Source organism: Erinaceus europaeus, chromosome 8 (assembly GCF_950295315.1).
Source record: "Erinaceus europaeus chromosome 8, mEriEur2.1, whole genome shotgun sequence".
NCBI classification, from domain to species: domain Eukaryota; kingdom Metazoa; phylum Chordata; class Mammalia; order Eulipotyphla; family Erinaceidae; genus Erinaceus; species Erinaceus europaeus.
In genome coordinates, this window is record NC_080169.1 from 125,170,997 (window position 1) to 125,377,457 (window position 206,461).

Sequence of the window (206,461 nt, forward strand, 5' to 3'; positions counted from 1 at the left end):
GCCGGTGCCCACAGGCCTTCCCCTGCTGGCTGGTGTGTTGTTGCGGTGGTCTGGTGTCGGGCTGCACCGCGGAGAAGAGAGCGGATGTCCAGAGCAAAGGGGTACACAAATCTTTATTATAGGATGGGGGGGGGTTTGGTTCAGACCACGTGGAGCCAGCCAGCAATGGCCGACCACGGGGGGAGAGCAGGGAGCGAGACCTCAGAGAGGGAGAGCCGAGAGCCCAGAGAGAGGGGGGGGGCTGAGGGAGCTTTTTATTGGGCGACAACCAGAGGTGACGTGTAGGGCCAGGATTGGTTGAAGGGGGCAATGCTAGGGTCTCGCGCGCGTGTAGTAAAACCTGGGGGCAGGGACTGCATCAGAATAACTCCTCAGCAACATCTCCTCCTATCCCTTTATATCTAAATGGACACAGTAAAGAAAAATGGAGCAGGCTTAAATGTTTTAGAGGAATGCCATGCTCAGGTGGGAAGATGTAGGACTTTCTGTGGAGGAGGGAAGGCTTAAATGGCTGCCAACCTTGTGAGATTTATGCGTCCTCCTGTGCTCAACCCCTCTTTAGAGAGAGAGACTTACCTGGAGAGACTCATCTGATAGGTTTAAGCGCAGCCTGCTCAACCATCTCTTCACAATATCTCTACGTCTTTTCTATCTTTCTATCTAGTCATTGCATACGATGTACAAAGTCTGTAAAAGACTATCATGGGGCAGAAACCTTTTGGGCATAAGCCTAAATGATATAACAAAATAGGAAGGGACAAGTAGGGGAGTAGTAAAAGCCAGTGTGGTGTGAAGGGAAGGATTGGTGTGTAAAGGAACATTCCCTGCTTGGGTGGGGAAAGGGGCGAGGGTACATAATGAGGGGGAGGTGGGAGGCGTGACCCACCAAACAGAGGGGTTTTGGCATTGTATAGTCCTCAAGGCAACAGTCTGTAAAGTCTATGAACTACTCAGGATCAGTCTATGAGAAACCAGCAGCGTGAAGGGAAATAAGCTACTTCAAAATTGTGTAAAATGTATATAGGGTATGTCAGAAAGTCCGATACAAGTCTCAGTCCGAAGTAGATGGCTAGGGGAAGAAATTGGCAGGGGATGCAATGCTGCATGAGGGAGGTCAGCCGCTGGAATGTTGCTTTTCTGTAGATAGCCAGCTGGAACTGCCAACACGTGACAAGCAGGTCAGAAGCAGGAACGGTAACCAGGCATGAAGAAAGTTCTGTCCTAGCCAGACCTTCTACCTTCTGCATCCCACAATGACCCTGGGTCCATGCTCCCAGAGGGATAGAGAATGGGAAAGCTATCGGGGGAGGGGGTGGGATATGGAGATTGGGCGGTGGGAATTGTATGGAGTTGTACCCCTCCTACCCTATGGTTTTGTTAATTAATCCTTTCTTAAATAAAAAATAAAAAATAAAAAATATATATATATATAAAAAAAAAAAGAAAGTTCTGTCCTTGGAGTCTGTGTATCAGGTTCTTCAGATCGCGTTAAGTGACATCTAGGGTTTCGGGGGGTGTGCCACGGTAGTCGTGCCATGTAGTGGGTGACGTCAGGGTGTGCAGGGGTTCAGATGGTTTTTCCGGGATTCAGGGAAAGGGTAGGAGAGAGGTCTCTGTGAGCCAGATTTTGTAGGTTCTGCCATGTTGTATTATGGGTCCTGGGATGTATCCTGCATCTGGTCCTCTTGTAGTATTTCTTGTTCTTCAGGAATAACAGCACCATCCTGCGGGTATTGTCGGACATGGCGGGCAGGAACCCAAACAGGTTTAGAGAAATTTTGAGGGAAAATGCATGCGAAACCCCTTCCCATGGTCAATAATGGGTCAGGCCCTTTACAAATTTTATCGAGTGGGTCTCTCCATTTGACCTTAATAGATGGGAGGGTAGATGGTGTTTGCCAGTGAAGAATAATAGGGGGTAAGGCTGAGTTATTGTAAATATTAAAGAGATTTAACGTATTTAAGGCTTTTGCTAGCTGGATATTGGGGGGATATGTTCCTCCTTTATCTTTATTTAGTTGAGCCTTCAGAGTTTGATGGGCCCTCTCGACAATGCCTTGTCCCTGTGGATTGTAGGGAATGCCCGTGGCATGAGTAATATTCCAGAGGGAACAAAAATCTTTAAATTGTTTGCTTGTAAACATAGGTACATTGTCTGTTTTCAAAAATAATGGGACCCCCATAACGGCAAAACAAGAGAGCATATGGCTTACAAGCTTTTTAGCACTTTCTCCTGTCTGAGCTGTAGCCCACATAAATTTAGAAAAGGTATCAATTGAGACAAACACATATTTTTGTTTGCCAAAGTTTGGTATGTGGGTGACATCAATTTTCCAAATAGCATTAGCTTTTAAACCTCGGGGGTTAACCCCAAGGGTCTGGATAGCAGGTGTCTTTATGAGACTTGCACAAGAAGAGCATGTAGCGAGGATATGTTTTAACTGTGGTACAGGAACATCAGGGAATCGAGCTCGAAGGCCTTTAAGATTAACATGGTTTAGAGAATGAAAATTAGCAGGATCAGAGACAGAGACTGGGAAAGTTCCTGTGGAGGCAAGACGGTCAACTGCGGCATTCCCTTCGGACAGGGAACCAGGAAGAGGGCTGTGGGAACGAAGGTGTTGAATATACAGTGGTTGGGTTCGAGAACAGAGCATAGAGGCGATTTGAATCAAGAGAGGGGAAAGTGGGTTGTCATCAATTTTCACATACGAACGAGCAAGCCATGGAAGTAAGTTAACAGTATACACACTGTCAGAAAAAAGGTTGAAGGATTCTGGTACAGCTTTTAGTGCAAGGAAAACAGCATAAAGTTCTTTGTACTGAGGGGAATTATCAGGAAGCTCAGCAAAGAGAGGTTTAGGAGATTGTTTGTCTGGGTAATATATAAGGGCAGCAGCTCCCCTTTTTCCGCCATCAGTAAAGATTGTAGGAGCAGAGGGAATGGGATCCCGAGAGAAAAGTTTAGGTGCTAGTAGAGGCAGAAGAGGTAAAGAAGCTATCAATTTATTAGAAGGAAAATGGTTATCTATTTGTCTTGGAAACCCCACGAAGCTTATGGCAAAGCGGGAATGATGGCGTATAAGCCACTCTGTATCTGTGAGAGAAAAGGGCATAATGATTAAATCCGGTTCTTTCCCTAAGACCTGCACAGACCTATTTCTCCCTTGGCGAACCATGAATGCTAACGTGACTATCTCAGTGAGGAGTCTTGGAGCTCCTCCTACTGGCGTGTGAAGCCATTCGAGAACCCCATGGTCTTGCCACAGTGCCCCTACTACTGTGGGGGTGGAGTTGAAGATTAGAAGGTTTACCAGAGAGGAGGGGGAGAATCGAACAAGGTGCATGTCCTGGAGGGCCTGGTTAACCCTTTCCAGTGCCAAGGAGGCCTCGGGAGTTAACTTACGTTTTGAAGAGGGCTGTTTGTTTCCTTTCAACAGGTCAAACAGTGGTTGGAGGCAGCTTGTGGGCAGATAGAGATACTGCCTAAGCCAATTTAAATTTCCTAGAAAACTTTGTAAAGAAGCAAGAGTAAGGTTAGAAGGGAAGGTAACATTAGGTTTTAAGGGACGAATTTGCGTTAGAGAAATCTCTGAACCTAGGAAGGATATTGGAGGGATTAGCTGTATCTTCTCAGGGGCTACATTAAGGCCGCTTTTCTTTAATGCAGGAATGAGAAAATCACGTAAGGCATAGAGATCTGTATCTGATTTTCCCCATATTAAAATATCATCTGTATAATGAAAAATATTAAGGCCCTTATGAATATATGGGACAAGGGCAGATTTAACAGCCTCCTGACAAATTGTAGGACTATTGGCCATACCCTGGGGCAGCACCACCCATTCAAATCTATCAGCAGGGCTGGTGTTATTAATAGACGGAACAGAGAAGGCAAAATGTTTACAATCTCGCGGATGCAAGGGGATAGAGAAAAAAACAATCTTGTATATCAATAGCTATGATTGGAATTCCCGTGGGAATTGCAGAAGCAAGAGGCAAACCCCTTTGGGGGGAGCCCCAGACCTGCATGGTTTTATTTACTGCACGGAGATCTTGAAGGAGGCGCCATTTTCCTGAGCGCTTTTTAATCACAAAGACAGGAGTATTCCATGGGCTTCGAGAATGACGAATGTGTCCCAAGGACAACTGCTCTCGGACGAGCTCTTTTAAAATTTTTAGCTTATCCCTAGGTAAAGGCCACTGTTCCACCCAGACAGGCTCATTAGAAAGCCAGCTTAAGCGGGGTGTTTGGCTACGAACAGTGGCATTTAGTATTGGGGGTGCTGAATAGACCTGGTATCACGGGAATGAGTTTTACGCTCTGCAGCGGCGTCTGTGGATATCCTAACATCAAGACATTCCAGAAGATCCCTGCCCAGTAAGTTGGTGCTAATATTAGCTACCAAAGGGCGGAAGTGTCCGGTAGAACCTTCTGGGTCTTCCCACATGAGCGAGTCTCGTGTGCAAAATGCTCTGGTCATCCCTCCTATTCCATGTAAACTGGGTCCAGGGATAAGTTCCCAATCTTGGGGAACCTCTTCTTGCCTTAAAATCGTCTTTTCTGCCCCCGTGTCAATCAAAAATTTAAAAGGAATATTGCCAATCTTTACTGTCATAGAAGGGTGGCCCTGTTCTAAAACAGGAGTGGTCCACAATATCTCATGCCCTGAATTTGTACCATTCAGGGGCGAACCATCTTTATGAAATTGGGACCAACAATCTCTCTTCCAATGAAACCCCTTACGACATTTTGGACAAACAGTACGTGGTCTCTGGCTCCCTGACTGAAAGCGGGGTTTCTCTGGCTGGAGGCGTGGTTTCTCTGACTGGAGGCGTGGTCGCAACTTATCAGGACATTGGTTACGCCAATGTCCTTGGCGACCGCACTGAAAGCAGGCCCCGTTTTGCTTACGTGGGGCAACTGCATAGACCTGTGTCGTAGCGGGTGCCCCATAATTGCCTGATGTAAGTTTCTGTGTCGCTAGAATCCAATTATCTGGGTGTAGGTGTTTAAGATTAAGGCATACCTGACGGAATTGTGGTGTCATGCCTTCCCAGACAATAGAGTGCAGGAGTAGTTTGCGGACATCAGGATTATAAACCTTTCTCTCTAAGCTTCTCTTCACCCTTGAGATGAAGCTCGCCAATGATTCATCAGAGCCTTGGTGAAAAGAGTTCATGGGAGCTGACAGATCTACATCGGGTGTGGTCACCCTTTCCCATGCTTGTGTTGTGCAGATGCGTACCTGTTCAAAATAACCAGTTGGAAACCTGGCTTCTGCCTGCTGAGCTCCAGATTCATAAGCTCCTCCTCCAAACAAAGCATCAGAATTCCATTCTACCTGTTTGTTACTATTTTCCTGCGATTGCCTAGAGCACTCATCGTGGAAGCATGCCTGCCACTGAAGATAGAGTGGGTCTGGGAGTGCAGCACGAGCCAGATCTTTCCAGTCTTGTGGTGTATTTAAATGCTGGTAAAAGCTCCTCAAGACGGACTTGGTCCATGCAGAATGCATTCCGTCCTCCCTGAGTGCTTGTCTGAGTGTTCCAAGATTTTTAGAGGAATATGGCTGCCACAGCTGAGGGTTTTGTTTAGAAGGGGCCAAGTTTACCGGGAATGTGTGGATTTGGTCCGATGGCACGGGAGAGGGAGCTACAGAAGTGGAAAGTGCCGTAGAAACTGCTGTAGTGGCTGCAGGGGAGACTAAACGCATATCTACGGGGACGGAGCTCCCGGGGTGGACTGCACATGGTTTAAAATCCTTAAATGCTGAAAAAATATCCTTTAGCTCTCATATCTCAGCCACTAGGTCCCTTAATGGTGACATATCAGCAGGGGGCGGGGTCAGGGACGAGGAAGCCTCAGGCAGAGCTGAAACCGCGACTGCAGGGGCCTGGGGCGGGGTCAGGAACAAGGAAGATGCAGGCGGAGCTGAAACTGGGGTGGCAGGGGCGGGGGGGGGGGTTCAGGGTCGCAGAAACCTCAGGTGGAGCTGAAACCCGTGGTGGCAGGGGGCGGGGTCAGGGATGCAGAAACCTCAGGTGGAGCTGAAACCAGGGCGGCAGGGGCAGGGGGGGGTTCAGGGTCGCAGAAACCTCAGGTGGAGCTGAAACCTCGGCGGCAGGGGCCGGGGGCGGGGTCAGGAAAATGGAAGCTGCAGGTGGAGCTGAAACCGGGGAGGCAGGGGCCGGGGTCAGAGGAGGAGCGTCCGAACACGTGTGCTTGTCTGTGGGAACGGAATTCTTGGGTTTAGCCGCTGATCGCTTAGGAAGTCTAAGTCTTAAGCACATGTTATTTAACTCTCGTACCTCAGCCTCAAGGTCACTTATCCTTATGGCATACCACGTTTTACATATCTTGAAAGTGGCGACCACAGTTAAAAAAATCCAAGGGGTAGCGAAAATTAAACCGTTTATGACAGCGGGAATCTGTCCCAGGTCAAGAGAGAATGACTGGGACACCTCCTCATAAAACGAGAAATTTCCCATGGTGGAGGGAAACGCAGGGCCACAGAAGTGGGCGGATGCCACTTACCTGTGTCTGGGCGGTTTCGGAGACCTCAGGCCGGGCGTGGTGTGGGTACGGGACACGATGGGCGCCAGATGTTGTTGAGGTGGTCTGGTGTCGGGCTGCACTGCGGAGAAGAGAGCGGACGTCCAGAGCAAAGGGGTACACAGATCTTTATTATAGGATGGGGGGGTTTGGTTCAGACCACGTGGAGCCAGCCAGCAATGGCCGACCACGGGGGGAGAGCAGGGAGCGAGACCTCAGAGAGGGAGAGCCGAGAGCCCAGAGAGAGGGGGGGTGAGGGGGCTTTTTATTGGGCGACAACCAGAGTTGACGGACGTGTAGGGCCAGGATTGGTTGAAGGGGGCAATGCTAGGGTCTCGCGCTCGTGTAGTAAAACCTGGGGGCGGGGACTGCATCAGAATAACTCCTCAGCAACACTGGTGCCCACGGGCCTTCCCCTGGCAGCCGGTGCCCATGGGCCTGCCCCTGCTGGCTGGTGCCCACACCCTCGCCCCTGTCCTTGGCAGAGGTGGACTGGTCACCAGTGCAGGGATGATGGGACATGTGGTTTCCTGCTCCATCTGCAGCACCTCTGTCTGTAGCCTGGAGTTCATCTTTCAGCCTCCCAGCTCATTGGCAGCTGCAGACCTGAGACCCCAGAGGCCTCAGGTTCAATTCAAGCCCAACTCACCTTATGCCAGAGCTGCGCAGTGCCCTGGTCTTGCTCTTTCCTGAAATACATTTTTTTTTTTGGAGAAAAGTCAAAGTCTATTCTTTTAAATCAAGTAGATATGGCTGGACTCCAGCAAAGGGAAGTGGTTTTCTCTGGGCCCAGGGCAGTGAAATGCATCTTGTAGAAGAGCCTGGGTGTAGCTGCTCCCTCCTAGGAAAGCAGCTCGGCGTGGCAGAGCCACTCTGCAGAGGGTGAGGACCTGGGTGTAGCTGCTCCCCTCCTAGGAAAGCAGCTCGGCGTGGCAGAGCCACTCTGCAGAGGGTGAGGACCTGGGAGGCCCCAGGCCGCAGAGGAGGTAGAGGGAGGAGAGCTGACTCTCTCGGGGCCTCAGTGAGGGAGGCGCGCTGCCTGCTGGGGGCTGCACAGGGGCTGTGGGGTCTGGAGCCCGGGAGGCCAGTTGTGTCTTCTGTGTAGGTGACAGCCCAGGGGCTGGCAAGTGCTTCACTGCAAGCCTGGAGGATTGTCCTCAGCCTGCATCCTCAGGACTGTTCCTAGGTCCATGCCTTGGCTGTCATCTGCAGCCTTATCTGCACATCTTCACTGGGAACCCGGAGGACAGGAAGGCACCGCCCCCCCCCCCCGTGCTGCCTAGTCTTTGAAGATACTGCTTGATCTTTATTTTTGTTTTTGTACTTACTGTTCACACCAGAGCACTGCTCAGCTCTGGTTTATGGAGGTGTGGGGATTGGGCCTGGGACTTTGGAGCTTCAGGCATGAGAGCCTTTTGCAGAACCATGATGCTATTTCTCCAGCCCAGATGCCTGATCTCAAGGGAGGAGGCAGCCACATCTGGAATTACTGCCTTACCATTTGTATGCACAACAGACATGGTGTGGCTGGGTGAAGGTCCCAAGGAAAAACACTTACTTCCCTTGCTTGTGGTTTCATGAGCTTGCCTGAAGGTGTGTTCAGATGCAGAGCAATGGTTTTTGGAAGAGGTGTGAGTTTCACCACCAGGGTTATCAATGGTGCTCCATGCCTGCATGACAGATCTACATCTACTGATTCTGGAAGTCTGCCTGCCTGCCTGCCTGCCTGCCTGCCTGCCTGCCTTTCTTTCCTTTTGCCTCCAAAAAAAGAGGGTTGACTCTGGGGCTTGGTGCCTGCACTACGAATCCACTGCTCCTGGCAGCCATCTTTTTTTCTATTGTTGCTGCTGCTGCTGTTATTGGATAGGACAGAGAGAAATCGATAGTGGAGGGAAGACAGAGAAAGATAGACACCTGCAGACCTGCTTCACTGCTTGCAAAGCAACCCCCTCCCCTCACCACAGGTGGGGAGCTGGGGGCTGAAACTTGGATCCTTGTGCCAGTCCTTGTACTTTGCACTGTGTGCTTAACCCAGTGCACTACCGCCTGCCTGCCTCCTCTTTCTTTCTTTCTTTTTTGCTAGAGATAGAAATTGAGAGGGAAGAGGAAGACAGATACATAGATAGACCTGCAGCCCTGTTTCATGTGAGCCTTCCCCCTGCAAGTGGGGCTCAGGGACTTGAACCTGGGTCCTCATGCATGGTAACACGTGCGCTCGACCAGGTGCACCACCCCCTGGCTCCAGAGGTGTGTGGTGTGAGTCTGTTCTTATTTCTCCTCATCAGCACAGGCTCACACACGTGTGTGCAAACTGCAGCGGGGGGTGGGTCTGGGTTGAGTCAGCACCTGATGAGTCAGGCTCATAGAGACCCCAGCAGTGGGAAGCAAGGGTCTGCTTTCTGCCCACCTGGAGCTCACAGCCTGGCTGATGGACACAGCAAAGTCACCAAGGCTCGAAGACCCCCCCCCCCCACAGCCTGGCTGATGGATACAGCAAAGTCACCAAGGCTCGCAGACCCCCCCCACAGCCTGGCTGATGGACACAGCAAAGTCACCAAGGCTCGCAGACCCCCTCCACACCCCAAAGGAAGAATTCACAAGGGCACCGAGTCTCTTCCACTGTGTCTAACACAGCTGTTTGCAGTTTGTTTTATTTTTGTCAGGGCTTCATCACTTTGGGTCGGCTTTTTCTGGTGGAAAGAGAGACACAAGCAAAGAGACGGAGAGAGACACCACAGTGCTGAAGCTTCCGCCAGTTTTGTAGTGCTCCCACATGGCGCACTGGGGCTAGAACCTGGGTTTGGGTTGGGTGCTTGACAAAGAAGTGTCCCCTGAAGTGGTGATGGCACTGACCATTCTGTAAAATGCAGAGTCCCCACTGAGCTGCCGGCTGAGGGCCACGGAGCTGGCTCACCTGCTTTGTGGCCTGGAGACGGCTCAGTCAGAGGAGTGCAGGGTCTGCATGCCTGCGGCCCCCACAATTCAACCCCCAGGACCACAGGTCCCTGTGGTGTTCTGGCTTCTCTCCCTACCTGGTATGCCATGAATAAAGCACATCGTTAAAATCAGCAACTAAATTTTCCTTGGGATTCCCTCACATGCTCAGGAAGAGCTGAGCAGGTGGCTCTTTGCTCCCAACTTCTAGGACCACAGCAACTGTCAGGGCCACAGCCACACAGGTCGCCATGCTGTCACTCGTGCCGCCCACCCCAGTGACGACGTCCGGGGCCCTCGCTGGCTGTGTCTGCAGGCCCGTGGTGGTCAGCACCGCCTCACAGGGTAGCCCCGGAGGACTGCAGCGTGCACGGCCGAGCGCCGGCTGCCGGCTTTCCCGCTGCCACTCACGCTCAGTGCAGCGGCCCATCTGCTGGGTTTCGCATCTCTAGGCAGTGGGGAGACGCCACACGTCTTCAGCGGAGCGTCGCCCCACTACGCGAGGCCCTGCGCGCCACAGCAGGGAGGGTCCCAGTTCCACGCAGTAGTGGCGGGACGCAGGATGAGCCCCTCCCACCAATGGGACCAAGCCTCAGCACCGGTGCTGACCCGCGGGCGGCAGGGCATGGGGCTGCCTCCAGGACCAGAGCCCACGCCCCCCGCGTTCGTGTCTAGTCTACCAGTCCTGAAGCCCTGGTCCACCAGGCCCAGCACCACCGTCAGGTGCAGGAGGACGCGCCGGGTCCTGCTGGCTGGGACGCAGAGGCCATCAGCGGTGCCCGCCTTCCTCCGCAGGGGATATCGCCCTCCTGTGCACAGCCCAGCCCCCGGCCTCACTAGCACCGCCCAAGGGACCTGTCTCTGCAGCCGCCCGCCCCGCCCCGAGAAGGCGTGTCCCTGCAGCCGCCCCGCCCTGCCCCGAGAAGGCGTGTCCCTGCGGACGCCCCGCCCCGCCCCGAGAAGGCGTGTCCCTGCGGACGCCCCGCCCCCGAGAAGGCGTGTCCCTGCAGCCGCCCCGCCCTGCCCCGAGAAGGCGTGTCCCTGCAGCCGCCCGCCCCACCCCGAGAAGGCGTGTCCCTGCGGACGCCCCGGCCCGACCCCCGAGAAGGCGTGTCCCTGCGGACGCCCCGCCCCGCCCCGAGAAGGCGTGTCCCTGCGGACGCCCCGCCCCGCCCCGAGAAGGCGTGTCCCTGCGGACGCCCCGCCCCCGAGAAGGCGTGTCCCTGCAGCCGCCCCGCCCTGCCCCGAGAAGGCGTGTCCCTGCGGACGCCCCGCCCCGACCCCCGAGAAGGCGTGTCCCTGCGGACGCCCCGCCCCGAGAAGGCGGGTCCCTGCGAACGCCCCGCCCCCGAGAAGGCGTGACCCCGGGGCCCGAGCAGCCCCAGGAGGCGTGTCCAGCTAGGCCCTGGTCTCAACCCGCTCCCTGTCGCCCCGCCCCTGGAGGGCGTGTCCCTTTTCCCCTAGGCCCCGCCCCGACGAGGCGTGTCCCTTCTTCAGCTTCCGGCTGATAGGGCCACAGGCCCCGCCCCTTTAGTTTTCAGGGCGCTCGCCCCGGGTAGGCGTGTCCCTTTTCTCCCTCAGCGTCTCCGCCCCTTGAACAACGGTCCCTGCAGGCCCCGCCCTCAGGAGGCGTGTCTCTCCCCGCCTCTCTCGATCACCCCGCCCCCAGAAGAGGCGGGTCCTTTCAGCAGGGTCTTCCCTCCCCCTAGGGGGCGTGTTCCTCTCGGCCCTCCGCTCCCAGCGCATCGCCACTGCCTGGCCCCGCCCCCAGGGAGGTGCGCTGCCCTCCGTAGCCCCGCCCCCAGGGAGGCGTGCCCCCCCCCACCCCCCGCTCCCAAGCGGCCGCCCCTCTCCGGCGCGCTGACGTCAGGCGGGCGCGTCGCGGCACCGCCCTCAGGCGCTGACGTCATGTGGGCGTGTCCCGGCGCCGCCCTCAAAGGCGGCCGAGGCGCCGCTGGGCTGAGGCGCCGCTGGGCCGAGGCGCGGGCCGGAGCGGCGCGGCGCGGCCATGAGCGGCGCAGGCGGCGGGGGCCCAGAGGCGGGCGCGGAGGCCGGGCCGGCGGCGCTGCGCGCGGACGTGGCGGGGCTGCTGGCGCAGCTGGCGCGCAGCCTGGCGCTGCTGCTGCCCGTGTACGCGCTGGGCTACCTGGGCCTGAGCTTCAGCTGGCTGCTGCTGGCCCTCGGGCTGCTCGCCTGCTGCCGCCGCCGCCAGAGCCTCCGCGCCTCCCGCCTGGGCCGCGCGCTCGCGCTGCTGGACGCTCCGGAGCCGGACGCCGCGGCCGCCACCCCGGGGCTGCGCGCCTGCGACCTGCCGGCCTGGGTGAGTGCGGCTGACCCGCGGACTGACCCCGGGGCCGGCCCTGACCCCCGTGCTGACCCCCGACCCCGCAACCGGCCCTGACGCCCATGCTGACCCCTGACCCCGTGTTGGTCCTGACCCCCGTGCTGACCTCCGACCCCCGTGCGGACCCCCGACCCCGGGGTTGGCCCTGACGCCCGTGCTGACCCCTGACCCCGGTGCGGACCCCCGACCCCGGGGCCGGCCCTGACCCCCGTGCTGACCCCCGACCCCGGAACCGGCCCAGACCCCCGTGCTGACCCCCGACCCCGGGCTTGGCCCTGACGCCCGTGCTGACCCCTGACCCCGTGTTGGTCCTGACCCCCGTGCTGACCCCCGACCCCCGTGCGGACCCCCGACCCCGTGTTGGCCCTGACCCCCGTGCTGACCCCCACCCCCGGGCGACCTGGCCGGGGTGAATGCAGCTGATCTAGTGGACTGACCTCCCTTCTGACCTCTGACCCCAGGGCTGACCCCCTCAGGACTGACCCTCCCTCACCCCCCAGACTAGCCCCGCCTCCCCGGGACGGGCCCCAGGACCCCCCACCCGGTGCTGTGCGCCAGGGCTGACCCAAACCCCAGACCGGCCGCAGCAGCCCCCGGGGGAACGGACTCCCTCCCTGCACCGCCTCTGCCGGCCGCCGTGACCCCGCCCCGCCAGCCCCGCCGCCCGCAGGGAGCCGGCAGCGTCCTGACTCAGACGCCAGGTGTCCACTGCAGTCACACCCCGCCGCCACACCTGGCCCAGGTGTCCCCGCCACTGTGCCAGGCGCCCCCGCGGCCCCACCGGGCTCCTGCAGGCTGGCCGCGCCTCTGGAATGTGCTCTGGAGGCAGCGGTCCGGTCGGTGGGTCCCCTCTGGAATGTGCTCTGGAGGCAGCGGTCCTGTCGCTCGGTCCCCTCTGGAATGTGCTCTGGAGGCAGCGGTCAGTCGGTCGGTCCCCTCTGGAATGTGCTCTGGAGGCAGCGGTCGGTCGGTCGGTCCCCTCTGGAGTGTGCTGTGGAGGCAGCGGTCGGTCGGTCGGTCCCCTCTGGAATGTGCTCTGGAGGCAGCGGTCCGGTCGCTCGGTCCCCTCTGGAATGTGCTCTGGAGGCAGCCGTCCCGTCTGTCGGTCCCCTCTGGAATGTGCTCTGGAGGCAGCGGTCAGTCGGTCGGTCCCCTCTGGAATGTGCTCTGGAGGCAGCGGTCAGTCGGTCGGTCCCCTCTGGAATGTGCTCTGGAGGCAGCGGTCCGGTCGGTCGGTCCCCTCTGGAGTGTGCTGTGGAGGCAGCGGTCGGTCGGTCGGTCCCCTCTGGAATGTGCTCTGGAGGCAGCCGTCCCGTCTGTGGGTCCCCTCTGGAATGTGCTCTGGAGGCAGCGGTCCGGTCGGGTCCGGGCCCAGCGGTTCTCCTGCTGCAGGGTAGGCGCGCGCGGTTCGCTCCGGTTCCGGTTCCGACAGCGACTCAGCTGGAGGCAGCAGTGCCGGCCGCGCCTCTGTTCTGGTTCTGGGCTGAGCTCCCTGATGGGCCTAAGCCCAGGCGTAGTAGTCCGGGTCCTGTTCTCCTGTGTGCCGAGCTCGGAGCGGAGCGTGAGGTGGCTGTGAGCTTCAGGGCCAGAGCGAGCGTGGCACGCGGGTGGCGGGAGCCCAGCAGGAGGAAGGGCCTCGCGGTGACAGTGGCCACCGCTGCAGGAGGAAGGGCCTCGCGGTGACGGTGGCCACCGCTGCAGGAGGAAGGGCCTTGCGGTGACAGTGGCCACCGCTGCAGGTGCAGTGAGGTGCCCAGACCCGGCGGGTGGGCAGGTGTGCAGCCGCTGCGCCGACCTTGGGGGCAGAACCCAGAGCGGGCGCACTCGGACCGGCTGTCGGGTCACACCAAGGGCCGGCGATGCCAGAGGAGCTGGCCCCAGAGTGGGTGTCACCAGGGCTGACCTCCAGACACAGCTGCTGACAAGTCCGCGTGGGCTCCTTGGGAGGCGGCGCAGTGGACAGAGTGCTGGGTTCCCAGGCGCGAGCTCCCAAGCTCTGTCTCCAGCATCGCGGTGTCACGGCGATGCTTCGGTCCCTCCCATTATGAACATAGACACCTCCTGAAAATCCTCAAGAAAGGCACGTTGTTTTCACACAACAGATTAACCCGCTGTTGCTGTCACACCGAAAGACATATTCTTCTAGCTGCCTCACTTAACAGCCAGAATGCTCTTCACTCCTGTCTTCCTTGCAGGAGGGCGCGTGCAGGCCAGGCGGCTTTGGGCTGGTTGGCTGCGGCTGGCCTCCTGCTTGTCCCCGTGTCCACCTGGTGTCGCCCGGACCCTGGGACGTCAGACTGGTGGCTCTTGAGCTCTGGAGCCATGTGAGGACGGTTTGCTGCTGCTAGTCTCTGTCGAGAGAGTGAGAGACCTAAAGGGAGGAGAGGAAAGACGTCGCCGCAGTGCTCCACCACTCGTGCAGCCGCCCTTGTGCAGGCTTCCCCATGTGGTGGCAGGGCTGGAACCCAGGTCCCTGAATCTGGCAGGGTGCACTTTCCTGCCGTGTCATCTCCCAGCCCCCCACCGCTGTGGCTGTCTTTACTTGGCACAGCAAGGCTTGGTGAGAGGCCCGCCCCTGCTGCTTTTGCGCTGCAGTGCCTGCTGACTCTTGGCCTCTGCCCTCCGTTGCCTGGCAGCTGGTCTGCTACCCAGGTCTGTGGTGATTGGGTTTTAGATTGGGTCCCGCAGCCTGCTGTTGTGCACGGTCCTGTGTGGGTCTTTCCTCGGGGAGAGCTGTCTTCTCCATAGTTCTTTGGGAAGCTGCACATGCCCAGAACAAGAGACACACTTTGGTCTCATGTAAGGAGGTACAAGTATTTTCTCCTTACTGCTAATCACTGGCTTACCTGTCGCGGACGGCTTGACGTACGTAGCTAAGGCCCAGAGCAGTCTGTTACTGTGCCCTGGGACTGCAGCGGGCACACTCAGGTCCCAGAATGATGGTGTGCTTCAGGGAATGGTGGCATCCTCCCTGAGGGTGGGGAGGGGCTGGGCCACCTGGTAGGTTCATGCTGGCTCTGCGGGGCAGGACGTGGCCTCTGTGCTGTGCGAAGACAGAACCCCCTGAGGCTGCTGGGCACGCAGCAGCAAATATCCGCCCACCGCATCCCCGGGCAGTGGCTGTCAGTGCAGGAAACAGGCACCAGCAGACGTGGGCTCCACATGTGGTCATGTAGGGTGACCGTACATGCGCCAGGGGACAGGGAGAGCTAGCACTCTGAACACCCCAGGACACTTATTACACATGTTGCATACACTGACAGAATGTTAATTTGCAGCTTGTGGGAGCCTGATATGCAAGACTGACAGGCAACTTTCATGTCTCACGAGGCCAGTGAAGCTTTTGTCTTCTCGGAGGTCCTTATTCACGTACCTATGTTGATTCCGACGTTTAACCTTGATCCTCAGACACTGAGAATTAATAAAAGCTGTTGAATTGTACACTTTATGTGAGTGCATTCTACAGGTTGATAAGAAAATTTCAATTGAATAATAGAAATCAAATCATGTTTTAGAGATAAAAGCAGAATATATGGTTTTCTTTTTATTTATTTATCATTGGATAGAGACAGAGAGAAATTGAGACAGGAGGGAGAAATAGAGAGACAGAGAGACACCTAAAACCTTGCCTTACCACCCGTAAAGCTTTCCCCCTGTAGGTGGGGACTAGGGGCTTGAACCTGGGTCCTTGCACATTGTAGTGTGTGTGCTTAACTAGGGGTGCCACCACCTAACCCCAAATATATGGTTTTCTGTGTTCTGAACTTTTTGATTCAAAGTATCAAAACCTGCTGGTATAGCTTTAAGAAGCTATTGATTGTCTTATATTAGCTGTGTTCTAGCAGCATGATTTTTAAAAAAGATTTATTTGTTTTCATGAGAGAGAGAGAAAGAGAAACCAGAGCACTGCTCAGCTCTGATGTTTTGTTCATCTTTTCTAGTTTCCATGGCAATGGCATCTCAGATGAACTCTCTCCCTTCATTTAACCATGTGAGGACTCGTCCTCTATAGGAGTGAGAGGTCACTCTGCCTCCCCAGGTGTGTTTTTTGGGGTAGATGGAGGCATTTGTGCAGGGTCAGAGTAGATAGAGGTGTGTGTGTGTGTGTGTGTGTGTGTGTGTGTGAGCATGAGAGAGAAGGAGGTCTATCTAGTCTGTGCTCCACAGGGCCCCAGGCATCCTGGCTGCCCTGCCTGGAGGTAGTCGCAGGGAAGGTGCGAGAGAGTCGGAACAGGACCCAGGGGCAAGGCGTAGAGGTGCAGGACTGGGACTGTCCCCCCACTTACAGGGATTCTGCACAGATGACTCTTGACACTTGTGTGTGGACAGAGGAGGGGAAATGGGTGTGTTTGGAACTCAGCTTGTGAAATCAGAAATGCAAAGCCCTTACAGTGCGGGCTTCTCTGTGCTTCTGCAGCCACAGCACTGCAGCCAAGGTGACTGTCCGCCTCCCCTCAGACAGTTGCTCCCTTGCTCTCCCAGATGCATTGTGTTTAAGCACTGAGTCATTCCTCCTGCTCTTGCAGTGAGTGGGTGGGGCACAGATGTACACTAACTGAACAGTGCCGGCAGTTCTCGTTTGCATAGAGTTTCTTCTTCCATCTAACCTGTTTCATTTTAAGTATTCTCTGAGCCTGTACTTTTTTTTTTAAGGAAACCACTTGTCTTGGTCAAATTTCCTACAGTACATGACATTTAAGCTTAAAAAATAAACTTTTGTTACTTAACTCAGTCAACATTTACTAGACTTTCCCTCTGGGTCAGGTGCTAAGGACACACAGAAGCATGAGGCCTTAACTTGAGCCTTTACTGACAGGTAATAACACAAGTCTATACATGATCCTAATTTTACTCATAGAATGCTTGGGTAGTTTTTAAAAATAAAGTAAATAAAGTAGGCCTGGCTTACACAACAAACATCATTATTGCTTTCGTAATCATTTTCTTTTTTAAAAGATTCTATTATTGGATTGAGACAGAAAGTGAGAGGGAAGGGGGAGATAGAGGGAGAGAGACAGAGAGACTCCTGAAGCTCTGTTTCACCACTTGTGAAGCTCCCCCCCACAGGTGGGGACTGGGGAATCGAGAGTTCTTGGTGCCGCCATGTGAGAAGGAGGCAGGAGAGTTCTGTTTGGTGATTAGTTTGGGTTAGTTTATGAATCGTTGTTTCTGAATAAAGAAATACAGCTTCCCTGCCCAGCCGTGTGTCCTCGAGTCTCTGTTACCCGCCCGTGAAGCCAGCCCGGCCAGCTGGAGCCCCTGAATTTTAACAACATTGAAGAGATTTTGTTAGTTTTTCTATTTGTACTCACAAATCATACTAAACATTTGCTTAGGAAAATGTGGCTTAGGATTTCAAAGTTTTCAAGACGTGAAAAAAAAAAAAGCAGGTAGATCCATCACCTGGTTTTGCAGTTAAAGCGGAATCTCGTGTAGTCCCTCTGGACTCTTGCTGGAGTCAGGACAGCTCAGCTGGCTACTGCTGTGGCTTGGTGCTGCACGACTGCCGCTGCAGGGCCCTCCCACCCCCCTAGAGACTGAAAGAGACATGGAGAGGGGAGGAAAGGGGCCACTGCAGTACCTCTCTCCTCCCTGCCCCGCAGGCATCCTCATGTGGCAGGTGCTCCCACCTGGGGAGCCACCGCTGGCCCTGTAGCTCAGCCCTGAGTGGGTTTACTGCATGGGGAGCTTTCCTGGGGTCTGTTGATCCCCCTCTCCATGTAGGGCTGGCTTTAGGACGTAGGCCTCTGCCTGCCCATGGGGTTTCACACTGCCCACGTGGGCACCTCTGACCCTGGTGACTCCAGGACTAGGCGGGATGCAGCAGCCCAACGAGGAGAAAGTGCTCTGCAAACTAACAGTGGCAGTATATCCACCCCCCATTTTTAAAATAATCATTTTAATTTCACTTACTTTTTTAAAAAATTTGGATACAGACGGAAATTGAGAGGGAAGGGGGATGCAGAAAGAAGAGAGATAGAGATGCGCCTGAGGCTCTCCTTCAATGCTCGTGGAGCCTCCCCACTGCAGGTGGGAGCTGGTGGCTTAAACCTGGGTCCTTGCAACTGTAATTGTGGGCTCAACCAGGTGCACCTATTCTGCCCCCAATAATTTCCTTCTTAGAAGAGATCTGACTTTGTACCTCATGACGATAGTTGAGAATTAGTAATAACCTTAAGGGAAGATGTGGGAATATGAAGTTTTCATTATGTCTCCTGTTTTTCTTTTTTTGATATTAATGGTTTACAGTAAATACAGTTGTTTGTACATGTGTGACATTTTCTCAGTTTTCTGCAAAACTCTTCACTCACATCCCAGGTCCTCCTCCACCATCAGCACCAGGACCTGAAAGCCCCCCTAGTCTCTTTGGCTCAGTGCGCCAGACCTAGTCCAGTTTTGCTTGGTGTTTCCCCTTCTGTTCTTATTTCTCAACTTCTGTCCCTGAGTGAGATCAGCCTATCTTTATCCTTCTCTTTCTGGATGATCTCACTTCACAGGATTCCTTCAAGCTCTGTCCAAGATGAGGGGAAGAAGGTGACTTCATCATTCTTAACAGCTGAGTAATATTCCATTGTGTATCCAGACCACAACTTTCTCACCCACTCCTGTTGTTGAACACCTAGGTTGCTTCTAGGTTTTGGTAATTACAAATTGTGCTGCTATGAACATAGGTGTACACCCATCTTTGGGGATGGACATATGTGATTCCTTAAGATATATCCCCAGGAGAGGAATTGTAGGGTCATAGCTACCAGTAGGTCCACTTCTAGCCTTCTGAGAGTTCTCTAGACTGCTCTCCACAAGGGCTGGATTCATTTACACTCCCACCAGCAGTGCAAGAGAGTCCTTTGTCCCCACACCTCTCCAACATTTGTTGTTACTGTCCTTTCTGATGTGCGACGATGTTCTCATAGTAGTGAAGTGGTATCTCATTGTTGTCTTTATTTGCATTTCTGACAGTCAATGACTTGGAGCATTTTTCCATGTTTATTGGCCTTTTGGATCTCTTCTGCTGTGAATATTCTGACCATGTCCTCTCATTCTTAGATGGGTCATTTGTTTTCTTGTTGCTGAGTCTGGTGAGCTCTATGTACATTTTGGTTATCAGCTTCTTGTCTGATGTGTGGCATGTAGAGATCTTCTCCCATTCTGTGAGGGGTCTCTGGGTGGTGGTTTCTTTTGCTGTGCAGAAGCTTTTCAATTTGATGTAGTCCCATTAGTTTATTTTTGGTTTTGTCCTCTTTGCAATAACCTGTGTCATTGAAGATGTCTATAAAACTTAGATGGAAAATAAGTCTACCAATATTTTCCCTTAAGTATTTTATAGTTTCTGGTCTAACATCCAAGTCCTTTATCCATTTGGAATTTACTTTTCTGTGTGGTGAAATGTAGTGGTTCAGTTTCATTCTTCTGCATGTTTCAATCCATTTTTCCAACATCATTTGTTGAAGGTTTTCTCTTTTCTCTATTTAATAGCTTGGGCCTTGTCAAAAATTAAGTATTTCATTTATTTATTCTATTGTTTAGAGACAGAAGTATAGGGAGAAGGGGGACATGAAGAGAGAAATAGAGATAGATACCTGTAGCACTGCTCTACTGCTTACAAAGCTTCCTTCCTGTAAGTGGGGACCAGGAGCTGGAATCCAGGTTCTTGGACATTGTAACATGCTGGGAAATTGTGCAGATGCAGTCATATCTGCCATGTTGTCCCCTCAGGCTATTGCTAGTTCCCAGGAGAGTTGGGACATTCTCGGAGCGCCTGTTCCGCCATGTTGTGCCCTCAGGGCATTGTCAATTCCCCCTCCGTGATACTTGGAGCGCTTTGTTTACTCCTCCCCCTTCCCATTCTCCTATCCCGGAGTGCCTTGTCTCCTAGCCTCCCATAAAAGCCCTTCTTCTTCCACCCCTCGCTCTCTTGCCCGTTTTTCACATTGGTGAACGGAAGGGTGCGGCGCGTAGCGTGAGGTGACCATTTTGGCTAGCTCCACGTGGCCCGAACTGCTGCGCTCTCACCCAACTCTTAGGTGTCCGCACGAATAAAGAATTGTGTTCCCTCTCCGCTCCGGATCTCCTCTCTCTCTCTCTCCTCCGTGTAGCAGCCCGACAGTAACATGTGCTAAACCAGGTGTGTGCATTTTATGATTTGTAAAATTGTGTTTGAAGTTAACCATGAAGCCCTTTAATTTTTTCAGTCACTTAGTGAAGTTCCCTTTATCTTTCTTTTTAATGTGGTGCTGAAGAATGAGTACGGGGCCCAGGGAGTATCTGTTATCACCCAACCACCTTCTGGCCTGATTTGCATCTGCATCTTGAAAGATAGAGCAGGAGAGATGGCATGGCCCACCGCACCATCCACAGAGTTCTGTGCTGCTGTCCATGTGCTCCTGTGTGGCGCTAGGATCAAACCAGGGCCTTGAGCCCTAATGGCAGAGCTGCACCTGCTGGCCCCCTACCCCCTTTCTATTCTTACTGAGCACAACATGGGTTTGTCTTTGTTTCTTGTGTTATGGCTACACAGGCTTTAAAACCTTCTCCTCTGGGAATTGGGCGGTAGCTCAGAGGGTTAAGCGCACATGGCGTGAAGTGCAAGGACTGGCATAAGGATCCCGGTTCGAGCCCCCGGCTCCCCACCTGCAGGGGAGTTGCTTCACAGGCGGTGAAGCAGGTCTGCAGGTGTCTGTCTTTCTCTCCCCTCTCTGTCTTCCCCTCCTCTCTCCATTTCGCTCTGTCCTATCCAACACTATGACATCAATAACAACAATAATAATTACAACAACAATAAAAAACAACAAGGGCAACAAAAGGGAAAATAAATAAATAAAATAAAAAACCTTCTCCTCCTCCCCCTTTTTGGTATGAGAGAAATGCATGATAATTGTAGAACATTATAAGCTTTAAAGGGAAGTAAAGAGGAAAACAGTCACTCAGAAACCAGTTTACTAGTGATAACCTTGATTAGCATGTTTAGTCACTTTCTTGTCTTTAATGATGTGTTTGGCTGCATCTGGATACACTGGTTAAGCATCACATTGTGAACTTTGACACCATTTTTTCAGAAGTAGCACTTTGCTGTATTGAATACAACAGGAGTGAAGACTTTATTCCAGCACTGACTGATAGACAGATTCCAAGAAACAGTCTGTGGTGAGAAAGATAAAGCTTTTTGGTATATCTGATTGTTTATTCTTTTCGTGTTATGAAAGATTATTTACTTGAGCTATTTATCATATTTTCTGGTATATATGATCTTTTTTTTTTTAATTATTATCTTTATTGGGTAGAGACAGCCAGAAATTGAGAGGGTAGGGGAGATAGAGAGGGAGAGGGAGAGAGAGAGAGAGAGAGACAGACAGACACCTGCAGACCTGCTTCACCACTTGTGTAGCTTTCCCCCATAGTTGGGGACTGGGGGCTTGAACCTGGGTCCTTGAACACTTTGCACTCAACCAGGTGCACCACCACCTGGACCCCATGACCTGTTTTTTTATTCAAATACTTATTTATGGGGCTGGGTGGTGGCGCACCTGGTTGAGCGCACACATTACAGCGCACAAGGACCCGGGTTCAAGCCCCCGGTCCCCACCTGCAGGGGGAACCTTTACAAGTGGTGAAGCAGTGTTGCGGCTGTCTCTGTCACCTCCTTCCCTCTCGATTTCTGGCTGTCTTTATCCAACAAATAAATAAAGATAATAAAAGATTGAAAATATTTATTTATATATTTGTTTGTTTTAGGGACTGGGGAGAGGTCAGAGCAGTGCTGAGCTCTGGTTTATGGTGTTGTTGGGGATTGAACCTGGGCCATAGGAACCTCGGGCATAAATTTTTTTGCAGAACCGCTATGCTGCATATGATATTTTTCCAGCTCTTGAATTAGCATGATGATTTGGCGATCAAAGTCTAGCTTTGGAAGGCACTGTTTTTGAATGGTTTGATATTAAAATGCGGTGGTTTATTCAGATTTCTTAAGTAAGTAACTTTAGAAGGGAAGCCCTACAAAAGTTCTTAAATGTCCAGTTGAGTACACTTACTATATTTAAGGACACGGGTTCAAGCACCTTTTCCCTACCTGCCGGGGAGAAGCTTTACAAGCGGTGAAGCAGTGCTGCAGGTGGTGCTGTGGGGAGAGGCTGCTACCTGAGCCGACCGCCGTCTGCCAGTGGCACACCACCCACTAGCCACAGGCTGCCAAGGACAGACACCACCACCAGTCACATGCCAGTTGTTTTCAGACAGGAAGACAGTGAGAACTGTGATTGGCGGCTTCCCTGAAGCCACCACATTGTGCTACACGGAGCCACTGCTTGGATTGCAGTGTCCTCCCTCTAGGGGCAGAAGCTAGCTCACCTGGTAGAGCGCACACCCTAAGAGCCGTGAGGACTCAGGCTCAAGCCCCCCACCTCCAGAGGGACACTTCACGATAGTGGAACAGCGCAATTGGTGTTTCTCCTCCCTCCCCCTTACCCTCTAGCTTAAAAAAAAAAAAAGTCTGCCAAATTTGGTGGAATCATGTCATGCAGGCATGGAATGAATCCCAACGATAACGCTAGAGACAAAAGGAGAAGAAAGAAAAAGAAAAAAGAAAAGAAAGAAGAGAAGAGAAGAGAGAAAAGAAAAGAAATCCTCTCTTCTGGGGAGTCGGGCGGTAGCGCAGTGGGTTGAGCGCAGGTGGCGCAAAGCACAAGGACCGGCGTAAGGATCCTGGTTCGAGCCCCTGGCTCCCCACCTGCAGGGGCGTCGCTTCACAGGCGGTGAAGCAGGTCTGCAGGTGTCTGTCTTTCTCTCCCCCTCTCTGTCTTCCCCTCCTCTCTCCATTTCTCTCTGTCCTATCCAATAACAACATCATCAATAATAACTACAACAATAAAACAAGGGCAACAAAAAGAGAAAATAAATAAATATAAAAAATTTTTAAAAAAAAAGAAATCCTCTCTTCTTTGGTCAGCTCCAGGACTTCACCGATTCTGGTTGGCTTTTTCAGATAATGACAGAGAGGCAGGAAGGGGAAGAAGCTACTTCAGCAAAGCTTCCTCCAGTGCCGGGGAGGTCTGGGTTTGGCACATGTCAAAGCGCTGCACTATCCAAGTGAGTTTCTTTCTTTCTTCCTTTTTTTTTTTTTTTTTTTTGAGAGCCTGGAAATCTTCTCATATCAACTTTTCTTTTTCCTTCCTTTTTGCCACACAGGATCCCCATCAGGCAGACAGGTTCCCTTCCCTTCCCACACACTGCCTGCCCCTGGGGCAGCAGTCAGCCTCCAGAACCAGGTTCTCCTCCTTCGGTGGCATTGGTCCTTCTTAGGGGGCCCGGCCTGTGCTGTTGGGCTGGGCTGGGGAGCTGAGCGTGGCTCCCAGGGCTGCTGGGGTATTGTCACTGGGCCAGGTGAGGCCGGAACCTCTCACTGTCTCTGTTCACTGAAGTCTGTTTGTTTTGTGTTGTTGCTAGGACTTTATCTACCACGAAGCTTTGTTATGGTTGGCCTCTAAAGCATTCCAACCCCCCAGGTCCCTAAATAGTACCCAGAAGGCCTGTTTACCCCCTCAGCCTCAACATCTTTTGGGCGGGTTTGCCGCTGCTTCCTCAGAGCAGGAGCTGTGGACTGTTGGCTTAATCTTTGCGTAAGGCCAGGAGATTTTGGTGGAAACATTCTCACAGCAGCCTCACAGCCTTTCACTCTGATCCTTCCTTCCTTCCTTCCTCTTGTTTATAAGTGATGGTGACTGAACTCTGGGTGAAACACACGCCCTTTTTCTGGGTCAGATGTGAGGGTTTCCTTTAACCTGAGTGCAGGGTGGAGTTCCCTCGGGCTGTTTGCATCTGAGAGCTGGCTGATTGCGGCTCTGAAGAAAGACATCCTCTGGACTCTGTGAGCCTCTTGCCTGGCGCTCCCCACACGCTGGCTGGCTGGGGGTGCACGGACATCTGAGATGCCTCAGCGGCAGCTGCACTCAACACTTTTCGTGTTACATGGGAAAGTGCTCAGTTTACTTTTTTTGTCCTGAGTTGCTTATAAAGTGGAAGTTTGAGGACAAGGGCTTTAACAGCTTTATGTATGTGGAGGAGTCCTGCTGCTCTCCCGTCACTGTGCTCTACCGAGAGCCAGCAGCCCCAGTCTGTCAGAGTACTGGGGTTATTCCAGGCTAGCTGAAACCAAAGCCCAATGGAATACCCAACAAAAGCGATGACACAATTCCTTGTATATAAGAAGGGCTTGGGAGTCAGGCGGTAGCGCAGCGGGTTAAGCGCATGTGGCGCAAAGCGCAAGGACCCGCATAAGGATCCCGGTTCGAGCTCCCGGCTCCCCACCTGCAGGGGAGTCGCTTCCCAAGCGGTGAAACAGGTCTGCAGGTGTCTATCTTTTTCTCCCCCTCTCTGTCTTCCTCTCCTCTCTCCATTCTCTGTCCTATCCAAAACAACGACATCAGTAACTACAACAATAAAACAATAAGGGCAACAGGAAATAAATAAATTAAAAAGTTTTAAAAAAATTTTTAAAAAGGGCTTTAATATCTATCACACCTGATAGAAATGTGTCTGTTTTATACTGGGGGAATAGGAGTGGGAGGTTCTCGGTGCATGAAGACGCTGTGAAAGAATTGTCCATAGCTTGTAATTTGCAGGGAATGAGCGAGACCAGAGACCTCACCCTCTGAGCTTGCTGTCTGCCCCACATGGTTAGCCTCCCAGCCTTGGATTTTCAAACAGCTGAGAGTCCAGAGGCCTGAATCAGCTCCTCTGGCCAGACCCCAGGGTGCCTGAGCCTGGCCTCCTGCAGGGCTTGCCCAGTGTTCAGAGCTGCAGCCTTGCCCACTACCCCCCTCATCCTCCACACCCTCTCCCAGGACACTTGTCAAGGTCAACCTCCCACCAGCTCACTGACTGAACACCTCTGCTAAGTGTCCTTGTGCCATGGACAGCAGGCAGTCCTTGCAGCTTCTGGGGGGTAGCACCGGGCTGGGGCCTGAGAGCACGACCCTTAGCACAGGGCTGGGGGCTGGAGGGCTGAGTGCTAAGAGCACAACAGGGCTGGGGGCTGAGAGCACGACCCTTAGCACAGGGCTGGGGGCTGGAGGGCTGAGTGCTAAGAGCACAACAGGGCTGGGGGCTGAGAGCATGACCCTTAGCACCGGGCTGGGGCCTGAGAGCATGACCCTTAGCACAGGGCTGGGGGCTGGAGGGCTGAGTGCTAAGAGCACAGCAGGGCTGGGGGCTGAGAGCACGACCCTTAGCACAGGGCTGGGGGCTGGAGGGCTGAGTGCTAAGAGCACAACAGGGCTGGGGGCTGAGAGCACGACCCTTAGCGCCGGGCTGGGGGCTGAGAGCACGACCCTTAGCACAGGGCTGGGGGCTGGAGGGCTGAGTGCTAAGAGCACAACAGGGCTGGGGGCTGAGAGCACGACCCTTAGCACAGGGCTGGGGGCTGAGAGCACGACCCTTAGCACAGGGCTGGGGGCTGAGAGCACGACCCTTAGCACCGGGCGGGGGCTGAGTGCTGAGAACACGACCTCTGCACCAGCATTATTGTGGCACTTGGTGCCTGCATGATTCCTCTACCACTCCCCGTGGTCTTGTCTTCTTTTTTCTTAGAGAGACAGAGGGAGAGAGGGAGACAGAGACACCTGCAGCCCTGTTTCACAGCTTGTGAAGCTTTCCTTGAGCCGGGTCGTCAGTGTGCTGTCGTTCACAGCCTGGCCTGAGCCGGGTCGTCAGTGTGCTGTCGTTCACAGCCTGGCCTGAGCCGGGTCGTCAGTGTGCTGTCGTTCACAGCCTGGCCTGAGCCGGGTCGTCAGTGTGCTGTCGTTCACAGCCTGGCCTTTTCTGAAGGGTTCTGTGGACACTCCTGCTGTTTTTGTTTGAATGCTTGTTTTTTTTTTTTGGGGGGGGTGGACAGTTGTGGAGGAGTGGGTTTGTAATGTTAGTTTTTTGGTGAACGGCCAGAAGCACCCACAGTGAGACTATTTGGATTCTCACCATTGGTGTCCGACGGCTCTCGTGCCTCTGCACATTGTGACGCTTGTTCTGCGGCTTTTGGGTTGTCAGTGCGTCCTGCAGGTGAGAGGATGGGAGGTGGACTCTCACTGGCTGGTGTGTCTCCTGAGCTGCTGTCACCTTCACCTGGTTATGTGCTTAGTAGTGAGGCGTTTGGTAGTTGGACGTGGGCCAGGATGGGGCTTTTATAGGGGACATGGGGTATCAGACCAGGCTGGAAACCTGCTGCCCATCCACTCTGATTGACAGCCCCCTCCATCTGCACCAGCCTGTGTCAGCCCAGACTGGACAGAGAGTTCTGTCCACTGCCATATCCACTCATGGAGGCCAGCGCCCAGGTCAGAGCTGAGTGCTGACCCCTGGTTGCCGGGCTAGTGTGGGGGTGCCTCTTCCTGGGCACGTACTCTGGGTTGGAGTCAGCTTGGGCTGCTACTCACTCAGCTACGCAAGGGAGATGACTCAGGAACAGACTCGTGGTGGTGAGGCAATTCAATTCTTATTGGCCAGAGAGCCCGGGCTTTTAATTTTTTTTTTTTCCTCCAGGGTTATTGCTGGGCTCCTGGAGGCCATTTTCCCCCTTTTTTGTTGCCCTAGTTGTTGCAGCCTGTTGCGGTTATTATTGCCATTGTTGACGTTGCTTTGTTGTTGGATAGGACAGAGATAAATGGAGAGAGGAGAGGAATACAGAGAGAGGGTGGGAGAGAAAGATAGACACCTGCAGACCTGCTTCACCGCCCGTGAAGTGACTCCCTTGCAGGTGGGGAGCCGGGGGCTCGAACTGGGATCCTTATGCCGGTCCCTGCGCTTTGCGCCACGTGCGCTTAACCCGCTGCGCTACCGCCCGACCCCCAAGCCCAGGCTTTTAAAGGTCGGACCCGAAGTGGCAAGTCGGAAACGGAAATGGCTAGGAAAGGGGCGGAGAAAGGCAAAAGGGGCTGGGAAGGTAGGAACTTCCTTAGCAACTGTTGCTAGGGTTTTAACTGGCAGGATTAATAATAATACCCTGCAGGCAGGGAGGGTCTTGAGGGTAGAAAGAAGACAGATCAAAGGAATGGAATGGGTGGGGATCTTTCAGGCAAAACAATGATTATGTAGATAAGTCTGATAAGACAAGAGGCTGGATGTCCCCTGGAGTCAATCCCTGCCAAGCTCAACCACATCCTCACAGTTTCCCAACACCTGGTGGTCTCTCCAGGTGTGTTCCTCAGTGGGCTGGGCCTGCGGGAGCATCCGTGTGCTCTGAAGACCAGCTGTCGGCCTCAGTAGCTCAGAACTGGCTGCAGCCTCACAGGTGAAGCTGAGTCAGCCCCTTTGGCACCATCCTGGGGCCTCACTCAGGTCCTGGCAGCCCCGTCAGCCCACATCCCAGTTCTTGGCCCTCCGATGGCTTCTGCTTTCTGTTTCTCAGCCACTTTCCTCTGTGTTTCTCAATCTCTTGCACCACATTCCACGGGGACCCCATGATGGAATGTCCACATGGTGCCTACCCTGCCTTCTAGCCTCTGGCCTTTCACACTGGGCACTTCCCTGTGTGTGGGGTCTCTGTGAGCCTCTCCTCTGGGGGGTCTCTGTGAGCCTCTCCTCTGGGGGGTCTCTGTGAGTCTCTCCTCTGGGGGGTCTCTGTGAGTCTCTCCTCTGGGGGGTCTCTGTGAGTCTCTCCTCTGGGGGGTCTCTGTGAGCCTCTCCTGTGGGGGGTCTCTGTGAGTCTCTCCTCTGGGGGGTCCCTGTGAGTCCTCTGGGGGGTCTCTGTGAGTCTCTCCTCTGGGGGGTCTCTGTGAGTCTCTCCTCTGGGGGGGGTCTCTGTGAGCCTCTCCTCTGGCTTTCTCCAGTGTCCTCAGCAGACTTGGTCCGCTGCAGGGTTCTCCTGTCACCATAAGGGAAAGTAACAGTTACTTCTTGGAATAGATCTACTTGCAAAGTTTAATATATACCTGTGGTGGCCACAAGAGAAGGCATTTTCTGTTGTTGGCTGTGTGCTTTTGGAGTGGGTGTGGAGACAGACAGGTTAGGAGAAAGTGGCAGGTCTTACTTGTGTGACTTTGTTTCAAAATGGTTTCCAAGTAGCTATTTGGTTTGCCTAGGTTTCGTGATATTATAAATAGAATTTGTGTGACACTGACACAGGCCTCGTGCCTCTGTGATTCCATTGTATCCTTGCAGGGCTGACTTATGTCACCTTTATTTTAGGGAGAAATTGGGGGGCACAGAGAGGGAAAGACATCACAGCGCCACTCCCTGCCCCCCTGCTGTCCGGTGCTCCCATGTGATGCTCAGGTTCGAGCCCAGGTCCTCACCCATGTTAAGACTGGGTGAGCTATCTTCTGTCCAGCGAGCTGTCTTCTGGCCCCTCGTGGTATTTTTTCAGACAGAAAACACTGTTACTGCTACGGTGGGGAATGTACTGACCTGTGAACTGGATGCAAAGGGCCATAGAAATCGTCCTCTCTGCTCTCTCCTCCTGCCTGGGAGCGGGCCCGTCAGGTCAGGGAGACTCGTGAGTCCCCGCTAGCAGCCTCTTTCTTTGGGAGCTGAGTGTCAGAGACAGGAGGGGGCTTCACTTCTCAGGTAAACTGGGGTGCCTGTCTGCGGCGTGACTGGGCAGCTCTCCCAGGGGGCTGGACTGGGAGGGAGGGAGCCCGGCAGGGCCCCAGCTCGCTGCCGTGGCCTAGACGGGCGGGAATAGGCTGCTGCTTGACTTCCAGGTGTCTGACGTCATTTCCCGGGTCTTGCTGGTCCTTTGGGAAATCCCTGAGGAAAGAAGTGAGCTGCGTGTGCTAGGCGCCTTTGCCTGCTAGTGTTTGTCTCGGGGTCCATCAGCCAGGTCATGAGCGCCATGGTGTCCTGTAGGGCACCCCAGGGCTCTGCGGCTGCCCCCAGCTGTGTAGACCATTTTGTCCTCCCACACAGGAAGAGTGGCCGTGCCACGAGGCACAGAGTCGTCTGCGTGGTGTGTGGGTGGTGGGGTGGATGGCGGGCAGGCAGGCGGCTCAGTGGCGGCGGGCTCTGTGTCTGCCTCCTGGCAGCTAGGCAGTGCCCGTGGCGGAGGTGCTTGGGGCATGCTGCATGGAAGGCACGCGGAGTCTTTTGTCAGATGATGTACAAGTTCCACTCGTGGTTTTCTGGCTGTCAGAGGAGAGCTGCAGAAAGCCTTGCTCTGCCAAATGATGTGCAGAAACGTAACTTTGGCTCCCAGATGTCTCTTGTTATTATCAGTCCGTCTCTTGTAAAAACAAAGACTGATGGAGCAGCCTGGGAAATTCTCCCGGGACCAAGCTGGCGCACCAGATGTGGAGGGGCCCGGGCGTCTGGGGCTGCCTGGACACAGGTGAGGGGGCGTGGTGGGCGGTGGCTGAGAACCTGGTGTCAGACACCCAGTCGGCTGAAGTCACCACAGGAAGAAGCCCTGTATTCCCGTGTGTAGCTGCTTACCGTTCTCCATTGCACACAAGTTAATAAAAGGTGAGAATAAGCAGATTTTTGTATTTGGTGCATGTCTCTGACTTCTTTCTCATGACTCTTGAGATACTATTTGTGTATAAACTTAAGCTCTTATTACTAACATGCAAATGTAGTCTTTGAAAGTGAGTTCATCTTCATAGTAAAAATCTCAAACAGGAGATGGCTGCACTTATGTGGGGTGTTTGGTGTTCTTGTCAGTTCTGTGACTCTAGAAGATTCTAACTCCTATTTCACAGTGTCACAGACTCCCTCTTTAAATATTTTTTTACTACTTACTTATTTGATAGAGACAGAGAAATCAAGAGGGGAGGAGGGGATAGAGCAGGAAAGGGAAAGAGAGACACCTGCAGCCCTGTTTTACTACTTGTGAAGCTTCTCCCCTGCAGGTGGGGACTGGGGGCTTGAGCTGGGTCCTTGCAAATTTTAAATTTTAAATTGAGGGTGGAGCCCTCAATGAGGTGCGGCTCCACGCGACCCCCTCTTTTTCTCCTCCCTTCCTTTCTCCCCCCTCTTCTTCTTCCTTCTTTCCTTCCTCTTTGCCACTAGAGCCATCACCAGGGCTCGGAGCCTGCACCACCCCACTGTTCCACAGTGGGCATTTCCCCCCTTTCTGTTTCTTTTGACAGAAGGTGAGAGGCAGAAAAGAAGAGAGGGACAGACGGAGAGGAAAGGCGCCTGCAGCATCTGCTCCCCCACTCATAGCGTCCCTGCTGCAGGCGAGGGCCAGGGGTTTACGCCGGTCCTTGTGCGGGCAGGGGCCTGTGCGTTCTGCTGAGTGAGCCGCTGCCCAGCCCGGCATTCGCTTATTTTCTGTCTCTGTGCACTACAACTAGCACAATGCTGTTCTGTAGTTTCTCTTCACCATGCAGAAGAATGAGCTGAAGATAATGGTAAGGATTTAGATTGGCAGTCTGAGATATTCCTCAGAATATCTGCTTTCTTCTTTTAGACATAGCTGGTTGGATAAACCCTCCCATTATCTTGATGCAATTTTAAGATTTCTTGACCCACTTTTTCTAGTATCCATGCAAATGGGCCCGTGTCTCTGGGGAGGAAGGAACGAAGGGCCACGAGGAGGGTGAGCAGTGACTTTGTGGCAGGTGAGCGAAGGAGTGTAGCCAGAGGACAGCAGGGACTGCGGTCTGGGGGAGACACCCGCCCGCCCACCAGGGTGCCGGCACCTGCAGCTTCCCAGCTTCACGTCTGTCCGTCAGCCTTTCGTATCGGCTCTGTTGCTTGCGACCATGGGCCTTTAAAGATTTAGCCCTTATTTGTTAGCGAGGTAGGTGGAGAGAATGGCAGAGCACCGAGGCATGGGCGACGCTGAGGACTGAACATAGGCCTCCTGCTTGAGAGTCCGGCACCTGACCACCGGGAGTCATCTGCACGGCAGACCTTAGGCCATTTAAAAACCTAGAGAAGGGAGGGAGAGCCACTGGAGCACTGAGCCGCCACTCAGAGTCGCCCCCCCCCCAAGCCCATGACTTGGCAGCGGCCTGCACAAACCGGGGTGGAAAGCACTGAGGGTTCCCTCCAGCCCAGTCCCGCATCACTGGAGACTGGGAGTGGAGTCCGCTGCCTCCCTGTGCTCTGTACTCTATGCATTCACAGTCCCACATCACTGGAGACTGGGAGTGGAGTCCGCTGCCTCCCTGTGCTCTGTACTCTATGCATTCACAGTCCCACATCACTGGAGACTGGGAGTGGAGTCCGCTGCCTCCCTGTGCTCTGTACTCTATGCATTCACACCCTTCAGCGCGGCTCTCAGGATGCGCTCCGTACACTGCACCCCTTCCTGGCCTTCCGCTGCCGGACCGGGGGACCCACAGTTCCCTGTCTTTTCTTGAGACAGATCCATATGCAGAGAGAAGACAGCTGCTTGGCTAGTGTCTCGCCTGAGAAGCCTGTCTGCCCTGTGGAGCTGGCCCCGCAGTGTGGGGTGAACTGCAGGCCCAGGCGGCACTGAGACTCCCCAGAGAGCAGCCGTGGTGTCACTTTCTCGAAGCCCGAGGTTCTGTTGTAGTTGCATGCCATCTGTTCTTGGTTTCTAGGTGTGTTATGTAGACGAGACAAAACTGCCTAGCTCTCTGCAGTTTATAGCCGTATGGAGAAGTCGCTTCCTGTGTAGGAAGGGAGCATGGTATTGGGCGCAGTGCTGACACTCAGCTGGTAGCTGGGCCCGCAGTGACAGCCCCCAGGATGGGAGAGACTCTTCTGCTGGAACAGTCACTGCCCTAAGTAAGCATTTCCTCTCCTCTCCCTTCCCCTCTTTCTCTCCCTCTCCCCTCTCTCCCTCCCCCTCTCTCTCCCTCTCCTCCCTCTCCCTCCCTCTCTCTCTCTCTGCCTCTTTCCCTGTCTTTCTTCCTCATTCACTAGCTTGGCGGAGCAGTGGCTCTGAGATAGTGCTGAGAGGGCCCCGCAGAAGAAGACAAAGCCAGGCTGCATGCTGGTTGTAAAATGGTCGTGTCCCCTGAGCTTCTGACGCTCCAGACCGATGCTTTGCTTCTTGTTCTCCCAGACATGACTCGCTCACTCCAGATGTTCACAAGGAAATGTGTTTGCACTGTATGCTGCATGCCAGTGGGGTTGTGGGAGTGTGCCCACCTCTAGTGATGTGTGACTGCATCCGTGTGTGTGTGTGTGTGTGTGTGTGTGTGTGCGTGCGCGCGTGCGCGCGTGCGCGCACCAGGCCTGCTCAGGGTGTCCAGTGGGGTTGTGGGAGTGTGCCCACCTACAGTGATGTGTGACTGTATCCATGTGTGTGGGCACCAGGCTCCCTCAGGATGTCTCTGTGGGCATCAGTGGCCTGCTGCATGAAGAAATGATGGAAGAGTGGTGCTCAGAACACTCTGTGTGTGTGAGCACGCGTCTCTTTCCAGCTGAGCAGGCACACAGGCAGGACCACTGGCACCCCTGGGACTTTGGAAGAAGGGGGTTGATTCCTCCTGGGCCCATTTCATGACTGGTTCTGGAGCCGCTGCTTGTTCAAAGACTGTTGTGGGATTAAACAGATATTGTATGGAGTGTTCCTGGCATACAATCAGTATTCTTTCTCTGTCATTTGATTACTTTTTTTCTAAACAAAATAACTCTGGTAATATAAACATCACATTAGAATCTAATATATACCTTTCTTCTTTTTAGAGGTAAGATTAAAAGCAGTCATGAGCAGTATCAACTCTTAAACATAATCAAAACTTGGACTGTCACACAGTAATTATTCTAGCTTGTGAAGAGTAAAAATAATGAAAGGAAAGCCCGTCTCATAATCGGATTTACGTCAGTAACTTGAATGGTTTTTTCCAGTGGAAAGATGTTAGCGTTTTCTACTTTGTGCATGTCCCCTCATTTGTGGTGCCATCGCTACTTTAAATTCTGCTTTGTGGGATGTAAGTGACTGTGTATGGACATGGATTAGTGGAGGGCAGATTTGTGAAGAGAGCTGGAGTCTGGCAACATGCTACTTTTAAAATCTTGCTATAGTCCCTCCGCCTAGTGAAGCAAAGCTGTCAGGACTGGCGTGCCTCAGGCCTGGCTCTGAGCAGTGGCTGACTGTCCGGAGCTGGCCATCGATGAGCACAACAAAGTCAGTTCCCTCACCCGTATTGAGGACTTGCCTGTGCAGGTGGTTTCTCCACCCTGTTTCCCTGATAGCTGAGGTGCTGTAAAAAGGCCCTGGGGCAGCCTTCCCTCTACTCTCTGCCGTGAGTGCCAGCCTGGGCCCAGCCCTGACACATGCAGCCCGCAGCAGCCCAGCAGGTGTGGGCTGGGCCTCTCAGTTCCCTGCTCCCACTTCCCACCTCCCCGAGCCACGGGTACCATTAGATTAGAAAGACCCCTTTCTCTGAGGGGCAAACCCTGCCGGTCCTTCCTCACAGCCACCTCGCCTGCCACGTTCTCTCTGAGTTGCTCACACCCGCTCCTGCAGGCAGACGCCCCATCCCGCCTTCCTGGCTCGGCAGCCACTCCTCCCCATGACAGTCTTCTGTGCCATGTATCCCTGGGCCTGGCACACAGCCACCCCCTGAGGAACTGCTTCTGAACAGCCTGTTCTTCACAGGGGACATTCTGCACAGGTGCTAGAGAGGAAGGAGAAGAACGGTGGCAGTAGAGGTCACCCAGCACAGCGTTTCTGCTCTGGCGCGTGCTTGGTCACTGCACGGGCTTCACAGCGTTTCTGCTCTGGCGCGCGCTTGGTCACTGCACGGGCTTCACAGCGTTTCTGCTCTGGCGCGCGCTTGATCACTGCACGGGCTTCAGTTCTGTAGGTGTTCACAGGACAGGTGTGAGCTGTGCAAGAGAGACAGCGCTGCCCGCAGAGCAGGGTGGACTGCCGGCATAGGGACCCAGAGAGAGCCAGGGACCTTCCCTCTGGAAGGGCTTGTTGCAGAGTTATTTCATCATATAGATTCAGTAGTTGTCTACAAAAACAGATCACACTTTTCCTTTAAAACTTGGAGCAAGCTTTTTTTTTTTTTTAATTTTTCAGATTATATTTGGAATGGTTACTTATCCTATAGAGTCACTCTATCTGCCCAGGGCCTCACACACTCCTGGAACCATGGATCTGCCCAGGGCCCCCCACACTCCTGACACCATAGATCTGCCCAGGGCCTCACACATCAGGCCCCATGAGATCTGCCCAGGGCCTCAGACATCAGGCCCCATGAGATCTGCCCAGGGCCTCAGACATCAGGCCCCATGAGATCTGCCCAGGGCCTCAGACATCAGGCCCCATGAGATCTGCCCAGGGCCTCACACATCAGGCCCCATGAGATCTGCCCAGGGCCTCACACAATCCTGATACCATGGATCTGCCCAGGGCCTCACACATCAGGCCCCATGAGATCTGCCCAGGGCCTCACACATCAGGCCCCATGAGATCTGCCCAGGGCCTCAGACATCAGGCCCCATGAGATCTGCCCAGGGCCTCACACATCAGGCCCCATGAGATCTGCCCAGGGCCTCAGACATCAGGCCCCATGAGATCTGCCCAGGGCCTCAGACATCAGGCCCCATGAGATCTGCCCAGGGCCTCACACAATCCTGATACCATGGATCTGCCCAGGGCCTCACACATCAGGCCCCATGAGATCTGCCCAGGGCCTCACACATCAGGCCCCATGAGATCTGCCCAGGGCCTCACACATCAGGCCCCATGAGATCTGCCCAGGGCCTCAGACATCAGGCCCCATGAGATCTGCCCAGGGCCTCACACATCAGGCCCCATGAGATCTGCCCAGGGCCTCACACATCAGGCCCCATGAGATCTGCCCAGGGCCTCACACATCAGGCCCCATGAGATCTGCCCAGGGCCTCACACATCAGGCCCCATGAGATCTGCCCAGGGCCTCACACATCAGGCCCCATGAGATCTGCCCAGGGCCTCACACATCAGGCCCCCTGAGATCTGTCCAGGGCCTCAGACATCAGGCCCCATGAGATCTGCCCAGGGCCTCAGACATCAGGCCCCATGAGATCTGCCCAGGGCCTCAGACATCAGGCCCCATGAGATCTGCCCAGGGCCTCAGACATCAGGCCCCATGAGATCTGCCCAGGGCCTCAGACATCAGGCCCCATGAGACCTGCCCAGGGCCTCACACATCAGGCCCCATGAGATCTGCCCAGGGCCTCACACATCAGGCCCCATGAGATCTGCCCAGGGCCTCACACATCAGGCCCCATGAGATCTGCCCAGGGCCTCAGACATCAGGCCCCATGAGATCTGCCCAGGGCCTCACACAATCCTGATACCATGGATCTGCCCAGGGCCTCAGACATCAGGCCCCATGAGATCTGCCCAGGGCCTCAGACATCAGGCATCATTGAGCAGCACCCATCTACTTTGTAGTTTAGTCATTGCCTCGCTTCACTGCTCCAGACACATTTTATTCAGAGATTGGGGTGGGGGGGCATGTCTTCCCAGTGCCATAGGAGCCAAGGACTCCAACCTGGGTTGTATTCATAGCAAAACAAGTGCCCTGCCAGGTGAGCTGTCTTAGAGCTCGAGGAGGGACATCAGAGCCCCAATCTGCCAGCCATGGAGTGTCCTGGTGTAGTCCTGGTACTCCCGTGTGGTGCCATGGGCTGCACCCAGGGCCAAGGCTTAGTGAGCACATGCTGCATCCCTGAGCCACTTTCTGGCCTGAGTCTTCTGCCTGGCAGTTAACTGCTGACATCAAGTGATCGTTTAATTCTTGTGAAGCTCCACGTGATCTTCGAGTCACGCATTCTATGAGCATAGGGTATCCGTGTTAGAAATGTACTAGGGACCGGGCACTGGTGCACCTGAGCACACATGCACCAGAACCCGGGTTCAGGCCCACGACCCCTGCCTGCAGGGTGGGGGCTGCATGAATCATGAAGCAGGACTACAGCTGCCTTCTTTCTCTGCTTCTCTTTACCTCTCCCCTGCACTCTCAGTTTCTCTCTGTCTGATCAAATGGAAAGAAAGAGAAAAGAAAAGAAGCAAAAATGGCTGCTAGGAGTGGTGAATTTGTTACGTGTGCATCGAGCCCCCAGTGATAATCATGGTAGCCAAATAAATAAGTGAACTTAAAGAAATGTCTTAATTTTAATCTTAACAGTGATTATCTCTGGTATCTAAAACGTTGTGGACACAGGGCCAAAAGTAACTCAGTGGGTTAGGGTATATGCCTTGCCTTGTGCAGAGCTCAGGTTCAAGCCCCCACTCCCCACCTGCAGAGGGAAAACTTCACGAGTGGTGAAGCAGGGCTACAGGTGTTTCTTGGTTTGTCTCCCTCTGTATCCCCTTTCCTGCTCAATTTCTCTCTGCCTCTATTCAAAGTGAAAAATATGTATTGGGAGTCGGGCGGTAGCACAGCTGGTTAAGCGCAGGTGGCACAAAACACAAGGACCGGAGTAAGGATCCCGGTTCGAGCCCCCAGCTCCCCACCTACAGGGGAGTCACTTCACAGGTGGTGAAGCAGGTCTGCAGGTGTCTGTCTTTCTCTTCCCCCTCCTGTCTTCCTCTCCTGTCTCCATTTCTCTCTGTCCTATCCAACAACGATGACATCAATAACAGCAGTAATAACTACAACAAAAAAGCAACAAGGACAACAAAAGGGAATAAAAAATAAATAAATATTTTAAAAATATATATGTATTTTGAGAATGAGAGAATGCTCATTATATGACAGAGAGAAGCCAGACCACCATTCTGGGATCTGTGGTGCTGGGCATTGAACCAGGAGCCTCAGGTAACAAGTCCTGTGCTCTACCAGCTGAACTGTTTCCTTAGCTGCAGGACTGAGACCCAGTGATTACTGCTTAGGGCCTCCTTTCCCATCAGATAGGCAGAGAAGGCAAGGGCCCGCAGCACTGGAGCCTCTTCCAGTGCCATGCCTCTTGTGTGGAGCTGGGGCTTGAAGCTGGGCTGCAGACATGGCAAGACAGATGCCCTACCTAGTGAGCTGGAACCCCAACCCTTAACCTGTGTTTTTGCAAAGTTTTTAATGGGCTCTTATGGACACATATAACCTAAAATGTTTATAGTACACATATGCATACAATAGATTTTAAAGGTGGCACTGGGAATGAACCCACAGCCTCACACTTGTGATTTCACTTCCGACACAGGGAGGGGAAAGGCACGGGGCATTGCTCCACCAGCCCTGCAGTTCCCTGGATGCTGTTCATAGCCCCATGCAGTGCCAGGTCTTGAGCCCAAGGGCCTGCTGCTCTACACGGCACTGCATACGCCCTTCCTAAGACCCAGGCAGTCTGCTCACCTGGGAGATGCCTGCTTTACCCTGCACCTGACCCAGGGTATAGCCAAGCCCAGCTCCCCTGCACAGGGGAGAGATTTGGTGTTGTAGTCCCTCTCTGTCGCTCTCTCTGTCTCTATCTCTCTATCTCTCTTTCCTGTCTGAAAAAGTTGGCCCAGAGTGATGAAGCCCAGTTAACAAAAAACAAATAGCAAACAGATATGACCTCCATTAATAACTATTTATTGATCAGAAAACCTGGCAAAATCTCATTTTTTTATTGATTTAATAATGCTCTACAAGACTGTGGGACAAGAGGAGGGACAATTCCACACAGCTCCCACCACCAGAGTCCCTGTCCCATCCCCTCCACTGGAAGCTCCCCTGTTCTTTATCCTCTGGGAGCAGGGACCCAGATTCTCTATGGGGAGCAGAAGGTGGGAGTCGTGGCTTCTGTCATTGCTTCTCCGCTGGACATGGATGTTGGCAGGTGGATCCACACCCCCAGCCTGTGTCTGTCTGTCCCTAGTGGGGCAGGGCTCTGGGGAGGGGAGGCTCCAGGACACACGGGTGAGGGCGTCTGCCCAGGGAGGTCAGGGTGGCGTCATGGTGGCACCTGCAACTTCGTAGCTAAAAATTAGTAAGCTATAAAGCAGGAAACATTGTTTAATAATCGGGAACCTAAAGGTAAGAGCATAGCAGATGGAATTTGGGGTCTTCATGTTGGAAGAAGCTAGGAGTCTAATTTTAGGTATAGCCTAAGGGGCCCATAACTTTACTGATTTTTGCCTGAGCCCCACAGCTAACATGTAGGTGGGCTAAAGGTGTTGTCTGGTGACACAGAAGGGCCTTTGGAATCAGCTCAGCCTCCTCCTGATGACTTTTCTGGGCCATGCGTCATGGTCACTGCACTCTAGTGTGAAGCAGTGTGGACACTGACAGGATTTGGGGGAATGCTGGGCTGGCCATCCCAGCTTATTGTGATCACCGCTGCGCTTGCTAACTTGTCTCTTCCTCTGACCTCGAGTGTAGAGGCAAGGCCTCTGCCAGGCACAACACTCCCCTCCTGCCCCTCCATCCTTGGCTGGTTTCAGGCAGCCTTCCTGCAGTGACCCCTGGAGAGCTGGGGTTCTGTCAGAGTTCCTGGGGGCGGGATGAGCCAGCCCAGTTCCCACTTCTGTGTCTGGCCTGTTGGCCAACAGGAAACAGACAGAGAGCGGGGAACCTAGGGCTAGCAGAGGCGGAGGAAAGGCACACACACTGGGTCAGCACACACTGGGTCTGCACACACACTGCCTTTCCTGGGTCAGCACACACTGGGTCTGCACAGACTGCCTCGGGTGCACATCAAACTTCTCTAAGAAGACGGAGGCCCTTCTGCGATGCAGAATCAACACACCTGGACTCTACAGTGTGTCTCTAAAGGGGTCTTCTAGCGAACTGTCACAGCGGATGATACACAAACCTCTTTAGGGCACCGTTGCGGGGAATGGAACGTCTTTAATGACACAGTTACAAGTTTATAAAGGGGCAGCTGTGCAGGCCAAGTAGCCAGCTGGCCAATGAGGTCAGTATCTCCTTATAAGGGAAAAGAGAGCAAGGCAATGAGAAGGTGTGGATGGTGATGCAGGAACAGGGAAATAGAAGGAAGGCGAAGCCCACCGGAAGGAGGAGGAGTGGGGTGATGCGGCAAGGCTGATAGGAAGGTTGGAATTCCCCCGTACACTCTGGCCCCGGACTGCAAGGCTGGCATGCCAAGGGGAGCCTGATAGACGAGCTTTCGGGGGTCAGCATTCGTGCTCAAACACACATGAGACCCACAGGGTTCCACTGGTCCTCTCAGGTCCTCCTCACAGAGCGACCAGGTAGTCACGCCAGCTGGCTCCTCATCCACCCTATTCCATGATAGCCACCCATAAGCGTGGGGCAGTAGCTGCTCCTGTTTGCAGGTTTGCTCTAAGAATTACCTCAGAGCCAGGCCAGGGAGCTGGCACCGCACAGGCCTTCCATGACTGAGCTCCTGGTTTCTATTCCTGGTTCTGCACAAGGGCTCCAAGGACGAGATTGGTAGGACTCTGGGCTGTGAGCCAGCGCCTTGCACCTGTCCCTGCCCTACATGAAAGCAGTGGTCCGGCAGGTGGTCTGGTGGTAGAGCGAGCGCCAGGCATGGGTGAGACCATGGGATTCCCCTGCTCCACGTTAAAGTAGGATTAACTCAGAACGCACACGGGCGGTTATCTCAGTTGTTCCCAGCAAGGGTGTCAGGCATGAAGATGCACATCTTCAGAAATCAGCTCCAGAGAGACCTGCCATCGTCATCTGCATCCAAGGACGGCCTCCAGCAGCCGCCTCCCTGTATCCTGAACGTGGCATTCTACCTCCCAAAGCTTAGGCTCTTTGGTTCTGTGAACCCTGTGGAGACAGGCTGGCCTGGTCTCCCTGCTCATCTGCAGACTTGGTGCTGTGGGTGTGGGCCGCAGATAGTGCCTGGCCTGGCACAGATCTGAGTGGGCAGAAGCCTGGGTTAGTCACAGCTTTCCTGGCACTTGTGGTTGGCTTCCTGAAATTAGCAAGACTGGTTTCCTCAAAGAAACCCACGAATCTCCAGACGCAAACCTCTGTCAGTGCACCCTCCTTCTGGGCAGTGGGAGGAGCCCTTCTGTCTGCGCACAGCAGATGCACGGGTCAATGGCAGCCCCCGGCTCTCGGAGGCAGCTGTCCTGGGCAGAAGTCACTTGGGGGATCTACCCCTTTGCTTTCATTCCATTACAGAGATCTCCTTCAGATACACCAACAGCTTCAGGCTCCTCTTAGTTGCTCCAACTCATGCTCACATCAGGCCCACGAGAATCCGCACAGCCACATGGACATCGGGGCCTCTGAGGTTACCCTCCCATCAGAAGCCAGCTGGTCCCTGCTGTGACTGTGTGAGGGTGGGTCCCTGTGGGATCCCAGACGGCTCTTCAGCTCTGCCTTCCGAGCTGGGGCTGAGTGTCTTTCCTGAATGCTTAGAAGGGATGTGTCTCAGCACAGCCACCAGCAGCTGCGCCACCACTGTGCGCACAGGGTGACAGCGGGGCCTTTCTCCTTCTGCACAAAGCACCTTCTTTCCGCCTTCTGCACATGGCTTTCAGCTTCAGATATGCCCAACTGGCTGGTCCTCTTCACGGAAGATTTGGTAGGGGGCCCTTCTCAGTGTCACCCACTCTTCATGAAGTCCTCTGGGTAGGCGTGGGAGCAGGCCCCTGCCAATGTCACCTGCCTGAAGCATTCTGGCAGGGAGTCGGATGCCCCACTCCCGCCTAGGACTCCAGGCACGTGTGAACAGACCCAGCAAGTGCGCTAGAGAAGCGGCTGCCTGGCGGCTCTTTCACCACTGCCGGAGTCCCTGATCACATGTGTGTTCTTTCCTCTTAGGTTCACTTTCCAGACACGGAAAGGGCAGAGTGGCTAAATAAGGTAAGAGCAGTGTGTGCAAAATGCCGATGTCGGGTCAGAGGAGCAGACACCATCTCTCCGTATATGGGCATTTGGATGTGGACGCGGTTTGGACTTGTGGACCTTACTGGGTCAGCCTTCACTCCCCAGGCTGCTCTCACACTGACGGGTTATTTGTCTTTTCTAAGCAGGGAAACGGTCTTTGACCAGGAAAGGTAATGGCACATCCACAGCTCTGCTTGGACCTCATATCTGCTGCTGAGTGACCCTTGTTCAAATCTGCTCATAAAATCACAAACCAAAGATTAGAACATTGTGAGGTGGGATGGCTCCCGAGACACCTAGGTAGCAAAGAGTAATCAGTTATTTTTTGAAGGGTCTGTATTTTGGGGTCATTGTCCTCTGAGTTGGTCTTTTATCTTTTTGTGTTGTTGTCTTTCAAACTATGTAGGGAACCCACAAGGACCGCGATTACCTTGCTCACTTGGGAATCGGCCTCTTGTGTGAAGACAGTCTGTTGACTGACATCTCTGATCTTTCAGGTCTTCAGCAATGAGCTGGAACCATGGGGTTTTCTGACTTCTTTTTAAGCATCATTAAATGTGCTACTATGCTTAAACAGAGTATTGAACCAGAATAAGTAATTACTACCAGAAGCTTGCCCCCCGACACACTGTAGAGTCCAGGTGTGTTAATTCTGCATCGCAGAAGGGCCTCCGTCTTCTTAGAGAAGTTTGGTGTGCACCCGAGGCAGTCTGTGCAGACCCAGTGTGTGCTGACCCAGGAAAGGCAGTGTGTGTGCAGACCCAGTGTGTGCTGACCCAGTGTGTGTGCCTTTCCTCCGACGTGAGCTTTGTCTCCCTTGCAGACCGTGAAGCACATGTGGCCCTTCATTTGCCAGTTCATAGAGAAGCTGTTCCGAGAGACCATCGAGCCTGCCGTCCGGGGTGCAAACGCCTACCTCAACACCTTCAGCTTCACCAAGGTGGACGTGGGCCAGCAGGTCAGTGCCCCTCAGGCACCATGCACGCAGCAAAGGACATGCATGGCTGTCTCACACCATCTGTAAGAAGAGTGTTCTCTGGAGAGGGCCGAGGCCTAGTGACAGCTGCCTTACCTGGGCTGCCCTCATCCCAGCAAGGCCTCTGGCCACTCCCCTTTAGTCTTTCATGTTCTGTGGGGTTGTGTCTGCACACATCCAGGAGGTTAGATGCAATTCATCTTAGCTCTCAGCAGAAGGAAGTGAGTGAGTGTGTCTGCCTGCAGATGTCCAGGACTCCCTTCAAGACTCATGTCTGGCTGGTCAGTGTCACCTTGATTACACAGTTGACAGGAAGGACAGGCTTTGCCAGGGGACTTTGTGCTGATTCCTAACAATACAATGCCTAAAGTGAAAGCCCCAAACTGCACACACATCATTGATCATGGTGTTGTGGGGTCTCAGGCAGAGAGCCAGATGCCCTGAGTTCCCAGGCAGAGAGACTGACACCCCAGATTCCCAGGCAGAGAGATGGACACCCGGGATTCCCAGGCAGAGATCGACACTCTGAGGCTAGGATGCAGGAAGCCATGTCTATGCTGCCGGCAGACCCAGCCAGACTTATGACCACAGGAGACAGGGCCCCGGGCACCATAGCGCTGCCCTTTATATAGTGACCACCTTCCCATAGTCACTCACAGCCACCAGCTTAACGAGGCCTGTTTCTTCTGTGTATACAGAGAGTACACCTTGTCTGGCTGGTCAGCAGACTCTGGGGCAGAAGGAGCAGATTCTCAGGCCACTGGCAAGGCCACTTGGGTGACAGGCCAGAGGAAGCCCTGTGTGTGTTGGGAGAAGGGAAAGTGGCCAACAACTGCTTTTTTCTTTTTTTTTTTTTAATTTTTAAATATTTATTCTTTTTTTTGTTGCCCTTGTTTTTTTATTGTTGTAGTTATTATTGTTATTGTTATTGATGATGTCATTGTTGGATAGGACAGAGAGAAATGGAGAGAGGAAGGGAAGACAGAGAGGGGGAGAGAAAGACAGACACCTGCAGACCTGTTTCACTGCCCATGATGCGACTGCCTTGCAGGTGGGGAGCCGGGGACTTGAACCGGGATCCGTATGCCGGTCCTTGCACTTTGCGCCACGTGTGCTTAACCTGCTACACTACAATTGCTTTTTCTTTAACTGAGATTTCCTGGTTTTCCTCTGTAAAAGCAAACCCTTGTTTGCCTCAGTGGCAGGTCCCATTTTTATTATTATTATTGTTTACTATTATTATTATTATTTGCTCCAGGGTTACTGCTGGGGCGCGGTGCCTGCACCACAACTCCACGGCTCCTGGAGGCCATGTTTCCCATTTTGTTGCCCTTGTTGTTATTGCTGTTATTGCTGCCATCGCTGTTGTTGTTGGACAGGACAGAGAGAAATGGAGAGAGGAGGGGAAGACAGAGAGGAAGAGAGACAGACAGACACCTGCAGACCTGCTTCACCGCCTGGGAAGCGACTCCCCTGCAGGTGGGGAGCCGGGGGCTCATACTGGGATCCTTATGCCGGTCCTTGTGCTTTGCGCCACGTGCGCTTAACCCGCTGTGCCACCGCCCGACTCCCGCTTTTCTTTTTTAAAGAGGTTTATGAATCAGTTTATTTGTCTGAGGACTGAGAGAGAACCAGAGCGCTTTCTGGCACATGATGGCAGGAGTCAAGTCTGAGGCCTGAAGCTTGAGAGTGCAGTTCCTGCACTGCAGCTCCCCATCAGCCAGGCAGCACCCCGTCCCAGTGAGCCAGTCACCTCCCGCACTGTGCGTGGAGCAGCACAGACACCTCCCCAGGGTGGGCCAAGAGGTGCCCGGCTGCGTGTCGCCCCGGCTGGCCTCGGCCACAGATGCCCGTCCCACTCTGTCCTGACGGTCAGCACTGCCCCTGCCCGGCTTTCCTAGTAGAGAGCCTGCTTCTTCTGGCAGCAAGGCCTCCAAGATGTCAGGGAGGGGTATGTACATCCTGTTGCTGGCGCCGAGCACCTGCCGGGATGCCGGAGTGGCATGTCCTCCTCCCGTGACCCGACAGGGCAAGGGCAGTGAGGTGCAGAGAGCGGGGAAGCAGCCGCCACAGCCGCACTCTTCCTGTCAAGGAGGCAGCCCACGCCTCACGAGGGGTGGGTGCCCCACTGTGGAATGAGGGCACCACTCTCAGCCTACGGCTGTGCCAGCCGGGAGCCGGAGTTGGCTGGCAGCTCCAGCCGCTGCATGGCGTGGGCCCTGACATGGGTGCATATTCCATGCTCCCCTCAGTTGACTCTGTATTGGGATACTTTTGCTCCTGTTTGTCCCAAAATAAGATCATCACCAGAGGCTAGTAGAGTGTTAGGAGCACTGGAGAGTCTGTGAAAGTAACTAGGATTTGTATCAATTGCTCTGACCTGGACAGGGGAAGGGTGGGGGAGGTGAGGGGCTTTGTCCATGCCCAGGGCTGACAAGATACACGGGTTAGGGAGCTTTATCTGTGCCCAGGGCTGGCAGGGCACATGAGGGTTTGCCTGTGCCCATGGCAGTCAAGACACATGGGGGCCATTGTCTGTGCCCAGGACTGGCAGGGCACGTGGGTGTTGTTTTCGACGGGCTGGCTTCACGGGCGGGTAACAGACGACCAGGACTCATGGCTGGGTTGTACGCAGTATCTCTTTATTCATGCAGGACGCAGCGCAATCTATACCAAGCTAAGCTAAAACTAAAAACTACAAACAATCTTGTCCTTATAAATACACTAGCCCAGTAGGGTGGGAACAGGATGCAACACAGAGAGGGTGGAGAGAAAAGTGACTGGTGAAAATCAGGGTGTGACAAGGAGAGGGGGCGGAGCAGGTGAGAATTCTACCACTGAACCACCAATGCCCTGGAGGGAGGGTGGTGCTTGTTAACAGAGGTTATGTAAATAGAATGAAGTGGTTATGTAAATAGAATAGTGTTAAGCAGGGGGGATTAAACTAATGAAACAGAAGGGGTTTTTAGAAGCATACCAACAATTATGGCACCTACAACCTGGGACCAGACCTGCGCAACTCCCAGATAAGTGAAGACTTTGCCTACCTATGCACTATGGTCTTCTCTTCTACTTATGAAGAGGTTTGCCAAAGCCTCTACTGTTTCATCATGAGACAGTTTCTCTGTCTCTGGAACATTTTACTCTGGGCCACACTTCGGTTCCCTGACCAGGAACTTTGGTTTCTTATGACCGGGATCATAGAGCTTGGGAGATGCACGGAGATTTCTCCTTGGACTTTCTGGATTCCCTCTCCCATGTTTCCTGAGGAAAAGGACTACATTTTGCTCTGGGCCACAATTTGGTTCTTTATGACCGTGATCGTAGACCTTGGGATATGCATGGGGATTTCCACTGGGACTTTCTGGACTTCTTCTCGCATGTTTCCCATGGAGAAGGACTACTCTAGTTTGAGGAGCGTTCTCCAGTACCCTGTCAGTCCCCAAGAATGGAGACACGTGGTTAGTTCTACTCTCCTGATTGGATTCTTTCTTCGATGGGAAGACACTTTTAAAAATGGGTGCCTGAAGCAATCCAGCAGGAACAGTCAGAAGCACCCTAAATGGAATTTCGAGGAGCTTTTTGGACTAGGACGCCTTCCGGGGACTCTTAATCCTACATGGTGAGATCTTGATAATCTGGTTCAAGTTGCGTTTCATAAGAGAATGATTTGAATGACTGAATTTTTGTTTGACATTGACTTAAAAAAAAAAGCTGGACGCAGCCATGATTTCTAGAGACATCCAGAAACAATCCAAAAAATTGTTTTTTCCTCCTTTGATTTGTTTTTTAAGTCTTGGCATAAATCTGAAACGTTTAATCCTGAAACGGTATGAGTTATGGGCGGGGCAGATAGTGCAATGATTATGTTAATTATTCTCATGCCTGAGGCTTCTACCGTGGTTACCTTTCCACATTTTACTGAGTTTAAACTGTTTAAACAACCTTAAAATCATACTAGAAAGGACTTCCAATTATAATGGAGTTATCAATTATAGTAAACTTCTAATCTGCTACAAGTTTTGTTTGACAAGTAAGTGAATTTCAGCTGTCAAGTCTTCACATGAAAAAGCATCTACTCAAATGGAATTCCCGGAAATCCATTTGGACCCCTGTTCTCTGACATTGCCCACAAGATGGAATGACTACAACACACCCCCCAGAAACCAATGATGAGACCTGGCACGACCTGAAGAAACAGATTCACAGACTCCAAAGATCACTCTCTACAGAAAAACAGAATTCTGGTGGCCAACATTCCCCATCGAGACAGAAGTGCAGCATTTCATCCCTTGGCATTTTCTTCTGTGGTCAGCTACTTTGGACTGACACCTCCATCGGACTTACTGGTACACGCTGCTGTGTTTCTCAAAGACTAACTTCAGCCAATTGCCTTGAGACTTTATAGACCATGTCCCCTCGCCTGCAGGCTCTGCCCCAGAGGCAGAAAACTCCCCCTGCTTATTAGGTTATGCCCACAGAGGCATGAAACACCCTTTGAGGCAAGAGATGCCCCCAGAGGCATGAAGCGCCCCCAGAGGCAAGAAATGCCCTTTCGCCTGCTAGGCCTTGCCCTTTGAGGCAAGAAACGTTCCCCTTGGCATCACACTGGTTATTGCTGCTCGCCTCCTATTTTGTTTTCCATGTCTTATGCCAGTTTTTTTTAAAACGCCTGTACCATATAGGTTTCTGTTCACCCCACAATCCTGACACTATGGCCACTAGTTAAAAAGAAAGGGGGAATTGTTGGTATGCTTCTAAAAACCCCTTCTGTTTCATTAGTTTAATCCCCCCTGCTTAACACTATTCTATTTACATAACCATTTCATTCTATTTACATAACCTCTGTTAACAAGCACCACCTTCCCTCCAGGGTATTTGTGGTTCAGTGGTAGAATTCTTGCCTGCTCCACCCACTCTCCTTGTCATACCCTGATTTTCACCAGTCACTTTTCTCTCTACCCTCTCTGTGTTGCATCCTGTTCCCACCCTACTGGGCTAGTATATTTATAAGGAGAAGATTGTAGTTTTTAGTTTTAGCTTAGCTTGGTATAGATTGCGCTGCATCCTGCATGAATAAAGAGATACTGCGTACAACCCAGCCACGAGTCCCTGGTCGTCTGTTACCCGCCCGTGAAGCCAGCCTGTCAAAAACAACACATGGGGAGTGGCCTTTGCCTGTGCCCAGGGCTGGCAGGACACATGGCAAGGAGGGGGGCTCTTTGCCTGTGCCCAGGGCTGGCAGGGCACATTGGGAGCATCCTTTGCCTGTGCTCAGTGCTGGCAGGACAAAAGGTAGGAAGGGGGGCTTTGCCAGTGCCCAGGCTCCTCTGTCCTCCACAGCTGACTGTGTCCAAGCTGCTCTGTCCCGACAGCTGACTGTGTCCACGCTGCTCTGTCCCCCACAGCTGACTGTGCCCAGGCTGCCTTGTCCCCCCACAGCTGACTGTGTCCAAGCTGCTCTGTCCCGACAGCTGACTGTGTCCACGCTGCTCTGTCCCCCACAGCTGACTGTGCCCAGGCTGCTCTGCGCCCACAGCTGACTGTGTCCAGGCTGCTCTGCCCTCCACAGCTGACTGTGTCCAGGCTGCTCTGTCCCCCACAGCTGACTGTGCCCAGGCTGCTCTGTCCCCCACAGCTAACTGTGCCCAGGCTGCTCTGCCCCCCACAGCTGACTGTGCCCAGGCTGCTCTGCTCCCACAGCTGACTGTGCCCAGGCTGCTCTGCTCCCACAGCTAACTGTGCCCAGGCTGCTCTGCCCCCCACACCTGACTGTGCCCAGGCTTCTCTGCCCTCCACAGCTGACTGTGTCCAGGCTGCTCTGCCCTCCACAGCTGACTGTGTCCAGGCCACTCTGTCCCCCACAGCTGACTGTGCCCAGGCTTTTCTGTCCCCTACAGCTGACTGTGCCCAGGCTGCTCTGCCTCCCACAGCTGACTGTGCCCAGGCTGCTCTGCCCTCCACAATCGATGTCCTGGCCTTCAGCCGCATGTTCTCTCGGCAGCATATGGGCCCTGCTATTTCTCCTGATAGAAGAGTCGCTGTCTATCAGGAGGGATTGGTGTCTAAAGCAGACATGAACCAAATGTAGCAGTCACCTCTCTCTAACCCGTGTCAACTGTTCACTGAGCTTGGTCTGCTTGTATCTGTCCAGGTTTGTTGGAAACGTAGGCCTAGTGCTGCTTCTGTCAGCCACGTGAGGGTGACTGTGTAGGTCGCTTCAGCCATCAGGGTCAGACAAGCTCTGCTTTCAGCTGGCTGCAGTGCCCAGTTGTGAAGTGGCCTTAAGGATATTTTCAGACAGATGGCTAATTGATGAAGGGTAATGGTTTTGAAATAATAGTAAGTCCTTCAACGTAGCATGCACTGTGAACCTTTTTTTACTCTTTTGTTGTTGGTGACTCTGAACCTGTATCATATTGGGTATTGGGATCATGCCTATGCTAGAATGTTGATTCACTCAAAATCCCTATTTTTGAATGTTGTTTACTATGCAAACAACATTCATGCATGAGGCTCTGAGGCCCCAGCTTCAGTTCCCAGCATCACCATCAGCCAGAACTGAGCAGGTGAACAGGGCTTGGGGTGTGTGTGTGTGTGTGTCTCATTAAAATAGAACATTTAAAAAAGCGCGTGAAAATTTAAGATGATTTAAGGGAAAATGAAAGCATGTTTGAAACAGTGGGGGTAGAGCAGAGAATGGGGTGGGAGTTGGTGGGAAGAGGCCAGCGGACTTGGGAGAAGTTTGAAACAGTGGGGGTAGAGCAGAGAATGGAGTGGGAGTTGGTGGGAAGAGGCCAGCGGACTTGGGAGAAGTTTGAAACAGTGGGGGTAGAGCAGAGAATGGGGTGGGAGTTGGTGGGAAGAGGCCAGTGGACTTGGGAGGAGTTTGAAACAGTGGGGGTAGAGCAGAGAATGGGGTGGGAGTTGGTGGGAAGAGGCCAGTGGACTTGGGAGAAGTTTGAAACAGTGGGGGTAGAGCAGAGAATGGGGTGGGAGTTGGTGGGAAGAGGCCAGCGGGCTTGGGAGAAGTTTGAAACAGTGGGGGTAGAGCAGAGAATAGGGTGGGAGTTGGTGGGAAGAGGCCAGCGGACTTGGGAGGAGCAGAAACAACACTGCGCGGCGGGGCCCAGGGTCACTGGTGCTGCGGGCTGCCAGGCGGCTCCATCACACAGCCACCGTCACTGCTGGACTGAGAGCCTGGCACCAATGAGGTGTGGACTGCCTTGGCCTTCGCAGTAGCTGGAGTGCATAGTGACTTTCACCCTTACTGCATTTTAAAGCAGCTGCTTCTTTTAGCCCCTTAGGATCAATGGTGTCAAGGTCTATACTGAAAACGTGGACAAAAGACAAATTATTTTGGACCTTCAGATTAGGTAAGTTTGTGTTTGTGTTTATGTTGTGGTTAAGACGTAGAATGTCGGGGGCCAGGCGGTAGAGCAGCGGGTTAAGTGCACATAGTACGAAGCGCGAGGACCAGCACAAGGATCCCAGTTCAAGCCGCCGACTCCCCACCTACAGGAGGGTCACTTCTTCACAGGCGGTGAAGTAGGTCTGCAGGTGTCTATCTTTCTCTCCTCCTCTCTGTCTTCCCCTCCCCTCTCAGTTTCTCTCTGTCCTGTCCAAGAAAAAAGATGGCTACCAGGAGTAGTGCAGGCCCCAAGCCCCAGGGACAACCCTGGAGGCAAAAAAAAAAAAAAAAAGATGTAGAATGTCTCTTAGCTGTACCCATAAGGTGGGGTCTAGTGAGGACACCTGCTGCCTTCTGTTTGATGGGCTTGACTAGAGTCTTGTTGAGGTCTCGGTTCCTAGCAGCCTGGATAATGGCCATTCAGACAGCATGCTAGATAAAGTGAAAGTCCCTACGAGCAGAGCACAGACATGTGCTTCTTCTCAGCATGGATGCAGACACCCTAAGCAAAACACAGAAGAAATAGTTCCACAGTATGTGAAGTCATTGAAGTCACCGCCAAATGGCGTTTGTTCTTTGAGCTCATGTGATTCGTGTCCTCGCTAAGTGTACGGAGAGAAGCCCAAGGTCATCTCGGCTGATCTGAAGAGGCGTTTGGCAAAGCTGGCGCCTTTGTTTTGCCACCAGGGCCATTGATGGGGCTTGGTGCCTACTTGGCAGATCCACTGTCCGGCTCCTTTTGTTTTCTTTTTCTTTTTCTTGCTAGGACAGAGAGATTGAGAGGGAAGATTAATAGAGTGGATGGTGTGCTAGACATGCAGACTGGCGCAGGAGGCCTTAGCAGTCACAGCAGCGATGCAACTGATACTGTCAGATAGCTCTGCCTCACAGAAGTTCTGTGTTTCTGTGTATTCTGGATAAGGGCTAGCTAGAATATTGGAACTGAAGTTGGGAAAATATCAGGAAAGACAGTGATCAAGACTTCACGTGAAAAAGGAGGGAGTTTCAAAATGGTTTTATAACAGAAAACGTTGATGGTTTTGTTGACTAAATATTCATGCTCAGTGACAAGAATGATGGGTGCTGGCATTCACACCAGGACAAAAATTGCCATAATGATTCCATCCAGAAGGAAAGGAAGATCATCGTAGTCTGAGCACATATCCAATGATTCCATCCAGAAGGAAAGGAAGATCGTCATAGTCTGAGCACATATCCAATGATTCCATCCAGAAGGAAAGGAAGATCGTCATAGTCTGAGCACGCATCCAGTGATTCCATCCAGAAGGAAAGGAAGCCCAAACAGCCAGGCTCTTTTCACAGTGCTAGATGGAATAAAGACTCGTCACCCGACCTGTGCTGGATTAGCACAGTCAATGGCCAAGCCTTTCCCGCTACGAGACACGTTCTCAAGATCTTCCCGCACAGTCATCACCGCCCAGCTATCATCCACATTGGTCTCCAGCTCCCACTGATTCTGTGCTCGAAGAAACTAAGATGGAACTTTCAGAAAGCAAACTGGCGTCTGTTCAGTGATCTTACCAACAAATCTATCCCTGCAATTCCAATTAACTCTATCCCCTCTGAAGATTCCTACAGGCACTTCCGCCAAGCCATCTTCAAAGCAGCTTCCCAAGCCATTCCTCGTGGGAGATGTGCTAACTATACGCCTTGTCTTGATGCTGAATGGGAGCACCTACTAAAGCAGTATGATGAGTCGGGCGACCCAGATGTGGCTGACCATCTCATTGCCTCCCTAGATGCAGCATGCCAAGCCCGCTGGCAACAACTCACGGAAAGTCTGAACTTCACCCACTCAAGTAGGAAGGCCTGGAAGCTTCTTCACAGACTGGGTGCCGGTAGCCAACCCCCTCCCATCTCCCATCCTCCCGTATCTCCAAACTCAGTGGCCAGTCACCTAACTCAAGTTGGACGTGCTAAGATCGACCCAGTCTGGAAAAGAGAAATTTCCCACGAGTGGTCATCCCACTTCCGGTTATCTTGTCCATCTCCAAAACTCTCTCCCTTTACACTGTCTGAACTGGAAGACGCTTTGAAGAGGGTTAAACCGGGAACGGCTGCTGGCTATGATAACATCACCCCAGAACTCATTCTTAACCTGGGCCCCGCGGCAAAGAAGTGGCTCGCTTCATTCCTGTCCCACATCTTGGAATCTGAGTCTATGCCCAAAGTTTGGCGTCGTGCGAAGATAATAGCGGTTTTGAAACCAAAGAAAGACCCAACACTGGCCACCAGCTATAGACCAATTTCTCTCCTTTCCGTGTGTTACAAACTCCTTGAGAGGCTGCTTCTGTCACGTATTTCTCATCTTACAGAGAAATTCCTATCACCCGTCCAAGCTGGTTTCCGCCCAGGAAGATCTACCTGCGAACAAGCCCTGACCCTCTCAACTTACATTGAAAATGGATTCCAGAAGAATTTAAAGACAGGTGCTATCTTTGTTGATCTCACAGCAGCCTATGACACGGTCTGGCACCGCGGTCTCCTAGTCAAGATCTCAAGATGCCTGCCTCCATGGGTGGCCAACACTATATCGTTTCTTCTCCAAAACAGAAGTTTCCGGGTGCATCTGGGTGACAAGTCTAGCAGATGGAGACTTGTCTCAAGTGGCCTCCCCCAGGGCTCTGTTCTGGCTCCTACGCTATTTAATATTTACATCAATGACCTTCCAGAAACTTCTTCAAGGAAGTTCATCTACGCCGATGACATCTGCTGTGCAACTCAGGCATCCAAGTTCGAAATCCTCGAGGAAACACTCACGAAAGACATGTCTCTGATATCTGATTACTGTAAAAAATGGCGACTAATCCCTAGCACTGCAAAAACGGTATCATCTGTTTTCCATCTACACCATGCCTCGGCCTCGCGTGAGCTTAATGTGCAGCTTGGCGATACGAGAATCCGGCATGAAGCCCAGCCAGTCTATCTTGGCGTTACTCTCGATCGCACTCTGTCATTTCACAAACATCTCATAAAAACTGCAGCAAAGGTGGGCGCGAGGAATCACATCATTGCAAGACTGGCCAGCTCCTCATGGGGTGCGAGCGCTTCCACACTACGATCATCCTCTCTGGCATTATGCTATTCCACTGCAGAATATTGTGCCCCAAGATGGTTCCGTAGCCCCCATGTCCACTTGGTCGATTCCAAATTATATTCCTCCATGAGGATCATTTCTGGAACCATCCGTTGCACCCCGGTTCCATGGCTGCCAGTTCTTAGCAACATCGCCCCGCCAGATATTCGTCGGGATGCGGCATCATCTAAGTTCATTTCCCACGTCTACGCTCGACCGGACCTGCCAATATACGCGGATATCTTCGCCCACCCTGTCCAACGCTTGACATCTCGTCACCCAATCTGGTCCCCTACGCCTACACTGAACTTCTCTGTTCCAGACTCTTGGAAACAGAGTTGGCAGTCAGCTGAGGTAAAGAACAAACATCTTATCACAGACCCCTGTGAGCGTCAACCCGGCTTTGACCTAGCACGTTATGATTGGGCCCTCCTCAATCGGTATCGAACAGGCCATGGCCGGTGCACCGCTATGTTCCATCGCTGGGGAGCCAGAGACGACCTGAACTGCTCCTGTGGCCACAGACAGACTATGACCCACATAGTCAACGACTGCCACCTCTCCAGATTCAAAGGAGGTCTCGAAACTTTACATCGGGCTCAACCTGACGCTGTTGACTGGCTACGGAAGAAGGGCAAACGCTAGAAGAAGAAGGAAAGGAAGATCATTGTAGTCTTAGCACGCATCCAGTGATTCCATCCAGAAGGAAAGGAAGATCGTCATAGTCTGAGCACGCATCCTTTTGCTCGTGTCCTGCTCACCTGCTCAGACACCCTGCCCAGTGCCTATCTGGTGGTCCTGGTGGGCTGCCCTGACGCCAGAGTACAGAACCAACACAGGACGCGTGGCTTCACACGCAAGAGTGAAGCGGGTGCAGGCCTTGCTCTGAGCACCACATTGTGTCCACTGTGAAGTGACTCACCACTGAGTACAGCGCTGCCCTGGCAGACAGTGCCAGCCTCTCTCATCACTGAGCCACACTGTCTCGAGCACACTGGTTTTTGTGGCACCTGGGAGTATTGTATGAAGCAGAATCTAAACTTGAAAAAAATGTCTTAGGTGAAGAGGTGTTTGTAAACCCAAACTGCACCCCTCAAGGACTGCTCCAGAAGGTGGACTGTCACAGGACTCCTCCTCGGGGCCCGTCCCCCCAGCACCTCTCCCTGGCGTGGCATCTGCGTCCTGGGCAGCACAGTCTTCTGGCCTGTCATAGGGCTTTTGCTTTGCCTGCAGTCTGCTCCTGTTGCTTCTTATATCATTGTCTTGAGGTGCCTCACAGGTCTTTGAGTAAGAAAGTGTGAGCTGGGGGAGTTGCGGAGTAATGCAGAGGGTTAAGTGCACATGGCACAAAGTGCAAGGACCAGCGTAAGGATCCCGGTTCGAGCCCCTGGCTACCCACCTGCAAGGGAGTCTGTCTTTCTCTCTCTGCAGGTGTCTGTCTTTCTCTCCCCCTCTCTGTCTTCCCCTCCTCTCTCCATTTCTCTCTGTCCTATCCAACAACAATGAAAAAGATAACTCCAACAATAAGCCAACAAGGACAATAAAGGGAATGAATAAATAAGTAAATAAATGTAAAAAAGAAAGTATGAGTCAGGTCAGGCCATGGCACATGAGGACCCCAGCCCCTCCTGTGGGGAGGGGGCTCTAGGTGTCTCTTTCTCCCTCCCCCCCTCTGGCCTCATTTCTTGCTTTCCATCATAATAAGAAATAAAAAGTAAAGAGACTTTTTCTCTGCCAGCTTTGTAGGAAACTGTGAGATCGACTTGGAGATAAAGCGGTATTTCTGCAGAGCTGGTGTGCAGAGCATCCAGGTGAGTCTTCAGAAGTTCTGTCACCTTACTGGGCCCTTGCTGCTCTCAGAAAGACACCTTGACGTTGTTCTGAGCTCAGACGTCCATGCAGTTAAGATGCTGGAGGAGGCCTGAGGGCAGGTGCCGGCCTGTGACCAACACCGCCCGGTGCCACTTCTTGGGTCAGTGGTGCATATGGAACTGTGTCCTGCCTCTGACGTGTGCGTTTTCATTCGGATTAGATCCATGGAACTATGCGGGTGATCCTGGAGCCGCTGATCGGAGACATGCCTTTGGTGGGGGCTCTGTCCATCTTCTTCCTCAGGAAGCCTGTAAGTCCCTGTAAGGTGTGGGGGCCATGCTCGGCCTGAAACCACTTTTCCCTTCTGGCACTGGCCTTGTGCTCTCACACCTCATGCCTCAGCTCAGACGTTCATCTTTCAGATCATGAAAGTGATACACTTGGCACAAAAAGTCTGTAACAAACATTTTACTCAGTCCTGATAACAGTACAGTGATAGACATCTGCTCACCCGGTCTTTAAAGTCCATGCTTAGACACTCGTGTCTTCTGTGGGGAGTGAATTGATCTGTCTCCCAAAGACCTCTGTAAGTATGGCAGTTCTGTAGTTCTCGTGATGCCTTTCTTATGCATAGTTTTTTAAAAAATATTTATTTATCTAGTCCCTTTTGTTGCCCTTGTTGTTTTATTGTTGTAGTTGTTGTTGCTGTTGGGTAGGACAGATAGAAATGGAGAGAGGAGGGGAGACAGAGGGGGAGAGAAAGACAGCCACCTGCAGACCGGCTTCACCATCTGTGAAGTGACTCCCCTGCAGGTGGGGAGCCGGGGGCTCGAACTATGGCCCTTACACCAGTCCTTGCGCTTTGTGCCACCTGCACTTAACCCGCTGGGCTACAGCCCGACTCCCTGCATAGTTTTATTTTTAAATTTAATTTTTGTGTTTGTGACTCCCAGTAGGTTACAAGATTGTAAGATGACAAGCTCTAGTTCCACACCACCAGAGCCCTGTGTCCCCACCCTCCCAGCCCCCAAACAAACCACAGGAGTTCTCATAAGTTTTAGAGACAGTTTGCTTGCTTCTGTTTTGTTGTTTCTTTCAAGTCCATGTGTTTCAGCTCTCTGAAGTCCACGTTTGAGTGAAGACTTCTGCAGTTGTCTTCCATCTCTTTACTGACTTCACTAAGCATCATCACCTCTAGCTCCATCCATTTTGACCGCAGAGTAGTACCCCGTGGAGTCTATATCCCATGACCTCTTTAGCCAGTCATCTGTAGATGGTCATTTAGTCTGCTTCCACTCTGGCTACTGTGAATAACGCAGTGGTGAACACAGGAGTTATCATAGATTACAATGGAAATGTTAGTTTGATGCAAACAATGCACGTTTCCCTAGATCTGGCTAGTCAAAGCACAGGCAGCTCGTGTAGCAGGACACATCTGTTCTGGCTACGGGGAGACCTGGGCTCCTTGCCTCACATGCTGGGAGCATCATCACAGCACAGGAGGCTCCATGCATGGCGGGCGCTCTGGCGCCTCTGTCTCTGCTGTCCCTCAACAAGAAGCCTCTCCGCAGTGGAGATATGCACATAGCCTGCTGGCTTAGCCTGCTGGCTTCCTGGCACAGGAGAGATGGCTGGTCTCCACTATTGTCTGGTCTCATCAGGGCTGTTCTCATTTGAGCTTATAGTGGGCTTGTCTTTAATGTATTTTCACTACAGAAATCACGGTAAAATTCAGGGGCTGGGCAGTGCCATACCGGTTAAGTGCACATGTTACAGTGCCCAAGGACCTGGGTTCAGGCCCCTGGTTCCCACCTCAGGGGGAAAGCTTCAGGAGCAGTGAAGAGTTTTTTTGTTCTTTTTTCCTCTCTTTCTTTCCTTCAGCCTGTCTGTCTGTCTGTCTATCTATCTATGTCTCCCTCTCCCCCTCTTGATTTCTGTCTATTTCTGTCTATGCCCAGTCAACAATTTTTTTTTTCCTCCCATCGCCGGGGCTCGGTGCCTGTACTATGAATCCACTGCTTCTGGTAGTCATTTTTCCATTTTGTTGTTGTTATTGCTGATAGGACAGAGAGAAACTGAGAGAGGAGAGGAAGACAGAGGAGGAGAGAAAGACTGATACTTGCAGACCAGCTTCACCACTTGTGAAGTGAGCTCCCAGCAGATGGGGAGCCAGGGGCTCAAACTGGAATCCTTACACTGGTCCTTGTGCTTCACACCATGTGCACTTATCCCGGTGCGCTACCACCCAGTCCCCTAAAGAAAGTACTCTTGAAAGCACAGTAAAATTCTAAAGCTAAGGGAGCTCTTTACTAAACCTGGTAACATTTGGACAATGAGGAGACTCATAAATCATTTTTTCCACGTGTCAACTTTTTTGAAGCCAGTATGTGTAATAACCCAGTGGGACGGAGCACACACTTACCTGCCCAAGGATGCAGGCCTGAGGAGCACCTGCAAAGGGAAGCTTCATAAATTGTGGAGCAGTGCTGTGGTCTCTCTCTTTCTTTCTGTCTCTCTCTCCCTCTGCTCCTCACCCGTTATAACAAAGAAAATAAAACTGTTAAGAGGATGCCTTCATTAATGAGTATAAAAATCTAATCTTTGAGCAGTTGGTTAAGTACTTTCAATTATAGGGGACTTTCGCCAACTTTTCAAAGATTAGTTTTATTATTCAGTAGTGAATGTGAGATAGAGAAGCAAGAGAAGCAGAGTGTCATTCTGATATATGCAATGCCAGGGATCAAACTCAGGACCTCATGCTAGAAAACCCAATGCTTTGTCCACTGCATCACCGCCTGGACTGCTAAAAACCTTCTTTTTAAAAGAGGTCTTTAAAATTTTTTGTAAGTTCAGAATGTATCAAAATCCAACATGTTAAATCTCCATTAAAACTTAGTGAGTTATTGTAACTTAGTTAACTTATTGTAGCTATTACATATGAGAGAGCTTCACATGAGACAGGGAGAGGGAGAGAGAATCCAGAGCACTGGGACACTCAGTGCTAAGGACTGAACCAGGGCTCTTGGGCGTGCAAGTCTGACACTCCACCAGCTGAGCCATTTCCCCAGCTGCACCTCTGTTTTCTTTAAAAATGCACTTAGAGTAAATGTCCACATGAAACTGTAGTGCCCAGAAAGAAGGGTGAGGCTTTGGAAGGTTTAGGACCATTCTTTTCCTTATATGGTGACTAAAGTCACCCAACATATGCTGCAGAGAAAAGGGCCCCCCCCCCCCCCCCCCCCCGCTTACTCACAGCTAGAAACTCTGAAAACAGAATCCAGTGCTGACTGCCAAGTAATTCTTGCTGGCTTCCTCAGTGAAGCAGCTAAGAGAGTCTGGGGGTTTCTACTGCAGACGACGAGAGCCAGAGACCCTTTGGAGACCTTTCATGTTTTTCTGCCTGTTGATGGATTTAGATTAGCCTCAGTGATCTCATTAAAAAGAAAAGAGCTCTAACCTAGCAGGGCCTGATGTGAAGAGCGTTTGTTCAGCATTCACGAGGCTGGGGGCTCTAACCTAGCAGGGCCTGATGTGAAGAGCGTTTGCTCAGCATTCAAGAGACTGGGGGCAGCCTTGGGAGTCTTACTCTTTTCTGCGGTCCTGTTCTCTCTCCTTACTGTGTTCAACTTCTCCATGCCTCAGTTTCCCCACCTGCAACACGGGCAGCTCTCATGATTAAATGTCCATGGGCATAAGGTGCTTCACACAGAACATTTGTGGCCCCCAGACTGCAAGGAAGAGACTGTGTGTGTACAGGGTTGGTGGCACAGGCCGACCCAGGGAGCCCGGGGCTCGGAAGGTGAGGGCAGGAGGAACCACAAGCTGCCTGGGAGGCTCTGAGCATACCCCTAGGGAGTTTGGACTCCCTCTGTCTCCCGAGGTTTTCCCAGAATACAGGCTGGATGACAGTGGACGAGGTTCTCAGCTGGACCCTCCTTCCTGCTGGGCTCGCTGTGAGCGCTCTGGGCAAGGCATTGGCCTCACCGGGAACCTCCTTCCTGCTGCGCTCGCTGTGCAAGGCATTGGCTGCAGGCAGGTTTTCCCCCTTGTAGAGCAAGTGAGAAGAAGCCATCCTCTTAGTCAGCCCTGGAGGCTCCTTCAGCAGGGGCGTCCTGTGCAGAGGTTGTCTCCCTGGGGCCTCTGCTGGGTCTGTATGTCAACACTGGGTGCGAACTGGAGGTGCTGCAGTCACTTCCCTGGAAGACCCCCACCACTGTCCACCCAGGCCTCTGCTCTGGCTTCACCCCAGCAGACCCCCACCACTGTCCACCCAGGCCTCTGCTCTGGCTTCACCCCAGCAGACCCCCACCACTGTTTACCCCAGGCCTCTGCTTCTGGCTTCACCCCAGCAGACCCCCACCACTGTCCACCCAGGCCTCTGCTCTGGCTTCACCCCAGCAGACCCCCACCACTGTCCACCCCAGGCCTCTGCTCTGGCTTCATCCCAGCAGACCCCCACCACTGTCCACCCAGGCCTCTGCTCTGGCTTCACCCCAGCAGACCCCCACCACTGCCCACCCAGGCCTCTGCTCTGGCTTCACCCCAGCAGACCCCCACCACTGTCCACCCCAGGCCTCTGCTCTGGCTTCATCCCAGCAGACCCCCACCACTGTCCACCCAGGCCTCTGCTCTGGCTTCACCCCAGCAGACCCCCACCACTGTCCACCCAGGCCTCTGCTCTGGCTTCACCCCAGCAGACCCCCACCGCTGTCCACCCAGGCCTCTGCTCTGGCTTAGCCCCCTCCCCCCAGCTGGTGGCCAGAGTCCTTTGAGGCAGAGTCTCCCTGTCTTCCCAGCTGGGCACTGGCAGACTCACCACAGAGTGCCCAGGAGCTGGATGACCCTGAGGGGAGCAGGCCTGGAAACTGACCTGCAGGTGCACAGCTGGGGCACCAGGGGACTCCTTGCAGCTACCTGTGTGTCTGTCTCCTTGCCCCCTCAGTGTGTCCCCTTACCCGCTCCCCCATTGCCTCACCTCTGCAGACATTGTTCCCCCTGGCACTTGCAGCAGGCATCTGCCCATTCACCCGTCCTGTCTGCAGACTGCACAGGGATCAGTGAGCTTCTCCCCCGCCCCCCCGCACACACGCACACAGCCTTTAGCAGTGAGGTCTGTGTGCAGTTGTCCCTGCCCCATGATGACCACAGCCTGTCACCTCCACACTCCATGCAGCCAAGAGTGACAGGCTCTTTCCAGTTTGCAGCCCAGGGGCTTTAGAACAAAGCCAAGGGGTCTCGGTCTTCCCCTTCAGCCAGGGATCAGTCCAGAGCCTTGGAAGGCCCGAGCCACAAGTGTCAGCAGAGCACCTGGCAGATCTGAGCTGCACTGAGCCTGTGCCGGGGGGGCATAGGCCCAAGGGGGCTGTGGAGCACACACCTTCCCCAGGTGCCCCAGACAGCACACACCCTGGCTCTGCTTCCAGCTGGCAGGGACCTCGCCATGCCATCTGCTCGGCAAGAAACAGCCCCCGCCTCCCAGCCAGCTCCTCCCAGCCTTGGAAAGTCTCCCTGGCGCAGAGGTTTCCCTGACCAGAAGTCTGAGTCATCCTGTGTGGCAGTGGGGGCTACATGTCCTTGCCTTCCCCACAGTGCGCCTGGGTCCGTCCCTCTGGCCTCCGGTGAGCGTGCACTGAGCCCGAGACCTCGGGATGGCTCAGGTGCCAGCTCTCAACCCGCCCTGCCTCACACCTTGGGCTCCCTCACGCCTCCTCTAGGCCTGCACGCAGCCGTCCCTCCAAACCCCGGGTCCTCTCCACAGAAGCTGCCTCGGGGCTGTGCCTGGGAGCTGGGGTGTGGCTTCCTCTGAGCCTGTGCGTTCATACTTGCAGGCCAGACTCAGGGCAACGTCGCTCTTCCCTTCTTGTTTCTGTGCTCGTCATGGATCACACAGATCTTATGCTGAAAGTCTTGGTTTCCAGAACTGCTTCAGGCTGTTGCTTTTTCTCTGAGTCTATCTGAAAGAATCTTGATCATGCTCGTCCTCATTTATTTATAGCCTCCCTCTCCCAGAGGGTTTGAATGGTTTGTTCACATGAGATAGTGAAACTCCATGTAGCATTTCTTTTATAAAGAGCACAGGAAGTTTTGTTATATGAGATAATCATTTCTATAGAAAATCAGCGCCTCACGTCAGGGTTTCTTGTCCACCCCCCTTAGAGCAATCTCACTGCCGTCACAGGGAAGTCGAAGGCAGATGCCCGAGAAGCGTGACAACACCAGCATGCAGTGGTTGGGTGGGAGGAGCCCAGGGACAAGGCAATGCAGACTGACTGACAAGGAGCCCTGCTTAGACGGCCAGATGGACGGGGCGTCAGCATCTGTGTCCATTGAGGTGCAGGGAAGAACATTTTCAGGCACTCCCAGGGGCATGCACAGGAGGGCCTTCAGGAGGAAAGAGCTGGTGACTGAGCATGCGAGCCGGCGGATCTTTGACCCAAGCTGCACTTCTTGAGTGCTGACCTGCTTGTGCATGTAAGATACATCTTCCTGCAACAGATTCGTTGTAGAAACAGAGAGGGTGGCTGTGTGAGAGAGAGCACAGCACTGGAGCGTCCTTCAGTGTTGTGGGGACACTTTCCAAGTGAGCGATTGCACTGGCCCACCTAGAGAATTCCAAATAGTCAAACTTATAAAAATCCTAAGTTATTTGTCAATAAGTTGCTATATGGTTTTACTGGAGAAAACTCTTGGTTAGCAGAAAGACAGAAACAAAGGGAGAGTCATCTCCTTGCTTCAGCAAGAGGTATGGGCTTGACGTGTTCCATACCCCATGCAAAGCAGCCCATGGTCACAGAGAAACACCCTGCTGAATTGGAACTGGCCATTTGACTGTGCCTTTTCTTGTCCTTAAACAGCTTTTAGAAATTAACTGGACAGGACTGACCAACCTTCTCGACATCCCTGGGCTGAAGTGAGTATCCTGTCAGCTGCCATGTTCACTCGGGGCTGGTGTGGTGGATCCTGTGGGGGCAATGCTGGCCAGGCCAGACGTGGCAGGGGGCTGAGGGCAGGGGCATTGCGGGACCTGTGGGAACCAGGTGGGGGAGTCTCCCTGCTTTGTCCCCTCATTGCGCATGACCAGGACTTGTATGGTGAGGAGGGTGTCCCACAGGAAGCTGAAGATGCTCTCAGGGCACCAGCTGCTGTGACACCCCTCCTCCGGTGGGTGACTGAAAGGTCTCCTAGTGGTGGGGGCAGGAGCTGAGACCTCAGCCTCAAAGCTGCTGTGTGACGCTCAGGTACACTGCTTACTGGTCAAGGCCACACTTGTTCCTAGAGCTGCCTGCTCCCAGGTGGCTTACAGATCATGAAAGTCTTGGCTTTGGTCTACTATTCTGCTCCTGTATATTAGTTTGAACCCCTGAGGTGTTCATCAGAAGAATATTTTAGTTTGTTTCATTATTAGGAGAAAATGAGTATAAACTGAGACATGATTCTTTTTTAAGTGAGGAGTATATATCTCAGGAAATAATGTTTTTATTCACTTACTCTTTATTTTGCTTGTGTATGTGGTGCTGGGCCCTTGTGTGGAAGTTTCCTTGTACTGGGCTTTTGCATAAAGGCAGAGAGACAGGGAGGGAGTGACTACAGCCCCAGAGCTCCTGGTGTCAGGGCCACTCCTTCGTGTCCAGGGCCAGAACCTGAGCTGTGCTGAGGGCAAGGAAGATATTCTACATTGTGAGTTCTTTCTCCAGTCCTGAAAATTTACTGAATATTTACATTAGTGATTTAATAATGGTTTTTGAGATTTCCAGGGTATAGCTCCACACTGTACCCACCTCTCGAGTTCTGAGCCCCCAGGTGTAGCTCCACACTGTACCCACCTCTCGAGTTCTGTGCCCCCAGGTGTAACCCCACACTGTACCCACCTCTCGAGTTCTGTGCCCACAGGTGTAGCCCCACACTGTACCCACCTCTCGAGTTCTCAGCCCCCAGGTGTAACCCCACACTGTACCCACCTCTCGAGTTCTATGCCCCCAGGTGTAGCCCCACACTGTACCCACCTCTCGAGTTCTGTGCCCCCAGGTGTAACCCCACACTGTACCCACCTCTCGAGTTCTCAGCCCCAGGTGTAGCCCCACACTGTACCCACCTCTCGAGTTCTCAGCCCCAGGTGTAGCCCCACACTGTACCCACCTCTCGAGTTCTCAGCCCCCAGGTGTAGCCCCACACTGTACCCCCCTCTCGAGTTCTCAGCCCCCAGGTGTAGCCCTGTTGTTTTCGATGGGTTAGGTTGTTTTCGCTGGGCTGGCTTCACGGGCGGGTAACAGACGACCAAGGACTCATGGTTGAGCTGTAGGCAGTATCTCTTTATTCATGCAGGACGCAGCACAATCTAAGACGAGCTAAGTTAAACTCAAAGTACAGTACTCTAAAACTTACAATGCTGTCTTTATATATACTTCCCAAGTAGGGTGGAAACAGGATGTGACATAGAGAGGGTGGAGAGAAAAGTGACTGGTGAAAATCAGAGTGTGATAAAGAAGGGATCAGGGTGTGACAAGGAGGGGGGTGGAGCAAAAACATATCATGAAACAGCGGGGATTGAACCAATGCCCTGGAGGGAGGTGCTTGTTAACAGCGGTTATGTAAATAGAATGAAGTGGTTATGTAAATAGAATAGTGTTAAGCAGGGGGGATTTAAACCAAATGAAACAGAAGGGGTCTCATGCATACCAACATAGCCCCACACTGTACCCACCTCTCGAGTTCTGTGCCCCCAGGTGTAGCCCCACACTGTACTCACCACTCAAGTTCTCAGCCCCCAGGTATAGCCCCACACTGTACCCACCTCTCGAGTTCTGTGCCACCAGGTGTAGCCCCACACTGTACCCGCCTCTCGAGTTCTGTGCCCCCAGGTGTAACCCCACACTGTACCCACCTCTCGAGTTCTCAGCCCCCAGGTATAGCCCCACACTGTACCAACCTCTCGAGTTCTGTGCCCCCAGGTGTAGCCCCACACTGTACCCACCTCTCGAGTTCTGACCCCCAGGTGTAGCCCCACACTGTACCCACCTCTCGAGTTCTGTGCCCCCAGGTGTAGCCCCACACTGTACCCCCCTCTCGAGTTCTGTGCCCCCAGGTGTAGCCCCACACTGTACCCCCCTCTCGAGTTCTGTGCCCCCAGGTGTAACCCCACACTGTACCCACCTCTCGAGTTCTGTGCCCACAGGTGTAACCCCACACTGTACCCACCTCTCGAGTTCTGTGCTCCCAGCTGTAACCCCACACTATACCCACCTCTCGAGTTCTGAGCCCCAGGTGTAGCCCCACACTGTACCCACCTCTCGAGTTCTCAGCCCCCAGGTGTAACCCCACACTGTACCCACCTCTCGAGTTCTGTGCCCCCAGGTGTAGCCCCACACTGTACCCACCTCTCGAGTTCTGTGCCCACAGGTGTAGCCCCACACTGTACCCACCTCTCGAGTTCTGAACCCCAGGTGTAGCCCCACACTGTACCCACCTCTCGAGTTCTCAGCCCCCAGGTGTAACCACACACTGTACCCACCTCTCGAGTTCTGTGCCCCCAGGTGTAGCCCCACACTGTACCCACCTCTCGAGGTCTGAGCCCCCCTCCCCATGGTAAGCACTGGCTTCTGACTGAAATGATGTTTTCTAAAGATGTCTGTCACCCTACAGAGGTGCTGAGGGTGGACTCTGGGCCAGCACTACTGCCTGTGCAGGTAGAGCAGTGATCAGCCCCCCACCCCTTTGAAGCTCAGCCACCAGCAGCCTTGCGCTGCCCTCTGCTCTGGAGCCTGCCGCAGTGACCCCTCCATGGAGCCTGTCCCCAGCACCCCAGCCCTGCTTCTCTGAGCCTGCCGCAGTGACCCCTCCATGGACACTGTCCCCAGCACCCCAGCCCTGCTTCTCTGAGCCTGCCGCAGTGACCCCTCCATGGACACTGTCCCCAGCACCCCAGCCCTGCTTCTCTGAGCCTGCCGCAGTGACCCCTCCATGGACACTGTCCCCAGCACCCCAACCCTGCTTCTCTGAGCCTGCCGCAGTGACCCCCTCCATGGACACTGTCCCCAGCACCCCAGCCCTGCTTCTCTGAGCCTGCAGCAGTGACCCCTCCATGGACACTGTCCCCAGCACCCCAACCCTGCTTCTCTGAGCCTGCCACAGTGACCCCTCCATGGACACTGTCCCCAGCACCCCAGCCCTGCTTCTCTGAGCCTGCCGCAGTGACCCCTCCATGGACACTGTCCCCAGCACCCCAGCCCTGCTTCTCTGAGCCTGCTGCAGTACAAGCCCAGCTTGCTCAGTGTCCTGTCACCACAGGCTCTGCTGTCTTCACTCTGACGCGGCTTGTGTCCAGGCAGGCTCTTGCTTTGAAGCAGCAGCTGTTAGCTTCTGTTCTGCAGTTAGCAACCTGGAAGAAACACACACAGTCTTTTTTTTTTTTTTTTTTGCCTCCAGGGTTATTGCTGGGGCTCGTGCCTGCACTATGAATCCACTGCTCCTAGAGGCTGCTTTTTTTCCCATTTGTTGCCCTTGTTTGTTTTTTATCGTTGTTGTGGTTATTATTATTGTTTTTATTGATGTTATTGTTGTTGGATAGGACAGAGAAATCGAGAGGAGGGAAGACAGAGAGAAAGAGAGAGACACCTGCAGACCTGCTTCACCCCTTGTGAAGTGACCCCCCACCCCCGCAGGTGGGGAGCCAGGGGCTTGAACTAGGATCCTACACCGGTCTTAGCACTTCATGCTATGTGCGCTTAACCCACTGTGCTACCGCCTGACCCCCAAACACAATCTTTAAAAGACTGAGGAGCTAGCTCACCTGGATAGTGCACCTGCTGTTACGCGTCCATGTGGCCCAAGTCTGAGGCAGCCCCCTAAACAGGGAAGAAGCTTCAGTGTTGGCGCATCTTTCTCTTTCTCTCTATTTCTTTCTGTCTCTCTTTGGAAAAGATGAGAAAGAGCTGTGAAGCCATGGCAACAACAATATTTATTGATTTTCCCTTTTGTTGCCCTTGTTTTTTATTGTTGTTGTTATTGATGTGTCATTGTTAGATAGGATAGAGAGAAATGGAGAGGGGGAGAGAAAGGCAGACACCTGCAGACCTGCTTCACCGCCTGTGAAGTGACCCCCCCCTGCAGGTGGGGAGCCGGGAGGTCGAACTGGGATCCTTAAGATGGTCCTTGTGCTTTGCTTAACCCGCTGCACTACTGCCCGACTCCCGACAATATTTTTAAGTATTTGATTTATTTGATAGAGACAGAAATCAGGAGGAGGGGGAGACAGATAAGGAGACAGACACCTGCAGCCCTGCCCCACCGCTTATAAAGCTCTCCTCCTGCAGGTGGGGACAGTAGTAAGTTTTTGTAACAGCTGAAAATGTTCCAGGGTTGGTTTCTTGTGTCCACCCTACCAGAGATCCCTGTGATTCAGATGGTCGGGTTTGGGTCTCCCGGAGGAGACAGCTGGATACTTGATAACTCCCCAGGAAATCGGGGGCAAATATGCAGATCCTACACAAGGCTCTGGCTTAGAGGAGGAGGGTGTGCTCCCCTGTGCCTCCCTTGGTGGCAGAGAGGACACAACATGGATGGGCCGTGGAACACTGCTCTGCAGAGGGCAGCCTGACAGCTCGTTGCAGGCTGAGCCCACACGGGGGGCATCAACACGTAAACACGCACACTAATCTACACATACATGCGTACATCCGTTCCCGGGTGGGAATGTGTGCCTCTGGGGCCCTGTTTCCCTTGGCAGCTCTGTACATGGAGGCACACTCCTTGGATATAGGAATAGCTTCTGCCTTTTCTACATGTGGACCTTTATATGCGAAATCCAAAGCACCTGACTCACACATGCATAGATGTACATACAGTTCAATGCAGGCACACCTGGGAGCATTGCAGATGGTCCCGCCCACCCTGTAGGGCAAGGACTGCGGCAAAGCTGGCACACCGCTGTGGGTAAGGGTCGGGTTTACACAGCACTGCGCTAAAAAGTACCGGGGTGGGCCCACACACATTAGAACAACTAGATACTGGCTTGGGGGCCCAAAACGCTAAATAGAGAGGAGAGTCTTTTCAACAAATGGTGCTGGGAAATGAGCTTGAACCATACAGAAGGATGAAGCAGCCACCACACATCACCATCCACAAAAGTCAACTCTGGGTGGGTCAGAGACTTGGGTGTTAGGCTAGTAACTATCCACTGCATGAAGTAAGCACTGGCAGAGCTCGCCATGAGATCTGTCTTAGAAATGTCTCTGAAGCATCAGTCCCACAGCAGGCAAAACAAAGCCAAGAATAAGCGAGCGAGTGAGCTGCACCAAATGGAAATACTTCCACACAGTGGAGGAAGAGCCGCCAAACAGAAAGGCGCTTGGCAAAATGAGAGACCCTTACGTGGCAGAGAGCTAATGCCCAAAATACACAAAGAACTCACAAAACTCAACAGCGAACCCCTACAGAAACAAAGAAACAAACAAAACATAAAAAAAAGGGCAGGGCACGGACAGAATCTTCACTAAAGAGGCTGTCGAGACAGTCAGCAAGCATGTGAAAAAATGTTCAAAGTCACTGTCGGAGGAATGCAAATAAAGACAACAGTGAGATTCTGCTCTGCCCTGTGAGGACGTCACACATCAGAAAGGGCGGTCACAACTGCTGGTGGGACTCGGGGAGAGTGTACATGGGTCCAGCCTCTGTGGAAGACAGTGTGGAGATTCCTCGGGAGATGAGACACGGACAGACCTTATGACCCAGCTATCCCATCCAGAGAGATTCATGTACCTACGTTCAGAACAGCCCACACGAGGCTGCAACCCAGGTGCCCAGTAATAGACAAGTGCTTAAGAAGTGCACACAGTGGGAGAATGACCACACAGCTACTAAAATGACAAAGTTGTCTCCTTTGCCTCATCCTAAATGGAACTTGGAGGAATTGTGTTAAGTGAAATCAGCCAGTAGGAGACAGATGATCTGACTTACAACTCAAGAAACAAGGAGAGGAAGGCACCACGGGAAGAGCTCAGAGCAGAGGTGTGTGAAGCAAGGCCAGTGTTGGGGGGAGGGGCAGGGCAGAAGGGGGCCCAGTAACAGACAAGTGCTTAAGAAGTGCACACAGTGGGAGACCGACCACACAGCTACTAAAATGACAAAGTTGTCTCCTTTGCCTCATCCTAAATGGAACTTGGAGGAATTGTGTTAAGTGAAATCAGCCAGTAGGAGACAGATGATCTGACTTACAACTCAAGAAACAAGGAGAGGAAGGCACCACGGGAAGAGCTCAGAGCAGAGGTGTGTGAAGCAAGGCCAGTGTTGGGGGGAGGGGCAGGGCAGAAGGGGGCTAAACCGACACTGGGAGCCCCATGCACATCGGTGCTTGAGAGCCCAGGCACCTGTCGTGGAAGGAGAGACCGCACCCTGTGGTGACTGCCTAGTGATCAGCATTTCCTTAAAACAAGACAATGCCTGGGTCAGGAGATGCTCACCTGCTAGAGTGAACACCTTACCTTGCACAAAGACATGGTCTGAGCCGCCTGCCACCGCGGGGAGCACTGCAGAAGGGGAGATTCTGGAACAGTGACCGTGCTGTGGGGTGTGTCCCCCATCTTTCGCCCTCTACCAAAATGGTCTGTGGAGTGGTGGCGTTAATAGGCATGCATGTAGCCCCAGTAGGAGTGGGAGGGGCTCTGGCAGCAAAAAGTAAATAATCAATTTATTTACTCCCCTTTTTTGTTACCCTTTTTTTTATTGTTGTATTCATTGATGTCGTTGGATAGGACAGAGAGACATGGAGAGAGGAGGGGAAGACAGAGGGGGAGAGAAAGACAGACACCTGCAGACCTGCTTCACCGCTTGTGAAGCGACTCCCCTGCAGGTGGGGAGCCGGGGGCTCGAACGGGGATCGTTACGTCAGTCCTTGCGCTTTGTGCCACGTGCGCTTAACCCGCTACACTGCCTGACTCCCAGTAAATACATGTTTTAAAGTATTTTAAAAATACTGTTAGTGTGGTGGAATGCTTCCATTTTGACCAGCACGTCCAGATGTCATCCAAATATTTGCACAACTGTGCTCACATAGAGGGAAAGACATCCATCAAAAACTACACTATGGAAGTTGAAAAGCAAGATCAGAAGGGAAAACTCTAAGCAGAACTTGGACTAGAGTTGTTGTATTGCACCAAAGTAAAGGGCTCTGGTCCTAGAACATAGTGCCAGTGGAGGACCTAGTGGGGGCTGAATTGTTATGTGGAAATGTCATGCATGTACAAACTGTTGTATTTTACTGTTGGCTGCAAGCCATCAATCCCCCAATAAAGAAATTTTTTTAAAAGCTGCACTATGGCAAGGAAAGATTTATAAAAATACCCTTTTAAATAAGATCAGACAGAGTAATATACAACATGTATTTAACTTATGTATCATGTATACTTTATATTATGTAATGTAACATTTTAAATTGCCACCAGGGTTATTTCTGGGGCTCAGTACCTACAAGAGACACCTGCAGCCCTGCTTCACCGCTTGTGGGGAGCGGGGATCAAACCCAGGTCCAGGTCCGCACACGGTAATGTGTACACTCACCCAGCCCCTTACACTTAGCAATTTCTTGTAACAAAATAGAACAATAGTACCCAGCCTCTTTCACTCTTCTGTAGTGAGCCAGCCCCTGTGCTGTTGTGATGACTCCCTTGCTGTCTCTCAGTGGGTGGCCCTGTAGGGAGCCAGCAGCAGCTCAGGAAGAGCAGAACATGCTGGGTGGGGTGGGGGGTCACCACGGCGGCAGGATACGGCGGGGGGGGGGGGGGTGTTCCTGTGTGGAGATTTCCCCACGCAAACCAAACCGGTGCGCTGGGGAAATGCCTGCAGTGAGAATGCTCCAGTAGTTACCTTGTCCCTGCCTCAGGGACGCTGGCCTCTCCACAGCAGGAGCCCTCGGGACTTCCTTGGGGGAGCTGAGCTGCTCAGTGCGGGCACCGTGGTGACTAGGGTACACCTGGTGGCCTCTGTCCCCTTGGCACTATCACTGCATGTGCACTCGCAGCTACAGGGAATGTGCAGGTGTCCCTCGCAGCTGGGGACATGACCAGGCTGTCCCAGAGGCGCTTACCCGCACACACGTGTGAGGGACGTGTCTGCAGGTGCCCTTCCCTGTTGGGGATGACAGGCTGTCCCAGAACTCCCAGGAATGTGTGGGGTCAGGTTTCCTGCTGCAGCAGGGAGGTTCAGAAGTGCAGCCACACCGGGCAGCAACCCAGTGCTCTTAGACAGACGAGCGCATGTTAACAATACCGTTGTTTCTCTAGATTATGGAGTTCTATCCAGATTACTGAGTTCTCTGTGCAGGGCTGTATAGCATTCCAGAAATGGCTACACCATGGCTGGGGAGGTGGCTCAGCTGGTAGAGCTCTGCACCTGGATCCTGAGAAAGTTTCCTGCTTTGAGCCTCGGGAAACTCTATCGTGTACATGATGAACAGAATCAATCTTGAAAATCACAGTGTTCAGTGCCCCAAATAGGTGCTGGTAGCTAGTGAATAAACCCTATTATTTCACTTTACTGGGAACTGTGTTACATGAGGGAAACATAATATAGTGGCATGGCATGGGAGGAGGAGCAGAGGGCTAGGATGCATCCTTTGTTCTCTTGTCTATTAAAACGTTTAGTGAGAGGAGTCAGTGAGATGTCTTAGTCACTCAGTAGTAGGCCAGCATGCGAGTGTGTAAAATGTCACAGAGCTGTCCCTGAGTCCTTAGAGCAGCCTCCAGGCTGAAGTGTCGAGGTGTGGGCCCTTGCCAGTGAGCCACACAGGGTGTTGATGTGTCTGCTGCTTTGCTCTCTTGCTCCTGCCTCACAGTGGCCTGTCAGATTCCATCATCCTGGACATCATATCGAACTACCTGGTGCTTCCCAACCGAGTCACGGTCCCTCTGGTCAGCGAGGTCCAGATAGCCCAGCTGCGCTTTCCTGTGCCAAAGGTGACTGCCTCTCTCCTCTGGGCCTGGGTGCCGCAGGCCAGGCTGCTCCTATGGGACAGACCCCTGCTGCTCACAGGCCTCAGTCATGACTCTCGCTGCTGCCGGCTGCCCTGCAGCTGCTGAAGTCATCAGGGCGTCTGTGGAGCTGGGCAGCCGTCTCAGCTCCAGCCACTCCACTCCCTGGGAGTGCTAGCAACTCTGTGTAAGAGCGTGAAACTGGCTATCTCTGGGTATCAGTGAAGGAGGAGGCCATTGCTGCCCAGACCCAGGAGGAGGAGAGATCTGGGCTGGGGTGCCTCTGGGTGTCTGTGCAAGGCGGAGGCCACTACTGCCCAGGCTCAGGCAGGGGAGAGCTGGGGTAGGATGTCTGTGGGCATGTGTGCAAGGCGGAGGCCACTGCTGCCCAGACCCAGGCAAGAGACACTGCCGTGCTCCAGTGTGGGATGCTCCAGGGATGGTCTGTGTTTGTTCTCTTTTCAGGGAGTTCTGAGGATCCATTTTCTTGAAGCTCAGGACCTTCAGGGTAAAGACACTTACCTTAAGGGCCTTGTCAAGGGAAAGTCAGACCCCTATGGAGTCATTCGAGTTGGCAACCAAATCTTCCAAAGCAAGGTCATCAAAGAGAACCTTTGTCCAAAGTGGAACGAGGTGCATGAGGTATGTCCTGCAGGCAGCCCGACTGCCTCCATGACCCCGGTGTTGTGGAGCTGACTCAGTCCTCTCTGCTTCAGTTCCCATCCTCAAGACATCACGCACCTTATACCTTAATGACACCGGCCAAGCTGTGAGCTCGGCCGTATAGGGCCGCCCTGATGAGTAATCGGCCAGCACTTTCATAGTGGGAAGACTACTCAGGGTGGCTGTTAACATATGAGCATACAGACTTGAAATGACCTATACACTTCTGTCCTCCTTGTGCACTGTGTCTTGGCATGGACGGACATGGCCCATCCTGTCCGTTGACTGAAAAGAGTCATTTCTCTGTCCAGAGTGGCCTGGGCCCTCGACGGCCCTGTGACAGTTCGATGAACATGGCAACAGGAGCTGCTGGGTGGTGCCGCCTGCGACGTTGCCTCAGTGCAAAGACTGATGGGCAGCCCTCCTTTTGAGCTAAACATGCAGGAGAAGCAGCACGAACGTATTCTCTCACTTGGCGTAGAGTCACTACACAGAGAGTTGCATGTTTTGAAGGACTAGTCCTTTTTTCAAACGTGTTCTTCAGCACAGAGCTCCCTAAACTCCCAATAGCTTTCTTCCCCTTCTGCCCAGTCCAGTCAGTTGCAGTGTTTCTGGATCCCTGAGTGGACTTAGTGGCTATTGTGTGGGTATCTGAAGGGGACTAGCTGATCAGTGCCACCCAGGACCAGTGGCTTCTGTCAGGCCTGTGGGTGATGCCCAGTGTCCTCGTGCTGGGGCCACTGAGGGGTGGCCCCCAGTGGCTAGAAACAAGCATGTGGACTGTTACGTGGGCCCGTCCTCCCAGGGAGCTGTTGTCCACAGTGTGCGTTTGGCAAAGAGCAGGTGTGAGTGACTCCACGGCTGCCAGGGAGGCGTGGTCTCTGCTGTGACTGTGCCATCACGGAGGGCCGTGTCGGGAAGCAAGCATGGTGACCGCGGCCGTTCTCTCCAGGCTTTAGTCTACGAGCACCCCGGGCAGGAGCTGGAGATCGAGCTTTTCGACGAAGACCCGGACAAGGATGACTTTCTTGGGAGGTGAGTCCATGTCTGTGAGGTGTGTGGATGCATCAGTCCTCCCTGCAGCCACTGCAGACTGGCCTGTGTGCCCGTGGGTCTCCAGCGGCTCTGGCTTCTCCGAATATGCTTTACCCTGACCTGCTGCCATGCGACCTGTGTCTGCAGTCGCCACTAGCCGCACACGGCCATTGAGATCACACTGGCGAAGTTCTACAAAGAGACTCTCCTGTCTGAGTCTCCAAAGTCCCAGGTTTAGTCCCTCACACCACCACAAGCCAGAGCTGAGCAGGGCTCTGGTAAAAAAATAAATAAATAAGAGAGAGGGAGAGGTTACACTGATGAAAATTCAGTGAGAACCCACTTGGCTGTGCTGGCCGCATGGGTGCCTGGAACCCTCACTGGGTGTACAGTTCCGCTTTCAACTGTAAAGTGGATTTATTGAAATAAATAAAGATTTATTGATGAATAAAGATTTATTGACGTCTGTGGGAGACATGTGACAGAGTGGTGTTGAGGGTCAAGCACAGATCTCACGGGTGCGGGCATCTCTCTCTGCCACTAAGCTCCTCCTGGCTGCCTGCCGGGAGTGCTAAGCTCCTCAGTTTGCTGTGCTTCTTTGTTCAGAATGGTGATCACAGTGTCCCTGCACACTGAACATGCTAACGAAACCCTGCATTAACTGGACAGAATGAGCTTTAATGAAAAAAAAAAATGTCAGGGGCTGGGCAGTAGCGCAGTGGGTTAAGTGCATATGGCGTGAGGCACGTAGCTCAAGGACTGGCTCAAGGATCCTGGTTCGAGCCCCCGGCTCATCACCTGCAGGGGGGGTCACTTCACAAGCAGTGAAGCAGGTCTGCGGGTGTCTGTCTTTCTCTCCCCCTCTCTCAATTTCTCTCTGTCCTATCCAACAACAATAATAACAACGATAAACAACAAGGGCAACAAAAGGGGAAAATATAGCCTCCAGGAGCAGTGGATTTGTAGTATTGCACCAAACCCCAGTGATAACCCTGGAGGCAAAAAAAAAAAAAAAAAACACATGTCTTCTGAATCTGTATTGTTTAACTAGGTTTGGGGGGAGGGGGTACTGAAGGCAGGGGCCAGGGAGGTGACTGTGACGAAGTCAGGACATGGTGTGAATCTCCAGGTTTGTTCCCAGCACCACTCATGTCAGAGTGTCCTCGGTCATTCTCAAGCTTCCTCTCTTCCTCATAAAAATAAATTTTAGGGGAGTCGGGCGGTAGCACAGCAGGTTAAGTGCACGCGTTGCAAAGTGCAAGGACCGGAGTAAGGATCCCAATTCGAGCCCCCGGCTCCCCACCTACAGGGGAGTCGCTTCACAGGCGGTGAAGCAGGTCTGCAGGTGTCTGTCTTTCTCTCCCCTCTCTTGTCTTCCCCTCTTCTTTCCATTTCTCTCTGTCCTGGCCAACAACAACAGTAATAGCTACAGCAATAAAACGACAAGGGCAACAAAAGGGAATGAATGAATAGATAACATTAAAAACCTTAGAGTGGTCCGGGAGGTGGCACAATGGGTAAAGCATTGGATTCTCAACCATGAGGTCCCAAGTTCATTCCCTGATATTACATGTACCAGAGTGATATCTGGTTCTTTCTGTCTCTTCTATCTTTCTCATTAATAAATAAATAAAATCTCTTTAATTAAAAAAAATTTAGAGAGACAGGAGGATTTGGTTACCTCGGATATGGTCCTGGTGCCATGCTGTGGCAGCAGTGTAAGTGGGGCGGAAAAGGTCAGCCTTCTAGCAGCCGCTCTCTAGTGAGCAGTCAGGGAGGAGGTTCGAGGCCTGGCTGAGGCAGAGATGAGCCTGGGTGTGAGGAGCCGTCTGTAGTGCAGGGCAGGGACCAGGCCACTCCTCACAGCAGAGGGGGCTCTCCAGGGAAACATGCCCGCTGAGCACCCCGTGTAGCCCTGGACCTGAGGCCTTAGCTCAGAAACCAAGTGAGCACCACTGCTGCCTGTGAGTGATGGGGACACAGTGGCAGATGTGACACCAAGGACTCCGGCCACGCCAGCACCCCTTGGCCGCTTCCCCAGCTCTTGGCTGTGGCTGGATCCCTGCTGTCTTGCAGCCCAGGCACTTCCTCTGCCTTCCCTCCGGGCCAACCTTTTGCAGTGGCAGTAAGGAAGACTGCTTTTCTGGAATACTGCTCAGTCGATGCTTGTACCTATTTCCATAGAGTGAGCTTCTCTGCTCTAAAGCTGTTGTGCTTTACTTCTAGTCTTATGATTGATCTCACTGAAGTTGAAAAGGAGCGCCTCTTGGATGAAGTAAGTCTCCCGTGTGTCGTTCTGTTTAATGAGCCTGACTGAGAGCTGCCACACAGCCAGGCGTGGTGGGGCCCCAGCAGTGTGCTGAGCAGCTGCAGAGTGCAGGGCTTCTGGTACAAGCAGAGCGGCACAGGCGGGAGAGCCAGAGCAGGTGGCATGCTCAGGTGCCCACCACAAGAGAGATCTGGAGGGTCAGGCCGGAGAGCCTCCCGAGGAGGGTGGGCAGAGTCCTGTGAGCAGCTCCGAGGGGCAGCAGAGCAACAGTGACCGTACGGTGGTCCCCACGCCCATGAGGAGTTGTCACACACTAGGCCACTGAGAAGGCTGTGGAGAGACAGAGCAGTCTGCCTCCACCCAGCAGGGGCCACTGTCTGTGAGGCGGGGAAGAGGTGGCACAGGGCACAGCCTCCCAGGCACACAAGAACGCTGTCAGGGCCTCTCCACCCAGTAAGCACGGCTGGTACCGGGTCAAGTGCCTGCTCAGCACTGAGTGTTGGGACAGGTCAGCTCAGTGCTTAGTGGTGAGTAAGGCAAGCATGTGGGGCCGGGCAGGGGCACACCTGGCTGAGCGTGCACGTCAGCTCGCACAGGAACCCAGGCTTGAGCCCCTACTCCCCACCTGCAGAGTGGTGGGGCAGGGCTGCAGTTGTCTTGGTTTCTCTCCCTCTATCTACCCCCACCCCATTGTTGCTCTGTCCTATCAAAGAAAAAAGAAAAAAATGGCTGTCAGAAGCAGTGGGTTTATAGTGCGGGCACTGAGCCCCAGTGATAACCTTGAAGCAAAAACAAATGAAAAAAGACAAGCATGTGGGCTTGTTGGCTGTGCCACCTTGGCCCATGAATGTCTCATGGCTTATGTGGAAGCCCGATACCCTGGACGGTGTGTAGAGGGTGGGGACAGGCTTGGCTCACAAGCCCTGCGAGAATGCAGGGAGCTGACGTGCGAGCTCCCCAGGCCGCCTCCGGCAAGGCATTTCTGTGTCCTCATCCGAAGCGTGTGAGTTGCCCGGCAGACCCAGGGCTGTGTGTGTCGCCTGTCTGAGGTGGGCTTCTGAGCAGAGGGGCCCCGGTGCTGACCGCCTGCACTTTCTCCACAGTGGTTCACCCTGGACGAGGTTCCCCGAGGGAAGCTGCACCTGAAGCTGGAGTGGCTGACCCTGGTGCCTCACGCCGCCCACCTGGACCAGGTGCCACCTGCCCGTGGTGGGGTCCCTCTCTCCCCTGCTCGGCCCACTCCAAATGTGCCGGCTGTGGCTTTGGTCGCCAGGCCGGATGTTAGAACACAGCATCAGGGACAGAGAGGGATAGAGGCAGGGTCAGGAGACAGCTCACCTGCACGAGGACCAGGCTGCAGGCGCTGAGTGGCACCGTGCACCACGAGGCAGAAGAGCAGTGCTGTGGAGTCTCTCCCCTCCCTTTCTCATTTTCTCTCCCTCTCCCTCTTTCTCATTCTCCCTTCCTCTCCCTGTCCCTCTCCCTCTCTCTCCTTCTCTCTCCCCCACCCTGTTAGTGTCTCTTCTTCCCTTTTTCCCTGTTAGTATCTCTTCTCCTTCTCTCCTTCTCTCTCCCTCTCCCTGTTAGTGTCTCTTCTTCCCTCTCTTTCCTCTGTTAGTATCTCTTCTCTTTCCCTCTCCCTGTCTCTCTCCCTCATCCTCTCCCTGCCTCTCTCTCTCTCCCCCTCCCTCCCCCTCTCCCCCTCTCTCTCTCTCTTCCCTTTCTCTTTCCCTCTTCCTTAGTGTCTCTCCATCTCTCTCTCACACTCTATCTACAAAGGGGAAAATAATCCCTCAGGAATGACAATTGTGCTGAAGCAAAGTTGTAGTGACAACTTAAAGTGTAGATTTAGGGCTCACCCTCATGTGCACCAGGGCCTCCCGAGTCTGCTGGTGCCGGGCTGAAACTCAGGGCTCACCCCCGTGTGCACCAGGGCCTCCCGAGTCTGCTGGTGCAGGGCTGGCACTTCAAGGCTCACCCCTGTGTGCACCCAGGGCCTCCCGAGTCCGCTGCTGCAGGGCTGGCACTTCAGGGCTCACCCCCGTGTGCACCAGGGCCTCCCGAGTCTGCTGGTGCAGGGCTGGCACTTCAGGGCTCACCCCCATGTGCACAAGGGCCTCCCGAGTCTGCTGGGTACAGGGCACTTCAGGGCTCACCCCCGTGTGCACCCAGGGCCTCCTGAGTCTGCTGGTGCCGGGCTGAAACTCAGGGCTCACCCCCGTGTGCACCAGGGCCTCCTGAGTCTGCTGGGTGCAGGGCTGGCACTTCAGGGCTCACCCCTGTGTGCACCAGGGCCTTCCGAGTCTGCTGGTACAGGGCTGGCACTTCAGGGCTCACCCCCGTGTGCACCCAGGGCCTCCCGAGTCTGCTGGTGCAGGGCTGGCACTTCAGGGCTCACCCCCGTGTGCACCCAGGGCCTCCCGAGTCTGCTGGGTGCAGGGCTGGCACTTCAGGGCTCACCCCTGTGTGCACCCAGGGCCTCCCGATTCTGCTGGATGCAGGGCTGGCACTTGGGAAGGCATCCAGGTCTCACTATGACATATGCACAATTGTCAGTGCAGTTGCAGTTGTCGGTACTGGTGTTTCTTTAGTGTTCCTGTTCCCAGGTGCACTGTTGATGCAGCCAGGTTGAGATCACCTGGAACCCTGTAGAGACCCACCCGCTAAGCTGGCCTCCCTCCTTTGTAGGTGCTGATGGACATCAGAGCTGACAAGGACCAGGCTAATGATGGTCTCTCCTCCTCCCTCCTGATTCTGTATCTGGATTCAGCGCGGAACCTTCCGGTAGGTCGCATAACTCTTGCTCCTCGCGACGCTGTGCTGTACTCAGCCACACCTGTGCACTGGACTTGACGCTGTGCCCACCTCACTCAGTAAAGAGCATCCCTGAGGCAGTGTGCCTGCTTCCTGGGCCAGCGCTGGTCTGTGTTGGGTTGTCGACTCAGCGTGCTCAGAAATTCTTCACTCTGACTCGCTGTTGATGAGAGATACCAAATGCATAGCAGCTGAGTGTGCCAAGTCAATAGGGAGGGAGAAAGACATTCTGTAGAAATCACTAATGGTTGGGAGAGTCGGGCGGTCACACAGCGGGTTGAATGCATGTGGCACAAAGTGCAAGGACCAGCGTAAGGATCCTGGTTCGAGCCCCAGCTCCCCACCTGCAGAGGAGTCACTTCACAAGTGGTGAAGCAGGTCTCTCCCCTCTCTGTCTTCCCCTCCTCTCTCCATTTCTCTCTATCCTATCCAACAATAATAACTACAACAATAAAACAAGGGCAACAAAAGGGAATAAATAAATATTTAAAAAATCACTCATGGTCAAAGCATGGCTGGGAGTGGTCCAGCTGGCTGACTTCAGCCCATGGAGCCCTGACTTGGCGCCCAAGGGTGACCCACAATATCTGGAGAGCAGACCCTCCTGTTTGCAGAGAGAGTGAGGCCGGTCTCCAGAGGACTCTGCCTGAGGGCCGCATAGCGGGGATCCTCTGCACCAGGAGCCTCGTGAGACGGCCGTGCCCAGCTGTTCCTGCTCACGTCCTTCTAGTGTGACACTTAGCTGTGTGACAGTCCTCCCTGTGAGTGATCATGAACTTACTCAGCACACACTTTTTCTTGCTTTATTCCACTGTGTCAAAGCCAATCATATTGAAAGAAGACTGCTGACACCTTGATGCCTGGCTACCCACCGCCCAAGGCTGCACTCCACACAGCTGACTCCGGAGTGTGTCACGGTCCTCTGTCCCCTCCTTTCACAGGGTGACAGGGCACATGGTCACTGCCCCTGTGCAGGTCACGCTGTCACCCTTTCCTGACACCCCAGCTACTTTTAGCAAGAGCAAGGGGAGGGGCCAATGCACATGACTGGGGCACTGCTCCATCTGTGTCTTATTTAAAGTTTTTACCCATAAAAATCTTATCTGTCTTCATACTGGGTAGATGGAAACAAAATCTGTTTTTTAAAACAGCTTTCTTTTTTTTTAATTGTATTTATTTATTTATTGGATAGAGACAGCCAGAAATGAAAAGGGGAAGACAGAGAGAGCCCTGCTTCACCTCTTGCAAAGCTCTCCCCCTGCAGGTGGGGACGGGATCCTTGAACCTGGGTCCTTGAGCACCGTAACATGCGCTCAACCAAGTGTGCCGCCACTCAGCCCCCTTATAAATGAAATCTGCACGTGTGCTCTTGTTTTCAGTGGAGGCTTATTGACTGACTAAAGTCAGTGCTTTTATTATGAAAGCGGCTTGCAGGACTGTGAAACTGTAGGGTCAGGTACCACCACCCACCCACCGCCAGAGTCTGTGTCCCCAGCCTCCCACCTCCCAGTGAGAAGCAGCAGAGTTGTCACAGCTGACTTTGACTTCCTGAGTTCTTCATTTCTCTTAGAGTAATGCCCTGGCCCTTTAACAGTGTGCACCTGAAGTCCAGTCTGAACTGTGGTGTCACCTGTTAAAATTCAGTTTGGCTTGAAGTGGATTCATGATCATCTAATCTTTCTACAGAGCCCCTTTCACAGTAGAACCTTTTGTTTTTGCCCCTAAGAAAGTTTGCTGTAAGTCTGCTCTGATTCCTGGTGAGCGTGCTGTTTCTTTTAGTGTGTAGCACGTTCACTGCGGAGCTGCCATGTGCTGGTCTCTGGAACTGTGAGGCTCGTCACATTTACCAGAAGTCGGAGTGACTAAGCAGTGACTTGTGTTACTTAGTCGTTTTCATTGTGGTGCTGGGGAATGAAGCCAGGGCTTCACCAAGTGGCCTCCCATCCCAGTTTCATTTTACTCATTTGTTTACTGAGAGAGAAACAGAAAGAGGAGAAATACCACAGCACTGCTCCCCCTCTCTCGGAGGCCCCTCAGTGCCAGGGCTCAAACCCAGGCCTCATGTGTGGTAAGGCGTGTGTTGTTTTGCTGGTGAGCGTTCCCCACCAGGCGTGACTTCACTCAGGGACACTGGCCTCTGTGAGCGGACACTGTGTGTGAACTGTGCTGTGGCCAGCAGAGGCAAAGGCCTGTGTGCACCGTGCCCGCGGTGCGGTCTGTGCAGCCCTGTGCCTCTGCGCCGCTGGTCATGCTTCACTGCCCTCACTGACCACACGCCACCGTTCTCTGCTTTCTCCCCATCTCCACCTGCTAAGAGTATCTTCGAGGGAAGCTTTGGGTGTGGCTACTTAAAAGAGAGGCGAGCGTCGGGACTAGTGTTTTGTGAGAACACTGCCTCAGTCTGTAGAGCACTATTTGTGAGTTCTCCGTGTTCTTCCTGTGTTTTCATGGAAACCGCCAGAATGCGGACTGGGCTGTTAGTGCCCTCTTCCGGGGTGGAATGGCGTGGCATGCTTCACTTTGCTGCATGATTCCAGTTCCCGTGTGTGCTTCTCTGCTACTCGGTGTCACACTGCTGCCACTCCAGGGTGAGGGTGAGATGAGCAGACAGGCCTGGTCGAGCCCACCTGCGCTTCCCACACTGCTCCAGCCTGAGGAGATGCCACACATTCTGGGAAGACTGGGCCAGGAGGCTCATGTACGTGTGGGATGTATTGTTCCTTTGCCGACGGCCACAGAGCTCCCAGCTGCCTGTATTCTCCTAGTGACCTGCTACAGGTGCCAACACTCTCCTGCCCCACACCCCAGCCCACAAGGCAATGGAGACCCCCACACCCCAGCTCAGAATTCAGGCCCAGGCTGCAGGCATTGGAAACCCCCACACCCACTCAGGCGTCAGGCCCAGGCTGCAGGCAGTGAAGATCCCACACAACCCAGCTCAGGTCTCAGGCCCAGGCTGCAGGCAGTGGAGACCCCACACACCCCAGCTCAGGTCTCAGACCCAGGCTGCAGGCAGTGGAGACCCCTACACCCCCCAGCTCAGGTCTCAGGCCCAGGCTGCAGGGAGTGGAGACCCCACACACCCCAGCTCAGGTCTCAGACCCAGGCAGTGGAGACCCCCACACCCCCCAGCTCAGGTCTCAGGCCCAGGCTGCAGGCAGTGGAGACCCCCACACACCCCAGCTCAGGTCTCAGACCCAGGCAGTGGAGACCCCCACACCCCCCAGCTCAGGTCTCAGGCCCAGGCTACAGGCAGTGGAGACCCCACACACCCCAGCTCAGGTCTCAGGCCCAGGCAGTGGAGACCCCCACACACACCCCAGCTCAGGTCTCAGGCCCAGGCTGCAGGCAGTGGTGACCCCCACACCCCCCAGCTCAGGTCTCAGACCCAGGCAGTGGAGACCCCCACACACCCCAGCTCAGGTCTCAGGCCCAGGGAGTGGAGACCCCCACACACCCCAGCTCAGGTCTCAGGCCCAGGCTGCAGGCAGTGGACACCCCCACACACCCCAGCTCAGGTCTCAGACCCAGGCTGCAGGCAGTGGAGACCCCCACACATCCCAGCTCAGGTCTCAGGCCCAGGCTGTAGGCAGTGGAGACCCCCACACACCCCAGCTCAGGTCTCAGGCCCAGGCTGCAGGCAGTGGTGACCCCCACACACCCCCAGCTCAGGTCTCAGACCCAGGCTGCTGGCAGTGGAGACCCCACACACCCCAGCTCAGGTCTCAGGCCCAGGTGTGGAGACACCCACACACCCCAGCTCAGGTCTCAGGCCCAGGCAGTGGAGACCCCCACACACCCCAGCTCAGGTCTCAGGCCCAGGCAGTAGAGACCCCCACACACCCCAGCTCAGGCCTCAGACCCAAGCTGCAGGCAGTGGAGACCCACACACACCCCAGCTCAGGTCTCAGGCCCAAGCTGCAGGCAGTAGAGACCCCACATACCCCCAGCTCAGGTCTCAGGCCCAGGCAGTGGAGACCCCCACACACCCCAGCTCAGGTCTCAGGCCCAGGCTGCAGGCAGTGGAGACCCCCACACACCCCAGCTCAGGTCTCAGGCCCAGGCTGCAGGCAGTGGAGACCCCCACACACCCCAGCTCAGATCTCAGGCCCAGGCTGCAGGCAGTGGAGACCCCCACACACCCCAGCTCAGGTCTCAGGCCCAGGCTGCAGGCAGTGGAGACCCCACACACACCCCAGCTCAGGTCTCAGGCCCAGGCTACAGGCAGTGGAGACCCCACACACCCCAGCTCAGGTCTCAGGCCCAGGCAGTGGAGACCCCCACACACACCCCAGCTCAGGTCTCAGGCCCAGGCAGTGGAGACCCTCACACACCCCAGCTCAGGTCTCAGACCCAGGCTGCAGGCAGTGGAGACCCCACACACCTCAGCTCAGGTCTCAGGCCCAGGCAGTGGAGACCCCCACACACCCCAGCTCAGGTCTCAGACCCAGGCTGCAGGCAGTGGAGACCCCCACACACCCCAGCTCAGGTCTCAGACCCAGGCTGCAGGCAGTGGAGACCCCCACACACCCCAGCTCAGGTCTCAGGCCCAGGCTGCAGGCAGTGGAGACCCCCACACACCCCAGCTCAGGTCTCAGGCCCAGGCTGCAGGCAGTGGAGACCCCCACACACCGCAGCTCAGGTCTCAGGCCCAGGCAGTGGAGACCCCCACACACCCCAGCTCAGGTCTCAGGCCCAGGCTGCAGGCAGTGGAAGCCACCCCAGTAGCTCCCTCTTAGCTGGTGTCTCAGGGAGTCAGGTACCTGGTGGCAAGGATGCTGCTTCCTCTGAGCAGACAGGAGCCCTGGCGGCCTCATGGGCCTCCTCTGGCGGCTGTTGGGAAGTCAGCTGTGACCTCTGAGAAACCCCACCCTGTTCTTGATCCCAGTCACCCTGAGCCATTCCTCCTTGCTCTCCTCACTGACTCTGCTCAGAGCCACAGGAGGCCCACAGGTCAGCCTTCAGAGCTCCTTTGGCAACACTCGCTGTTCACGGGCCTGAACATCAGTGTTCAGGGATTCTCATTAGTTTGTTCTTATTTCTAAAGGATGAGGAATAGACCTTGGAGACAGGGAGTGCTGCCCCATTTCACAGAGAGGGAAGCCATGAGCCAGCAGGGCTACAGAGCATTGGGTCCACTAAAGACAGCACGTGGACACACACAGCCCCACTGTGCCACAGTCAGCTACTGCAGCATCTCACTACCTTCTAGAAAAGGGGCTTTGCCCAGGTGTGTCAGAGTGGAGTGTGCCCAGGAGTGTCAGAGTGGAGTGTGTGCCCAGGTGTGTCAGAGTGGAGTGTGTGCCCAGGTGTGTCAGAGTGGAGTGTGTGCTCAGGTGTGTCAGAGTGGAGTGTGTGTCCAGGTGTTTCAGAGTGGAGTGTACCCAGGAGTGTCAGAGTGGAGTGTGTGTCCAGATGTGTCAGAATGGAGTGTGGCCAGGTGTGTCAGAGTGGAGTGTGCCCAGGAGTGTCAGTGGAGTGTGTGTCCAGATGTGTCAGACGGAGTGTGGCTAGGTGTGTCAGAGTGGAGTGTGTGCCCAGGTGTGTCAGAGTGGAGTGTGTGCTCAGGTGTGTCAGAGTGGAGTGTGTGTCCAGGTGTTTCAGAGTGGAGTGTGCCCAGGAGTGTCAGAATGGAGTGTGTGTCCAGATGTGTCAGAGTGGAGTGTGGCCAGGTGTGTCAGACGGAGTGTGTGCCCAGGTGTGTCAGAGTGGAGTGTGCCCAGGAGTGTCAGAGTGGAGTGTGTGCCCAGGTGTGTCAGAGTGGAGTGTGTGTCCAGGTGTTTCAGAGTGGAGTGTGCCCAGGAGTGTCAGAGTGGAGTGTGTGTCCAGATGTGTCAGAATGGAGTGTGGCCAGGTGTGTCAGAGTGGAGTGTGCCCAGGAGTGTCAGTGGAGTGTGTGTCCAGATGTGTCAGACGGAGTGTGGCTAGGTGTGTCAGAGTGGAGTGTGTGCCCAGGTGTGTCAGAGTGGAGTGTGTGCTCAGGTGTGTCAGAGTGGAGTGTGTGTCCAGGTGTTTCAGAGTGGAGTGTGCCCAGGAGTGTCAGAGTGGAGTGTGTGTCCAGATGTGTCAGAGTGGAGTGTGGCCAGGTGTGTCAGACGGAGTGTGTGCCCAGGTGTGTCAGAGTGGAGTGTGCCCAGGAGTGTCAGAGTGGAGTGTGTGCCCAGGTGTGTCAGAGTGGAGTGTGTGCCCAGGTGTGTCAGAGTGGAGTGTGTGCCCAGGTGTGTCAGAGTGGAGTGTGTGTCCAGGTGTTTCAGAGTGGAGTGTGCCCAGGAGTGTCAGAGTGGAGTGTGTGTCCAGATGTGTCAGAGTGTGGCCAGGTGTGTCAGAGTGGAGTGTGCCCAGGAGTGTCAGAGTGGAGTGTGTGTCCAGATGTGTCAGACGGAGTGTAGCTAGGTGTGTCAGAGTGGAGTGTGCCCAGGAGTGTCAGAGTGGAGTGTGTGCCCAGGTGTGTCAGAGTGGAGTGTGTGCCCAGGTGTGTCAGAGTGGAGTGTGTGTCCAGATGTGTCAGAGTGGAGTGTGTCCAGGAGTGTCAGAGTGGAGTGTGTGCCCAGGTGTGTCAGAGTGGATTGTGCCCAGGTGTGTCAGAGTGGAGTGTGCCCAGGTGTGTCAGAGTGGAGTGTGCCCAGGTGTGTCAGAGTGGAGTGTGCCCAGGTGTGTCAGAGTGGAGTGTGCCCAGGTGTGTCAGAGTGGAGTGTGTGCCCAGGTGTGTCAGAGTGGAGTGTGTGCCCAGGTGTGTCAGAGTGTAGTGTGTATCCAGATGTGTCAGAGTGGAGTGTGCCCAGGAGTGTCAGAATGGAGTGTGCCCAGGTGTGTCAGAGTGGAGTGTGCCCAGGTGTGTCAGAGTGGATTGTGCCCAGGTGTGTCAGAGTGGAGTGTGCCCAGGTGTGTCAGAGTGGAGTGTGTGCCCAGGTGTGTCAGAGTGGAGTGTGCCAGGTGTGTCAGAGTGGAGTGTGCCCAGGTGTGTGAGAGTGGATTGTGCCCAGGTGTGTCAGAGTGGAGTGTGCCCAGGTGTGTCAGTGGAGTGTGTGCCCAGGAGTGTCAGAGTGCAGTGTATCCAGGTGTGTCAGAGTGGAGTGTGGCCAGGTGTTTCAGAGTGGAGTGTGTGCCCAGGAGTGTCAGAGTGGAGTGTGCCCAGGTGTGTCAGAGTGGAGTGTGTCCAGGAGTGTCAGAGTGGAGTGTGTGTCCAGGTGTGTCAGAGTGGAGTGTGTGTCCAGGTGTGTCAGAGTGGAGTGTGTGCCCAGGAGTGTCAGAGTGGAGTGTGCCCAGGTGTGTCAGAGTGGAGTGTGTGCCCAGGTGTGTCAGAGTGGAGTGTGTGTCCAGGTGTGTCAGAGTGGAGTGTGTGCCCAGGTGTGTCAGAGTGGAGTGTGTGTCCAGGTGTGTCAGAGTGGAGTGTGCCCAGGTGTGTCAGAGTGGAGTGCGTGCTCAGGTGTGTCAGAGTGGAGTGTGTGCCCAGGTGTGTCAGAGTGGAGTGTGTGCTCAGGTGTGTTAGAGTGGAGTGTGTGTCCAGGTGTTTCAGAGTGGAGTGTGTGCCCAGGTGTGTCAGAGTGCAGTGTGTGCCCATGAAGCCCAGCCAGTCTATCTTGGCGTTACTCTCGATCGCATTCTGTCATTTCACAAACATCTCATAAAAACTGCAGCAAAGGTGGGCGCGAGGAATCACATCATTGCAAGACTGGCCAGCTCCTCATGGGGCACAAGCGCTTCCACACTATGATCATCATCTCTGGCATTATGCTATTCCACTGCAGAATACTGTGCCCCAGGATGGTTCCGTAGCCCCCATGTCCACTTGGTCGATTCCAAATTATATTCCTCCATGAGGATCATTTCTGAAACCATCCGTTGCACCCCGGTTCCATGGCTGCCAGTTCTTAGCAACATCGCCCCGCCAGATATTCGTCGGGATGCGGCATCATCTAAGTTCATTTCCCACGTCTATGCTCGACCGGACCTGCCAATATACGCAGATATCTTCGCCCACCCTGTCCAACGCTTGACGTCTCGTCACCCAATCTGGTCCCCTACGCCTACACTGAACTTCTCTGTTCCAGACTCTTGGAAACAGAGTTGGCAGTCAGCTGAGGTAAAGAACAAACACCTCATCACAGACCCCTGCAAGCGTCAACCCAGCTTTGACCTAGCACGTTATGATCGGGCCCTCCTCCATCGCTATCGAACAGGCCATGGCCGGTGCGCCGCTATGTTCCACCGCTGGGGAGGCAGAGACGACCCTAGCTGCCCCTGCGGCTCCAGACAGACTATGACCCACATAGTCAACGACTGCCACCTCTCCAGATTCAAAGGAGGTCTCGAAACTTGACATCAGGCTCAACCTGACGCTGTTGACTGGCTATGGAAGAAGGGCAAACGCTAGAAGAAGAAGAGTGGAGTGTGTGCCCAGTAGTGTCAGAGTGGAGTGTGGCCAGGTGTGTCAGAGTGGAGTGTCCAGGTGTGTCAGAGTGGAGTGTGTGCCCAGGTGTGTCAGAGTGGAGTGTGCCCAGGAGTGTCAGAGTGGAGTGTGGCCAGGTGTGTCAGAGTGGATTGTGCCCAGGTGTGTCAGAGTGGAGTGTGTGCCCAGGTGTGTCAGAGTGGAGTGTGCCCAGGAGTGTCAGAGTGTAGTGTGGCCAGGTGTGTCAGAGTGGATTGTGCCCAGGTGTGTCAGAGTGGAGTGTGTGCCCAGGTGTGTCAGAGTGGAGTGTGTGCCCAGGTGTGTCAGAGTGGAGTGTGCCCAGGAGTGTCAGAGTGGAGTGTGACCAGGTGTGTCAGAGTGGAGTGTCCAGGTGTGTCAGAGTGGAGTGTGTGCCCAGGTGTGTCAGAGTGGAGTGTGGCCAGGTGTGTCAGAGTGGATTGTGCCCAGGTGTGTCAGAGTGGAGTGTGTGCCCAGGTGTGTCAGAGTGGAGTGTGTGCCCAGGTGTGTCAGAGTGGAGTGTGCCCAGGAGTGTCAGAGTGGAGTGTGGCCAGGTGTGTCAGAGTGGAGTGTCCAGGTGTGTCAGAGTGGAGTGTGTGCCCAGGTGTGTCAGAGTGGAGTGTGCCCAGAAGTGTCAGAGTGGAGTGTGCCCAGGAGTGTCAGAGTGGAGTGTGCCCAGGTGTGTCAGAGTGGAGTGTGTGCCCAGGTGTGTCAGAGTGGACTGTCCAGGTGTGTCATTGGAGTGTGGGGCAGGGTTGATTGCGCTGTGTGGATTCTTCAGCCCAGGGCCACACCTCCTGCGTCCCCAGCTCTAGGACTCACCCAACACAGCTCTGCCCACTCTCAGGGAGACTGAGGACAGGTCACACAGCACCACTGCAGCATCTGCCCATTCCCACCCCTCACTGTCCACAACGCTGCCCTTGGGCCTGAGGCTCCAACACAGGACTCATGTACAACAGGGTATGCATTCTAGTGAGTGAACTGTCTCACAGCTCTCCTAAGTTAGGTTTTAAATGCAGTATTTGTTATCTTATTTAGAATTTCTACTGTCTTTTTAATAATTAGCATATTTTTAAAGATTTTTTAAAAATATTTATTTATTTCCTTTTTGTTGCCCTTGCTGTTTTTTATTGTTGTTGTCATCATTGTTGGTTAGGACAGAGAGAAATGGAGAGAGGAGGGGAAGACAGAAAGGGGGAGAGAAAGACAGACACCTGCAGACCTGCTTCACCTCCTGTGAAGCGACTCCACGGCAGGTGGAGAGGCAGGGGTTCGAACCGGGATCCTCACGCTGGTCCTTGTGCTTTGCGCCACGTGCACTTAACCCATTGCGCTACCGCCTGACTCCCAATAATTAGCATATTTGATGGGTTATTAGAACCAACTTTTCCAGTCCTACATTATCAGAATCAAACTCTGCTTTGTGATTCAAATGTTGGCATCAACAAAACGCTTCATACAAATGTATGGTATTGATTCCCTTTTTTTTGTAATCCAACCGTTTTCCGTGTGAAGTTAGGGATGGTCTGTCTCTTCCCTAAAGTCTCAGTCCTGTGGCTTTCAAGGCCAAGGACAGAGGGGAGAAGGAATAAGAGTCCCAGCCACAAGGGAAGGAAATGTGTCTTGATACTGAGCATTAAGGATTCACTCTGAGATAAATCGTGGGCAGTAAGGAGAATATTATGGTGATTTCTGTTGGCTTTGTGTAATTCTTGTTGGTGGTTTTCACTTACCGATTTTTTGTTCTGATAGATTTTCATGTCATTAACCAAGCACCAACTCATTGCATGTGTATTAACCCTTGGTGTATTCATTCTCTTCTGACTGAAAGAGTAACCCTTTAGAATTTAACCCTGATGTGTTGGAGAAGACTGCAGTTCAGAAAGCTTTAAAGGTAAACTTTCCCCTTCAAGGTGGCCTTGCTTCAGAAACATATTGAAAGAGGTGATGCCTCAGCTCTTGTGTTTTGCTTGTGGGCATTCCCAGACCAAGAAGGCATTGTGTCGAAAATCAGACCCACACCTGCCGAGATGCAGACTGGCGTCACGCCCACGTGCTCTGACCGGCTGCAGTCCCTGGAGTGTCACCAGAGTCCCTCAGGCCTTGCGTCCAATGCCTGGGAATCACCTCTTCCAATATATACACTCAGGGCGTGCTGTCGGGGCCTGGGGTCTTCGCTGGGCTGGGCGACGGGCCTAGATTCCACTGTGAGGTATATTGAGAACTCAGCTCCACGCCCTCAGACACCACAACGTGTTTTCTGTGACTCTAACTTGGTTCAACATTTAAGGTCTAGATATTTTAGGAGGATTTATTCTGTCACATGTATCACGTTATTAGTGATTTAACACTGGCTTACAGAATCTAATACCACACACATCACCAGAGATAGGAGAGTTTAAAACTGTTTTAAGAACATCCTTCCTGGGAGTCGGGCGGTAGTGCAGCGGGCTAAGGGCAGGTGGTGCAAAGCACAAGGACCGGCGTAAGGATCCCAGTTCGAGCCCCCGGCTCCCCACCTGCAGGGGGGTCGCTTCATAGGTGGTGAAGCAGGTCTGCAGGTGTCTGTCTTTCTCTCCCCCCTCTGTCTTCCTCTCCTCTCTCCATTTCTCTCTGTCCTATCCAACAATAATGGCAGCAATAACAACAACAATAACTACAACAGCAATTGAAAACAATGTGGGCAACAAAAGGGAAAATAAATAAGTAAATATAAAAAATAAATAATAAAAGAAAAAAAGAACATTCTTCCTGACCACCAGCAGCGTACCTGGTAGAGTGCACCCCTTAAGGTACATGAGAACCTGGGTCCAAGCCCCGAGCCCCTCCTTCAGGCAGCGCTTCAGGAGCAGAGGACAGTGCTGCAGGTGGGCTTCTCTCCCCCATTTCTCTCTCTAAGGAAAAGAGCAGCAGCCGCTGGGCATGGTGCACTCATCCAGCAGGCGCCAAGCTCAGTGATAACCCTGGTGGCAAATAAAAAATATACAAAGCTTTTCAAATGGACCAGGAAAGTCTTTTATCTGTTTGACCTAGAAAAACAAGTTCCCTCCAAAAGGTGAGATGGTCCTCCTGTGCATGTATCTCTGAGATAGGAGGCTCAGGGGGACTATGAGGAGAGGGGACCCTGAGGAGTGGAGGCTCTGAGGAGAGGGGACCGTGAGGAGAGGAGGCTGAGGAGAGGGGACCTTGAGGAGTGGAGGCTCTGAGGAGAGGGGACCCTGAGGGGAGGAGGCTGAGGAGAGGGGACCTTGAGGAGTGGAGGCTCTGAGGAGAGGGGACCCTGAGGGGAGGAGGCTGAGGAGAGGGGACCTTGAGGAGAGGAGGCTGAGGAGAGGGGACTGAGGAGTGGAGGCTCTAAGGAGAGGGGACCCTGAGGAGAGGAGGCTGAGGAGAGGGGACTGAGGAGTGGAGGCTCTGAGGAGAGGGGACCCTGAGGAGAGGAGGCTGAGGAGAGGGGACCTTGAGGAGTGGAGGCTCTGAGGAGAGGGGACTGAGGAGTGGAGGCTCTGAGGAGAGGGGACCCTGAGGAGAGGAGACTGAGGAGAGGGGACTGAGGAGTGGAGGCTCTGAGGAGAGGGGACCCTGAGGAGAGGAGGCTGAGGAGAGAGGACTGAGGAGTGGAGGCTCTGAGGAGAGGGGACCCTGAGGAGAGGAGACTGAGGAGAGGGGACTGAGGAGTGGAGGCTCTGAGGAGAGGGGACCCTGAGGGGAGGAGGCTGAGGAGATGGGACCTTGAGGAGTGGAGGCTCAGAGGAGAGGGGACCCTGAGGAGAGGAGGCTGAGGAGAGGGGACCTTGAGGAGTGGAGGCTCTGAGGAGAGGGAACCCTGAGAAGAGGAGGCTGAGGAGAGGGGACCTTGAGGAGTGGAGGCTCTGAGGAGAGGGGACCCTGAGGGGAGGAGGCTGAGGAGAGGGGACCTTGAGGAGAGGAGGCTGAGGAGAGGGGACTGAGGAGTGGAGGCTCTAAGGAGAGGGGACCCTGAGGAGAGGAGGCTGAGGAGAGGGGACTGAGGGGTGGAGGCTCTGAGGAGAGGGGACCCTGAGGAGAGGAGGCTGAGGAGAGAGGACTGAGGAGTGGAGGCTCTGAGGAGAGGGGACCCTGAGGGGAGGAGGCTGAGGAGAGGGGACCCTGAGGAGAGGGGACTGAGGAGTGGAGGCTCTGAGGAGAGGGGACCCTGAGGAGAGGAGGCTGAGGAGAGGGGACTGAGGAGTGGAGGCTCTGAGGAGAGGGGACCCTGAGGAGAGGAGGCTGAGGAGAGGGGACTGAGGAGTGGAGGCTCTGAGGAGAGGGGACCCTGAGGGGAGGAGGCTGAGGAGAGGGGACCTTGAGGTGTGGAGGCTCTGAGGAGAGGGGACCCTGAGGAAAGGAGGCTGAGGAGAGGGGACTGAGGAGTGGAGGCTCTAAGGAGAGGGGACCCTGAGGAGAGGAGGCTGAGGAGAGGGGACCTTGAGGAGTGGAGGCTCTAAGGAGAGGGGACCCTGAGGAGAGGAGGCTGAGGAGAGGGGACTGAGGAGTGGAGGCTCTGAGGAGAGGGGACCCTGAGGGGAGGAGGCTGAGGAGAGGGGACCTTGAGGTGTGGAGGCTCTGAGGAGAGGGGACCCTGAGGAAAGGAGGCTGAGGAGAGGGGACTGAGGAGTGGAGGCTCTAAGGAGAGGGGACCCTGAGGAGAGGAGGCTGAGGAGAGGGGACCTTGAGGAGTGGAGGCTCTAAGGAGAGGGGACCCTGAGGAGAGGAGGCTGAGGAGAGGGGACTGAGGAGTGGAGGCTCTGAGGAGAGGGGACCCTGAGGGGAGGAGGCTGAGGAGATGGGACCTTGAGGAGTGGAGGCTCTGAGGAGAGGGGACCCTGAGGGGAGGAGGCTGAGGAGAGGGGACCTTGAGGAGTGGAGGCTCTGAGGAGAGGGGACCCTGAGGAGAGGAGGCTGAGGAGAGGGGACCTTGAGGAGAGGAGATTGAGGAGTAGAAGCTCTGAGACGACTGAGTAGAGGAGGCTTTGAGGATAGGGAACCCTGAGGAGATGGGACCCTGAGGAGAGAAGACTCTTTAGGAGAGGTGGCTTTGAGGAGAGGGAACCGTGAGGAGAGGAGACCCTGAGGATAGGGGACCCTGAGGAAAGGAGGCTGAGGAGAGGAGACTCTGAGGAGAGGAGGCTCTGAAGAGAGGATACTGAGGAGAGGAGGTTCGTGGGAGAGGAGGCTTGGAGGAGAGGAGACTCTGAGGAAAGGAGGCTCTGAGAAGAGGCTCTGAGGAGAGGGGACTCAGGAGAGGAGGCTTTCTGGAGAGGGGACCCTGAGGAGAGGTGGCTCTGAGAGGGGGTTCTTAGGAGAGGAGACTGAGGAGAGTGGGTTGTGAGGATAGGAGACTCTGAGGAGAGGGGCTTCTGAGGAGAGGAGGTTCTGAGGAGAGAAGACTGAGAAAAGACTTAGGAGAGGAATCTGAGAAAAGGAGGCTCTGAGGAGAGGAGACTGAGGAGAGGAGGCGAGGCCCAGTGGAGGCTCTCTGAGGAGAGGTGAGCTTACATCAGAGGACAGTGTGGAGCCCTTGTGTCTCCGTGAAGAGCGCACACTCACTGTCCTTCTGAAGGGACTCCGACATTGAGCTAGGGTTGAACCCCCCAACACAACTGCTGACCATTGGTCCAGCTCTGTCCGTGTTCAATTTTTCCCTCTTTAAATTTTGTTTTTACTTGTTAGGACTGAGAGAAATTGAGAGGAAAGGAGAGGGAGAGAGAGACCTGCAGCCCTGCTTCACCACTCGTGAAACTTGCCCCCTAAAGATGGGGCCCAGGGCCTTGAACCTGGGTCCGTGTGCATAGTTATGTGTGCACTCAACCAAGGTGCACCACCGCCCAACCCAAATCTGGTTTATTTTTATGAGAGAGACCAGAGAGCCACTGAGCTCTGGCACGTGGGGTGCCCAGGGATGGAACCCAGGGCCCCACCCATGCATGTCTTGTTCTCTACCACTGAACCCCTGTCCCAGCCCCTGAAAGAATGTCTGAGAGATTTATCAGTGGGAGACAGCGAGAGCTTCAGGCTGGCATGTGTGCTGTGTCCCATTTCAAGTCTTGAACTCAGCCACTCTGTTAATGCCCGGCTCCCACAGAAGCGTTTCAGTGGAGGGTAAAGAGACACTTCTGGGGCCGGGTGGTGGCGCACCTGGTTGAGTGCACATGCTACAATGTGCAAGGACCCGGGTTCAAGCCCCCACCTGCAGGTGGTGAAGCTTTGCGAGTGGGGAAGCAGTGCTGCAGGTGTCTCACTGTTTCTATCCCTTTCTGCCTCTCTCTTCCTCTTGATTTCTGGCTGTCTCTACCCAATAGATAAATAAAGGTAATTTTTAAAGAGTGAAGAGAGAGGGAGAGAACTCTTATGCCATCCACACGCAACTTGAGTGGAAGGATAAACGCAGACAGCTGTCTCCCTGACGACCGCCGGAGCCCCCGCCTGCACGGCCCCTCTGTTCTCGGGTCTTAGCTGAGAAGGGCCTCTTAGACTCAGCAGTGAAAGGAACCTTCAGGAATGAGCAGCCACCCTCATAAGCACAGCGAGTGCCATAGGCAGGAGACAGCCCAGCTCCCGCCTGACACGGGGTATGGCCGTGTAGGGAGAGAGCTGCACCCCCACCCTGCAAGGAGCCCTGGCCGTACACGCCGCACCCCCGCCTCCTCGTGGGCTGTCCAGATACGGGCCTGTGCTCAGTCACTGCTAGAGACTGCCATGGGAGCCTCCAGCCTGGCCGGTGCCTTCACAGCATTCCTGCCAGTGTACACGGTTCACACCTGAAAGTAGGTCGTTCAAGTAGGCTCAGGCTAGTGACATTTCACTCCCAAATAATAGGGTTTGTGGCCTGTTTCTGTCATTGCTGCAGTGCTAAAGGGGTGACTCTAAAATCATTTACTAAAAACGTTTTGTGATTTTCTGATTTCCACTAACAGATTCTTGACTGCATCTTGCAGTGGGGCTCAGTTATAAATAAATCTCATGTCCCCTGTGCTGTGTTGTCCTGTTTTTTCTTGCCAGTTGTCTGTTGGAAAGTTTTCTTATTCCGGGTGTTTCCTTTAGTGGAATTCTGATTTGGTAATTAGTCTTCCACTCAGAATTACTCAGCAGCTGGTGAGAAAGACTTGATGTCTGATAGCTACATGCTTGAACAGACGACTCCACGTTGCAGACGTAAAAGCATGCTTAACACCGTGTGGTCTTTCAGTTCTAGCCAGGGGAATGGTGAACTACTTCACCCATGCCTGTCCTTTCTCCTGTCTTTCTGTTTCCATCTGTCCATTATTCATTCTGTCATCCTAGAAAGATGAGTTTTCAGAACTAGGATTGACATTAAAGACTTTCTGGAAATTCAATTTTTCCAAAATAGTTTGCTTTAAAAATGGAAGTCCTTGACATTTATAAGTAGTATGAAATAGCTTTTAAAAAATCATTTCATGGTAGATAAGTCGTGACTTTAGGATGTTCTCAGCAATTATATTCGAACTAAATTGCCCCCAGATGTTCCATGTGACTGAAGTATTAGAAGTAGAAAGGACAGTGTGGGCCCATGGTGGGCATATTTGATAGCCCTTGTCTCAAGATGTATTTGTTGATTTTGTCTTTTGTTTTGACCAGTCGGGGAAGAAAATAAGCAGCAACCCAAACCCTCAGGTCCAGATGTCCGTCGGGCACAAGGCTCAGGAGAGCAAGGTAAGGGGGCCCTGACCACTGGCCCCGTCCTCGTCCAGAGCTGATCTTGATCCAGGCAGCGACTGGCCAGCTGGGCCAGAGCAGGCACCAGGGCCTGGTTCACGGCTTCTTTTTCTCTAGATACGTCACTTGGCAGGTGGTCCACAATTTAGCTCACTAAAAAACGCACTGCTCATCCGCCCCCCCCCCCCCATATACACTGCTCTCTTTTTTTCCTTTTTTTTTTTTTTTTTGCCTCCAGGATGATTGCTGGGGCTCGGTGCCTGCACCAGGAATCCACTGCTCCTGGAGGCCATTTTTCCCCCTTTTGTTGCCCTTGTTGTGGTTGTTATTGTTATTGTTGATGTCATTGTTGGATAGGACAGAGAGAAATGGAGAGAGGAGGGGAAGACAGAGAGGGGGAGAGAAAGACAGACACCTGCAGACCTGCTTCACCGCCTGTGAAGCGACTCCCCTGCAGGTGGGGAGCCGGGGGCTTGAACCGGGATCCTTACGCCGGTCCTTGCGCTTTGTGCCACGTGTGCTTAACCCGCTGTGCCACCGCCAGGCCCCCACACTGCTCTTTTTTTTTTTAAGAGCATTTGAAGCCATGGGTATTGTGAGCCTCACCTTGTGGTGAGGTGCCGTGGTGGGGTGCTGCGCCCACAGCCAGCCTCCAGACAGCTTCAGAGAGTACACGCTGCCCTGGCCCGCGTTCACAGGCGCCTCAGCATGAGGATCTTTCCTTCTTTCAGATCCGGTACAAGACTAACGAGCCTGTGTGGGAGGAGCACTTCACCTTCTTCATCCACAACCCCAAGCGCCAGGACCTCGAGGTGGAGGTATGGGCCTTGCTTTCTTTCTCTTTCTCTGGTGGGAGGTTGAAGGTCTGCATACAGCTGTTGACACATGGTACAGTTCCTCGTCTCACCAACACAGATGTCTGCAGAGTAGAGTGCTGTCACCACCAAATTAGGCCCATCATTGTCCCCCCTCCCCTACCCCTCTTCCTGCCCCCTTGCCCCCCTGTCCCAGAGTCCTTTGCTCTGGTACAACACACCAAACCTTACAAGTCTTACTTTATTTCCCCTTTTGTTCTTAAGTTCTGCCCATAAGATTATCCCAATTTCACCTTCAGCTTCTGGCTCATCTCGTGTGTATTTAATAAGGGAGGAGGGGCCAGAGCGTCCCCTGGGATCCCCGATGCTGGGACTCAGCCCTGAAACCTGGGACCTTGACCCACAATTGGGCCTCAGCTCTGGCCGAGGTCAACTCCTTTCTGTGCTGCCTTCTCAGGCCAGACAAGGGTGCCTTTGCCACCCATACTCTGTATGGTGCTGTGGGCCCATGTGTCTTTCTACATATTTAGCTGGTATGGCCTGGTTATCCATTTTATCTTTTTAACTATTTGTGACTTCCTATTTAAAGTTCCTTTTTAAAAAAAGTTTATATTTATTTTTCCTTTTTTGTTGCCCTTGTTTTTTTATTGTTGTTGTACTTATTATTGTTGTTAATGTCGTTCGTTGTTGAATAGGACAGAGAGAAATGGAAAGAGGAGGGGAAGACAGAGGGGGAGAGAAAGCCAGACACCTGCTGACCTGCTTCACCGCCTGCAGGTGGGGAGCTGGGGGCTCGAACTGGGATCTTTAGACCGGTCCTTGTGCTGTGCGCTTAACCCGCTGTGCTACCACCTGACTAAAGTTTGTTTTTTTAAAAAAAATTTTTCATTATCTTTTATTTATTTATTGGACAGAGACAGCCAGAAGTTGAGAAAAAGAGGGAGATAGAGAGGGAGAGAGACCGAGAGATACCTGCAGCCCTGCTTCAACACTCGTGAGGCTTTCCCCCTACAGGTGGGGACCAGGGGCTTGAACCTGGGTCCTTGTGCACTGTAGTGTGTGCACTCAACCAGGTATTTATTTAAAATTTCTTATGGACAGAATAGATTTTGCTTTTTTTTTTTTTTTAAAGATTTTATTTATTGATTGATGAGAAAGCTAGGAGGAGAGAAAGAACCAGACATCACTCTGGTACATGTGCTGCCGGGGCTTGAACTCAGGACCTCACGCTTGAGAGTCCAGTGCTTTGTCCACTGCGCCACTTCCCGGACCACATAGATTCTGCTTTTTGTCCAGTCTGAAATACTTTCTTTTAGTGCTGGCACTCAGACTATTTCCATTAAAGTTATCACTGATGCATTTCAGTGTGAACCTGACAGGTTTCCTCATTCTTTACCTGTTTATAGACGTAAAACTTTATGTGGTGCCAAAAAGTGGCTCCTGCTAGCCGCCTCCCCCGTCTGGTCTTCCTTTTACCCTTTTGGGGAGAATAGGAAGGAAGCAGAGCAGCAAAGCCCAGTCTTCCCGCCCCTGGAGGTCCACCAGGGCTCAGCTCTTGGGGTCCCTGTGGTGCTGGGGACTAGGCCAGAGTCCTCACACACCTGTGGCGCCGCAGAGCACCTCCCAAGCCCGTCTTCATTTTTTATTCCCGCCAGGGCTGTCACTAGGGTTCAGCACCGGCACTATAAATCCACTGCTCCCAGCAGCCGTTGTCCCCCTTTCCCTCTTTCTGTTTTTATGTGACATGGCAGAGAGGGACAGAATTTGAGAGGGAAGGGGAGATAGAGAGGGAGAGAGAAAGACAGATACCTTCAGACCTGCTTCACTGCTTGTGAAGCTTCCCCCTCCAGGTGGGGAGCCGGGGCTAGAACCTGGGTCTGAACCGGTGCAGCGCCGCCTGACTCCTCCCTTCATTTCTTTTTTTTTTTTCCTCCCGGGTTATTGCTGGGACTCAGTGCCTGCACCATGAATCCACCGCTCCTGGAGGCCATTTTCCCCCTTTTTGTTGCCCTTGTTGTTGTAGCCTCGTTGTGGTTATTATTATTGCCATTGTTGATGTCGTTTGTTGTTGGATAGGACAGAGAGAAATGGAGAGGGGAGGGGAAGACAGAGAGGGGGAGAGAAAGACAGACACCTGCAGACCTGCTTCACTGCTTTTGAGGCGACCCCCCTGCAGATGGGGAGCCAGGGGCTCGAACCAGGATCCTTACGCCGGGTCCTTGCGCTTTGTGCCACCTGCGCCACCGCCCGACCCCCATCCTCCCTTCATTTCTTTTCCACCTGACTCCCTTTAGATTGAGCACTATCCTGTTCCAGCTGTCTCCACATAGGGCTGATGAGCCACGACTCCCACGGAGTCCTGAGGGTCTCTGTGTTGGCTCTAGGGTGTGGCCCGCCCTCACTCACACTTCTGCACTGAGTCCTGAGGGTCTCTGTGTTGGCTCTAGGGTGTGGCTGGCCCCTCACTCACACTTCTGCACTCAGAACAGCATGCTCAAAGCAGGACCTTCTTCTCCCTCTGGGAGCACTCGGCCAGCCACGGTGCTGCAGGACTCCTCGCCGCCCTGCTGCCTTGCCTGTGACCCTCCTGGTGAAGCTGCACAGCAAGGCATATGGGTGGGGCATGTGCCGTGTCTGCGGGCAGGCTGCTTGGAGCACGCTCGGCCCGTGTGTTCGCTTGAAGCTGTTCCAGGCAGGCCCAGCATCTCCACCTGGGACCACAGATGAGCGAGTGGCTCCGACTGCCTGAGCACGTTAGCTCTCCTCCGACCACTCTGGGCAGACGCCCCTCAGCCCTAGGCCCAGGGAAGGGTCCCTGTTCCTCACAGTGGCCTTTCTGAAGCTCCTCTCTCAGTGGAGCTGCTCCCTCTTTCCTCCTCCTCACCCAGCCTGGATGCAGGGCCTCTGCCTGGGCCCCCGCATAGCCGAGGCCAGACCCGCACCCGCACTCCTCACTGTGGGACCGTGTGGGCCCCTGGAGGTGCCAGTCAACGGCACACCCTCTCCTGCAGTCTGGCTCGGCCCTCCTCCACGTGTCCTCCCATGCCCATCACCCTCGGCCTCAGAGGCTGTCCTAGGACCTGTCTGAGCTGAGTCCTCTGTCCCCACTCACATCCCTGAGCGAGGAGAGCGTGGGCCACACTGTGGACCTGGAGCAGGAGCAGGAGCACAGCAGCCAGACAGCTCTGCCGCGGCGCCCTCCTTGCCGGCACCCCGCCTGCCAGGCTTCCCAGCGCCTCTGTGTGTGCTCTGAGGCTTCTTGATGACGGTCCTTCTGGGTCCCGAGGTCCCTGGACACTGCCCTGGTCACGGCGGGCACTGCCCCATCACTGCAGCTGTTCACTTCAGAGTGTCTCGCTGGCTCATTTTCCTCCACAGATCGCACTGTTCTGGAAAGGTCTTACTTACTGGGCCTCGAATCTAGCCGCAAACCTCGGGAAGCTCTGTGTGGCCCATCACAAGCGCTCACTTCAGATTCCTTTCAGGACTGTCACAGGACTGAGAAACAAGCTACTGGGCTCTTGGGTGCTCATGGAAGTCGTGTCTAACTTTGTTTCCTGCCGGCTTTCCCACCTGCTCATGGAAGTCGTGTCTAACTTTGTTTCCTGCCGGCTTTCCCACCTGCTCCCTCTACGTCTGGCGTGTGTGTGTTTGTTTTCTCTCTGTAGCGCCGAGAGGCAGAGCAAGGCAGAAATGAGCGGTGCTGTCATGTTGCCCCCACACCTGAAGCTCCCTTCCCATGCTGCTCCCACGTGATAGCTGGGGCTCAAACCTGGGTCCTCACATGTGACGAAGTGCCTGAGCTCTCCCAGCGGAGCTACTCCCAGCCCCCTTGTCGCCGGGGCTCTCCCAGCAGAGCTACTTCCAGCCCCCCTTGTCGCCGGGGCTCTCCCAGTGGAGCTACTCCCAGCCCCTTGTCACCTGGGCTCTCCCGGCAGAGCTACTCCCAGCCCCCTTGTTGCTGGGGAGCCTCCAGCATGGACGGGTCTGTCCCTGCGGTCCAAGGGGCGGCTACTGTCACCCAGGGAATGCTGAGGTCACCCTCGGGAGACTGGTTGAACAAGCCTATAGATTGTCAGCAGGGCAGCTTGCAGGCACTTGGATGGTCTTGGTGTGAGCGTGTGACCCTATTGACAGGTGTGCACTGCTGCGAGTGGGTCTCACCAGCCTCCCTGGCTGAGGACACTTCTGTGACGTCCACACTTCTGGACACCGCTGCCTCTTAGTTCTGGGGCTCTGAGGTGACTTGTGTGCCATAGCCACGAGGAAGAAGGGGCACACCCACCCTGTGCCGTGTGTCCTCTGGGGGAGCTCCCGTGTCTCTGCGGTGGGAGCGGTGTGGGGACGCATCTGAGGCTGTCTGGGGGCTCTGGGCAATGCACCAGGCTCAGGCCCTTTCTGCGTGTGTTCCAGGTCAGAGACGAACAGCACCAGTGCTCCCTGGGCAGCCTGACGGTCCCACTCAGCCAGCTGCTGTCCAGCGAGGACATGACCCTCAGCCAGCGTTTCCAGCTCAGCAACTCGGGCCCCAACAGCTCCCTGAAGATGAAGCTGGCCCTCAAGGTACCTATCCCATCCCTCACACTGGAGTGGCACCAGGCCACTGCACGGAGGGCACTGCTGACCACAGGGACGGGGGGTGGACAGTGATCTCCATGCTGACCACAGATATAAGGGGAAGGACAGTGATCTCCATGCTGACCAAAGGGACAGGGGAAGGACAGTGATCTCCATGCTGACCACAGATATAAGGGGAAGGATAGCGATCTCCATGCTGACCACAGATATAAGGGGAAGGACAGTGATCTCCATGCTGACCACAGATATAAGGGGAAGTGTTGCTGAGGACTTATTCTGATGCAGTCTCCGCCCCCAGGTTTTCCTATGCCTCGCTAAATCCTAGAGTGCCCCCTTTCAACCAATCCTGGCCCTACACGTCACCCCTGGTTGTCGCCCAATAAAAAGCCCCCCTCACCCCTCCCCTCGCTCTCTCTGGGCTCTCGGCTCTCCCTCTCTGAGGTCTCGCTCCCTGCTCTCCCCCACGTGGAGCCAGCCAGCAATGGCCGACCACGGCAACCAGGGGTGACGTGTAGGGCCAGGATTGGTTGAAAGGGGGCACTCTAGGATTTAGCGAGGCATAGGAAAACCTGGGGGCGGAGACTGCATCAGAATACGTCCTCAGCAACAGGGAAGGACAGTGATCTCCATGCTGACCACAGATATAAGGGGAAGGACAGTGATCTCTATGCTGACCACAGATATAAGGGGAAGGACAGCGATCTCCATGCTAACCACAGATATAAGGGGAAGGACAGCGATCTCCATGCTGACCACAGATATAAGGGGAAGACAGTGATCTCCATGCTGACCACAGATATAAGGGGAGGGACAGTGATCTCCATGCTGACCACAGATATTAGGGAAAGGACAGCGATCTCCATGCTGACCACAGATATAAGGGAAAGGACAGTGATCTCTATGCTGACCACAGATATAAGGGGAAGGACAGTGATCTCCATGCTGACCACAGATATAAGGGGAGGAACAGTGATTTCTATGCTGACCACAGATATAAGGGGAAGGACAGCGATCTCCATGCTGACCACAGATATAAGGGGAGGGACAGTGATCTCCATGCTGACCACAGATATAAGGGGAAGGACAGTGATCTCCATGCTGACCACAGATATAAGGGGAAGGGACCGTGATCTCCATGCTGACCACAGATATAAGGGGAAGGACAGTGATCTCCATGCTGACCACAGATATAAGGGGAGGGACCGTGATCTCTATGCTGACCACAGATATAAGGGGAAGGACAGCGATCTCCATGCTGACCACAGATATAAGGGGAAGGACAGTGATCTCTATGCTGACCACAGATATAAGGGGAAGGACAGCGATCTCCATGCTGACCACAGATATAAGGGGAAGGACAGTGATCTCCATGCTGACCACAGATATAAGGGGAGGGACCGTGATCTCTATGCTGACCACAGATATAAGGGGAAGGACAGCGATCTCCATGCTGACCACAGATATAAGGGAAAGGACAGTGATCTCTATGCTGACCACAGATATAAGGGGAAGGACAGTGATCTCCATGCTGACCACAGATATAAGGGGAGGGACAGTGATTTCTATGCTGACCACAGATATAAGGGGAAGGACAGCGATCTCCATGCTGACCACAGATATAAGGGGAGGGACCGTGATCTCCATGCTGACCACAGATATAAGGGGAAGGACAGTGATCTCCATGCTGACCACAGATATAAGGGGAAGGACAGTGATCTCTATGCTGACCACAGATATAAGGGGAAGACAGTGATCTCCATGCTGATCACAGATATAAGGGGAAGGACAGTGATCTCCATGCTGACCATAGGGACAGGGGGAGGGACAGTGATCTCCATGCCATGACCCTGTGCCACATCCTGGCAGGGACAGTGAGTGAGGGTGGAGTGGTGTCCTGTCTGAGGGCCCCACCCTCTGTGCCTAGCAGCTGGCGCATGCAGGATGGATGGATGCGTGTGAGGGATGCAGTGTCCAGGCTGGTGTGCCCGCTCAGCTGCAGAGCCACCATGCAGGGCAGACACAGACTAGCTGAACACTTTGCACCAAGTTTTAGAGAAGCATTTCCTCGCGCTGTCTAAGCCTGCCGCTGCCGTCACCAGTGTCACCTGACATGACTCTGCTGCCGCCTCCCTAGGTCCTCCACCTGGAGAAGCCAGAGAGGACCCCAGACCACCAGCACTCGGCTCAAGTGAAGCGGCCCTCCATCCCCAAAGAGGGCAGGAGAGTCTCTGTTCGCTCCCAGACAGCTGCGTCCCCTGGTGTGACCAGCAGCAGCACAGCCCCATCCACACCTGTCCCCGGGGGAGGCCAGAGGCCAGGCCTGGACGAGGGGGCCCCGCCCACAGAGCCCAGCCCCCAGGGGCCTCAGGACCTGGGCAGGAGCTCCTCCAGCCTGCAGGTCAGCTCTGCCACCTACTCTCCCAGCCACCCATCCCTCAAGGAGCCCACGCCAAGCATCGCCTCCGACATCTCACTGCCCATCGCCACGCAGGAGTTACGGCAGAGGCTGCGGCAGCTGGAGAAGTAAGCGGGTAGCAGGCTCTGCGGAGGCCACCCATGGGCTAACAGAACTGAGGCTGTGGGAGGAGGGTCCTGGGCCTGGACTAGGCTGTGGGGCGAGGGTCCTGGGCCTGGACTAGACTGTGGGGCGAGGGTCCTGGGCCTGGACTAGGCTGTGGGGCGAGGGTCCTGGGCCTGGACTAGATTGTGGGAGGAGGGTCCTGGGCCTGGACTAGGCTGTGGGGGGAGGGTCCTGGGCCTGGACTAGGCTGTGGGAGGAGGGTCCTGGGCCTGGACTAGACTGTGGGAGGAGGGTCCTGGGCCTGGACTAGACTGTGGGAGGAGGGTCCTGGGCCTGGACTAGGCTGTGGGGCGAGGGTCCTGGGCCTGGACTAGGCTGTGGGAGGAGGGTCCTGGGCCTGGACTAGGCTGTGGGGGGAGGGTCCTGGGCCTGGACTAGGCTGTGGGTGGAGGGTCCTGGGCCTGGACTAGGCTGTGGGGGGAGGGTCCTGGGCCTGGACTAGGCTGTGGGAGGAGGGTCCTGGGCCTGGACTAGGCTGTGGGAGGAGGGTCCTGGGCCTGGACTAGGCTATGGGGGGAGGGTCCTGGGCCTGGACTAGGCTGTGGGTGGAGGGTCCAGGCCTGGACTAGGCTGTGGGAGGAGGGTCCTGGGCCTGGACTAGGCTGTGGGGTGAGGGTCCTGGGCCTGGACTAGGCTGTGGGGGGAGGGTCCAGGGCCTGGACTAGGCTGTGGGGGGAGGGTCCTGGGCCTGGACTAGACTGTGGGGGGAGGGTCCTGGGCCTGGACTAGGCTGTGGGGGGAGGGTCCTGGGCCTGGACTAGGCTGTGGGGCGAGGGTCCTGGGCCTGGACTAGGCTGTGGAAAGGGTCACTTGAGCCAGGTCGGGGGTTACGCTGCTTCATGCTGCACCTGGGAGGGCTGTAGTGGTCACACTCTGGGCACTAATGCCCAGCAGTCCTAGTTCTGAGTGAGCAGCTGATTGGTAAGATGAGGGAGGTGTCAGTGCCCACAGTGCTCATGCCTGCAGCCTTCCTGTGTCTGCAGTCATGGAGGGGCAGCTCCCTTCTCTCTGCTCAGTGGGAAAGTAAGTTTTAGACAAGAAACCCAGTTTTCTCAGGAGCCATATTTGGGGAGAAATGCAGGTGACCTGGGGGAGGGGCCACTGCAGTTGTGACATCTCAAGCCCTGCCACCCTGTGTGTAGCCGAGGGGAACGGGCTCTGGCATCAGTGGCCATCAGCAGCAGCTGTGCTGAGGCTCTGAGGAGGTGGATGTGGCTGTGACATGGGTTGGGGTTAGGTGCCAGCCTCTGCTTTGGGCCCCAGCTGGGAGAGCTTGTGGTGATGAGTGTGGCTTTACTGAGTTTTCATGGGGAATGTGAGTTCCAGGGCTTGCTCTGGTGATGCTCATTGTGATGCTCACTGTGCTGGGACTGAGCTCGGCTCCCACCTGAGTGGGACAAAACTCTGACTCTGCTTTGTTCCAGCGGGACGACCCTGGGCCAGTCCCCTCTGGGCCAGATCCAACTGACCATCCGGCACAGCTCACAGAGGAACAAGCTGGTGGTGGTGGTGCACGCCTGCAGGTGAGAGGCGGGCAGTGCAGGGGTGTGTACCTGCCGTGATTACATTCAGGGGCTGGTTTCTGTATAAACTCCCAGTCACAACCGTGGGCTGTGCTCGTCTCCTGCCTGATGCCTGCCCTCTGCCCTGTGCCCTGTGCTATAAGGAATCTGATTGCTTTCTCGGAAGACGGCTCGGATCCCTATGTCCGCATGTACCTGCTTCCAGACAAGAGGAGGTCGGGGAGGAGGAAGACACATGTGTCCAAGAAGAACCTGAACCCCGTGTTTGATCAGAGGTGGGGCTGCGTGGCTGTGGGGGAGCTCCTCAGGCAGCAGAGAGACATGCTGGGGGGAGAGGTGGGGCTGCGGGGCTGTGGGGGAGCTCCTCAGGCAGCAGAGAGACGTGCTGGGGGGAGAGGTAGGGGCTGTGGGGGAGCTCCTCAGGCAGCAGAGAGACATGCTGGGGGGAGAGGTGGGGCTGCAGGGCTGTGGGGGAGCTCCTCAGGCAGCAGAGAGACGTGCTGGGGGGAGAGGTGGGGGCTGCAGGGCTGTGGGGGAGCTCCTCAGGCAGCAGAGAGATGTGCTGGGGGGAGCGGTGGGGGCTGCAGGGCTGTGGGGGAGCTCCTCAGGCAGCAGAGAGACATGCTGGGGGGAGGGGGTCTCATAGAGTGTGTTCAGGGCTCACTTCCAGGTACCAGCTTAGGACTCAGCTCAAGTTCAGCTCAGGACTCAGCTCAGCCCAGCTTGGCTCAGCTCAGGACTCAGCTCAGGACTCAGCTCAGGACTCAGCTCAGGGCCCAGCTTAGAGTCCAGCTCAGGTCTTAGCTCAGGACTCAGCTCAGGGTCCAGCTCAGGACTCAGCTGAGGGCCCAGCTCAGGGTCCAACTCAGGTCTCAGCTCAGGACTCAGCTCAGGGCCCAGCTCAGGGTCCAGCTCAGGACTCAGCTCAGATCTCAGCTCAGGGTCTAGCTCAGGTCTTAGCTCAGGGCTCAGCTCAGGACTCAGCTCAGATCTCAGCTCAGGGTCCAGCTCAGGTCTTAGCTCAGGGCTCAGCTCAGGACTCAGCTCAGATCTCAGCTCAGGGTCCAGCTCAGGTCTTAGCTCAGGGCTCAGCTCAGGACTCAGCTCAGATCTCAGCTCAGGGTCCAGCTCAGGACTCAGCTCAGATCTCAGCTCAGGGTCCAGCTCAGGTCTCAGCTCAGGACTCAGCTCAGGACTCAGCTCAGGGCTCAGCTCAGGACTCAGCTCAGGTCTCAGCTCAGGACTCAGCTCAGGTCTCAGCTCAGGGTCTCAGCTCAGGACTCAGCTCAGGACTCAGCTCAGGGCTCAGCTCAGGGTCCAGCTCAGGTCTCAGCTCAGGACTCAGCTCAGGATTCAGCTTAGGTCTCAGCTCAGGTCTCAGCTCAGGTCTCAGCTCAGGACTCAGCTCAGGTCTTAGCTCAGGTCTTAGCTCAGGACTCAGCTCAGATCTCAGCTCAGGGTCCAGCTCAGGGTCCAGCTCAGGACTCAGCTCAGGACTCAGCTCAGGTCTCAGCTCAGGACTCAGCTCAGGGTCCAGCTCAGGACTCAGCTCAGGTCTCAGCTCAGGACTCAGCTCAGGGCCCAGCTCAGGGCTCAGCTCAGGACTCAGCTCAGGACTCAGCTCAGGTCTCAGCTCAGGATTCAGCTTAGGTCTCAGCTCAGGTCTCAGCTCAGGTCTCAGCTCAGGACTCAGCTCAGGACTCAGCTCAGGTCTCAGCTCAGGGCCCAGCTCAGGGCCCAGCTCAGGGTCCAGCTCAGGGCCCAGCTCAGGGTCCAGCTCAGGTGTCTGCTCAGGGCCCAGCTCAGGGTCCAGCTCAGGGTCCAGCTCAGGTCTCAGCTCAGGACTCAGCTCAGGGCCCAGCTCAGGGTCCAGCTCAGGTCTTAGCTCAGGACTCCTCTCAAGGCTCAGCACGGATCTCTTAGCTGTGGCCCACCTGCTCCTTTTCACTGAATTGGAAATCCTGGTTGGGAATCTAGTGCCCATGTTGAGGTGTTCTGTAACAGTGTTATAATAAACCCAGTGACAGCATGAAATAGAACATCCAGGTGACACAAGAGAGTGAGCCCAGCCACCTGGCAAGGGGGTCTCCCCACCAGAATCCTTCATGTGGCTCAGGCTGTGCAGGCCTCTCCTCCCAGGCAGCTGCCTCCCTCCCCCAGGCTGGCCATTGCTCGGGCCGTGTCAGAGGATGCCAGCTGGCCTGGTCCCTTCCTGCCCACCTCTTCCGCCACCCCACTCAGCTGCCAGCAAGGCCAGGCCCCGTTTTCAGAGAACCCCCTCTGGACGTATGGGAACCTCAGCCTCGGGCCATTCTCAAGTAGAGACTGGAAAATAGTGAGGACACTTTAGAATCTTCGTGAAATGCCAGGCTTGACATGGAGCAGAGGGACTCGGCTTTAAAACAAACAGTTATGCCAGAATGTAGGCAAGTCAGGAGCTTCAAGGAGCATCCTCTTGTCCATTTCAGCTTTGACTTCAGCGTCTCCTTGCCTGAGGTGCAGAGAAGAACCCTGGATGTGGCTGTGAAGAACAGCGGCGGCTTCCTGTCCAAAGACAAAGGCCTCCTGGGCAAAGTCAGTCTGAGGAGTCCTCACACCGCAACAATGAGCTCTCAGATCCCAGAGCCCGCAGTGGAGAGGGGGCGCCTGCCTGAGTGCGGGACAGGCTCGCCCACATGGAGACACCTGTGTTCACATGTGCTGCTGGCACCTCAGTCACGCCAGCAGCATGAGCACACAGCTGAAGCAAAGCTTATTGCTCGGAGTCGGGCGGTAGAGTAGCGGGTTAAGCAAAGCACAAAGGGCAGCATAGGGATCCAGGTTCGAGCCCCCGGCTCCCCAACTGCAGGGGAGTCGCTTCACAGGCGGTAAAGCAGGTCTGCAGGTGTCTGTCTTTCTCTCCCCCTCTCTGTCTTCCCCTCCTCTCTCCATTTCTCTCTGTCCTATCCAACAATAATGACAGCAATAACAGTAATGACTACAACAACAAAAAAGGGCAAGAAAAGGGAAAATAAATAAATATTTTAAAAAGTTAAAAAAGAAAGAGAAGCTTGTTGCACAAGTGCCGCACTGACAGGAAACACAAAGGCGCCATCTTGAAACCCACAGTCTGTGACAGTCCTTAGGCTTTGTTTCCCAGCTCCCTACTGGCCTCTGTCCAGGTCAAGTCCTGCATGGCGTGTGTCCCTAACAGGGCGCTTAGGGTCCTGGCAAGCACACCCTTGAGAGCGCACGTTACCACGCGCAGGGACCCGGCTCAGACCCTAGTCCCCATCTGCAGGGTGAAGCAGGGCTGTGAGTCTCTCTCCCTCTCCCCCTCCCCTCAGTTACCCCTTCACCCCTCTCAATTTCTGTCTGTCTTCACCCAGTAAGTAGATAGATAGGTGCTTAGAAGCTCGGTGAGGGGAGAGCTCAATGCCGGAGCCTTTCCCGGATAATGCCCATAGGCTCTGCAGCCATGCTGGGATACCCTGCAGCAGCCCAGCGGCATTCGCCCAGGCTGGAGGGTAACTGGACTGGGAGTCCAGGAAGCGCTTCTGGGTGCAGCCAACTGGCTCATGGGGCAGGAGAGAAAAGAGGGTGTGCGGTGAGGTTTCCAGGCAGCTTCAGGAACATTAGGTGATGCTGAGTCAGCCACGTCCACCTCAGAGAGGCGTGACAGGGCTGGGTGGCGCCCAGCTGAATGCACATGCTACAGGCTCAGGGACCCAGCTCTCCTGCAGGGGGAAGCTTCGCAAGTGGGGAAGCAGCACTACAGGTGTTTCTGTTTGTGTCATCCCCCCGTCTTACCCTCCCCTCTCACTTTCACTCTGTCCTATCAGATTTTCTTTAAAAAGATCAGAGAGGAGGGGAGGACAGAGTAGAGTCTGGAAGGACCTGCCCCGTCCGCACTCACAAGCTGTTTTTGGCCCACAGGTGTTAGTCACCCTGGCCTCAGAAGAACTTGCCAAAGGCTGGACCCAGTGGTGAGTGTCCCCACTCAGACCCAGGGGTGGGGGCCTTGTGTGTGGACCGGCAGGGCCACAGCTGATCGGCCTGTCACCCTCCTGTGCCCTCCCAGGTATGACCTGACTGAAGACGGGACCCGGCCACAGGTGGTGACATAACTGCCCTGGCGTGGAGAGCCCGGGACACTCCTCAGACACCCACTATTTTTATACCTTCTGTGCTGAGTTATAATAGCCAAATAGTTTTATAAACATGGGGCTTTGGGGCGGTTTGGGCCAATATTGTCATTAAATTTTGTATGTTAAAGTTGCTCCAGTATTTCACCACTTCCTGCTGACTGGACAGCAGGGTGGCAGTGAGCGGCTGGGCTGGAGCTCCTTCTGTGCAGAAGCCGCCACTGTGCGTTCTGTTATTGCCTTGTTTGTAAATCACTGAGGTACACTCTGCCTTGTAAATAGACTCTATTTTTTATAATCTCTATGCTGATCTGAATTCAGAAGAAAATGAATCGAGAAATATATATATGTTTATTTTCTTCTAAAGCTTATTAAGTTCATATCAGACAGTTCTGTCTTTGCAGAATAATGTCCTGTGACCTATTTGGTAGTGTTTCTTTTAAAAAGAAAAAGGCTAAAAGTATATTGCAGTCCATACTGAAACAAAACATTTGACGAATGATCTCATAAAGTTATCCTGCTGCGAAGTGCTCGTGAGGGGAAACACTGGGGTCCTCTAGAGTAGTCTGCACTGTCCAGAGGCTTGTCAAGGCTCCGACTACGGAGTGGACTAATGTGGGATTTCCTACATGAAGTGAAATGTCTTAACTTTTAGTTGCTTGTCAGGACTGTTCGTGAAGTAGTGCACGGATACACGGTAAGACTCTTCCTGGGGCCGGTGCAGGCAACCTGCCATGTCAGCCCCTAGGCTGAGGGACAGTGGTCACTGCTCGATTCTTCTCAGTCCGCTGTGGACAGCAGGCTCATGCCGTCTTCAGGACCAGGAGCCAGACTAGGAGAGCTGGCAGGTGACTTTAGCCAGTGGCCTGTTCAGCACTGTGAGTGTGACCGCAGCACAGGGTAGGTGGCCAGGCTGGCCCTCACCTCTCTGCCTGTCTACACAGGCCCCAGACATCCAAAGGGCCAGCATGGCCAGCGAGCAGCATTTCCTGGGCCTCTCACATCACGCCTCCACTGTCCTCTGTGTGGGGCTGTTGTTACACAGTTCATATCTCACAGTAGTCTTTATTTTAGGTTTATGGAAGCATGTTTATACACACAGGATTCCCAGACCTCTTGGCAGCGGGGCTGCAGGGCTGTGCCTGCTCATAAAGCAGGTGCATGGGTGTAGATGTTTTCTGTGTTCTGGGTGGCAGGGTCCAGGGGCCTCCTGAAGTCATGGAACATTCTAGAATGGGTACAGCAGGCCTTCTGTGTGCTGAGCAGTGTGCTGCAGGTGACTTCCGTGGCCTTCAAGACATCCTGCGGATTCCCTCCTGGACCCTGGGCCTCCAGCTTGTGTGGCCAGTGGACCGAAGTGCCTACCGTGGGCGCACACCTCCTGCCTGCATGCCCCTGCCTCCAGCCACACGCAGTCCACACTCGGAGCCCGGTTCGCCAGTGGCGGCGTCTGCAGCTCACCACACGCTCCGCTCGGCAGAGCCCAGTTTGACCTTCCTGCGTCCTGCTTGGGAAGCGGCCTCGGTGCCACTGTTCCTGCAGGAGGAGAGTTCTACACCCCTGGGCTTGTGTACACAAGGCCTCGCTGGACCCTGGCGGTGAGGGGGTAGTGGGTGGTCACTTGCTGAGTCCCGTGCCTGCCCTTGATGTCTGCTGAGGGACGTCTGCCATCACCCCTAGACCAAGTGATTGGCGGCAAATTCCTAGACACGTGTTTTCAGCCCATCCTGAACCTGTTGGTACATGTCACTGGACTGAATGCTTTAAACGGTCAGCAGAGTCCATACAATGGAAGCTACAATACCCAAAGAAAACCACTGAGCAGCCCACACTGCTCCTGGTGGGTGCCAGCGGGCTGGAGGGAGAGGCCTGGCTCCCAGCTGTCCTCACAGGAGACACCTCACATCCTAGGTGCCCTCCAAGGCCTGGCACCCCAGCCTGACCATAGGGAACACCGATTTCCAGCTCTTGGTTATGCTTCACAAGGAAAGGGGGCTCCACCTTGCCAACATCCAAGAAACCGGCTGTGTGATAGGATTGGGGTTGTCTGTACACATAGTTGTTGGTTTGTCCTGTGCCTTAAAGTCTGAGAGGGAGTGGGGAGGAAGATAGGAAGGAAGGACAGACAGACAGAGCTGCTGACTTCAGGTCCCAGACTCAGATGGAAGCAGCCTCTGCCCTCTGTGCACCAGGATGCAGCTCTGTGGTTGCGTCCTGCGGGGCTCCTCCTCCTGCCAGCCACAGGGTGACCCTTCCGGAGCCCTCGGCCGCACACAGAGTGGGTGACGCTGTGGGACTGGATCCCGCCGGCCACCACTGCACATGGAGAAGCAGCGGGTCTTCCAGAATGTCCTTCATGTTCTGCTCATTCTACACAACAGTGCATGTATTTATTCAATAAAGCTTTTATGTCAGCTCACTGTTTTTGTTTTTTTTAAGAATTTATTCATTTATTCATGAGAAAGACAAGAGGAGAGGAAGAACCAGACATCCCTCTGGTGCATGTGCTGCCGAGGATGGAACTCAGGACCTCATGCTTGAGAATGCAATACTTTATCCACCGCGCCACCTCCCGGACCACAGTTCATTGGTTTTCAGTTTTGCTGTAGCCAGATCCCCACTCAGCTGTGGCTCAGAGGCCTTTGAAGCCTCAGGCAGGAAGGTCTCCTACAGAACCGCACACTGTCTTGCTGGCCCTTCAGCACGTCTCCAGTCCTTGTTGCTTTTAGTGTGGCCAGGAGGTGGCCCGGTGAGCAAGCTGATGGAGCCCAGGCACGAGGCCCAGTTCAGCCTCAGCATCATTTCCTTCTCTGGCTTTCTCATTAATACGTATTGAGGGCTGGCGCATCTGATTAAGCACACACAACAGTGCACAAAGTCCTCGGTTCAAGCCCCCGATCCCCACCTGCAGAGGGGAAGCTTTACAAACAGTGAAGCAGGGCTGCGGGCGTCTGTCTCCCTCTCTATCTCCCCTTCCCACTCAGTTTCTTTCTGTCTATCCAATAATAAATAAAATATTTTTAAAAACTAAGTGGGGACTGGGCAGTAGCATAGCAGGTTAAGCACACATGGTACAAAGCACAAGGGCTGGGAGTATAAGGATCCTGGTTTGAGCCCCTGGTTCCCCACCTGCAGGGGGTCGCTTCACAAGTGGTGAAGCAGGTTTGCAGGTGTCTGTCTCTCCCCCTCTCTGTCTTCCCCTCTAAATTTCTCTCTGTCCCATCCAACAACAACAACAGTTATAACAACTACAAGGGCAACAAAATGGGAAAAATGGCCTCCAGGAGCAGTGGATTTGTAGTGCAGGCACCAAGCCCCAGCAATAACCCTGGAGGCAAATAATAACAATAATAAAACTTAGTAAGTAGGGAATCGGGTGGTAGCGCAGCAGGTTAAGCGCAGGTGATGCAAAGCACAAGGACCGGCATAAGGATCCCGGTTCGAACCCCAGCTCCCCACCTGCAGGGGAGTTGCTTCACAGGCGGTGAAGCAGGTCTGCAGGTGTCTGTCTTTCTCTCCCCCCTCTGTCTTCCCTCCTCTCTCCATTTCTCTCTGTCCTATCCAACAACGATGACATCAACAACAACAACTACAACAACAATAAAAACAAGGGCAACAAAAAGAAAATAAATATTTTTTAAAATCTTTTAAAAAACAACTTAGTAAGTGGGGGAGAGAATATAGTGATCATATAAATAAGTATACAGAGAGAGCAAGCTGGTATGTAAGTTAGGTCTTAATTTCCTTTATTTTTATTTATTTTTAAATAACGAGGCAGAGACAGTGTGAAAGAGACCACAGCACCAAGGCTCCAGTTTGGCAGAGGCCAGGCTCGAACCTGGGCTGCACACATGGCAAAGCAGCGCACTGTCCAGTGAGCTCTCGTGCCAGCCCGCGTTGTGCTTTAGATGTGTTAGAAGATGTTGGCCACTTTCCTCCAGCCATCATCTGAGGTTGGCTTCTCTGCCCAGCTCAGCCTCGGGGTGTGCACCAGCTCTTCTGAATACTCCGGCGGGCAGGCCGTGTGCAGGCGCTCCCTGAAGGAGCAGGCTGACGGGAGACGGGGGTGCAGGGCACCCATTACAGTCGAGGCCACACCCTCCACGTGTTGATGTAGCAGGCGCACGCCCCTGCCCGTGACCTCACTGTCCTCTCTTCTTGGCCTTCCCACAGCCCCGGCATTAACAGGCAGATGGACGAGGAGAGGGATAGGGTTGTGGAAGGTGGGAAAACAGTCAGTGAAAATCTGGGTTTTAAGAAAATGCCTCACAGGGCACTTAAAAAAAGAAACACAGCTGTACAGCCTCTGTCCCCAGGATGGACTGGCCATTACCGAGGAGCCAGAAGACTCAGAAGGAAGCAGCAGCACAGAGGTGACAGTGACAGCCGACTGCCAGCCGCCAACCCTCTTTGACCCCCAGCCCCCTTAAACAGAACTCGGCCCCTCGGAACCCAGCATTTCACAGGAGCCAGTCTGAGCGCCAGCGTCCTAGGCCTGGTCCTCCCTCAGTCTCGGGTTTCTAACTGCTGGCCTGCCAGGGTGCTGGGAGTTCTCACTGGGAAGCCCCTGCAGCCCTGCCCTCAGCGTCGGTGACCTGAGCTGAGCACCTTTAGCTCCTGGAGCAGATGCTAGAGCTGGAGGACAGGCTGCGAGTTGGGCCTCTCCTGCCATGTGGATTCTGACAAACCATCCACATTCTGTGAACATTCGGTGGCCACAGCCCCACACCCTCACATGGCCCCAGACCTCCCAGTACACCTACTGCTTCAGCTGAGACCAGCATCTGGGTCTTCACACTTGGCAAACCTCAGCTCCTCCTGGGGAAAAACATGGCCGACTGCACCTTGGGCTGTGTCCACACACTGAATCGGTGAGACAAGGCTCTGCCTACAGCTGTACGGGTCTCTGCCCGCACTGTCCCTTCAGAACTAGGTCTCTGTCCCTTCAGAGCTGTGTGTCTGTCCCCTCAGAGCTGTGTGTCTGTCCCCACAGAGCTGGGTGTCTGTCCTCACAGAGCTGGGTGTCTGTCCCCACAGAGCTGGTTTCTGTCCCCACAGAGCTGGTGTCTGTCCTCACAGAGCTGGGTGTCTGTCCCCACAGAGCTGGGTGTCTGTCCCCTCAGAGCTGTGTGTCTGTCCTCACAGAGCTAGGTGTCTGTACTCACAGACCTGGGTCTCTATCCCCAGAGACTGGGTCTCTGTCCTCAAAGAGCTGTGTGTCTGTCCTCACAGAGCTGGGTGTCTGTCCCCACAGAGCTGGTTCTCTATCCCCACAGAGCTGGTGTCTGTCCCCACAGAGCTGGGTCTCTATCCCCACAGAGCTGGTTCTCTGTCCCCTCAGAGGTGGTTGTCTGTCCTCACAGAACTGGGTGTCTGTCCTCACAGAGCTGGATCTCTGTCCCCACAGAGCTGGGTCTTTGTCCTCACAGAGCTGGGTGTCTGTCCTCACAGAGCTGGGTGTCTGTCCCCACAGAGCTGGGTGTCTGTCCCCACAGAGCTGTGTGTCTGTCCCCACAGAGCTGTGTGTCTGTACTCACAGAGCTAGGTGTCTGTACTCACAGAGCTGGGTCTCTATCCCCACAGAGGTGGGTCTCTGTCCTCACAGAGCTGGGCGTCTGTCCTCACAGAGCTGGGTCTCTATCCCCACAGAGCTGGTTCTCTGTCCCCACAGAGGTGGTTGTCTGTCCTCACAGAGCTGGGCGTCTGTCCTCACAGAGCTGGATCTCTGTCCCCACAGAGCTGGGTCTCTGTCCCCACAGAGCTGGGTGTCTGTCCCCTCAGAGCTGTGTTTCTGTCCTCACAGAGCTGGTGTCTGTCCTCACAGAGCTGGGTGTCTGTCCTCACAGAGCTGGGTGTCTGTCCCCACAGAGCTGGTTCTTTGTCCCCTCAAGGCTGGTGTCTGTCCCCACAGAGCTGGGTGTCTGTCCCCACAGAGCTGGGTCTCTATCCCCACAGAGCTGGTTCTCTGTCCCCTCAGAGCTGTGTTTCTGTCCTCACAGAACTGGTGTCTGTCCTCACAGAGCTGGGTCTCTGTCCCCACAGAGCTGGGTCTCTGTCCCCTCAGAGGTGGTTGTCTGTCCTCACAGAGCTGGGTGTCTGTCCCCACAGAGCTGGTTCTTTGTCCCCTCAAGGCTGGTGTCTGTCCCCACAGAGCTGGGTGTCTGTCCCCACAGAGCTGGGTCTCTATCCCCACAGAGCTGGTTCTCTGTCCCCTCAGAGCTGTGTGTCTGTCCTCACAGAGCTGGTATCTGTCCTCACAGAGCTGGGTCTCTGTCCCCACAGAGCTGGGTCTCTGTCCCCTCAGAGGTGGTTGTCTGTCCTCACAGAGCTGGGTGTCTGTCCCCACAGAGCTGGGTGTCTGTCCCCACAGAGCTGTGTGTCTGTCCCCACAGAGCTGTGTGTCTGTACTCACAGAGCTAGGTGTCTGTACTCACAGAGCTGGGTCTCTATCCCCACAGAGGTGGGTCTCTGTCCTCACAGAGCTGTGTGTCTGTCCTCACAGAGCTGGGTCTCTATCCCCACAGAGCTGGTTCTCTGTCCCCACAGAGCTGGATCTCTGTCCTCACAGAGCTGGGTCTCTGTCCTCTCAGAGCTGTGTGTCTGTCCCCTCAGAGCTGTGTGTCTGTCCTCACAGAGCTGGGTGTCTGTCCCCTCAGAGCTGTGTGTCTGTCCTCACAGAGCTGGGTGTCTGTCCCCACAGAGCTGGTTTCTGTCCCCACAGAGCTGGGTGTCTGTCCCCACAGAGCTGGGTGTCTGTCCCCACAGAGCTGGGTCTCTATCCCCACAGAGCTGGTTCTCTGTCCCCTCAGAGCTGTGTTTCTGTCCTCAAAGAGCTATGTGTCTGTCCTCACAGAGCTGGGTGTCTGTCCCCACAGAGCTGGTTCTCTGTCCCCACAGAGCTGGTGTCTGTCCCCACAGAGCTGGGTCTCTATCCCCACAGAGCTGGTTCTCTGTCCCCTCAGAGGTGGTTGTCTGTCCTCACAGAACTGGGTGTCTGTCCTCACAGAGCTGGATCTCTCTCCCCACAGAGCTGGATCTCTGTCCCCACAGAGCTGGGTCTCTGTCCTCACAGAGCTGGGTGTCTGTCCTCACAGAGCTGGGTGTCTGTCCTCACAGAGCTGGGTGTCTGTCCCCACAGAGCTGGGTGTCTGTCCCCACAGAGCTGGGTGTCTGTCCTCACAGAGCTGTGTGTCTGTCCCCACAGAGCTGTGTGTCTGTCCCCACAGAGCTGGGTCTCTATCCCCACAGAGCTGGTTCTCTGTCCCCACAGAGGTGGTTGTCTGTCCTCACAGAGCTGGGCGTCTGTCCTCACAGAGCTGGATCTCTGTCCCCACAGAGCTGGGTCTCTGTCCCCACAGAGCTGGGTCTCTGTCCCCACAGAGCTGGGTGTCTGTCCCCTCAGAGCTGTGTTTCTGTCCTCACAGAGCTGGTGTCTGTCCTCACAGAGCTGGGTGTCTGTCCTCACAGAGCTGGGTGTCTGTCCCCACAGAGCTGGTTCTCTGTCCCCTCAAGGCTGGTGTCTGTCCCCACAGAGCTGGGTGTCTGTCCCCACAGAGCTGGGTCTCTATCCCCACAGAGCTGGTTCTCTGTCCCCTCAGAGCTGTGTTTCTGTCCTCACAGAGCTGGTGTCTGTCCTCACAGAGCTGGGTCTCTGTCCCCACAGAGCTGGGTCTCTGTCCCCTCAGAGGTGGTTGTCTGTCCTCACAGAGCTGGGCGTCTGTCCTCACAGAGCTGTATCTCTGTCCCCACAGAGCTGGGTCTCTGTCCCCTCAGAGCTGTGTGTCTGTCCTCACAGAGCTGGTGTCTGTCCTCACAGAGCTGGTGTCTGTCCCCACAGAGCTGGTTCTCTGTCCCCACAGAGCTGGGTCTCTGTCCCCTCAGAGCTGTGTGTCTGTCCTCACAGAGCTGGTGTCTGTCCTCACAGAGCTGGGTCTCTGTCCCCACAGAGCTGGGTTTTTGGGAGCAGCGTTCAGGGTAAACCCCTCAGGCCCCCCGAGAAGGGGGATAGCCAAGGGGACTTACTTGTGAACACCATGGCCCTGGCTGCACTCCGCCGCTCCCCCGATAGAGATTATGCTTGGCTGTTTGGTGTGTGCTAGATGGCGTGCAGCCACGTTCTTGCTTAGGCTCTGCTGAGTTTAGCCGAGCAGACTGACCTCAGGCAAGTCCAGTAAGACAAAATAAAGTCTGTAACCTCCTCCCTGTATTATTGTTCCTGTAACTAAGCACAATCACTGAGTGACCCTTCTCTGTATGAATAACACTGATGTGCAGGACTCTGTAACTGCCTGCTTTTAGTATAAATATCAGAAGCTCAGAAATAAACTGGCCTGTGTCTCTGGCACAAGACCTCCCTATCCCACCCATCTCTCATCCCTTCTCTCAGGATCATCATTGAACGTTACTCCGCGCTGGACGCGGAGGCGACAGGTGGCGTCACGAACAGGGACCTGAGAACGAAGGAATCGATGAAGAGACCCTGAAGGAAGGCGCGCCAAGGTAAGCATATGAAACTGAGGGCGTCCGTGTAAATACATAGGGAGTAAGAAATCATGGCGCAATCATCTGGCAAACAATTGCCTGCGCAGAGCCTTCAGCAGCTCCTGGCCGCTAGGGGAGAAAACGGAGACGAAAACAAACGGGACAGTTTCTCGACCGCGTTCACCCGGTCTGCCCCTGGTCCCTAAGCAGGAGATTTGAAATGAAAAACCTTGGAAGCAAGTTGGGCTTGAATTACAACAATATTACAATAATAATGGCCCTACTAACATTCCAACCGATACCTTCGCTTTATGGCGGCTTATCAGAGACAATCTGGCTTTAACAGCATCTCCTGAGATGGAGGAGGTTCCCCTCTCCGTGGGTCTGCAGCCCAGTGCTCCCCCAGAGGAGCCGATTTATGAGGAACCTCCTAACAGCCCCTTACCCCTGGGATATGAGGAGGAACTGGAGGAGGAAGAATGAAGATACCATGACCCTCTGACCGCTTTTCGAGTCCAAAAATCTGACTCTAGGGAAGATTTAAATAAAAAATTTAAGAACCTGGGGATAGATAATACAGTCCCCTTTAAGCCGGCTACGTCCTCTGGACCCCTGCGTCGGATAACTGAAGTCTCGAAGGACGGGCTTTCCCCATTACAGAAATCCATAATTCAAACTAGACAGCAGGGGGAGGATGTTTCAGGTTTTTTGGAAGTGTTCCCGGTTAGAGTGGATGCTAATCAACAGAGGATTTTTGAACCGCTGCCTTTTAAAATTGTGGCTTGTTCCCAGTATGGCCCGTGGCCCCCTTTACGTTGTCAATTATGGAATCGATTTCTGAGGATCAGCTCTGCTCCCATGATTGGAAAGCCTTAGCTAGAGCTGTACTGTCGGGGGGATTATCTGTTATGGAAGTCAGATTTTTATAAATTTTGCCGACAAACGGCTAGGATTAATCATCAACAACAGATTCCTATTACTGAGGAGATGCTTACTGGAGAAGGTCTTTATGCCGATTTACATAATCAGTTAGGATTTGGGGCAGCAGTATATGCTCAAATTAAGGATGCCACCCGTAAAGCATGGAAAAGGCTCCCTGTCATAGGGAACGAACATGAGGAAATATGGAAGGTGAGACAGGGACCCGATGAGCCTTATGCAGATTTTGCCAATAGTGACGCACAGGCAGGAGAAATAATTACTAAACAGATGGCATATGAAAATGCTAAGGCCGCCTGCCAGGCTGCTATTAGGCCTTACCGCATGACTGCCACCTTAAATGATTACATTCGGCTGTGCGCAGACATTGGGCCTTCCTTTGTGCTAGGGGTCACCCTAGCGGCCGCTATGAGAGGAACAACCTATAAATCAGAGCTTCAAAGGCAGCTTTCCAGAGCAGGGGGAAAAGGGAAGTGTTTTAATTGTGGAAAAACAGGGCACTTTAAGAAAGACTGTTTCAAGAGATCAACTGACAGGGGAAAAGGCATTCAGCCTTCCACTGTATGTCCTAGGTGTAGGAGAGGGAAGCATTGGGCTAATGAGTGTCACTCCATACTGCTGCTGATGCCTCCCCCTTGAACCAGGGAAACAGCCAGACGGGCGTGCCCGGGGCCCCAGTCAAAAGCCGGGACGCTTTGTAGCGGCAGTGAGCCCCGGAAAGACCCCAGGATCCGGGTGTCAGAATTATAGCAGGCCACCCACAGCAGTGCAAGACTAGATTTGTCCGTAAAAGATTATGTTATCCTGGGAGTCGGGTGGTAGCGCAGCGGGCTAAGCGCAGGTGGTGCAAAGCACAAGGACCAGCATAAGGATCCCGGTTCGAGCCCCGGCTCCCCACCTGCAGGGGAGTCGCTTCCCAGGCGGTGAAGCAGGTCTGCAGGTGTCTGTCTTTCTCTCCTCCTCTCTGTCTTCCCCTCCTCTCTCCATTTCTCTCTGTCCTGTCTAACAACGACAACAACAATAATAACTACAACAATAAAACAACAAGGGCAACAAAAGGGAATAAATAAATAAAATAAATATTTTTTTAAAAAAAGATTATGTTATCCTATCCCCTGAAATGGGGCCTCAGGCCCTACTGACAGGGGTGTGGGTTCCTCTTCCCTCCGGACTCATGGGACTTATTATTGGCAGGAGTAATACTACTCTAAAAGGACTGCAAGTTTCCCAGGGGTGATTGATGCTGATTATGAAGGAGAAATAAAATAATGGCTGGTGCTACTCAAAGTTTTGTTAAACTTCCCTCTAGAACTAAAATAGCACAATTGATATTACTCCCGTGAGGCAGGGAGATGGGACCTAAAACACCGCACAATACTCTAAATAGAACTCTTTTGACTCTCAATATTTTGAACTTGGATAATTTTGGTAAATCTGCCAGTGACCGATTTTGGAGGCCTGCCACTCTGCAGGGATATGCCATGGTGAGGTGGAAGATCCCTTAACAGGTGTCTGGAAAGGGCCTGACCCCGTTCTGATCTGGGGCGAGGGCATGTTTGTGTTTTCTCCCATGCAGATAATGAAGCCCGCTGGTTGCCAGAAAGGTGGGTCCGACAAGTGGAGGAGAAGGAGGATGAATGCCCGCAGACGTCGAGCCCTGGAGAGCGCGATGGAAAGACTGAGGAAGATGTCGCCGAAGGCCTCGGCAACCCCGGGGACGTCTGCGTCACCCGGCCTGGCTGAACAAGCTGCAGGGCTGGCTCAACAGGCTGGTAGACCTCTCACACCTATGACCTTGTTCCTGGCTCTCCTGCCTCTTGCTACCTGCTCTGTCCATGGAGAACAGTTTTGGACCTATGTCCCCGACCCCCCTTTACTCCAGACTGCGGTCTGGAATGGGGAGGAAGTTCCACTGTACACTAATACCTCCCGGTTCATCGGTGGTCACTCGGCAGACCACATCGCCCAGGCCGCTGTTGGTGCTGCACAGTCTTTCCCATGGAATAAACCTTTAATGTAATTGATGTGGCCTGGGTGGGGCGCACCCAGGAGAACACACATCACCAGGCACAAGGACCCGGGTTCAAGCCCCCAGTCCCCACCTACAGGGAGGAGCTCGTGAACGGTGGGCGGTCCTGCAGGTGTCTCTCCTTTTTGTCTTTCATCCTTTATTTAAAAAACAGACTTCCTGGGAGTCGGTTGGTAGCGCAGCAGGTTAAGCGCACATGGCGCAAAGCACAAGGACCGGCGTGAGGATCCCGGTTTGAGCCCCCAGCTCCCTGCCTGCAGGGGAGACGCTTCACAGGTGGTGAAGCAGGTCTGCAGGTGTCTGTCTTTCTCTCCCCCTCCCTGTCTTCCCCTCCTCTCTCCAGTTCTCTCTGTCCTATCCAACAACAATGACAGCAATAACAGTAATAACTATAACAACAAAAAGGGCAACAAAAGGGAATAAACAAATAAATTTTTTTTAAATATTTATTTTATTTATTTATTCCCTTTTGTTGCCTTTGTTGTTTTTTTGTTGTAGTTATTATTGTTGTTGTCGTTGTTGGATAGGACAGAGAGAAATGGAGAGAGGGAGGGGAAGACAGAGAGGGGGAGAGAAAGACAGACACCTGCAGACCTGCTTCACCGCCTGGGAAGCAACTCCCCTGCAGGTGGGGAGCCGGGGTTCGAACCGGGGTCCTTATGCCGGTCCTTGTGCTTTGCGCCACCTGTGCTTAACCCGCTGCGCTACAGCCCGACTCCCAAATAAATATTTTTTAAAAATTAAAAAAAAAAACAAAAACAGGCTTCCAGGGCCAGGTGGTAGAGCACGTAGTTGAGCACATGTTACAGTGCACAAGGACCCAGGTTCAAGCTCCTTGTCCCCACCTGCAGAGGGAAAGCTTTGCGAGTGGTGAAGCAGGGCTACAGGTGTGTCTCTGTCTCTCTCCCTCCCTATCACCCACTTCCCCCTTGATTTCTGGCTGTCTCTATCCAATAAATAAAGATACTAAAGTAAAAACAAAACAAACAAACAGAAAAGCACCAGGCTCCCAGGCCCCATGCAGCTATGCACACAGAGAGCCCAGCCATGGCCCTGGTAGCAGTCAGTGGATGCAGACAGCTCAGTGGACAGTCCCCAGCACAGCTCTGGGCTCCAGCCTCTGCCCCACACTGAGCACGGGATGCAAGCTGTGACACCAGTCCCTTTCTGTGAGGGGAGGTGGCGGCTGCATGTTGGCAGGGCCCCTGTGTAAGGCCAGCACCCCTGGACAGCATCACTCCCTCGGTGGGCGGGCGGGAGGCAGAGTTCCTTCAGTCGGCGAGCTGTCTGTGTGTCCAGCGGTGCATCTCATCTGACAGATTCAGACAGCACTCGTCTGTCTTAGTGAGTTTCCATTTCAGTAGATTCCTGTTGACTGTTCTGAGGAAAGTGCAATAGGTCTCCTGAGAAGAACAGCATCTCTCAAGTATGGCGTCCAGACCTTGATCCCAGGCATCTCATGAACCAGACGCTGTGTTCACTTGCTTTCTCATAAAAAATCTAAAAAAAGACAAAAGACTAGAGGAAGCATGAAAAGCAGCCCCCACCCCCCACGACTGGGGCTATGGATGTGGACAGCCCAGGGCAAACGAGAAACTTGGGGCTTTCAGCTTCTCTGCCAACGGGGAGAAACTGCAGGTCAGGACGAGTTGCAGGGGTTCAACAACATGCCAGACGGTTCCCGAGAACAAGGATCCGGGGGCCGGAGCAGCTCGTGGCACTGCCTCTGTCTAAAAAATGCAGGGTTGGGGTACAGCATCATGGTCATGCAAACGACTTTCTTTCCTGAGGCTCCAAGATCCCAAGTTCAATTCTCACTCTCTGGGTTTTTCTCTGTATCACTCATTGAAATAAGATTACATTATTATTATTATTATTTTTTAATTATGGTCTCCAGGGTTATTGCTGGGGTTCCAGGGCTCCTGGCAGCCAATTTTCCTTTCTCTTCTATTTTTATTTGATAGGACAGAATTGAGAGGGGAGGGGAGGGGAGGGGGAGACAGACCCCGCTTGTGACGCTTGCCCCCTGCAGGTGGGGAGCGGAGGCTCGAACCCCGGTACTTGTTCATGGTGCTATGTGCGCTTAACTGGATGCACCCCCGCCAGACCAAAAAGACTTTTAAGAAAATTTTTTTTATATTTATTCATTTATTCCCTTTTGTTGCCCTTGTTTTATTGTAGTTATTATCGATGTCATTGTTGTTGGCTAGGACAGAGAGAAATGGAGAGAGGAGGGGAAGACAGAGAGGGGGAGAGAAAGACAGACACCTGCAGACCTGCTTCACCGCCTGGGAAGCGACCCCCGTGCAGGTGGGGAGCCGGGGACTCGAACCGGTCCTTACGTTTGGCGCCACCTGCGCTTAACCCGCTGCGCTACCGCCTGACTCCCCAAAAAGACTTGTTTTTAAAGATAGTTTCTGAAGGCCTGGGACCAGAGACAACTCCGGGGGCGGGGCCAGTCGCGGGGCGGGGCTAGACCGGAATACCGCAGCCTTGTGGGCGTGGCCAGAGCGCGGTACAAGGTTTGTGGGCGGGGCCGGGGCGCCGACGCAGGGCGTGGGGGTGGGGCCGACTCCCGGAAGCACAGCCTGTGGGCGGGGCCGGGGCGCCGACGTAGCCTGTGGGTAGGCGGGTTGTGGGTGTGGCCCCTCCCGGGCCCGGTATCGCGAGAGTCTACGTGCTGACGCGAGGCGGGCGGATGCGCGGCGCGGGCGGGCGCGTTTGAAAGTCGGGGTTTGGCGGAGTGGCGGGAACCGCGGCGCGGCAGGGCCTGAGGTGAGCGCGGCGGGCGGCGGCTGTCCAGTCGTCCGAGCCCCGGGCCCGGCCGTGGCGGGAGGCGGCGGGAGGCCGCGGTGACAGGGCCGCGCGCGCGGACGGGTGACACCCGGTGACAGCCCCGACCGGGGCCGGTGGGCTGACCCCTGACCCCCGACCCCGGCCGACCCTTGAGGGGGCGTCCCCCGACCCTGTGCCTGTGGTCCGCGGGCTGGAGGCAGAGGCGAGGGCTTGGGCGGAGTCGGCCCGGGGCGGGGTGCGGGGGGCGGGCGGGGAGACCCGGGGACAGACAGGGGTGCCGGGGGCGGGGAGACCCGGGGACAGACAGGGGTGCCGGGGGCGGGGAGACCCGGGGACGGGGGTGCCGGGGGACAGGGGTGCCGGGAGAGGGTGGAGAACTCCCGGCCTGGCATCTGGGCGACAGGATCAGGACACTGGGGGCCAACCTGTCAACACTGGTCGCATCTTGAGGCCACCGGGGGCGTCCTGGGGACGCTGGGGGCATCTTGGGGACGCTGGGGGCATCTTGGGGATGCTGGTGGCGTCTTGGGGATGCTGAGGTCATCTTGGGGACGCTGGGGGCGTCCTGGGGACACTGGGGGCATCTTGGGGACACTGAGGGCATCTTGGGGATGCTTGGGGCATCTTGGGGACGCTGAGGGCATCTTGGGGACGCTGGGGGCATCTTGGGGACGCTGGGGGCATCTTGGGGACACTGGGGCATCTTGGGGACACTGAGGTCATCTTGGGGATGCTGGGGGCATTTGGGGATGCTGGGGGCATCTTGGGGACACTGGGGACATCTTGGGGGCATCTTGGGGATACTGTGGGCATCTTGGGGATGCTGAGGGCATCTTGGGGACACTGAGGGCTTCTTGACACTGAGGGCGTCTTGGGGACGCTGGGGGCATCTTGGGGACGCTGAGGGCGTCTTGGGGACGCTGGGGGCGTCTTGGGGACACTGGGGGCGTCTTGGGGACACTGGGGGCGTCTTGGGGACACTGAGGGCATCTTGGGGACGCTGGGGGCGTCTTGTGGACGCTGGAGGCATCTTGGGGACGCTGGGGGCATCTTGGGGACACTGGGGGCATCTTGGGGACGCTGAGGGCATCTTGGGGACGCTGAGGGCGTCTTGGGGACACTGAGGGCGTCTTGTTCACGCTGAGGTCATCTTGGGGACACTGGGGGCGTCTTGGGGACGCTGGGGGCATCTTGGGGATGCTGGGGCGTCTTGGGGACGCTGGGGGCATCTTGGGGACGCTGGGGGCATCTTGGGGACTCTGGGGGCATCTTGGGGACACTGGGGGCATCTTGGGGACGCTGGGGGCATCTTGGGGACGCTGAGGGCGTCTTGGGGATGCTGAGGGCGTCTTGTTGACGCTGAGGTCGTCTTGGGGACACTGGGGGCGTCTTGGGGACGCTGGGGGCATCTTGGGGATGCTGGGGCGTCTTGGGGACGCTGGGGGCGTCTTGGGGACACTGGGGGCGTCTTGGGGACACTGGGGGCGTCTTGGGGACAGCGCCCCAAGCCCTAGGGACACTGTCCAGTGATAGGGTGTCAGTGCAAGGGGACGATGCAGGACAGTGCTGGGCACCCTGGGCACATGTGGGGGGCACCCCAGTGGCTGCTGGGTGACTGGCTCTGGAAGGGAGCAGGGCCGCCCTCTGCCCTGGGGACTGGTGCCTGCTGGTGGGGCCGTGCTCCCTCCTCTTCTCCCCCCTTTGAAAAGGTGGGCAGAGTGGGTCCTCCCACCTCGCCCACGAGGCCGGGTGAAGCAGAGATGGAGGCGCCAGTGCGCCCCACGCCACAGCAGCCCCTAGCGCCCAGCTGCACCCAGGTTCTGCAGCGTCTCCCAAGGTGGAGGCCTCCCGTTGCTCCAGCTGCACCGGGTGCTGTGGCGGGAAGGCGGGGGCAGGGTGAGCAGCTGGCGCCAGCCCCATGCCCTCCGGTGGGAGGAGCCCGGGCACCGGGCGTCTGGGGCCAGCCTAACGAGCTCCCTGGGGACCCCAGCGCCACGCAAGCCACACGGTGGAGGAAGGGCGCTTCTGGGGAGAGCGACAAGACAAGAGCAGCCCGTGTCGCTCCCTCTGCTCCAGAAAGGGGGCCGGCCGAGGGGCCGGGGCCTTGGGCAGCCACCGGGTACTGTGGACGGCACCAGGCACGGCGGTGGTGGGGCTCCGGGAGCCCGCCGTCCTGGGCTCGTAGCGGAGACGCCCGCCGGGCACCTAGCGTGCTTTGCGTGGGAGCCGTCGCCCCAGTGGCTGCGGGTCCTCCCGGCTCCTGATGGTGCTCTTAGCAAACCTTGTGCCGCAGGAAAGATGACTTCGCGGGCGCGAGTTCCCGGGAGAGTTCTGGAGTAGAGGCGCGTGCAGACGGTTTCCTCAGTCATGGAGAAACGCGAGACTTTTGTGCAGGCCGTGTCTAAGGAGCTGATCGGGGACTTTCTGCAGTTCATTCAGCTTGATGTGAGTTCTCTGCTCGGTTCTATTTTCTGTGATTTTGACTGTTAACCTAAAACTGCGTTCAGGTCACACCAGGCGTGGCACACTGGGTGGAGCACACACACGACCGTGCACCGGGGCCCAGGTTCAAGCCCAGGGTCCAGCCCTCAGCCCCCACCTGCAGAGGGAGCTTCATGGGTGCTGCAGGCCTCTCCCTCCCGCTCTCTGTCTCCGCCTTCCCTCTCTATACTGGCTTATAAAAAACTAAAAGTGAAGTCAATCAATCTTATTTAAAAGTGAAATACGATCCCCTCAGCGAATCCTCAGAGACCAGCATCTGCTGAAGAAGATGAGGGAAGAGTTTTGGGAGGTGCCTCCGTGGTTTGGGCCTTGCACAAGCAGACCCTCGTCCCACCTCACAGCCTCTGGAGCGGGCAGCTCTGTTGTGGCCTCCTCTGCTGCAAGGGTGCTGTGTGCCACGCACGGTCCTCCTCTGCTGACGGCTCCCTGCGTGGGCGTGAGGAAGATGGCTGTTTTGCCCTGGGCGGTCTTTCGGGTCCAGGCGGGAAGCCCCAGGCCCAGCTGCAACGCCCCCTTCCTGAGGCAGGGCCAGGGAAGCCGAGGTCTAGGAGAGACAGGCGGGAAGGCCGCGCAGGTGCTCGGGAGAGGTGGAGTGTGTGAGTGCGGGGCCAGGAGGAGGGCAGAGGACACAGGCAGGAACGCGGGCTTTGCTGTTAGGATGTCCGGGCCGTGTGCGCGGAAGAGAGGAAGCGGCAGCAGAGGGTGGGTGGCCGGTGGGCGGCGGCTCTCTGATGCTGAACATGGGCCACTGAGGGGGTGAGGACCGCTGGGCTCTGACTGGGGGGTGCCATCCAGAGGCCCGGGTGTTCAAGTAGGGCTGGGCTGCGTGGCGGTCGTGCCTGGGAAGCTTGAAGCCCGGAAGGAGATTTGGGGCACGGAGCGAAATCTGGCATCCTCACTTCAGGGGGACAGATGAGTCCCAGGAAGGTGTGGGGTGGTCTCTGTGAGGACAAAGGGGACCTGCAGCAGATGCCCGAGAACCCCCCAGTGTGCCTGCCTGCCTGCCGCGTCAGCCTGGGGCCACGCCCGCTTGCCGCCAGCCACCCAGCCGCGGAAACCAAGGAGGTGGTGGCAGGGAGCCAGAGAGAACCTCGCAGCTTTGCTGCTAGCGACACCCGAGGAAGTGGGGTCTTGTCATACACACATCCTGTGACCTCAGACCGTCAGCACGAACTCACAGGGGCCGTGATGGCCCGCTTCTGCAGGAGTAGCTCGTATGAGGTCCGGTCCGATCACGGAAGAGCAGCGCCCTCAGTCTCCTGCCGTGGTGCTGACTGAGCACACAGCAGGCCGAACTGGTGGTGCTGACTGAGCACACAGCAGGCCGGACTGGTGGTGCTGACTGAGCACACAGCAGGCCGGACTGGTGGTGCTGACTGAGCACACAGCAGGCCGGACTGGTGGTGCTGACTGAGCACACAGTAGAGTGGACTGGTGGTGCGCAGTTAGTACCGACTCAGAGCCTAAACAGACCGGCCATGTGGGGCCCGGCGTGACGAAACGTCCTTTGGGACGTTGTCCTGGCCGGGGCGTCTGGGAGCCTGGTTCAGTCCTCGGAGACGGAGACACCGGCATTGGTTGGGTCGTGAGATGCACTCGGGAGGCCGGGACGGCCGGGGGTGGCGCTTTCCCGGGGGCCGCCTGAGGAGAACTAGCTTTCCGGTGTGTGCGGCCCCTCAGCACGGCCGGTCTGCCGGGCCCGGCACCCCTGCACCCCTGCTGCCCCGTGCCGCTGTGGCCGTGCCGTGCACGCTGTTGTTGCAAGTGCCGGGTTTTCAGGACGGGAGGGAAGTGCCCAGAGGCGAGATCAAGATCGCGGGCCTGGAGGCCTCTCTTCATGTGGAGGAACCTGCAGGCAGTGTTCTGTGGAGGCTGCACAGCTCACCCTCCCCAGCGGGGGTGAGGGTTCCCTCTCCCGTGTCCCCCAACAGGTTTCTCGTCACCTTGCGGTGGCGGCCTCCCGTGAGCCTCGCCCAGCTCGTCTTTCTGAGGCAGCAGGCATCTCGCTGCTTCAGCTGTGCCTCCCTGACGGTGGTGAGGGCTCCCGGTGGCTTTTGAGAGAAGAGGTTTGCCAGTGAGCACTCAGCAGCAGGACCCCTCTGGGCGCCTGGTGTCCGCGTCAGGCTCTGAACTGCCGGCTCAGTGCCACCTGCTGGCCGCCGTCGGTCTGTTTTGAAGACGTGTTTATTCAGATCGGTCTGCTTTTCTTGATGTTCCCTGAGTTCTTTGTATTTTAAGGTGAAGCCCTTGTCATCTACCTGGTTGGTCAGTAGGCTGTTTAGTTTTTGTGATGTTTCATCTCTGCCTTACAGAAGTTCTTTACTTGGACGTGGCCCCATCTGCTTATCATCAGCTCGCTTTGGTGCCGCAGATCAAGCCCAGGGCCCCTGAGTGGCAGCCTCATGCCTGATCATCTTTACTTGTTTCCATTGTCTTGGGGTCAGATCCCCAAGGCCTCTGTAGAGTGTTGACAAGGAGCCTTGCTGATTAGAACAAGGCAGGAGGAAAAAGGCAAGTTTGAGGTGATTCACTCTCTCCTAGAGTATAGAAGTAAAGAAATGGCAGATTAAAGTCCTTCCGAGTTTAAATGTGGAATCATGTCCTAACACTGTTTTTATCTTCAGATGGATAGTTTATGCACTTGGTATCAGTTGGAGCTTCAGAATTTATATGTAAACAGGAAAAGATGGTAATATATTGAATCATAAAATGCACTAATGTATGTGACAATAAAAGATTCATTAAAACATTTCAAATTGTAAAAGAGAAATAAAGAAGCGGGGTAGGGCCAGCAGTAGTTCACCCCATTGATGCACACGTCACCATGCTGAAGGGCTGGAGGACAGGGGTTCGAGGCCCCGGTCCACACCAGCAGGGGAGGTCCCACGAGTAGTGAAGCAGGAAGGCGGGTGTCTCTCTGTCTCCCTCTCTATAGCTCCCTCCCTCTCAATTTCGGTGTGTCTTACCAAACAAAAATGAAAAAGAAAAATGGCCACCAGGAGCAGGATATTTGTAGTGTCAGCACCAATTCCCAGAGATAATTCTGGTGGCAAGTATTAAGGATGGACAGATGGTGGTAAGTGTAAAGATGGATGGAAGGAAGGAAGGAAGGAAGGAAGAGGTGGGGTAGATAGCATAATGTCATGCAGAGAAATTCTCATGCCGGAGGCCTCAAAGGTCCCAGGTTCAATCCCCTGCACCACCATAAACCAGAGCAGCAGGGCTCTGGTAGAAAGATAGTTGGGGGGGAGGAAAAAAGGGAGAGAGAGGAAGGGGCTGGACAGTGCATACCCAGTATATATATAGAGAGGGGGCTGGACAGTGCATACCCAGTATATATAGAGAGAGGGGGCTGGACAGTGCATACCCAGTATATATAGAGAGAGGGGGCTGGACAGTGCATACCCAGTATATATAGAGAGAGGGGGCTGGACAGTGCATACCCAGTATATATAGAGAGAGGGGGCTGGACAGTGCATACCCAGTATATATAGAGAGAGGGGGCTGGACAGTGCATACCCAGTATATATAGAGAGAGGGGGCTGGACAGTGCATATCCAGTATATATAGAGAGAGGGGGCTGGACAGTGCATACCCAGTATATATATAGAGAGGGGGCTGGACAGTGCATACCCAGTATATATATAGAGAGGGGGCTGGACAGTGCATACCCAGTATATATATAGAGAGGGGGCTGGACAGTGCATACCCAGTATATATATAGAGAGGGGGGCTGGACAGTGCATACCCAGTATATATATAGAGAGGGGGCTGGACAGTGCATACCCAGTATATATATAGAGAGGGGGCTGGACAGTGCATACCCAGTATATATAGAGAGAGGGGGCTGGACAGTGCATACCCAGTATATATAGAGAGAGGGGGCTGGACAGTGCATACCCAGTATATATAGAGAGAGGGGGCTGGACAGTGCATACCCAGTATATATAGAGAGAGGGGGCTGGACAGTGCATACCCAGTATATATAGAGAGAGGGGGCTGGACAGTGCATACCCAGTATATATAGAGAGAGGGGGCTGGACAGTGCATATCCAGTATATATAGAGAGAGGGGGCTGGACAGTGCATACCCAGTATATATATAGAGAGGGGGCTGGACAGTGCATACCCAGTATATATATAGAGAGGGGGCTGGACAGTGCATACCCAGTATATATATAGAGAGGGGGCTGGACAGTGCATACCCAGTATATATATAGAGAGGGGGGCTGGACAGTGCATACCCAGTATATATATAGAGAGGGGGCTGGACAGTGCATACCCAGTATATATAGAGAGAGGGGGCTGGACAGTGCATACCCAGTATATATATAGAGAGGGGGCTGGACAGTGCATACCCAGTATATATATAGAGAGGGGGGCTGGACAGTGCATACCCAGTATATATATAGAGAGGGGGGCTGGACAGTGCATACCCAGTATATATATAGAGAGGGGGGCTGGACAGTGCATACCCAGTATATATATAGAGAGGGGGCTGGACAGTGCATACCCAGTATATATATAGAGAGGGGGCTGGACAGTGCATACCCAGTATATATATAGAGAGGGGGGCTGGACAGTGCATACCCAGTATATATATAGAGAGGGGGCTGGACAGTGCATACCCAGTATATATAGAGAGGGGGGCTGGACAGTGCATACCCAGTATATATATAGAGAGGGGGGCTGGACAGTGCATACCCAGTATATATAGAGAGAGGGGGCTGGACAGTGCATACCCAGTATATATATAGAGAGGGGGCTGGACAGTGCATACCCAGTATATATATAGAGAGGGGGCTGGACAGTGCATACCCAGTATATATATAGAGAGGGGGGCTGGACAGTGCATACTCAGTATATATATAGAGAGGGGGCTGGACAGTACATACCCAGTATATATAGAGAGAGGGGGCTGGACAGTGCATACCCAGTATATATATAGAGAGGGGCTGGACAGTGCATACCCAGTATATATAGAGAGAGGGGGCTGGACAGTGCATACCCAGTATATATAGAGAGAGGGGGGCTGGACAGTGCATACCCAGTATATATATTGAGAGAGGGGGCTGGACAGTGCATACCCAGTATATATATAGAGAGAGGGGGCTGGACAGTGCATACCCAGTATATATATAGAGAGGGGGGCTGGACAGTGCATACCCAGTATATATATAGAGAGGGGGGCTGGACAGTGCATACCCAGTATATATATAGAGAGGGGGCTGGACAGTGCATACCCAGTATATATATAGAGAGAGGGGGCTGGACAGTGCATACCCAGTATATATATAGAGAGAGGGGGCTGGACAGTGGATACCCAGTATATATAGAGAGAGGGGGCTGGACAGTGCATACCCAGTATATATATAGAGAGGGGGCTGGACAGTGCATACCCAGTATATATATAGAGAGGGGGGCTGGACAGTGCATACCCAGTATATATATAGAGAGGGGGCTGGACAGTGCATACCCAGTATATATATAGAGAGGGGGCTGGACAGTGCATACCCAGTATATATATAGAGAGGGGCTGGACAGTGCATACCCAGTATATATAGAGAGAGGGGGCTGGACAGTGCATACCCAGTATATATATAGAGAGGGGGGCTGGACAGTGCATACCCAGTATATATATAGAGAGGGGGGCTGGACAGTGCATACCCAGTATATATATAGAGAGGGGGGCTGGACAGTGCATACCCAGTATATATATAGAGAGGGGGCTGGACAGTGCATACCCAGTATATATATAGAGAGAGGGGGCTGGACAGTGCATACCCAGTATATATATAGAGAGAGGGGGCTGGACAGTGCATACCCAGTATATATAGAGAGAGGGGGCTGGACAGTGCATACCCAGTATATATATAGAGAGGGGGCTGGACAGTGCATACCCAGTATATATATAGAGAGGGGGCTGGACAGTGCATACCCAGTATATATATAGAGAGGGGGGCTGGACAGTGCATACCCAGTATATATATAGAGAGGGGGCTGGACAGTGCATACCCAGTATATATATAGAGAGAGGGGGCTGGACAGTGCATACTCAGTATATATAGAGAGAGGGTGCTGGACAGTGCATACCCAGTATATATATAGAGAGGGGGCTGGACAGTGCATACCCAGTATATATAGAGAGGGGGGCTGGACAGTGCATACCCAGTATATATATAGAGATGGGGGCTGGACAGTGCATACCCAGTATATATAGAGAGAGGGGGCTGGACAGTGCATACCCAGTATATATATAGAGAGGGGGGCTGGACAGTGCATACCCAGTATATATATAGAGAGAGGGGGCTGGACAGTGCATACCCAGTATATATATAGAGAGGGGGGCTGGACAGTGCATACCCAGTATATATATAGAGAGGGGGGCTGGACAGTGCATACCCAGTATATATATAGAGAGAGGGGGCTGGACAGTGCATACCCAGTATATATATAGAGAGAGGGGGCTGGACAGTGCATACCCAGTATATATAGAGAGAGGGGGCTGGACAGTGCATACCCAGTATATATAGAGAGAGGGGGCTGGACAGTGCATACCCAGTATATATAGAGAGAGGGGGCTGGACAGTGCATACCCAGTATATATATAGAGAGGGGGGCTGGACAGTGCATACCCAGTATATATATAGAGAGGGGGGCTGGACAGTGCATACCCAGTATATATATAGAGAGGGGGCTGGACAGTGCATACCCAGTATATATATAGAGAGAGGGGGCTGGACAGTGCATACTCAGTATATATAGAGAGAGGGTGCTGGACAGTGCATACCCAGTATATATATAGAGAGGGGGGCTGGACAGTGCATACCCAGTATATATAGAGAGACGGGGCTGGACAGTGCATACCCAGTATATATAGAGAGAGGGGGCTGGACAGTGCATACCCAGTATATATAGAGAGAAGGGGGCTGGACAGTGCATACCCAGTATATATATAGAGAGGGGGGCTGGACAGTGCATACCCAGTATATATATAGAGAGGGGGCTGGACAGTGCATACCCAGTATATATATAGAGAGGGGGGCTGGACAGTGCATACCCAGTATATATATAGAGAGGGGGCTGGACAGTGCATACCCAGTATATATAGAGAGGGGGCTGGACAGTGCATACCCAGTATATATAGAGAGACGGGGCTGGACAGTGCATACCCAGTATATATATAGAGGGGGGCTGGACAGTGCATACCCAGTATATATATATAGAGAGGGCTGGACAGTGCATACCCAGTATATATATAGAGAGAGGGCTGGACAGTGCATACCCAGTATATATAGAGAGAGGGGGGCTGGACAGTGCATACCCAGTATATATATAGAGAGGGGGCTGGACAGTGCATACCCAGTATATATAGAGAGATGGGGGCTGGACAGTGCATACCCAGTATATATATAGAGAGGGGGCTGGACAGTGCATACCCAGTATATATATAGAGAGGGGGCTGGACAGTGCATACCCAGTATATATATAGAGAGAGGGGGCTGGACAGGGCATACCCAGTATATATATAGAGAGGGGGGCTGGACAGTGCATACCCAGTATATATAGAGAGGGGGCTGGACAGTGCATACCCAGTATATATAGAGAGACGGGGCTGGACAGTGCATACCCAGTATATATAGAGAGGGGGGCTGGACAGTGCATACCCAGTATATATAGAGAGAGGGGGGCTGGACAGTACATACCCAGTATATATAGAGAGGGGGCTGGACAGTGCATACCCAGTATATATATATAGAGAGGGGGCTGGACAGTGCATACCCAGTATATATATAGAGAGGGGCTGGACAGTGCATACCCAGTATATATATAGAGAGGGGCTGGACAGTGGCATACCCAGTATATATATAGAGAGAGGGGGCTGGACAGTGCATACCCAGTATATATATAGAGAGGGGGGCTGGACAGTGCATACCCAGTATATATAGAGAGAGGGGGGCTGGAAAGTGCATACCCAGTATATATATAGAGAGAGGGGGGCTGGAAAGTGCATACCCAGTATATATAGAGAGAGGGGGCTGGACAGTGCATACCCAGAATATATAGAGAGAGGGGGCTGGACAGTGCATACCCAGTATATATAGAGAGAGGGGGCTGGAGAGTGCATACCCAGTATATATAGAGAGAGGGGGCTGGACAGTGCATACCCAGTATATATATAGAGAGGGGGCTGGACAGTGCATACCCAGTATATATAGAGAGAGGGGGCTGGACAGTGCATACCCAGTATATATAGAGAGGGGGCTGGACAGTGCATACCCAGTATATATATAGAGAGGGGGCTGGACAGTGCATACCCAGTATATATATATAGAGAGAGGGCTGGACAGTGCATACCCAGTATATATAGAGAGAGGGGGCTGGAGAGTGCATACCCAGTATATATATATAGAGGGGGGGCTGGACAGTGCATACCCAGTATATATAGAGAGGGGGCTGGACAGTGCATACCCAGTATATATAGAGAGAGGGGGCTGGACAGTGCATACCCAGTATATATAGAGAGAGGGGGCTGGACAGTGCATACCCAGTATATATAGAGAGAGGGGGCTGGACAGTGCATACCCAGTATATATAGAGAGAGGGGGCTGGACAGTGCATACCCAGTATATATAGAGAGAGGGGGCTGGACAGTGCATACCCAGTATATATAGAGAGAGGGGGCTGGACACTGCATACCCAGTATATATAGAGAGAGGGGGCTGGACAGTGCATACCCAGTATATATATAGAGAGGGGGCTGGACAGTGCATACCCAGTATATATATATAGAGAGGGGGCTGGACAGTGCATACCCAGTATATATAGAGAGAGGGGGCTGGACAGTGCATACCCAGTATATATATAGAGAGAGGGCTGGACAGTGCATACCCAGTATATATATAGAGAGGGGGGCTGGACAGTGCATACTCAGTATATATACAGAGAGGGGGCTGGACAGTGCATACCCAGAATATATAGAGAGAGGGGGCTGGACAGTGCATACCCAGTATATATATAGAGAGGGGGCTAGACAGTGCATACCCAGTATATATATATAGAGAGAGGGGGCTGGACAGTGCATACCCAGTATATATAGAGAGGGGGCTGGACAGTGCATACCCAGTATATATATAGAGAGGGGGCTGGACAGTGCATACCCAGTATATATAGAGAGAGGGGGCTGGAGAGTGCATACCCAGTATATATATAGAGAGGGGGGGCTGGACAGTGCATACCCAGTATATATAGAGAGGGGGCTGGAGAGTGCATACCCAGTATATATAGAGAGAGGGGGCTGGACAGTGCATACCCAGTATATATAGAGAGAGGGGGCTGGACAGTGCATACCCAGTATATATAGAGAGAGGGGGCTGGAGAGTGCATACCCAGTATATATATAGAGAGGGGGGGCTGGACAGTGCATACCCAGTATATATAGAGAGAGGGGGCTGGAGAGTGCATACCCAGTATATATATAGAGAGGGGGGGCTGGACAGTGCATACCCAGTATATATAGAGAGGGGGCTGGAGAGTGCATACCCAGTATATATAGAGAGGGGGGCTGGACAGTGCATACCCAGTATATATAGAGAGGGGGGCTGGACAGTGCATACCCAGTATATATAGAGAGAGGGGGCTGGACAGTGCATACCCAGTATATATAGAGAGAGGGGGCTGGACAGTGCATACCCAGTATATATAGAGAGAGGGGGCTGGACAGTGCATACCCAGTATATATAGAGAGAGGGGGCTGGACAGTGCATACCCAGTATATATAGAGAGAGAGGGCTGGACAGTGCATACCCAGTATATATATAGAGAGGGGCTGGACAGTGCATACCCAGTATATATATAGAGAGGGTGCTGGACAGTGCATACCCAGTATATATATAGAGAGGGTGCTGGACAGTGCATACCCAGTATATATATAGAGAGGGGGCTGGATAGTGCATCCCCAGTATATATAGAGAGGGGGGGATGGACAGTGCACACCCAGTATATATAGAGAGAGGGGGGCTGGACAGTGGCATACCCAGTATATGGTGGTGAGCTGGACAGTGGCATAACCAGGTGAGAGCGAGAGGTGGTGGACAGTGGCAAACCCAGGTGCGAGAGAGAGGGCAGTGGACAGTGGCAGACCAAGGTGAGAGCGAGAGGGGGTGGACAGTGGCAAACCCAGGTGAGCACACACATTCCCGTGGACAGAGTCCCATGTTCAAGTCCTTGGTCGCCTCCTGTGGGGGCAGCTTCACAAGTGGTGAAGCAGAGATCCAGGTGTCTCTTTCTCCTTATTTGTCTGCTGCTCCCCTTCATTTCAACGTTTCTATAAACTAAAATGATTCTTAAAAATAAGATAAGGAGTGAAAGAAGGAAAGAAAGAAAGAAAGAAAGAGAAAGAAAGAAAGAAAGAAAGAAAGAAAGAAAGAAAGAAAGAAAGAAAGAAAAAGAAAAACAAACCACTCCTGGATTCTGGCAGCTGAGCGGAGGTTGCCACAGGAGGGCGGGCTGGGGAAAAGCAGGTTGAGGCTCTGTTTGGCGTGTGACTTTGCCGTGCTCGGCTGAGACCTATCAGGGTTGAAGCTGCACTCTGACAATTGCACAGTCCTGTAGATGAGTAGTAGCTCAACAAGGAAAGGTGAAAGAGGGGCGGGTGGTAGTGCAGCGGGCTAAGCACACATGGTGCACAGCGCAAGCACTCACCTAAGGATCCCGGTTCGAGCCCACGTGCAGGGAGTCGCTTCCCAGGCGGTGAAGCAGGTCTGCAGGTGTCTGCCTTTCTCTCCCCCTCTCTGTCTTCCCCTCCTCTCTCCATTTCTCTCTGTCCTATCCAACAATGACGACAGGGACAACAACAACAATAATAGCAGCTACAACAATAACCATAGACAACATGGGCAACAAAAGGGGAAAAATGGTCTCCAGGAGCAGTGGATTCGTAGTGCAGGCACTGAGCCCAGCAATAACCCTGGAGGCCAAAAGAAAGAAAGAAAGAAAGAAAGAACAAAAGAGGAGAAAAGAGAAATGGGAAACAGGCCGGGTGGGTGGAGGCTGGGAAGCAGTGCTGCTGCGGTCATGGTGGCAGGAGTGGAGGGCTGCTGTGGGTCGGGTAGATTGTGAGGCTGGGAAGCAGTGCTGCTGTGGTCATGGTGGCAGGGGTGGAGGGCTGCTGTGGGTCGGGTAGATTGTGAGGCTGGGAAGCAGTGCTGCTGCGGTCATGGTGGCAGGGGTGGAGGGCTGCTGTGGGTCGGGTAGATTGTGAGGCTGGGAAGCAGTGCTGCTGTGGTCATGGTGGCAGGAGTGGAGGGCTGCTGTGGGTCGGGTAGATTGTGAGGCTGGGAAGCAGTGCTGCTGCGGTCATGGTGGCAGGAGTGGAGGGCTGCTGTGGGTCGGGTAGATTGTGAGGCTGGGAAGCAGTGCTGCTGTGGTCATGGTGGCAGGGGTGGAGGGCTGCTGTGGGTCGGGTAGATTGTGAGGCTGGGAAGCAGTGCTGCTGTGGTCATGGTGGCAGGAGTGGAGGGCTGCTGTGGGTCGGGTAGATTGTGAGGCTGGGAAGCAGTGCTGCTGTGGTCATGGTGGCAGGAGTGGAGGGCTGCTGTGGGTCGGGTAGATTGTGAGGCTGGGAAGCAGTGCTGCTGCGGTCATGGTGGCAGGGGTGGAGGGCTGCTGTGGGTCGGGTAGATTGTGAGGCTGGGAAGCAGTGCTGCTGCGGTCATGGTGGCAGGAGTGGAGGGCTGCTGTGGGTCGGGTAGATTGTGAGGCTGGGAAGCAGTGCTGCTGCGGTCATGGTGGCAGGAATGGAGGGCTGCTGTGGGTCGGGTAGATTGTGAGGCTGGGAAGCAGTGCTGCTGTGGTCATGGTGGCAGGGGTGGAGGGCTGCTGTGGGTCGGGTAGATTGTGAGGCTGAGAAACAGTGCTGCTGTGGTCATGGTGGCAGGTGTGGAGGGCTGCTGTGGGTCGGGTAGATTGTGAGGCTGGGAAGCAGTGCTGCTGCGGTCATGGTGGCAGGAGTGGAGGGCTGCGGTGGGTCGGGTAGATTGTGAGGCTGGGAAGCAGTGCTGCTGCGGTCATGGTGGCAGGAGTGGAGGGCTGTGGGGTCACTCCTCTCCCAGCACCTGGCACAGCACCCAGGGAGCCCATGGAGGGTGGGCAGGGCTGTGGGGTCTCTCCTCTCTCAGCACCAGGCACAGCACCCAGCGAGCCCATGGAGGGTGGGCAGGGCTGTGGGGTCTCTCCTCTCTCAGCAACCTGCACAGCACCCAGGGAGCCCATGGAGGGTGGGCAGGGCTGTGGGGTGTCTCCTCTCTCAGCACCCTGCACAGCACCCATTGAGCCCCACATGAGGGTGGGCAGGGCTCTGGGGTGTCTCCTCTCCCAGCACCCTGCACAGCACCCAGGGAGCCCATGGAGGGTGGGCAGGGCTGTGGGTCTCTCCTCTCTCAGCACCCTGCACAGGACCCAGGGAGCCCATGGAGGGTGGGCAGGGCTGTGGGGTCTCTCCTCTCTCAGCACCTGGCACAGCACCCAGGGAGCCCATGGAGGGTGGGCAGGGCTGTGGGGTGTCTCCTCTCTCAGCACCAGACACAGCACCCAAGGAGCCCATGGAGGGTGGGCAGGGCTGTGGTGTCTCTCCTCTCTCAGCACCCTGCACAGGACCCAGGGAGCCCATGGAGGGTGGGCAGGGCTGTGGGGTCTCTCCTCTCTCAGCACCTGGCACAGCACCCAGGGAGCCCATGGAGGGTGGGCAGGGCTGTGGGGTGTCTCCTCTCTCAGCACCCTGCACAGCACCCAGGGAGCCCATGGAGGGTGGGCAGGGCTGTGGGGTGTCTCCTCTCTCAGCACCAGGCACAGCACCCAGGGAGCCCCATGGAGGGTGGGCAGGGCTGTGGGGTGTCTCCTCTCCCAGCACCAGGCACAGCACCCAGGGAGCCCATGGAGGGTGGGCAGGGCTGTGGGGTCTCTCCTCTCTCAGCACCCTGCACAGGACCCAGGGAGCCCATGGAGGGTGGGCAGGGCTGTGGGGTCTCTCCTCTCTCAGCACCTGGCACAGCACCCAGGGAGCCCATGGAGGGTGGGCAGGGCTGTGGGGTGTCTCCTCTCTCAGCACCAGACACAGCACCCAAGGAGCCCATGGAGGGTGGGCAGGGCTGTGGTGTCTCTCCTCTCTCACCACCCTGCACAGGACCCAGGGAGCCCATGGAGGGTGGGCAGGGCTGTGGGGTCTCTCCTCTCTCAGCACCTGGCACAGCACCCAGGGAGCCCATGGAGGGTGGGCAGGGCTGTGGGGTGTCTCCTCTCTCAGCACCCTGCACAGCACCCAGGGAGCCCATGGAGGGTGGGCAGGGCTGTGGGGTGTCTCCTCTCTCAGCACCAGGCACAGCACCCAGGGAGCCCATGGAGGGTGGGCAGGGCTGTGGGGTGTCTCCTCTCTCAGCACCCTGCACAGCACCCAGGGAGCCCATGGAGGGTGGGCAGGGCTGTGGGGTGTCTCCTCTCTCAGCACCCTGCACAGCACCCAGGGAGCCCATGGAGGGTGGGCAGGGCTGTGGGGTGTCTCCTCTCTCAGCACCCTGCACAGCACCCAGGGAGCCCATGGAGGGTGGGCAGGGTTGTGAGGTCTCTCCTCTCTCAGCACCAGGCGCAGCACCCAGGGAGCCCATGGAGGGTGGGCAGTGGTGTCTCTTTCCTTTTCTCTCTTTTCTTTCTCCCTCAGACTTTCTGCAGACTGAAAAGAAAACTGAGTGCAGGTGACTTATCCTTGTCTTCCGGATTTCTTCCGGAAAACCTTCCCTGGATCCAGTCTGACAGCACAGAGAAAGCAGAGCAGATCGTACCTGACTTTGCAGCCTGTGCTCCTGCTGCATCTGCTTGCTGGCTCTCTGCAGTCTGCCGGTGCTGTTGGCTCACTAGCTGGTGCTTATTACGTGTGTGGCCTCAGTGGGTCTTATTTATGCTAGTCCTTGCAGTCCACTGGTGCTTGCACTGTCCAGCACTAGGAAGGCTCCCTTGTCAGCTTGCTTCTGGCCTTCTGATGGGGACCGTTAATGCGTGTTAATTCAGCGGGTAGGTGGCCTGCCTGGTGGCAGAGTAGTGCCTTTGGGGTCTTCTAGAAAGTTGAGGGCCTGAATGCCCCCACTGACTTATGGGTTGGGATGGCCCTGTTGGACAGCTGAGAGGGTCTATTCTGGCTCATGTTGGGGACCTAGTGACAGGCCAGAGGCGGTCACCTCTGCGTGGTCTTGAGGGTGCGTGTGCTCAGTGGGTGAGACCTCAACCCAGATGGGCAGGAGGGCTGCGGGTGGAGGAGCTGCTCCTTGTCTGCTGCCCTTGCTTCTTCCCTGTTACCAGTGGGTTTGGGAAGCTTCTGATTTGGTGATGGTGTTAGCTCTTCAACTTTTCAGCCACTATATAAAGGGTGGACGTAAGCTTTTGTGTTTGTAATGTAAAACTTGCTGCTTCTTTTACAGAGAGACGCTTCTGACCCTTTTAGCCTACATGAACTGCTAGATGAGTTGTCACGGAAACAGAAAGAAGAACTCTGGCAGCGGCTCAAGAACCTGCTGACGGACGTGCTGTTGGAAAGCCCTGTGGACGGCTGGCAGGGCACAGAGGCCGAAGAGGAGGATCCCATGGACGCAGAGCACGGCTCGAAAGTGGTAGTGTCTGCCTTCCAGGTGTCTTGCTGATCATCTAGCGCTGTGCGGCCCAGCCACACCTCACTTCTAGAGCTCACTCTGTGCCGTGTGCAAAGACCTGGGTTCAAGCCCCCGCCCGACAGGGAAGCACCTGCAGGGGAAACGGAATGAGTGGTGAAGCAGTGCTGTAGTGTCTCCTCTCTCTGTCTCTCACTCTCGCTTGTTTCTAATATATTTTATTTTGATGAAAGATACAGTAAATGGAGAGAGAGAGACAGACACACACACCAGAGCACTGCTCAGCTCTGGCTTGGGGTAAACAGTGGGGGTTGAACCTGGGACTTTAGAGCCTCAGGTAGGAGAGTTTCGCATAATGATGACGCTATCTTCCTGCCCGTGTCTCTGTCTCACTCTAAAGTCTACTAGGAGTGGTAAAAGCCCCAGCAAAGTCAGGGATAGTAGAAGTCTGTTTGTTAGAATTTCCCTTTTGCCATTCTCCTTTTTTTAAATTGGGGGGATTAATGGTTTACAGTTGACAGTAAAATACGGTAGCTGGTACATGTGTCCCATTTCTCAGTTTTCTGCACACCTCTGACCCCCGCCGAGGCGCTCCACCATCATGCTCCAGGACTGGGCCCCGTCCGCCCCGCACCTGAGTCCTTCACTTGGTGCAGTAAAGCACCCCCAGTCCAAGTCTGCCCTGCGTGTCTGCCCTTTCCCACTCTACTCTTGCCAGTCTAGTGTTCACTGTTGTTCCTTGGCTTATTTCAACTTTAGCGCACACTTTTTAGAATAAGCAAAGAACGTGGGGACTTGATTTTTTTTTGCCTCCAGGGTTATTGCTGGGACTTGTTGCCTGTCCTACGAATCCACTGCTCCTGGGAGCCATGTTTCCCGTTCTTGTTGCCCTTGTTGTTGGTTTTCGTTATTATTATTGTTGTCGTTGTTAGATAGGACCGAGAGAAATGGAGAGAGATGGGTAGGAGAGAAAGAAATAGCTCGGGAGTCGGGGAGTCGGGCGGTAGCGCAGCGGGTTAAGCGCAGGTGGCACAAAGCACAAGGACCGGCATAAGAATCCCGGTTCGAACCCCGGCTCCCCACCTGCAGGGGAGTCGCTTCACAGGTGGTGAAGCAGGTCTGCAGGTGTCTATCTTTCTCTCCCCCTCTCTGTCTTCCCCTCCTCTCTCCATTTCTCTCTGTCCTATCCAACAACGACAACAACAATAATAACTACAACAATATAACAACAACGGCAACAAAAGGGAATAAATAAATAAAATAAATATTTAAAAAAAAAAACGAAATAGCTCGGGAGTCAGGCAGTAGTGCAGCAGGTTAAGCGCAAGTGACACAAACAAAGCGCGAGGACCGGCGTGAGGATCCCGGTTCGAGCCCCCGGCTCCCCACCTACAGGGGAGTCGCTTCACAGGCGGTGAAGCAGGTCTGCAGGTGTCTGTATCTTTCTCTCCTCCTCTTTACCTCCCCCTCCTCTCTGCATTTCTCTGTCCTATCCAGCAACAATGACATCGATAATAACAACAATAAAAACCACAACAAGGGCAACAAAAAAAGGAAATAAATAAATAAATATTTTTTAAAAAGATAAACACCTGCACACCTGCTTCACCACCTGGAAAGTGACCCCCCTACAGGTGGGGAGCCGGGAGTTCAAACTGGGATCCTTAGGCCAGTAGTTGTGCTTTGTGCTATATGCGCTTGACCCCGCCCAGTCCATGGGGACTTGATTTAAAAAAAATAAGTTTAATATGTTTTAAATTTCTATAAAAATAGACTTCCAGGGTTGGGGTGTTAATGGTGGCCATGCACCAGACTTGTGTGCTTAAAGCCCCAGAGACCAACCCCAGATTATATCCCCACAACCACCTGATACAGGAATCGAATTCCAAGTAACTCTTACCACTTGCTCTTTCACTTATAGAAAAATAACATAGAAGTAATTCATGCAGTCACATCTGTGATCCTTGCTTCTGTGTCTGTGATAAACGAAAGTGAGAACTACGAAGCCTTGCTGGAATGTGCCGTCATACTGAATGGTAAGTGGGCTTAGCTGTCTGTCAGTGTCGGCTCATGTGACGGCTCTCGTGGCAGGCGTGGACATCACTGCGTGGCTGCTGGCTCTCTGGGAGTGCCTCCTTAGGCTGCCAGCTCGGGACGTGTCTGTCAGCAACTGCTGCCTGACCTTTGCAGCTTAGCTGCGGGTTTGTGACGGTTACCTCTGGCTGACAAACAATTGCTAGTTTGGGGGGGGAAGTTTTACTGTTACTGAATTCCACACTCCACATGGTGTTACTTTTTAAACTGCAACTAAACTTTATAGCTGTGGTTACAAGGAAGAATACTAGTCTGAGTTACTAAGATGATCTGATCGTAATAAATTTTTATTTCATAGTGTGTGTAGATCTTTAAGAATTTTTTTCCCTTTATTGAGAGATTAATGTTTTACATTTGACAGTGAATACAATAGTTTGTACATGCATACCATTTGTCAGTTTTCCACATAACAGTACAACCCCCACTAGGTCCTCTGGCTTCCTTTTCCAGGACCTGGACTCTCTCCCCCAACCCCCCACCCCTGCCCCCAGAGTCTTTAAGTTTGGTGCAGTGCACCAAGGTCTTTAAGAATTTAAAGACCATGTGAGTATGGTTGGTTCTGTGTGACAGATCCTCTCCTGAGAATTTCCACTCACTGCTTCTTGGGTCTATGCATGTTTGTTTATTCAGGATCCTTCCACTTAAGTACAGCATCTTCCTGAAAGTCACCGAGTCAGTGTAAAAATCGCTTCCAAAGTTTGTGAATGTTACTGCTGTGTTTTCCTTTTCAAAGTCTACAAACAGCTGTTCCAAAATAATTAGTGCTGGTATTGTAGCTATGCCCAGCTTCCCGTTAATTCAGGAGTTTTGCATGTGTATATCAGTGCTCAGGTAGCTCTGGGGTCTGCCTGTGAGCGCACTGTTGGTGGTTTAGTTCTTGAATGTTACCTGTTTCTTTTCATTGCTGTAGTTCCTTTTTTAGTTCTTGACAGTGAGTCAGCACTTTGGGGGCTGTGTGAGTGGGTCAGGGCTAACTAATTCCTACCTGATGTTAGAGCTGGCGTGACCCTAGACCCTGAACCCGACACACTGTTGCCATAGTACCTGTCCCACTTCAGGTCAAGTTTGGATACTATCAGTTTCTGAGTCCTCTAATTTTGAAATTGCCCATTCAGTTGGGTCTGCTTTTATAATACTCAAGTAATAAAATGAATTGCTGGTATTTACATTCTGAAAATAACATATAAAAGTCTGTGGTGGCGAGTTGGGTGGTAGCACAGTGGGTTAAGCGCAGGCAGCGCAAAGCGCAAGGACCAAGGACCGGCATAAGGATCCCAGTTCGAGCCCCCAGCTCCCCACCTGCAGGGGAGTCGCTTCACAGGCGGTGAAGCAGGTCTGCAGGTGTCTGTCTTTCTCTCCCCCTCTCTGTCTTCCCCTCCTCTCTCCATTTCGCTCTGTCCTACCCAACAACGATGACATCAGTGGCAACAACGATAACAACAACAATAAAAAAGGGCAGCAAAAGGGAAAATAAATTAAAAATTTTTTTTTTAAAAAGTCTGTGGCAAGCTGCTCATAGCTAGTGACGGCTCAGCATGCATCCACGCGTACAGTCACTGCACTAACTAACCGGAGTGCGGCTGTGTTCTCCTCTAGGTATTTTGTATGCGTTACCCGGCTCTGCGCGGATGCTGCGAAGCTCTATCCAGGATCTCTGTGTGACGTGGTGGGAGAGGGGCCTGCCTGCCAAAGAGGACATGGGCAAGACTGCCTTTATCATGTTGCTGAAAAGGAGTCTGGAGACCAAAACAGTACGTTGACTTTTAGTATGAGAATAAGTCACCTGGAAAAGGTGTGTTTCTGCAGTGTTGTTTTCGCCGGGCTGGCTTCACGGGCGGGTGACAGACGACCGGGGACTCGTGGCTGAGCTGTAGGCAGTATCTCTTTAGTCATGCAAGACGCAGCACAGTCTAAGACGAGCTGAGCTAAACTCAAGGTACCCTAAAACTCACAATGCTGTATTTATATATACTTGCCAAGTAAGGTGGAAACAGGATGTGACATAGAGAGGGTGGAGAGAAAAGTGACTGGTGAAAATCAGAGTGTGACAAGGAGGGGGCAGATTAGGCGAGAATCCTATCACTGAACCACCAATGCCCTGGAGGGAGGGTGGTGCTTGTTAACAGTGGTTATGTAAATAGAATGAAGTGGTTATGTAAATAGAATAGTGTTAAGCAGGGGGGATTTAAACCAAATGAAACAGAAGGGGTCTCATGCATACCAACACTGCAGGTAGCAGTTGTCTGCTTGTGTGTGATCTCAAGGCCATGGCTGCCAAGCTGACGGCTTGGGGCAAGGCTTGGAGGTCTGGTCATGCTCTCTTCCCAGCTTCTGCATCTGGCCTTTGATCTTCCTCTTGTCGTGTTGTCATCCCAGGATGCTGCTCTCCCTCCAGCGTTGTGGCTTCCATGCAGGGTGGAAAGGGAGGAGTGGGAGGGCCCAGACTTGGCAGAACTCTTTAGCTTGTGTCGCTTGGCTAGAGCGTGTGTGTGGCCTCATTTGATGGGAGTGGGCCGTAGAGAGGGAGGTGTTGTCTGCTCACGAAAGTGGGTTCTTTTTAGTAGCGAGGAAAGGAAGCATTGCTGAGACAGGTGATGGGCGACCACCTGTCGGTGGTCCTCTGGGTGAGCCCACAGATTGGACAGGACTGATGTTGGTGCCAGAGAGAAGGGCAGAAACAGTCCAGGAAGCCCTCTGTCCTTCCAGGGGCTGGCCATCGTCACACTCTTTCATTTGAAAGAAGGGACTCAGCTATCTCTCTAGGATAAGTGACAGTCTTCTGAGACATATAGGCCTGATCTACTTGGAAAGCCACATAGATGACATTTCAAGGGAGAACACCTGTTTTGTTTTGCTTTTAAATCAAGATGTTATTTATTTATTCATGAGAAAGATAGGAGGAGAGAACCAGACATCACTCTGGTACATATGCTGCTGGGGATTGACTCGGGGCCTCACGCTTGAGAGTCCAATGCTGTTCCCACTGCACCACCTCCCGGACCACAGAACACCTGTTTTGACTGGATATTCATATAAGCTTTTTTTTTTTAAAGAATTTATTTATTCATGAGAAAGATAAGAGAGAGAGAAAGAACCAGACATCACTCTGGTATGTGTGCTGCCAGGGATTGAACTTAGGACCTTATGGTTGAGAATCCAGTGCTTTATTCACTGTGCCACCTTCCAGACCACCATATAAGCTTTTTAAAAAGATGAGTGATAGAGTTAAAAAAAAAAAAAAAAAAAAAAAAGTAAAGCTAAGATACAAAGTTGGGAGACCAGGAGTGCTCACAGTGCATGCTTGGCGCCGTGTGCGGCCTGGCTGTGAACATTAGCCCCTCATTGGAGAAGACATGGCAGAGGCGGGCTCTCTGGGGCCATGGTGTTGGTGCACCTCTGCCTTTGCCTGAGTGAAGTGGCCCAGAGCAGTGAGAGTCACTGCGTGAGACCCCGACTCCCTCCTCTGCCTGAGAGAAGAGTGACCCAGAGCAGTGAGAGTCACTGCGTGAGGCCCTGACTCCTCCTCTGCCTGAGTGAAGTGACCCAGAGCAGTGAGAGTCACTGCGTGAGGCCCTGACTCCCTCCTCTGCCTGAGTGAAGAGTGACCCAGAGCAGTGAGAGTCACTGCGTGAGGCCCCGACTCCCTCCTCTGCCTGAGTGAAGTGACCCAGAGCAGTGAGAGTAACTGCGTGAGGCCCCGACTCCCTCCTCTGCCTGAGTGAAGAGTGACCCAGAGCAGTGAGAGTAACTGCGTGAGGCCCCGACTCCCTCCTCTGCCTGAGTGAAGAGTGACCCAGAGCAGTGAGAGTCATTACTTCTTCCTTGTCGGTGAGGCTTTTCCTGCTATGAATTTTTCTGCATTCTTCCCATTTGTAAGAACCCCAGTGTTTTCCTCTTTCCTTCGAGGGTGTGGACGTTTGCCGGCTTTGGCGCATTCATCAGGCTCTGTACTGCTTCGATTATGACTTGGAGGAAAGTGCGGAGATTAAGGACATGCTGCTGGAGTGTTTCATCAACGTCCACTACATCAAGAAGGAAGAGGTAACGGCTCTTCCTGTTGGCTGTGTGTCAGCCGCTGCCTCCACCCCCACTTCAGCACTTTGAGTCAGCATTTTTCAGATGGAGAGAGACAGACAGACAGACACAAAGGGAGGAGGAAATAATGCAGCTCCGTACAGTGGGACGGTGGGGTTGTGCACGTGACACAGCAGACGCGCTGCCCGGTGAGCTGCCTTGCTGGCCCTTTGCCAGTGTTTCCTAGAGAAGCTGCCCTGCAGCTGCTGCTTGTGCTGCTGTTGACAGTTTCATAGAGAGCGGCCTGGCACAAGCCAGCGGGGGACGGGTGGCTGGTAGACCATGGGAAGTGCAGGACATCGGCAGTGAGGCTGAGAAAGCCCTCCTGGGGAGTGGTGGCCCTAAGTCCAGCTTGCCAGTGTTCTCAGCATCCTCGTCCCTCTCACTACTCCCTCGCCCCGTGTGGCCAGAGAATTGGGCTTTGTCCACCCTGCTGGCCAACAGGGCAGGTGAAATGGTGTCCAGAGTGTTAACGTGCACACGGCTTGAAGCTGACTGTGAGAAGGACCTGCCACCCCGTATCCGAGTGCTGACATCTGACTTCAGGGTCTGTTTTCTCATGTTTTACTTTAGGGCCTGGAGTAGCAGCACAGTGGTAGCCTCAACTACCACCTGCCAGTATGCTGACAAAGAATTGCTTCCTCTATCTACCCTTTCTTTTTTAAACTGATGGGGCCCTTTTATTGGTTGCAATTTTAATATATGCCAGTCTTTTTTTCCTCCCTCACTATTAAAAGGGAAGAAGATTCCTCAGTTCTATCTTTAACTGGAATGTGCACTTTATTAAGCTGATCCACGGGACCATCAAGAACCAGTTACAGGGACTTGCAAAGTAAGTAGCAAGGTGGTCACTGTCATGTCACCTTACCAGGACTTGAACAGTTGCCTGGCTTTTGAAGCCATGTTTGCGCACTGGAAGTTTTAGAAACCTCTTGAGTGATTTTCTTTTTTTTTTTTTTTAATTTATTTAATTTATTTATTCCCTTTTGTTGCCCTTGTTGTTTTATTGTTGTAGATATTATTGTTGTCGTCATTGTTGGATAGGACAGAGAGAAATGGAGAGAGGAGGGGAAGACAGAGAGGAGGAGAGAAAGACAGACACCTGCAGACCTGCTTCACCGCCTGTGAAGCGACTCCCCTGCAGGTGGGGAGCCGGGGTTCGAACTGGGATCCTTATGCCGGTCCTTGTGCTTTGCACCACGTGTGCTTAACCCGCTGTGCTGCAGCCCGACTCCCGAGTGATTTTCTTTACGTGCTGCTGTGTCACTTGCCATTGCGGACATCTTTCTTTCTTAGTGGTGACCACTAAAATTAAGATCGTGGTTTGTGGTAGCTCTGTTATTGTTTATCTTTTCAGGCATGGGCCTGTGCATGTGTGGTGTCTACTCCTTGGCCGTTGTCTCACTCTGAGAGGCAGAGGGAGAGACCCTGTAGCTCTGCAGCCCCCGTTCTGTGGGGCCAGGGCACAAGCTATCTCTCCGACACAGTGGTCATTCTTTTTTTTTTTTTTAATATTTATTTATTTATTCCCTTTTGTTGCCTTGTTGTAGTTATTGGATAGGATAGAGAGAGGAGGGGAAGACAGAGAGGGAGAAAGAAAGACACCTGCAGACCTGCTTCACCACTTGTGAAGCGACTCCCCTGCAGGTGGGGAGCCAGGGGCTTGAACTGGGATCCTGACACCGGTCCTTGTGCTTTGCGCCACCTGTGCTTAACCGAGTGGTTGTTCTTTAAATTGCAACCACTCTGCAGTTAAATCTCAGTAGTAAAGGCACTCCAGGAGCCCTCTCTGAGTTCACAGTTAAATTTCACCTTTGCTCTGAGTTTCTTCTCAGGCTGCTGTGAACTAAGGACCGAAATGTGGTTCTGGGTCCCTGTCTGCTAAGTCTTCCTCCTCACCTGCAGGTGACCTGGGGTGAGCATGTCTAACTCAGGTATGAAAGCACCCTCTGCATGTGGAATTATGGCCTGCAGAGACCCCAAATGACTGCTAGCTGAAACCTTCCTTTCTTATTTAATTTTTTTTCTTTTTTTGTGCCTCCAGGGTTATCGCTGGGGCTCGGTGTCTGCACTTCGAATGCACTGCTCCTGGAGGCCATTTTTTCCCATTTTGTTGCCCTTATTGTAGTTATTGTTGGTTGTTATAGCTGTTGTTGGATAGGACAGAGAGAAATTGAGAGAGGAAGGGAAGACAGAGAGGGGGAGAGACACCTGCAGACCTGCTTCACCGCTTGTGAAGTGACTGACCCCTTGCAGGTAGGGAGCCAGGGGTTCAAACCGGGATCCTTGTGCTGGTCCTTGCGCTTTGCACTGCGTGTGCTTAACCTACTGAGTTGCCGCCCAGCCCCCAAACATTTCTTTCTTTTTTTTAATATTTATTTATTTATTCCCTTTTGTTACCTTTTGTTGTAGTTATTATTGTTGTTGTTATTGATGTCGTCGTTGTTAGATAGGACAGAGAAGGGGAGAGAAAGACAGACACCTGCTGACCTGCTTCACCGCCTGTGAAGTGACTCCCCTGCAGGTGGGGAGCCGGGGGCTCAAACTGGGATCCTTGTGCCAGTCCTTGCACTTCGAGAACATTTATTTCTTTATACTTAAACTCCTTTTTGTTAATGTCTGTTTGTGCATGTATTTGGTATTATCAGAGAGAAGATGGGTTGAGAAAGACCAGAGAGAGCCCTACTCAACCCTGACAGAAAGTGAGCATTGAACCTGATGCCTTCAAGGTCTCAGGCAAGCTGGTTGGTGCTTTAACAGACTGAGCTATTTCCCTGGCTCTGTGTTTAACATTTTTTACCTAACAGTTTGTTTCTGGACTTTTGATCTCATAGTTTCGTAGTTGAGCTCTGGGGAGTCCTTGGGCGGGTCCCGATTCCCCATGTCAGAGCTTCTTCCTGCTGTCAGATGTGCCAAGGTGACCCCTAGTCTCAGCCAGCTTTCAGGACCTGAAATGAGACGTGTTAAAGGTGGGATCTGGTCACAGATGATCACCTAGGAGAGCTTGCCCTGCACGAGGACCTGGGTTCGAGTCTGGCCACCACACGAGGACCTCATGCAAAGGGGGATCTTCATGAGTTGTGGTGTGGTGCTGTGGGACCTCATCTCTCCCTCTTCTTCAACTCCTCTCTCTCTCTTGCCTTCTATATTGGGGGAGAAAGAAGGGAGACAGCATAATGGTCCTGCAGAAAGACTTTCATGCCCGAGGCTCCAAAGTTCCAGGTTCAGTCCCCAGCACCACCGTAAGCTAGAGCTGAGCAGGGCTCAATTTAAAACGAACAAGAAATAAAGTCTGCTAAGAGTGGTGGAGTCATGCAGGCACAAAGTTCCATTGGGAAGAAAAATAGATAAAAGATGTCATCCTTTGGACTTAACATTAATTTTGTTTTTTACTAGGTCATTGATGGTCCACATTGCAGACATTTATTTCAGAGCTTGGAAAAAGGCTTCAGGGGAAATATTAGAGGTGCGTTCATTTTATTTGCTGCCATCTAGCTGCTGAGTGGTCTGCGGAGGGCCCTCTGCGGCCTGTCAGCACATGGCTGGGCGAGGAGGGCCTGCGTGGTTGGCTCACTCTTGCTCCCGTCCACTCCTGGTGTCCTAGCCCAGGGTCCCATCATGTAGCCAGTGCAGCGTTGGTGAAGCCAGCCTTCTCCCTTGTGGCTCTAGTCACCTACACCCAGACAGTAGGGTTTGACTTCACCCAGGCACACCATGAATGAAGCGGCTGTGTTGGAGATCGGGTGTGGAAAACGGAGAAGGAGGTGCCTGAGGGGCAGCGTCAAGGTGTCCACTCACTGGGGTGGCCGTGTCCTCTGTTAGAACACAGTCACCACAGTGTTTCTCCCTGCTTGCTTTCTGGTGTAATGTGGCCACAAGCAAGTGTATAGCTGCTTCTGTGGCTGTGTTGTTTCTGCTGGACAGGCAGGCCTGGTTCTCAGGCCACCTCCTGGCTGTGCCATTGTGAGGCTCAGAGATGTTGGCTTTGAACAGGACTGGCCCTCAGGGAGTGGGCCTATGTCGGCGAAGCACTGCAGAAGGGCCACAGTCAGCTCAAAGTCAGACGCCACCATTAACACTCCTTGTGTCTTCACACACTTGCTTTTCCAGTGTGAGTCTCGGCTCTGCAGCAGCCCCTGCGTTCCTCCTGTGGCCTTTCTCTCCTCAGAACAGGCCTCAGCAGGGTCCACGTGGCTGGGCGTTGGTCTGTCTCGGGCTTATTGCTGCCTCTCCTCCGGGAGGCAGAAGGTCGCTGCTTGAGGGCCCCTGCTGACAGGTCAGGGCTTGTTGTGCAGCGTGCAATTTGGGTGCGTTTTTTGCATTGCTCTTATTTGAATTTTCTTGTGGTGTCAGACATTAAACTCAGGGTCTCACATATGTGCAGAATCACCTCCTAGGCCCAAGTTCAGTGCAGTGTGTGTGTGAGAAAGACAGACAGACAGATAGAACTCTGCCCCACCATCCATGGTGTGCTATTTTGTCTTTATTGCTCTGATGTGATGTTCTTCCCATCTCCCTCACCCATCCTATCTACCTCACCTGATCCCATCTCCTCACCCATCCCATCTCCTCACCCATCCCATCTCCTCACCCATCCCATCTCCTCACCCATCCCATCTCCTCACCTTATCCCATCTCCTCACCCATCCCCATCTCCTCACCTCATGCCATCTCCTCACCTCATGCCATCTCCTCACCTCATTCCATCTCCTCACCCATCCCATCTCCTCACCTCATGCCATCTCTGCCCCGACCAGCAGGGCGGTGAACAGGGGCTAGGAACCCAATGAAACCTGAAATGATAGGGACAAGAGACACGAAGAACGAGAGCAAGACAGGTTTCTGATCAAGCTCTAAATTTTATTGTGTGCACAGACATTATAAGGCTTTGGGGAAGGAGGGGGAATGCTGGAGGAGGGGAAGGGGGAGCAAACTTCAAAGCGGAATGTTCCTTGCAACAAATGGCAGGAACCAAACTGTGTGTTGACTCACTTGTGTTGACTCACTTGATTACTGATAAATGGTTTACCTAAGGGGAAATGGCCTGCCCAGGGGGGAATTAACATTTGTCTTGAGGGGTTCCGTTGTCTCAAAGCTTATCATCTATAAAGCAGAGAAATGGCTCCTGGCATATCCTCCCTTTGTTATAATTTTAAAATTGAGGCAGGCAATGTGGGTGAGGAGCAGAGACCCTGACAGCAGGTTTGGTGGGCTTAACCAGAGGAGGGAAGTATTGACCTGATTCCTCCCGCGAGGTGGGTGCAAAACCAACCTTCCCGCATCTTATAAGGCTCTCGGTGTCTTTTTGGGGAGGGGAGGCAGAGCCACAGTTTCTAGGGAAACAATTTTTGTTGCTGACACCAACCTCCATGCAAATCAGGTTTGCTTCACGGGGGACTCAGAGGCGGACAATAGGGTCCTCCCCCTGCAGTGCTTTGCCTTGCACACCTTACTGGTGTCCTTGCCCTGCCATGGTTGGATGTCTCGATGCATAATTCCGAGTTTTATGCCATCCGAAAAGGGGGTCTGTCATCCTCAGGTTCAGCCAGGCCTCTGTCAGCCAAATCAAGTCTGTGATAATGTATTTGCAAAGGTTTTGATGCCAAGGAGTCAATCTGCCGTTTTATAAAGTCAGTAATCTTATTAAAAATAAAGGGCCTTAAGGTAATCATTAACAAAAGACTAATAAGGGTCTCATAAGGGGTTCTGTAGTGACTCAAGACTATTTATGGTGGAATCTATAACCTGTTGTAATCTGTCAAAAAATTTATGGGAGGAATATATAGAGTGTCCTAGCATGCCACCAGCAAGTCTAAGGGAAGCAGTCAGTGGATGTGATGTCCAGGGGAAGAAACACAGCACGTCTGGTCTTCTGGTCAGCGCCAACTGATGAAATTTTCTTCTTCTGGTCAGATGTGGAACAAGCAAAACTAGGAGGCAAGGACCAGGTAGAGAAGAATTGACATGAAAATATAGGATGGTGTTTACCAAAACACAGAGGAGGTGCATACACATTAGAAGTCAAGGTGAGGTTCCTTGAACATCGAGGAGTGAGCAGTCAATAAGCATGCAAAGATGAAGTCAGCAGTGGTAGGTCAGCAGAAAGAGAAGACTTGGATAAGCTGGTGAGGTTAGCTGGAGTATGTACTGCCATGGCGTCCTTTGTGGTAAGGACTTGCCAACAGGGACTCTGTGGATTTTGCAAGAGCAATGTCATCCACCATAATAAAAGGAAAACAAACATGGACATCCAGTGTTGAAAAAAGAGAAAAAAGAATATGTCTCTATGACTGGAAAAGTGTGTGGCTTTGTCAATGAGATATAATAAATGGACAATTTGAATTTTTGTAAATATTAAAAAGATTTAGTATGTTACTTCATTGACACTTTAGCCAACTGAATATTGGAGGGTGCATTCTCCTTTTTTTTTTATTAATTAAGCTTAAGGGTTTTAGTTTTTCTTGTTTGAGCTGTAGCCCATATAAATTTAGAAAAAATATCAACTGAGAAAAAAAAGTTTTTTTTTTGTTTACTAAACATGGGCAGGTGAATTACATCAATCTGTCAGAGAGCATTGGCTTTTATCAATGGAGATGAATCTTAAAAGTCTGAATAGCAAGATCTTAATTAAACAATGTAGGAGCCAGTAAAGTGCTCTCACTATGGCAGGTCAAGCGTTAAAATTTTAAGAGGCTTGTAAAAAAATGATAAAAAATTTTAGGATATGAGTGACTTTAGGAGTCATCACACACCCATAAATAAAAATTAAAAATGTTTAGTTTTAAATCTTACTATATGAGCAGTCAGTTCTTCATGTGCAGATGTACCTATAATTATTTACTTAGGGAGAGAACTTGTACCAAGTTAATTGATGATCTAATGGTTAGAATTGACTTGAGGTTTTTTCTATGATTTTAGAAGGCTCTTTATTAGAATATACCAATATGTTATAGAAAGTCAATACCTAATGTGTTGACATGATAAAATGTTTACCATTTTAGCATTATTTTAAACTGATTAGACAGTTTAAGCACACTATTATGCCTTTAGTTTACTAAGATCTTTACTCATCACAAGGCTATCATGAGTAAGCATAGATATAAAACTCTTAATAGATAGAACTCTAATATGGCAACTTTTAGGCTAAAATAAAACCTCATAGTTTAAATATTCAAAATATTAATTTTGTTAAATCAGGATTTGCCAAAACAAATCTTCTATCAGACCAAAAACACAATGTATTACCTTAATTTATCAAGAATAAACCTCTGGCAGTGTCTTAAAACAAACCAGATAATTTTTAAAAGCAGAAAGATATAAAGAGGAAAACCAGCGCAAGAGCCTCTGGCATGTAAATAATTCACATAACCATTGTGTTATCTTTCACTAACCCAAGCCAGTTTTGCCTGTTTAGTTGAGAAAGTATTTTAAAAGTTTTTTTTTTTTTTAAATCACTTAAACGATTTTAAGTAAAATGTTAAACTTTGTTTGTTAAGGACCTTTGTTTATCACAAAGCTATCACACCCTTAGGGCAGCTATGAACAAGGGTGGGTACACAACTTAATTGATCTTTCACTTTGATTTGGATAGGTAACTTAAAAAGCTAAGATAAACCTCATAGCTGAAATGTTAAAATAAATTTTTACTGTTAACATTTCTTTTAGATGACCATTTTACACTAAATAATTTTGTTGAATCACATCTGTTGAATAAAAAATTTTTTTATCAGGCCAGGAATATGTTTAACCCTTTTTTTTTTTTTTTTTTTTTCCTGGCAAGGCCACTGCTCTACACTGACTGGGTTATTAGAAAGTCAGTTCAAGGATGGAATTAAATTAACAAACAGTGGCAGTTGATATTGAGGTGCTGGTAATATCTACAATTTTCACAAGAGTGAGAGAGACTACAGAGGCATTTTACCATGCCTAGATATCTCAGAAAATCTTTTTAACTAATGAATTGATGCTGATATTAGCTATCAGAAGGACGAAATTGTCCTATATTTTACTCTGGTAAAGGTGTGCCAACTCTATGAGTCTGGATCTTTAAAACCACATTTAGCTTAAATAAATCTTATTTAAAACTTAAAACAAACTTTAGTTACTTAGGGGTTAACACACATTAATGAAAACAAGGTTAGCACAGACTTAAAACATACATTTTTGGTGAAAGGAAAATTTTCCCTTTCAAAAACCGCTTTTGGTTTTTCGATTCCTAACTCACAGACTCACTACCCCTCCCCCAAGGAGGGGCCTTTGTGGCTTAGGGGAATGATTGACTGAATTTTTTGCCAATCTGTGGAGCAGGGGCTCTGTGCCATGATTGGCTGCGAGGGCGGAACAGGCGGGCTTAGTTTACTGCCGCCGCGCAGAGAAAAATCTTTGAAATTTTTTTTCTGGGCTAAGGTACATTTTACAGTTTTAAAGAAAGTGGTCTAATCAGTATTATTGGCCAAGTCAAGGACTGGAGCACAAAACGGAGGGGTGGTGGTGTAGGGAGGCAGTCTGGACAAGGAAGAGCGTAGGGGTTAGGGCTAGCCAGTTTGAGCCTGGCTCCGAGTAACAGGGGAAGCCAAAACCGGGTTTGATTTGGATGGTTTAGTTTTAGCTTTAGTTTTAGGGATTGGGTTTAGGTTTTTTGGTGAGGCTAAAAATGTAAGCTCTTCTGTAACTGCAGCTATTTCTTTCATTAATTGAAGCTGCTCTCTCCGGTCAGCAAGGACCTTGCGGAGGGTGGAAATTCCTGTAAGGGCTCCTGAGAGTGCCCACCTGACAGAGGGATTGTCAAGGAGAGGGTCAGGCTGGAGAGCAGGGGCACGGATATAGGGAGGGGAATTAAAGGGAGGAGGACACCAATCGGGATTGTAGTATCTGGCAGCCTCTTTTTCTAGCAAAGCCTCATTCTCTGCGGGAGAGGGAGGGTTTTGTGGGAGGTTTTGTAAAACTGGATAGAGGTGGGGGAAAGAATGCTGGGTTTCATTCTCATGTGAATTAGCAATAGGAGGGTCAATGAAGGGAACTTTAGTAAGTGCAGTGGGACCTGTAGGGAGGGGAACAGGGCTTTTACTTTCAATGGGTGCTGGGAGGCTTTTATTTTGACTGGGTACTGGGGGATCAAGATCAATAATCACAGAAGGGCATGGAGATGGGGACTTTGTCCTGGACAGCGGACTAGAAAGTTGCCGGAGGACCTTTTCACCCTCTGTAATAAGGTTTTTAATATCAGGGTGATTATTATAGATTTTTAAGATATCATTAATTAAATTCCAGTAACAAAAGGCAGAAACAGGTACACGTTCAGGACCAAAAGACTGATAGTGATCGTTAAGACAATCAACAATTCTCCAACGTTTCTCATATATAGTGCCTTCCTGGGGGAACCAGGGGCAAATATTTTTAATATAATCTAAAAACTTCTTTAATTTTTTTTAACCCTATTTCTTCGTGTCTTGAGTGACTCCTTGAGTCCTTTAATGAATAAATCTTGTTTGCTAAATTCATGTCCCATGGTTTTGCTTACCTCAGCCGCTGTGAGCACTCTCCTCCAGATGCGTCTCACGGGCGGGTATTTCCGTGGCGATCTCTGCGAGTCTTTGCGTTACCCCCCTCAGGCAGCGGTGACTCGGTGAATTCGGGTAGGCCTACCCTCTCGATCAGCGGAGTTTCTAGGTCCAGAAGGCTTCTTCGCTCCACGTTCCGGGCGCCAGAATGCCCCGACCAGCAGGGCGGTGAACAGGGGCTAGGAACCCAATGAAACCTGAAATGATAGGGACAAGAGACACGAAGAACGAGAGCAAGACAGGTTTCTGATCAAGCTCTAAATTTTATTGTGTGCACAGACATTATAAGGCTTTGGGGAAGGAGGGGGAATGCTGGAGGAGGGGAAGGGGAGCAAACTTCAAAGCGGAATGTTCCTTGCAACAAATGGCAGGAACCAAACTGTGTGTTGACTCACTTGTGTTGACTCACTTGATTACTGATAAATGGTTTACCTAAGGGGAAATGGCCTGCCCAGGGGGGAATTAACATTTGTCTTGAGGGGTTCCGTTGTCTCAAAGCTTATCATCTATAAAGCAGAGAAATGGTTCCTGGCACATCTCCTCACCTCATCCCATCTCCTCACCCATCGTATCTACTCACCCATCCCATCTCCTCACCTCATCCCATCTCCTCACCTCATTCCATCTCCTCACCCATCCCATCTCCTCACCCATCCTATCTCCTCACCCATCCCATCTCACCCATCCCATCTCCTCACCTTATCCCATCTCCTCACCTCATGCCATCTCCTCACCTCAGGCCATCTCCTCACCTCATCCCATCTCCTCACCCATCCCATCTCCTCACCCATCCCATCTCCTCACCTCATGCCATCTCCTCACCTCATGCCATCTCCTCACCTCATCCCATCTCCTCACCCATCCCATCTCCTCACCTCATGCCATCTCCTCACCTCATCCCATCTCCTCACCCATCCCATCTCCTCACCCATCCCATCTCCTCACCCATCCCATCTCCTCACCCATCCCATCTCCTCACCCATCCCATCTCCTCACCTTATCCCATCTCCTCACCCATCCCCATCTCCTCACCTCATGCCATCTCCTCACCTCATGCCATCTCCTCACCTCATCCCATCTCCTCACCCATCCCATCTCCTCACCCATCCCATCTCCTCACCTCATGCCATCTCCTCACCTCATCCCATCTCCTCACCCATCCCATCTCCTCACCTCATGCCATCTCCTCACCTCATGCCATCTCCTCACCTCATCCCATCTCCTCACCCATCCCATCTCCTCACCCATCCCATCTCCTCACCCATCCCATCTCCTCACCTCTTTCCATCTCCTCACCTCATCCCGTCTCCTCTCCTCATCCCGTCTCCTCACCCATCCCATCTCCTCACCCATCCCATCTCCTCACCTTATCCCATCTCCTCACCTCATTCCATCTCCTTACCTCATTCCATCTCCTCACCTCATCCCTTCTCCTCACCTTATCCCGTCTCCTCACCTCATCCCGTCTCCTCACCCATCCCGTCTCCTCACCCATCCCATCTCCTCACCCATCCCCATCTCCTCACCCATCCTTATACCCTCACCTCATCTCCTCACCCATCCCGTCTCCTCACCCATCCCATCTCCTCACTCATCCCCATCTCCTCACCCATCCCATCTCCTCACCCATCCTCATCTCCCTCACCTCATCCCATCTCCTCACCCATCCCCATCTCCTCACCTCATCCCATCTCCTCACCTCATCCCATCTCCTCACCCATCCCATCTCCTCACCCATCCCATCTCCTCACCTCATTCCATCTCCTCACCCATCCCATCTCCTCACCTCATTCCATCTCCTCACCCATCCCATCTCCTCACCCATCCCATCTCCTCACCCATCCCATCTCCTCACCTCATCCCATCTCCTCACCTCATTCCTTCTCCTTACCTCATTCCATCTCCTCACCTCATCCCTTCTCCTCACCTTATCCCGTCTCCTCACCTCATCCCGTCTCCTCACCCATCCCGTCTCCTCACCCATCCCATCTCCTCACCTCATCCCATCTCCTCACCCATCCCCATCTCCTCACCCATCCCATCTCCTCACCCATCCCATCTCCTCACCCATCCCATCTCCTCACCCATCCCATCTCCTCACCTCTTTCCATCTCCTCACCTCATCCCGTCTCCTCTCCTCATCCCGTCTCCTCACCCATCCCATCTCCTCACCCATCCCATCTCCTCACCTTATCCCATCTCCTCACCTCATTCCATCTCCTTACCTCATTCCATCTCCTCACCTCATCCCTTCTCCTCACCTTATCCCGTCTCCTCACCTCATCCCGTCTCCTCACCCATCCCGTCTCCTCACCCATCCCATCTCCTCACCCATCCCCATCTCCTCACCCATCCTTATACCCTCACCTCATCTCCTCACCCATCCCGTCTCCTCACCCATCCCATCTCCTCACTCATCCCCATCTCCTCACCCATCCCATCTCCTCACCCATCCTCATCTCCCTCACCTCATCCCATCTCCTCACCCATCCCCATCTCCTCACCTCATCCCATCTCCTCACCTCATCCCATCTCCTCACCCATCCCATCTCCTCACCCATCCCATCTCCTCACCTCATTCCATCTCCTCACCCATCCCATCTCCTCACCTCATTCCATCTCCTCACCCATCCCATCTCCTCACCCATCCCATCTCCTCACCCATCCCATCTCCTCACCTCATCCCATCTCCTCACCTCATTCCTTCTCCTTACCTCATTCCATCTCCTCACCTCATCCCTCCTTCTCCTCACCTTATCCCGTCTCCTCACCTCATCCCGTCTCCTCACCCATCCTGTCTCCTCACCCATCCCATCTCCTCACCTCATCCCATCTCCTCACCCATCCCCATCTCCTCACCCATCCCGTCTCCTCACCTCATGCCATCTCCTCACCTCATTCCATCTCCTCACCCATCCCATCTCTTCACCTCATGCCATCTCCTCACCCATCCCATCTCCTCACCCATCCTCATCTCCCTCACCTCATCCTATCTCCTCACCCATCCCATCTCCTTACCCATCCCATCTCCTCACCTCATCCCATCTCCTCACCCATCCCATCTCCCTCACCTCATCCCATCTCCTCACCCATCCTTATCCCCTCACCAATCTCATCTCCCTCATGCCATCCCATCTTTCATCTTCTCCCCACCTGCTCTGAAAAAAACTGGTCTGTAGTGGTGACACCCTGGTAACAACAGAAGAAACTTGGATTTTGAACTTGAAAGGTCCATTTTTCAGCTAGATCCGCACCAGCAGTGTGTTCCACAACTTTCTCCCTGCCTTTCCTTTGCACACGCTTTTTAAAATTCTTTAAAGGCTTGTCAGAGCCTTCAGGTGGAGTAAACTTCCAAGATAATGGAGAGGAGAGGTGGCAGTTGTGACTAGCAGGAAGATTTCCTCCTTCTGCAAAGACATGGGGTCTCAGATGTGAGACCGAACTGGAGGGTGACAGTGGCCTGGGACCTTGGCCCCTGCTCCTGTCACTCTGCAGGACGCCCACTCCCCCTCTGCTTCCCAGCCCCTCTCAGGGCAGTGCCCAGTGACCTTGTGTTACCCAGTTGGAGTCTTGGCCCAACCTGGGTGCTGTCCAGTGTTGGCTCTGGAGAGGCTGTGGGCGCCTATGAGGGTGACTCAGCTGAGGGCTCTCCCCTCCACTCTGGGGGTGCTGTTCCTCTTGGCACAGCCAGGCAGGAAGCAGAGCTCCTGGGCCAGAGGGACTGAGGGACTGGGGGAAGCCCCTGTTCTGCACGCCACTGCCTGGGCTCTCCCTAGCGTGCACCGCATGCTGACAGACGTGTACTGCTGTTCCAGACCATCGAGAACACCTGCATCCAGGACTTGATGTGCCACGGGATCCACCTGCCACGGAGGTCGCCGGTGCACGCCAAAGTGCGGGAGGTGAGCAGTTTCTGTCTCTCTGTCTCTGCGGGCCAGAGCAGACGCCTCATGCAGCGTCCTCTTTGTCCTGAGCTTGAGCCAGGGCCTCACACATGCAAGGCAGGTGCTCTGCGCTGAGCACCTTCTTGGCCTCACTCACTTGCTTTTAGATGATGACTTTGTCAGGCAGCCTTACTCAGAATTCTTTTACACACAAACATCTGGAACCAGCAGTTTCTAACTGCCACCACTCAAGATGTGTATTATCCATTTTCTTATATTAAGTTCCCATTTTGGCATTCTGCAAAATAAATGAAGTGTTTTGATGGTTCCTGTTGATAAGATTTTTGTCTCTAAAAGACCACCTTAGGATTTAGATATGGATTTTGTGAGTCTGTATTTTAGATGGAGGGAGAGAAAGTGTGAGAGACCACAGCACCAAAGCTCCCTTCAGCCTGGGTGCACATGGGACAGGGCAGGGAGCGCCTGCACCGGCTCTCAGACATTAGACTTTATTGCAAGTCGCCTGGCTGGGAAAGGCTGTTTGTCAGCCTCCAGGTGACACTGCTGGCTACCGGGGGTGCTGTGGCCAGTCAGACCTCGCATGTGACCTCACCACTCTCAGAGGAAGAGGGACCAGCACAACGTCGGGGCTCCTCCAGCACTCTGGCTCCTCCCAGGAGGCGCCCGTGGGACCCTGGGCCTCGTGCCCCCCGGCAAGCACTCTGCAGCGCAGTGGTCTTCTCCTTTTACTCCCGGACCCAGGGCCTCGCACATTCCTGAAGGGTCACAGGACCTGTGACTAGCCGGCCCTCGGCTGCTCTTCTCACCGGAGCATCTCGGGCGCCGCTGTTTGGAAGTGGCGACATCATCTCTCTTCTCTTCCCGACCCAGGTGCTGAGCTATTTTCACCATCAGAAGAAAGTGCGTCAGGGAGTGGAAGAGATGCTGTACCGGCTCTACAAGCCCATCCTGTGGCGAGGATTGAAGGTGCTCAGGCTGGAGACCCCGGGTCGGGTCTGCACGTGGCGTGCCCTGACCCGCATTGCAGGCTGTCCTGCTCAGGCTGGCGGCCCCGGGTCGGGTCTGCACGCGGCGTGCCCTGACCCGCATTGCAGGGTGCCCGCTCAGGCTGGTGGCCCCGGGTCGGGTCTACACGCGGCGTGCCCTGACCCGCATTGCAGGGTGCCCGCTCAGGCTGGCGGCCCCGGGTCGGGTCTGCACGCGGCGTGCCCTGACCCGCATTGCAGGGTGCCCTGCTCAGGCTGGCGGCCCCGGGTCGGGTCTGCACGCGGCGTGCCCTGACCCGCATTGCAGGGTGCCCTGCTCAGGCTGGCGGCCCCGGGTCGGGTCTGCACGCGGCGTGCCCTGACCCGCATTGCAGGGTGCCCGCTCAGGCTGGCGGCCCCGGGTCGGGTCTGCACGCGGCGTGCCCTGACCCGCATTGCAGGGTGCCCTGCTCAGGCTGGCGGCCCCGGGTCCTGCATTGCAGGGTGCCCGCTCACTAGAGCCTGGGTTCTGGGTTCTGGTTGTGCTGCAGAGCATTTTCTTTTTCTTTCTTTCTAAATCGTATTTATTTATTCATTATTGGCTAGAGACAGAGCAACTGAGAGAAGAGAGGGAGATAGAGAGGGCAAGAGGCAGAGACACCTGCAGCCCTGCTCCATACTGGTGAAGCTCTCCCCTGCAGGTGGGGACCAGGGCCTTGACCCTGGCTGCTTGTGCCCTGTGATGTGTGTGCTTAACCAGGTGCACCACCACCTGGCCTCGGTGTTTGCTGCCGTCATTCCTTTTTATACTTCCATTACGTACACCACCCCCCCCCCTGAAGTGTTTCCTGGGCCCGCTGCCCTGGGGGTCAGAATTGCTTCATGCTGGCAGCGTGTAGGGGCAGCAGAGGTGGGGCTCTGCAGAGCAGGCGTCTGGGCCTCCGAAGTGAGGACTTTCAGCACAGAGCAGGGTGCAGGGCCTTGGAGGCGAGCAAGGGAGCTCAGTCAGCAGGTAAGGATGGTCTCCCAGATGGTTAGTCTGAACGTGGTGGTGGTCCTCCATCTGTGAGCAGGTCTGTGCTGAGAACTGGGGCTGCGTGGAGCTCTGCTGAAGCCCCTGTGCTGCTCTGAGACGTTTCCCTTCACTGTTACAGGCCAGAAACTCTGAGGTCCGCTCTAATGCCGCCCTGCTGTTCATCGAAGCCTTTCCCGTCAGGGACCCCAGCTTCAACACCATAGAGATGGACAGTGAGATTCAGAAACAGTTTGAAGAGCTCTATGTATGTATTCCCGTGGTGGGCTGCCAGTCCCTGGGCCCTGGGCCCGTGCCCATACTGGGGTGCCAGTCCATGCACCCTGGGCCTGTCCCCGCATTCTGGGCCTGTGCCCTAGACCTGTGCTCATGCTGGGGCTGCCAGTTCCCCTACCTGGTGCCTGTGCCCCTGTGCTGGTGTCACCGTCAGTCACGACAGTCTGCAACTGTGGATGCCAGGACCCATGCCCTCCCTCTCGGGTTCCTTGGGGGATATCTCGTTCTTTTTATTTACATTCTCATAAGCATATTTATTTTTACCAGAGCCTTGCTCAGCTCTGGCTTATGGTGGTGCAGGGGATTGAACCTGGGACTTTGGAGCCTCAGGCATAAGAGTCTCTTTTCATAGCCATTATGCTATCTACCCCTGCCCCATTTTTATATCTTTACTGGGGGATTAATGGTTTACACTCAGTAGCAAAATACAATAATTTGTACATGCGTAACATTTCTCAGTTTTCCACATAACAATTCAGCTCCCACTAGCTCCTCCGCCATCCTGTTCCAGGACCTGACCCCTCCCCCCACCCCAGAGTCTTTTACTTTGGTGCAGGACACCAGCTCCAGCCCGAGTTCTGCTTAGTGTTTCCCCTTCTGATCTTCTTTTTCAACTTCTGCCTGTGAATGAGATCATTCCATATTCATCCCTCTGTTTTTGATGTATCTCATTTCACATGATTCCTTCAAGCTTCATCCAAAATGGGGGGAAGAAGGTGAATTCACCATTTTTCATAGCTGAGTAGTATTCCATTGTGTATCTAGACCACAGCTTGCTCAGCCACTCAGCTGTTGTTGGACACCTGGGTTGCTTCTAGGTTTTGGCTATTACACATTGTGCTGCTGTGAACATAGGTGCAGTGCACACAGATCTTTCTGGATGGGTGTGTTTGCTTCCTTAGGATCTATCCCCAGGAGAGGAATTGCAGGTTCCTAGGGCAGGTCCACTTCTAGCTTCTGAGAGTTTCCAGTCTCATAAGCATTTGACGTCTTGCCCGGAATGGCAGCCTGGGGCCAGTGCCTGCTGCCACGGTCATTCCGTAGCTTTGTGCCTGTGGACGGGGGCTGCTGTCCGAGTCTGTCTGTGCAGTGGGGTGGTGACTGCTTTGGATGAGGTTGAGGGCAGAAGTGAAAAGCTGTTTGAAGGCCCACAGTGCTGATTGCAGTTGACTCTTTTCACATAATTCCTCTGTTAAGTGTGATTTTAGGTTGCAGGACATGTTTCTTCCCAGTATGTGTTAGTGAATGTTTTCCACATGGCTGGGTGTAGCCTCTTCCTTTCCTCATGGCTGGAGGAGGCTGTAGCCTCTGCCTTCCCTCATGGCTGGGTGTAGCCTCTGCCTTCCCTCATGGCTGGGTGTAGCCTCTGCCTTCCCTCATGGCTGGGTGTAGCCTCTGCCTTTCCTCATGGCTGGAGGAGGGTGTAGCCTCTGCCTTCCCTCATGGCTGGGTGTAGCCTCTGCCTTCCCTCATGGCTGGGTGTAGCCTCTGCCTTCTCTCATGGCAGGAGGGAGGTGTAGCCTCTGCCTTCCCTCATGGCTGGGTGTAGCCTCTGCCTTCCCTCATGGCTGGGTGTAGCCTCTGCCTTCCCTCATGGCTGGAGGGAGGTGTAGCCTTTGCCTTCCCTCATGGCTGGGTGTAGCCTCTGCCTTTCCTCATGGCTGGAGAGAGGTGTAGCCTCTGCCTTCCCTCATGGCTGGAGGGAGGTGTAGCCTCTGCCTTCTCTCATGGCTGGGTGTAGCCTCTGCCTTCCCTCATGGCTGGGTGTAGCCTCTGCCTTCCCTCATGGCTGGGTGTAGCCTCTGCCTTCCCTCATGGCTGGGTGTAGCCTCTGCCTTCTCTCATGGCTGGAGGGAGGTGTAGCCTTTGCCTTCCCTCATGGCTGGAGGGAGGTGTAGCCTTTGCCTTCCCTCATGGCTGGGTGTAGCCTCTGCCTTCCCTCATGGCTGGAGGGAGGTGTAGCCTCTGCCTTCTCTCATGGCTGGGTGTAGCCTCTGCCTTCCCTCATGGCTGGGTGTAGCCTCTGCCTTCCCTCATGGCTGGGTGTAGCCTCTGCCTTCCCTCATGGCTGGGTGTAGCCTCTGCCTTCTCTCATGGCTGGAGGGAGGTGTAGCCTTTGCCTTCCCTCATGGCTGGAGGGAGGTGTAGCCTTTGCCTTCCCTCATGGCTGGGTGTAGCCTCTGCCTTCCCTCATGGCTGGAGGAGGCTGTAGCCTCTGCCTTCCCTCATGGCTGGAGGAGGGTGTAGCCTCTGCCTTCTCTCATGGCTGGAGGAGGGTGTAGCCTCTGCCTTCTCTCATGGCTGGAGGGAGGTGTAGCCTCTGCCTTTCCTCATGGCTGGAAGAGGCTGTAGCCTCTGCCTTCCCTCATGGCTGGGTGTAGCCTCTGCCTTCCCTCATGGCTGGGTGTAGCCTCTGCCTTCTCTCATGGCTGGAGGAGGGTGTAGCCTCTGCCTTCTCTCATGGCTGGGTGTAGCCTCTGCCTTCCCTCATGGCTGGAGGGAGGTATAGCCTCTGCCTTCCCTCATGGCTGGGTGTAGCCTCTGCCTTCCCTCATGGCTGGAGGAGGGTGTAGCCTCTGCCTTCCCTCATGGCTGGAGGAGGGTGTAGCCTCTGCCTTCCCTCATGGCTGGGTGTAGCCTCTGCCTTCTCTCATGGCTGGAGGGAGGTGTAGCCTCTGCCTTCCCTCATGGCTGGAGGGAGGTGTAGCCTCTGCCTTCCCTCATGGCTGGAGGAGGGTGTAACCTCTGCCTTCCCTCATGGCTGGAGGAGGCTGTAGCCTCTGCCTTCCCTCATGGCTGGGTGTAGCCTCTGCCTTTTTCTTTTTATTTTTTATTAATATTTTATTTATTTATTCCCTTTTGTTGCCCTTGTTTTATTACTGTAGTTATTGTTGTTGGTGTCATCATTGTTGGATAGGACAGAGAGAAATGGAGACAGGAGGGGAAGACAGAGGGGGAGAGAAAGACACCTGCAGGCCTGCTTCACCGCCTGTGAAGCGACCCTCCTGCAGGTGGGGAGCCAGGGGCTCGAACTGTGATCCTTACGCCAGTCCTTGCGCTCTGCGCCACGTGCGCTTAACCCGCTGCGCTACCGCCCGACTCCCACCCCTGCCTTTTTCTTCACTCTCCTTCATCTTTGTGGGGTTTCCTGGCATAAGCTGAAGTGCCATTGGCTCTGCTAGATTGTAGTCAACTTAGGAAACTAGCACTGGGTCTTGATACCAGTGGCTGCCACTGGCTCGAGGGCCTTCTGTTCCTGACTGAGAAGCAGGAGTGCCAGTGCGTTTGTGTCCTCACGGCTGCATAGAGCAGACATGGGCACACTTGTCACAGAGGGGACACGCACAGACACGGGGTGCCCTGGGGTGAGGGGCCGCCCGTGCTGCTGCTTTTCCCCCTGAGCCGTTTCTGCTCAGGGTCCAGTGGCTCTGCTGAGGCCTGGGGCAGTGGGCACAGCCAGGCCGTGCTAGTGGGTGTTCCTCTTTCACAAATGCTATCTTTGACCTCTTCAGCTATTTAGTCATAAGAAGGTTGTTCTTCAGCTTGCGGACCCCACGCAGACAGACTTGGGATCCGGGTGGGCTGCCGGCTGCCTGAGAATTTGGAGGCCTCTGGTCAAGGCCCCGGTCAGGAGCGAGTTTGTCAAGAGGACTTGAGGAAGGGATGGCCTGACTCCTGGCACCCACCAGGCGCCTGAGTGAGCCCACACCTGTGCTCTTGGTCTTCCTCATACTTGAGGAGACTCTGAAGGCAACAGACTACTGGTATTGGAAGGCAGCTCACCCAATGGGAACACGCCTTGTACGCGCGTGGCCCGGGTTCGAGCCCGGAGCCACACGGGGGTCCCATGGTGCCAAGGGAGTTCCAGTGCCGCGGTGCGTCTTCCTGTCTTTCTGTCTCTGAAATAAGATGAGAATAATAGTAGTGAATGCTGGCTCAGCAGCGCCATGGGGTGACAAGTGCCGGAGGCCCTGACGTGGGGGCTGGGGTGTCGGTGCTGCCCAGCAGTGACTGCAGCTGTCAGGGTGCTGGACTGTCCTGGTAGAAGCATTGTCTTCGCGCCGCCGGTCTGAGTGATTCTCTGGCGTGTGATAGGAGATACCTGTGTGGGCCCTCAGCCACGGGAGGCCGGCTTCTGGACGATTTCTGTCACGCGTTAAGCAAGAATGGTGAAAGCAGTTCACAGGAGAAACCTGTAAAGCTGAGTGTTTCAGAGACAGGTCCGGAGGTTGCTGAGCTGCTCTCTGTCCTCTCGTCTTTCTCTCCCGCCCTCTGGGTTGCCTTCTCCACCTTCTTTCTCCTGCTCTGAGCACAGGAGAGCTGGCCTGACTGCCCCAGTCTGCGTGAGTTTTTGCCAGAAGGATAGCCGTCGTCCCTCGGTGTCCTCTGCGTAGACTATGTCTGATCGTGGTCTGCTGAGGTCTGCATGCCCCAGAGGGAGTCTGGGTTCCAGGCTGGCTATGGGGGGGCGGGGGACACTGTCAGCGTCAGAGCCTCAGTGGAGGGCGTGCTCGTGCCCCCGACCCAGTGCGCCGTGGCCAGCTGTGAAGGTCCCGGCGCTCGCTGGCCGTGCAGGTGCTGTCTGAGCTGTGTTCTGTCCTTGCAGAGCCTCCTGGAAGACCCGAACCCGCTGGTCCGCTCCACGGGGGTCCTTGGCGTCTGCAGGATCACCTCCAAGTACTGGGAGATGATGCCTCCCACCATCCTCATCGACCTGCTCAAGAAGGTGACCGGGGAGCTGGCCCTGGACACGAGCTCCGCGGACGTGCGCTGCTCCGTCTTCAAGGTTAGGCTGAGGCGCTGATGGCAGGTGTGGGCTGTGTCCTGTCACTGTTCACTGTTTGTTTTGCTGAGTCACGGCCTCCCCACATGCACGTTTACTGCCCTCCAGTGCTCACGTTTTCGTTAGATAGGGACAGGGAAGGGGCTGGGGGAGAGGGACAGACAGACAGACATGATGCAGCTTCTGCCAGTGCTGTGGCAACTCCCATGTGGTGCCAGGCCTCACACATTATGAATGGTCTCTCCAGACCCACAGTCACATTTCAGAAGCACATTCAAAGTGTGTGTGTGTGTGTGTGTGTGTGTGTGTGTGTGTGTGTGTATTTGTGTGTGTGTGTTTAATAAAGTCTGTTTTAGTAATTTTATCAGAGAGGGAGAAAGTGTGAGGGACAGACAGCAGGGCAGTGCCCAGCTCTGGTTATGGTGGTGCAAGGGATCGAACCTTGGACTTTGGAGCCTAGGGCATGGGAGTCCTTTGCAGAACCATTATTTCGTCTCCGTTACCTGTCAGAAGTGTTTCATTAATTCACTCTCATCTGACAATGAGAGGTGTCTGCAAGACGTGCCCCCCAGCCTAGGCCCTTCCCACCATTGTGCAGCGGCACCTGAAAACTCCCCACGGCCCCACCTCTCCGTCCCTCCTCCCCAGAGTCCTTTGCTTTGGGGCAAGACACCAAGCCCAGTCCATGTTCTGCTTGCTGTTTCCCCTTCTGTTCTGATTTCTCCACTTCTGTCCCTGAGTGAGACCATCCCATCTTCCTCCTTCTCTTTGTGGCTGATCTCATTTCACATAGCTCCTTCAGGCTCCATCCCAGATGAGGGGAAGGAGGTGACTCCATCCTTCTTCACAGCCAAGTAGTGTCCACAGTGTATCTAGACCACAGCTTCCAGGTTTGGGCTCTTACACGCTGTGTTGCTCTGAACACAGGTGTTCACAGACCTCTGTGGAATGCCAGTTTGGCATGTGGGTTCCTAGCAGGGCAAGCTCATCCTGTGTGTCAGAGTGGTGTCTTGGGGAGTGGGGGTACAGCTCGCGGACAGAGTGGGCTTGGCTCAACAACGCTGGAACCAGCAGCACTTCGGCTGCCGGCGTCTGCCTGGGGCTCCATCTCTGTCCACTCAGCAGCCTCTCTTTCCAGTGGCGTCACCCTCACACCGGTGATGCCAGACGGGCCTCCCCCAGGTGGCACAAGCTCCGAGTCCTGACCAGGCCTGCCTCCGGTGCCCATGGGTTTGCTCCTCACGGCCTGGGCCTCCGTGTGCCGAGCTTCTCCGCAGAGCTGCGTCCCCAGCCCCAGGGCCCTGCCCACGATGCTTTGTGGCCCTTGTTTGGATCAGCCTAAGTGTCCTCTGTGCAGCCTGTCGCTTCAAGAGTTACTTATACCCGGTTCGAGCCCCGGCTCCCCACCTGCAGGGGAGTCGCTTCACAGGCGGTGAAGCAGGTCTGCAGGTGTCTGTCTTTCTCTCCTACTCTCTGTCTTCCCCTCCTCTCTCCATTCCTCTCTGTCCTATGCAACAACGACAACAACAATAATAACTACAACAGTAAAACAAGGGCAACAAAGGAAATAAATAAATTTAAAAAAAAAGTTACTTATAGGTAGAGACCTGGAGCCTCACTCTGACATTGCCGTGCCGGAGGTCAAGCTGCTCGAGTCCAGCATGATCCACTGTCGCCTCCAGGCCCCCTTTGTGGCAGCTGACCGGACTTTCTTTCTCCTTCTCTGGTGTGTGACTGACGTTGGCAGTATCTGTCCTTGTGGCGCTTAACGCACCGTCTCCAGAGCGATCGCCACTGGGCTTTCCCACCCGGGCTGACTCTTTCAGATGGTGACGGAGGGAGAGAGGGAAAGACGGCACGGCGTGGCACGTAGCTTCCCCCAGTGGGGGTGGGGGGCCGGACCCGGCCGCGTGCGGCAGAGCAGGCACCCCCAGGACGAGCTGTGGCTGCCGAGGGCGTCTCTGGAGCTCTGTCGGCACCACCTGAAGCAGCCAGGTGGAAGCACTGCTCGTCCCCCGGCCATAGGTGTGTACGGAGCTCCAGTGGGGGTGTGGAGGGAGGGTTCAGACTGTGGGAGTGTGCTGTCAGGAGACACCTGAGGTAGAAGCAGCTGTGTGGTGAGGCTCGTGTGGGGGCGGCTCCGTGTTCCCTCCCGGCAAGCTGCCCTTCACAGGCAGGGCACCTTTTCAGGGGGTTCTGCCTCAGTGCTCAGCCTGCCGCCTCCCTGCCCCCCCAAGCTCCTTCAGTTTCTTCTGAGGACACACACACACACACACACACACACACACACACACACTGCTCCCCCCCCAAGCTCTTTCAGTTTCTTCTGAGGACACACACACACACACACACACACACACTACCCCCCACCAGCTCCTTCAGTTGCTTCTGAGGACACACACACACACACACAGTCTGTCCTGGAACAGGTCCTTCCGCCTTCTCTGCAGGGGCCCTTCTCTGCACCAGCAGCTCCCTGGTGGCTGTGGCCTGGCTGTGCTGTTGCTTGGCAACCGCTGTTCACAGCAGAGCCCCTGTTCTCAGGAGGGCTCCGGCTAGGATGGCGGGTGGTGCCGCCTGCCTGTGCCCGTCTGCTGGCCCGGCCCCTCGGGTCACCCCTGCGTGTGCCGTGGCCGTGGCTGTCACTGAAGGACCCTCTGGGCGTTTCCACACGGCTCCCTGGCTTCCCGCCGTCCTTCTGGGTACTGGTGCCAGGAGATCAGCTCACGGCTGCGTCCACCACACGGGGCCTGGTCGGACTGAGACAAAGGGCCCAGCAGGGCAGAGGCCCAGGAGCGTGTAGCTGAAGACTCAGCGGGTGCCATCGGCCAGCCAGGCAGAGGGACGGGCAGGCAGGCAGGCTTCCAGGGCAAGTGTGGCACGCACGTTAGTCGAAAAACATACTCAGTACTAACATGCCCTTCTGATCTGTTTGCACTGTTACCGCAGACCTACGCAGATTCCCGTGCCAGCCACCGTCCGCACTCGGGTCTTGTCTGAAACCCCAGCCGAGTTGCCACGTGATGGCTGCGAGGCAAATCCCAGGCCCGCCCGCTGCTTTGTGAATATTTAGTATCGTCTTTGGAGTGCGGCTTTCCCCAACACAGATGTCCTTGGGATGGGAGATAGCTCAGCCGTAGAGTGCACACTTTGCTGCGCAGGCTCCCAGAACCGCATGGGAACGCCATGTGTGTACCAAGGGTGACCTCCACAGCCAGGGAACAGTGATGTGGTATCTCTCCCTCTCTGTCTCTCTCTGTCTCACTGAGATTGAAGGAAGCAAAAAGCCAGCCACAGACAGTGGAACTGTGCAGGTATGAGGCCCTGGTAGTGGCCCCCCAAAAAGAGAGTTCCTTTCTCCTTGTTGCTGGGAAGAGAAGCTGAGACATGCCAGGTGAGAAGACACAGCTAGAGCTCTTCAGCCCCACCAGAAAGAACAGTGCCGCCCCTGCTCACTGGGGGTAACTTGCTCTGTGGGCCGCTGGAAGACACAGAGTGAGAGGTCACCTTGGAGCTGCTCTGACTGCGCCCAGAACTCTGGGAGGGGAAGTCCTTGCAGGGTGGATGGCGCCCAGCTGTGGTGGTACAGGGCATTGAACCCGGAACCTCGGCGCCTCAGGCGGGGGAGTGCGTCTGGATAACATTATTGCCGTCTCCCCTGCCCGAGCCCGTTACTGCTTAGTGAGGAGAAAGCCTTGAGAAGTCATGGCTGCTTTGACCTCCTGTGAGTGAGACTGTGACTTGATCGTCAGTCATTGTTGACGCTGGACGGACATGTCAGACGTCTGTTTCTTGTTGAGCTGGTGCTCACAGGACTGTCCGTATAGGCTGTCCCACACCACCCTCCCCCGAAGGGTTCCCCTGCCCGGCAGGAGAGTGTGCTGTTATGAGGCTGTCTTTGCAGCTGCATCGCTTTCTTTTTTTTTTTTTTTCCCTCCTCCAGGGTGATTGCTGGACTCGGTGCCTGCACCATGAATCCACCGCTCCTGGAGGCCATTTTCCCCCCTTTTTGTTGCCCTTGTTGTAGCTTCGTTGTGGCTATTATTATTGCCCTTCTTGATGCAATTCGTTGTTGGATAGGACAGAGAGAAATGGAGAGAGGAGGGGAAGACAGAGAGGGGAGAGAAAGACAGACACCTGCAGACCTGTTTCACCGCCTGTGAAGCGACTCCCCTGCAGGTGGGGAGCCGGGGGGCTCGAACCAGGATCCTTACGCCGGTCCCTGCGCTTTGTGCCACCTGCGCTTAACCCAGTGCGCCACCGCCTGATCCCCAGCTGCATCGTTTTCTGTGGCTGTTCTTGCTCTAGTTCTGGAAAAGATGGAACCGAATGTCCTCCTAGCTGCTTTTGAAGTTTCTGCTGCTTCTGTTCTAATTCTGAACTGCATATCCTTTCTTTTAGTGCCTGCCGATCATTTTGGATAACAGATTAAGCCACCCACTGTTGGAACAGCTGCTGCCAGCTCTCAAGTACAGTCTCCATGACAATTCGGAGAAAGTCAGGGTGGCTTTTGTGGACATGCTACTGAAGATCAAGGCTGTGAGAGCGGCCAAGGTGGGTCACTGGGCTTCCTGCCTCTGCCTCTGTGCCCCAGGCAGGGCCACACTAACACTGAAAGCTGCAGTGGAGGGGAAGACAGATAGACTGGCTGGAGCCTCACTGAAAGCCTTGTGCATGACCACTGGGCTGTCCTCCCCCCCACCCACACCTGCGCTCCTGGTCACTTAGACAGCTGGCAGAGTAGTCAGATTTGGCCTGTTTCACCCATAGTTTGTGTCTCCGAAGTTTGGTTTGTGACTGACACCGTGATTTCTGGAGCATCATCAAAGTCTTCTCTTGCAAAGGTATTTCATTTAAAACAGTGCCTATCCTTTTTTAAAGTCATTTTTTAAAAATTTTAATGAGTTTTTAAGAAACATTAATTTATTCTTTTAAAGGAAGTCATATGGGGTGCAGGGGGAGAGAGACTACAGCACTGTTCGTCTCTGGCTGATGGTCGTGCTGGGGTTTGAACCTGGGACCTTGGAGCCTCAGGCAGGAGAGTCTTTTAGCATAATCATACTGCCTCCCCAGCCCCGTCAATACTTGTTTACAAGATACAAGATGGTGAGATTACGAGAGACACCCCCACCACCAGAAGTGTGCGCCCCACCTTCCACCATACTTCTCAGGCGTAGACACTTTGTTAGCTTGTTTCTTTCCCCAGCTCGTGTCTGAGTTCTCTGGATCCCACACATGAATGAGGCCACCAGCAGCTGTGCTCCACCTCATGACTGCTGAGCGTAACTGCGCCAGTTCTGATCGTCCCGTCTCGAAGGACGGGCTGTCTCTCTTTAACTGTGGAGCCGTATTCCATGGAGTCTGTTCTCCCTAACTTCTTTATCTGTCCATCCGCTAATGGGCATCGCAGCTGCTCCCACCACTTGGCTACTGGGACTGCTACAGCTGTGTGCACGGCGCTCGTGTCCCGGGTGAGCGCGTGCCCTGGGACTGCTACAGCTGTGTGCATGGCACTCGTGTCCCGGGTGAGCGCGTGCCCTGGGACTGCTACAGCTGTGTGCACGGCGCTTGTGTCCCAGGTGAGCGCGTTCCCTGGGACACCTGGCGAAGAGTGCCCTTGCTGGGTCGCAAGGTTTTGTGTCTGAGGACTCTCCACCGTTTCCACGGGGGTGCGCCAGTCTGTACTCCCAGCAGGGGTCTGCCAGTGTTCCTGTCTCTCTTTCCCTTTTCCTCCAGGCTGATCACGGGGCTCAGTGTCAGCAGTACAAACCCACTGTGGCCATTTCCCCCCCATTTTATTGGGTAGGACAGAGAGAAATTGAGAGGAGAGAGGGAGACACCGGCAGACCCACTACACCACTCACGAAGCATCCTACCCGCAGGTGGGGAGTGAGGGTTCAAACCCAGATCCTTGTGCGGGTCCTTGTGCTTGGCCGTGCTAGGTGTGCTTAACCGAGTGTGCCTGCCTCCCAGCCCCCGAGTTCCTTTTTCTCCACGACCTTGCCTACACCTTTCATTTCTGGTCTTGCTAAGAAGGCCACTATCACAGGTGTGAGGTGGGTCCCTGCAGGTTGATTTGTGGTGGGTGGAGTGGAGTATCCTTCCCATGCCTGTGGGCCGGCCAGGTGTATCTCTGCTTGAGAAAACTGCTCACTCAGTTCTCATAAACAGCACTGGTCTTGAGTGACGTTCCTGCCATGTGCGTGAAAGTTTGTATTTAATATCTAAATACCTGCCCTGGAGGCTATGCAGCAATTGAGTGTGGGACTTACAAGTATGAGGCCCTGAGTTCAGACCCCTGTAGGGCGTGTGTCAGAGTGACATTCTGGTTCTCTCATAAGTAGGTTGAAAAATAGATATTTAGATAACCAACACTGAAAGCTTAAATATCTGTTGTGGAGGTGGTGACTGTGTACAGGAGGGTGTGTGGTGCTCTGGGCTTGCACAGACTGGTGTGGCGTGGGCCACCTTGGGCCACCTGGGGACAGTCGCTGTCAGGATCTCAACCTCATCATCGCTTACTTACACCAAGACTTACTTCTCTGCCCATGACATTCTGCCACCTCCAAGTGCTGTCCTGTCACAGGAAGAGCTCTGGAGAGAGCCTCCGTGCTCCGTGCAAGGCTGCCTGCACAGAATGGCGCCCTCGTGCCGGGTCCCCCGTGTGACCTGAGTGGCAGACCGACTGCCTGCGCAGATCCTCATGCACAGCCGAGGGTGGTGCTGCCAGCTGTGCCGTGTGGGAGACATAGGCAGTCCCTTAAACGGCCTCTCGGGAACAGTGGCCTGGTGCTCTAGGCCTCATCATTGTACAGGACATGTGTAGTGTGAGGCGTTTTCAGTTTTGAACTGAGAATTGTTTTTAGGTTAAGAAACAGCAGGAGGGGCTGAGGAGGCGGCCCAGTGGGCAGGTCGATTGTGGGCCTTGTGTACATGGGTCCTGTGCTTAGTCCTTAGAAAGTACTAGAAGGGTGTACTGGTGAGAAGTGTCCCCCTGAAAATTCTGGAGTGAGGCCATGGTCACTGCAGCCAGGTCCCTGGGGGAGCAGAGCTGAGCGATCGTCCTCAGGGTGTGGGGACGTCACCACCAAAATCCACTTGCTGTGACTCTGTCGTATCTCCCTGTGTCTTTTTATTATTCCCTTTTGTTGCCCTTGTTGTTTTATTGTTGTAGTTACTATTGTTGTCGTTGTTGTTGGCTAGGACAGAGAGAAATAGAGAGAGGAGGGGAAGACAGAGAGGGGGAGAGAAAGACAGACACCTGCAGACTTGCTTCACCGCCTGTGAAGCGATTCCCCTGCAGGTGGGGAGCCGGGGGCTCGAACCAGGATCCTTACACCAGGCCTTGCGCTTTGCACCACGTGCGCTTAACCAGCTGCGCTACCGCCCGACTGCCATCTCCCTGTGTCTTAAACATCTCTTGTCAACTTAAAGTATCACTACTGCCTGGGAAGAAGAGGCAGCTTTATTTAACTCCAGAATTGGTAGTGAGAGGACAGGCCCAGACCGGCTGACTGGTTGCTTCCCTCATGCCGCTGGGCTCTGCTCCTGGAGGGGCGTTTCCCACACTGGACATTGTCGTCAACGTTCAGGGCGCCAGTATGCCGGGCTAGCTTCTCGGCGGGAGACAGACGACCAGGGACACACGGCTGAGCGGAGAAGCAGTATTTCTTTATTCACGAGCGAACGGTTCAAAAAACTAATCTAATCTAGTCACAGCCCAATTCTGTCCTGCTTCTCTCTCCTCCGGCGGCAGAGTCAGGAACCAAGGAAGTATGTAGGATAGGGGGCGGGGAAAAGGAAGAAGCGCGAACTAGCGAGGACTCAACCAAAATCTCCTGGAGGCGGGGGAGTGAGACCAAACCAATGGAACAGAATGACCGTGTAAATAGACCACAGCGTCAAGCAGTTTAACAGAAGGATCCCAGATGCAGAACTAGAAGCAGACCAACAGGACAGTTTAAGAGTGACAGGAACAGACTGCTCGCCTGTGTGGGTGCAAAGTGCCAGGCAGGTGCAGGTACGTCTGGCACTCAGCTCTCCTCTCTTGGGCTCATCTCTGTAGATGGAAGGCTTGTAAACTGAGTGCTGCCTGTCTTGCTGACATCCTGTGCTATGAGAGGGTGCCCAGGGCTTTGAGTGAAGGGGGAAGCTTGAACGCCCTCCTGCCAGGACACAGAACTTACTTCCTCCCTAAGACTGAAGCGGGTGGCCTGGGGTCCCCTTCCAGCTCTGCTCAGTTTCTTTCCTTCCGCGTGTGCAGAGGTCTGGTCCTTCTCTGCAGGTTCTCGTCTGGGTACCTCAGAGCCAAGGATCGTGTGACAGTTGTGTGACCAGCCTGCAGTCCCTAGGCTCAGCTCTGTGTCCTGGGTGCTGCTTTGTTCCCTGGGTGGAATGTCAGAGCCCTTGTGTGTCTGAGGCTCAGTTCACATCGATGGATCTAATTTGTGCTGTTTTAGGGAACTGGAGAGGTGAGGCTGATTGTCAGTGTCGTTTGAGTCCACTGCTTGTTGAGCTTGGGGGGTTTGGTCATGATCGTCCGTCCCAGCAACCTGTAGGCGAGTGTCCTTAGCTCACTTAAATATGGATTTGATCAGAGGAGAGGCCAGAGCAGTACTCAGCTCTGGCACTCGGGGCGCCCTCAGGCCTGCAGGTCTTCTGCTGACACCCCCGCCCCCAGCAGCTGGGTCTGCTGGCTCACAGCCTTGCGGAGCAGTCAGACTCTGGGCCGGTCGTTTGGAATGTAAAAGGCGGTTCCCCTGTGATTCTGTCTGGGGATTTGGCTTAAAGCATTTCCAGGATCACTGGGACGTTGCTTACCTCCCGTGCCTCTCTCTCTGTGTGTCTCTGTGCAGTTTTGGAAAATCTGCCCGATGGAGCATATTCTGGTCCGTTTGGAGTCGGATTCCCGGCCAGTGTGCCGGCGCCTGGTGAGCCTCATCTTTAACTCCTTCCTGCCGGTGAACCAGCCTGAGGAGGTGTGGTGCGAGCGCTGCGTCACGCTGGTGCAGATGAACCATGCGGCCGCCAGGAGGTTCTACCAGCACGCCCATGAGCACACCTCTTGCACGAACATAGGTACCCGGCCCCGAGTGTGCTCAGCCTGCACCTGCTACGAGGCTCCACGCCCCTGACCCTATTGGAGACGCACTGACTTATGGGGTCTCGGTCTCAGAGCCTCTCGCTCACCGCAGAGGGAACTCTGCACTCAGGGCTGAATCTCTTTCACGTTTCAGCAAAGCTGATCCACGTGATCCGTCGCTGCCTCAATGCCTGCATCAGGAGGGCCCTGAGAGAGGACCAGCAGGACACAGAGGAGAGGGAGAAGGAGAACGTGAGCGTAAGTGGGTGGGCGGAGGTGGGGCGGCACCCGGGGCACGACTCCTCCAGCCGTCATGCCAGAACCGTCTTGTTCCCATAATTGCTGACTATGTAGAAGCTCCTGCAGGATCTTTGAAAACACTTGCTGTGGGGACCCTGTGGGGCGCACCCAGTTACACTCACGGGGACTAAGCGCAAGGACCCAGAAAGGATCCAGGTTCGAGCCCCTGGCTCTCTACCTGCAGGGGGGACACTTCTCAGTCGGTGAAGGTCTCCAGGTGTCTGTCTTCCTCACTTTCTTCTCCCCTCCTTTCTCATTTTCTCTGTCCTGTCCAATAAAATGAAAACAATGGCCGCCAGGAGCAGTGGATCTGTAGTGCTAGCACTGAGCCCCTGGAGGGAAAACCCTGGAGGGAAAAAAAGAAAGATAAAGGTGTTGCTGTGTCTGGCGATCACCTCTGGAGTTTGGGCACAGAATTTATTCTGTGGCATAACTGATGTGAGCAGCATTGCTCAAAAGTGCTCACGGTCACTGCAAAAAAGTGCTCACTGAGGTCACAGCAGAAGCCCCGGGGCTGGGTGGCTAGGGTGCATTATCTGCAGGTGTCTCGGGAAGCAGCTTACCAAGGAGACAGGAGTCCTTCAGAGTCCAGAGTGACCAATTACGTGCAGATAAGTTCACTGCAACTAGGATAATCACTTGGGCTTGATGCCTGTATGACAAATTCATTGGCCTTGGTGGCTTGCTTTTTTTGTTGTTGTTGTTTATTTGTTTTGGAGACAGAAAGAAATTGAGCAAGAAAGGGGCATAGAGGGAGAGAGACATACCAGCAGCCCTGCTTCACCACTGTGAAGCTTCCCCTGCAGGTGGGGAGCGGGGGCTTGAACATGGTCCTTTCAGACTGTGGTCTGCACACAACCAGGTGCCACAGACCCTCCCCCAGAATTAATTTTTGAGTGCAAATAAAATCATTCAGTGAAACAAAGACTTGTCAGCCTTTGTCCTCTGCCTGGTCTGGAGTTCTTTGAGGCGGTGCTCAAGGATTGTGGGCTGAGCGTCTCACAGTGAATGACCGTCCCCAGGTTCTGGACCAGACGCTGTCTGTCAGTGATGTTGCATCCATGGCAGGCCTGCTGGAAGTTATCGTCATTCTCTGGAAGAGCATCCACAGAAGCATGGAGAACAACAAAGAGGCCAAAGTCTACACCATTAACAAGTTTGCGTCTGTGCTTCCTGAGTATCTGAAAGTTTTTGAGGTAACTGGTCCCTGTGCTGAGCAGGACGTGGCCCAGTGCATCTGCATGAGGTCAGAGGTGTCCCCACATGCCTTCCTGGACAGTTTTTCCAGGTCAGATGAGGATATAAACCAGCACCCTTACAGACTCACCCCTTCACCTCTCCACAGGACTCAGAGAACCCATGTCCACAGACCCCCTCCCCCCAATACTCCCTCCAGACTTATCCCAGCATTCTGCAGGGCAGAGGCCTATTATCCAGACCCCCAGTGGACTTGTCCCAGCACTCTGCAGGGCAGAGGCCCCATGTCTTCAGTTGACAGAGCCTGCCTGTTGTGCTCAGTTCCTCTGTCTCCTGGTCTGTGCAGTACTTTCAGGTCCAGTCTGAGTTGTGGGAACTGAGGAAGAGGGCCTGTGAGCCCCAAGATGCAGGAGTCCTGCGTTTGGGGCACTCTGTCACATGACATGTGTTGGCCCATGTGTGGGTCATGGGTGGCTGCATGGGGCATGGAGCTGGGTGGGAGCCCTCCCTTAGGGACTTGCTCTTCCTGCTGGAGTAGTTGCTCCAGGAGAAGTCAGAGGGTAGGAGTGGGGTTGCTTCAGCTGTCGCCTGGTCAGGCCTGGCTTGTGCTTTGCTCACAGCAGGGATATTCACAGCAGTGATGTGTTGACACCATGGGTGTTTGTTGGTGTGCACACACTGGGTGCAGTCGCGGCACTTAGGGAGCTACAGCGGCTGCAGGCTCATCGACAAGCAAAGACTCAGGGCCCGAGAAGGTACTCTGGGCAGAGCACAGCCTGTGCCGCACGGGGAGGGGCTCTCTCTGTCTGAATGAGATGTGGCAGCCGCGAGGCCCATCCTGACTGCAGGGCAGGGCTCGGGAGCCCACGTCGTCCTGGCAGTAACTGGGCACAAGATGGGGTCTAGCTTGAGCAGGACTCCTACCCCAACACACTCACACTCACACCCGCTTTCACACACACACACACACACACAGTTTACACTCACACACACTTTCACTCACACACACTTTCACACACACACACTTTACACTCACACACACTTGCATGCACACTCAGTCACACTCAGTATCACACACACCCACTTTCACGTACACGCACTCAGTCACACTAGCACACACACACTTTCACACACAGTCACTCACACAGTCACTCACACACACACACCCACTTTCACATACACACACACACAGTCACTCTCACTCACACCGACTTTCACACACACACTCTCAGTCACTCTCATTCACGCACTTACACACACACACTCAGTCACACTCACTCTCACACGCACCCACTTACACACACACTTTCACACATACACTCAGTCACACACACCCACTTTAACACACATTCAGTCACACTCTCACATACCCACACACATACTCAGACACATTCCCTTCACCTGGGCCAGCAGATGACACCCAGCCCTGTGTGCACGGCTTGGGGCGCTGGAGGAGCCCCCGAGGTTCCGGGAGAGAGTACACGCCCATAGATGCAGCTGCTGCCAGCAGCAGTGTTTTGGCCCCTCGGCCTTGTGAGGAAGGGTGTTGTGTGGGGACAGGGGCTGCAGGGGCTGTCCTCTGCCCTCCCTGCTAATTGAGAGCTGGCCAGCTCCAGGAGGGCTCTGGCTTGGCTCTGCTCAGGCTGGTGAGGTGGATCTGGTGGGCATGGCTGGTGAGGCCCTGGGGTGCCTGCTGCTGCTCTGTAAACTGCACTGGCTACTCACCGAGTGGCTACTGAGAGCACAGGGTGGCACCTGGTGGGGCTGTGGGTGTGCTGTGATGTCTCCCTGTCTCTCCATCTCCATCTCTCAGTCGGAGTGAAGAGAATAAAATAAAAATTGCTCAGAGCTTCACTATCACCCACACGTGAGTCCCAGCTCTACAGAAAGAGCTTTTCTTATTTTTAAGACTAAAATTTTGCTTTTTTAAATGAAGAAGCTATCGATACAGGGCTCTGTTATATTGGTTTTGTTTATTGCGTAGATTCAGAGAGAAATCGAGAGGGAAGGAGGAGACAGAGACGCCTTTGCAGCCCTGCTTCATATTCATAGGTCTAGAAGCTTCCCCCGCAGGTGGGGACTGAGGACTTGAACCCGGGTCCTCGCACATGATAGCATGTGTGCTCTACCAAGCATGCCACCACCCAACCCCCAGAGAGGTTTTTCTGACACTTAACTCTGCTGAGGTTTGTCTTGGGGCCATGTGTGGTTCAGGCCTTCTGTCGCCTGGGTGTCGCTTTGGTTCTGGCAGTTTGGCCCGCGGCGTGCTGCCCAGCGACCGGGGAGTCGGTGCGAGTGCACAGTGAGCGTGTCACACCCAGCGGGGTTGTCTGGGGACTCGGACTGATTCTCCTCCAGGAAGCCTGTGGGCCTGTGTGGGTCCTGAGTGACTTGGTGTCAGGTCACAGGGAGAAGTCCCCATGCTCACAGGCCTGCTCCTTGCTCTGCCCCAGGATGACCGGTGCAAGACACCTCTGGGCATCCTCCTGTCCTTCTTGCCCGCCTCTGCTGTGCCTGGCTTCAGGTAAGCCGTCCCCTGCCCCCCACGCCCTCACGCTTGGTGTGCCACACCTGCAGCCCTCTAGCTGTTCCTCGGCAGTGATGGGAGTTGCTGGGGTCCACTCCCAGGGCCCAGAGGTCCATGAGGGCAGCACCCCGCTCAGCTGGTGCTGGGGCACGTAGAGCCCGGTCTGTTGGTTTCTCAAGAGTTTGTTAGCACTGGGACCCAGTCCCCACCTAACAAAGCCGCTGCTCCCAGTGGCCATTTCCCCTCTCCTTGTTAGAGACACAGAGAGAGGGGAGAGACAGAGATCTGAGGCACTGCCTTCTTTCCCTTCATGGAGCTTCCCTCCTGCAGGCAGGGCCAGGTTCTTGAACCTGGGTCCTCATGCTTACAGCGTGAGTGCTCTACCCAGCGTGTCACCACCTGGCCCCTGTGACTCTGCGCTGCCATTTCTCCTTCAAGCTGGGGACCTTTGCTCTGGGGGCTGACGGATGAGGCAGGAGGAGACCAGACTGGGCGGCTGGTCCTTGGTGACCCAGCCTGTCACTGCTGACCTCTCTGGGCCTCACTGGCTCGGCATCCGGAGTCAGGAGGAGCCCCGCTAGACTGTGGGGACATGGCGTCGCTCCTGCTGGGGGAGCAGGGTCACCGGGGGGCGTGTGCGTCTTCCCCAGCTCCTCCTCCTCACCTTGGAGAAGAGGGGTTGTCTCCTGAGGTCTCCTGTGTTCCCCCTCTCTCCTCCTCACTGGGAGCAGAGGGTGACTGTTCTCTCCTGCTGTGTGTGTGTGGGGGGTCCCCAGTCCCTCTTCCCTGGGAGCAGAGGCTGACTGTTCTCTCCTGCTGTGTGTGTGTGGGGGGTCCCCAGTCCCTCTTCCCTGGGAGCAGAGGCTGACTGTTCTCTCCTGATGTGTGTGTGTGTGTGTGGGGGGTCCCCAGTCCCTCTTCCCTGGGAGCAGAGGCTGACTGTTCTCTCCTGATGTGTGTGTGTGTGTGGGGGGGGGTCCCCAGTCCCTCTTCCCTGGGAGCAGAGGCTGACTGTTCTCTCCTGCTGTGTGTGTGTGGGGGGGGTCCCCAGTCCCTCTTCCCTGGGAGCAGAGGCTGACTGTTCTCTCCTGCTGTGTGTGTGTGGGGGGGGTCCCCAGTCCCTCTTCCCTGGGAGCAGAGGGTGAGTGACTGCTCACTTACTTTGCTTCTGCGTTGGCATTTCAGCTGCAGTGTCATTTCCACACTGAGAAACCAAGAGGAGGGGGCAGTGGACAGAAGCTACTGCACGCTGCTGGACTGCCTGTGTGCGTGGGGCCACGTGGGCCACGTGCTGGACCTCCTGTGTGACTTGCTGCCCAAGCAGCTGTCCCCAGCAGCCAGGGTGAGTGGAGTGCCATCCTCGGGCTGGACAGACGCTGCCTCTGTGCCGTGCTTCCAGGACCACTTACTGCTCCCTGCTCCTTAGTGCCCCACGGCCTCCAGACGCAGACCCAAGAGCCAGGACTCCCACCCAGCCAAGCCAGAGTTAGCGCTGCTGTACGTGGAGTATCTGCTCACGCACCCCGGGAACCGAGAGTGCCTGCTGGCCGCCCCCCAGAAGAAGCTGCAGCAGCTCCTCTCGGCGCTGGAGACATCCAAGGTGACTGGGCCCCAGCAGGGCCGCGCGGGAGGGAGTCCTGGGCTGCTGCGCGTGGCTCCCACGGTGGTGCCCAAGGCCGGGCTGCTGCGGGCTCGGCTGCTGGGTGCTATGGAGCCCCGCCTGCAGACTTGCTCCCATGTGGCCCTCTGCTCCTGGCCGCCGTCTGCTCCCGCAAGTGTGGAGGAGGTCCCGGGCCTCCTCCTTCCTCCTTTCCTCGCCAGTCCTCAGCCAGTCCGTCCAGGGTGGGCCTTCAGCCACTGTGACTGGTGCCGAGTTCTTGTGCCACAGGCAGCCCAGCCCTCAGAGCCCTGTCTGCGGGCCTCTGCTCAGACCCTCACACAGGAAGGGAGGTGGTCTGAAGGGGAGGGTGGGCCCGTGCCGGGCAGGGGCCAGGCCTGGGTGGTATGTGGGGGTGCTGGGCCTGCCTTTCCCTTTCTCAGGCCGCCCACACCTAGGTCCCGGCCCAATATTGAGATTTGGTGGATTCAGCTGGCATTGTCTGCACTGGTAGAAGGCCAGGTGCCAGGGCCGGGTGGTGGCGCACCGGGTTGAGCGCACATGTCACGGTGCACTAGGACCTGGGTTTGAGCCCCCGTCCCCGCCTGCAGAGGGAAAGCTTTCTGAGGGGTGAAGCAGGGCTGCAGGTGTATCTGTCTCTCTCCCTCTTTTATCTCTCCCTTCCCTTTCAATTTCTGGCTGTCTCTATCCAAAAAAATAAAGATAATAAAATAAAAAGAAAGTAGGGTTCCTGGGGCTGTAGGAATGGTGAGGTGGAGTGTGTCTGCAAGGCTGCCCCGTAGACATGTCACCACCACCGTAGACAGGCCCCCACATACTGAAACGCTCAGAAACTCTGCGCCTCTCCAGACAGGGAGCATCATGTCCTGCGAGGTTGGGGAAGCTGTGGGCGCTGGGGGTTCTCTCTGCCTGAGCGTGCCTCTCCCGGCTCCGGAGCTTCCCCTCCGTTCTGTCTGGTGCTGGAGCCTGGGCCTGCCTCACCTGGCGGGGGGCATGGTCAGGAAACCTGGTCCTGAGCCTGTCTTTTTTTTTGCAGGTGGATCTGGAAGCGATTTTGCGGTCTCCTCCCGAAGGGAACCCTCATGGCTTGAGGGAAGCCTCTGCCCTGCGGGCTTTCAGCCTCCACTGCCGGCTGAGCATTCACCTTCAGCACAGGGTGAGTCTGGGCGGGGAGGGGAGGGGAGGGGAGGGAGGGGCAGCAGAGGTGGACTAACCCTCTGCCTCCACTGGGCTGGGCATTCACCTTCACTCACCCTGAAGGCAGGGAGCTAACGGGACGGGACGGTATAACCTTCTCGTCTCTCATCTTTTGGACAGTTCTGCTCAGAAGGCAAGGTTTACTTGTCCATTTTGGAAGACACTGGGTTTTGGTTAGAAAACACAGTTCTGTCTCTTCTCCAAGATCAAGAAGAAGAACATCAGAAGCTTCACAGGGTTGCTTATCAGCAAGTCATCCAGGTTAGAGTCCTGTCTGGGATGTGTGTGTGCACTAGATGTCAGTGTTAGCTGCTCAGTGTGCTGCTCTGTTTGGGGAATCAGCAACTGTACTTCCTGGCCTCTCTCCCTCCTCTCCTCTCCTCCTCTGTCCTCCTCTCTCTCTCCTCTCTCTCACTCTTCTCTCTCCTCTCTCCCTCCCTCAACTCCTCTTCTCTCTCTCCCCCTTACTCTGCTCTCTCTCTTCTCTGTCTCTCTCCCCCTCCCTCACTCTGCTTTCCTCTTTCTCTCTCTCTCCTTTCTCTCTCTCCTCTCTGTCTCCTCTCTCCTCTCTCCCTCTTCCAGAACCAGGGCTTACTGCTCCTGGGCTGCTTGCTGAGTCAGGTGTGAGGGGACTAGAGCTTCCTCAAACCTGTGGGCCTCCTTGCTGCCAGAGCTTGAGCCTGGGGCACGCACAGGGCAAGGCAGCTGTCCTGCCTAGTGAGCTATCTCTCCAGCCCCTTCATGTCTTTCTTTTAAAAAAATATAATGTAAAGGGGCCGGGTGGTGGTGCCCTTGGTTGAGTGAACACATCACAGTGCACAAGGACCTGGATTCAAACCCCCTGGTCTTCAGCTGCAGGGGCCAGTTTCACGAGTGGCGAAGCATCACTGCAGGTCTCTTTCTCTTCCTCTCTTCCCTCTTGATTTCTGTCTCCATCCAATAAATAAAAATCCTTTTTAAAGTTCTAATCTTTAATCATATGAGAGCGGGAACTCAGGCATCGTCTGGCATATGCAGTGAGGGTCAGACCCGGAGCCTCGCACACGCCTGTCCTGTCTCTCCGTGGAGCCTCCTCCCCGACCACCTTCAGGGCTTCTTGTGAGAGCAGAAACGAGGGTCAGTGTGGCTGAGTGCAACTTCCTTTGAGAAGCACCTCTGTGGCCGTCTGCAGCGTGCTCACAGTGGCCGGAGGTGGCACGGGCCGCACGCACTCTCCACTGCCCCTCTGAGCCCAGCCTGGCGAGTGACACCTGCACACTCCCGTCTCACAGACCTTCCTCACCGTGTGCAAAGATGTCCTGATGGTCGGCTTGGGCGACTGCAAGTTTCAGCTGCGGCTTTTGCAGTGGAGCCTCAGAGTCATGGAAGCAGGTACCATCCACTCGGCGTCTCAGCTGTTCCTGACTGAGCGGGGCTCACGTCCAGGCGACCTCTAGCCAGACGGCTTGCAGACCAGCCTGTACTGGGAAGACTGTCTGACTGATGCGGCTGGGAGGCAGAGGTGTCGGGCCCAGGTTCCGAGTCTCTGAGCTGCAGCCCCCCGGCAGAGTCCCCACAGGCTTCCTCTGCTGGCCATGTGGTGGGGACGTGGTGGGCTCCGGGATGTCCTGAGACCACAGGGCTGAGGCTTTGGTGCCTGTCTGCCGCCTCTCAGACCCAGTCAGCCATGTCCTGAGGGAGGGAGAGGGGCACGGAGTTCACCCTGGGTGGTCGTTGCATCTGGGGCTCCCAGGAGGACTTGCTGGGCCATCAGCAGCCTGGGGTCTCTCTGGCCGACGCTGAGAACTGCCGCTGAGTTGTGTCCATGCCCTCATATTTGGACGGGAACTGCAAGTCTGATGTGTGGTGTCTAAGCACAGGTGCTTGCCAGGTGCTGAGAATGGTGGTCACGTTCAGTAAGGTTAGGATTGGGACTCAGACTCCACACGTCTGTGGTGATCCATGCTCGGTCCCTGTGGTCTGGAAGGACCTTTTCCTCAGGGCTCTGCACCAAGCCAGGACTCCAGCTAAATTCACCAGAGATTGCGGTCAAGTGCAGACGCTATTGTTTCGTTTATCTGCCTTAAGTAGAACAGACTGATCTGATCTGTTTTGGACCTTTTTCTTTCTTAAATCTTTTTAAACTCATTTTATACCATTAAAAACTTAGGTTTAATGACTGAGACTGTGAAAATCACATCTTTTAGGACAGACTCGTGAGAGAAGAAAGGGAGGAACTAGAGCACCGGTCTGTCCCGTGTGACACCAGAGCCTAGCTGTGCTCTCACACATGCAAGTCCTGTTCTCTGCCACTGAGCCACCTTTTGCAGAGTGCCCAGACAGCAATGAGAAGGGCACTGGTAGCACAGGGATCGGCAGTTATAAAGCTGCCCACAGGCTCGGCAAGCACAGGGATCGGCAGTTATAAAGCTGCCCACAGGCTCAGAAAAGACCAGGAGCCCTGCCTGGAGCCTGGGGCAGCTGGAGGTTGGGACCCAGTAGGGTCCACAGTCTTCCCACCCCGTGGTGCGGTGATGGTGAAGTCCCATGAACACCCCTTGCTGGTGCAGGAGCCAGAGCTCAGGTAGACTCCCGGTGCTCCCTGTTGGGGCTCAGCATCAAGCAGGCGCCCACGGCCGTGCACCCTGGGCGGCGCCTCTGTGCCATGCCTCAGCCCCCCTTCCCCGCACGTTGCTGTGGGCACAGGTTGTCAGTTAAGACCTGAGCTCTCGGGTTTGGCAGTGAAGAAACTTGGGAAAGATGCATAGGGGTTGCAGAGGCGCTGAGACTGGTGACTGTCTTCATCTCTTTCCAGTGAAGGGGTTCTTCTATGTCAGCTTGCTGCTGGGTATTCTGAAAGAGGTGACCGGAAACTCCTTGACTCAGAGGACAGACTCAGACGAAGAAGTGGTGGTGCTGTTTGGTACAGTCCAGAAAGTCTTCCAGAAAATGTTGGAGTGCCTGGCTCGGAGCTTTCGGAAGCAGCCAGAAGAAGGCCTGCGGGTACTCACCTCCCTGGGATGGGTCCCTGTGCCGCTGGGCAGAGCTCACGGGGTGGGGTGCACAACGCGGCTTGTTGTAGTGCGCGGGCCGCAGAGAAGAGAGAGAGAGGGTCCAGAGCGAAGAGGAAACACAAATCTTTATTTGCGCTGGCACCTCAGAGTTGGGTGTTAGAGAAGCAGGTTGGGCCACGTGGAGGTAGAGAAAATGGCCGCCTCACGCAGTAACCTTTCCTGCGTCTGAACACCAGAGTGGAGCGCCGGCAAGAGAGCGAGGTGCGGAAAACAAACGAAGGGTTTTTATAGGAGTAGCCTTCACGAGAATGGGAAGGGGGAGGAGTAACCATAGCACTCCAGGATAGGATGATAACTCTCGTGAGAATGGGAGGGGGGAGGAGTAACCAGAGCACTCCAGATATCGTGGGGATATAGACAATGTCCTGAGGGCACAACATGGCTGAACAGGCACTCCGAGAATGTTCCTACTCTCCAGGGAACTAGCAGTAGCCTGAGGGGACAACATGGCAGATATGACTGCATTGGCACAATTTCCCAGAAGCGGCTCCTCTCCTCACACTCGGCTTGGCACTGGCTATGACGTGGGACTGCTGGGTGAGGGCACAGGGTGCATGTGGTGGCTTCCAGCCTTCACGATTTGCATGACCCCCGGCAGTGTGGCTTGCTGGTCATTGCTGTCCTGAGGCTGCGGTGGGAGCCCGCACGCCTCATCCAGGCCGGCTCTGCGTCTGAGGCCTGGTGCTCGCAGCAGCAGCAGCAGAACCCTCTGCCGAGCGGGGTGGAGCAGAGCTGCTGCGGCTGCTCAGGGAGTGGCCCCACATAGTTAGCTGCTGCGGAGCCACGGTCCTCTGCTGCTTCTTCTCTTTAAAGGTAGATAAGGGAGACAGGCAGGAAGGGCAGAGACGCACAGAGAGCAGAGACCTCAGACGCTGACGGCGACGGCTTGTAAATGATGAGGGTTAATGACGTGGACGCCCTTCCCGCCGTCACTTCCACTCGTGGGCACGAGGCTCCCGGCTGGAGGGCTGCCCCTGGCCCTGGGTGCTGTGTCACCCACCATCGCAGGGCTGCAGATTTTCTGAGCGGTGCTGATGTGGAGGGAACCCGAGATGAGACAGCCCGGCCTCTTGCGCGCCGGCCGGGGCAGTAGAGACTGCCACTCGTGTCCCTCAGCGCAGCTCACCGCTGAGTTTGCGTGGGACATCTGTCTGGTGAGCTTCGGGCGTCTGCACCGTGACCGTGACCTAACCTGTGTCCGGATCCGGGCTTTGAATCACATCTTCCGTCTTCAACCCTCATCTTTGCGCAGGACCGTGGCCTCCTAGTGGGGCTTCTGCTCATGTCTCCGGTGATTCTCCATCCTTTCTCTACTCGCACGGGTGATGTGAGATGGGGGTTTTCCTTGCTTAGGGGCAGTGTGTCTGCCAGGTGACCCCCACTGGGTCTCGGCCAGTTCCCTTCCAGCTGCTTCACATTTTGAGAGCCAGGCAGTGGGGCAGGCAGGAGCCTCCCTGCCCACTGAGCCATCTTGTGCTTCCCTGCAGCTCCTCTACTCTGTGCAGACGCCCCTGCACGAGTTTATAAGGACTGTCCAGTCTTGGCACACGGACACGCCCGTGCACCGGGGTGTGCTGTCCACCTTGATCGCGGCCTCTGTGGTGGAGATCAGTCACCGCCTGCGGAAGGTGAGTCCTGGCGGGGGGGGGGGGGGGGAGGGAGAAGTGTTGCCTTGGTGCTGGGAGCCCAACTCAGGAGCTCCTGAGTTAGTGTGACCACCGGCCCCTGGCCCAGTGTGACTACAGGGCCCTGGGCCAGTGTGACAACAGGGCCCTTGGCCAGTGTGACTGCTGGGCCCTCGGCTGGTGTGACTACAGGACCCTGGGCCAGTGTGACTACAGGGACCTGGGCCAGTGTGACTGCCGGGCCCTCAGCCAGTATGACTACAGGACCCTGGGCCAGTGTGACTACAGGGCCCTGGGCCAGTGTGACTACAGGGCCATGGACCAGTGTGACTGCCGGGCCCTCGGCCGGTGTGACTACAGGGCCCTGGGCCAGTGTGACTGCTGGGCCCTCGGCCGGTGTGACTACAGGACCCTGGGCCAGTGTGACTACAGGGCCCTCGGCCAGTGTGACTACAGGGCCCTCATCCAGTGTGATTGCTGCGCCCTGGGATAGTGTGACTGCTGGGCCCTGGGATAGTGTGACTGCTGAACCCTGGGATAGTGTGACTGCTGGGCCTTCTGCCAGTGTAACTGCTGGGCCCTCTGCCAGTATGACTGCCGGGCCCTCAGCCAGTGTGACTGCTGGGCCCTGGGATAGTGTGACTGCTGGGCCCTGGGATAGTGTGACTGCTGGGCCCTGGGATAGTGTGACTGCTGGGCCCTGGGATAGTGTGACTGCCGGGTCCTGGGCCAGTGTGACAGTTGGGCCCTGGGCCAGTGTGACTGCTGGGCCCTGGGCCAGTGTGACTGCTGGGCCCTGGGCCAGTGTGACTGCTGGGCCCTGAGATAGTGTGATTGCGGGGCCCTGGGATAGTGTGATTACGGGGCCCTGGGATAGTGTGACTCTGGGCCCTTGGATAGTGTGACTGCTGGGCCCTGGGATAGTGTGACTGCTGGGCCCTGGGATAGTGTTACTGCTGGGCCCTGGGCCAGTGTGACTGCTGGGCCCTGAGATAGTGTGATTGCGGGGCCCTGGGATAGTGTGATTGCGGGGCCCTGGGATAGTGTGACTCTGGGCCCTTGGATAGTGTGACTGCTGGGCCCTGGGATAGTGTGATTGCTGGGCCCTGGGCCAGTGTGACTGTTGGGCCCTGGGCCATTGTGATTGCGGGGCCCTGGGATAGTGTGACTCTGGACCCTGGGATAGTGTGACTGCTGGGCCCTGGGGTAGTGTGACTGCTGGGCCCTGGGATAGTGTGACTGCTGGGCCCTGGGATAGTGTGACTGCTGGGCCCTGGGCCAGTGTGACTGCTGGGCCCTGGGATAGTGTGACTGCTGGGCCCTGGGATAGTGTGATTGCTGGGCCCTGGGCCAGTGTGACTGCTGGGCCCTGGGTTAGTGTGACTGCTGGGCCATGGGATAGTGTGACTGCTAGGCCCTGGGCCAGTGTGATTGCTGGGCCCTTGGATAGTGTGACTGCTGGGCCCTGGGATAGTATGACTACTGGGCCATGGGATAGTGTGACTGCTGGGCCCTGGGCCAGTGTGACTGCTGGGCCCTGGGATAGTGTGACTGCTGGGCCCTGGGCCAGTGTGATTGCTGGGCCCTGGGATAGTGTGACTGCTGGGCCCTGGGATAGTGTGACTGCTGGGCCCTGGTATAGTGTGACTGCTGGGCCCTGGGATAGTGTGACTGCTGGGCCCTGGGATAGTGTGACTGCTGGGCCCTGGGATAGTGTGACTGCTGGGCCCTGGGATAGTGTGACTGCTGGGCCCTGGGATAGTGTGACTGCTGGGCCCTGGGATAGTGTGACTGCTGGGCCCTGGGCCAGTGTGACTACTGGGCCCTGGGCCAGTGTGACTGCTGGGCCCTGGGCCAGTGTGACTGCTGGGCCCTGGGATAGTGTGACTGCTGGGCCCTGGGCCAGTGTGACTGCCGGGCCCTGGGCCAGTGTGACTGCCGGGCCCTGGGATAGTGTGATTGCTGGTCCCTGGGATAGTGTGACTGCTGGGACCTGGGATAGTGTGACTGCTGGGCCCTGGGATAGTGTGACTGCTGGGCCCTGGGATAGTGTGACTGCTGGGACCTGGGATAGTGTGACTGCTGGGTCCTGGGATAGTGTGATTGCTGGTCCCTGGGCCAGTGTGACTGCTGGGCCCTGGGATAGTGTGACTGCTGGGACCTGGGATAGTGTGACTGCTGGGCCCTTGGATAGTGTGATTGCTGGGCCCTGGGCTAGTGTGACTGCTGGGCCCTGGGATAGTGTGACTGCTGAGCCCTGGGCCAGTGTGATTGCTGGGCCCTGGGATAGTGTGATTGCTGGGCCCTGGGATAGTGTGACTGCTGGGCCCTGGGATTGTGTGACTGCTGGGCCCTGGGATAGTATGACTACTGGGCCATGGGATAGTGTGATTACTGGGCCCTGGGCCAGTGTGACTGCTGGGCCCTGGGATAGTGTGACTGCTGGGCCATGGGATAGTGTGACTACTGGGCCCTGGGATAGTGTGACTGCTGGGCCCTGGGCCAGTGTGACTCCGGGCCCTGGGCCAGTGTGATTGCTGGGCCCTGGGATAGTGTGATTGCTGGGCCCTGGGATAGTGTGACTGCTGGGCCCTGGGATAGTGTGATTGCTGGGCCCTGGGATAGTGTGACTGCTGGGCCCTGGGATAGTGTGATTGCTGGGCCCTGGGATAGTGTGACTGCTGGGCCCTGGGATAGTGTGATTGCTGGGCCCTGGGATAGTGTGACTGCTGGGCCCTGGGATAGTTTGACTGCCGGGCCCTGGGCCAGTGTGATTGCCGGGCCCTGGGATAATGTGACTGCCGGGCCCTGGGATAGTGTGACTGTCAGGCCCTGGGCCAGTGTAGTGTGACTGTCGTGCCCTCAGCGAGCGTGACTGCCGGGCCCTGAACCTGGAGCTGTGGGCCCCACTCTGTGCCTGGGTTCCCTCTCAGCAGCTGCCTGCTAGCCTCAGCCTGGGGTCCTCCCGCCTCTCCTTTCTGCCTCTCTGAGGTTGAAGCAGGTGTTTGTTTTCTTGGTGTTCCTCTGTCCAGGAAAGGGGACATGTTGCAGAGCTGCCCCGGCTGTGTGTCGGGGACTATCTGTACCTCTGAGTCTCCTGGCAGCAGAAGCTGGACTTTGTCTTCTCATCACAATGGTGTTTGAACTTCCTGTGTGGGCTTGACATCACTTATTCACAGCTGCTCTCCAAATGGCCCTGCTCCCAGCAACAACCTGAGCTGTAGTGGCAACCATCTCGTTGGGAGGGCACAGTTGATGGCAGTGGGAGCGCGAGACAGAAAGCCTGTGTTACTCCGTGGGAACTGGCAGATATCGGCCAGGCAGTGAAATGGTGAATCTAAATGCTGAAAATGGCTGTTTTGTCAGGGAATGCCATTGAATCATTTAAATTCCTATATATGTAAAATTTATATTGTGAGGTCATGATTATAGAAAGTTAAATTAGGGGCTGGGTGGTGGTATACCGGATTAAGCACACGTAGTACTAAGGAATGGCACAAGGATCCGTTTGAGCCCCCGGCTCCCCACCTACAGGGGGAAAGGTGTCACTTCACAAGCGATGAAGCAGGTCTGCAGGTTTCTCCCCCTCTACCTTCCCCTCCCCTTTCAGTTTCTTTTGAGGGAAGTAATAGATTATTAATTAATTATTAGATATTATTAATTTAATATACTTAATTATTAGATTATTAATTATTGAGGGAAGTAATTGTTAGATCACGTATGTAATCAAAGCCAGAGCCCCTTCACGGGCAACTGTCAGGCCACGGCTAGAAGGAGCCGGCCCGTGGCCTGGCCACACTCAGCTGCTTCTGTCAGGCCACGACTAGAAGGAGCAGGCCCGTGGCCTGGCCACTCAGCACTGCCTCCTGTAAAGCCGCTTTGCAGCAGGCCCGGTCCTCAGTGTGGCTCCCATGGGGCACAGTGTCAGTGTCACACCTACTGCACAGACTGAGCTTCCACCCCATAGCACCCACTGTGTGCTGCAGCTCACACCTGGGCTGTGCACCTGCCTGGCATGGACTTTATTTCCCCAGCAGAGGGAGCCTGGAGAGGTTAGCTGCCAGTCTTCCTGGCTGTGCCTCAGTGCAGTTAGTTCCCTAAGGTGCTGAGAAGCAGCAGAGGGCGGTGGGTGGGTGGCATGGGGTGCGCGTGTCTGGCCATCACCAGTGGAAGCCGGGGGGCTTCCTTGCCCAGAGCCTGGAAGTGTGGACTCCTTCACCTCGGCTTAGGGCCTTGAGAGACAGATTTGCACTGGGAGCTTGCTGAGGGTCCAGCCCTCCACACTGCACAGTGCCCCTCGGCCATGCCTTCCCTGGGAGCCTGCAGGAGCGTGTGGGCCTGCCCGGCCAGGTCCTCATCCTAACCCCTAAGCCTAACGCCCGGGGTTCTGAGGGTAGGGAGGGCACACTGCTGACGGCAGCCGCCTCCCCACAGGCTGTTCTGCAGGAGCCTTGCTGAAAAGTGTCTCTGTCTCTCTCGTGCTGCCTGCACAGCACTCCTGTGCAGTGCTGGGTCCCTCCCGTCAAGTGCAGACATCTCCGTAGTTGGTAGACGTCACTGCCTGAGATTCTTGGGCAGCCTTTCTCAGGTGCTGCAGACCAGAGCAGAACTGGTCAGTAGTGAGCCCCTCCCTGTGAGAACCAGCTTGGGGCCCCGGGGGGGGTCTGTTTTAGGTGTCGGACGTGGAGCAGCTGGCGGGCCTGGACTATCTGGCAGACCTGCCTCCGTTCTCCAGGTGTTTGGTGGGGATTGTCCTCAAGACTCCGAATGTGGTCAGGTAACGCCTCTCTGTCTTCACGCCCACCACTGTGCTCTGGCTCTCTGCTCCCCTTTCTCTCAGCTCTTCAAAGTGCACACCTTCTAGGAAAAGCATGCCATGGGTCTTCCCACTTTATCAGTGATGGGGGGTCATGACTCCGCTTACAAGCGTGAGGCCCCGCAGCACAAGGACAGCACAGTGGACTGGCCCCAGGGATGGTCTCACAGCAGGCAGTAGCAGCGCACCTGGCTGAGTCACGTGCTGCAGTGCACATGACCCAGGGCCAAGCCGCCCGTCCCCACCTACAGGAGGGAAGCTTCACGAGGGGTGGAGCAGGGCCGCTGGTGTCTGTCTCTCTCCTTGATTCAGTTTCTCTCTATCCTATCAAATAAAAAGAAAACCAGAAAATTGTATGAGTGGTAGATCAGTGTTATAGGTCTCTCCCTCTATCTCCCCTTTCCCTGTCTATTTTTTATGTCTGTATACAAAATAAATAAGATAATTTTTTAATATTTATTTTATTTATCCCCTTTGTTGCCCTTGTTGTTTTATTGTTGTAGTTATTATTGTTGTCATCATTGTTGGATAGGACAGAGAGAAATGGAGAGAGGAGGGGAAGATAGAGAGGAGGAGAGAAAGACAGACACCTGCAGACCTGCTTCACCGCTTGTGAAGCGACTCCCCTGCAGGTGGGGAGCCGGGGACTCAAACTGGGATCCTTACGCCAGTCCTTGCACTTTGCACCACCTGCCCTTAACCCGCTGCGCTATCGCCCGACTCCCATAAAGTACAAATTTTTAAAAATAAATATAAGCAAAAGGAAGGTGTGGTCACCAGGAGCAGTGGACTTGTAATGCACTGAGCCCTAGCACTAACTGATGGGAAGAAGCGGGAAAGAGTAGGGGAGCTGGACCAGGTAGTAGGCTCGGGGCAGAGGACAGCTTCACAGAAGGGCAGAGGGCCCAGGAGGCTCGGGGCAGAAAGACAGCTTCACAGAGGACCGGACCCCATCCTAGCCACCTCATGGAAAAAGTCTCGGTGCACTGATACAAAGATTGATTTTCATTTTTGAAAAATATATTCATCTGAATAGTCTCTGGTGATGCCTATCAAAACTAAGATTTAGTCAGAGGTAAACATTTAGAGTGTGTGTGTGGAGTGTGCTTGCAAGAGGCCGGCAGAGAGCCCTGTGCCTTCTGGCTCCACAGACAGGGCCATGGGGTGACAGCAGGTGGCTCACATCTGACACCTTTACAGGCTTTCTTACGGAGTTTTCTTCTGTTTAACCAAAGCCCTGCTCTACTCTGGCTTGTATTGTGGGACCTCAAACCCAACTCCAGAGCCCCAGACGTGGAAGTCTTTTTGCATAACCACTGTGCTATCTCTCCTGGCCTGAATGTTACTTAATAGCAAATCTCTTCAACTTGAGGAGTTGTTTGGGGCCAGAGAGATAGCAAAGTAGTTTTGCTCCAGACTTTCATGTTTAAATACTAGAAGTCCTAGGTTTGATCCCCAGCAACACCATAAGCCAGAGCTGAGCAGTGCTGTGCTTCTCTCTGCCTCTCTCAGTAAAATAAATATCTTTACAAAAAGAAGAAGAAAAGTCTTGCTTGAGGTGGCTGCAAATTGTCTTTCAGTTACACTAATGCCTGTGCGCGTGCGCGCATGTGGGCTTACAGGGTGGTGCTTCCTGACCAGGACCTCCCGCCCCGTGCTCCACACACGTGCACAGTCACTCCCACGCCTCCAGGGCCCAGAGTGCGCGGCAGCTGTGACTCTAGCTGTCCATCATCTCCTGCAGGTCATTTTTAGATGAGTTGAAGACGTGTGTCACTTCTGACGACATTGAAGGGATCGTCTGCCTCACGGCCGTTGTGCACATTATCCTGGTGATCAATAAAGGTGGGTGAGGCCCCTCCTGCCACCTGGCTGTGCCGGGCCTCGTGCAGAACCACTGCAGGGTATGTGGGAGCTCAGCCCTGTGCGTGGCCAGCCCCACCGCTCGGCTGCTCACCCTTCTCTCAGCACCCACCCAAGCCTCTGGGCTTCCTCACCCGCCCCAGGTCAGGGTGCCCCCGCTGACCCCCACGGGAGGCGGCCCAGGGCCGGATCGCTCTGTGCGGAGCTGAACTCTCCTCTGTCCCCACAGGGAAACATAAGAGTTCAAAGGTGAAGGACGTCGCAGCCACCGTCCTCAGGAAGCTGAAGACCTTCATGGAGATCACCCTGGAGGAGGACAGCGTGGAAAGGTCAGCCCGCGCCCGTCCTGCCTGTGGGGGCCGCAGCTTGTGCTCTGCTCCCCACAGCCAGCGAGAGGCTGGGTTTGCGCCGGCTGGGGCTCCCCTCAGCAGACACACACCCCACATACCTTGGGTCTACTTCCTGGTCCTGTTTAAACCAAAACTGCTGTTTTTAAGATCCTACTTTTAAAAAGTAAGGGCAGGGCCGGCAGTGGCGCAGCGGGTTAGACACACATCGCACAAAGTGCAAGGAGCTGCTCAAAGATCCCCATTCTAGCGCCCGGCTCCCCACCTACGGGGGGGGGGGGTCACTTCACAGTGAAGTGGGTCTACAGGTGTCTCTCTTTCTGTCCCTCTCTCTGTCCTGCCTCTCTTAATCTCTCTGTTTCCTAGACAATAAAAAATAAATAAAAATAAAAAGGGAAAATGGCTGCCAGGAGCAGTGGATTCATGGTGTGGGCACCAAGCCCCAGTGACGACCCTGGAGGCAGAAGGTGGGGCACACAGGGTTTAGGTGGTGACACCTGGCTGAGCACACATGTCAGAGCGCACAAGGTTCTGGGTTCAAGCTGGGGCTTCCCATTGAACATTGAAAAATAGAGGTGATGAGGGCCAGCTGGTGTCGCACCAGGTCAAGCGCATGTGGCGCAAAGCACAAGGATCCCAACTCAAGCCCCCGGCTCCCCACCTGCAGGGGAGTCGCTTCCCAGGTGGTGAAGCAGGTCTGCAGGTGTCTGTCTTTCTCTCCCCCTCTCTGTCTGCCCCTCCTCTCTCCATTTCACTCTGTGCAACAAAAATGGAAAAGATGGCCCCCAGGAGCAGTGGATTCGTAGTGCAGGCACCAAGCCCCGGCAATAACCCTGGAGGGAGAAAAGAGAAAGGGGTGAGATGAGGCCTCTCGGGCTTCTCCCTACTGTTAGTTTAAACCATAAAGTATGTTAGCTGTTGCTTCTCCTTTCCTTTTTTAATATTTGTTGTCGTTATATATCTTTTGGATGGAGATAGAAATTGAGAGAGGAAGAGAGGGAGCCGGGTGGTGGCACACCTGGCTAAGCGCTCCTTACAATACACAAGGACCCAGGTTCAAGCCCCCGGCCTCCACCTGCAGGGGGAAAGCTTTGCAAGTGGTGAGGCCCGGCTGCAGGTGCCTCTCTAGCCAATAAATAAATAAAGATAATGCCCAAAACACACAAGTTCCTCCTACTAAAAGAAAAGGAAGGAGGGAGGAGAGCCCTTTGTTCTCACTCTCCTGGAGCTCCACCCTGGACAAGCATCGGGCGTCATTCTTTCATTCTCTTCATTTTTGCCGACAGGTGTTTACTCTGAGGCTTGGTGCCTGCATGATGATGATGACGGACCCTCCACTCCTGTGGCTTCTTTCTTTCTGATAGGGAGTGAGATGGGGGGTGGGGAGAGGGAAGACACCTGCAGCCTCCACCACTGTGAAGCTCCCCCACTCCAGGTGGGGATGAGGGGCTGTCCCAGGTCCTCCTGCATGGTGGTGCCTGTTCTCTGCCAGGTGTGCGGCCACCTGGCCCGTATCCATCTGCTCCTGTGAGGGGAGACCACAGCACCTCTCTGCCTGGCCCGTATCCATCTGCTCCTGTGAGGGGAGACCACAGCTCCTCTCTGCCACATTGGGACCTAAGACTGAATGGGGCCACAGTCGGGTGGGGGTGGGTTGCCTGCCGGATGCAGATCCTGTGGGCCTCTGAGGGGCTGGCCCGCAGGAAGCAGGGACTTCTTCTGAGGGTCTCTCAGGAGCTGACTCCATCCACATGGTATGCACACGGGGAGGTCACGGGACAGGATCCTTTGAGTGTTGGAGATGGCAGGATGAACCTGAGTGTCACTCTGGCCCGTGTGGAGCTGGGGGTTCAGCTGAGGCCTCCTGCTACTGGCCTGGTGCCCCGCCCACTGGGCCACAGTGATGGGAGTCTCGCAGTCCCTGAGGTGTTGCTGGAGTCTCAGCCTATTAGTTTCCCTGGGGAGAAGGGACGGCAGGACCTCGACCACTCCTGCCGCAGCTGTGTCTGTCTTTGTGTTTCAGATATCTCTATGAATCTTCATCGAGAACGCTGGGAGAGCTCTTGAACTGTTGACCAGGCTGACATCTTCGTTCACGTGGAAGGAGAGGACTTGCAGAAAAGAAATGAATTTGTAGTTTCATATTTTAATGTTCACAGCTCCTGGGAGGGGTGGGGACTGTTTGGGGGCCGAGTAGTCAGTGCAGATGTTTTTAACTTGTGCCCGGTGCTCTGGCACGGTGTCTCTGATGGAAAGGACACGGGGTCCAGCCCAGGGAGAAGCCGGGGAGCAAGGGGACGCTGTGCCCGTGGCCCGTGGTGTCAAGCGTGGCTTTTATATGGGTGACGTGACGTTGCTTCCAAGAGGAATAAAGCAGTGAGTGGTGCCTGTGCAGAACTGGTGTGCTCCCTGCTTAGGGTCAAAGGGCGGCCTGAAGTCACTCCCTCTTTCAGCAGGAAAAGATGCTAGAGGGACACCCGCACTGGGCGCGGGGAGGCCACGCTGAGCCTGAGCAGGAAATGTGGCAGCCGACCTCAGGCTGTCTGACCCACGCCCTGCTGCTGGCCAAGACTGGGCCTGCTTCCCAGCCACTGGGCCTGTGGCCTGTCACCCACCCTGGGCCTCCAGGACAGCGCTAGCTCCTAACATGGTAGCCATGACATCATGTGCCCTGTGATGCCATGCCCACTCAGTATCATGTGATGTCATGCCCAGTGTCCTGTGATGTCATGCCCAAGCAGCCTGTGGCTGTGGTGTCATGCCCACTCAGTATCCTGTGGTGTCATGCCCAGTGTCCTTTGATGTCGTGCCCAAGCAGCCTGTGGCTGTGGTGTCGTGCCCACTCAGTATCCTGTGGTGTCATGCCCACTCAGTATCCTGCGGTGTCGTGCCCAGTCAGTATCCTGCGGTGTCGTGCCCACTCAGTGTCCTGTGGTGTCGTGCCCACTCAGTGTCCTGTGGTGTCGTGCCCAGTCAGTATCCAGTGGAGTCGTGCCCACTCAGTATCCTGCGGTGTCGTGCCCAGTCAGTATCCTGCTGTGTCATGCCCACTCAGTATCCTGTGGTGTCATGCCCAGTGTCCTTTGATGTCATGCCCAAGCAGCTTGTGGCTGTGATGTCATGCCCACTCAGTATCCTGTGGTGTCATGCCCACTCAGTATCCTGTGATGTCGTGCCCACTCAGTATCCTGTGGTGTTGTGCCCACTCAGTATCCTGTGGTGTCATGCCCACTCAGTGTCCTGTGGTGTCGTGCCCAGTCAGTATCCTGTGGTGTTATGCCCACTCAGTATCCTGCGGTGTCGTGCCCAGTCAGTATCCTGTGATGTCGTGCCCAGTCAGTATCCTGTGGTGTCATGCCCACTCAGTATCCTGCGGTGTCGTGCCCAGTCAGTATCCTGTGATGTCATGCCCACTCAGTATCCTGTGGTGTCGTGCCCACTCAGTATCCTGTGATGTCATACCCAGTGTCCTGTGATGTCATGCCCAAGCAGCCTGTGGCTGTGATGTCGTGCCCACTCAGTATCCTGTGATGTCATGCCCAATGGTATCCTATGATGTCATGCCCAGTGTCCTGTGATGTCATGCCCAAGCAGCCTGTGGCTGTGATGTCATGCCCACTCAGTATCCTGTGATGTCGTGCCCACTCAGTATCCTGTGGTGTCATGCCCACTCAGTATCCTGCGGTGTCGTGCCCACTCAGTATCCTGTGGTGTCATGCCCAGTGTCCTTTGATGTCATGCCCAAGCAGCTTGTGGCTGTGATGTCATGCCCACTCAGTATCCTGTGGTGTCATGCCCACTCAGTATCCTGTGAGGTCATGCCCAGTGTCCTGTGATGTCATGCCCAAGCAGCCTGTGGCTGTGATGTCATGCCCACTCAGTATCCTGTGATGTCATGCCCACTCAGTATGCTGTGATGTCATGCCCACTCAGTATCCTGTGGTGTCATGCCCACTCAGTATCCTGTGATGTCGTGCTCACTCAGTATCCTGTGGTGTCGTGCCCACTCAGTATCCTGTGGTGTCGTGCCCAGTCAGTGTCCTGTGGTGTCATGCCCACTCAGTGTCCTGTGGTGTCGTGCCCACTCAGTGTCCTGTGGTGTCATGCCCACTCAGTATCCTGTGGTGTCATGCCCACTCAGTGTCCTGTGGTGTCATGCCTACTCAGTGTCCTGTGGTGTCATGCCCACTCAGTGTCCTGTGGTGTCATGCCCAAGCAGCGTCCTGGGGCTAGAGCCCACAGTCTGCAGATACAGTGAGCGGCCAGTCAGGTGTGTGCTGTACTCAGCTGCCTCTAGTGGCCCTTTCTCCAGGGAGTCTCAGCCAGGTTGCTGCTGTGGGTGTGCTGTGGCCCTTAGGGAGAGCTTTCTGAACCCCTGAGGAAGTTGTCGGCTCTGACCCAGTCTGAGCAGATGACGGGCAGTTATGGGCGGTGGACGGGCTAGATGCTGGAACCTTGTCATGGACAAGTCTGCACTGCCGGGGGGGCGGGGTGTGGATGGGGGGGTGGCTTCCCTGTGAGGGACTCTTCCCCTTCTCACTTGCTGTAGAAACTGCTTTCTTAGCTGAGTTCCCTTCCGTTCTGAACAGGGACACGTGTCCCAAACTTGCTGCCCTGCCTGTGGCTGTGCCCAGGTGCCGCCAGTGAGGTGAAGGGGGCCTACCCTCAGCGATGCCCTGGCAGGTCTGCCTTGGGCTCTTCTGCCTGACGGGGCTGTGATGGCTGGGCTTCGCCTGCAGTTGGGCTGTGACTCTGACTACTCTCAGAAGACCTCGGTTGCCTCTGGGAGCACTGGGGAGCCTCTGAAATGGCCCAACTACACTTCACAGCCGCTCTCCATGAGGCCTCACTGACTCTGTCCCCCAGACTCCTCTCCCCTCCTCCTTGCAACCTGGCCGGAGGTGGGGGAGGTTTCCTCAGTTTCCCTCTGTGCTGTGAGGGGCCTGGCCAGCCCTGTGCCCATCCTGCTGGCGGGGGGCGTGCTAGGCGCTGGGCTCCTGCGGCTCTGGGTTCTGTGCAGGTTCTGCGGAGGGTGTGTGTCCTCTGACAACCTGGGATCTGCCTTTAGGACTCGCTTGTTCTCTGAGGAGGCCGCCAGGACTGTCCAGGCCGTGTTGCGGCCTCTCCCAGGCTGAGCCTGCAGCACAGTAAGCAGAGACCATTGGCCCAGTCCCTGGACACGTGGGACAGCAGTCCATACATAGGGGCTCCCTTCCTCTCCTCCAGCTCTGGGGCATGTGACTGACAGGCTGCTCAGTTCCTAAAGGCACCCTCAGCGGAGACAGAGCAGTTGGGGGGGAGGGGAAGCGTGCAGTGGGCACAACCGAGGCCCGTGCACTCTGACCTCTCCCTGCTGCCCTCCCAGACTGTAGTCACTGCCCGGGGGCTGTCCCTGGAGCCACGCCCAGCAGAACTGCAAGTAGGAAGAAGGGTCGTAATGTTTCTTGTGTTTATAAGAAAAGAGCTCTGGCGTGACCCAGGTTTGAGCCCCCACTGCCCACCCACAGTGGTGAAGCAGGGCTGCTTGTGTTTCTATTTCCCCCTTCTCCCAAAGAGAAAAACGGCCACTAGGAGCAGCGGATTTGCAGTGCCTGCACCAAGTCCCAGTGACAACCCTGGAGGCAAAAGGCGTTCCTTCGGGCTGGCCGCGTGTTTCTGGGGATGGAGCTGCGGCCTCAGCGAGCGCCGCCCTGTGCAGCAGGGAAGGCTAAGGGCTCCCCGGAGGCGTGTGCACTACAGGGAGGATGGCCTCCCTCGCTGTGCAGGGCTGCACTCCGCCGGTGCTGTGTCTCCCTGTTGGGTGCACACCCTCTGCCCGCACCGTTTTCTGGACCCACTGGCATATTCTTTCAAAAGATTGCTCGGGGTGGGCAGTGGCACACCCAGTTAAGTGAACACATCACCACGCACAGAGCCTGGGTTTGAGCCCCCAGTCCCCCCAACTGCTGCAGGGGGAAGCTTCATGAGCGGTGAAGCAGGTCTGCAGGTGTCTCTCTGTCTCCCCCTTCCCTATCAGTTTCTCTCTGTCCTGTAGAAAAAAAAATAGTGTTTGGGTTTTGTGGAGTTGAGGCCTCCATGCATGACTTTATCACTCCCACTGCTTTTTCATCTGTTCAGAGACAGACAGACCGAGATGCTTCAGCACCAGTGCAGCCTGGGGGTAGAGCCAGGACTGGTTTTCCCAGGGAGCATGGTAGGTATTCTCTCTGGAAAGGAGGAGAGCAGGGTGCATGCCCAGCACGATGCCAGCTCTGAGCCCTGGGGAGGGTGACAGCGGGACAGCTGTGGCCGTGGGGACTCCCGCACCCCGTGTCTGTCTGGATGGGGCTGCTCTGAAAGCAGTGAGGTCACACCTCGGCAAGACTCTGACTCCACGAGATAGAAGAGGGCCAGGCGGTGGCACCCCCGGCTAAGCACGCACATTACAGTGTGCCAGGACTCAGGTTCAAGCCCCCTGGCCCCCACCTGTAGGGGGGAAGCTTCACGAGTGGTGAAGCAGATCTGCAGGTATCTGTCCCTTGCCCTCTGTACCCTCCCCTTGTCAGTCCCTGTTCAGGGCACCATTATGTCGGGCTAGCTTCACGAGCGGAGACAGATGACCCAGGACTCATGGCTGAGTGGTATGCAGATCAGTCTTTATTCATGCGGAACGCAGCACAACCTAAGCCAAGCTAAACTAAAACTAAACTAAACAACACAATCCTATATATACTGGCCAAGTAGGGTGGAAACAGGATGTGACGCAGAAAGGGTGGAGCGAAAAGTGACTGGTGCAAATCAGGGTGACTACGAGAGGGGGCGGAGCAAAAAGACATCATGAACCAGTGGGGATGAAACCAATGCCCTGCAGGCAGGGTGGTGCTTAGTTATGTAAATAGAATAGTGTTAAGCAGGGGGGATTAAACCAAATGAAACAGAAGGGGTTTTTAGAAGCATACCCACATCCCCTCTCATTTTCTGATTGTCTCTATCCAATAATAAAAAGATTAAATAATAAGTAAATAATTTTTTAAAAAAAGGGGGTGGGCAGTGGTGCAGCCAGTTAAGTGCACACATCACCATGCACAAGGACCTGGGTTCAAGCCCCTGCCCCCCACCTGCAGGAGGAAAGTTTAACAAGCCTCGAAGTTTGTCTGCAGAGTCTTTGTCACTCCCTCTCTCCCCTTCCACTCTCAATTTCTTTTTTTAAAAAGGAAAAGGAAGTAAAAAAAAAAAAAAAAAAGACCACTTGGCACTAAGCCTTAGTGGTAACCTGGTGGCAAATAAAAAAGAAAAAAAGGAGAGAGCTTTGCCACGGCCTTTGGCTCATAACAGCCCAGCCAGCTCACGTCCACCCACCTCCTCCCAGCAGCCCTCCTGTTCTGCCCACCTGCTCTGGGCCGTGCACCCAAGCCTTGGGCTCTTGGGGGCCAGTTCTTGGCCGAGTTCCTTCTGGCCCCTGTGGCGAGGCTGTGCAGAGACCCTGTTTCTGTGGGTCTCCACTCATGGCCACCTTCATGGGTGCTGCCCTGCTCTCCAGAGGGACTGGTGCCTGGGGGGTACAGAACTGTGACCCCGGGACCAGGGTGTGGGGTGCAGGGCTGTGACCCCAGATCAGGGTGAGGGGTGCAGGGCTGTGACCCCAGATCAGGGTGTGGGGTGCAGGGCTGTGACCCCAGATCAGGGTGTGGGGTGCAGGGCTGTGACCCCAGATCCGGGTGTGGGGTGCAGGGCTGTGACCCCAGATCCGGGTGTGGGGTGCAGGGCTGTGACCCCAGATCCGGGTGTGGGGTGCAGGGCTGTGACCCCAGATCAGGGTGTGGGGTCAGGGCTGTCCTGGGGGCGGGTCCTGCGTTGTGGGCGGGGCCAGGGCTGTCCTAGGAGCAAGGGCTGGGCCTGGAAGGCCCGGTGTGCTGGGGGCGTGCCGGGGCAGGATGGGCACCGAAGCGCCAATGGCAGTCTGGGGGCGGGGCCAGGCTTCTGAGGCGCTACGGCGGGCGGCGGCCTGGGGCGTGTCTTGCGCTGGGGGCGTGGCCGGAACACAGCTGGCGGGGGCGGGCTCCCTGGGGGCGTGTCGGGGCGTGGTCAGGACTGTGGTGGGGGCGTGTCGGGGCGTGGCCGGCGGGCGGGCGCTGTCCGGTGCTGAAGCCGCCCGGCTGCGCGGTTGAAGCCGCGAGGCTGCGCCGAGGCGCCAACATGGGTCCGCTCGCGTTCCTGCTGCTGCTGCTGCTGCTGCCGCTCGGCCCACATGCCGCCCCCGCCGCTCCCCGCGGACGGCCGCCCCAGAGACCTCTGGGTGAGTGGGGGCGCTCTGACAGGGACGGGTTGCCCGGGAGAGGGCTAGGGGGGAGGGGCGTGCTGAGGGGGAGGGGCTTGCCATGGGGCTGAGGGGACTGAGGGGGAGGGGCGTGCTGAGGGGACACTGAGGGGGAGGGGCGTGCTGAGGGGACACTGAGGGGGAGGGGCGTGCTGAGGGGTTTGAGGGGGAGGGGCGTGCTGAGGGGACACTGAGGGGGAGGGGCGTGCTGAGGGGTCTGAGGGGGAGGGGCGTGCTGAGGGGACTGAGGGGGAGGGGCGTGCTGAGGGGTCTGAGGGGGAGGGGCGTGCTGAGGGGACTGAGGGGGAGGGGCGTGCTGAGGGGTTTGAGGGGGAGGGGCGTGCTGAGGGGACACTGAGGGGGAGGGGCGTGCTGAGGGGTCTGAGGGGGAGGGGCGTGCTGAGGGGACTGAGGGGGAGGGGCGTGCTGAGGGGTCTGAGGGGGAGGGGCGTGCTGAGGGGACTGAGGGGGAGGGGCGTGCTGAGGGGTCTGAGGGGGAGGGGCGTGCTGAGGGGTCTGAGGGGGAGGGGCGTGCTGAGGGGATACTGAGGGGACTGAGGGGGAGGGGCGTGCTGTGGGGACTGAGGGGGAGGGGCGTGCTGAGGGGACTGAGGGGGAGGGGCGTGCTGTGGGGACTGAGGGGGAGGGGCGTGCTGAGGGGACTGAGGGGGAGGGGCGTGCTGAGGGGACTGAGGGGGAGGGGCGTGCTGAGGGGACTGAGGGGGAGGGGCGTGCTGAGGGGACTGAGGGGGAGGGGCGTGCTGAGGGGACTGAGGGGGAGGGGCGTGCTGAGGGGACTGAGGGGGAGGGGCGTGCTGTGGGGACTGAGGGGGAGGGGCATGCTGAGGGGACTGAGGGGGAGGGGCGTGCTGAGGGGTCTGAGGGGGAGGGGCGTGCTGAGGGGACACTGAGGGGACTGAGGGGGAGGGGCGTGCTGAGGGGACTGAGGGGGAGGGGCGTGCTGAGGGGACACTGAGGGGACTGATGGGGAGGGGCGTGCTGAGGGGACTGAGGGGGAGGGGCGTGCTGAGGGGACTGAGGGTGGGGGGTGCTGAGGGGACACTGAGGCTGGGGCGTGCTGAGGGGACACTGAGGGTGGGGGGTGCTGAGGGGAGACTGAGGGTGGGGGGTGCTGAGGGGACACTGAGGCTGGGGCGTGCTGAGGGGACACTGGGGGGAGGGGCGTGCTGAGGGGACACTGAGGGTGCCATGTGGGGGAGGGGCACCCGCTGAGGGGCAGGATTGTGGGTGGCTGGGTTGCTCCCCTGTGAGGGACTCAGTACAGGGGGTTCCAGCTCAGACCTGCCAGGACCCTGGCCCCGCACCCCCCAGCCAGCATGGCCCCGGGAGGGGATGCTCCCATCTAGTGTCCCCCATGGGGGTGTTGGTCCTTGACATGGTCTCAGAGGTGCAGTGAGGGCAGGTGCAGGGCGCTTTCCCCTGACCTGAGGCCCCTGTCCTGTCCTCTGTCCTGTCCCCTGACCTAAGCCCCCTCTCCTGTCCTCTGTCCTGTCCCCTCTCCTATCCCCCGACCTGAGCCCCCTCTCCTGTCCTCTGTCCGTCCCTGTCCTTTCCTCTGACCTGAGCCCCCTCTCCTTTCCCCTGTCCTGTCCCCTGTCCTGAGGCCCCTCTCCTGTCCCCTGTCCTGAGGCCCCTCTCCTGTCCCCTGTCCTGAGGCCCCTCTCCTGTCCCCTATCCTGAGGCCCCTCTCCTGTCCCCTGTCCTGAGGCCCCTCTCCTGTCTCCTCTCCTGTTCTCTCTCCTGAGGCCCCTCTCCTGTCCCCTGTCCTGAGGCCCCTCTCCTGTCTCCTCTCCTGTTCTCTCTCCTGAGGCCCCTCTCCTGTCCCCTCTCCTGAGGCCCCTCTCCTGTCCCCTGTCCTGTCTCCTCTCTTGTCCCCTCTCCAGAGGCCCCTCTCCCATCTCCTGTCCTGAGGCCCTTCTCCTGTCTGTCCCTTGTCTTGTTCCCTCTCCTGTTCCCTGTCCTGAGGCCCCTCTCCTGTCCCTTGTCTTGTTCCCTCTCCTGTTCCCTGTCCTGAGGCCCCTCTCCTGTCCCTTGTCTTGTTCCCTCTCCTGTTCCCTGTCCTGAGGCCCCTCTCCTGTCCCCTGTCCTGAGGCCCCTCTCCTGTCCCCTGTCCTGTCTCCTCTCTTGTCCCCTCTCCTGAGGCCCCTCTCCTGTCCCCTGTCCTGTCTCCTCTCTTGTCCCTTCTCCTGAGGCCCCTCTCCTGTCCCTTGTCTTGTTCCCTCTCCTGTTCCCTGACCTGAAGCCCCTCTCCTGTTCTCTGTCTTGTCACCTCTCCTGTTCCCTGACCTGAGGCCCCTCTCCTGACCCCTGTCCTGTGGCCTGCTGCCCCACCCACCCACCATGTCTCCTGGGGCTTTGTCCCCCCTTGGTCAGTGGGCTAGGCCCTATCCAGGAGGGGCAGACGCTGGCCCTGACACTGCCCGCTGTCATGGCGATGGCCATGGTGACAGCCCTGTGGCTGACAGCTGGCGGGCGGGGGTAGCCCACAGGTGGAGGGACCAAGGAGCCACTGCTGTCCCTGTGGGCCTCACGAGTCCTGGACCTGCTGCTGAACTGGCTGTGGCATTTGGCCTCCAGCAGAGAGACTCCCAGCACCTCGCTCACTGCCCCATGCCCTCGAGACGTCTGGTCATCCCTGCCTGTGGCCCTGAGGGGCTGTTCTGCCTTGTGGGCTTTGCACCCCGCCTGCGGGCTGCTCAGCCTGGACCTCTCTGGATGCCCCCAGGAAAGCAACCCTGCTCTCTGTCCGCTGGGCTGTGGCCTCTTCCTGCAGGCCGGCTGTTGGGACCACACCCACCACATTGTTCCTAGCTGCCCATCACAGTTCCCCGCTGGCTGGGAAGAGTCTGGAGGCCGGGTCTGCCCTGCGCCCCTATGGTGTTTGCTCCCCTGCCAGCACAGTTCTCAGTGAGGCCTGCAGAGCAGCCTGAGGCTGTGCTGCCTCTCCACCAGGATGCCGTGGGTTAGAGCCAAGGGTCACGTGTCCACGAGACCCCCCACCCCACCCCCGCCCTGCATACGTGGCCAGGGCTCCAGTGCCACCTCCTAGAGCTCTTCTGTGGAGTCCAGTTCCAGCCTGACCTGAGCCATTGCAGCAGCAGCCTCCCCAGGGCAGGGCCGGCTTCCTTCAGCCCCCTCGTTCCTGCATCTCTAGCTTCCTGCCTCGAACCCCCTTCTGCCCACATCTCCCCCGTGGGCGCCACACCCCGTTATCTGTGACGCTTTATCCTGCTGTGACAGGTGACACAGGCTCCCTTTCAACGCTGTGGTTCAACTCTGTGTAGCCAGGATACTGGAAGGTGGCTCTGGAATGGGGCTTTTCTCCGGTCCTGTTCCCTGTCTGGGGGTGTTCCCACCCCCTTGCCCCTTCTCTGGCATCTCAGGATACCCTTTTGTTCAGGATTTCCCCCTTCAGTCTGACTTGGGTGCAAGTCCTTTGTCTTTAAAGGCTTCCAAGCCCCGTGGGCAGCCCACGTTTGAGGTGGTTGCAGGAAAGACCCTCCTCCTGTTCAGGCAGAGCCATTTCATTTGCCAGAGGCCAGAGTCAGTCCTCCCCAGACTGTGCTGAAGAAGCCTAGGCCAGCGCCTGCACCTGGAGACTGAGGCGCATCTGCCTCTGACGTGCACACACTTCCTTTCACCAGCGAGTGGAGCCCACGTGATGCTGGCAGGGGGTGGGGGGGAGTGAGGGTAGAGAGAGGGAAAAAGAGAGGGAGAAGAGGGGGAGAGGGGGAGAGAGGGAGAGGAGCGAGAGTGCAAGCAGCAGGAGTCCCCTTGCTTTGTGAACTGGGTGGCATGACTGTATATTTTTAAATCACACGACCCTTCCTGCCCTTATGGAAGGTTCAGACCAGCTCTGCCTCTTTGGTCTGGAGCTGGGTGACCCCTCCTTGGGGGCCAGCACCCTGCTGCTTCCTACCCCCCACTGGTGACGGGGGGCGGGGGGGGGGCGGAAGGGGGCGTGTGGCCAGATGTGGTGGGTCAAACAGTGGGCAGAGACCACAGTCGGGTGGTGAACGAGTTAGGGAAGCAGCAGAGCTCAGGATAGCTTCCTCTGGGTGCCAGGGCTGTTATGTCCCCTCTTCAAATCCTGACCCGCTCTTGTGCCAGTGGACAATGTCAGAGTCCACACTGTTCACTGAGGCCAGGCTTGCAGGTAGCGGGATTTAAGTGGTCTCCTTTCCTGTCCTCAGTGATGCTGGGCCCCAGGGAAGCACCCTTGCTGGTGTGTGTTTCTCCCTGGGTGCTGGCGTGTGGGACCCTCTGCTCCAGTGAAGAGGTAGAGAGCCACTTCCCCAGGCTGAGCTGCTGCCTGGGGCAGGGGGTGCACTCGGGCGCACTGTGGCATGTCCTCAGTTCCCTATATGTGATAGTAGCATCTGGGTTCTAGTAAAATTTTCACATGGAATATTACTGATTTGTGAATGCCATTTCCCCCACTCCCCTTTGTTTGAATTTCTAGAAGTTAGGAGTAGGGGGTCAGAAAGAAAAGCAGTAAAGGGTTTGAGGCCTCAGGTCTTAGTAAGAAAGGCTTCCAGTACCTCACTCTTGGCTTGGCCCTGAGAGTGTCAGAATTGCTTATGGAAAGAAATGTGACTAAATGAAACTTCAGCCTGAAGCAGCGCTGCCTTTGGGTGGCAGCTGTAAAGATAAGCCAGTGTGTACGCAGATAACGCCCCTCCAGGCTGTGTGGAGAGAGGTGACGAGAAATTGGAGAGCTGGGTGGCAGGGTCCCAGCACAGCCGGGACAGAGGCTGAGCTCCTGCAGACTCCTTTGCGCTGCACAGGGTGCCTGCAGCTGCTTCCTCCTGAGTCAAGACTGGCTGGGCCATTGTGAATGGAGGCCCAGCTGCGTTGGTTTGTTTTTCAAAATCTTCATTGACAGGAGGCTAGAAAACAGTCCAATTTTCTGCTGAAGGAAGGAGGAATTTTTTCTGTAGATGGTGCTATCTTTCATAGCTGCTGCTGTGTATACACCTGGGTGGGAGCTGGGGTGTGTTTCTGCCAGAATCAGGAGTGGGTTACCTGTCCACTTCTCTGCGGGTTACCGCTGATAAGGACCCTTGGCCCCGGACTTTGGACTGAGCGAAAGTGTGGGAGCTGGGTCCTGCTAAGTGTACTGAGAAGATAAGGCTCCCTGTGACACTCCAGCGTTGGCTCCCCCTGGAGGGCCTTTGGCTCCAAAAGGCGGCTTTCCATGTGGCAGGTTTGTGTTTAGAGTGGGTGGTTCAACAGCATGAAGGTGGGGGGGTATGTTAACGTCAAAACAGGTTGGGGCACATTCCCTTTCTCGCGTGATTAAAAATTACCCTGCAGTGAAATTGGTTTTTCTCTCCTCACATCCGCTCTGTAATTGGCTCTCAGCGAGGGGTGGGACAGCTCCATTTCCCCACAGCTGCGTATGTGCCGTCCTCCTCAGCAGCCCCTCACCGGGGCATCCTGCGGGATCACATGGTCCCCAGAGTACCCCTTGATACTGAACTGCTGCAGAGAGTGGGCCTGAGCTGGGGAGGCAATGCAGCCAGAGCCTGCAGGCCTTGCATGTGGGAAGGAGCTCCCAATCCCAGCACCTGCGACAGCCAGAGCTGGACTGTGTCCATCAGCAAAAACAAACAAGAACTAAACTTTAAAACTGGGGGGCCAGGCAGGGGTGCCCTTGGTTAAGTGCACACATTACAGTGCACAAGGACCTGGGTTCAAGCCTCTGGTCCTCACCTGCAGAAGGAAAACTTCATGAGTAGTGAAGCAGGGCTGTAGGTCTCTCTGCCTCTCTCCCTCTCAATTTCTCTCTCCCTCTCAATTTCTCTCTCCGTCCCCTTTCAATTTCTCTCTGTCTCTATCCAGTAATAAGTAAATAAATGAATGAATAAATGAAGAACTTCTCTAAAATTCTGTCTGCTGAATGTCTCTGGAGTCAGAATGGAGGTGTTCCAAGGGTCTTCAGGCTAACCTAAAGTTTTTTGATTTACCAAACCTTTACAATTTTTGGGGACCAATTCCTTACAGCACATGCCATTGTATACATATTTATTCATGTAAGTGCACATATTATCTCTTTTCTCTGTAGAACCTTGACTGCAGGTTCCCCTGGACAGATTATGGTTCAGTGAAAAGTGGAACTTGGGTTTCATAGCTCAATCAGCCATGGTTGTTTTGTGAGCACTGAAAGGTCAACAAACTA

At 54.6% G+C, this 206,461-nt stretch overlaps 3 protein-coding genes and 3 long non-coding RNA genes across 13 annotated transcripts; all 6 read left to right on the forward strand.

Moving 5' to 3' along the window:
* The first annotated feature begins 11,437 nt into the window (after window positions 1-11,437).
* Window positions 11,438-108,667, forward strand: ESYT2 (extended synaptotagmin 2). 4 transcript variants are annotated; one of them, XM_060196870.1, is made up of 23 exons: window positions 11,438-11,810; window positions 40,421-40,462; window positions 41,310-41,444; window positions 48,762-48,838; window positions 53,709-53,781; window positions 54,003-54,092; window positions 60,637-60,692; window positions 69,606-69,726; window positions 70,207-70,383; window positions 71,357-71,439; window positions 73,666-73,714; window positions 74,812-74,901; window positions 76,397-76,492; window positions 78,838-78,939; window positions 92,550-92,624; window positions 93,359-93,445; window positions 97,856-98,005; window positions 100,155-100,543; window positions 102,026-102,124; window positions 102,268-102,399; window positions 104,593-104,698; window positions 106,040-106,089; window positions 106,185-108,667. In XM_060196870.1, exons 1-23 carry the CDS (start codon window positions 11,499-11,501, stop codon window positions 106,228-106,230), a joined length of 2,637 nt encoding a protein of 878 aa, XP_060052853.1. In that variant the 5' UTR covers window positions 11,438-11,498; the 3' UTR covers window positions 106,231-108,667. The 4 variants fall into 4 exon arrangements, with proteins under 4 accessions (XP_060052853.1, XP_016050020.2, XP_060052855.1 ...); XM_016194534.2 differs by lacking the exon at window positions 78,838-78,939 and adding an exon at window positions 86,764-86,826; XM_060196872.1 differs by lacking the exon at window positions 78,838-78,939.
* On the forward strand, window positions 79,602-80,400 carry LOC132539818 (uncharacterized). Of its 2 annotated transcripts, none has more exons than XR_009551108.1 (3): window positions 79,602-79,804; window positions 79,946-80,142; window positions 80,252-80,400. It is a non-coding gene; the product is annotated as an uncharacterized LOC132539818 (long non-coding RNA). The 2 variants fall into 2 exon arrangements; XR_009551109.1 differs by having other exon boundaries at window positions 79,602-79,710; window positions 79,858-80,142.
* LOC132539966 (uncharacterized) lies at window positions 83,629-85,648 on the forward strand. The gene is made up of 4 exons (XR_009551268.1): window positions 83,629-83,923; window positions 84,949-84,998; window positions 85,280-85,329; window positions 85,459-85,648. It is a non-coding gene; the product is annotated as an uncharacterized LOC132539966 (long non-coding RNA).
* LOC132539836 (secreted protein C-like) lies at window positions 102,561-104,525 on the forward strand. The gene is made up of 2 exons (XM_060195761.1): window positions 102,561-102,575; window positions 103,246-104,525. The coding sequence occupies exons 1-2, from the start codon at window positions 102,561-102,563 to the stop codon at window positions 104,134-104,136; spliced, it is 906 nt and encodes a 301-aa protein (XP_060051744.1). The 3' UTR covers window positions 104,137-104,525.
* A 5,930-nt stretch (window positions 108,668-114,597) lies between the features above and the next one.
* On the forward strand, window positions 114,598-117,688 carry LOC132539967 (uncharacterized). The gene is made up of 2 exons (XR_009551270.1): window positions 114,598-114,747; window positions 117,245-117,688. It is a non-coding gene; the product is annotated as an uncharacterized LOC132539967 (long non-coding RNA).
* Window positions 117,689-120,337: 2,649 nt separating this feature from the next.
* On the forward strand, window positions 120,338-194,360 carry NCAPG2 (non-SMC condensin II complex subunit G2). 4 transcript variants are annotated; one of them, XR_009551269.1, is made up of 29 exons: window positions 120,338-120,472; window positions 122,787-122,938; window positions 137,463-137,651; window positions 139,570-139,684; window positions 141,339-141,493; window positions 143,649-143,783; window positions 144,554-144,648; window positions 147,213-147,282; window positions 157,192-157,278; window positions 158,152-158,247; window positions 159,401-159,526; window positions 164,162-164,341; window positions 168,740-168,892; window positions 173,194-173,416; window positions 173,575-173,678; window positions 174,743-174,916; window positions 177,371-177,441; window positions 178,630-178,786; window positions 178,871-179,044; window positions 180,099-180,218; window positions 180,380-180,520; window positions 181,531-181,630; window positions 183,054-183,241; window positions 184,800-184,940; window positions 189,611-189,714; window positions 191,498-191,598; window positions 191,846-191,945; window positions 192,742-192,819; window positions 193,987-194,360. XR_009551269.1 is itself a non-coding variant. In XM_007537583.3 (28 exons), exons 2-28 carry the CDS (start codon window positions 122,861-122,863, stop codon window positions 194,036-194,038), a joined length of 3,429 nt encoding a protein of 1,142 aa, XP_007537645.1. In that variant the 5' UTR covers window positions 120,338-120,472; window positions 122,787-122,860; the 3' UTR covers window positions 194,039-194,360. The 4 variants fall into 4 exon arrangements, 3 of the variants coding, with proteins under 3 accessions (XP_007537645.1, XP_060052856.1, XP_060052858.1); XM_007537583.3 differs by lacking the exon at window positions 192,742-192,819; XM_060196873.1 differs by lacking the exon at window positions 192,742-192,819 and having other exon boundaries at window positions 173,575-173,672.
* Window positions 194,361-206,461: the final 12,101 nt, after the last annotated feature.

Coding starts and splice junctions, on each gene's coding strand:
- NCAPG2 (XM_007537583.3), top strand. CDS start 122,861: ATGGAGAAACGCGAGACTTTTGTGCAGGCCGTGTCTAAGGAGCTGATC. Junction 141,494..143,648: donor GGAGTCTGGAGACCAAAACA/GTACGTTGACTT, acceptor CTTTCCTTCGAG/GGTGTGGACGTTTGCCGGCT. Junction 191,946..193,986: donor GAGGAGGACAGCGTGGAAAG/GTCAGCCCGCGC, acceptor TTTGTGTTTCAG/ATATCTCTATGAATCTTCAT.
- ESYT2 (XM_060196870.1), top strand. CDS start 11,499: ATGAGCGGCGCAGGCGGCGGGGGCCCAGAGGCGGGCGCGGAGGCCGGG. Junction 48,839..53,708: donor ATTTTGGACCTTCAGATTAG/GTAAGTTTGTGT, acceptor TTTCTCTGCCAG/CTTTGTAGGAAACTGTGAGA. Junction 71,440..73,665: donor AAGGATGACTTTCTTGGGAG/GTGAGTCCATGT, acceptor CTTTACTTCTAG/TCTTATGATTGATCTCACTG.